The sequence below is a fragment of the Anser anser genome, assembly GCF_964211835.1.
Source record: "Anser anser genome assembly, chromosome: 11".
Lineage (NCBI taxonomy): Eukaryota > Metazoa > Chordata > Aves > Anseriformes > Anatidae > Anser > Anser anser.
The window spans coordinates 20588907-20817755 of NC_139732.1; the positions used below are offsets into that span (position 1 = coordinate 20588907).

General features: G+C 41.7%; 5 protein-coding genes and 3 long non-coding RNA genes across 14 annotated transcripts; 4 read left to right on the forward strand and 4 right to left on the reverse strand.

Moving 5' to 3' along the window:
• Positions 1–2781: 2781 nt before the first annotated feature.
• HSBP1 (heat shock factor binding protein 1) lies at positions 2782–6116 on the reverse strand. Its single transcript, XM_083794880.1, has 4 exons — positions 5962–6116; positions 5438–5504; positions 5132–5251; positions 2782–4192 (listed from the first exon to the last, which is right to left on the reverse strand). The coding sequence occupies exons 1-3, from the start codon at positions 6004–6006 to the stop codon at positions 5133–5135; spliced, it is 231 nt and encodes a 76-aa protein (XP_083651006.1). The 5' UTR covers positions 6007–6116; the 3' UTR covers positions 2782–4192; position 5132.
• A 23558-nt stretch (positions 6117–29674) lies between these two features.
• LOC310879893 lies at positions 29675–39182 on the forward strand. The gene is made up of 3 exons (XR_014571219.1): positions 29675–30556; positions 33876–33950; positions 38667–39182. It is a non-coding gene; the product is annotated as an uncharacterized lncRNA (long non-coding RNA).
• A 150-nt stretch (positions 39183–39332) lies between these two features.
• KCNG4 (potassium voltage-gated channel modifier subfamily G member 4) lies at positions 39333–59374 on the reverse strand. Of its 3 annotated transcripts, XM_083794878.1 has the most exons (4): positions 57032–59374; positions 56283–56413; positions 55358–56157; positions 39333–41003 (listed from the first exon to the last, which is right to left on the reverse strand). In XM_083794878.1, exons 3-4 carry the CDS (start codon positions 56105–56107, stop codon positions 40218–40220), a joined length of 1536 nt encoding a protein of 511 aa, XP_083651004.1. In that variant the 5' UTR covers positions 56108–56157; positions 56283–56413; positions 57032–59374; the 3' UTR covers positions 39333–40217. The 3 variants fall into 3 exon arrangements, with proteins under 3 accessions (XP_083651004.1, XP_083651003.1, XP_083651002.1); XM_083794877.1 differs by lacking the exon at positions 56283–56413; XM_083794876.1 differs by lacking the exon at positions 57032–59374 and having other exon boundaries at positions 56283–56534.
• WFDC1 (WAP four-disulfide core domain 1) lies at positions 51453–133495 on the forward strand. Its single transcript, XM_083794879.1, has 10 exons — positions 51453–52485; positions 100718–100854; positions 104308–104367; positions 120319–120526; positions 126207–126402; positions 126871–126954; positions 128788–128928; positions 129474–129515; positions 130196–130272; positions 131187–133495. The coding sequence occupies exons 1-9, from the start codon at positions 52360–52362 to the stop codon at positions 130252–130254; spliced, it is 1053 nt and encodes a 350-aa protein (XP_083651005.1). The 5' UTR covers positions 51453–52359; the 3' UTR covers positions 130255–130272; positions 131187–133495.
• Positions 133167–135850, reverse strand: LOC310879895. The gene is made up of 2 exons (XR_014571221.1): positions 134881–135850; positions 133167–133541 (listed from the first exon to the last, which is right to left on the reverse strand). It is a non-coding gene; the product is annotated as an uncharacterized lncRNA (long non-coding RNA).
• Positions 135851–138766: 2916 nt separating this feature from the next.
• On the forward strand, positions 138767–163344 carry ATP2C2 (ATPase secretory pathway Ca2+ transporting 2). 2 transcript variants are annotated; one of them, XM_083851532.1, is made up of 27 exons: positions 138767–139007; positions 144495–144605; positions 145245–145361; positions 146845–146934; positions 147017–147052; positions 147146–147207; positions 148233–148341; positions 148419–148568; positions 148689–148757; positions 149208–149283; positions 149520–149586; positions 150526–150650; positions 152405–152502; positions 153255–153356; positions 154171–154260; positions 155723–155824; positions 156411–156567; positions 157943–158113; positions 158718–158815; positions 158901–158951; positions 159442–159608; positions 160286–160354; positions 160437–160553; positions 161217–161364; positions 161581–161676; positions 162009–162150; positions 162845–163344. In XM_083851532.1, exons 1-27 carry the CDS (start codon positions 138909–138911, stop codon positions 162955–162957), a joined length of 2832 nt encoding a protein of 943 aa, XP_083707658.1. In that variant the 5' UTR covers positions 138767–138908; the 3' UTR covers positions 162958–163344. The 2 variants fall into 2 exon arrangements, with proteins under 2 accessions (XP_083707658.1, XP_083707659.1); XM_083851533.1 differs by lacking the exon at positions 138767–139007 and adding an exon at positions 143864–143953.
• On the reverse strand, positions 163273–177320 carry MEAK7 (MTOR associated protein, eak-7 homolog). 4 transcript variants are annotated; one of them, XM_083851534.1, is made up of 9 exons: positions 177222–177320; positions 176708–176803; positions 175388–175564; positions 172476–172706; positions 171721–171865; positions 170614–171054; positions 169201–169319; positions 167786–167965; positions 163273–166564 (listed from the first exon to the last, which is right to left on the reverse strand). In XM_083851534.1, exons 3-9 carry the CDS (start codon positions 175553–175555, stop codon positions 166442–166444), a joined length of 1407 nt encoding a protein of 468 aa, XP_083707660.1. In that variant the 5' UTR covers positions 175556–175564; positions 176708–176803; positions 177222–177320; the 3' UTR covers positions 163273–166441. The 4 variants fall into 4 exon arrangements, with proteins under 4 accessions (XP_083707660.1, XP_083707661.1, XP_083707663.1 ...); XM_083851535.1 differs by having other exon boundaries at positions 177187–177222; XM_083851537.1 differs by lacking the exon at positions 177222–177320 and adding an exon at positions 177100–177120.
• Positions 177321–191277: 13957 nt separating this feature from the next.
• On the forward strand, positions 191278–208651 carry LOC310905321. Its single transcript, XR_014588944.1, has 3 exons — positions 191278–191998; positions 202004–202114; positions 202412–208651. It is a non-coding gene; the product is annotated as an uncharacterized lncRNA (long non-coding RNA).
• Positions 208652–228849: the final 20198 nt, after the last annotated feature.

The following is a 228849-nucleotide window of genomic DNA, read 5'->3' on the forward strand; positions in this document are numbered from 1 at the left end:
CCATTCTCCAGATGCTATTTCAAATAGAATTTAATTTCTTGAGTGAGGATTGTATATGCTACAGCTTTGTAAACTGAAGAATTTTTATATACTTTCTGTTAATATATGTATATTTTCCAAAGAGACAATACCTATTTGATCACTTATCCCAGAGCTTATATGAAGTAAAGTTTTTAATCCCATGCTTTATTTTCATAATGACCTAATTTCATTAACTCTACATCAGAGTCAGAAAAAAAATATATATGTATATATATTCAGCAAGCACCGGGTCTTTCAAAACATGCTAAGACTTAAAGCTCAGGAAAGGCTTTTTATATCCCATTAATTTCTTAATTGTAAACAAAGCCTCAATACCTTGTGTAATAACCACATTTCAAAACAGCATGTGGCTCATTAAAGTCCTAACATCTGAACTTGTATATTAAAGGTAACCAAATAATTAATCTGAGTAGCGTTCCTTCTATTAGTGAGGCTGTAGTGTGCCCACTAGAAGGCACTATCTGCTAGAGAGTCGTAATATTGAGGAAAAAAGTAGAGTGAGGAAAAAGTTTCATATAAATAATTCCATGTGAATACCTCCAGAACTGCTGACAGGTGCAATTTTAGAGAGAGGACGGACAGTGTATCTAGCCTTGTTTACAGCTATTTCACAGCAAAACCATAATGAATCAAAATTATTTGTTTTTCGAGGTTACAGTGTCAAACGTGTTTACAGTATGAAAAAATGCATTACTTGAGTTTTCAAGGTCGGAGGAAGAACAGTGAGCAGCCTCAGCACTCCCCCAGGAAGACAGGAGGGTGAGGTCTCTTTCTTACCGATTTCCCCCGTAATCTTGGGCAAATCAGTTTCCCATGTATCATTCCTTCTGAGGAAAGGAACCAACAGAACTTTATTGGGAATGTTGAGATGATAATTCTAGAGGGGGGTTAATGCGAATTTGTGCAACCGTTCCTTGTCTCCCTTGCCAAGAGATTGCAAGAAATGCAAGAAGAAATTGTATTAATTCCTCACGAGATCCATCCCCAAACTGGCGGTAGTGTGGGCAATGGTACTTACCATGAAAGCAAGTTTTTAAGAGGAAACCTCCCTGCGTTCAACTCAGGGAAAGGAAAGGAGGGCTTTGAAACTACCTCTTGCAGACAGTGACTGTTTAGGGTCTCTCTATAACCTGCTTCATGCACTGCATGTGCCCCATGGTATTGATTAGTTAAAGAGCTATCTGTGTGCAGTCTTATTTACTGTACACTGTCTTCAGGACAGAGATTAAACAAAAAATCCTCTTAAGGACTCCATGATTCTGTGTCGCTTAACAGTGGGTCTAAGTGTTTCAAAACAGGGATTTATGTTTTGAATCTCTGTAAATAAGAGCATCGCTCCTGTCGTAATGATGAGAGGTGAGGCAGAAGTTTCAGACCTATTTCTGTTGCCAAGTGTAAATCACTTACAACAGCATGCACAACTTTGTGCATATGAAACAGCTTCTTTGATCTTCAGTTTGTTTCTGAGTTCTCTGGTCTTAGACAGAAAATGATACCGCTGTTAATGATTGGCTATGAAAAGTTTGGCCAAAGACTTGTGTGGTGTCACTCACCGTTTTTGTCCTAGAAAAAGACTATTTGTTGTTCTTAATATGGATCTTTTGTGAGAATGCCTCTATACTCAGTAGTTACCTGGAAACTGTGTCGTTTTCCTCAGTGACAGCTGAAATCGAACTCTGAATTCCATGATGAAGAAAAGTGGGGGTTGAAGAGGGTGTTGATAATGAAAATTTGGAGAAGTAATGAGTGGTAAGAGCAGGGACAATAGAAGAGCCTGAGAAACTTGGGCAGAAGTATCGTTACGGGGATTCTGTCTTCCCCATGCTGTTTGTTCTTTTTCCCCATAAATACAGAACCCATAGTCTCTGCTTGCTCTGTAATTCTGTACCTCATGCTCATTTTTGAAAAATAGATTCACTATCCACTTACTTGCTGCTTAGCCCACTAAGGAAAGGAAAGAATAAAGAAAATGGCAAGTTCAAGAGAGTGTTTTCCATCCGTTTCACTGCCTCCTAGCTGGCACCTATCAAAGCAGAAACCCTCTCCCCTCTTGCAGGCAGGCAGGAGGCAGAAATGACCCAATACCCATATTCACTTACAAAGGCAGAGCAGACAATTTTGCTGCCATAGCATGGATCTGCTGTGTCTCTGAACCTGAGCAAGTTTGTGCGAAATTGCACTAGGTTTGAATTACAAATCTGAAAATGCATCGTCCACCATACCTGCGTCTGCAAGGAAATCAGAGTAGAGTGTATATAATCAGTAAATGTTTGTGAAAATAACCTGTAAATATGTCAATAAAACACAACTGTGTGTTACCACGATGACAGCAGAAAAGGTATCTTAAAAGAAGTAAGTGCTTATGTAGACTCAAGCATAGGGATAAAAACCTAAATAAAATGCAAGCCCCGGTCTCAAATGACAGTCCTAAATAGAACACAGCATTACAGAGCTTAGTTTAAATTAATATAAGGAACAGTTTTCTTCATATGTATCCTGGTTTCCGCTGGGATAATTGCAGATGACTTTGGCCTATACTGTAACTACCCAGCACAATGCAGATCTGATGAGGCATGAATTGTGCTTAGCCTTTTACTGTACAGAATACATTTACATTCTAGCCTGTATTTTACAGACAGAGGTCATGCTAAAGTCTTTCCATAACTTAAAACTAAATACAATCTCAGATAAAATTATATACTTACACTAGATTTCACTTTAATATATATGACCTGACTATTTGTTAACACATAATAATTTATTAGATTTTTTTTAAATGACATTACAAATAGCCTAAGGCTGGTATTACAAGGTATATCGATACATTTTCTATGCTCACAAAATTGCCCTATTATTATCAGCTTTTATTACAATTTCCTCTCAGTTTTGAAAAATGACCTGTCATATTGCCTTCATAATACACAGGTACTAATTTGGTGGCACTCAAAGAGCAGTCTTAAGTGTGGTCCACACGTAACTGCTGACTGCCACTAGTGCTTTCTTGAATTTGTATTTCAAGCTGGAGTAGGATTGCAATGATTGTCAGTAATATGCGACATTGGTCATTTTTCTTCACACCAGTGACGTATTACAGATTGTTCTAAAAACGCTTATAATTACCAAAATACTTTAATGTAATCCGTTAAACTTCAGGCCCATAAATGTGGATATGATTATAAAAGCAAACACTTTTCTAAACTAAGTATTTTGAAGAGTTCCAGCTCTGTTATTCAAAGAGTAGCAAGGCTTTACAATTCCGACTGGATTCTCTTGTTACTCAGCATCATTGCCTTGTTTAGCAAACTGTTTTGTACAACAAACCAGTGATTTAAACTGAAAGAACACACACTCCCACAATCCCATCCCTATTCTGTCAAGTATCAATATTTTAATCATAATTGCTGTTCAAAGGTGACGCCAAGTGACACATGGTCAGTTACAAAGAGATTTGCAGTGTTAAAAAAACTTGAATCCCATACTGAGATGTTTCACAGTAATTCTTTGTCTGTTTAAATATATCACATTTGAACGGCAGTCATTGTTTCACTGCGTACAGATGTCTCTAATGCTTAACCTGTATTTCTGTTCTATGTTCTAGGAACACACATGTAAGGTAATATGACAAACATGAGATACGATTTTGATATTCAGTGTCTTACATTTCCAAAAATCACCTTACTACATTTATGAGGAAAACACAATACATAGTCATCTGCTAGTCGAGACTGGTGCTCGGAGCTAAGATTAATGCCAAGTTTCAAACTTGTGCTTCACTCCACGAAGTTACATAGAAGTTAAGATTTCCATCTAATCGAAGTCACTAGATGTTTAGCTATCAAAAATGAAATGTCTAGAAAAAGTATTAAAAAAAGTAACAACAAAAAAAATACACCCAGTAGCTGAGATCCATAAGATCTGTGTTTTAATAGCTAATTGATCCTCATAACAAGAATTCAGAGAGTGAAATTACAGTACACAAATCAAAATATAAACTAACCTATTCCTACCTATACAATATACATTAGGAATGCAAGCTCCGTAACAATATAAAAATGCTTTTACACACAGTAGTTGCAAAAAGCTGTTCCGTAATTCCAAGGGCCTGTAGAAAAAAAAAGTCTTCCAGCATTCATCTTAAGTTATTGGCAACCTGTTGGGGAAAAATAATAAAGTATTACTGAGTAGAATTTAAAAAACATACTGATCAGAAATTTTCATTTTGGGGGTTCAGGCTAAGAAAATCGACACTGGGGGCAACAAAGCCCATAATAATTTGTATTCTTGTCAAAGTACACAAAAAATAGATCCCTTAACAAGCAAAAAATATACCCGTTTCAAATATACGTGCCTATTACACAAGCTGCGTAGTGCTCTAGAACTGACCCCAGAATTTCAGGCATGAGGCTGAGACATGTCTTATTTAGCTACCTTAAAAAAAGAAAGTGTTAATCTAACATCCTATGTGTGTTCATTTACCAGCTCCCTTCCATGGACTGCAAAAATCAAGTTCTGTACAAACTGAAATGAAATCTTAGCACTCATATATTGCAATTAGGCTCCAACACACGGCCCTTGTTTATGCGGGAATACTTTGGCACTCCTGCATTACCCCTTCTTTCTGAAATACCTTTAGCAACAGTTGCAAATGTTGCATGTGGTGACCACTTGAATTTCTTTGTATGTTTTTGTACTACATTGTTAATCGCTGCTTGCCAAACAGATGAAACATCTGCTTCTCTAGTGTTTTTGTGCAGGAACTTCCCCTCTCTTCTCCTTTCCAAGCACCACAGATGGTCATTATTTCAGCTCTTACCAAGACTATCAGAGTGCTTGAACAACAGAGGACGAATACAGTATTGCAGTTCCTCAAAACTAACTATGCACGAAGAAAACATCCTTAGTGAAGAGACTAACAGGCTCCTGCTGAAGGGAGCTTCCTGTACATTCTCTTATTGTAACGTACAGCGCTGCTCTGCAGGGATTTCAGACTACCTTGCAAATCAAACGAAAATTTCTTTTTAGTCTTTTAAAGTCGATAATTTCAAGCGACCTGAGGATTTGTTTCAAGGCTAGCAAGCGATTGTCTCACTTTAACTCTTGTTAGTAGCAGGGGTCTTGTTCTCGCCTTCCAGTTCTTCAACTCCGGCTTGTGTCATGAGATCTGCTATATTTTTCTCCAGGTCATCTATGCGACAGCTCATGTCATCAAGTTCACTGCTGTTAAGGAACGTGACCACAATCTAGTAGTGTTGTCAGGTTGTTGGTTTTGATTATGGCTTTGCTCAAACTCTTATGACTACTCTAAATGTATCTTACAAATCCCACCGGAAATATACATAAAAAATACTTCTACAGTGGTAGTGTATAGTAGCTATCAGACTTGTAAAAAGGATATTTCGTCCAATTATTTGGTCAGACATGGTTTGAAATTTGTCCTGCATTTGCTGAAGCAACGTTTGCACCTAGTAAAAAGGAAAAAAAAAAAAAAGTAAGAAGCCTGTTTTGTTTCTATTAGAGGCTGTCACAGCATTACCCTTATATTACCAAAATGCGTAACAAGCTGACTTTTTCCATTGCTGAGCTCAAACTTTGCAGTATAATCCCGTATTTAGGTATCGCGTTATACAAACACGTACACACACACGAGAAACGACACTCGGCCACCAATTTCAAGACAGGGCACACCGCGACCACCCCACAGCAGCCGACCCCAGCTCCCCGCGCTCATCCCTCGGCCACCCCCTCCCGGTTATCAGCCCTTCAGCCTCTCCCTCCCCTCGCTGCCCCCCGCTCCGACCGGGGCTGCCCCTCAGGGTGCGGGGCCAACAACCGGCGGGCCCAGAGCCGGGCCGGGCAGGCCCCAGCAGCCCCTCGGGGTAACGCAGCCGCCCCACGGTGCCGGCCGGTGCCCGGGCGCACCACGGCGGTGAGGTCCTGCACGCTCTTGGGGTCGGGCTCGGCCATGCTGGGCTCGGGGCGGCTCGGCGGGCGCTCGGCTCCACAGCGGCACCACAGCGGCACCGCTTCCGGGACGCGCCCCGCCGCTTCCTCCGCGGGCGCGTCTCGCGGGAAGAGGAGGGCCCGGGGTGCTGTGGGAAGTGTAGTCCGAGCCGCCTGAGGGGGCGGTCGGGGAGGAGGCGGGAACAGCCCGCTGGTGGCCGGTGATGGCCCCTGCCCTGCCTTCCTGCTGGTGAAGCGGGGAGAACCGTGGTGGCATGGCATCAGAGTGTCAAGAATCGTGGTGTCATAGCAATCACAGAGTCACAAATCGTGGTGTCATAGCAATCACAGAGTCACAAATCATGGTGTCACAGCGTCACGGAGTCAACGTTGGAGAAGAATTTCAAGGTCACAAAGTCCACCAAACACCAGAAGCTCACGTTCCTAAGCACCACGTACACGTCTCTTAAATAGTTCCAGGAATGGAGACTCCACCACCTCCCCTGGCAACCCATTCCACTGCCTAACCAGCCTTTCTGTGAAGAAATTCTCCCTGACATCCAAGCCGAGCCTCCCATCGTGCAATTTGAGGCCGTTTCCTCACTTCTGCTGTCACTTGTCACCGTGAAGAAGAGATCGAAACCCTCTTCACTGCAGCCTCCTGTCAGGCAGTTGTAGGGAACGATGAGGTCTCCTCAGCCTCCTCCAGACTGCCCCAGCTCCCCGAGCCACTCCCCATAAGTCTCATCTTCCAGTCCCTTCTCCAGCTTCGTTGCGCTTTTCTGAACGCGTTCCAGCAACTGCACGTCCTTGTCAGGAGGGACCTGAAGCTCGAGGTCCGAGTACAGAGGGATGATCACTTCCCTTGTCCTGCTGGCCGCGCTATTTCTGATACATGCCAGGATGCCACTGGCCTTCCTGGCTGCCTGGGCACACCACCGGCTCCCATTCAGCCGGCTGTAGGCCAGCACCCTCATGTCCTTTCCTGCCAGGAAACTTTCCATCCACTCTTTCCCAAGCCCATACCGCTGCTACCAACGTCCCCCGGGAGGCTGTGGGAGCCCCCTCATGCCTCATGGGCCACGGCCCCTCAGGATGCAGGCGGTCTCCCTACTTCTGCCCCTCAGAGTCTGGCTGCCCCTTGTCACCCTCCACCGTCTTCACGGTAACTGTTGGCCCCCGCCAGCAGTGGGGTGTGAAAAGTAAGGAGTGAGCGGGTTTATGCTTACTAGTATATGTTAACCCCCGCTTTTCACTGAGTACGAGGCAGTCTTGTCAAAAAGTAGCACCTGGCACAACTGCATGGGAAGGGGTGGCATTAAAACATCTATATTTTCAAGAGCATTAAGCTTAAACATAATCTTATGCTTAGAATAAAAGCTATCCTCATGCTGAGATTTAGTAGTTTTGCTGATGCTCTTAAAAAATAACTTTGCAGGTTGGGGAGATTACAAGTGCATTATTCTAGCCTCAGAAAAATGCTCTAGCTGTCTGAAGGGGCCTTCACCCTTTTCAGCATTGAATTTAGAAGGGAATGAGCAGTTAAGCCTGGCTAGCAGGCAGCTGCAGGTAATCTGGATTCAGAAAGGGGCTGGCCGTAGGAATGGTAGCATTACGGATTAGCGGTGGAAGTCCGGGCTGTTCCGTACACAGATTGATGATTAAAGGGAGTACATTACTGCGGCATATTGTCTTCATGAAATAAAGCACAAATAACAAAGTTGCATGCATTAGATTAAATTCATGTCTGCCACAGATTAGTGATATGGTTCTTAAGATACTGTAAAGCTTCAGAGAGTGGATTTTCGCAATGGGAATGGTTGCAGGATAAGCATTTCCTAAGTGCGAATTTATAGGCTTTTTAGACCAAAGCTACTTGTCTGTAGTTCTCATTCGTGAAATGACTTAGTGTTTATGCAGCTCGCTTATTGCGTACTGAGATAAGATCTAAACAAACTGAAGTCAACAAAAACATTGAAGGTGCATTTGTAAATGAAGAACATTTCCCATTAGCAGCAGATGATTGTCAAATGTCTCATTTCTAGAGAAAGCTGATATGCCGACACGCTCTGCCTGATCCCATAACTAGTAACAAATGGGAGATGCAGGGCATTTGCATTATTAATGTGCCTTTTGGAACATTGCAGTAGTAATAAAAAACAAACAAACAACAATTTAGTGCCAGTTTGGGGAAATTTTGTTGACTGTTTAAAAGTAAATATAGTTTCTAGTTCTGAGAAACACTAAGAAATTAACTCATTTATTTGTTTGATTTGTTCATGGAACGGTGGTTGTTTTTATGACTGTTATTTGCATCACATAAACTACCGTTTCTAAAAGGTCGTCATGTCTGGTCTCTAACTGCACACTTAAGCGGAGGTTTCTCAGCTGCCCTGGGTGCTGATGTGAGTCACGGTGACCATGATGCCTGCAGGGTCAGGCTGTGGCTGTTCTGCAGCTGCTGCAGACTCCCAGATGACGTGGGACAGCAGTATTTGGCTGGGGGCTGTCTCTTTCCCTGCACGATTTAAGTCTAGGATAGAACAACCACGACCTGCCCACTGACGGGCTCTCTTGCATGTGCACCATGTGTTGCTTGAACAGGCAGGAAAGCTGTGGCTTTCCGCAGCAACTTCAGCAGGTGGAAACACAGCAGGCAGGGGCACACACACAGCAGAAAGATCTGACTTCTATGCTTGTGCCTTCTTGTGCTGCGCTAAGGGTGATCTTTGTTCTATTATGTGGTCTCCTGGTAAAGCTGAATTGCTGTGTCCTGTTACCTTCTTAGTCTGATCGGACTAGCAAAATGATTCCTCAGGCTGTTAAGATTTTTATAGGTGTTGAATAGCTGCCCATTTGTTCTTATATAACTTTACAGATTTTCTTTTTTCATGGCAGGATAAAACATTTTCATTATTCACTTTCTTCTTAGCATGGCACAGTTAAACAGTGCCTAACTTAAAAATTGCAGGGGTTTGTCTCCTTCTGAAGACTGGACACAGAGAAAATGCTATGCAAGGCGGACTGGTAGGATTAATGATCCTTTCACAGTTCAGAGATGTTCAGAGATTACTAAAATGAATGGAGATGTAGAAGGCTGATACTCTTGCTAGCTTCTTACTGGCAAAGTCTTAATTTAAAGTGTACAGAGAAGGAGGATCTTTAGAATTTAAAAAGGGCATGATGTGTTCCTTAAAATCAAGGGGAATTTACAGAGATGGATTTAAAAACAGTTAATGAAACTGCTATAAAATGCAGGGAAACGTAATTCCAATGGAGAGTGATTGGACCATGCAGCACTAAGTCACTGTCAGGCTGTGTACAAAAGCAGGCACGTTTTCGGTTTTCCAGAGAACTCAAAAATGAACTTTGCCTTTGTGGAAACATGACAGAGATTTCTGGTGCTGGTCTCTTTAGATCTGATTCTGTTCATGTTTATTTTGGTGATGTAGGATTAGGGCTTAATATAATTTTCATCAAGTAACCACTTAAAATAAAAAGGCTGCTAATTTAACAGCTTATTTTTTTGTGCCAGTTAACGTCAAAATCACCTTAAGCAGTTAATCCTGCAGAATTAATTGTATATTTGCTGTTATGGGGGATTGGAAGGCATCTAATGAAATGAAAGGGTAGTTGTTAAAAAGCAGCATAAAATTTCCCAGAGGCAATTTTTGCAAAGACAGTTGTCTTTGTAAAAGACTCTGCTCTTACTGAAAACACTGGTGTGGGTTCTGCAGTGACCTCAAAGAGCTGTGGTCCTATGTTTACATCTCTTTTAAATTGCAGCTCTTCCAGAGGACCATTTCCCTGGTAGAATTCTGGTGCATTAGCTCAGCGTTAACAGTTTAGAAATGACGATGTTATTTTGTCTGTGTATTCTGAGAGGCAGTGAGTAGCAACTATACTTCAATTGTTTGGACTATCAGATCTTACTTGGGCTCTCTGAAGACTTTCAGATAATTGTGATAGCTCTGAGTATTATTTGTGCAGTGGCTGTGCACTCAAACTGCTGCAACTGCTCTTGCCTGCCCCCTCATTTGACTGTGCTGAGTTGATGGATCTTAAGGTACTCAGCATGTAAAATCACAAAAACACTTTCTGTATTTGAGCCAAAGACTTACAATGAAATCTTGAGAATGAAATTTTAATACGTCAGTTGCAGCCTGAGTTGCTCACGGCATAAATTCTTGAGAAATTATAAAAATATAACAAACAGAATTCCTTTATTACTTCCAGAGGAAAAACGCTCCTTAGAGGCTGTCAAATATACATGAGGTCAGAACATATTAAACAAAGAACTATACTTAGAAAACAACCGTGAAGGGAAAAGTAAATATTCAACATCATGACTCATGTGAATATTTAACTGGATAAAGCATAAAGTATGGAAATCACAAAAACAGGTCAAGGATAAATGTAAAAACAATTCATAGCAAAACAGAAATGATTCACGGTGTTTTTTTTTCATATTATTCCTCAGCAACTAAAATAAATATCTTTAGTATGGGTAGTTCTTGCACAAAGTTAACTCCTGTTAAGAAATGAAATCACTTTGGCTCTTTAAAATCACTTTACCTTCTGGTAATTTATCCGGTATCTTGCTTTTTTAGCCTTTGATCAGCTTGCTGTTACCTGCCATCAGAATTGATGAATGAACTTTGTGGATGCTCAGTACCTTGAGAGCAAAATATTAATGTATAGATATTGAAACTTTCATTATAGTGATGTGGAGTGTGGACCATGCACCAAACTGAAATATTTTCTTACATACCTTGACATTTATGACCTGCAGTGTCTGAAGACCTTCCTTTTTAAAAAAGTGAAGTCCATTTTCACCTTCAATTATAAGCATTCCAGAGGGCATCTCATTAAGGTTCCTGCAAAAAGCAAGCATGCCACAGATATGAGGAACAGAATAATTGTGTTCTGCTAATTAACTGTAAGCGGTTGGTTTCTCAATCAAGTAATTAGTAGGGGTGTTGGCTTTAAGTTTCTCTGGCAAAAGGAAATCTGCAGCACAGAAAGAGAGGAGTTCTTAATGGAGATTCAATTTCTTCTCTGGGAAGTGGTGCCAGTGAAAAGTTTTTTACCTTGTTGGGTCTGGCTGAGCAGAGCAGAGACAGATCAAGCTGTTTTGTAGATTGTAGTGCAGGGTGAGGAGTTAGCTTTCTATCAAAGAGATACACTTGTGCTTCAAGAGACATTTCAGTGCTTTATCCACAAACTCGAGTGTGGACGTCAAACTCACATCTGACCCACTTCAATGGAAGCTCATTGCTTTTGAAGATGCAGCCAAAGTGTTTTCACTTGACTTTGAGCATGCACTACTCACACTCCCAAGTTAAGCGAGTGATAGTCAGTTGTAAATAATGTATTTAGATTTGCAGTAGTTTGGCTGAGCTAGAGGAACTGGAATTACACTTGGGCAGCAGGCTAGTTTACTTGCAGCTTTAAACTGAAATTATAACAAGTAGAACGACTGGATACTGTTTTGGCAGCCTTCACATTCAAAGCTTAATTGACCAAGCCAGGAGATTACTTGAAGGTTCATGAGGGTATAGTGTAATTAAGTTGTTTTGTGGTTTAACTCAAAGACGAATAAGCCCACATCTTCACAGTTTTAACCTGTTAATTAGCCCTGTCTACTTTGCCAAAAGAAAATGTGGACTGAGAGTCTGATCCTGCAAGTTGCTGATTATTCACAGCCTTCACATGGAATTGCAGATGCCGAGCACCTCAGGACATTGCAGGATTAAACCATTTGTTCTGCAGGGCTAGATCAGCGTCATACTGAAGAAGGCAAAAACACAGCCTGCAAAACTAGTCATTTCCTTAGGGAAGACACTGCAGACTATTGGATATGCCAGATGCTAATTAAATATTGGCTAGTTTCTGGTTTAAATACAGAAAGTGCTCACAAAGAGCTTTGGGCTACAAATGAACAAATAACATATAAACTCATCTCATAACTTGGATGAGTAAAAAATAAATGTAATACAAGGTTATAACAGCAACCTCAATGAAGGACACAAATCACGTTGATTTGCTCTTTGCAAAAAGTTTTTTGAGCTATGCGAAGAGAAGTGCTATGGCGTTACAGACTCCAGCTGGGGAGAGATTTCCATCAAACGATTGTTGAGGGTTGGATAATATAAAGTACATCCAAACAATGACTGTAACTGCACAGTAAGATCTTGTTTCACTTTTCCTGAAAAATCCTTATCATCAATTATTATCATTAATTCTAGTGTACTAACACTAGTGTTAGAGAGCATTTTCTGAGTAACATCAATACTGTTATTCTCATGTCTTCTGACTACATTCATTATATTTGTCATTCTATTAAAAGAGCTCTCTATTGTAATGATTTACATTTTTGTCTGAATTACAGCTATTATCACTTTTTAATACATCTCCACGTACAGCTTGTTTGCTGAACTCCTAATTTTCCCCCAATGATCATATAATGAATTATTTCCCAGTTTTATTTTTTATGCACAATAATGAAATGTTCCTTTATTTTATTTCTTGCTTTCTCATGAATGAGCAGTTAAGTTTAGGTGTGTGCTGCCTTTTGAATGTTAACTTTCTATCCAGAATTAGCTGAAAAGCAGTAAATGTGTTCAATTTGGGCTTTTCTATGAGAAATTAAGGTAAAAATGCATACTTTTTAAAGATAAGTTTAAAAGAAAGGTAACACACATCTCCACAAAGAATGCTATTAAGTATTGAAATTCCTTTATGGGCCTATCCACTCCTCAGAACTAAACATTAATCCTGAGCAAATGCCTGGCACTAAGGTCCTTGTTTCTTAGGTTATTTCTGACAGTGTGTTTTATGTCCAATATTAACTTCATTGTTTGGTAGGCACATAAGCTGTTGTGCTTCAAGTTGTCTTGCAGACATCTTAACTAATTATAAACTCTAGTATCTCCTCTTTAAATTTGGTGTTCAGTCGTGGTGTAGGATGATGTAAAAATTGTCAAGGTCGTCTCAGCTCAAATGCTCTTATTTTTCGTAGAAAAATGTTCAGAAATACAAAAGGAATGTTTCTTAATCATTCTAGTGCTTGTATGTCAGCTGTAGCTGAGCAGAATATTTAGGGTGACATAATTGTTTAAAAAAAAAAAGAAAAGAAAAAGGAATTTTGAATGGAGGCGGAAGAGATTTCTGTGAACATTTCTTAAAGAATTCATTGGCATTTCTATTTCTTTGAACAAACAAAGCTGGATGTATTGAACTATAGCAAATATTTCATGTGTGGAGGACAATAGGTAACTGTTTCCAGTGTCTGCTCTGCCAAGATATTTTAGCCCTCTGTTATTGAATTGAATTGAAAGAACTTTGGCAAATCAGTTGCAAATTTACAACTACATGTCCTAGACAGCCAATTTTTTCCTTCGTTGAAATTAGAAATGTTTCCTTCCAATTTTAACTCTGTAAAGCCATGAGAAAGGTGTCATTAGTAAATGGACTGAGGTGGCACCTGGAAAACAGATGGACGACTGTGGAAGGCAGCGGGGAAGCCGGATGAGGAAAGGGGCCAGTGAGATGGTTCCGCAGCCACTCTGAGTAATGGGGTAATTATAAAGGCTTTGCACAATGTGTAGATCTGTAACACTGGGTATCTTGGAGCAGTGATAGCTGATTCCTGCTGTGAATGAATCTAGTGATAAATTCCTGCTGATTCCAGGGCGATCAGAATTAGGTCAATACAAACATCTACCCACTAAGAAATTAATAAAACCGGCTTTTGTTTGTTTAGGGTAATGAAAGGAATGTGAAGGTTTTCTAACTGGTACATCCAGGCAATAGAGAGGTCTACATTTAGTTTCCCAAATTACTCATTAAAATCCCTTCATTTCCTGCCCAAACCGCACCGTTACACACTGCCCTTTAGATGTTAGGAACTTTATAAGTGATAGCTACAGTTCCGTAGTGTTACTTTGTAATTGTTCATGTGCTAGAAGAAGAGTTTCCGAGTGTGGGCAGTAAAAAAAGAACTCCTCCATTTCTTCATTTTCCTAATTTTGGGCCATGTTGTTGCAATTCGGCATGGTGCATAAGCAATAAATACTATTCTGTGCCTCCACGCTGGCCAGCTGGTTCCCCAGATTTAGTACAGAGCTGTTTTACAGCCTGTTTGCTTGGCAGACAGCAGTTCCCTGCTAAATTATTCACTTTATTTTGTGGCCAAGAGACTGGATGTTTGTGACATGTCAAATGAAATTCAATCTCTCCATCTGATATAAACAAATTCTCAAGACTTGTGTCTTTCAGGAACAGAGCTTTCGGTAATGTCATCATCTTCTCCTGAACAGTCCTCAGCACTCCAAAGGAAGGCATTGGTAAAGCGAGGGCAAGATCCTCCTCGCGTAATGGTAGTGCACTCCCTAACCCTAGGCCGATTTAGATCAGGTTGGGGTGAGAATGAGTGGGGCACTCTCTGTACCTAGACATCAGAAAAGGAAAGGGCAGTTTGCTCATGCGAATCTGCACCAGAAAACACTGCAGTGAAAGGGGTCTTTCCAAAAACCCTACTTAGGGCCTCACATGGATCCATTTCAACAGATAGCGGGGCAGAAAGATACAATGCATGTGTGGACATAAGCAACAATTTTAAAGTAAAATCTGTCTTGTTTGGGGGCAGTCTCATAGGTTTGGGGGTCTGACTTTGGATTTTATAGTCTTCAGGGTGCTTGCTGTAGAACTAACCACATTGCTTGTCTTAGTCTGGGAGACATTTCATTTTTCAGCCCTGGAGTTGAGGGGTAAGGAATGGGGTGGGATGTAAATGGCAGGTGTATTCCTATTGCCTGCACCACAGGAAGGGAAGATTGTGTGTTTAAAAAATTGCAGAATAGTGCTGTAAAATTAAAACCATGAGATTTAGATTTGCTCAAGTTGTAAATGGGGCATAGAAGCCACATATGTATCATTTGTTCTACTACCCAACAAAAACTGATAGCACAAAGGAGATTTGTTTTTTTTTCTTCCACAACTGAGAAGAGAAAAAAAAAAAAAAAAGTTGTTTCAGCCCCTTCATTTCCTCAAGAAAAGCTTCAACTATCTTCAGTAGAAAACACAGAAAAATTGTATCACAGACAGGCTAGAAATGCCATTAGTGAAACGCGGATACTTCTTCAAGCACATCAAAACTGTCAATACCAGGTGCTTCAAAGGAAAAAGAAAAAAAAAGACCTGCTTTGATTATAGGAAGACTGTGGCAGAGAAAATTCTTTCACAAGCTGTATTATCCAGTCAAAGAAGAAAGATAAACCATGATTAATAAAATGCATGCAGATTTGTGTGGATCAGACCTTGGATTATTCTGAGAAGTAATTTTACAGAAAGTCTTTGGTGTTGTTTCTGTGGATAACTAAGGAATTGTCCTGGGAGAGCAGAAAACTTCTAACTTCCAAACCATCTCAAAACTCAGAGCAACTTCTTTCAGAGGATAAGATGGCATTTCCCAGAGCATTGGGTAGTGAAGCTCGACGAAAACAAAACACAAGGCATGCTTGGACTGCCTAAACAGTTGTGTTTTAGTTAAAAGTACTTGGTATACCAGTTTGAGTGCTGTTCCAGCAGGTACGAGACTGTTACCTGCACACCAGTGCTGCTTTTTGGCTTGTTTTTAATGCATCGCACGGCAGTTTTAGTTGTCATTACTGGTAGTCACCTGTCAGGGCTTTATCTGCTGGGATTTGCTTTCACTTTTTACATTCCTGTCTTTGTGCCTGTTATCACTGTGTCCTTCAACATCTGCGTGTCACCACACCTTGTGTCACAGACGTATGCATTTTACTCCTATAAACGCCTGGATTCTCTTGCCATCCTTTGGTCAGAGAATCTCATCTTAGTTTCTCAAGGTCCAACCAAGTTTTTTGAGGTTAACAAATTCACCTCAACTTCATGTGGTTTGCATTCAGCTAAATATTCTGGTCCTGGCACAGGCTGAAACGGTGTCTCCTATTGGCATAACATTCCTTGGATGTCTCTTTTTTGGGGCCCCTTTTCCTGAGCCTGAATGTGACACTCCACATCTTAGGTCAGAGGATGCAGGTTAGTTTGTAGGAGAGATTGCAGCTGGCAGATCTGTTCCCATTAAAGAAGCTCCTTCGAGAACAAGGGCTGGGCTGGAAGCATGCACCCCTTGTTGCCACGCAACAGTCAGACAGAACCCCGGGTACCAGACACAGCTCATCCATCACTTGGTGATTTTTCTGTGTCCTTTGCAAATGTGGCTTCCAGAACTGCACACAGTCTTCCAGTCTGTTTCAGCTGTGCTGTAAAATAACTTTATTACTCCTACTTATTAGTCCCCCACACTCATATCTAATGATCTTGTTAGTCTTTTATGCTACCACACTCCATCAATTTGTATCTTAGTTTCAGATGATGACAATGCTGTTCTGTGTTTATTCATTACAAAGCAACAAGGTATTCCGATGTGAACTTAACTGCAGATGTTTCCTAACATTGGACACATGCCTTTTCTGGGATAAACAACTCTAAGAAATCAATGCAGTGAAAGTAATAAACATATGGCTGTGGAACAGAATGCCCACTGATCCAAATTCCTTCTTTTTCTGTTTCAAGTAAACATTTCCTATGGGAAGCTGTGTTCTTCGTGGTGGATTCAGTGTGTTGTTATATCTGTGATACAGCGCTAGGAATGTGTTAGAGGGCTATTTCCTTGCCAGATACGAAGACTAGGTTTTACCATCTGCTTGATGTCTTTTTTCCCCTTATGTAGGTAATACGAGTGGCTAATATTGAAGAGAACTAGTTCTTTCCTTATGTTGATAAAAATTGTATAAAGATGTTATGAGCATTTGATAAATGAGATTTACGCTCGTCTGCAAGTGGGAGAACGTATCTGTTCTTGGGGCTCAAAACACTCCCTGGTTTTAGACTGCATCGATAGAATATGATTATTTTCAGTCTACTACTGAAACAATTCCTAGATACATTTCCTTTGATGTTCAATAGAAAGTGCTTATTTATACAGTGAGATGCATAACAATATGCAACATCAAACTATAAAAATGTATACAGGACTATTGTTATAATTTTGTGTTTGTCTAACTCTTCAAAAAAATGTAAATCCTATGCCTAGCAGGAGGTTATTGAAAGGATCATGTAGTCATAGCCCATTCAGATGAAACAACCAGCAGGTTTAAGAAGAAATGAAATTAAACTTTAACAGCACCCTAACTACACGACAATAAAATTCAACTCTTATAATTCTGGTTACATTTATCTTAGAAACTCACTTTTATGGTATCTTAAGCTATAAAAGAAATTCATTAGAAACATAAGGAGCACAATGAGGGCATCTTTCATTTCCCTGCTCTAAAGCTACATGGGCTGAAAAACGCCAAGCTGTTTATTGTTTCAAAAACTGTATGTGCATGCATGACTGCCAAGGGAAGAGTTAAGGTTATGTACAATAAGTTTCCTTCTTCCAGAGGTCAAAATGTGTAATTTGGGCAGGGTCAGTAACATATAGTCTTATAAAAGATGGAAGTTGTGAGAGGGAATCACATTTTGAAAGTAAATTAAAACTGGAAAATGATCTTAGAAACAAAGTGATATGTACTTGTGAATCAGTACTTTTCAAGGTGTTAGCTGTGCACGTTGTGATTTCGTTATTCAACTTGCCGTGATATAAACCTCATCTCAAGCTAGCTGTTGTTTTCCTGCACTTTCCATAATCAAAGCCTGCTGAAATTAAACTGGTGCAGAGTTAATCATGCATGCTGACTATTTTAGTTATCGCTTCTTTTCAGATCTGTACCAGTAGTGTCTAGGGAACGCAAACAGTAGTAGACCAAGAGCACCTGTAATTATTATTGCAAATTAGTAAATTGACCTTGTCAGAAAAAAATGGAGCAAAAGTTTCCCTGTTAATTAATTTTTTCAAATGCTTTTTAAATTTGTACATATAGTGTGGAGTTAGGCAAGGAAAAAGAAAAGGCAAGCACAGAAAAGATACACTTAAGACAGTAAATGATGGGTTATGTACTGTTACCAATTTGGGAACTGCATTTTTACTAGTACTAGGTCTGAGGACCACCACGATAATTAGGTGCCAGTGTTTTATGGTAATTAAAATAGACTTATGTCTTCGTGACAGTTTGCAAATGAGGGTTTTTTGGTGGCAAAGAACTTGAGGTGTATTGTTGTTTGAACTGGTTGATCTTGGGGTAGAGCAGTTTCCTTTATTTGCCTCTGGCTTGCAGAATGCAACACAGGTTTGCAATTAGCATCTGCAGGTAACACCTGTCCTGTGGGAAACAAACTTCCACTGCTGTGGGCCTCAACCAGCACAGCTAAATGTAAGGGGACAAAAGCTTCGCAGCAAAAAGTGTCACCAGATTGTGCTTCTGACCTGCTGTTCAGCTTCTGTTCTGCTTACAGAGCTACATATGGAGGGACTGCTGTTGTGCAGGACAGCTTGCAAGGTACTCTGCTGATAAGCTATGAAATCAAATGACTGATAATGTCCTGGGTATGTTTGGGAATGCCAAAGGTTCAATGGTTCTTCAGACTCTTTCCATCAAAACAGATGGACTGATTATATATCTATATATACATATGTATATATAGATATATAATTGACTTTTCTTATAGGTGTAATCGCAATGACCTCTATGTTCTGGGGCATCAGGGCAATGGAATTCTGGCTGGGCGATGGAAAGGGCAAGAGTTGGTGCATCTGGAAGGGAGAAGGAAGAAAAAGAGTGCTTCTTTCATTCTTTAAATCAAAGCCTGTGGTAACCATGTGATTTCATCAGGAAATTACTCTGCTACAGCCAGGAGGAAATCTAGGGACATTCCTTCCCAGAAGGTCCTGTGCTTTTGAAGGATGAAGCAGTTGCTTCATTTCACAAAGGTTCATGCATTTAACTTTCTGCTCTGCCTCCGTTTCCTCATAGTAGCGAATGCTGAATTTCTGTCCCTGCCTTTCTGCCCTGCAGTTGCGCTGCCTCCTTGGCATGACTAGGAAAGGGTAAGATCACCGCAGCCCTGCCTGTACGTTCTGTGGCAGAATCGAGGCAAGGAGCTGCCGAGGTGGATGTTGAAGCTGGTTTATGCTTGCAGCAGAGTCCACTTCTTGGCAGAGATTTCTAGTGCTTTGTCAAACTGTCTGGCTGCATCAGTTAATTACTTGTTCCAAAGTCATATCAGAGTGCTTAAATCTCAATGAGTTTGTTAATTTGATTCTTTGACTAGTTTAGGGGAACTTGGTTGTGCTGGGGTAGCACGAGAACAGTCTTGTAACGTACCTGCAGCACGCCTGCCTGCCAAAGAGGAGGATAATCAATCAGTCCGTTGCCGCCACTATTGATGTAGTGTGAGATGGTCTCTGACTTGAAAGATGAAGAGGAAATTAAGCGTAACACAGTGATAATGGAATGATCAATGCTGCTTGCTGCAGACTTTGCCTCTGCACTGAAAAAGCAAGATGTTTTGTGAATGCTAGCTAGAGATGTGTAAATGAGACGCTAAGTCTTGCCCGTAATACAAAGCTAACCAGAAGTGACTAATATAGCACTGTCAGCGTTGGTGCTTTACCAGCAAACCAAGAGACACAAGAAGAATGAGAGGATGTCCCAAACCTTCTGCTTCAAGAAGGCACAGAGAGTTGTGGTTGTTGTCATGAAATTCCTTTTTCTCGGTCTTTGAATCATGGTTCTGTTTTCTCTTATCATCACTGAGTGTAAAGAAGGAATTAGTGGAGAAATCATTTTCTTCTAGCAGTTGTGTAGCCTGGGTTGTTATCTAAAAAACTGTCATAAAAACTCGTTCTTGATATTAAAAGATTACTTTCAGTGACCATAAACACTCATCAGTTTGGGACAAACTCTTTCCCTTCAATGGCATTTTCTGTGGAAGGAGCTTTCGATATCAAAACTTGCTCCGAGTATCATGGGTCTCAACTTCGTCTAGTATGAAGCCTATAGGTCACCAGAGCGATCCTGAATATTGATGTGGGGAGGAACACATTTGTAAATGTCTCACCTTGGGAATGCCATGCAGTTGATAGGATTGGTCTCTGCAGCAGGTGTGTTTACAAAATTCTCTATGCGTAATGCCAGTTTGAATTTTTTATGTTAATAGTTCCCCTAAGGAAAAACAGGACTTCTGAATGTCCGCTTGTAGGATCAAGCATTTATTATTTATTCTATATGCATTTATCGATGGTTCTTGCTAATGAGATGAACTCATACCCTCGGGTTTTCCAGTGCTTTTATAGAATGTCAATTTCCTATGAAATCATTAAGGAAATAATTAGGGACCTTCATCTATTTCCCATCCTTCCTTGCATGTTAGAGCTTCGGTGTCACCCCCCACTGTTATTTTCCGGATTCTGACTTTCTGCAAAGACTAAGGACAGGATTTCCATACCCTGGCCCTTTTTTAGAGCCATTGAGGTCCTTATTCAGTGTCTCACCCACCCTCTGAAATATTCTCTGCTACTTTCCTCAATAGTACCAGATGATGAAACAGATAATGGGATTACCATGCTCCAGTCATATGCTTTAAAATATCTTGCTGAGTCAAAATTTCATTATTTTAATATTCCATTGACCACTATATGAACTTTCAATTCGCTGTGGCTTCTCCACAAAATTACATTAAGTAACAGTGGCTTGTATGAAATCTTTTTTTAATATCCTTGATTAGTCAATAGCTTTATAATACAAGATTTTGTTTTCAAATTCCTTTTCTGTGTAGTAAACGTTTATTTCTTGGCACTACTGTCTGTTCAAATTGCAGTGTTGTTTACCTTTGTTTTTAATTTCATGTTAGCCTCAGGTTAAACCCATTCACACATCAATCACCACTGAGCTTGAAATCTGTGCAGATACATTCTGTAAAATTTTTAACTATTTGACCAGATATCCATAGCGAATCATAGCAGTCTCCTAATTCAGGATGGCTGTAGCAGTCTGACCACCACCTGAGCAATTCTGTTTCTGTTTTTTCTGATGACTTTGTCTGGTTTTTCTGCTCTGCTCTGAGCTGGGCAGTCTTTGGCAAAACAGGAAGTTTTGAAGCAATCAGGACAGAACTGCATAAAGATTTGGGGGAATCATTTGAATATGGAGGCCAAACACTGGTTTCAGAGATTGTTCCAGTTTTAAAAGCCTTGGATGATTGTAGAAGTTTTTCAGACTGTACTGTAGTGAAATGAGCATTCATGAGGAAACTCAGCCTTGAGCAAAGTCACAAAGGCTCTTCTCCATCAATGTCCTTCTTTCATGCTGTTTTCAACCCACTCTGAGTAAATTTCAATCTCCTAGTATATGAGTGAATAGTTCTTTGAAATTCGTTCATTTCAAAATTGATATTGTTGGGGAAATTCATCTATTTTTTTTACCTTTGTGCAAAGTTATTTTTAAATATATACATTTTCAAACTGGATGCAGCCTAAGCCAAACCACTGGAGTGTTTTCATCTGGTATTTGGATTTGGACAAGCACATTATTTTATATATTTCTATTTATATATTCAAATGACAGGCATGGTCGTTTTAAATCTTCGAGTACATGTTGATCCGTTTTTTGTTGTTGCTGCTAGAGAGCATGCTTTCCCTAAACTTTTGTTTCTTTCCAGGGCATTTCAGTTGAGCCAATGCCAGTGCAGAGCCAAATCCATTCCCATAGTCAGCATGATCTCCTCAATGTAGCCCCATGCCGGGTGATGTTTCCTGATAAATTCTAAGCATAGCTAGAAATAGGAATCCCTGCAGCACAAAAGCAAGAGTTCACCTTTTCTCCCAGACTGATCATACCACTGTGCCCTTGCCTTGCGTCAACACTCAGTATCTTGTCTTTGTGAAGGATGTGAGCACCATACCCCCAGTTTTTAGTATACTTTTCCCCTCTTGAATCATTGATGGTAGATAATAAAAAATGTCACAGAGCTGCTCTGAAAATCCTGCATCTTTGAAATAAAGTACAGCAGGAATCACACTAGATAAATGACATGTTTTAACTGAGCTGAGTCCTTGGAGAACTAGTCTGGTGATTATAGGGAGACTGCAGCTGAGTGTCTTTTTAAATCATGTAATTTGAAATTAACTCTCTTTTCCTTATCTAGTTAGTACAGTCCATTGTTCTGAATTTACGGCTCAAGTTGCTATCTGATGTTTAAAATATAGCATTTCCCAGAGTGTTTCCTGATCAGTTTAATGTAATTTGAGAGCCTTTCATTCTTGAATGCTACAATTGCAATGAGATTAGAAGCACAGTGGTTAAAATGAGTTTCCATTGCTAAAAAAATAGATATTGGTAGATAATTCAGGATAAGGTCTCAAAAGAGGAAAAAATTAAAAGACTAGAAGGCAGAAAGTAATCCATATTGAGAAACTACCTGCTGTCCAAGGCAAGCATGGACTCCAGCGTCATCAAGCTGCAGTTCTCTTTGCTTTCTGATAATGTGCCAGATGCAACTTGAATGCCTCCCAGTCAAGTGTTGCTTGATTAAAATGGGTCACAGAAAAGAAAAGCAGTCAGAGCTTGCCGTGTTCTACTCTGCGAGACTCACCCTGCCTGCCAGGCGAATGGGCAGCAGAGCTATTATCATTCAAACCATAATGAGATGTGTGATTTAGGTTTTTCAGGTCTCTGCCTTTTATACTCTCATAATAGAAATCATTAGGGATCCACTGAAATATTCCATTTATCACGGTAAATTTAGGTGACTGGTGACATTAAGTGCTGTTATGGGTCTGGGTCGTGATTACTGCCAAGCTGAGTCCTGCTCTGGCTGAGTGAGTCTGCATTAACTCAAGTAGCTAGATTATTATCCATCATGGCTGATGATAAGGCCCAGTTTTTCTAGCAGCAGGGTGGTAGGAAAGTGTCCAGGAGAAGTCTCTGCCTCTTGCATCTGGGGCTGAAGTCAGGATGAAGTTTTCATGCTTTTGGTTGGGTAAATCAGAAGTCTTTAAGCTAATTCAGCCTTTCCAAATTGCACTTCCCTGCTTCTGCGTGCTCACTAGGGCCAACTCCTATTTATGCACTTGAGTAGTTATTACCTTTGTGCCTAAGAAAAGGAAAGCAATAGGCAGGCCTTCCCAGACAGTGATGAGGTGACAAGGAAATTACACTGCCAACCACAAACATACAGAATTACCACAAACCATTAAGTGTTTTTCTCTTCTGTCACACACTTTACGTCCAATCTGTCACAGCAATCTTGCTCTGGAATTTGGTTGAATCTCAGTCTTTGACTTCCATCCTTTCCAGGCAGGTTTTTAGCTTGAAAGCCAAAAATCGAGCAGTTTACAACATTCATTCACTATCTTGAGTTCCAAACACCGCCTTTACAAATTGCACATTCATTATGTAAAAAAAAGCACTTTGCATCCATTTTCAGTAGATACAATGCTTCAGTGCACACTGTTTGGCTTGATCTGTGTGCAGGCTTGAAATTAGCTGCCTTCCAAATGTACACGTCCTCGTACTGCTGCACAGTCCTCGGGTGTATAAGCAGTAGCCTGCTCTCCTTCTAGAATGAAGTAGGTCCATTTTAAATTCTGAGTTTATCCACTTTAACCTGGATAGGATGTGACATTTATTCTAATTAAGCAAGATTTTATCTAGGAGAAAAGGCAGGCAACCATAATAGGCAAAAATGAGGTATCATATTATCTTTAAATAAAACGAAATGGAAGCATGGATAAAAGAAGATAATTTGTTTGTCTTGCTGGTAACCTCAGGGCTCTGTTATTTTAAGGCTGCTTATCAGAAATATCAATTCATACTCTTTTTTTTTTCCTTTGAAACAGTGGCAAGTTATAATTATATTATGACTTATTTTACAATCTCAAGATTTGTAATATTTACTCAGGCAAAATTAGAAACCAAGGAGAGTAATCAGTCATTCACAACTCTAATTCTGTCATTACCCATTTTGTAGACTGAGTACAGGATAACTCTGTTGTTAGATTCTCTGAAAAATACAGAGCAAAGAATAAAAGCTTTTTTTGATTTCTTATGACTGTTCACTCTGAGCACTATTAAAGCATCTCACCCTGAGTTACAGTCCTAAACAGTAGTTCAGTCTTTATAATACCAAGGATACAAGGTGTTACTGGAAGTTGTAATAATTTGGGACCCCAATTACCTAGCTAATTGGGAGCATTGGACAAGGCTTTACCATCTCCTTCCACGGAGATGAGACATTGGTAGGATTTCTCTCACCAGTCAGATCTACTCTGAAAGCTGCCGGTTGTGTAAGATTGGGTCCTGGGGAGGGATGTGTTTCTGGGCTTTGCCCACAATATTGTCCTCTTCTGCATGCTCTGCTAGTCACTCTGGATGGATTGCAATTAGTATGTATCTGCAAGACCCTTAGAACTATCCCTGCTTTCAAACCTGAATCTTCTTGTAACTGTAAATCAGTATCCAGAAAATAATTTCTCATGTCTAACTTATGTGTAGCAGAAATATTATGAAAGTCTCCAGATTCTGCATTCTTTTACTTCCCAGCTGTCTCATGAAAACTAAGAATTGTCACCATAACTTGAAGTCTTGATGTACATTTAGTGAGCAAAACTCTTCATAATATCACTCCGTAAGTCTTGATATTAATATTCAAATTTTCAGCTTCTTTATTCAAGTCAATGGTGAACCTAGAATAATAAAATACAATGGAATTGGTGTCCAAAATGATTATTCAATGAAAATTTTAATAACTGAGCAGACACCTAACCATATCTGAATTGTAAAATGAGGTCAGCTGTGAGTCATCACTGTTTATTTTAATAGCTGCTTAGGGTTCATTATGTAGACAGTTTAAAAATAATAATAATAATAATAATTCAAGAAATTCTTAGCTGAATCTGAAACCGTTAGAAGCAGGTCCTATTTATTTCAGTGGAGGTGTGCTGGCTTACAGCAGCTGAGGATATGATAGATATCTCTTTGTTTTCAGAAGATTTTCCACAAATCACTGCAAATATAGTGGTTTGGAAATACATACTTGTGAATGTGAATAAAAATTTCTGACCGTGGGTTTTGGCATATCATGTGTCTGGGAGGACTGTAAGCCCTGACTAGCAAATATAGAGAGTTGTGTTTTGGCCAAAACACCCTGGAAATAATGCTGTTCATACCTTTCTGTTCAAAGTAGAAAGTACACTGATATCAGAATGATACAAGTAAAATTCTGAACAGCTCTTCTGCCATCTGAGTTTGGGTCTGTTAGGAAAGTTATTTTCAGGGAGGGGGGATAAAACAACAAACTTCCACCATTTCATTCAGGCTAAAGGGCTGTTAATCCTCCCAAATGGCTGTTTGCAAACAATAATGCCTGCTGTGTTCTTCCTTACTGCTTGTTTCAGCTGACCTGCACAGAACGCCGGTACGGATATGTTCATCCATTACTATTTTATAGATGCTACTCTGGCAAGTGTCATTGCAGCAGTGTCCATCAAAAATGTCACTCAACACAAACATTTGCCAGATCTGCCTGCCAGCACGAGCTAAATCATCTCACCATGGATCGAATGGAGCTCATCCTTGCCTCTCCCTCTCTAAGAAAATCATTAGGGAGCCATAGAAGTGCTGATAACAAGCAGTGAATGACATGCAGCAGATGCTAAATTTTGTAACACTGATAACAGTTAATTTTTCACTGTGAGATCTGAAACCTTATTTGTTACTGAGGAATCATTATTCTAGTTTTAAGGGATTGGACAGAGGAATTTGTGAGAACAGAACAAGACAGTAAGTAGTATATGAGCTGATTAATAATCGTTCCATACAAGTCCTTAGCCAGGAGTATCTCGAGTTTATAGGTAGCTCACTCTGTCTGTTCATACAACGGTGCTTAGCACACGCATAGCCAGAGAGAACCTCAGTGAACCTACAAGCCAGCCTTTTGCTGGGTTCACCGAGCAGCTCTGTTCATGTTTATTGAAAGAGGTACAAGGCAGGTGCCCTAAGTGGGGTATGTAAGAGATGGAGATCAAAACACAACAGAAATAAAAGGAACAAGGACCTTTAAGTTTGTTGTCATATTTCTGATCCTGTTGAGGTGAATGTTTCATGTACTTCATTTCTGATAAGTACTCTGAACATTTTCTCCTGCAGATTACCAGTATCTGTGGCTTGTCAAACCTACGCTGTTTCAATCTGAAAGGACAGACAGTTGTGTGCGGCAAGACTGACAAGAAATATTAAATTAATTCAGAAAATCAGGCTTGGTCCTTACATTCTCCTGCATAACACAACTAAGGGGAACTTTGCAAACCTAAGCCCCAATCCTGCTGCTGACGTTTCCTTAGCAGATCACCGCATCCATGTCACAACTTGCTTGAAGACAAAAAGTACCTGCTGCCTACTGCTGGGTCCAGACCTTGCCATGGGAAAGATCTGACCCCTGAGCAGATGAGCAGGGACTTCTGAGGTGACCTCTCCAGCTGTCAGAGAGGCGCTCCCACTGCGCTGCCTTTGATCCCAAAGAAAAGCATGAACTGGTACATCACTGCTAGGGCAACTAATTTTAGCATCTGCATCTGTTTAATTGGGACTCTCAGCAGAACATGACTGCAGAGGGAGCCTGGAGGAAAGGAAGATCACTTGGCTATGAAGTGCATATGTTTTAAAGCTCACCTGCCCTGTGGATAAATCCTCCCAGGAGCTGCGAGCTTTGTGCTGCTGCCATTCCTGACCAATCTTCTGCACTCGGATGGGAGGTTTTTTCCAGTGCAGGAGAATATTTAACAGAAGTACACAAGAGATCTACTAAATATATGGCATTTTCTCTGTCATAAATCATGATACTGAATATTTTCCAGAGCTATGCAAGATATTTGGACATTTCAGAGACTCTCCTAGATCACTTTTGTAATTTTCTGCATGAGTTGAGTACTAAACTCCCAGATTTTTGGTCAACGTTTGTCAAAGGTCCCTTAAATAATACCTAAAATCTCCTTAAAATTTCCAGAACCTAAGCTAGCTTTGAAAAATCAACTTGCTCCCTGTTTGTGTCTTATATTACCAAGAATTGTACCTGTCACTCTTATCTTTTATCTTGTTATCAGTCCTGAATACTACTGACATTTCTAATAGAGGATTGCTGAAAATATAATAAATATAAAAAGCAGAGCTGATGTAGAATTATATTAGGAGGTTGGCTCTGAATTCACCAACTTTCTCATATAAGAATTTGTATTTAATTATCCTCCTAAATGTACACTTGTCTGTTTCATTGGTCTCTTGAAGAATGTGAATGCTGCCTAGTCAAGAACTGCATATGACCTTTTCCGTCAATATGTCTCACTGTCTACATTATAATACAATATTCATTCACAATATATACATACGGAACTTAGTAAATTGTTTCTGGGTTTAGGAGTGGAATGTCAAAAGCTAAGACATGAGCATGCATCTGCTTTGGATTAAGTTTTACAGACCATCAAGCAAACGCAGCAGAAGAATAAAGAGACATGGCTTATAACCTGGAATAATTTGAATTCAGGGTTTGAATCCAAAATTCAAATAGTTATTCTCTTCTGAAAATAATTAAAGGTTGGCAGCACTTTTAGTTATGTGAAAGTGACAGTAACCTTTGTAGTAAAGGACTTCTGGTAGAACACAATGTGATCTCATTGTTCTCTTAGAAGAGATCCCACAGTCAGTGATGAGAACCTGGAATATGCTTCATACTGTGCGTTCAAGTTTGAAATGAATGTTGAATCTATACCAAGAGATTTCTTTAAAATATGCATAAACTCTTTTCACAGCATTTTGTTTCTTACCAGCAGTTTGCTGAACACCTCTTCAAACTCTGCAGCCTTTTGCAGTTGTGTCCAACTCTGGCCACCAGTGCAACAAAAGAGCAGCCTGTTTTATAGAGAATTTCATCACTGTTAGTGCTAAACTGTCCAAACAAACAAAAAAGAACAACACTAGCACTTCCTGATTCCTAACCTTGTTGGATGTTGTGTTCCTCTGAAAGAGGTGGATGGGCGAGTATTGCTCTTGAGAAAAGCTTTTTGTCTTACCAAGACCAGTTTTTGAGAACCTGTGAGCTGTCAATTCTTTTTTCCTGAACAAGAAACAAAGGATTTTGTCCTACTTTTCTAGAGATTAGCTTTTGTTTAATCTTCCAATCTTCTGGCATACTGAATCACTGACTACTCTAATAACAACATGCTGGTTAATCCTTATGAAACATGTAGTGATAATTCCGCCTAAGAAACAATTCATGTCTTACTGGCTGTCAGCTGAAAGATTATGTTAAAATTTCTGCTGTTCGAAAAAAAAAAAAAAAAGAAATGTGTGTTTCTCCCCTCAATTATTTTATTTTGAACAATGTAATCACATTATTCTCTCTTATTTCAGGCATCCTCATCACAGATGGTCATTTTTTACTGGATTTCATTTTATATTCTCTTAGACAGACCAAAGGTAGGAAAAGAAAACCTACCTTTCAGCTGGTATTTGTGAAAATCTTGTGTGAAACTCCCCCAGGATTTGAATCTTAACATACTGTCAATGACATAATTTTCTTAATGATTTTGCACCGTTCTTGAAGTGGGAAAAATCTACTTGTTAAGTAATACTAATGAACATACTGCTTCTGCTGCTAACCTAACCCTACCGTAACCTTCCTTTTTTTTCCTGCTGTCATGAGGGGAAATGGTCACTTTTTTGTTGCGTACACAGCACACAAAATGAAGGCCTGACAGCAGTTCACAGCCAAGTCAGCAGCACAGTGAAAATCAGCAAGAGCTGCTGATGACTAGTTGTAGGACTACCATTAAAGCCATATTTCAAAATGTGCTTTTATGTCAGTGAGACAATTCTGCCTTAGTACATCTTTCAGCCCAGCTCCCTGTGCATGGACTTGCCTTCTTAACTTTGTCCACTGTGCTTCATTTTTCTCTTTTTTAATCTGTCTCCTTCAAATCTTCCCCCTGACTCACTTACTTGCACATCCTTCTGAGACATTTTAAAAATAGATGGCTGAAAATAAGAACATTACATAAAAATGTGGAACCACCGAGACACATGGAAAACGTTCACCATAAATCACTCTCCCTCCTTTACCTTTTGCATTGACTCTGAACTCTTTTGAGCAGACAATTTTCTCTACAGTAATACACTCAGCATGCGGTGCTACTGGACCTACAGATGATTAGCAATGAGTAACCCTGTGTCAGGCTTAGTTTCAGTCCTTTCAATGAGAAGGAAATGTCTATACAGCAGAATGGATGATCAAAATCATCCCCATTTAATAGGGTCACATTTGTTGGTGCTTATCAATGTAAGATCACGCAGTAATAACCACTGTGTTCAAGAATAATTATTTTTAAAATTACATGCTGTACTTTAACTAGCATTGGATATCACTGCTCAGTGTAAAAGCAAACCATTTAAAAATAAATACCAATTATAGATTAATGAAATATAAAAACAATCAAGGAATTAAAAATATTTAAAACCTGGCATTTAATCTTTTGCCAATATAAAGATGAGATTTCATTTTCAATATTCGCTATTTTCCTTTTGATCTTTCATTACTAACTTGAATTCTCTTTTGGTTTTGACTACCTTGTGTTTAATTTCAAGAGAAATTTATCTGCAGAGAAAAGCCTGAGATCTAAGGATGAATGCATTTAGTTATGTTTTCTTCCCACCCAGCCTTACAAGTGGGAGCCAAAACCAATTTGTTTGCTTTTCTTTATATTTGTTTGTAAATGACAAAACGCTATGCTGTTGTGTTTTGTGTTAATAGTTATGTAACTTGGTCTACTTGCTCTGATACGTTAAAAAAAAAAAAAAAAAGGTAATTTGTTTCACCAAGAGCTCCCAGGTAGCTCTTGAGCTGTTAGCTGGAGTTTCCATTCTCAGAAGGTATGCATCAGTAATCAAGTCTGTTTACTTCTTCCAGTATGAACTCTGAAGGAGGGCTGATCCTGAGACAGGTCTGTGACTGAAGCCTCTGAATTGTGAAAGGAGCTAATGGAAGGGTCTCTGACAAAAGCCACTGCCTTTTTATAATAGGGGTTAAAAAGCTGAAAATGAATTTCCCAGAGTGCGTAACACAGCATCCTTTTGCTGCGCTATATCCTGGGAAGCATCATGTCATTTTCCTCTCAAGGGGTATTATACGTTCCACATAAAGGTGCCTGTTTAGAGGCATCTTCATTTTGGTTGCCTGTGGACTTTACAAAGAGATGTAGAGCCAGGGTGAGTGAAGAAATGTCTCTGTGTTGATGAGTCAGGCTGGGGGATGAAGGCCAGCTGGGCGCTATTATAGATCGCTATGAACAGCAGTGGCATGGGCCTCATGGAAAGCTCAGACACCTGGGTCTGGGATGGGAGGTCAGCGTGGTAGCAGACAGGAGGAAATGTATCTTTTTTTTTTTTTCTTTTAGAGAATTTGGGGTAGAGGAAATAGGAGTGGTGTTCTCTGTCAATCTTTAAAGTTAGAACCAGTAGTTCCTGCATTATTTATTGATGTTAGTGTTTCACGTATCTCTTCTGAATGCTGGAGGAAAACATTGCATTCAAGTTCTCTACAAAGCATCTCTGTTGAGGTAAAGCTGGGGGGTTTAATTAAGCTGGGGATTGAATGTATTGGAAATAAAAGAAAAACAAGGTCGAAGTCCAGGAAGCTGAGACCTGCCGATGTTCTTATGTTTGTAGCTGACCAGAACTCCGCTTCCTACAGACCCCGGCTGCAACATCTCTTTCTAGCAGGAGTCCTGGGCTCAGTAAGCTGCCTGATGCTGCTCGGGGGGGGAGAAATGAGCTAATTTGACCAGCTACTGTATTTGGGGCCAAATCATGCTTTTGGCAATGAAGTTTTCCCCTGAACTGTATCAGTCAGTCTACTGTAAATTCACCCCTACGTATTCTGCTGAAGGCAAAAAACTGAGGTAGTTAACTCCCCTTTGCGTTTTTTTTTTAATATATGGAATAATAATATCTGACTCTGAAAAGTCATGCTGACTCTTTAAATCTTTTTTATTTTAAACTATTTTTTCCTTCCCTGAACACTGGAATACATTCTTGCCCTCTGGATAAACCTGAATCAAACTTAACATTAATTTGCAATCTTCTTGCCTTCATGCTAAGCTAGCCAAGGTACTTTACTGCTAATTTCACAGCTCTCAGTACCTCAAGGCAACGCAGCTCCTGTAACGTTTCAAGCCTGGTGAATGATGTCTGTAGTTAGGAATGAGTGCAATGGTCTAGTGAGCTTAGAAATGTGCACAGCGTTACATGGGTTTCTGTTACTCTGTCAAGCAAAACACTTTGCAGATTGGCTCTTCCGGTTCTGGTTGCTTCTGCTGGGGACAGTGGAGGCTGATGGGGTCTGCAGGGCTCACGTAAAATGCTATGACAGGGAATATGTGGAGGCAAAAGCATGACAAAGATTTCTAGGTGATTCTGAGGGCAGTTAGCATAAACCTGAGCATTTCGGATGTAAAAGGACATAACTGTCAACAGAGGAAGAAAACAGAAGAGATCAGCCTGTTACTGGAGGTAGGAAGTCCTTGGAATCAGCTGCAGTTTACTGTAGCAAGTAACTTAGTCTGCAGAGGAACTTCAACAAATTCTTTTATACCCGATGTTAATGGAGTTGCACAAGATGTATGCTTGAAAGCTGGGAGAGGTAAGTGGGGAGCTGGGGAGGAGACATCAGCTAAAGGCAGCTGTCAGGATCATTGCTGTGTGTGTTTCATGATGAAAACCTTTTGGCAAGACGAGAGGCTGCAGTGGTATCTTCAGAGTGTTTGTGTCCATGGACCATTTTATATAGGATAACCAGAAATAAATAAAGTGACGTGAGTATAGGGTATAAACTCCACTCTAAGGGCCCAGCTACTAGCTCCGACAGGAGGGGACCATCCATCTAGGCTCTGTTTGCTGCTCCTTTACCTTGCTGAGTAGTGCAGGTACCACTAGAGGGCTGTCAGGCAGAAGGAGTGAGGACCTCTGGGAGGGTGTCCAGGGCTGAACAGGGTTCGGTGCAGGACCCCTACAGACTGGTTTCGAGGCAGGGTCTTAACTATCAGAAAGTTTAGGAAGTGAAAAGGGGAGAGATTTAGTCATCCTGAATTGTGTTTCTACGATGTGAAACATTGATGTTAATTATAAATGAAGCTCTTGATTCGTTTTGGCCTTGAAAGCATGATTCAGAGGCAGGGTGCTTGTGGTCTGTTATGAGGTTTCAGAGGATGGCGGCATCTCTGTGAGCCACAGGTAGCAGCGTGTGTGAGGTCTTTTTTGGTAATTCATACATTGAAGAGATAGAAGTCCCAGAGGTAAAAAGGGCTGAATCTCTGGAGTATGTTTTTTTTTTGTTGTTGTTTTATTTTTTTGTTTTCAACTTGCTGTTCTAATTTGTATAAGAACGTTAGAAGTGTATCTGAAGGCTGCCTTGCAGTGTTATAAAGTGTTAGTCTAAGAAGGCAGTAACAAAATAGATAAGATGCTGAACAAGAAGGGGACCAGCACAGTGACTTGGCAGTGGGGGTCCTGCTTGGCCAGTAGCCTTTGGTTCAGATCTGACTGGAACGGAGTTGTAATGCAGCAACTAAAGCGCGAGCACATTGTCTGTCCGTGTGCGCCTCACTTCCTCGACGGGCTGCAAGAGTGGGAGAAGATCCTGAACGCTGATGTCTCAATATTGGCTCAACACCAAAGCAGTGTTCCTGCAGATTCAGTTACACTCATCTGGACGTTTGGCACATACGTTGATATTTCTTTGATAATTTTCTTCAGTCGGTAAAAGTGCACCCAGTGACTATATGGGGAGGGAGACCAATGCAGTGTTACAAAGACACACACAGATCCTCAGATGTGCCACTGCAGGCCGCAGCTGAGGAGATGTCAGCTTAAAAACTGTCTGCTGTGTCCTTCCTTACAGGCAAACTCACATGTTTTGTGAGGAAAATCCTCCATTAATACTTGTTTCTCTAGACCTGCTTCTCTTCTATCTCATGAGACCCAGTCATACAAACACAAGTCATTGAGACAATTCTCTTTGATGACTTCGAGCAGGGTTCAGCTCTGTGCAGAGCCTTCAGCTTAGAAGCTGCCTGACTTACCTGCCACATTTTAGAAGAAAACGTCCAAAACTAATAAGCTTGATTATTCAACGGAAAAGCAGATAGGAGAAATGAGTGCTATTGCTGTCTTGTTGCGTGCAGGGTGCTCCAAGACTTTTTGGCTTGTTGCTTTTGCTCTCTGAATAAAATGGGAGAATCGTATAAATATTGGCAGTCCTCAGTGCTGCTTTTTAGCCAAAGTTGAGCAAGTAAACAGCTGTGATTATGCCAGCTTTTCTCAAATGAGCATGCCCTTAAGGAGCAGGTTCAGCACCTCCCCGTAGTTCTAATTAGAGTGTGTTCTCTCCCATGTACAAGAACACAACAATTATCTAATAGCTATTTACAGGTTGGGATATTCCCTGTGGTGCTATTAGAAGGCCTTTAGTGGCTTCTCTTTGTGTTGTAGACAGGATGAATCAAGACTTGCTTCCCTGTTCTTCCAGTTTCCCACCCAGAATGAGCCAGGCTGGAAATCTGGCAGGAGCTTTGAAGCTTCCTCCCTTTCGGAAAGGCTGGTATTTGGGAGTGCTTGGTGTGGCACTTTGAGAGTGTGTAGTCTGTAATTTTAGGGAGTTCATGGTATATATGAAATGACAACCAGCAGTACTAAAAGTATAGATAAGACTGGAAATACAAAGGCTTGTGTTCACGTCTGGTATTGCAATTCATGTTAACAAGGAAGTTGCAGGTGTCACTGTTTAACTGGACTTCTAGAGCCTTAAGTGTTGATCAGTTATTTGTAAAAGGAAAGTCAGTCTTTCTCTTCAGCTTTCTGATAGTCTCTTTTGCATTTCAGAACCACTTGATGAAGCAGGAGAATGACAGCAAACGCAGCAATAGAGAAGTCCTTGCAGCCCTGTTCTCAACTGCAGTAAGTTGTTGAAGTCTATGGATTTTAAGAGTGATAGAGATTCACACCACATCTAGGCGCTTTTTTTTTTTTTTTGGTATCCCAAGATGAGATACTGAACCTAGCAATGTAAAAAATATAAGTCTTTTAAAAAAACAGTCAAAATCTGTGTTGCTTCAGTGTTCAAATCTGTTTTCTCATTGGAAATCAAGTATAAAATTTAAGAGCTACGTAGAGTTTTCAGTATACTGCGTGATACAAGCTCTCTAGACTTCCACAGGAGCCAGAGGTACTTTGCAGATCACAAGAATTATCCAACAACCTGCAAAAACAGGCCCCTAATTTGCTCTTAATTCAACAAACGGTTATTAAAGACCAGCAAACCCATTATCCTGTAGTGCTGACATACTTTGCTCTTTTGGGCCATAATTTGAAACTGATTTATCTTTTGTTCTGTGCAGTGTTCCTTCCAATAATCTTACTCTTGAAATTTGTTGGTTTTTTTTTAATGCTACTCGTGTAATAACTCAAAGGAATAGACTCTTTGTCACAGTTTTACTCAGAAATACAAAACTCTGTAGGAAAATGCAATTTTAAATTCTGCTAGAACATTTCACAATCTGCGGATCACTAATGGCACAAATCTATTTGACCTTCATTTTCCATTAGGTATCTTTGTATAGGTGTGAAATTAGCTTAGTTTGTTTAAGCATGCATACTTACATCTTAATGAGCTGATAGCATTATCTTTATCAACCCTGTAAATTACTGAACTAAGTCCCACTCAATATTAGATGCAGACAATGTCCTAGGTATGAACCTATGTAACAGAGTTGGAATTACAGATAAAGCTATGTTAATAGCATTAATCAAACCGAAAACTTAGCAGTGGGAAAGGCAGAGAAAGCTTCCAAGGTTTTACCTTCTGATTCCTAGAAATATCCTGTTAAAAACCTAGTAATTGTGCTGTACAAGTCTATTCATGTATCTTTGCTAAACTGTGTAATTTTTTTTCTTTAATCATCAGTAGCTCCTAGCTCTTCCTTCTTTGAAATTTCCTGGAGTTTGTCTTTGAGCTGAGATGATTTCTTATGAAATTCTAATATAAAAGTCTCTCAGAGCCAGATCAGCTCTAACTAATTTGGTGTGAAAGTAGGCAGTTTGGAAAGCTTCAGGATACCTTGGTAGAAGGAAAACACCAGACTAATGAATATTTTTATAATTTGGAGGAAAAGTAGATCCTCGAGGCATAAAGTTTTATCATTGTCATCTACTTTGTTGTTGTGGTGAAGATATTTCAAGAAAATGATTTGCAAATGAAATTTTAAGGAAAATCTGTTTAAAATTTTCTCATTAAAAGACTGTGTTAGACACTTACAGGATGGTACAAGACCTGTCGATCGAAGGAAATAAAAGCACTTCATGTTTGTTTTATTGGCATTCTCTGTTCATGAATGCAATTCAATTATCTTTGGTATTTGTCACTCTGCACCTTTAAGGTTATAGAATTTTCCTATTGGGATTCATAACGATATGGCTTTTTGTATAGCAAATGAACCGTTCCTGATGTAAGCTTCCAAGAGCAGGAAGGCAAAGACAAAAGAAGCTGTGAATCTAGGAATGTAACTGTTGAAGTTTAGGGAGTGATGTGTACCCAGATACAGACTTAAAGGCAAGCGGTGGAACATCAGCAAATGATCATGCAATTTGTTTGAATTTAACTGAAAAATCACTGAGTGCTCACAAAGGCATTGATAAGGTTTCACTTCTGTGTAAGGTCAATATAAACTCCACCTCACCTACTTTAGGCAGAAGAAAAGTTCTGTATCACTCCATTTATTCTTCCTGAGACATATCAGTTTCCCGAGAGATGATAAAAAGAAATTATTTTGAAGAAGTCAAGATGAAACCTGTTGACTTGTAGTTAGTGTCTAACTGACTAATTCTTCTCTGAACACTGGAACTGGCAAGCAAGGAATTTCAGAAGATATTATGACTTTGCCATCTGCATGTATGGTGTTCTCTGCTAATATATTAAGTCCTAAAGGATTTCTATTTTTTTAAACAAAGTTGTCAGGTATGAACCAGTAAACCGTCTCATTTAAGATTTAAAATTTTAAGTGCTATTAAGTGTTGTATCAAGATTACGTCTTATTACTAGTTATGGTACTTTTTACTGGTGATATAACAGACTCTTTTTCAGAAGAGATGCAAACAAAGGGTCTTCTACAGCCCTTCTCTTATAGATATATGCTTTATTTTTACAACCAGGCAGGAATCAAGTATAAAAATAATGAAATGTAGCTGGATTTTTACCCTTCCCTCTTGCTGAGTCTACTTTAATATTCCACTAAGGTGGCCCTTAAGCACTCCTACTTGGTGCTGATAATCTAAGTCGTTTTCACTTGAGCTGGTTCCTTGGTCCTTGCTAGAATGCAGCTCTCTCTTATAACGATGTAGCTTAGGGGTAAATTTTACCCAGGGAAGTGGTGAACACCCCGTTTAGCTCAGACAAGCTGTTGCTACATAAGCAAAATAGTTCACAGAAAGGAATTTAACACTTTCAGTAAAAATGTGCTGGAATGTAGAAAACAGACTCCATTCAGGATACTTGAGTATTATATTGGCCTTTTATCAGTTTTAATTTTAACATGTGGCTAACTCATCAAAGTGAAAACTTTCTGCTGCTCTTTCAGGGAGTGTGCTGTACTTCTCATTTCCTTGACCTTTTAAGTTCATCATTTTTTATAGATCAATGCAATGTATTAGAACATTTTCCTGAAGGAAAAAAAAAGGGTAAAAATTGCATTAAAAATAAAATTAGAGGGGGCATAATCTGTATAATTTTTATCAGCAGACATGCTTAAATGTTCATAATAACTGCAGAAATTAAATAATTAGCTTTACTGTTTGGGTATGTTTGAAATAAAAAAAAAATATATTGACCAACATAAATTTTAAATAGCTCAGCTCTAATTTATGTTTAGAATATGCATAGTACTTAGGATTAAATTACAGAATAATTCACATAAATAATGTACCATTCTCTCCAATTAATTTGTGATTTAAATAATAAATCTAATCTGAATTATATATAGATGCCAGTGTCTGGATGCAAACTTCAGATTGCCAAAGACAGATAAAAAGCAACTTTCCGGAGATCTAACAGTAGGTTATAAGTTATAAAATACTGACCCCATGAAAGTAAAGGGACTTCATTACTAAAAGAATACATCCATTTTATATAAAGCTTCTCTGCCAGAGGAACTGATGAAAGTCAAAGAGGAGAAACAGCTGGAGAATGGCTGGGAGGTACGAGTGCTACAGAGAGAATTCAAAGCAATTTGCAGAATCCCTGAAGAAATTACAGTTAGGTCAGAGCAAAGGTCTTAGTCCCTCAGTACTATTCCAGCGTCATAGGAAGCTTGCATTTAGTCCATGATCAAAACCAATTCACTGTGTTTTGGTTCTGAGTCAGACTGGCGCTTGGGAGGGTCCTGCATTGCATTTCCCTGTGATCCTGTCCCTCTGTTAGCTGGTTTGCAGAGCAGGATATCTACTGATTCCCCTAAAGAAAGCATTATCATCGGGAATTTTGTGGGTCCTTCATTATGCGGCAAAGATGTTGCTGATCAGAGTTTCAGTTAGAAGTTAGAAAAGGGATGTGGTGCCTTGATAAGGGCTGAGGAACATGGTGCCCACTGGGTAACGGGTGCTGGTCCCCTGCATCTTCTAGGATTTAGATTCAGGGAAGAGGCTCTGAACTAAGAGAGGCTTGATGCCAGGCACCTAAACTGCTCTTTTAATTAAGTCTAGTTCTGAAATGATATGTACTTGGCAACAACAATATCTGCTAATTGTAACTGCTTGTTCTGAATTCGTTACTCAGTTGAATTACACAGGAACTAAATGTTCCCCTCAACATATTTTTTTCTTCTCCTAATAACACAGTGAATCATGAAGGACATTTTCTATGAAAGCTGGTGCAGGCCTGACCCAGCAGTAGGAAGAAATTTGGTTAGAAACGGAAATGTGTGGTACGGTCCTGATTCTGCCAAAAGTACCGGCACTTACTTCACTGTTAAATGTTGGTGATTTCTTTTTTATTTTTAATTCCTCCAAGTTTCAGCACGTTCTTGCATTGTGGTGGTTTTTGTTTTTGTTTTGTTTTTGGGGGGGAGAAGGTAGGTAATTCTTAAAAAAAAAAAAAAAAAAAAAGTAGGTAATTCTAGCAAGGGGCAAGCACTATCTTCAGCTCTGTCAGAGCAGAGGGACAGAAGCGTGCTGCAGTGGGTGTTGTGGTGGTATGCAGTGGTTTTTCCTGAGGAGCTGAAACAACCCTAAAGAAATACAAAATCCCCAGGAGAAATGCAGGTGGCGTGACATGCCTAGGAGCTTGGAGGGGTCGAGGTCGTGGTCCACATCTAGGCTGGATTTTGTTTGGTTTCCTATCTGAGTAGTCCTGCAGTAGAGAATCACTGGCAAAAATAAAAGCTAATAAAAAAATTATCAGATGGATTTATGCATAAAACAGCAGAAATTCCACCTGTTATGTGGCAAATAAAAACTCCTGTCATCTAGAGTCTACTTGCTCCAATTGTGTTGCTACATCCCATCTATAATCTGCTAGAGTTTCCCTGCTTTAGATCATAGGGTCAATAGCAAGATAAACCCAAGAGATTAATTTGAGTCACGTGCTGCGAACTGTGCCAACAACTGTGGTTTTCTCTACTTAAGCTATAAAGCACAGTGAGGATAGCATCGAAAAACTGGAACTCCCAAATGCCTGCCCGAAGTTGCATAACTCTGCCGGTGACTGCGTTTGTGTGTCCACGTGGGAGGCTGGTCACACGCCTGGAAGTGTCCCCTGGGCTCTAGGGGACATGCCCTGCCTGAGCACGGTGCTTGCTGAAAACTGGAACTCAAGGGTCATCTCACTGAGCTCTGCTTCGCTGCAAGGTCATAGGGAACCTGGCAGGATTTAGGAAATGGAATAATGAAAGCTGAAAATCTGATTAAAATATTAATGAATTGCTTCATCTCGGTACTTAAATACATGTCAAAGTTCTGCAGATACCACCAGCACTGCTTACAAGCTGAGGACCCATGAGCAAACCAGGCCCTGTACACACAGATGTATGCACAAACGTGACTTTCATGTCTTGGCATAGGTTTCCACTAACTGCATTCACAGCATCTAAAAGGTTGAATTATAAAATATCATCTAGAATATCTCAAGAAGTAGCATTTTTGACTTTTGTAGGCCTGTCATTTTCTTCTGGCTAGACTGGTGTATGCCAAGAGGGACATCTTCTATTTGCATTAGCAAATCACTCCCACTGCCTCCGGCAATCATTCCTCTCATTTTTGCTCTTTATACATTTGAATACTTCTGAGCTGTCATTTTATTTTCGATAACTTTTTATTTTTTTCTTCTAGAGAAGCCAACACCATTCAATTATAAAACAAACAAACAAAAAACCACCACCAGCAACAAAAAAACACAAGCTCAATTGTATGTTCAATAAGTTTGGGTTTTATTCCCCCCCCTTTTTTTTTCATTTTTGTAAATATATGAAAAAAGTTTGAAAACTTCTGTCTAGTATGAAATGTTTATAGTTTCAGACTGCAACTGTATTTCAAGCAAATTCTCTTGCAAACACTATGTGTCTTACAACAGCAGTGCAATTCATTGTTTAGAAATTGATCTTCTGATTACAGGCGAGCTTTGAAAGCTTTCACATATAGTGCTTTTATTATAAGCTTATTAATAGCTTTAGATACAGAGCTCAGATTTATATTGAGGCGTCTTCTGTATGCCTGGCTAATGAGCATTGTATAAATAACACTGGTGCATAGCCCTGAAAAAATCCTTTCTAATGCTTGGCTCAAGGTGTTAATTGCAAAGAACATTGGAAATTCAAAGGCAAATAAAATAACAAGTGTTATTTGTGCCAACAGAAGCTGTTTTGTTTACTATTCATTCAATATTAGTTTTTCAGCAAGATACATAACTGGCAGAGACAAAGTTGAATCTTATCGTTAGTCCTAGTGAAGAATGTATATTTATTTATTACCGAATAAACTCCGACTTTTGCCATTCTCAAAACCTCTGCCTTCATAATGATGTGTTGGAGCCAGCTGCGTTGGCTTGTACTGCTTTGTTATACCTATCCTGACAGAGAAAAATAGCGCTGCAACCCAATTTTCTTGCTTTGCTTTATGTATTATGTTGACATACATATGTATATTTCTATTCCTGTTCTTGGGAATGTTTTACAGCAAGGCTTAGTTCCCCGTGTAAATGTATTTGATCGGTGATGCTGGCTCCTCCAGGATCAAGCTGTCTGTGTCATTGAAGGTGTCACTTTCGCCAGAATGATTGGCATTTTTTACTCTGTTTACCCGAGACTGCAGTCGTTCATGTTCCTTCCTCAGCTCTGAGTAGGAATGGGAAAAAGTGTGGAATATTGATGTTGCGGGAAAAGACATGATGAGAATCCCACTGAGGATGCTGCTCAGAGCTACCATCTGGCCCGGGACGCTCCGTGGTACCATATCTCCGTACCCCACAGTGGTCATTGAAATGATGGCCCACCAGTAAGAGGCAGGTATGCTTGTGAATTCAAGCACCTTGCCCGATTCGTTCTCGGCAAGATAGACCAAAGGAGAGAACAGAGTGACAGCCACGCATAAGAAGAGTAAAAGCAGGCCAAATTCTCGTGTGCACTTCCGAACTGTGAGGCCCAAAGTCTGCAAGCCCAAGGAGTGCCGGGCAAGGCGCATTACATACAAGATCCTCAAGGCACGTAAAACCCGTAGCACCAAACCAACCTTCTCCAAATATGTGTTGCTGCTTGGCCTGTCGTCCGCCTCGTTTGAGTCATCCTCTGCCAAGATGAGGGAGACATAATAGGGTGAAATAGCCAAGAAGTCAATTATATTCAGGGGCCCTTTGAAGAATTGACACTTGCTCCTTGCTTGAATGAATCGGAGGCAGAACTCCAGGGAAAACCAAGCCACACAGATGGTCTCTATGACGAAGATGTAATAGCACTTCTGGGAACACTCACCCTGACACAAAACGAAAACAGAATTAAATAAAAGAACAGTCTGCAAACCAGCATCCAAAAATATTAAAGAAGCAGCCATGCGTACCTTCTTGAGTCACTAACATCAGAAATAATAAAAATCCCAGCTAGCAGGTTGTATGGTAGCTGTCTTTCAACGGTGAATAGGAGGTAATAAGCACATGAAATATTTAGATGAACAGATATACTGCCTGCTTATTTTATTATTTTGCTTCTTCCAGTCCAAATGCATGAAACTCTTTTCTGAATATGAGAAAAACTCAACTCCCTCTGAGCATACAGCCTCTAAGTTCCAACCTGCAGCTCTCAATTTAATTTAAATTTGACTGGTTCATTAACCTGTACAAAATATAGTGTCTCTTCAAAAGAAAGATTAACGTTCAAAAGTCTCTGCAAACTTCTGGTGCTGTTCAATGCATGGTGCTTTCGCAAAAGTTGCGTACTCTGGTGCAATTAAAAGTGGTTCAGAGAGATTCAGTAAGTCATCTGGATCCTTGGCTCAGTTATCCATATGCAAATCATGTTTCTTTCTATATTTACAAATGTTTTATAACTACAACTGAAAGGAAAATAAATATCCTCCTGTAGGCAGAACTTGCCTTGAAGAATCCTTTCCCAGTATTAAGACTCCATGCTATGAGCAGTGCTTTCCTTGGTTTTGTTATCAAAGGAATTGCTTTAGTTTGCTACCTCAGATTCACATTTATTTTATTTTTTATTCTGTTTTCCTGAGCTTAAATGAATTTTTTTGGCCTATTGCAGTGAAGTGAGGAGGAAAATGTAAACTAACTCCTGATTATTTGGGTAAATTAGAGAATACAGAAACTGTTCCTTATATGCTATTACCCATTCTCAGCCACGTTTCACAAGCAATATTGATGAAAAACACCATGGGAAACACATACCCCTATTACTAATTAAATTTGCTCACAGTGTTCAGTTACACTCTGCATCAAATATGATGTGATGTTTTTTTGAGAGTGCCCTTTTTGATAGAATTACAGCTATTCTTGAGACGTAACATTTTGTTGTTGTTCAGGCAATGAATGTGCAAAAGCCAATATATAAATAAACCTATATAAAAAATATAGACCTATATAAAAATAGCCTGTAGTTCTGTCATCATTATCACATGTTATGATCCTTGGCTATCTGAGACTCCCCAGGTAAAATCATAATATATCTTGTATTTATTTATTTATTTTTTTTAACACAGTGTGTCAGAACAATTCTTCTCTTTGGGGAGTTAGCACTCTGGGGATTTTTTCTCTTTATGCACAGTGGACAAAGGAGATCATAATTTCTCTCAAAATAGACATCTCAAAAGGTAACAAAGACTTGCTTCGGCTAGAGTTATGTGTAGATGATGAGGTTATAGCCCTATCTGAAGTCATTGCAGTGACAGTATCTAGAGTGCATTGATGTTTGCAGAGTTGCTGACTTGGCTTGATAAGAGTGCTTGTGATCAGCAATTGTGTTATGCAGTGTTCACTTTTTTTCTGTTGTAAATTATTTGTACAGCACAGCATGGACTCTTCACAGACCTGCCTGTGGTCACTCCAGTGATGTGGCCTGTGAATTATTCATTGGTCCCATCAAGATTTATTTTATTTTTTGTTGACTGGGCTGAATTTCCACTACATCTGCTATTTATCTACTTTTATACATTTACAGGTGATGCTGCTCTCAAATCAATGTGTAGTTTTCACTATTCCTTCATTGGAAAATACAAGAAAAAAAATTGTTTGCTGGGAATTTTAACTGTTAAGATCTAGGATGTCTTTTGAACAGAGTACGTAAGTTAAGGAGTAGTGTGGGAAGAACTGATTGGGAGTTTTTATCTTCTCTCCAACCTCGGTTGCCTCAGTAATCCCCATGGGAAGTTATTTGTGCTTAGAGAAAGCAATTTGTGCAGGCAGCTTCCCAAATGCATATTTCATTTTTCAGAAGAGCATTCTTCAAGCCAAACTTTTCAAGAACATAACTGTGCATTTTATTTTTCCTTTGTGCAGAACTGTGGATATAAAGGATGGTGAGTTCTCCCCTGTTAGCACACTTTGTCTTTTTTATATACTTTGCAAAAGACACTTCAGAAATGTGTGTATATGATTCAAACCAGCCCCTTTTGCTTCTACTTCTGCTGAAATCAAGAGAGTTACAGTATCGCAGTCTCTGACACTGATTAATGCAGTGTATTCTGTGCTTGGTTTCTTTTCTTTTTTTTTTTCTTTTTTTTTTTTGAGAGAGATGGATGGAAAAAGGATGTGTTTGCCTCAAACATGCCTATGCGGGATGAAAGCATGCAGCAAAACCATCCTTGTTTATCTTGGAGGGAACTGATTTATCCATGCAGTACTGTAGTTCTGCATGGAGGTGACTAGGTTGTCATTTGAAGTCATTTTGAAGATTCTTGATCATTTTGAATATTCCATTCAAAACAGCGAATATTGTAGTAAGAGGGGAAAAGAGGAAACAACAAATACCAAGGCCAATTTCTGTTTCTCTTAGTATTTTTGATGATTTCAGACCTTGTAGTGCTTTATGTTCCACCTACAGCTGTTGTCCAAAGAGCAGGCAAAATAGCACACTGACTTCAAATACCATGTACTTCCCAAAATACAGACACCCCTATGTCAATGGTAGATTTCAGATTTGCTATTGCCACCAACCTCCTGTCAGATGTTAGTTACTTTCAGTGAACTGTCCAATTATAAGCCAAATATTCTGATCAATGAGAGGTGTTTTGCAAAAACGGCCAATAAAGGAGTTTCTGTGGAAAAACAGCTTCTATATATTTTCTCTTTCGGAACAAAGCAAAAACATTTGGGAAATTCTAGTGATCAAAGACTGCCAAAGCAAAACAAAAAACTCCCTCTCTTGCCCTCAATATTAACTAGAGCAGAATTCTAAGCTTTTATTTTTATATCTTTGAGTCAAATTTATCACTGACTTTTTTCTCCTCCTGACTGCATTTTTATACCCATAGTATCATGGTGTAGTAGAACTTATAAAAGCACCAGACCAATGCAGCACTGATCACGAACATGGAGGGAATATGAGGTTTTATTTATAACTGACCACAAAAAGTTTTGGGTGGGATTTTTCCATAAAACCCTCTGAGATGTTTTACACTATCATGGCATCAATCAGTACTCATCCTGTCATTGACTCTGATGGGAGAACAATTAGAACAAAGCTAGCAGTGAGTGAGCATCTAACACTTTATACTTCCTGCAGATTTACTTCTGAGTAGTGTAAGAATTTATCAGGATTTATGGAACTTGTCTCTAGCTGAATTCTACAACGTATGGTGTGAATGTAATAAAAAGAGTGCCTGGTATTGATCTCATGTATGAAAAGAACATTTGGTTCAGCGACAAAGGACACAATGATTTGTATATAAAAAATTATATACTGAGCCTAATGGTTTGAAATATTGTATGATTTCTTAAATTTATACACCACCTCAAAGAAGTAAAGTGGCTGTTTCAAATTTCTCTGCCGCCAGAGATAATAAGCAATTCATACTTCTTTTTCATTACTTCCTTCTGCTGTATAAGGTAATGGCTCATTTTCTGGGTTCTGTTATGTATTGGAATGTTTATAGCGTTACAGTAAAAAAAATCTCATTTTTGGATACTTTTATTAACTTCTCTTTTGATATGAAAACGATAGGCTCGTAATAAAAAGTAAGAATGGCCACAGTGAGTCCAGTTAGCCCAGTGCCCTATTCTACCAGCCTGAGAAGGCACGGGTGCCCAAGACAAGTCTCCTGGCTTCTGTTTTCTACTGCAGAGCTTCCTACGCTGGAGGTGGTGTTTGTGTTTCTCATCTATAAAGCTGGGCCATTCTTTTTGTCTGCTGCCTACTGCATGCAAACTTGCTTCTTTCTTTGCTTTGAACTAAGTTCCTGTTGGTTCCATCTGATGCCCCTAAGCTCTCATACTGGGAAGGACTCTAAATAGTCAATGGACGTTTCCTCATTTCCTGCTATTTACAATTTTGTAGACTTCTATCGCAGTCCAGGTCGTAGCTTGTTCCTGTCCTCAGGAATTCTGCCTGTCTTAGTGAAGCCATTCCATCCCTTTTGCCTTTCTCTGGCCCTTTTCTTTTGTGAGATGCAAGGGACTGGGACTGCAGTTTTAAAGCCTGGGTGAACCATGGGTTCATCTAGTCAAGTCTATATCCTGTTTATAATCAATAATTCTATATATTTTGCTTTCTTAATCTACTCTCCTTACAAAAGTTTAAGCAAATTGGATCTACACAGGGACTGTGCTTAGAATGTAGTATTACTATTAGGGAAAAATGTTTGAATTCCCGGGAGCTTTGCTGTAACTTTCTTGCAGTACATTTTTTGAAAGGATCTGAGGTTCAGGAATTCAGCACCTCTGATGCCAGCACTGGCCAGAGTGATGTGTTGCATCTAAATCGCAGGCCTTAATTGCACAAGTGAGTTTAGAGAAGTGAAATTTATTCCCTAACAGTGAATTCAAGCTAAATGAACTTGAGATATGTGCCGCTCATAAGATAGGATAAATAAGATAAATTTCCTGGCCAAGTGCTCTCTTAGTTTACCAGGAAACATTAATTAAAGCATAATGACATCTAGGTTAATAAACAAAACCAGATCTTAGAATTATGCTGTACTATCCTATCTTACAACAGATATAAATCTCATCTAGTGAAAATAATATCTGTACATGCATCAATAGTTGTAGCAATGCCCAGGGAGACTGAATCAGAATCTCCCTTGCAGAATATATATCTCATCTGTCCACCTTGGTTTTCATATGCAATGTACTTGTTTACATTTTCTAGACAAGGAGAAAAAATGTTATTATAAACTCATTTATAGATAACTGGATAAGAGCACCAAGGAGCTGTTCTCATGTCCTCAGGATCTTCTTTGCACTGGCTATTTGTGACCCACTTGGTTGCACTCTGAGGCATTTTATAATTAAAATATGCTAGGGAAAAGCTGTTCTGAATCATTGCCTGACCTGATGATTAGTTTTCTGCTGCTGAAGATTTACCCCAGTATTTCTGAAGTGAATATTTACCCTTTAGAAAGACAAGTAATATTATTTATGGATCTGAGCTGATAAAAGTCTTTAAACCCAGTTAGAAATCATGCTTGAATCACTACATGCAAGCATTGTTATTTGCAGGGTACATTTATGGAAACCAGCTGGCTCATCGACATGAAACAAATAAGTGTTGGACAGAAAGGATCTGAAACATCTTCCCAGCTAGATCCACCCTAGACGCAGTAGTGATTGCTTCTGAGTAAAGGCTGTTTTGGTGCTCAGTCACCCAGAAAGACACTAAACAAACACAGAACGAAGCAGAGAAGGAACTCAATAAAGCAATACGCTTGACTCTTCTTGGTTCAGCCTCCTCTTGGAGCTTTAAACAGTGACAGACAGGACCTGGACCTGCTTAGTACTCTGCAGTTGAGGGACAAGCTGCCAGAACGCCATCTTTCACACCAGAAATGCCTGGCAGCGGGGTTGGTGCAAGGTCACAGTCCACATCTGCTAAACTTACCCTGGCACGTCCCAATTTATTTCGGCACGTTCAGATACAGCCAGTTACTGCTCAGACCCTTCTCCCTGGTCCACACGCTATATTGTGGACAGAGGCCAGCGGCCACTGGAATGGCAGCAGATGGGATCAGTCTGTACTGAGGCTACCGACCTGCCCACTGCCTGTTTGCTCAGGCTGACTGCTGCCCACCGCCAGGCAGAGAGGCTTATTGCAGCCAGGTGCTCCTGCAGGCTGGCCTTTTGGCCCCCACAGAAAATAAATAAATAAATAAATAAAATAAAAAATAAAGAAAACCATTCAGCTGTGTATGTATCCTCTCTAAGCCCAAGGTTGACTTATTTCCTGGGCAAGGTGCTGTTTTCCAGCCTTCTGCACTTCTCAAGGTTATACGTGGGCACTGCATCGTGGGCTGTAGCTTGTCCCCAGAGAATTCCCTCTGTGGACAAAAATGCAGGGTAATGTACCTTCAGTTCTTCTCTCTCACACAGTGGGTCTACAGAGTGAGTCTACAAGTCTGGAAAGTCATTAAGGTGAAGTGGAACCAGACCAAAAACTTTGCATAGATTTTTGTATAACCAAGATACCAAACCACCTCCCAGGTATTCTTATCCCTCTCTGTGTCACAAAATGAACAGACGCAGGAGAGAAATCTCTTTTGGCCGTAAAATGACAATTCAGTTAGTAAGTCTTGTACCAGTCTGTGTTCCCTGCCTACCTGGAGCTGTGGGATCCAGCTGCAGGGCTGGAGGTACTGCTGAATCACTGCGACTGCATTGCTGCAATTATTTGAATAATGAAACCATGCTCTGCTGAATCAAATGATGGCCAGGGAGAACTTGAAAACCCCGTGTTATGGATCACTTCAAAACTTGGATTTATGGTTACAGAGCCATGCAATAAAATCAAAAGGTTTACTGCCTGCTGAGAGAGAACTGTAACCTGATTTACAGAATGATGAGCTGGTTAAAGGAGTGCTGTGTATTCTGATCACAGAACGATTTTCCACTCGTTTTGCTTTACGGGAAAGAAACCTGGACTTATGAAAACAATTGCTCTAACTAGTAAATTTGAGGAAACTAAACTAATAGTGGGATTATATTAATGTGGGCATTACAAAGAACATAGAGAAGGGGAAATTTTTATCTCTGTATCCAACACAGATCATCCCCTCTGGGGAGGAAATGTAACTGAAATAAAATACTTCGATTAACTCTTAAGCTTGGGTCCTTATTCTGCAAACACTGTGAGAATCAATCTGAAGAATTTCAATTTGATCTAAGCCAATTGGTGACCCCAGAACATTTGTATTCGGAGAGAGATGTGGAGGTTTATCTTTTTCTTTATTTTTCCAGTAAGAAATTTAGCAGACTTCGTTTTGTAACTGTGAGAAACAATATACTCAAAATGACAGGTATTTATCTGGGACTTAGAAGAAAGACTTTCAATTTCCAGTTTTACTTCTGATCAAATCTTTTGCACTATTACCGTTTCTTCTCTGCTCCATTCCTCCTGCATCGTAAGCTCTTTGCAGCAGAGGTACCTGTTATTGTACCTGTGTACTGCAGGGCGTACCGCAGGGCCCCACATATGGCTGAATCTGTTTCAAGGGAAAATACTGGTGCTGACAGGAGGAGCTGACACTGTGGGAGTAAGCACAGCATATGCAGTTCGTAGCTCTGAAGCTGCAGTGAAATTAGCAATTAGATCTGCTCGTGCATCTTCAGAACTAAAATACCAGATTCTGATTTTGGCTGTAGCAGTAAGCTGAAGAGTCCTCAGAGGTTTCTGTCATATTCAAGGAGGAATTTCTACAGCACAGAGAAATTCGGGTGGTTATTTTTAATGCTTGATGCCTTACTTCTATGAATTTGGAGGATGCATTGATTCCAAATAGCATTTTCCAAAGATAGAGTGCCTTCTCCATGGGAGGAAATACCAATCTTCCAAAGAAAGCATTTATTAGGTAATGATCTGTGCTGAACCCCCTGAGAGGACTCAAGTGAGGAAAGTGAACAGGGTTTTTCCTACTGTGGCTATTGCAAACTTTGAAAGCGTAGAAAGGAGAAGAAAGCATGATTCCCAGGGAGGAGCACATGTGCCGGCACACTGAGTTGCAGTTGATTGCCCGCCTGTTGCAGAGCAGCTAGAGCAGCTGGGGGTCCCCCCAGGATAGCGTGCAGAGCCGGGAGACTTGGTGCTGTTGGGATACAGCCAAAGCTGGATGAACATAAGGCAAACTAATAATGTCCATTTGTGTCTTCTGAACACTGGACCTTGTGCTGGCAGAGGCAGCTTCTGAAAACCATGCAGAATCCATTTAGTCACTGAAATGGAGTGTCCAGAGCTTCTAAAGAAAATTGCTCTCTGTGGCAGTGGACGTGAGCTGAGACAGGGATGTTCAGCAGGATCTATCCCCCTGGTGCCCCTCTCTGGTTATGTAGAGCAGGGCTTAAGTAGTGTAGACTTCACCAATGTTGTTGTATATATTATATTTAATGCTGAAGTATGCAATGCTCTTTGTGGATGCTTGGAAAATAATCACTAATAGTGTGCAACTGTTAAATGAGTGTCTTAACATAATGATCCAATTCCAAAATCTAAACTTTTGACATTACTGTATGGATATGTAAGCTGCAAAAACAGGTATGTCCCGTAATGCAATAATATGTATATATCAAAGTACTTCAATATTCATTTTTTTTCCACAGCTTATGTTTATATCTTTATTCAATTGTTATTTAACTATACAACCTGTGCTAAGTGCACCTAGTAGATGTGTTTTTGGTGCCTCAGTGAAACACTTTTTCATATCTTCAAATGTTGGAATATTTTAATTTGTGATTAAAATGGTTAGAAGAAACCAGAACTGTACTGAATGACTAGATAATTTAGGCAAGTGAGTGTCCACAATATGTGTTCTGATAAAAAGCCAGAAAAATTCTTGGACGGATGCAATAAATCTAAAGCGTGTCCAGCTTTATTTTGTTCCAAGTAATTTTAAGTCATATGTATATACCAATATATTTGTAAATAGGCATGTACACGTGTCTTTTTGGTCTTACGCTTTTAAATGAGCATTCAAAGTCTTTCTGAAAGTCAGAATTTCATTAATCTCTTTGCAGTAGAACAAGTAATTCTGGGCCATAGTTTGTGTGATATATACCTTGTATTAGAAGATAAATTTGAACATAGATTTACTGTCAAATACCTCTGCTGGTCAAATATAGTCCGAATAGGGCTTCACTTCATTAATAGTACTCTTAACTACTCATTGAAAAAAAGGTATTATTCAGCAAGAATCATTTTGCCCTGGATATTCAGCTAGAAAATTCTTTTTTTGATCAGTGTTTAGACCCTGTTATTTAAAAGCTATAAAGTCAGTAGCCAAGGGTATCCGTCAAAATTCAGCTGTCATATCCTGTTTAACAAAGGTGATTGCTTCTACCAGTTGGCCAAATTACACTCTGATGGAGAGCCTTATCTTTGCAGACTGCAAGCAGTAGGACTGGGTTTGCACACCTCTCAGTGACACTCTCTATATGGGTTATTATCTTCTCCACTCATCCCCAAGCCCTTCAAGTTTTCTTTCAATAAGTGCACTAGCGAGATTTAATGTTATCTGCAGGTTATGGGCAGGGTTGGAGTATAATGTTATAATGTCTTCACAATGGATTTAATAGCTTGAATGCTGAGGATATATCTCCTGCACACATATCTTCACATACTGAACTGGTTAACTGCAAGTCAATGTGACGTTTTTTAATTACCCCATTTAGCTGCGGCAATAGTAACCCTGGTGAAACAAATGTCTTGTCTGATTTTCTTTCTCTTCACAGGAAGACCAATAAATTGCTTTTCCTCCTATAAACCTCTGTAATGCCACTTTTAAAGAAAATGTGTTTCTGGGCAGTTTCCTCTAGGTTACAAGCGAAATAGGCCATTTTCAGAGTGATACGGACAGCAGCAGCAACATCAAGCATCAAAAAAACCTGAGTCAGGGCCTCCAGAATAGTTGCCCAGAGAAGCTGTGGGTGCCCCATCCCTGGCAGTGCCCAAGGCCGGGCTGGATGGGGCTGGGGTCAGCCTGGGCTGCTGGGAGGGGTTCCTGTCCATGGCAGGGAGGTGGAATTAAATGGGCTTTAAGATCCCTTCCAACCCAAACCATTCTGGGATTCATTCTATGATTCTAATAATGATGTAGAATGAAAAAAAATACATATATGTATTTAGAAATGGTCCTGTTTATTATGTATCTCTATGTTGTTGTTTTTTTCTGCCTTTGTTCATGTTTTCTGGATTCTCAATATAACCAGTGACCAAAAATGTAGTCTTTTAAAATGAGTTAGATTTCCATGTAATCAAATGACCCCATGAACTGAAGCTTCAGCAAATGAATATACTAAGTTTCAAGATAAACTCATTAGGCCTGACAATACTGGTTGCTTTGTATGTTGGTTCTCTTTCATTAGCTTATATACAATACCTGAAGCAATTACAGGCCTATCAAGATCATTTAAGAGCAAACATAAAAATGAGTAGTAACAAGGTCGGACCACTCACTTATCACTGGAGAACAGAGCGAGAACAGAGAATAGATGTTTCCTTCTCTCTTAACTGAGATGTCATATAAGTGTAATTTTTTGGAGACTTCTGCATCAGGAGAAAAAGACGTCATTGCCACCAGCGCTGAGGGAAACGGAATGGAAATATCTGGGGTTTCCTTTTCTTCTTTTTTTTTTTTTTTTTTTTTTCCCTGACCCTAATTTGCTTGCCTTTCCTGAAGAAAAGTCCTTGCTGTACCTTTTCTGCTGAGTCATTTCTCCAGAGGATGCCAATTTTAGGGACTCAATAAAAGAAATCTCTTCCAAAAAAAAAAATAAATCCCAGGAGTGCTTCAAAGTAGACAATCTTACTGTCCAAGCCCTTCTGCAGTGTTTTTGTTCCATATTTCACAGGTGTAAAGATGTTTTTTTCCCTTTGGATTAGATGTGCTGAGCAGTGCCTATTTCGGTTACACCCCCTGGATGCTGATAGTGACTCTTATGTGGGACTGAGACTGCTGGGGGGACTTTGATGGGACTTTTGCCTGGACCCTACTGAACTCAACTTAATTCCTTTGTTTGAGGAAAATGTAGATTTTGTTGCCTCAGCTTTCTTATCCTAAATAGGATTCAGCTTTGTAGTTCTCTCAGGCTTACAGCTGCTACCTGTTTGGATCAATAATAAACAGAGTTCCTTGCTGCCAAATATGCTTTCTTTTCTACCTGTACATACACGTGTGCCTTGATTACCACATTTTGGTGATGCTGTATTTGCTTCCTTACTGAAGACAGTTTGCTCTCCATAAGGAATAGCTGCAAATATCCTAGATAAAGCTGTATGGATATTGTATGTGAAATTTTAGTTGTTTTATGCAGATAACCTAAACTGTTGTCTTTCCGTAGTACTGTGTGTGATAGATTCATTTATACACCTGTTTCATGGTCAGGCTCAAACTTGAGATCACTAGAGCCGCACAAATTTACCTCTCTAGAGTTTTCCCAAACTTTTGACCTCCTCTGCTTGGGGCTGTTTTCCTTCGCGTGACGTACTTGCGTGACATATAGTTACAGAACTGTTTGCTCATATATCTCTGGTTCTATTTCTTCTTTCTAACTAGGAAGCTCCTAAATGTCATCTGAAATATTCTCGGGGATGTGCGTGGTGTCAATTTTAGTAACTTGCTCTATATTTTTGCTTCGGCTGGATGTCTATCTTTAGGCCAGCCCCCCTTCCCCGTTCCACTGCCCATGCGGACGGCTCCTTCCCTCCCCTCGGGTTGCCAGGGTGACTGGGCTGCCCTGGTGCGGATGCTCCTGCCTTGGCTCCTCGCCATCCCTTTCCCAGAGACCGTACTTTTCACTTTCCCTCGGGTGGTGAGGACTCCTCTTTGCTCTTCTGCCTGCCCGGGCAGCTTTTCTTCCTCCTAAGCCAGTCCTGGCTTAGCAGCTGCTAAAAGAACAAGTGATTTTGTGATTTCGTGTGCCTGCAGGGTGGGATCAGCCAAGCCTCTGAGTGAAATGGAAGTCACTTTGTATTATTTTTTTTCCTTTATTTATTTTTTTTAAACCTGATTCTTCTCCTTGAGCTGGAACCCAGCCATTTCTCCCTCTCTTAGTGTGGCAGTGATGATGTGAAAAAGGAGCCTACAGTGATACATACTCGCCAGAGGTAAAGCCTTTTTTATTTGTATTTCAGAATGGATAAATTCCATTTCCAGTGTTAAAGACATTGGAATATGGATTCTTAAAATACCTTCAGCACGTTTATGCATAGAGGTTTAGTCAGGCTTTACCTCAGAAATGAATAAATCTCAGGATGGGGCATCTTTAGGGTCAGGTGTGGAACTGCAGGCTGTGCAGAAACTTGATTGAAGGAGTTTGGCTGGTTTTTGTCTCTGGGCAAAAGGATGTCAGGTGATCTTTTCAGCCCCCAGTGCCAAAATTTCAGGTGTTGCATGCCTGTACCAGGTTGCTGGTAAATGTGGCCTCATCCTGTGAGTCGTTTTCAGAGGCCAGCCAGTGAACAATCTGAGCACCAAATCTCAGCGCAGAGTTGCAGTTTCCCTGGGTGTGACTCGGTCACAACCAAGTAGTATTTTTAATCAGTCAAGCTCTGTGAGTTATTTGTTTAGATGTAGCTGATATGCTCTTTAGAAACCCCATTAATAAAATCTTAGGTGTTGCAGGCTGAGAATTTAGAGATGGAAAATATCTGACATGTCAAATTCTGTGCTTTTCCATAAGGTGTGAGTATTCTATCCCACATTTTCCACTATATTTTCACTGGCATAATTTTAAACGGTTCAAATAGCAGGACTTTCAATATTCTGTTCTGTGTTTCTGGGACACAGTGACAAGGTGCACCAGCCTGGTGTTGTAAATGTAAATTATGTGATGTTTGGACAGATCTGTTCCTTTGCCCAAGTTCATCCTTCAACCTTTCCCCTGCACATTAAGCATCCCTGCTTTTGAGTTTGTTTCAGTCCAGTCTGCTTGTTCTTAAAGTATATTTATGCAAATCTCTAAGAAGTAGTGTTATCAGTGTTTTATAGAAAGTCTAGGTATAGTAGCTACACTTCAGCTAGCAGATATACCTGTAAACCTAAACATCCTTCCCTTTCTAAAATGCGGTTAATTATTTTCAGAAATGCATAACATATTTCACCTAGCTGAGATCTGAATATTATGTGCTCTTTTTCTTTTTTCCATGAAAAGTATTTACAAAAGATTTTTCTGCACTGCTTGGAAAATAAAAATCAAATGCATCAGACTGCTTCCATTAACAAAGTTAGTGAGAAGCACTTCCTAGAGCAGAGTTTGTAATGTTTTTGCATCTAACTCTAAGAATGATGTTCTATATTTAAAATGTTTTCTCAGAAGAAGCATTGGAACTGGGTAACATTTTTTTCTGCCAAAAGTAATAGCTGTGGAAGGCTGCAAGAGCACCAGACTTATCACTGAAAGGTAGTAGTTTTCCTATGCAAATATAAGTTAATATTTAAGGAGTTAAATAGAACAGGGAATTTCAGCCTTCTGTACAGTCCTTAGCGTTATTGAAAGACATCAAATATCACAACATATCTTCACCATGACTATGCTGTTTTGAATTACTATTTGGGAAATAAAATATATATGTATTGTTGTGTACACCATGCTGTGCTACAAATGTAAAAAAGTCTTTATTCATTAATATACAATACTTTGGGGAGTGTCTTATCTTAGTGGGGTAAGGAGTTCATTTAATCTGATTTTGCTCACCACTTTTGGAAGGACAGTTTGCAAATGAAGTGAAGGATTCATTAAACAGACTAGTCAAGGTTATTTGATAAGTTTGAACATTGCTACATCTGAAATAACTTTTGATTTTTACTTTCCTCCATTTTATTATTAGAATAACAAATCTGTATAATGCTGAAATACAGAAATGTTATAGAAAAGATCATTCATGTATGATACAGACATGACTTATTTGCTCTGAATTACTGTGGATGATTTACTCGAAAAGGCTTTGTATGTGGTTAGCAGTTCAGTTAGTATTTGGCATTACTCCTACAATACATATATATATATATGGGGGCAAATATAAAGTTCTATAAGCATGGAATCATGATTTTTGGAGGCCCAGCATTAAGTATCTGTTTCTGTGAAAATTATTCATGTATTTCTTATCTCTTTAATCTTTATGCAACTATTGAAATGTAACATTGTTGTGGGAAGAAAATAATGAATATTTCTTCCTCTTGAAATATTTGCCTTAGTTAACAAAAAGGAAGACAGCTGGCTGTTTTTAAAAGTAAAGCTGTCATAGGAAAACATTTCTTTTGCTGATGTGTCCAAACAAGAGATTGCTTATAACTGAGAGTAAAACATGTTGAAAACTCCACAATGTGACTTTGAGTCTCAGTGTAACAAGTTTATAACTTACACTAGCAAATGCTCTTTAAGAAGGAAAACTAATGCCGTATTATAAAGCTGCAATATCTGTTCTGTCCAGAAACACTTTCCTATATTTTAGCTCACAGTTAGTGAAGTACTTTGTTAACATTATTCTTGAATGTCATTTTGAAACTGATTTTTAGCTACTATTGTGTTTTCTGTTGCAGACCATTTCATTACCAGGGCAGTTTTGAACCTCATTGCTATGGATTTTCTGTATCTGTTTCATCTTTTTAATGATGTATACCTAGCAAAGCAAACAAATTTCTTTTAATTCTATATTTAGATCAGTTATAAAGGACTTACTTACCCTGTCTTCTTCAGCTCTTAAATCTGGCATTGTACTAACACAAAGGCTTATAGCTGTGGTGGCCACAAAGAGGATGGAGAGACAAGCAAAGACTTTGCCTGGGAGCCCTGACTGGGGATTTTCTACCATATCTCTGAGTCTGTTCATAAACTGTCCGAATTTTGTTTTCTCATCCAAGACACATGCAGCTTCTTTGCTCCTCCGGAGCTCCTCTTCTTTCCGTACCTCGGCCAACTCCTGCAGTTTTTGAAATAGTTTTCGAAAGCAGCAGTTCTCCAGGTTGGTTTCCTCGATCCCCCAGTATCTCAGCTCCTCCTGAAAAGACAAGGCACACGTGTCTCTTAAGAGCATCAGCTTCCCTGCTGCTAGAAAGCTGACAATCATCCCAAAAGCATTGGGGTTCCTGTCAAAGAAGAATTCGTGCGTGTCTTCATCGTAATCGTCACACAGCTGAATAATTTCTTCATAGCTGCTGCAAAGCTTAAGTTTGCTCAGTCTGGTCAGGGGAAATTCATCTAAAGTACTCCAAGGTAGCAGGTACTTGATGCCTCCAACATTTATCATGATCTCTGTCTTTAGATCGACTGCAGAGACTTGATCGGGGTGGTAAATCCTCCTGGCTCTTTGGTAATGAACCCCTTTGACAGAAGGAGTTTCAACGGAGACAGGAAAGAAATGGCTCAAGGAATTACAAGAAGCATAGCTAATGTTACTATAGTCTTGGTCACTGCCTCCGGAGAGAATAGGCATCTCTAAGAGTTCTCACTGGGACATCCGAAATGGCATCAGACCAGGATTATCTGTCAGCCAAAAGACAGGTGAAGAAGGAGAAAACATAGCAGAAGTTATTGCAAGAGAAAGGGTGCTTCAGGCTACTTTCCTAAACCACAAAATTAGCGAGTGCGTGTGTGTGAGTAAAAGTCACCTCTGTGCTTCTTCCTGAAATCTGCAGCCCGTGAATGCGATTTGCTTGGCAGCCTCATTGGTTGTCTGGCAACACGCAGACACGGAGGAGAGCTAAAGCCTCATTCATAATTATCGCAAAGGGTCGGATGCCTGCAAATCCAAACGTGAACAGATCGGTCCCTTCTCCCAGCACATCGCGGTCATTGCTAGATCGCTGCCTTTTCTGGTGGGTGGCACATGGCTCTCGTGCTCCTATAAACCCTTAAATACACACTAACTCAACTAAGCTGCTTAATAGTTATTAGAGTGGTCAATTACCTGCCGTCAGCTGGATGCGAAGTTCTTAATTGCTTTAACTTGAATGCTCAGATTGTAATTCCTCTTCCTTTCACTACTCGCCTGTTTTGCCTGCCTCTCCGGGGCACTGTGAGCATTAACTAGTAGATGTTTGTAAAATGCTTTAAGAGTAGATTGCTGTTTAAATGACAAGTGTTCTTATCCACCCAGTCAATGCAAATTACTGGCAAAATACAGGGGACGTTTGCCCACCCTATAGAAAACTTTGTTACATGGACAGAAAGCAAAGTATTCTGTCAGCACAGAGGGAGAAAAACAACTGAAATACACATTACCAACCTCCCCCCCCACTTCATCCTTTCAGGAACAAATCCCTGGTTTTGTTCATAATCTCTGAAGATTCACAGGCAGTTATTACCCCAAGTCAGCAAACTACAAAAACCCCAAGGAAACTTCCCCAAAGTTACTCACCACCGCGCCACGGGCTGCTGCCCGGTGCCTGCCTTCGCCGCAGGTGAAGTATACATGCCGTAAACTGATCGGCTGAGTTACAATCCAGCAGAAAGACCTGGGGATATTTTATGGTATTGATTACATAAAAAAAAATCACTGTAGCACTCTGGAGATCAAAGTCTCTTTTTCTCTGCTTCTTCCCTGGAAGGGGAAAATATTTGTATGTGTTGGTATAATGTGTGTTGTACTAATAGATCCTTTGCAAAGGAGACGGCGTCCTAAGTGGCAGCTCCTCTCCTGGACTCGTGGGGCTTCCTGGTGAAATATGCTGAGTGAGAGCTGCAGGATCCTGCCCTCTCCCTGTCTCTCCACTGTTTCCCTTGGGACTGTCAGTGTGGTCCTGGAAGAGGAGGGGAGAGGGAAGGGGGAAGGGCTTAGAAATAATCTCTCCAGCATCCCTCCGTCTATTCAGCAGGCAGCAGGCAGCAACTGAGTAAGAACACGGAGACAGTCTCCGACTAATCAGGTTTAGCAATAAGTAAATTCTGGTGAACCTGCTTAATAAAACAATTTTAATCCTTATTAACTCCTGCCATTGTTGTAGTCATCCCACAATTGCTTGCTCTGGCGGCTCCAGTCGGATTCCTCCGGAGCAGTTTCGGTGTCCTGCATCCCTCTTGAAACTGAGATTTGCTCTTAAATATCCCTAGAGGGAAGTTTGTTGGGTCCATGGCTGCTGAGTCTCAGCATTTCTTCTGCTACTAAGAAAGTGTTTTCCTCCCCAAAAAAGAAAGGGTCTCTGGCTTGCAGAGAATGGGTGCCGATCATTCTTTTGCAGCTCTGCGGTGCTTTTCCAACAGCCAGGAACTTTCTCCTCTCTCCTGTACAGACGATGGGAAATCACACATGACTGTCTTCTCCCTTTCTCATACATGGCTGTGGGGGGTCTGAACATGCTGTAACGTTTTTAGGTTCTGTACTGCCGGTAGGTCCTGGGCTGCCTCAGCCTAAAATTGGGATGACATGGATTTGACCTGTATTCTGCTTGCTTGGTCTCAGTCAGCAGGTTCAAAAGGCCTATGATCAGATCTTAATGACAAGTGCCCTCAGTAGCATTCCTAAATTCAGTAAGAAATGCCTTAGTTTATACCTAGTGCAGCTGAAACCCCTAAACCCAAATCCTATTTCTACAGGGGTGTGTGCATCTATAGGATTTTCATGTCCCACTGTGCATATGAAGGAGAAGTGGCTGTGTTTGGCTCACAAAGCTGTGTTTGTGCCATTTGCACAGTGGGTACAAGGTGCAGGTGGTGCCCTTTGCTTGCGCTGAGCTGTTTGCCCTTGTGATGTGTGTGGGACTTGTGCACGGCTGAACTGAGGCACCTCGGAAGCAAATCCTGCAGCTGTTTATCAGTGCTGAGTGATGCTGTGGCGCAGCCTAGGACGGGAAACCTTTGCTAATTGGACCTTTTGGCACATCTCTCTTGGCCCACGTGGTGCCCAGAAGATTAACTTCTTATCAGGCTTCACCACTGGGGTTTACACTCGGGCCCTAATTATGCCATTTACCGAGAAAGACCAGATAGATGCCTGAAGGCAACTGAGTTCTGGGAGCACAGCTCAAAATCAGTTAAATCCTACCACCTTTGTGCAAGGCGCAGTTTGCTCTGCCTATCAGTCTTTCTTATGGATTATTTTTGCAAGGAAAAAGCAAACCAATTCTAATTAACTTTGGATGGATTGTTTCACAAAAGGATAAAACCAATTATCATTTCCCTCTCACCTTGTGAAGCCCTTGTGTGGTTTTGCTAAAGGTTATGTTTCTGAAACTGGCTGACAAGAAGGTGAATAAATCCAAATCAATGAGTAAATCTTGTACATAATTCAGTAATTTGAGTGTTATACTTATTTAACAGGAAATACATAATTTTTAATGTTTAAAACTTCACCTCCAATACTGGGCACCCTAATATTTGTTTTACTGGGACTTGCAGCTGTGTCTGTAGCTAGATCAGGACCTCATTGCCAACTAGAACCATATCAGTATCTGTCAGTCAGTCCTTAAGAGCCATCTGTCTTCATAAATGAGACAAAAATGAAAGAAATATTTTTATCTTAGTTTTATTAGCAGGAAACGAAGACACCGAAAAGGGAAATGCTTTATTTGGTGTCTGAGGAAGCCAAGCCCTGAACCCATCTCTGAAGTTCTTAAATATATAACTTACTCCTTGACCCGTCCTTCTTCTCTGGCCAGTCTCTGCCTCCTGCTCTCCCGGATCCTGCTACTATATTTATAGGAGATCTTCCTTAATACTTCAGCTTCTAAAACTGTTAATGCCAAGACCATAAAATTGAAGTCTCTCCCCAGGTGAGAAATCATATTTCTGGCTCAATTCAAACCTCTACTGACTTGCTTTTACATTTATTTTTTCTTTTTCATAACTACGTCTGTAGTTTTCCTGTTAAATTCCCCTTGGATTTGCCTTATTCAGTATGAGCTTTATAATCTTTATTCTCTTTTTCTGTTTGTTATTCCCCTTGCAGTTTCTGGAATTGCTCTCTCCTTGCTCCTTAGCCATCTGGTCATATCAACTTCTTTTACATGCCCTTTATGCCTTAAATGCAGTTTCTATACGCTTTATTTATATGTTAACATGAAGGACATTCCTGTCTCCTCCGTTGTTTCCCCTTATTGTTTTTGCCATTCTACTGTAGTGTCTTAGACCAGAAAAAGCCTAGCCCTATGTAAACCAAGGTTAAAGCCTCTGTCTTGGCTGTATGGTATTTGATAGAATTCAAATTTTAAAATGCACAATGGAGATCTACTAGGCTGGCTTGAAACCATGTGGGTATGATGGTGCGGCTATCGTCATGTCCCTGTGAAACGCAGAGGAGAATCTCATAAAGATGTCCACTGCAGTGAACAGATTTTTCCCATATAGTAGGATAATGAAGTTATTTATGGCATTAGCATTTAGGTATTGATAATGGTTAATTGCTGTAGAAAATGGGAAAGACAGTGAAAGTCACTGGCTCTAATACCTTACTTACCTGCAATTTTATCTCCTGTATCTCCTACTTTTTTTTTTTTTCTATAATTTTGCCAGAATCCTGGATCAAGCAGCAGATATATACAGAATCTAGATATACAGAAGCAACATATTTTTTTCACTAAGCACATAATGAAACTCGAGTTTATTGGCACAGAATATTGTGGTGTCCAAAAGTGTAAAGAATTCAGAAAAGGACTGAACAAATTCAAGCAAGGAAGGTCCACCACGTAGATTCAACTTCTGGCATGGAAAATCTGTGAAAAATTGCTGGGCAGCAGGAAGGCATTTTAGTGGAAATACCACAATGGTCACTCTGCTTTTTTCTAGATTTCTGATGATGTACATGGGGGCTGCACAGACCCTGGTGTGACCCTGTGGAGAAGTCTTTATGCTAAGAAACCAGAGGAGGGTGGCCTAGGCTCTTCTAGGTTGGTTATGCTTTTCTGGGTTGATCATGCACTAGTTAGTTACCTGACAGTATTTCTCTGTCAGAACAGCAAAAAAAGAGCTGAAGATAAAACTCTGATTATATATGTATGTATATGTATTTTATATATATATATTCAAGATTAATTATGTCTGTTTATAATGGGCAATCTCACAAAGGAGTAGACTGTACGCTTGGAAATTGTACGTGCTTTCAGGTCTTCCAGTCATTCTGCAGGGAGCAGGCAAATAATTTAATAAAGGCAGTGTGTTGTCAATCTTCCTTTCTTCCCAACCAGGCATTTTGTAATACTTAAATATAACACAAAGATAATTACTTTCCCTGACATCTATACCAGAAGATGCATTTCAGGCTTTTAAAGTCAGAAAACAAAAGTGTAAATCAAAATAATTATTTAAGGAAATATGAATGCACAGAAAAAATAAGCATAAAGAGGAGAAAAAATATGAATGAAAGAAATTTTAAAACCTATACTGTCTTCATTCATTGACTTAGGAATTAACCCAGTGCTGAATCTTCAGTTGGTGCAATTTCATCACTAAATTATTGTGTGCTGTTTTTTAATATGTTGCGTATGCAGGCTTTTGTCTGTGAAGATTAATTTTTTAAGCCTCAGCCAATGTATAGACCTGTCCCTTCCCAGGTTCTTGTTGTTTATGCCATATGAATCCCTATGATAAATAAAATATTTTTTTTCCTTTATTTGCAAAATAATTGGCATGGAATTGAAAAGAGCACTTTAAAACTCAAAATTAGTTTAAATTCTTCCATTGTGTTCACAGGTGGTTAAAACTTCTGGAAGTAAATGGATTTAGATAGCCTTGTTACATGAAAATTCAATGTCTTTTCAGATCCTCATATTATTCATTGGGCATAAAGAAGAGCTTAGCTTTCTTTTCTTAGTTTAATTATTGTATTGCACATTGCAAGGTAAACTTTCAGGATTTATGTCAATATTTTATTCAGTCTAGCAATGTTAGCTTCATGTTCCTGTTTATTCCTTCATAATTTGTCTTTATGGAGCAATAGAAATATCCTTTCTTGCCAAATGCCTAGTTTGTTTGGATAATTAAGCTGACAGTAAAGGGCTGGATTCACCTCTTCATTATTCAAGCCTTAGCGAGTTGCAGAATTGATTCCAGTAGAATAATGCTAGCAATTGCCCAGGAGTATGTGGTAAATCAGGCAATGGATACCCTTGATTTATTGAGTCACACGTATTGTTGGCAGTGTTTTCTTCCTTCTTTCCATCACTGTGAAAGTTGTTTGTTTTTTCTTTGTTGAGTTTGATGAAAGCCAAACAAGCCCCTTCTCAGTAGGAAAAATGTCACTAAAGCCAATGAATTATTCAAAGCATTTGTTAGATATATAAAGGTAATGAAGTTAATGATATGTAATGCACAAATTTCTGTGTCCTTTCACTCTTCTCCATGCACAAAGGCTGAACCTAGGAATTAACTTCAGTTACATTTTCTGAAGTTTTCTCTACTCATCTTCTCTGGACTGTCTAGAAAATTGTACCTGTTAATGGATAGTACCCAGGGAAACTAATTGCAAATGGATAATCATTCCTATGTCAATCCAAAAGCATTTTTTACATGAGGGCTGAATCACTTAGGTTTAAGGGATTACAATGTTGTGTGGCATGGGCAGATGAAACAGAGCTGAATGCTGTGGCTTAGAGCTGAGTGCTATTATCTGTCCACCTAGATTGATGAAGTGAAACATACAGGTAATCCGAGAGTCATGCTTCAGAGGAAGACAATCTAAAGTCTTTCATAACCTGATCTGGAGATTAATTCCCTCCAGATATCAGTTCTGGTGATCAGTCTCACCTGAGCACTGCACACTAGTTGAGCATTTCAGGAAGAAGTTTTTCTGCCATCTCTGAGCACTGGTCCCTTAGAGGTGCCAACAATTTTTATGGGAAACACATGCAACTGTCCCTCCCTTGAGTCCAAATGAAAGGGCACATCTGTCTAACCGCATGAACATCAGGGGAAAAAAAAAATGGTGGTCTGCATTTTTGTCCTCACTGAGATCCTAGCAACTGAGGGAATTAACAGAGTCCCTGGTAATAATCAAGATGAGATTGTTGTTAATAAATGGAAGATTTCTTTGGGAGAAACATTTTGTTTTCTCTCTTACTCTGCAGGCAGATTTAGACAGTGGGTCCTGATGTGTCTATTGAAGTAGAGAACATCTTGACATCGTAAAACCTTTGGTGAGATAAAAATTGGAAATCATTTTAACTTCTTTATTTTTGACCCAGTGCTTTTCATTTCAAAATTCCAAGGCATTTATGAATCACACCATTTTCATGGCTGATATTAAAGGAGCCATTTCAATGGCTGACCTCAGGATCATTGAAATACCACAGATGCCCAATAGATATAGTACAGGATACAGACGTACAGATGTACCTTCTGCTATTTCCAAAGACTCTCCAAAAATCTGATATTTGACTGTCATTTGAGTACCGAGGTAGTTTTTTTGTTTTGTTTTGGTTTGGTTTTCTTTTACCATTTTCATGCATTTCTCTAGTCAGTAACAAGACACATGATAAGAAAGAGAAACCTTTGCTTCACTGAGAAGCTATCTGCACAGGGGCAGGTAAAAAAGAAATTGTATTTGTGCCACCGTGAGTTAGGGAAAAATAACACCTGCTTCAAAATTAGAAGAAAATGGGCAGAAGAAGGTGATGGAAATTGGCTAGGAAGAAAAACTGAAGAAACTTAACTGGAAGTTTCAAGTGGCTTGAATGTTGTTGTTACATGCTTAAGAGAATGCCCACTTGGGAGTATATTTATGCATGCAGATACCATTGATTTTGAGCTCATGGGATCACAGGTATTTGTGTACATAAACACACACCTGACTTACTGTGCACACTAAAATACCTGCCATCAGGTGATGCAGTATTGAAAGAGAAAAGATAATATTGTGGTTACAATACAGAAATTGTTTCTTTCTTACCTTTGTTAAAATCTTTCCTTGTCATCCCAGACACATCACTTAATATCTGTGTGCCTTTGTTTCCTAATCATAAATCAAATAAATATAACTCCTGTGGTCTTGTAAGGAGAACTCTGTTACTAAGACAGAACAGCAAGCTTCCAGACAGGGAGAAGAACAGGAGGCATTAAAAAGTTGATCTTCAATTAACTGTGCTGGAGAAGACTGTTTTTTAATAGGCAGATAAGTTACTAGTCAGACTGATTATCTAAAGTCATATAGCTCAAGAATCAAATACAGCAATGCTTTCAGTTTCCAAATGGAAAACAGAAACGGTGTTAAAATTACATTAGCTACTGTGACGAACTGCGAGATTAAAATGTGAATCACTAAGCAGGTGAGGTGGGTTTGAATACCGAATGTCGCTGATTTTTTTTCCTCTCTCCCATTAGTATTTATTTCTCAAATCATTTAAAAGTAACAAAGTAAGGTCTGAAAATATTTTTATAGTTGTTACTGGCGAGATTGATTACTTCATCTAGTTTTTCCTAGTACAATACTGCTCAACTGAATTACCATACAAATCCAGCTCTGCATTTATGATGCATTAAATTAAAAATAATAATAATAATAAAAAAAATCATTCTAATTATATTTTTTTCTAAGGCTTGAGGCCTTGCATTAAAAAGCAATATACATAAAAGGCATTGTTGTGCATATAGTACCACCCACTTGTTAAAAAGTACCCTTAAGCTCTTTAATAATTTAGCTAGTTCCTCACTGAGATCTGTATCTATTTTAATCAATGAAATGTTAGCCTCATTCAGGCTAAATACAAAGATATTATGATTTGATCGTAGTATAAAACTAATAGAAAAAGACTATGTGCTTGCATTTTGGCCCCTTCAAACCTGTGGGAAGATCCCCATCCAGTGGGCTCTGAATAGTTGTTTAACTTTTTGTTTGAGAGGAAAAGAGAGAATTTTCACTCCTTGCAATGGTTCTTTTTCAAAATTTCCTTTGGTGAGAACATTATCAGGCTAACATTGAACATTTTTTTAAAACCCACCTTTGGGCGAGAATCCAAGCTTTTCCCTCAAAACCCCTTTTCAGACCCATCTTTCATTCTATCTGACATCTACTCTTTGTTATTCACGGTGCAGGTTCCTATTTCAAAAGTGAATTAGGAGCTGAATTAGAGCCGTTTTCAAAAGTAAGCCATTGGTTTGCATTTTATTCCCTACAAGCTCTTTCCCTATTTATTTATTTAATTATTTATTTAGGAAATTTGCATTAGCAACCCCTCTCAGCCTGCAGAACTACAAGGTTTCAGTAATAAAAAGCTTCAGTAGTACAAAACCTATATCATTGCTCAGGTTCCTGTCCATCTGACAAAAGATGGACACTTTCCACTAAAACGGTATTTTCCACTTTTCCCTGATCTCTGGCTGCTTTGTCAGCCCTTCATGTAGAGGAACTTTTGAATTACTTTAAGGTACATTAGGGGGCTGACTTGACATGCGACTGCACAAGGATTAGGAACATACAAGTGCCCTTTGTGAGCTTTCCCACCCAACGTTGACATTCAGGGCCATTACCTCTTGCAAACTGGTCACTCTGTTTTCAATCTGTATTCTCTACCTTCTCTCCTGTTAAGTCAGAAAGATTTGTCATCTGCAAGTGCTGAAATACTGGAGAGGAAAAATAATCAGAAAATGTTTCATTTATTGTAATGTTAAAATTGTCAGCACAATGATTTGGAAAATGTCTGGCTCTCAGTGGCTGGGCAATGAATGGATACGTGATTCACATTTATAACCCACCTTTTGTTGTAAACACTACAAATATGCATTAATTAATGATAAAATCAAGGGAAATGTCTGGGAGGATAGAAAGAGAGACGAGGGAGCTAGGGAGATTAGAGAAAATGGTAGGCATTAATAAAATTAGACTGAACATGGGGAAAAACAGACTAATACGTCCAGTGTAGGGGGATAATCTAAAGGAAAATAGCCATAAAGTAGGAAGAGAGATGAATGCAAAGAAAAACAATTGTCTGGAAAGCAGAAATGCTGTTTGGTTTTCTAATATGATGGGGTAGCTAGCATAAAGGAAAATATAAAATGACCCCATTCATGTAGTCCATCCACCAAGTAGTCAAAAGATGCTTGTAGGGATATTTTAAAAGATTATGTTATGGATTGTGGATTAAATGGAAGTAGTGTTAAGTTTTCAGTTCATGTTTCTTTAGATTTCATTATTTGAAGAAGATACGTAGAATGTGAAAGGGATGGTGTTTGCAGAATTATTTAAAGATAAGAAATTTTGGTCTTTCAGGCCAAAAAAAAAAAAAAAAGAAAAGAAAAGAAAAATGGAGCTTAAGAGACTATGAGTGACATGATAACTGTCCGCAGTTGTTGAATGGGTGCTAACATGAAGCAAAAGGAAATAATTACTTTGAATGATTCAGGTAAAGCCACAAAGAGTCAGTCTATATGTTCGGGATAGGCGACAGAAAACATCTTAACTAAAACATCTTTAATAAATAAATGAATACTTCAGCACCTGAGGGGAGGGGAGCTTTTCTAGTGAAGCTGCTCTTATGTCACGAGGCTTTGCCCAGCCAGGAGTTGTTAGCAGCCAGTAGCTGGCCTGGATGTGTGAAAGCCCTTGGGGTAAGCAGGAGAGAACGTTGACCCACATTACACCCGTGGGTCAACCAAGGGCAGGATGCACTGCTCTGAACTGAAATAATGGTGCTGAAGGGCCGGTCAGACAAAAGGGAGTTGTCAAATGCCAATGTCCCCCAGTCCTCTCCTGAGGTTCCTCCTGAAGCCGTGACGACACGACACAGCTGTGTAGAAACCAAGTGCACCTCTTGGGTACTGCTGGGCATTGCCCCAGTGTTGGATCTCTCCATGGTGCAGAGAGGAAAGCTGAGCAGGAGCTCAAACACCCCCTACTCTCTGCTGAGCTGTACAAACACCAGTCAGAGCATTTTCACATTCGCTTCTCTCATTTGTTCTTTAAGGCCTCTTATGCAGAGCTTGAATGACAGATACTCCTGTTTCTACGGTGCTTTCTTCCTAGTCTCTTTCAATAATTCATATTCATCTACACCTCATTCCTGTTCTCCTTTTCATTGCTCCTTTGATAATTAAACAATAGGACATGAAAGGTATGTGAGATGCTGAGATATTGCCGTGGCTCAAAATACACCTGACGTGCGAGTGAGGTAACTTAATTACCACTTGGTCTCTTATTGCCTGCCAGGGAAATAACTAGGCAGTTGTGTTACATATAAATGTATGGCAGCGAGCGAGAGGGAAAAGGGAATTTGAAGGCTCGTTGTGGCTGTGATATTTCTTCGTGTACTGAAGTCAGAATTCCTGTAGTTCATTTTAACCATTTCACATAGAAAAAAAATACAATAAGCATGTCTCCAAGCACCCTTTTTCTTGGGGAAAACAGATATTATCATTGTATTTTGTTGAAATGCTTTCTTACCTCTGGTAAGAAGTTCTTGTTTTATATATGGACTGTAGAAACTTTAGTTCCCTGGTAATTTTACATTAGTGCAGACATTTTATTTATGGACTGAACAGGACGAATTCTTCCTCCAAGATGTTGCTGTTTAGAACTTTCCTTTCTAAAAGTGTTGTAGAGAGACTTAAGTAGATGGCAGCACTTGGCTCAGCCATCTCTGTTAAGAAAGGAGAGTGATTTGAAATGTGATCTTTCCAGGCTATTTATTTGGATAGCAGAAAACAAGAAACTACTTAGAGGGTGATAGGAAAAAGCTATCAGGCTCAGAAAGCCTGACTCTTGCCTTGCGCTTCTCTTCTGACTATATAGCAGGCCAAAAGGGACAATCTTTCAAACCTGAGAACCTCAATTAGATAACTAAACACAATGATTGCATCCAGGCTTTGTGTAGGGATGAAAATTTTCCTTCTAACAACATTTAATCTGCTGAAGGGATTAGAAATATGAAAAGATTTCTATCTATAATATAAAATAACTCAAATTGGCATAAGCTCATCAAGTAATATAGGCAGCAGAAATATCAGTCAAGTTGCTTGAGTATCATTCCTGACGGCCTACTTTAACTCCCTGCTTCCTAATCTTATGCACAATGAGATTTCATAGCCCTGCAACTCTCTGACTGTTGCTGTGGTTTCTTGGTGCTGCCATTTTGTACTACTGCCGCAGCAATTTTCCTTTTGACAAGAACTTCCACCAGCCTGATTTCCTCTCAGGCCTCATTTCGATGTATCAGTCCATGTTGATGGAACCAGGTGATATAGTACATCTTTTTATTCATTAGGTGATGGTATGGTGTATTATTGCTCGTGTTCTCCTCCAAGCTTTGCTGATCGTATGCTACTGCAAAAGCTGGAAAAATCAATACAGACGCTTACTTGTTTCATCTTTAAATGCATCAGCAGATAAAAACAGGGAGAGCACTTGAGGTTATGTTATCTAAACACAAGATTATCTGAGGGCATCAATTGAAAGCAGAGACTACTCTGAACAATGACTAAGGTAAAAATTGTACCACTTTAGTCAGCACCTCTGATTCCTAGCTTGAACTCAGAACTGCTGCTGTTACTGGCAATGCTGCTCTCCTCCAGCTTTGCAGAAGCAATCCTGCTAGGAGAAAAGCAGCTAAATCACCTTCCTTTTTGTGCGTTGTCAACAGAATTGGTCACCAAGTTCAGGCAGAGTTCTGTGATGAACGAAAGCTAAAAGATACCCAAGGACATGCAGGGCACTGCAAGTACTTCATTACGGGTGGTATGAGAAGGAAAGAACTGAATCTGATTGGAGAAAGGAACAATGATATGATGTTTTTCTGGTTTTAGGATGAGATCATAATTTTAAGAAATAGCCTTGTAAAGCTTCATATTCCAACATATTTTGGCTGGCTGCAGGACTTTGCCAGGACTCATAGATTCCAGATTCACATTCGTAAAGGGCAGATAATTATTTTACTGTTACAGAAGTGTTATTATTTTCATGTAAATTATTATCTCATAATTTGCCACGTTCTTTCTGTGATACTTTTGCTACATTATGGTTCAAAGATTTCCAGCAAAAAACAATGTTTTGTTACAGGAGAATTGTCTGGAAATCAATGCTGTCTCTCTGGTATATAGGACAAGATTGTTTTTGCTATTATTTGGTCATTAGTGGTGTTGCAGCAGAGCTTAAGAATCCATGGAATAGACTTGAACACCCTCTTATTTGGTAGAAACACAGGACAAACAGATGGTTGTTGTCTCAGAAAGCTCGCCCTTGAAATAGATGCAAGAGACTAAGCCAGGCACTGTGGGTTTGTTTGGACTTCAGTAGTGTTTGAAAACATTTACCACTTTCAAGGCAAAATTGGGTCTCTGGTTTCACTGAGAGACTCTGAGTGAATTCCCACAGTTGTCATTAACTGGCCAATTGCCCAATACATGCAATGTAAAGGCCAGATCCTGTTCACCTCTGTCCCAGGATCATTCTGTTCGTTTTACTCATACAGGATGCTGTCCTGTTAGTTGTTAGAACATGTTCATATGGACAGGACAAGAAAAATCTGTTAGTACTTGTTCAGGAAAGAGAAGGGCCATATGTTTTCAGGCCAGGGCCAAAGCTGAATGTTTTAGACTACAATAAGGTAATGCTGAGCTTTAGATGCTGTGCGGAAAAGCCTGTAGGGAGGGAGTGTTAATATCATTACCATGTATTTTGAACATTTTCATTTCATGACATTCACAAGTCTAATAAAAAGTTATGCACAACACTTAGTGTGTTTGTTAAGTGTTATGATTTTATATGCCCAGTGTATGGAAGTTAGAGTGAATTTGCTATAAGGGGAAATCTCTCCTGTTTGAAGATACAATATGGAGATATGAGTGGGACCATATCTTTGTATTCCCATTACATTCAAGGTTTTAAAATAAAATCAATTTTTAATTACTGATCCTAGGCATTCCCAGAATACAGAGTGCTGATTTACTAGTGGCCCTTTTAGAGCTCTTCTGGGCGTGGTAAAGCAATTGTGTCCATCTCAGCCGGCCCCGGGGCCCTGCACGCTCCTGAATTCGTGATTGTCCTTTTGTCATGCCCTTCACAGGACAAGGTCATGGGGAACCTGTCACAAGATCAGCAACTGTTCTCCTTCTTTTCTCAGGTGCACTGGGCCACAGTGAAGTTTGCTTAGGCTGTCTTAAGGATGAAAATAGAATCTATCCATCTTGTTGATTTTATTAAGTTATATCCTCTGTTAACGTGAATGAGGACTATAAAAATCTTGTCTCATGTCTAACTCACTTCAGGTGCTATATTCATGAGAAAGCCCCCAAAATTCCAGTTGACTTATTGTTTCCAAGACATTGCTCATAAGGAAAAAGAAAAAATCCAGAGCAAGTTTTTTTATTATCATTGTTATTATGTTTGATTTTTATACAGAAACCCTAACCTGCTCAGTTGGCAGGCTTCACAGTTCAATATATAATTGTCAGGAAAGTGATTTTATTGCTGTTGTTAGTAGCATTTATTTCAGATAAAAACACAAGGGAAAAGAAAGTTGAACTAATTTTTGGATAGTTTAGCTTTGAGAATACGTGAGGCTATTGCCATAGTTTCACCTTTGTGAAGCAGTTACCTGCTGTGCTGTTTATTTGTCCTATCAGGTGTGTTCAAAGAAACTTAATTTTAATCCTTTAATGCTTAATCTATGCACAGCTTTCCATTGTTACCCGAGGATATCAAATAACATGTTTGAGTTTAACCTCATTTTGCTTCCTGCTCCCCCAGGCATGCACTTAAATGAAAATCCGACCCTTTGTGCTTTGGTCTTTCATCTGTAGAATAATGATGGTACTTCTGCTCTGACTTTCTTCTCTCTGTAGGTTAAAACCCTTGGGAGATGATCCATCTCTCAGTACGTGTCTGCACAAGACCTGCACGTAAGGGGTTTAGTTCTGGTGGGAAGCTCTAGGAGTTCCTCAACAAAGAAATAATAATAATTAAAAAAAAAAAAAAAGTAACTTTTGGAGGATACTCTGCAGTGTTTATGAAGCAGAGAGAACTTTGAACTTGTCTGAGAAAGCACTGCAGTAAACCAATTAAAGTGATATGCTGTGAGTTCAATACAAGTACCCTAAAGCAATCAGGTGTTAGGGAAGTTTTCTTTTGATATATACATAAAATCTGATGATAAAATTTGGTGCAGATGCACTCACCCTGCAGTCCGAGGTAGTTTCATTGTGTAAGTTGCACTTTACTTCTCCCACACCAAAATTTGTCCATAGTGGAGCAGAAAATACTGAGTTTACAGTACTGACACTAGTATTTGATTTTTATGCTAGTATTCACTGCTGATACTTTCCGTCAAGTATGTGAAGTTGTGGAGTCAGGAATATCTGGCCCATCCTGGAGGTAAAATGAATGCACATACTGAAGAATAGTGAACCATGACTTTTTGTCTGTGTATTTCAGGATTTTGGATATTAATTTCTTGGTCATTTCTGTCTGGGAGTATTTTAAATGATGTTTTCAAATGCTAATTAACATGATATTTGCTTTTTGCCTAATACTTTGTCTTCCTACCTAGATGACAATAGAGATACATGATTTCTTCCAGTTTCTGGCTTCTCTGACACCTTGCAAAAGGTAGCAAGTTGTTGTGACGTTTTGGAATCATTTCAATTTGTAACTTCATTTCTGCATCTGATTTATATCCCCTGATGATCAGAGCTATTATATGCCATACCATTATACCAACTAAGAGAGACTGAAGTGAAACCAGGCCAGAGATTTCAAATGTATTTATTGCATTGATGCATTTTTATTAAATTGTATATTTAATAGTTTTTTTTAATTGTTCATAACACTTGTGCAAAATAATGTCACTGCAAAACAAATGAAGACATCATATTCATGAAAGAGCATTTAGCTGTATTTCTGCCTTTAATGCTGTTACTGATAGCATCTAAAGAATATGCTACCATCAGTCTTAACATCTTTTATTACTTCAGCTTTTTGCAGTTTGGTTCTACTGTTGCTCATCTTGCTGTTTTTAAGGAAAAGTTGTTTGTTACTTATGTGTTATTTGTTATTAAATCAGTCAACCTCTGAGCCACACCTGGTATCCACATTTGGGTTATGTCAGCTGTGGACAGGTATCTTCTCTAGCAAGGGATAGTGTTCGTTTCTTTAGCAAAAAAACAAGAGGGGACAAGGCCTGAAATTTGGGGAACACTTCAACCACCTGTTAAATTTCCTATTCTGAAGAATTGTCTTTTTTTTTTTTTTTTTTAGTAGTAGAACCACATGACACAGGTATTGGTTTTGCACAGTTTTTTGAGACTATTTATCATCCTTTTAATATACAGGCCTGCTCATGTCAAATGCCTTATTAATGGTTTAAACAAAGAGCAGTGTTTCGATTGAGATCTCCTGGATCAGGAGCAGCAAGAGATCAGCATTAAAACTAGTGACTCAGTCATGGAAAGTACTGTTCCAGAAGGAGGTTGTCTGTCATCAGAGAGCCCAACTCTTCAATAGTATCATGTTTGCTTTGAAATCAGCCTGTTTGGTGTTGTTTGCCTAGCAGATGATCTTGCTCTTCTACCTTGCCCTTGAATCTTCCTTCCTGCCCTTGTCAGCTAACAATGCAGAAACCTGAGGCTGGGGTTTCCTTCACACCGTGTCAGCACAATAACATCACGAGGTGCCAGCCACATCTTGGTTTGCAGGGTAGTAGCACTGGTTTTTCAGTTGCAGTCACAAAATATATTAAAAAAAAAAAAAAAAAGTGAAGAAACATTTTGTTAAGAATGAATGTATTTTTCCTTCATTGGCAAGGACCTGTGTTCAATGTTCCTTGCAAAATTATATCTGAACTTGACTAGTTTAGACATGCTATGACTTGCTATGCTAATATTAATTTCTCATTCAGTAATTATCTTATGAAACAGACAGATTAAGCAGTCATATGGCCACACAGATGCAGAACACCGTCATGTGGGTGACATTGGCAGATTGTGCTCATATTAAACATTTAGTCGAAGGGAAGATGAGGAAAGAGAGCAGTGTAATATGGCTCCTCACCCAATTTGCTTTCCTGTGCTAAGTATCTCTGGGGCAGAATTGTAGAAAGGTTTGCAAAATTGCTTAGAGAGTCCTAGTGAATGAGCTGTCTGTATAAAGACTGAAGATTATCTTTGATAGCAAAGGAAGGAAAGAGAGTTTGCTGTCTAGAAATGACATTCTTCCAATCTGAGGTGCTTGTGTGGGTCTGTTATGACAGGATCTGAGCATCTCACCAGCTTCAGTGTAATACCTTTGCAGTCTCAGAAATGTAAGGAACTCTTATCCCCATTTCTCCTGTAAAGGTGCATTGCACCTTTTCTTCCTTACTGGAGTGATCCATGGTACTCACTGGGATTCTCGTCCCCTCACTGAACACTGCTTGTTGTACCTCCTGCACACAAGGGTTTTCTTCCTCGGGAGCCAGCGTGTGGGAAGCCCTCCACATGGGGGAGATTTCTGCAGTGCAGGATCCCAATGCACCTGGACCAAGGAATGTGGAAGTGCTCCTGCACTCTGTGCAATGGACAGAGCCAGAGTAAGAAAGGATGATCCTGATGCTCAAGATGAGACTGAGGTGGTGGGATGGATGATGGTTGATGGAATTTAGGGACTTAAACCAGAATTACAGTCCTAAAAACCACATTCAGTGTCCCTCCCCATTTGGAGGTGGCTACCCTCTGTAGCTACCTGAGCTCGTCAAGCTCCTGAGGAGCCCAGTGCTTTGCTTCTTCTTCTTCACCCTGTGCCCAAGTCCAATGGGGACTGAAAAATAGGATGCACCTTCCTCAAGCATCTACAGAGTGTTCCTGGGTTCAAAACTCAGTTTAAACTCAGCACAAGGAGTAAGGATGAGAATCACTTTGTTTTTTTCTACAGTAGAAAATATTTGGCCACTCCTCTTTGTTCTCAAATTGACTCAGAGCAAAATCTGCAGCTGAGTAGAAGACAGTTGACTCTTCAGTGCCTGACTTTGTCTCTGTCTCTTTGCGATTCTCATTAGTTCATTCCCTAAATATCGGGTGGGGAGTCTAGTCCATATGGAAAGGAGCTGATTCAGTAGACAAGGTCAAATGAACTAATTTTATTTTTAGCAGACAGAAGCGAATGATATGAATGAAAATAAAGTTTTTAATTGTTATTGCTGACAATCTTTTTGTTTGTGCAAACTAGCTGTGTTGAGAAACAAAGCCACATCTGGTGGTTCAGGTTCCTGCCATCACGTTTCGGTAGGGTCAGAGCTGAACATGTGCCACAATCAGAGCTGCTTTTCAGGATACTACTTATGCCAACAGCTTTTTGGAAAATCAGTCTGTTGTTTGGCAAAAACTGATTTCCTGCCTACGCCCTACTGGTCAGAACAAAATCAGTTCCAGCATCCAAAATTAGGCAAAAGAACAAAAAGCTTCGTGCAAGCATGAATACTGCTCACTCTGGTGCAAAGGTCAGTCCTCCCTCCTGCCACAGCTCCCACTGAGTGTGTGCTCTGATGCTGCATGGGTGCAAATGTGAAGCACGTGGCAGTATGGAGCTGTGAAGAGAAAAAAAAATCACAATATCTGAAGTAGTTGAGTCTATATATGTTTTACATATCTTGTAATGCTGTTTACATTTTGTACTCTAAATATTTCATAAAATACTTTATTTTAAAAAATCAATATTTAAATTTAAAAGCGTGACATGAAAATTCCAAGAACCATATATTGGGATCATATCAAATACTGAAAATGAAATTATCTCTGAAATTTCATCACTTGGGGCATTTTACCCTGTCAGTTCAAATTCCAAGAACGGTATTTCTAAACCATTCTAGGAGATGTTTTACTCTTGACTAATACCTCCTTAAGAGCTCTGAATTCTTGTTGTTGATCACTGCATAACGAGAATAGCATATTTTGGTATTGCAGTAAGTGACCCAGTGAAGAGGTTGCAGCTATATCAAGGTGAATAAAACCTTGGATATCTAAAGGACTAGAAGTACCTCATATATCACAGGATTGTAGAAGAGAGTAGGAGAAGGAAGGAAGGGAGGAAGGAAGGAAGGAAGGAAGGAAGGAAGGAAGGAAGGAAGGAAGGAAGGAAAGAACATAATATTATATTCAAAGGCCTAATATTGGAGCAAGGCTTTCAAATGTGACCTATATATTAATTCAGCATCATTCATATGTCTGGAAATGAAAGAAATGCTTCACTGAAACTGCCAAGGTTAAACTAGCCTCTTATTTGCTTGGCTTTTTGTTGGCTTGTGTCTTTATGTTTGCAGGGTTGGATAAACTTTATTGCTTTCATTTTAATAACATATCTGGAAGATGTTTGCTCATGTGTTTTTCATATTCAGCATACTGAAATCAACATTTTTTTCGTGGATTTGTTGATAATTTTGGCTCACCATTTTAGAAAACATAAAGGCTGACCAGTAAAAATTGCAAATGCAAGAAGATCTGGATGCCCCATGTAATAAGTTTCTAAAGAGAAGAGAGAATTTAGGACTCAGACTAGTGGTTCTTAAAATGTATTTCATAAAGTAATTAATTTTATAAAGTAAAATTTCATAAAAAAAACCTCATACAAGGTCTTAATATCCTCAACACCAAGGATTAATATCTTAACACCAAGACTTAATATCCTTCTCCCATCTGTTTGGAGAGGGGTAGATCCTTTCATAAGCAGGTGCCCCTTCATTTGCAACCCTGCAAGGTCTCCAAAATCTGGTTTGAAGCCTACGCCTGGGACATGGCAATCACCAGCACTTGGCTTGAAAATTCCTATCAGGCAGAGTTTCCTATATCTGTGTTTTCTGGTATTATCTATTTTTAATGCATTGTCTTATACCTCTCTCTCCCCTTTCTAGTTTCTGTGAATAAGATGTTTTAAAAAAATAAATAATGTTTTAAAAAAATAAAAAAAATAAATAGGAAATCTGTCTCACCTGAGGTTCTGTAGCTTTATATTTTCAATACATCAAATCCAAATGTGACAGGCTGGTTGCCCATTTGTGAGTTTTACTGATGACTTCCATCCCTGGCTTGGATGTTGCAAGAAAGAAAAGTATGTGTTGTTAATAAAGTGTGGCAGGCCTGTGGCGCATGACTTGGAAGTATGAAGAGCTCCAAAATCAAATCTGGATCCAAATTTTAAATCTAACCCTTCAGGTCTGTGAAATGAGCTGACTCTGACACTCAGTTCTCTTTGAGTCACTGTACAATGAGAAGTGTTGTTTATCCTTGTCAAGCCTTTGTAATATTCATCTCCATTTCATATGGAATACTTTATCACCATTTGACTAAAGCCATTATTTCCCAAATATCTGTTTTCTGAACACATTTTTTCTGTTTAGCTTTTTACATAGGTTAGAACTTTTTTTTTTTTTCACTTTTTTTTTCCCTTGCCTATTTTGTTGAATGTAGAAGTATCCAGGCCAGCAGGGTGGAAGAATTTAAATATTTAATATCATAAATATTTAATATCTTCAGGATTATATTTGAGTCTGAAAAGAATAAGAAGGAACATGTACTTCTGCCCATCTCTCAGACTGTCATGAGCCTGGGTCCAGCAGCTACAGAATTGCTCAGCAAAACGATCACAACATTCTAGCAGTTATATTATTAGGTGGTATTTGTTTAACCATTTTTAGAACATTCCCAGTGTTTCTTATTATGTAGTTTTTGTAGCTATCCCTCTTTAAGATTCAGGGCAAATTGGTGACAGTTTTTAAAACTGAAAATAATTTCATTAACTTGTTTATTAGAAAAGTGTCATCTGGTATATCATTATTTTCACGGCTAGAAGAAAGTTAATTGCTGTGTAGTCCAACAGAAAATTTGTAATCTCTGCTCATCTAAAGCTGTTGTTCGACACGAGAAGGACTGTGATAAGACACTTCAGAGAGAGGTTATTGTTCCAGTGGAGTTTTCTAAGTGTTCAGAGTAAAAGTGAACTTTATTGATGTGTTTATTCTCATTGCTAGTGCTTTAATTTCTAATGATGGAGTCTGAGGAGCAGCAGAATAGTGATCAAGACAAAAGTTAATAAATTAAATTACTCTGTTTGACACATTCATCAAGTTGGTACAACTGTCATGTATCTCCTACAACAGGTGACATAATGACACCCAATTTCTGGTCTGAATTCAGAGTTCTGAGCAGTATTGCAGTTCATTTAAGTAGCAGTTATAATATGCAGCCTTTAGAGTCACTTAAGAACATGACTTTTTCCTTAGTGCTAATTTTTCTTTGAACTTGGGAGAGAGAGTTATATATTTAACCATTATAGTCTGCTTAAGAAAAGACTTGTGAAGGAAAAAAGAAAAGCAGATGTACAAGCAAACTCTAGCTATGTAGGCAGGAGACAAGACAAACTGAGATGGCACTGTTAAGTACTAAAAGCTGCTCAGGTACTAAAAGTGCTGGTCTTTGCAGGGCAGTGAGCTGTCTGCAGGTTACTTGCTAATGCAGGTGACCTGTACTGTGTGATCTCGATTGGTTTTCTGTATACCTGGCTCTGGCAACACAGTGCCCTTAAAGCTGAAAGAAACTACTACTTATTTTTCTCTGTTTCTGACGTGTTCTTCTCACAGTTCTTTGCCATAATTAAATATAAAAACGTTTGTTTCAATGACTAGGAATAATAAGGGTGCCCAGGCATTCATTTGCCATTCAGTACATCCACAGGCAACACTTACTGTAGTGTTTGAATGAGGGAGTTGTGTGAGTACGGCTGCCTCCAGAAGTATAATTACATCTGATAGGTGATTATTCTTCTCTTACCTTCCAACAGATTTCTGCAGAGCGTGATTCAACCAACACTTTTCATCTTGAATACACGGTATTCTTGCAGTATACTAGAATTTAAGTACTTACAACACAGAGTATGTGACAGTCTCCCAGCATCGGTACTATTCTGGTCGCATAACTGATCCCATTGGTCTTGTATCAATCCCACTACCTTGTGGTTACACAAAGCATGCGCTCCTTTCACTGAGTTGGCTCAGAGGTTAGTTTTCTCACCATAACATATCTCCCATAGGAATTTATTATCAATTCATGTATTATATTAAGGGTAAATAACGAGATTGTAAAACAGAAAGAAGCAGGTAGATCAAGAGTACATTATCTGCATCGGTGATATTCACCAAACTGCTGTATATGTACGGTTTCTTTTTTTTTTTTTAATCCTTCTTTGAAGGTCTTTCTAAAATACATGACATAACAGAGCAAAATGAAATACCTAGATTATAATTCCAGCATAACACAAGTACCTCAGAGGGAACAAGGGGACATGTGACAAATTTTGAAGCACCAGCAGTCTGGCAAGCACCCAGTTCATAAGCTACATGCTGGTAAAAAATACACATACTGCAGAAAAATGTGCATGTACAGTAGTCATTTTCTTTAGGATGGAGGACAATGTGACTGTGGTGCTTTATAAACATCAGGTGGGATTGGAAATTGTTTATGGATTGAAATAAATAGGAGAAAATTCTCGTTGTAAAACATTTTAGTTTTAGACTGTCCCACAGACATCTGAGTACCTAACAGTATGCTTTTATTACAACCGTTTTTGTTAAGAAACCGAGGGAGGAGATGCTTAATGCTGCACTTTAAATGAATTACTTCCTTGGTGCTCAGAGGGAGGGTTAGCACAGCCCATACATCCTCTGTTGCTGGGTGAGACTCCTTGGGAGAAACGCTGTTGCCTTCAGTCATAGAATCATCTCCACCTGGAAGGACTGCAGAAATCTTCCAGTTATACTTAACACAGACTAATAAAAATTAGGGTGGGAAGGTACTTCTAGAGGCCACATATCATGATACCACAGCAGGCTTAATTATTTTTATGCCATTTCTAGAAGCTATTTGCCTACTTTGCTCCCTTGCTGTCCACTCCCCCTCCATGGCCATAACAGCAAACTCAGAAGTTCCCCTATTGATCCATTTCAGTGCTGCTGGAGCTCTAACAGCAGAAAAGCGATTGTTGTATTTTCATTTCTTGCAGTTCAAGCTCATTCTTTCTTGCCCATCACCAGTAGATATGGAGAACTGCAAGGAGGAAAGCAGTCAGCAAAATCATCTCATGTAGCTTAAGGCTCTTATAACTTCTTTTAGTGTCTGGATGAAACATTCCCAGATCCAGACTTTCCTTGTAAGTGATGTTTTCCAGATCTCCTGTCAGCATTATTGCTGTGCTCTCATTTCAAGAGATATGCCGTAATATTCTTTACAACCCCAGGCTACAATGTTTTGGGGGTTTGTTTGTTTATTTATTTGTTTATTTATTTCCTAAGACACCAAAATAGTTCTGGCTGTCGTGTTGTGAAGCACCTTGCACAGCAGTCTGGGGGTCCAAAACCACCAAAACAGAGCTTTATCCTACACTTTTGGAAATAATGGAAATTTCAATACCATCTTAGGAAAGGATCAAACCCTTGAGGATGTTTTTATACTGTTTGCAACTGTTCGAGCAACCCAGTAACAAGCGGAGTCTGCAAAGCAGAGGCTGGTTTGCATAATGTATTACCGCAGCTAGGAATAGATGTAATAATTTTTGAACATGGAATAGCTGGCAGGAAAACATCTGGATTGTAAATGATCTTTATAAAATTAACTGACCTAGGTCCTGTTGAGGATGTATGCTATGACTATATCTGAACGCACTCACAGGAGAACTCTTACTTCTCACTTTCCCAGCTTCAGAGGCATTAACCTGCATATTGTTGCCAAGTATCATGTATGAAAGGCAGCATAAAGCACCATCAAGTCATTTCATATGTCGACACAGCTTTAATGAGAGCAATGTAGCAAGATTTAGAGTCATCCTTTCTAGAAATATAGGAGAAACTTAACTTCTAACTAAAGCTTTTAGTTTGAAGTGTACAATTGGGTGAATATGGGTCAAAATCAGCAATGAAAATTAACCGAATGTGTGTGATTCCAGCCACATAGCAGAGAAGGTTATTGTGTTAGAAGTCGACACATTTTTTCTTTGTAATAGAAGAAATTAATGCAGCCACAAATTTAAGCTTTCGTTTTTGCAGAGATGCTGAAAGGTCTTGGGATGATTCTGATGTCAGAGATGCTAAATCACAAAGCTAAGGCAGGGCCTAATTTATTCTTCTGTCTTTTTAATTTCAATAATATGAAAGTTAGGAGAAAACTTGGCTCTAGGCCTTTACTTAACGATAGGCACCGAAACCTTGACATCTGATTGACTGTCTATATATTATTTCTTTATATGTAAACATATCTAAAGCTTGTCGTCTCAGGAATTGTATGCAAGAAACCTTTCACATCTATTTATATATTATACATTTACTATCACTTGTTGCTACTAATATAATACCGCTTCCTTGCATAGAGAATATTGGTTATTTTGTCATGGAGCAGACTGTGTCGACTCATTGCCAATGCTGATAGGAATGCCCTTCAATATTAAATTAAAGAGATGTGTCTCTTTCATAATCTGTCTACACCAGTGACTTTCATCCTTATGTTGTCTGCTGCATCATGTCAGTTTTCACATCTTTGTGCAACTTCATCTCCATTTTAGGTATGAGCAGCAGCACACATGGCAACCAGAAATAGCTTCACTGTCTTCCAGCAAAATGTCAGTCAACCGATAAAGCTAATGAAAAGCCCAATACCTCACTTTTCCTGTGCTGCAGTTTCCATCTCTCACGTCAGGAGAATGTACGTCCAAGGCTGTAGGACTGGCCATCTGTTCTGCTTACACAGTGCTAGTACTTGGGACTGCTGAATTACTCAGATGCTGTAATTTTTATAGACATCTGGAATGGGGGACCATCTATTAAGAAAAATGCAACAACAACAGCAACGAAATATACATATTTATGTATAAATTGTGCTAAGTGCCCTTGCCATGGGGTTACGAGGAACTGCAGGACCAGTATCTGCCTGGTGGTGTGATAAACATGCAGCATAATCACTGCAGTATCTTTGTTATAAAGAATAACAAAAATGGTTCAGTAGAACAGTTTAATCCCCTAGTCTGCTCCAAGGCATCTTCCAAAAAGCATCTTCCAAAGGCATCTTCTTCATTTCAAAGTTATTAAACATAAAATTTAATTTTAGGCAGGTGAGGATGACATCAAAGTTAGAAGGTTTTGCTAGTTTGTTTTCTTAATACCATAAAGCACATGTTGAAGCAGCAGAAGACAATCAAGAGACTTATGAGTGCAGAGAGTCAGTGAAATCAAACTATGTGTCCATGGGTCAGGTTGTCAGAGTCTTTATAATGAAAATACTATAGATACATTTTAGTGTTGTAGAATTAGTCAGTACAGAAGAACCCTAAAGATGTTCTGACACATAACACAGTTCTGTATTTTGTGTGGATTTATCAGTGAGCCAAGGGGATTTTAGCCCACCCCAGTAGCCAAAGGAAAATGTTGTGTGTTGCATGGCATGATAATTCAGCTGCCAGACTTCCTCTCCCTGACTCTGCTGGCATCAGCTGTCCCTGGGTTGGAACAGAAAAGATTTTTTGTAAATACGGAAAAACTCTGCTTGTGGTGAACAGAAGCATTTTGTCTTTGGTGAGGAGCGAAGGAGTAAGCAGCTGGTGTGGACTCGCCATGAAATGCATTCTTCAACAATCATCAAGTCAGAGCTTCATTTGGAAGCATGGCGAAGAGAGAACAAGTAGAGAAGGAAATTTTGCTAGAGAAATTTGGAGACCCATTACCTTAAAATTTAGTCTTGATGGGAAATACCTCACCAGCAGTTCTGGTTCCTGTGCAAGTCAAATGTGTCAACAGGGTTTCACATGGATGGATCAGGTACTTAACAGAATTAAGCCAACACCTGCCATTTAATCACCAGTTAAGCCTCCTAAATTATTACTGGTTTACCAAAAACAAAAACAAAAACAAAAGTTTCTCCAACTTGTACCCCCTGTTTGGCTCAGAAGGGCATATTTAGGCTACATGTTAAATCTTTCCATTGCAATCATAAAGTATTAGTGTTGCTTTTTATTGTTCTTAATTTTTGTTTTTATTTTAATATTAACTGAAGTTCTCAGAACCAAAAAATTCCTGGACCTGGAACTTAATGAAAGTGAGAAAAGCACCAAAAAGTGGAAAATAAAATCGAAGAGACTGGCCGCATGGTTTCTGCATGGTTTTATCTTGTGATTTGCTGCTGTGAAACCTTAAAGCATATATTCTGTCCAGTGGTGCTGCAATGAAAATGTTACTTGCAGGCCCGGCGGGTAGTTCACACCTGTGGAGCGGCCAGTTTTGGGCTTTTTTCTTTATTTAGCAGCAATGGCTTTAGCTGAAACATTTTCACACAAAGCTGCCTCTTGTGGAAAGAGCTTGAACACCTGGGTTGTAACCTGTGAGACCTCAAGATGTTGGATTTTATGTTTCAGAACTGACATTCTTCAGCTACGTTTCTGGTCAGAGCAAATGCTTACATGGGAACCTTTCAGCCTCAGGAATGTGAAATTGCCCTGTATGAGAAACATTGCTTGTGGGGTCTGCTAAAGTAATCACATTAGACATCCATGTGCTTTTGTCTTTTTTATTTTTTTCCTGAATTAGCATAATTTCGTTGCTTTGGGTTTAAATATTAACTGCTGTAAAGTAATGTGGACTATCTCTATCTACTGCAGGAGAAATTGTGATTTTATTCCTAATAGCTCAAACTTGAAGTGAGCCGTCACTTGCTTTATTTAAAGAGGCACTTGTTCATATACATATATATTAAATGTTCAGTAGTGTTTTCTGGCTTCATTGTAGCAAAGTAGATAAATACAGGCTTAATGTTCAGTATGTGGGCTGTTCCTTGGGCTTCATTGGTACTACACGTGCTTAAAACAAATCACTCACTCACATGCTTTGCTGGATCCGAGCTAAGGCTCTCGGTGCCTTTGAAGGCAGAGCCCTCAGTGAGCAAGCCACAGATGGCAATTTGTGCCAGAATACATGGCTTTATTATTTAACATCTCAGATGGCTATTTAATTTGTTACCACTTTTGGCTAGAAAACTGGCTGTTAATGTAATCAGATGCCTGCTTTCTGTCAGGCCTGAGGCATTTATTTTCATTACTGTGGTTGCCTCAAACAAACGAGAGGACGGGTGTTGGAATTAACATCTTCGGAGGGCTGTGTGTCCATCTGGTGTGTCAGTTGGAATAAATCACTTCTCCATTGTGGAAACAGGGCCTGACACATCCTTCAGGAGGTGCACAAGCTGGATGCTTAATAATAGTCAGTGGGCAAGTTGCCGGCCTGAAGGCCACAAGATTTAACTCAATTTGAAGAGATCTAAGGGAGTGAGGAGGCCAGGCAACACTGAAATTAAATGGAAGTTTGGACCCTCAGCCCCCTCAGTTTCTCTAGTTGTCCTTTTTAGCTCTATTTTCTGATTACATCCGCAGTGTATTGGTCCCTCACCGACCCTGGTCGGTCTGGCCACCTCTGGCTCCTGGCTTCCCTCTCGCTCCCCAGCACGCGACCCTCTGGGCTCTCCTCGCTCCTGCTTTCTTCCTGGCTGCAGCTGCAGGGGTTTGAAAACCAAAAGCAGTTGGAAGGACAGGGGTGTTGCGGGGCACCTACAGCTCAAAACGAAGAGGAAAGATAAAGAAGACAGAAAATCAAAGGAAACTGAGAAAATGAGAACAGGGGGAGGAGAAAATAATGTGGGATAGAGAAAAGCAAGGGCAAAGCAAAAATAGCATTGAATGTGTCTGAGGGAAGAAGTAACCCTTCTGTAACATCTTCTCCATGAGGCACTGAGTGAGATACTGCTGATCAAGGAATGAAAAACAAGACAAGGGAGACAAAACCTGGTAAAATATTTGCTGTTTCTTGGCTGAAGGGGTAATTCTGTGCCATTATGCTAAATAGCCCAATTAAAAATCATTTTAAAAAATAGTTTGGATAGAAATAGGGGAGAGATCTGCTAATGTTTGCCTAAGGTTGCAAAACCATCCAGAACCATCTCTCAATAAAGAAAGTTTTCTTATTTTTATTATTATTAATTTTTTTCCTTTCCATTCTGGAGGCTTTGGACAGATGAATGTGCTTTTCTCACTTAGAACAGTGACTATAATGCACAGGTAGATAACCTGACAAATGCCAGTTTGTTTGTAAATCTGAACTGCAGAAGTGCCTGCTCGTCTATTATTTTACTAAGTTATTTAGAAGAGAAGGAAAGGTAAGTAGTGTTTTCTGCGACTGGCCCCTGACTGTTGTGGACAAGGAGGTTGAATTGCACGACACTACTAGACCTACATTTAATCATCTACACAAACCAGATGTCTTCCACAGGGTTTGGGGAGCCTGTGCTAATGCAGAGAGGATTTCTGTGATGTGAAATTTGAAACAAGTAAAACATTGTGGTCTGGTTTTCCACTGCTATTAAGAGAAAGTATATACCAGGGAGCAGAGTCTTGTCTCTGTGGCTTCCTCAATGGGAAGGAAAACTGAGCTCGGTATTGAGGCACTGGCCTTGCATGTCCTAGGGATGTGCTAGCTTTATGCCACAGGTCAGAGAGCTGTAACATACGTAAGCAGACCTTATTTTAAAAAGAATCATCCTCCAAAAAAAATAGAAAGAAAAATGCCCTCCTTCCACAACTGATCCCACTTAACAACCAAAGAAATATGTAATGAGAGATGAAATAGAAACGAACACTTCTCTGCTGCTGTCAAAATCTTTCTGCAAGACTGGTGCCGATGTTGTATTTCCTTTTTCTCTAACCACTGATATTAAAGAAGAAGTTTAGACCCAAGCTGGACAAGCCAGGCATTGTATGAGAATAGAGATCAAACCATTCTGTGGCATAGTTCACTACATTATTGCTATTTGTTGACATGTTCTGTGTAATTCAAGAATCCAACTGGTTTCTCTGGCAGTAAAGTCATACGGGTGTCTGGGATTTTCTGTCCTGCACTTGATTATTTCTTCTGTCTCCACAGAAAGAGTACAATCTGTCACTGGATTATGTAAATTTAGTTAGCAGAGAGGTTTTACGACTGAAACAACCATGTGATTGTGCACTGAGAACTGTCTGCTGAAATTGTAAGCCCTTAGGTCTGTGAGAATTTTGTTGGGGGGATTGTGTGTGTTTGTATAATATATTCTGCACAACACAGCCAAACAGCAGAAGCCGAACAGTGAAGGCAAGTCGTTCATAACTTTCTTTCTTTTTCTATTACATGTATTTTGTTTTTAATAAAGTGTATAGACAACAGGACTTTTTCTAGAAGAGAATTTGCCAAGGAGTCTCTCCAAGTTATTGGCTTTTTTTCACAGGGTAATGCCCACTATTACTGTTTGATGTCTATCATAGGCAAAAGTCCCTGGAGAATGGGAACACTGGGATCCAGAACTGAGTATCCAAGGTTGAAATAAAAAGCCAAGGAAAACTTTGGCTGGTCAGGGCAAAGGGTCTTCCATAACCACACAAGTGGTCTACAGTGCTGCTCACTGCTCTCGCCCACAAGTTTCACTAGGGCTGGAACATGACTGGGAGAGTCAGGAAATATTGTGCATTCTCCAAACCCACAGCATTTATAAAAGCACAGCTGGAAGCAGCCAGAAAAAGCTGCTGATGGATCTCCTGTAGTTTATTTTCTTTCACAGCAGAAAAATATGCAAGAAAATGACATAAACATGCCCAGATACGTGATGACTGGGATTGCTTTTATTTCTGTTTCATAGTACAGATTCACAGGCAGTCTTCTCATCCCCCTCTTAGCTCAGGAACATCAATTAGCTTCCTCCAAACACAACCCATATCGCCACGGCCCTCTGGAGGATGAAGTGCAGCAAATAGCACAGATGCTTGTGGGATGACTCCACAGCCAGAGCTTCTCCAAGTACACTCATGTATTTGGGGGAGTGGGTGGGTGGCTGTGAGTGACTGCATGGTTGTTTTGACCTGCTCTGCAATGTGACATCTTTCACTGAGCTCTGGTCTCTGAGCCCTGCTCTACCCCTGAGTCATTCTGCAGATTTGATTGCTCCTGGAGGTTGTTGGTAGAGGCCCAGAGGATGGAAGGGGCAAGAAGCTCAGCAACAGATGGTGGTTTCTCCATCGCAATACACCCAGGTGTTTAGTAAATCCAACCTGGACGTTGGTGCAGCAGACATTTATGGCTATTTCTCTTTTAAAATCAGATTATAGTGACGCAGTCATTCAGTCCATTAGGGACTGAAGTAATGAAGGGTATTGCATGTGATGCCCCAGTCAGACAGCACCATAACAAGCATCGTGGCGTCTGCTTCCAGCCCTTCCCAAGCCAGACACTCTAAGCAGGCACTGATTGCACACCCTTAATCTCTTGTTGCATCTCATAATTGTTTGTTCCAGCCTTTATCCAAGTGATATTAAATGCAAAACACAGGAAAATGTTATACTCAACCTTTCAAAATTAATCAAATGTTTTTAAAGATGCACAAGATGAAAAAATCTACAACTCTGCAATTGAGAGACAATCAAGAATAAAGCACATAAAGCAATCAAGTTGCATTTAGCTGGGTAACTAGTCTGTGGTAGCTGATACACACACACCAAGGATTTGCAATGCTTCGCAGTCACTGGAACATAATAATGACAAAGGCTGAACTTCCAGCTAGGACCACAGATTTTATGAAAAATATCTCAAAGTTAATTATCTGTAGAAAGGTTGAAGCACTGCTCTAGAAGGTCAAGAGATGGAAAGTCAGCCTCCAGTTCTGCCAGCAACCTCTGTTGTATCATCGCACAAATCCCATGAACTATTTGTGATATAGTTTTAAAAATTAAGATAAAAATAAAATTACTTTTTTTTTTCTTCTTAAAGAGTCAAAATGAAAAAAGAAAAAAGCCATTGAAACCAAATTAAGTCTAGAGAAAGTATTTGAATCACCGACTGAACTCTTTTCATCGGGCGATGTTACATTTTCAGGATTTTCTGGTTTCCTAGGCAACATATTTTTGCAATCACCCAGCCTGTGTCCCCCAGCTGGCTGATTGAGCCCACTGATTGAGTTACAAAGACTGCACAGCAGCTCTGGATGGGAAGGGCATGTGTCAAACATCTGCAGGCTCTGCTTTGGGGCTGGCATCAGCAATGTGCAGGTCACTACAGAAATATTTGTTAGGACAGAATGGAAAGGAAGCCGTGAGGGAAAGACATCATAAAGGTGTAGTCATGAAATCACACATTGTGTTTTCTGCTACAAAAGTTAAACCCAGACATATAAATTATGATAACGCTTTTGGTTTTGAAATCGTTTGTTTGCTAGACTTTTGACTATCTACTGAATGGGTATTTTAAATTTTTTATTTCATGTAAACTATAAAGAAAATATCCTTTTTTTTTTTTTAATTGAAATTATAGAGAAAAAAATAAAAAGTAAAATACTACAGTCCTACAGTCAAAGTTTTGGCCAATGTAAACTTGTAATTTCTGTAAATTAAAACAATATTTTCCTTGATTAATCTACGAGGAAACATTTCATATTTTTATGGTTCTTGGGTAGAAATGAGTATGTCATTAAGCAGATAACAAAGCCAGCTGTCATCCACTGTTGCCTGTCTTCCCTAGGTACTGCACTGGTGCCACACTGCCAAGGTATGGTAGTTCTCCCTGACTCTTACTCAAGTTAATTATTTCAATTCAGCCACTATAACATACCCAGGCAACTGAGTCCTAGAGAACTATCGATTCCTAAAGAAATGGTCACCCTGAGAAATTGTGACATGAAAATAATAGAATTTTTTCTTTGGTAAACAAAAATGTATACAGAAATTTATTGGTTTAATTTTTAAATGATTTTCATAATAAGAAAATTGATGTTTTTCTAAGTGGTATTGATTTTTCATTTCAATATTTTAGGTAATATGCTCAAAAAAAATTAAACACTTCAAACGTGAATAATTTTTTTCCAAATCACAAGAATCAAACTTTTTGGCTGCATAGAGCCAATGGCAGGAAAGCTGATTTCTGGTCGTTGAAGATTTTCAAAGGGTTGATAGATTGTTCTGATACACAACATGAAACATTTCCAAAATCTTGCAGTTCTTCAGAGAGCGGGAAAAATCTTTCCACTCAGTTCTTGTCACAGGGGAGGTATTTCATAGTGAACTTTAAAAGCATTGGCAGATTTCTTCCTTCAGTCAAAGGAAAGCAGTGTGAGTTTGCATGTTTCAAAGAAAACTGATATTCTGGCAGACAACATTAATGTCTATGTATGTGTGTATCTTTCAAAATGCACTTGTCATCAGACTCAATTGCACTATAACTCATATCCCTAAGAGTTATAGAGGCCTTAGGCTATGATGAATTTTTGAGTTGTTTTTTTTTGTGTGTTTTTTTTTTCAAGGAAAAATTGAAACTAGTCAAAACTGAGACATATTATTATTTGAGATTTAATTGCCACAATTACTGAAAAGCAGAAAGCTTTAGATGAGAAGCCTAGTTATCTGAGTCCAGAATGCTTACTGTATTTGTAAATGGATAGATAGGAGCGTACAGCTTTTCAGGCCTGAATTTAGAAAACACTTGATTCTGATGGTAAATAAGAAAGGTCCCCTTGGTTATGTAAGAGCAAGGGGGAAGCATCTCACTGAATAATCCTAATGGATTATACGGCCCCAGTGAAAGTCCAGTATTAGCCACCAGCCAATAGCTTTACATCTGGAGTCAGGGGGCGAAAGTCAGATAGTGGGTGGCACTCGTTAAAAATAGATCTGCTGAAGAGTTTAAGACGATTATTGGTCCTGATTCGCAGGATTAGACACGTGGAACAGTCTGTCAGGCTGTTTCTTCACTTGACCACACAAAAGGCTTCTCTCAGGCTGGGATAAAAATCGGTTATATGGCCAGACCTCTCTCCAGGGAGGTGAACCGGGCAGTGTCCGAGCGGAGGCAAGAGAAGATGCCTTCCCTCTGCTCCTCTGGCTTTAACCTCCCTCGTGGTGGTTGAAGCCAGAGCTGAGCACATAATCAGTCCTGCAGAGATTTATGTGGCTTAAACACTGTAGATGTAACTTATTAACGTGATCTCCCTGCCTGATGCTGTGAAATCTTTGCAGCTAGGTGTCTAACGGGTTTATTGAAACTGCAGGTGTAGCAGGAAATTTGCAGGTTCTTTAGCGAGGGTAGCCAAGGGGAAGGATGGGCTGTGGACATGGAAGAGATGGAAGGGGCTTGAAATCAGAACTGTCAGCAGGAGTACCCAGTGTAGGGGCTAGCTGAACAGAAATACAAATATGCCATAATTCATGTGGAAAAACATTGTTTTGCTTGTTCTTGTTTCTTCTTTATGCTTAGTTGCAAAATTGCTCTGTTTTGCAAGAACATACTTAGCAAATATTGCAGGGGAAGAATATATTTCCACTCAGGAACAGAAAATTATACAAATTATGCATTTTACGAGTCTAAGCATGCAGATTGGATAACTACAGGTATTTATCTCTCGACAGTCTTTTTCCCTTCATTTGCTGGGACAATGATAAAACAAATGATTTACAATAGTAAGCACATTCAGAAAAGTTACAATGTGTGCTCTCTGCCAAGGAGGAAAAGTTCCATTCATCAAAGAAGTTATTACAGGTAGTTTGTCCAGATCTTGCTAATTTCAGTAGGTAAAAGGAGTTACTCATCTAACTCTTGCTGTACGCGTTAACTGATGGCGAATGAATATTTGGCTGAATCATTTGAATACTGAGCTTTCTACTGACGATTAATGTAACTGCTGGACAATCAGACCTGTACCACAGAAGCGCAGATTAATTTCTGAGTGAAATGAAGAAATGTCGATTCAGGCAGTTTATTTGCTAATGGTTTCTCAAACAGCTCATTTGGAATCGCTACACACATTTTGTTTTACCTGGGGTTGTGTCTTTCATACTTACAGTTCAGACTCAAGCGCTCAAGTGCATATCAAAAAAAATGTCCTTTTCTAATTGGGTTTCTAATACTACCATCTGCGGCTTGGATAAAGTATTTAAAGATCCTTTTCTCCCTTCATTCAGGTGCTGACAGTCAGTTCCCCATCCTCAGATGCGGCTGGGCTCCACATCTCAGCAGCACACCAGTGATAAAGGAGAAGCCCACAAACCCAGTTACACAAACCATTACAGGCAACACCCCTTCCTAAGCCTAATGGCTGCACAGAGTGCGATTTGGAGGCAATCTCACTCAGTGCTTCCCCTGTAAATAATAATAAGATACTATGGATCTGTGGGAATTAAGTTCTTAGGAGGCAGTGATGTCATCTCCGCAGATTCAGGGCACTATTCACTTGCTTTCTGGAAACATTTTATAGTTATATAATATTCCTCAATCCACATTCTGGATCAGCTTTGTTCCATCAGGCTTTTCCCATTACTCTAATAACTTGTGTCTGCAGCTTCGCAAGTTTATATGAAATATGCAAATGGCTTTAACAACAACAACAAAAAGCCAGGCAAGGGGTATCTTCTAAACCATGATCATTGCTTACATGGATATAAATAATAGGGGCTGTTTAACTGAGGGCAGCTTATTTCTTATCTGCAGAAATATTAATGCCCTTCCTGTTATCTAATTCAACATAATGTAAGGGGATTTACTGGAGATTAAGAGAGGAAGTGGGAGAAGGTTTTATATTCTTTTGGGCCATGCTTGTGCTCCCAGGAGTTTGGCCATCGCTTCCATCAGAAGAGGCGATTGCTTTCCTAGGAGTTAAAAAGAATTGGAAAACAAGGTATGCTCTTACAATAGAGAGAAAACATTTTGTGGAAAAAGAAGCAGTTGTTTGGGTTTCAGACTCCCTTCCTTGCCTCTGGAGGGACGCATTTTTGTTCTCAGCCCCGTATTATGGGAAAAGCCCAGCACGCCAACAGCACGCAGTGTGCGCCAGCACTGCTGGAGCGGAGGTAGGCTCTGCAGAGCTTCACTCCCTCTGGATCGTACAGGCTGGCCAGACAGTGACAGAGTACATTTCTATTACATAATATTACAGAATCAGTACAATTGTATATACAGCTCCTCGGGGTGCTCCAGGTTCCGGCAAAAAGAAAGGCTGTTATACGCTCTGGCCATATATTCAACATTCCCCAAGTGAATGGATTAGGATTGATGAAAACGTATTGATTTTATACAAGGGGAAACTTTATACATATATGAGGGAGCTTCCTCAGAAGCACATTTCTATTTGTCTTCAACACTTTGAAGTGATTCATGGTGTAAGTAAGGATCAGGTCCCCAGATTTACCATTGCTGTTTAGAAATACCACATATTTGGGGAATCCTGCACACCATAATGCCTGTTTCTACTAACTGCATGAAATAGTAGAATAACATTTGCTTAGCTGCCCGTCAGTCTAGAACAAAGTATCACCTTGTTTTCTGAAGGTTGCATGTTTCCAGAAATATTTTGGAGAAGTGAGATGAGTCTCTTCATTGCAAAATTATTCTTGATAAGTAGAGAAGAAAAAGGGTTGTGCAAGAGCAACAACTATTCTGTGGTTTTAGTCAGATTTCCTTGGATGCCAATAGCTGGCTCATGTAAACTGTATGTGAGCCTGACTGTGTTAAACAGCGACAGAAGTTTCTTTGGCATCACTCACAGATCTCACATTGCACGTAAAACGCAAAGTTGACTCTTTTTTCAGTGGATGTGACATTGGGAGTTATGCACAATTATACTCAATGAGGATGAAATTATGAGACCTTCAGGGCAGAATTAGGGCCTACACTGTATTTGCACTGGGCTTTTTATGACGTTTGATCTTATGATCATGCTGAATTTCATTGCTCATTTTGGTTTTAACTGTCCAAAAGCAGGTTAGAAACTCAATATTTTTTCTAGGCTGTAGAGTGAAGCAGTGCTGCCTTCCCACAGACTTCCACAGAAACAGCAAAGGACATTTGAAGGAGAAGATCACTCTTAAAGTGTGGATTGTCTCTGAGGAAGTCTGCCTACCCACTCATCCCTTCTGCATCCTACATGTGTCTGTCCTTCCCACGGCTGCAGCAGGCTTCTGGCCATGGTCCGTTATCTCTGTGATTTGTGACCAGGGATCAGGAACATTGGCTGTTTTGAAGCAGGCTGGGGCTAAATCCATTCAGATCACCAGATTTTACAGCTTTTTTTTTTTTTATTGTTTATTATTCTGAGCAAAAGTAGTACTCCTCTGGGAAGTGAAATAAAAAGTGGTCATGGATAAAATGATATGGCTGTAACTACACTGTTCACTCGTTTGCATTCACAAATGGAAACTATTGTATTTTCTGAAAGTGAAGGTTGAAGTCATTCTCTGGTCAGTTTAATCCAGACAGTGATCCTATAATCCGTGTTAAATTTACTGGCTTCCCCTTCTAATCGGGCTGGAGTCAGCATGATTTCTTCCAAATGTTAATAAAAGCCAGGGAGCTCTTACTCAGGAAAGCAAATGGAAATGAAATCCACATTTCCAGTCATTATTCCAACTAGTGTCCGACTTTGTTTTTATGTTGCAGTATTATGTCGAGCTCAGCTTCTACTCTGTGTTTTTTTGTTGTTGTTTTGTTTGTTTGTTTGTTTTTGTTTTGTTTTGTTTTTGTTTTTGTTTGTTTGTTTGTTTGTTTGTTTCTGACCTGGAATGCTGAAGTAGTTTGACATGAACAAGAAAATACTTGGTTAGGAAAACAAACAACAATCTTGCTATGGAATACTGAAATATAAATACACCTGTTTTGTTTGTATTATCTTTCCAAGAAATATGAAAATTACGTTCCCGATTTCTGAACTTCATCTGAAGCACCCCATTTTCCCTCTTTTCTGAACATAGGATACCTTTTTGTCATGCATCTCCCATTAGCAACTTTTGTATCAGCAGTGTTACCCTATTCTATTGTAATTTATTCCTCCCTAGTACTTGGACATTCTCGCATGGATCTGCAAAGCCAGAGGGTGGATTCGCACCAGAATCCCTTATCTGGAAGAACCCCTACTGTGACCCCAATACAACGTCTACTTCTGGATGTTTATTCGTACCTTTTATTGCTGCTCGACGTCATAAATATAAGAAATCTTATCCTCTATGCAGTTCCTAATACCTATAGGTCCTCAGATGAGAGACCTAGCAGACAAATGGGAATTAAACATCGCGGTTTATGAATATAAAGCTGAATTAGTCTCACCATTAGGACTAAGCCAGCCCATGATGTGGAGTGAGCAGGCAGTTCTGGGCATGGCATCGCAGGGCTTGTGTCCCCACCTTGGCTTCTGGGGATCCTGTGGTAAAACCAGAGACCCTTCAGTTCTGGCATGCTCACAGCTGAGATTTTCTGCAGGGTGTTTCTGAAGGGTGTTTCCTGTTTCCCAGGAACACAACCTCATTTGTTTGAGCTAGGGACAATGTTGGCAAGAAAAATGTCCGTGTTCATTAACCTGATGGAAGAAAAAGGGTGTTTACTCTTCCTCTAATTTCCTCTTGATTTCTTTTCCATCTGTAGGCATCTTCTTGGATGACTGGTGGTTAATTTGCAATCTTCTGTAAAGCACCATATGTGAATTAATCTGACTTTCATCTAATCTGAAATGAGAACCCTAAATCCGGCCTCCATTTCAATAGTCTGCAACAGGTTTCTCCAACACCACCGTACTTCAGTCATTCCTGACTGGATTACGTGTGGAGACGCTGAGTTTAATTGTGTTATTCCTGGCAAAGAAGGGGAAAAAAAGCAGAGGAGAACTAGTTCTAACAATCCAATTTGTGAATTATAACTGTACACTCTAATCTAATCATGGTTTTCTTTCCCCAGATGTGGAGAATTTTAAGAGTGCCTCATTATCGACCTCTAATTAAATCTAATGTGAAAGAAATGTTGGATGAAATCCTGCCAGCACTGAAGTTTCTGGCAAAATTCCCTCTGACTTCAGTGGAACTCAAATTTTGTTTTTTGGGTTTTGGACTCTTCTGAGGATAATAATTATAATTATTTATTATCTGGGATCTGCAGTTAGAGCTCAGCCCTCCTGGCACTGGGCAGGTGAAGTGGCCGTCTGCTTTTAGCCGTGTCGCCATGTGAGAAGCAGAAGGAGCCTTTGGATGGAACAGCCAAGTGAGGTGGAACGAGGCAGGGAGTAGGAACAGATCTTGAGACTAACAAAGTTTGTCATAGCAGCGAATCGTTTATTAGAAAATATAACATAGTGCTTTCCTTTCACTGTGGTAAAACCTTCAGAAGTGCCTGCCTATGGCCAGATGATTTATTCCTGAGGCTAGCCAGACTTCTCTGCAGACAGAGTCTTTTAGGAATATGCATTTGCATTTAATGAGAAGAAATATCAGTCCCAAATGAGAAGGGCTCAGTGATTCATATAAAAGCTGGCAGAGGTAAAGGGGGCGTCAGGCAACCTCTGGTGCCTTGGGAAGGAGTTGTGAGGACAAAGACCCCATCACAGAGCCATTGGGAGATCCTGGTTTTACAGAATTCCTTTCTCAGACCCCTGTGTGTATTGTAAGAGCTTTACCTCCAAAGAGCTGGCTGTCTTATACAAGACATCCCAGGCAACCCTAGCTGCAGTTATGTGTGTAGGTGTTAACCACATGTACGGAGGTTACGACAGGAGTGAGGGCTCACAAGAGAGATCTGCAATGACATCCCTAACATATGAGAAAGGAGTAAGGAACGTGGAGTCTGGCTTGAGGGGGATGCTCTGCACAGGAGTTGCTGCAAACAATATATATGAAAATCTATTATCTGTGGTATTTACAACTGCATCCTGGCTTGACTATGACTTTCCCAATTCCTTCCAACATCTCATTTAAATTCTTCGCCAAGTTGTTTTTCTCTTCCCTATTGCACTCGTTGATCTATGTAGTACAATTAGAAGGCAGCATGAGGGCAGTATCTACAAGAAGTTGTTTATTTCTGCACTTTATTGCAAACGTAAGTTCTCTGGATGCTCAGCATCTAAAGAAATGTATTTTCTTCCTTTTATTTCTCTCTCCCCTAAGCTGCTAAAAGTTTGCTTTAAAATTGCAGTGTGGGTCAACAAAAGTATGCCCGAATGCCTGTTATAAACTGAGTTTTCCATTAGTGACTATTCACACGATATGTCAAGCTAACAGGACAGATATGGAGAGTCTCAAATTTGGCTTGCTGATTTTCCACTTTGCTTACAGTAGCACTGCAGCAGTGGAGATTTTTCTGTCTGTGTTTAGCCTTTCTCTTTCATCAGCACTTTTGGACTAGATGCCTTCTTGTTTTGTCTGTAAGGTTAATTGAAGATGAAAAAGGATTATAATTAGGTCTCTTTCACAGCACCACAGTGTGATTGACTTTTTTTTTTTTTTTTTCCTATATGCAAGTTTCAACGTGTCTTTATCAGCTGTTCCCACATTGTGTTCAGAGATGAAGGTCTCTCAGGCAGGGTCTCCTCGCTGGCTGTCTAGGGCAATGAGGGAACCTGGGGGAAGCCAAAAAAAAATTTGTTTGAAAAGCAGAATTGCTGGGCTAGGACAAACTTTAAGAATATTCTTGGAAAGTCCCCACCAGTTCCAAGGAACTCATAAGAGGGTATTTCCCTGGTGATTCTAGGAGGTTCATCTGAGACTTAGTAAATATTTTGGTGCCTACAAGCTCTTTCTGAAATGCTTTCTTTCCCTGTGTTTAGTGTTTTGTGGTTTGTTTGTTTGTTTGTTTTTTTCAAGTTATCATTTAAATATAGCTGAGTGGTTGTTCACATCATCAGCTGAAGGGATATGCGTGCATTTAACCTGTAGTGCTTAGTGTAGCTACTGACAAACCTATTCCAAAATTTCCTTTCAGTTTTGCCTACTGTTTATGTCTATAAAGAAAGATTGCCTAACATGAAAATGTCTAAAACAGTCAACTGTGGAACATCGCTGCATGAGCATCAGGAAAAGAGTCCTCTCCTTTCAGCTGTAGTGTGACTGCTTCGTGAGGATGGGTAATGGCTGTTGTAGAAATTTATCCTAAGTAGTTTTTTATGATACTGTGGTAATGCAGTAGCAGTAACTCCTACAGCTGTGCTCCTTCTAGCTGTCACTGTAATATGGATAGATGTTTCTTTTAATGTAGGAGAGGCCATACAAGTTGCTGTGAGAAAGTCCTTCATCTTAAGCAGTTAGTATATTCGGCCAATGTTAAGAGGTCTCTTAATACCACTGTAGTGCTTTCTATTCTTAGATGGATACTCAGTGGAAAAAAATGGCAGTACATCAATATTATGTTATACATGTAGAAGAACCAGTATGGGATAAAAATTTTAAAATCCCACTGCCTTTACTCTATCCCATTTTCTTCTGTAGAACATGTGGTTTATGTCTCTGGAGACAAATCTGAATCAAAGATTGTCAATGGAATGTGAAAGTCAGTGGAAAGCTTTTCGCTGACATTAATCAATGCCGTAAAAGGCAAAAAAAAATAGATGTTATCTCAGGTACCTCGTAATGTCTAAGCTAGCAAGTAGCATAGCAAAACAGGAATTGATCTGCAGAGCTGAGTTGCGGCTACGGCCCCTGATGTTGCTGAGGACCCAGACTCTGTACCATGGGACTTTATTTATTGACCATCATTTGGAAGCAGGAGTTCTCAGACATCTCCTTAATCTGTGGATCTTCCTCCTATTAAAAAAGCATCATATGCATGAACATTGCAGTGTCTTCATTGAAAAAAAAAAAAAAAAGAAAAAAAAAGAAAAAAAAAAACAGAACCTTTTTTATTTGGACAGTTGCAGTCTTAAGAAATTACTAAGACACTCTTAAATGTCTAGGCAAAGGCATAAAGGCATCTCCCAGTCATATTGTAACATGGGTCAGAAACCCCAAACTAGTTTCAGTTTGCAGTGCCAAGCCATGCTTTCAAAAGGTGGGGGATGTTGAATTTTAGAGCGAGATTGTTTCTATTATGACATTTTCTGTGGAATAAAAACACTCATCCTTTCAAGTTAAATCAACAGTTGTAGCAAAATGGCTAAAAGAATTGCAGTCAGATTCTCAATTGGCTTTTAAAGAAGAGAAAATGCTATGACATTTGAAGATGACACTAACAGCATCACAAAAATAAATTAAATGAGTCTTATCTATTTTTCTGAGTGGCTTTTAGAGTCTTTAGAATGCTTTTTGGATTGTTACTGCTGAGTAGTATTAACAAAGTGCCAAACATCTATTTCTGTGTAATTCATCTTTTGCAATATTTGGTATGACTGAAGAAATGGAAGAGTCAATTGTAACTGGAAATGGAAGAAATGAAGCATCAGAAAAGACAGGATGCTATCAAATAAGAATGTAAAAAGGTTTCTGAAATTAGAAAATGTGAGTTTGTAGCTTTCAGTACCTTACTCAAACAGGTGATAATGCCATTTTTGTTCACGGCAGACTTAACCATAGCTGCTAAACTGCAAAGAGCTCATACAAATAGAATTCACTTCCAAACAAAATAAGACCCCAATCAGATAGAATACTTCCCTCTATATTCATCCACAAGTGGCAGATTTCTCCAAAAAGTTTCAGCCCTGACTTCTAGGTCCCCACTGCAGAACACGACTTACATTTGGACAAAGCAAGACTGCTTTTGGAGTTTATAACCAGAATCTCAGAGCAGGTGGATTTCAGAAAACTTACGGATTTATTATGAACTTTGTGTAACATTCGGGGATCCTCTGACAAGGATAAAAATACGTATTTTGACTTAAGAAAAAGATGAAAAGTTAGATATGATATAAATCATGCGTAATTGTTTTGGGGAAGAGTTTGATTCTCCAGATGTGCAGTTCTCAATCTTCAGTGACAGAGTTAAAGGATTTCAATCCAGCTGCTACCTCAGCAGCAGAAGTGCAGACACACAGAGCTGTTCCAGGGGCAGAGCCCGGGTCTGGCTTCCTGGCATGCTCCTGAGCACCAGCATGATGTGTCTTGTCCCCACGGTGATGCTGTCGTCCAATGCAATGTGTCTCACTCATCGTATGGTAAAATGCGTGGATCTGCCACTTGGGAAGCTTGGGATAGGAATCAGAGACTTCTAAATATTTAAATCTGATGTCTTTGAAGATTAAATTGCCAAGCTGTAGGGCCTAGCTGGAGGTAGTGATGCTTAGATCAAGTGTTTGCCACTGGAAGAAAGGGACGTGAAACCAAAACATTCTCCTTTTGAAATATATGGCAAGTTTGTGTTCCCCTTTCCCCCTTAGATCTTAATTAAGTAATTGCTAAGACTGCCAGTACAGATGATGTTTACAGAGAAGCTAGTAGCAAAGACTGTGGCCAGCTGTGCGGTATATTGCACTAGCAAAGAGGTGAATTAAATATCCTGAAAAAGCATATCCTTGCCTACTGTCCTAAAAACCTGCCAACCACATGCACATGGAGGTGCCCCTCCTGATCTCAGCGCTTGGGATATGAGGTGGCATCCTCCAGCACAGCAAAAGCAGTGACACAAGAATCAGGCACATCCAAAACTGTCCCAGAAATGCCAGGGGAAAAAAAAAACATCTCACAGTCTGGGCTCATTCAGAAATTATTTTCCATTTGTGTCTCACCCAAGTGTTTATTCTCATATAATCTATATGACGGTTGATAGGGGAGGGAGAGAATGAGATGAAAGAATGATGATGTGCTGTGGAGAAGTACTGTTTTCATCACCCATTTTGCTATACAGGCCACATGCACAAGATCCTAAATACGTAATGGCAGGTTTTCTGCCTGCTCCTCCCCAGGGCAGAGAGCAAGACCCAAAGCTGAGCCGTGAAAGCAAACAGCATACAATCCTTCCATGAGGAATTACCAAACCTTATTTGCTGCATCTGTCAAAATAATTGCACCTCTCAGTGATATTTATCTCTATATTCCTTGTTTTAAGTACATTCATTAATTAAATGGCTCAGCTTATTTCAACATGGCCCTGAACTGATATGAGCAGTATATCATACTTGTTATCCTCTGAGCATATTGCTTTGAACTCACTCAAATTAAAAGGCTTTCTGTCTGCTCGTCCTCTTTTTTGTGCCTTTTCTATTTTTCTATTTCCTTGCTTGTTGTTATGGAGGGGATACCTGGTGCATCTGGGGCTCACAGGGGAACCAGCACAGGGCATTCACAATAGAGAGGCCCCAGTGAGAGGAGAAGGGATGTCACCATCCCATGAATGCCCTGCTTCCACCTCCCAGCCCCACCACCTGGCGTGTCCCTGCACCCTTCTTGCACCTCTGCCGCTCTTAGAGCACCTCTGCTGAACCCACCCAATGGGAGAAGGACCGATGAGTAAAATTGAAATCATGTGCTATAAGAAGCAATAACTGAGGGATATTTTAGTGCAGTAGTTTTAATGGTTTCCTATTTCCTGCTAGGGAAATGTGTAACTAATTAAGTCTATTACATTCATTTAACTCAAACAATAAAAAGTGCCTCATGTCATCAGAGCTATTTACTAAACACGTTTTCCCGGTGGAGGGAGGGGAGAGTTTGTAAAGGAAACATCCATGACATCTTAGGTGAGGGTTCAAGACAAAATTACAGCAACAAAAAACCTGTAGTTGTCCTGCAAGTCTCAGCATTAACCATCTCATCTGGTGATCTGAAAATTGCAGCAGATTCTAGGATTAAATGGGGATTGTCCTATTAAAGACTCAGAACAAAAAGGTCCTGCATAGCTCCATAAACCAGCCTTGACTATGGATGCATCACCCCTCCTTAAAATAAGCACTGCTTCGAAACCCCGTAATAGGCAGAATAATTCACAGCATCGCTTCTGTGCCAGGGAGCAGAAGTCTCCTAGATCCCGTTTTGCTTTGAACAACCAAATGCTGCTGTAGCACTTGTTGCCGTTCAGTAACTCTGATAACGGCACTACCTCACCGATGCAAGGAAATTGTTGTGGCTGTGCAGGAGGAGGCGGCTGTGTTCCTCGGAGTCAGCACAGAGCTGGTGTTTGCCCTTCAGACAGCCCTGCCTTTGTGCAAAGCCGAGGAATTTGCCTGGTGTCTCCTCGCATTGCTAGGCAAGTGTGCCAAGAGCTCGACACCTTCCCTTCGCCGCTGGCCCACATCGCATACCTCCCCGCAAATCTCATCATGTCTAGTCATGCAGAGTGGCGGGACACCCTTGAGCATATGTTGTGCTCAGCCTGCCCGTTTAGCTCGGCATTGCCTGCTTTATGTCTGGCTTCCCAGCGTAATCTGTTGTGTCTAATTGGAGATTATTGCAAGTGTCACAACAGAGACCAAATCTGACAGTTCAGCTGAGCACCGAAGTAATGAGTTAAATAATGCACCTCGGAAAAGTTAATCCGTAAAAATACGTTAGACATCTCTTGTTTTCCAGGTCAAAGCAGAACTATGTTTAACCTTTTAGAGGTTTTCAAGAATTTGGGGATGGGGGACAAGTAGAGCAGTTATTCCGTGGAGCAATGCAGTCTTGGTATTATTATACCGGTATATATATATATAAGTGGTGTAATTATACCAGTCCCATGGTATAAGACAGATTTTCTCCTACTGAGGAAGAAGCAACAAAAATTGGATTTTGTTTCACTTCTCTCAGATCTTGTTCCAGTAGATGACAGCCAGACACAGAAATAAAACAAAGTACCGTATTGAGGAGATATTAAATCCGGCTGCCAACAATTCGCTTCATTTTTCTAGTTATTGATTGCTGTCAAAGACCTGTCTGGGGAAGGATACAGAATCCTGGTTTATGACAGCTCACAAAAATACCGAATCTTCAGACTCTTGCTCTGAGCACACTTCTATTACGCCACTTAAATTCTCCCACAAACACCGTTACTTTATTCCCTAGGTCCAGCAGCCCAAGCAGGCACAGAGTTATATCATCTGTTCTCCGGGACAAGAAGGCAGACTGATGGAAACATCCGTCTGGCAGGGCCGCGCTGTCTGTGCTACCAAGAGGACATCTCTGTGGCTCCTTTATGCAAAGAGAGATGCAGCATGCCCTGTGCCTACAGCAGAGATGCTCCAAATGGATCAGAAACCTCAAAGCCAGCTCTTTTCTTTACCCTTTGATTTCAGCAGTGACCTTGGAGAGCCACACAACTTGTCACCTAATTCCCTGAGCCCTCTGGATCGTCCGCTGCCATATGTGCCATACGGATGTTGTGAATACAAAAGCCACCCCATCCTCTCCCATCTGGACTCACTTCTGCCTAACCACTTCTCCCAGGAGGCTGAAAGAGTCTTTTTTTTTTTTTTTTTTCCTAAGGAGGTGAAAGAAGCAGGCAGCAAACTACTTAGTGTAGTTATTTGGCGGTTGTCTGCAGCAGTCACAAGACAGCAACAAAACTCCTGCCTTCTCCAGTCCTTGCTACTAGCCAACAAGCAAGAGTCTCTTTACCAAATGTAAGCAGTCTTACCAAGACTGAGGCCCCATTCCTTGTTTTCTTACTTTTGTTCCATTTTTCCCCACCTATTTCACATGTGGAGACACATACTAGCCCAGCGTACAACTCTTTCTTTGATCTGTGCACCAGAAAATCTGTATCGAGCCAGCCGCACATTTCTGAGGAGATTAAATTCGCCTTTGTGGTTCATCTGAAGCCTGGCAGATCTCCTTTGTGCGGTTTATGGTTCAGGGTCCCAAACCAGAAAAACCCTACAGCCCTTGTGTAATTTTAAGCACATGGGTAGTCTGAGCAGCAACCCTCCTTCTGTGGGACGTACGCACTTAAAGTTTAGCATATGTCTAAAATCTTCTGCAAACAAAGTGCTCTGTTTTTATACACTTGTGAGGGACATTCACTTGAAGATTACTAATTTGATTTTTTTTTTTCCTTTGGACTGCTTTAGAAAAGTCAAAAATGTCTGCAGCACTTCACATGAACAGGTGGAGGCCCTTTGGTGTTTGGGTATGATGGAGACATAAAGTCCTAAGGAGTCCTTCAACACGCAAAGCAAGAGGATAGCTAGTGGAAAGTCAGAGGACATTGTGGCAGAATATTTGCCTGTGTGGCAAGGAAGAGGACTAGAGAGACCATATAACATTATCATCCAGTGGTCAACACCACAGGAATGTGATTATTACTAATTAGGCCACATTTTCTCCTGATTGCAAGACAAAGCTGAAAGTCTGTCATGCCTGGTGAAATTGATGTCCTAGTACAGTTTTACAAAAAGGTCTTTATTGCTCTGGGTTGCTCTATTTAACCAAGCATGTCCTGCAAGCTACATATGAATGTCATTCACAGCTGGAAAATGTTTTCTGAGGTCAGCAGCCAGACTCAGAAGGAAACCATCCTCAAAGGTATTCTTCTGGACTGTGCCCATCCTCTCTCAGCAGTGGGAACATTCCCATTTTGCGGGAATTCTTTATGTCAAATAGCAAATGTTCGGATTAAATATTATGAAAGGACTGGGAGCAAGAAGAAACTGCACCTATTTTTCCCTTCCTTTTGCCTTTGGTTTTATAGCCATTTTGAAACACGAAATTTTTTTCGAAATGTATTTCCTCTGAATAAACTGGGTGGCTATTTATGGTTTCTGATGAGAAACTAAGTAACTGATAGCTTTGATTTGCATATTTATTTATTCTTTTGCAGGAAAAGTAGAAGGAAGTTGCTCATGAATCTGAAACCTATTACAAGTGTCCCAGTTCTTGACTTGGGGGTGTTCAGTGAAATATTTTATCTGAAAATATGAATTACTCCTTTTAATGTTTTCAACCTGATAGGAAATAAAAAATAAAAAATAAAAAGCAACAATCACCTTGATTCAAATAAGACTGAGGAAAATCTAAATTGATGGGGAAGAAAGCCTGGCTGGTGTTATTTGTGGGATCTGCAGCCTGGAAAATCTGAGGGCGACAACCTTAAGGGGACATCTTCAATCTATCTCCCAGGATGGAGGGAATAAAGGGATTTCTTTGCTAACATAAAGTTAGGAGCAAGCAGGAATTTTCTATCATTTTGATGACATTGACAAAGCCATTTTGACTTCTTGCACCAGTGGCTTTAATTGCTGAAGTAAAACAGCCCAGAGGGCTGAGCTAACACAGTGCTTTCAACATCGATCCACCCCCGATGCTTCAAAGCCCACGTCTAACCTCCCCGTCATCTCCCGTGTCTGCACTTCCCAATTTATTCACTGCATAGAAGCAAATGGCACTGTGGTGCTGAGGAATTCGGGAGATTTGTGCTTGCTGCCATCGAGACTGCATTTGGTATTTAATCTTCAGCCCATAAAAGTTGCAAACCATACTTCTAAAACATGCTCACAGAAGCCGAACTGATTGAGCCATCGCTGCTGCACCTAGCTAGGAAGGAAGAGAGGCAAGTTGCCATGGTTTATCAACCCTTCCCCATAAATACCCTTTGCTTTGATGCTTCAGATGGCCTTAGCATAGATCAACAGTTACAGCCCTCAATAGTTTATTCAGTAAGCTGGTGTTTGTAAATAAAGTGGAGATTTTAATCCGCCCTAGCAAAAGGGCAAGTTTGAAAAGGAGGAGTGATTTATATATGGATCCTGTCTCTGTTCTCACAGAAGAACTGGGCAGACACTCAGGTTGCAAGACTCACAAACATTTTTTTGCACAAAATCAGAAGAAAAAAAATGAATGCAATTAGGCTGAGATATATTGCTAGGGAGCAATGGTGGAATTGTAGTTTTGTAAACTACTCCCATAGTTTTCATTCACACATCTTAAAAACCTGAGGAGCCCTTTCTCATTGCCAAATTTCTCTGCCATTGCTCTCCGTGACCTGCCAGGTCGTGCAGCAGGATACTGCTCTTCTGCAGTGGTCCCCCAGCAGAGGGGAGGTCACGGCAGGGCCTTGCTGGAGAGGTGCTCCCGAGGCTCTTTTGTCTTTCCCTGAGCCACAAGCTCTCTGCTGACAGTTTTCTAGCTTTTGTGATCTCTGGAATTCATCACTATCATTGAAAAAACAGGTTTCTGTGCAGGAGCTGTTGTGTCTTTGGTAGCTCAGCATCGAAGGGCCGTGTACGCGTTAGCCAGGGATCCCCACAGTAAGCAGTGCAAAGTTTTCATTTGGTTCTAGCACTGACGGCAGGAAAGGGAAATCTTCCAGAAATTACTGTGCCGGTGATGTCTGGCCTCACTGCCCAAAGTCTTGTGCCAGTCATGGCTCCTCCAGCTCTGAACGGCCAAAATGTCCTCAAAGCCCATGAGGCTGCTGTTGAAAAGAGGAACCCAGAGCTGTGCCCTTGTTTCCTTCTCACATGTCTGTCTGCAGCCACCAGTCAGCACCCATTTCACTGCCACCGTGAATGGTGGGGAAGGTGCTGAGCTGCCCCACTGCCACAAAGTCCCTGCGGCTGGATCCCAGCACAGCAAATTGTAGTTATGGAGCATGGGAGCTGAAGGGGCGGACCTGCACCCCACTGCTCGCAGGAAGGCTGGAGGCTACAACGCATCCACGTGGCTGTCTGCACTGTCCAACGGGAAACTGCTCTGGCACTGGCTGCTAAGCCCATTAAAAAAAAAATAAAATCATTATTTTAAGCAGTGGTTATTTCATTACTGCACTAAAAGAGATTCTGGCCATTTAAAGGACCATGATAGAGTCTGTAATATAATTACATGATCCTGAAAAAGCAATATTGGAATTCAATCATTCTGAGCAATCCACATGCGTTTCCTGAAGGTAATCAGGCCCTGTGTCATGGGAAGCCTATTGTTCTCCGTTCCCCAGGGTCTCTTTCTCCTACAATGTACAAAGGGCTTTTTTGTCAGGACCAACAAATCTATTTCCTCAGCTTAGCTAGAGATATGAAAACAATGCCTGGATGATCTAAACAATTTGTCCTTCCTCAGCCACTCTGCTTTTCTCTTTCTAGGTTTCCCGGTTTCCCTGTTTGGGAGATGGCTGACGTACAACTGATGACACATTTTGTGAGGTAAGGCTCTGCTGAGCTTTGCACCAACGTAAAACTAAGTCAAGGACAATCATTCTGCATTGGGAAAAGGATACTGAAGGGCAGCATTTACATCCCTTTCTCCATGGCTCGTATAGAATTGATAAACAGCTACTAAAATATATAAACCAGCATCCAAGATCCACCTTTAGGGGCTTTAATATAGATTTAGGCACTTTATTATCCTCTTTGTGTTGCAGAACACTCTAAAACATGTACACTGTGAGATTTGATTTGTAAACACTGGCCCAGAACTCAGCATTCTTTCATTAATTCTACCAAGAATGTTATTTTGTAACCAGAAAATTGAATTACCTCCTCTATTTAACTGTAGTACTTTCTACCTTCGTGCTAGGAAATTGAATTATCCAGGCTGGTTTTCTTTTTCCACTGTGTAATAACGCAGGACTTGTCTGTGTTAAAATATATATGCTGTCCTTCCACTGAGTAAAATTCCACCTAATTCATACCTGTCCAAGCTTGTTGAGGTTAATAGGAGTTAGCTAGGGAAACCAAAGCCAGAATCGAGTCAATATCTATCTTCTGCGGAGGGCCTCCAGGGCTCAGACAACCTGGGAGAGGCAAAATGAAGTGTCTGACTCAATGAAGCTCCCATTACCTAATGACTCCCGATTGGAATTGATGCAGTTTTCTGAAGGAAAAACTTTCCTTACAACTCACACCTCCCCTGCAGCAGCGAGGACGGTGCCAGCAGGCCCCCTCCACAAACACGCACTGCTGCAGCGGTCAGGGGAGATTAACAGCATTTCCCCAAGGCTTCCCAGTGGAATCAATGCTTGCTAATCTTTAGAAAATTACACTAACAAGCTCCAGGCCCGAACGGCAGGAGTTCAGCGCACCAGTCTCTGAAATTGCACACAGGCCATTAATGTATCAAGGCTTTAATGAACCAGAAAATCTCTGCTAAGCAGAGGCCACAAGGATGCTTTAAGGTTCCCGCCTCTCCTAAGCTGGTTTTAGTAGAGACGGTCAAGGCCGAAAGCAAAAAATGTTACTTTTGGAACTGCTCCAGTCTGGGGAGCTGCCCCTGGTCCTCAGAAGTGTTTAAGCTTTGAAGTCCATGCGAGGAGATGAAGCAGCCTTGAGAAAGCCTGAACTCAGAAGACCTTGAATGGCAAGCTCAGGGATGACTGCTGGTTGTTGTGGCAGTAGATGCTGGGTGTAGTTTCAGGGGAAAAAAAACACGTCTATTTTCTCCTCTTTCAAATCACCAGGAAGAACTAGAAGGTGTAGCTGGCCAAGATACAATTGCTAGAGGCTGGACATTTGAAAATGAATGAAATCTTACTATAGCCTTCATTAAAGAAAAAAAAAAAAAAAAGGAAAAGGAAAAGGAAAAAAAAAAAGCTTTTTTTTTTTTTTTCCCCTACCGATCATAAAATCTACTTATTTCCTGAGCAATGTTCTCATTTACTTGATGCTTATGAGATATATTGCCTGTTTTCTGTTTTCTACTTTGTTTTCTATTGGGCAGTGTGCAAGATTGTCTAATCTCTAAAAGAAATAAGCATCTGTTTCCTTTATGGTCCATGTCTGATTTAAGGTAATTGTGCTCCTATTATACTCCTACACAGCATATCTGAGAGAAAATAACACCAATTTTTTTTTATTCTCAGAAGATATTTTAACTTGTAATCCAAGAGGAACGCACATTGGTTCTTTCTTTAAAAGAAACAGCCTGCAAATGCTTGTCCCTGATTCAGGGAAGAGTTCAGTGAGCTGGCTCCACGCCATTGCAGTGGACCTGGTGCTGACATCTTTGCAGAATCAGCACCCAAGGGGCTCCTGCCCTTAAAGCTCCGATGATTGGCACATACTCATCCATCCTGATGCACCAGCAATTCACAGCCCAGGGCTGTGTAGGTAGAAATAAGAAAGCTGTTTTCTCTAAGAAAAAGTCTGAAAATTTTGAGAAAATGTTACAGAATGCAGGAGGCAAAGTCTTGGAGATAGTAGTATCACCCTTTGGAGGCAGGGAAGCTATTTTCTCTCACTTCTGTGTATTTTGAAACATTTTGTTTACAGTCCCCAGCATGTGTTGGCACTGACAAGGAGTGGCCCATCATAGATTTTTGCAGAGCATCAATAGCCAGGCTACGGTGTCTCTTCACCAAGAAAATCAAGAGAAGCTACATCTTTATTTATGGTCCTTATACTTGCAGAAATCTGAAACGATAAGGTCACTTCTTTATCTTTGCTTTTTTGGCGGATCAAGTGTTTGATTTGGAATCCCTAGGGAGCAGTTTGTCCAAAAGGCAGGCAGTATTTCTGCTGCCCCAAGGTGGAGTCTCACTCCCATGCTGTTCTCAGATGTGGGGCTTTCTCCATCGCTATCAGCAGACACTGTTTCCATTCTGCAAAGCCCATCGCTAAAAAGGTTCAAACAAAGCAACTTTCCCATCCTGACAAAAACAACCAGACATGCATCTTAAGGATTTCTGTTTTCCAGAGCTCCTTAACCTCTGTGACCTCACCTCTTGGATTTTAATAAGGAGCCCTTTGTCATTTTTATTTCATATTGCTGATTCTGACATGAGGAAAGAGTAAGTATTAACTTAAATTTGTTACAGAACCAGCATTTTTTTTAAAGCAGCCTTTGAACAATTGGAATGGTTCCTTGCATAAAATCCTCAATGAAAACTGCATCTGAAGCCAATATTTGTCCCCCTGCAGAGTGTGAAACCCACAGATTTCAGCACAGATGCTGGAAATCCTGTGCTATGAGACTCAACAGCAATGTCACTTGCTTTGAGAATAGGAATTCATCCTAAAATATAGTGGTCTCAGAGCAGTTTGCCTCAGCAGAGGATCTGCCACTCAGTGGGAAAATTAAATCAAGAAGGACATAACGTGAAATGTTGCCACTTGAAAAAATGAATTTGAAATAGTTTCAGATTCTTCTCTTGCTCTTGTCAGTTTTCTAACTTTACACTCCCACATTCCTGCTTTATAGGGCTGGGGTTTTTCTCTTCTCTGTTGTTTTCTGCAACTTGTCCCCAAACAGAAAGGGAAGTTGATCATACACAAGAATCAGTCCCAAAATATACCCCATGTATGAAGTGGGAGGTCAAGCACAGATGGTTGGATGTAGAGCCCTCTGATGAACTTTGGTTTCTGTAAATGAGAATTTCTTTCACACTCCACTGTAAACCCTTCCTCTCTATCCTGGGTGGGATGGGGAAGGGATTGTGTTACATTTCAGAGTGCCCTGACCCAGAGAAGCCCTCAGAGCCTGTAAACACAACCTCTGCTCATCCTTGCCTCTTGGAAACACTCATCTGCTGTCAACACTGCTCTGCTGTCAACCATCACCGCTCTTCTAGCCTTTCACTGCTCCCTTTCTTCCAGTCCATGACCCCAAAGAGGGTCAAACTTTGCAGACTGGGGAACACAGAGTAATTGTAATTCCAAGTGCTAATTGTGCTTTGGGGTGGGGACCATCATTGTGTTCATTTCGTACAGTAGCTGGAACAACAAAAGTCCTGCTCTGTGATGAGACCTCCCCAGTATTACTCTCATACTCACAATGTCAGCAGATGAAACTTTCTCAAAGGGGCAGATTTTGGGGTGCACCTTGGCCCTGCCATCCAGTAATTCTCAAGCGCCAGGATGACAGAAACATAAAGACCATCCGCTTGGATTCGAACTGCTTACAGGAATGTTTTTCTTTGCCTCATTCTGGACCTAGTCATAAAACCTTCTCTCCGTTTTTCTGCTTTCCTTAAATAGGAGTTTCGTCCCTTCCGAGGATTTGCTGCAGATTCCAGGATTTGCCCTCGTTTCCCGACCCTGGGCTCGCAGTGCCCCCCTAGGCAGTGGGAAGGAGGCAGCGTGCACCATAGAAGGACAAACAGCAGCCGTGGGGCTGATCCCCCCCCCAACTCCATTCGATGGAAAGGCTCCAGCTGGCTCCAGTGGGAGCTGGATCAGTCCCATACCGGGGAGGGTAATGATCCAGCCATTTAGCCTGGCATTTGTTAGACCAGAGCAGCAGCAGACATTACTCACGTCCCAAGATATGCAGGGCTATGGCCAAGATTTCTTGTGGATCTGCAGGCTCTGTGGGGCTTCCTGGGACCCTTTCCATGTCTTGGTGGTTTTGCCAGTAACCCCTCGTCTTCAGGGCAAGTCCTCAGGGCTGAGCAGCAAGTCCCTCTTCTCAGGGTGGCCCCAAGCCTCCTAATCTGGAAGGAGCTCGTTTACAGAGCCCTGAATCAAAAATATGCTGCTCATGTTTCAAAGAAACCAGAAATTATTTTCTACATCTGTTCTCCACTGAGTATGGAAATTTAAACCAATTTGGGCTGGTATATAATGAAGAGAAGGTAAAACTAGCCGAAATGTCTCTCAAAACTGGTCAGCACACTCTCAGCCTCTCTATTATCTGAAATTCCCAGTCCAGGCAAAGACAGCTGAAGTTCATAGGATTTTCTTTTTCCTTTTTTTTTTTCCTTTTTGTCCTGAAAACTAGGAAACTGATGAAATATATTGGCATTTGGGTTTGTGATATACATGGAAAAAAATATTAAAAGTGAGCATTACTATCTAAATTATATATTTAATGTGGCCAATTTGTAAGTAGTGACAACTTGCAATAATTACCCACCTTTTGGAGGGAAAGCCATTAGTTATTCTTGTGTTGAACATGCTTACTCCATGTTTCCAGAGGCTGCTTTTTTTAACGAATCACTGCTCCAATGGATGTATTGTGCCTAATGCATTTGCTTATGCATTCCTGAGACTTTGCATTTGTCCCAGCAGCCGCCTGGAAATTGCTGACTGGGACTCTCACTAACAGGCTGATCTTGCAAATATTCGCTTGAAGGAAGCTGTTTGTATTCCCGTTTATTATCTGCTCCAATCTTTTAGGAAATAATCACATGCAAATCAATCAGGATGACAGCATGTTACCATTATAAATCCCAGTGTAGAAGAGGGAGGGCAGCATCATTTTCTTCCTATGAGAGAGAGAGGGAGACTGTAGGAGCTTGGCTGTCGTGCCCAGTCATGTGTGACCTGTGTGAAAGTTATGGAATTTCTGACCCAAATTCCAATGTTTTCTCATGAATAATGGTGCCTTTCTATAGCATAGACTGCAGGAGTGGGTCATTCTCCCTTAATTTGAATAAATTCCTTCTATTCATTCAGAGTTTAAATCTGTTTTCCTTGGTAGGCCTTTGAAGATGAGGAATTGCTCAGTAATAATTCACAACTACTGTGTCTGAGCTGATTATTGAGATATTTAGGTTAATGACAGCAGTGTGAAGAACTGCCTGAATGGAAATTCAAGACCACAGCTCCAAACAAAACCTCTTCTCGAGGCAGCTCAGCAACAAATCCTAGGCTACCAGTTGGGAAGATCCTACTTCATCCATGTTTTGTAGTTTGCTTTGTCCATGTTGACATAGAGAATGAAGTGTTCACTGCTCAAGCGGTCATTGGGAGGACGATGTTTAAGGTCCCTTCAAACTCAAACCATTCTATGATTCTGTGTTTGAAGGAGGCAGAGAGCTTCCTTGAAGTTTCTAGAAGCAGGACCAACCACTCACCCAGCTGGTTGTTGTCCAATAAGCAGCAATGCAGAGGGTGTTAGTTGTTTCATAAAACCCTAGAATATCCTCAGTTGGAAGGGAACCACAAAGATTATCAGCTCCAACTCATGGAATTGACCCTTTGAGCCTTATGCTCAGACTACAAAACGTTTCAATCTGCGAAGGCTGCCTGGGACCTAGTGATGGCAACAAGCTCCCCCCCCCAAAAAAGGGAACTTAGTTGTAGCTAGACAGGTTTTCTACAAAACTAATCTGGGAGAAGAGCTATTTAACCCCTTGAGACTAAGACAGGAGGCCTCGAATCTGAGGGAGGTGAATGCAAAGATGAAGAGACACAACTAACACTTCCACTATTACATTTCTTTTAAGAGTCTGGAAAAAAACAACTGTAAATGCCATAACTTTTCAGTCACAGTCTGAAACAGCTGTTTAAGTCTGCACAGAAAAGTAAATCTGCCCTGCTGCAAATAGCATGTCCTGGGTTTCTTTGGCAGAAGCATTGAGTTAATTGAGACAGAAAGTTTGTAATAACTGGAGGTTCTGCTGAATTGAAGCCCCAGATGAAATGCATTGTACAGTATTTATCTCCATTACCTTGTCATGAGAAGGATTTTCACTCTATTTACATACCATGAATATGGGGCTTGCAAACCTCAGTGCCCTCAAAACCATATTGTTCCAGCACAGACGATCAACACTGCAGTACATCCTTCTTCCACAGAAACCTTCCAGTGCCTAGAGCTGCTCAGGGAGCTATGGGAGGTGTCCTTCAGCCACCAGCTGGATTAGTCTTGCCATTTCAGCTCTACAAGACTTGACGGAATAAGAAAGCATTTGAATTTTCTTCTCCAAGCTACTGAGTTTCCACTTACTCCCAGCACATGAACTTCAGTTTGCATTATTCCTAGGACATAAAGTCTGAAAGGGAAAAAAAAATACAGTGGAAGAGGCTTTCACTCTAGGTGGAAAAGATGAAGTTCAGGGAACCCAAATGTATGTAGACTATAAAGGATCGGTATTTAACCACACAGGAAATGATGATTAAATTAATCCACTATTCTCCTTTTTGCAGCTCTTTGGGGGATTTATATCAAGAAATTAACGAAGGAATGTTGTAGTCTGCCAACAATGTAATTAAGGAATCAAGCCTCATCTGAGCTTTCTCATGCCAAAGAGCTTGTTGGATGTAAGTTGGAAAAACGTTCAAATTCAAAACTTCAAAGAAAAGATGGAGAGATATTGTGAAAAAGCATTTGAATATTCAACTATTCACTTTCTCCAGTTTCCTTAACACTCTCAGAATACTGAAAACACGAATGATGAAATAATGCAGCTACTTTGGGAGGACTGAGGAAAAAAAAATGATGAGGTAGGGCTGGTTACACTCAAGACGTGGTTAACGGCTTTGAAAGACAAGTAGACTTGACAGGGGACCTGGAACTTATGCCAAATCAACTGCAAATGTTTGTCCCATACTATTGAAATGTGATAAAAGAACGGTCAAAACAAACCAATTGTTCTTGTTTGGCTTGTACACTTGAGTGTCCTGACAATAATTTGGAGGTTCTTGGTTTTTTCTTCTTTTTTTGTCTAAGATAGAGCATTTTCCTTTGCATCCTGTTTCAAAACCCAACAGTGGGAACTTCAGCAAAAACAAGGAAGAAGCAGAGACAGACCTTGGCCTTCACGATGCCTGAACAGTGGTGGGGCCTGCATGACTCCATGTGTCTCATAGCCTGATGCAGGGGGCAGGCCCTCACCTCAACACCTGTGTCAGACCATTCGTTGTAGACTGGTAAAACATTTGGGATTCCACAGACAAAACCATCACAAAGTTCACCAAAACCTCATAGGACTAGTGTGTTTTCTGAACTCTATGATATTTTGAGCATGTTCTTCTACTCCTACTAATTAGGTGCCTATTCACAGAGGACTTAAGTTGCCATGTCTGGACTTAGGCAAGACAAAATATACAAGTACTTGCTCTGTGGAAGTTATTTCCATTAGAATGAGTCCAGAGTTGCTGGGCACTGGAAATCTCAGGAAAAAAAAAAAAAAAACCTGAACCCTGATGAAGCAAAAAAGTTGATGACTGGGGCAAAATGTGGGTGTAAATCTGAACTCAAACTCTGGCAAGATGCATGCCTACTCTGCAAATACTACATATCCTGAATTAGAAGGAGCTATAATGTACCAAGCAGCTCTAGATAAAGAGATTTGTTGATGTTGCTACATTACTCTTTTTTTATTTTTTTCTTTTTTTGAGTGGGGTGGGTAGAGGTGGAGAAGGGCAGGCTGGGGTTTATGAACAAACCAGAAACATGTTGGAGATTAAATTATATAAAGATATATATAATTTCATTATTATATAACTTATGCAGTTATATAATACATAATATTTAACTAGAACATTGAACAACAACTTAATGAAACATTTTCCAGCGTATTGAATTCACATGGTGAATGGCAAAAGCAGCTGCCTCATGCAGGGCTGGGAGTGTACTCTCATGGGAGTTAGAGATGTGACCATCTTCTGTAGCCACATTCAGCGCTAAGTAATGACAGACCCAGGTCTGTAATAGTCAGTTTTTTAGCACGGCTTTTATTCTCTGCCTGGTGCTAATAGGGTGTTTAGAGAGTTTTTGCTTTGTCCTTAGCTAACAATTTCCAGATTGTTTTGCTGCAGAAATAGGGACAGCCATTGCTGAAGTCTCCGTGCAATATTCAAAACACTGACTTTGTAATAGAGATGTCGCCATTTCTCATGTGTTGTTCTCCATAATATAAACATCCCTCATCCTCTGTTCTCTTCTCTCTGTCCTGCCCAAACAGTTTACTGCAGCTGCACTAGCGCGGAGCTTGGAAGCAAGTGAACGTGACAGTGAATGCAAAGCATCGACTGACTGCGGCTGCGGCACAGTGCATCCGAAGTACCTTCATGTTTCCCCTTTATGTCAGGAATGGGAAACATTGTAATTGGCAACATCTGTGGAAAATGCAAGTTACTGTCATCCTAAAAATGAGTGGTTCACTGGAGGACAATAACTTTCCCATTCAAGAGACTCTATTCAGATGGAAAGTTTTGTGCCGAGATAAAAGATGGAAACTCTCCATGTATCTCTCCCGGTCTGCTGAACTATTCAGAAGGAATTCAGCTGGAATACTAAACCTTTCTGTTCAGGTCCATTACACAGAGACCTCACATGGAGACAAGAGGGGAGGAAAACCCTTCTATTAAACTTCTTCCAGCACCTTCAAAAAATTAAACTATGTCTGACGGTTACAAAAAATACCTTGTTTGGCTAAGGAAATGATATAAGCTAAAATAAAAGCTATAAGATGCATCCTCTCTATTAGGGGTACATACATCAAAAAAGAACACTCTCTGATGTCTCCTGTGTTTTCCTGCCACGCCAAAGCTTGTAGGAGCTCTCTGACTGCCCAGAGGGCTTTTTGGGCTGCTTTCTAGGCATTCAAGCGCACATGTGGGTGTCAACAAGTAGTTTTAGGAACATTCTTGCATTAAGTTTTTGCTTTGCAATCCTATGTTTTCATCACTTGGTTTCTGATTTTGGGATGACATCTAATTATATTTACAGCCCAAGCCAAGGAAGGATTCAAAACATTTCCTATTGGCATCAGGAGTCAGTGGTGAGTGAGATGCAGCCCACTTAGCAGAGCTACTGGACAGGAGAGAGCCTGCAAGTCCCCTCAGACCAGGTAGATGATGGAAACACATGTGCTGATTTCCAGACACACTGCTTGAGGAGATAAAAGGGAATGCTCCCAGATAAGCCCAGTCTGCAATGGTTCAAAATATTGCTGTTCGTCTTCAACCGGCTTGAGATAAGACCTTTATCAGGAGGTCAAAGGCAAGTGGGATTTTCTTTAGCTTGTTTAACCCTGCTCCTTGGATAAGAGAAGACAAGAAAAAAACATCTGCCTTCTCACAGCCAGCTCCTGAAAAGCCATGGGCTAATGTGTCAAATGTGACTCTCAGATTCCCAAATCCTTAGATCTCATAAAAAATCCTGAAGAAATGTTACCAACTACAAGCCTTAGCATCCCCGTATGGCTGCAGCGATGCTCCTGCCCTGCTGGGTCCCTGCATGGCTGCTGGATCCTGCTGAGCACTGAGGTTGTGTCTCTGTTCTGGAGAGTGTTGGCACATCCTCAGAGCTAATGTAAGGAGATGGAGTTTTTTTTTCAGAGCTCTTAAGACATTTGCCTTGCGGTTGGACCTGGAAAATCATTTACTGTCCTTGCCAAAGTACTCACTGCCTCAGAGCAGCCCCAGCAAAGCAGGAGGGAGTTCATCTGTAATGGTGTGTGGGAAGCTGAGGTTAAAGGTTTCCTTTATGGAAATTATCTGCAGGCACAGCGATGATGTGTATATGACTGGCACTTCATCTGCCTTGTTTGCAGGTACCACCGACAGGCACTTGGTGTATTAAGTTGCTATTTCTGGAGGTAGGCAGGACACTTTTGTAATGGGAAACCATCTGTCTCTGGGGTCACAGGCAGGCAGATTTCAAACTTAGAGAGATGCAGCCCCAAAAATCAAAGTGCCTGGCCCTGAGCAAGTCATCATGGGTCAGTGCAGGGAATCGGACACACCTTCAGCCAGAAAATATCCCCTGTTTCGATGTCTTGTGTAAAATTGTGACTTTCCTAATGGAACATGCCTTTTAGATGGATTTATACAAGTCCATTCCCACATGTTTGCATGATCCTGGCTCTGACTCGTGCCTTACCATGGTCCAAACAAGATATCATGTGCCCCACGCTTCTTCCTGATTTGATCCCCTGGATTGCAGCTCTGCTTTTTTAGGCAGCCTGGCTTCAATCTTTCTGCCCCTGGGGAGCTCAATCTGGCTGCCACGCGCAGCGTGGTACAAGGCTGTGGATTTCTTGTAACATCCATGTGAATCCACAGAGAGACTAACGCACCGTGTCTTTCATTTTAGGGTTAAGCCTTTCTTCCAGGGAGATTTCTCTGAGCTTTCCGGTCCGTGACTCAGCTGCTTTGGTGGTCACAGTGTGAGAGCTCCCGGTACATCCTCCCCACCCAAACCATGCAGCACACCCCATGGCCTGAGAGGGAAAGGGTCCCTGCTGCCCCCAGCCCCAGAGCCTCCTCTCTGCGGGAACGCTCACCGCTCTCCTCTTTGGAGACAAAAGGCTTTGGGACAACGAGGCCCCAGAGGGGACCGAGTGCTGCGTTTGCACAACCAGACCCGACGGTGTGGGCGAGAACCACCCAGCTCCAGTGGTCCCACCCAGAGGAATTGTTCAGGCTTCCCAGAGGTTCCCCCGGGCACACGGCATTGCAGCGGAGGCACAGCCGCATGCTGCACCCCAGAGCCCAGCCTTTTCCCCCAGTAAAGCACCTTCCCCCTTTGTAATGGATATATTTTGATTGTATATTTTAAGACTTCCTGTTAATTTTGTTAGTGGGATGCAGCATGCATGAGAGTGCTTCTCTAATAACATTCATCTGCTTAATTTATATCTCATATGCAATAAAATGAGTTAAAAGGAGGAATAGTTTCTATTCTTCTTTACAGGCCTGTCCAAACCGATAGGGGCCACCTAACATTGACCCCTGCCAGGCTTTGTGAGGGCTTGAGGCCAGATGCTTAAAGAGAATCACCTGTCTGTGTTTTGCATTGCTTTTGATCTTTTATTTCATCCTGTAAATTCCCGGGAGGGTTCACTGGTAGCATACATCTGGCACAGACACAATAGCCAGCTCCTGCTCAGAGAAGGAACGAATCCACACCAAAATCCCAGATTTGGTGTCTTCCTATAGAGCTGGTCCTAAAATAACCTTCTGGGTGCATCATCTGCATCCAGTGTTGCCTCTCGAAGACACTGCAGCTTCTTTTGGTTTATCCCATTCATGTACCTGGGTGTGCACAAAGTTGGGATTGCAAGTAGGGTTTGCAGGGGTTAGGGGGAGGCAGAGCATGCTGTAACCTTTCCCTCGCACAGGACCAGGTGATATCAATAACCTCTAACCTGGTTAAACCCCAGAAAACCATTGCCCTTTGCTTTTGCCAGCAGAACCTATATAAGGCTGGTGAGGAAACAGCCTGCCTGTTATTTTCATGGATAAGGAGCTGCAGCAACCCCTGGCATGAAGGTACGGTGATTGTATCAAGCTCAAATGAGTCACCCTGTGCTGCTGGGGTTGTGTGCTTTGAGGAAACTCTCTTTTTGACATAATCTTTCCTTAAAAGTCAGATCTTTCCTCTGGGAAAGGGGAAGTCGGCTCGGGCTGACCTACCCTGCTTATTTTTGGCTGGACAAAGACATTTTTCCCGGCTGCACAAACGCCCTGGGACTTTCACTCAGAACCTCCCTGAGAACCATTATTCCATAAACCATTATTTAATTCATTCTAATCAGGTTGCATGAATCCTGGTTCCAGTTGTGACTCTATTCTCTTAGCTGGATAAAATGCCAGGCTTTCCATTCCAATACCTTTCCCCCAGCTCTTCTTTGCTGTAAGAAGTGAAGCTGAAGGTTTCAAAGGTCCTGGGGAGATACTCAGGTCTCAGCCACGTTCTTCCATTACCATCTGACTGCACCTTATGTTATTGTAGAACCTGCCCTCTTGAAGCCATTTGTAGAATGAAAATTTGTACAGATCCATATACTGAAGGTGACTATTTTCTTCGTAATGAGATACGAAACTATCTCATTTAACATCCTTGAAGGCAGTGGGAATTTTATGTGAGGAACTACTCCACAGACCTTGAAGCAGAGAAATCTTGACTTAGCAAAATAGTGTGTATTCCCAGGACAAGTGTATAGAATAAATAGTCCTATTTTGAATAACACAGCTGAGCATGCTGCAGGACACTTTTACCAGCAGGAAATGTGCTTAATGTTCACACGTGTTTTTGCACCTGGTCATTGTGGCTGGCTGGGGCTTTTCACTTTAACACCTTCACTAGGCTGATTGCTCAGCATGGATATACTTATATATCCTGGTATACTTGTCTCTTTTTTCCAGCTGTCGGTGTAACAGTGATGACAACACCAGAGGGGATCTTACAATGGGTTTCCCTAACCTATTTTTTGCTGTGGATTCAGCCACAATTCTTTAGCAGGTACACTGCCTGCCAGCACCCAAAGGAACCCTGCCTGCTCAATGCCCAAGATTTCAGACAAGCAGGAGCCAAATCTAGCCAAGACATTATAATATTGTGAGGATGTCTTATGCCAGCATCGCTTATTCCACTTTGTATATGGGATAGGCACACAGCACCTTCAGACAGATGTAACTGCAGGCAGCGTGAGGGAGTTGCTCCGTGCAGAGAAATGACTGTGCCCCAACTGGTGTGTATAGATAAGATGTAGTTCAAGAGAAAATGGCAGTTCATTTTCTCCTCTTCTTGTAATAAGGGTTTTTCAAGTGTCATATATTATCAACTGCATAGCACTTAAATTAAGACAAGTCAGAATTCTGCTTAGTAGTAAATTTAAAATTTGTAATTATTTCCAGAGGCTATGTTTGCTAAGAACTTGTGCCTGATTCCTACATTTATTTCACAAGCTGCTAAGAATCCTTCATATTAATAGTTGGAGCCATATACCTGCCAAATATTTCTTAGTTAAACAAGAAGTTCTTTGGAAAGTCAAAGCAGCTGCTGCTTTATTTTTTTTCCTTCTGAATGTGCCATTCAAAGTGAACTGGGTAAAACATGAACTGCTCTGGAGCAGGAGCAGGGAGCCTCCATAACCGGGTGGACTTGGTCTTGGTGGACTTGGTATCTTGGTTTTGGTGTGCATTAGGCTTCAAATGGGGAGGGCAGTGAGGGGATAGGAAATGGGCTGAAGCTGTCCTGCAGACAGACAGCTTGCGAAGACAGCCCTGCCAGGGACCACCAGGAAGAAAAATAACTAGAAAGAGCAAGAAATATATTCCTTCTGGTGTTTCCAGCTAAAGCAGATTTTCTTAATGCTGTAAAAAATATGAAATTCTTTGCTTAGTTTCCAAGACAGGCTGGTGGTAGAAGTATGTGAGGAATGGCAATGGGCGGCATGAGGAATGGATGTGAAGATAGAGAACTGAAACATGGGGCACCAGCTTAGTATGCACTGTTTATAACTCTAAGGAGTCTGGTCATGCGGATGGGAGAAGGTCTAATTTCAGCAAATCCCTTACCCCATGCCTCAGTTTCACCAGCAGGAATAGTCCAGTCCAGGCACTGCATGCAGTACCTTGGGAAGTGAAGATGGAAGGTGTTGTGTGCAGGAGACCTAAATATTGCAATACCAACATTCATTTCTATGTGAAGACCATGACCATCTGCTGAAATCTGTTACTGCAAGGAGTGTTCACATTTCTTCAGTATACAATCCATGAACTGTAATGCACAGACCCTAGTTTCACCTGGGTAAATGTCAAAACTGCATATCTGCCAAAAGAAAGGCCAGAAAATGGTGTCTGTAGCAGCTATTAATCTTGAGCATTAGTTGCTTCAAGTCCAGATTGCAAGTCTACGAAACAAACAACAAAAATGAAATTAGGAAGATTTATCGTGAACAGTTGTTTCTCGCTGGTTTGTGTTTCAGCAAGAGATCAGACAAGTGGAATAGCACAAAGACATAAATTAAGTAGGAGTACTCTAAGAAAAAATCATGTTTATTCTTTTGGACTAGCTGTGTCATTTGTCACCTCACGGCACAGGAGTCGGGATGTTGGTGGGAGCTCCTGGTTGTGCTTGAAAGGTGCTTTATCAAGGTGCAGATATTAACACTGCAGCAAACAGGGGAGATTTGTATTTAAGAAGAACTGGAGGCATCCTGTTGTGTGAGACAAAGCCCTCTGAGCAATAACAAGTAAAGCCACAACCAGAAGACTTGTGGTAGTGATATATTCCTCTCTGCGTGTACTAATGATGTCTGAGTGTGCATTTTACTAATGCCAGCACAACTCCTGATTTCGGTTGATGTTTAGGTGAAATTTGGGTGGGTTTGACAGAGCTGTGGTTGCTGAACTCTGCTTTCCCCTGGAGGTTGTCCTGTCAGCCTGATCTGCTCAGACCCCAAAACTCTGCTTGCACCTTAGGCAGATACTATTGTTACTGCAGGAGCAACCCATGGTGAAGACCATACAAAGATGGAGCAATATGTATATAGTCACTGCATCTCCACAAAGATGCCCTCGGAGCTCCCTGGGGAGGCCCTGGCCACAGAGTGGGACTGAACATTTGGGGTAAACTGAAGCAAGCAGGACTGAGTGCTCGCATCTTGACTAATTTTGTGGGTCCATTTCTTACTTCCACCCTGGTAGAAGGTGTGAACAAGTTGCTGCAGGAGTTCAAGGAGGATTATAAAATAAGCAGTCCCCTACATTTGGTTCAGGAAGCCCTGAACAAGTTATTATTGAAGGCTGAGAAAGCATATACATACCTACATATGCATACATGTATAGATGTATGTATATGTGAACGTACTTCTATATATGTAACAGATCCACGGTTCTTCTACTCTTTGGCACCTGCCTCTGTCCCAGGCAGGATGCTGGGATGTTTTCTGCCTGATTTCTTAGGGGGATTCTTGTCCTTCAGACACCGGGGTGCCTGAATATCATGCGGGTGTCTCATCCCCACATCCAGTCTCTCCCATTGTCAGGCACAGGCTGACTCATGTCCCCTTCCTCACTTTCCATTTGGCCATGTCATTTCCAAAGCACCTTCCTTCCCTATTCCCCACCCAAGCATATGGATTTATTTTTACCTGATGGCCACATCTTCCCCTTCTTCAAAATCATTTGCGGAAAGCTAACGTCAACTTGGTTTAATTAAAGCCTCTGCATGTTTATCATGTCTTTAAATCATTTCCTTCAAGCAGCCTTCATACAAAGTTATCACTTTGTCAGAACATGATCTGAAACCACGGCTCGGGGCACAGCGGGAAGCACACAAAGGGAGAGCCGAGTAGCCTGGAAAGTTTGGGTGAGCTGTTTTCTAGATGCTGCCGAGCCCACCCCTCCAAGACCTTTATTTCCCCCTGCGGCAGCTGTCATCTGATCCCACGCTTTGGCTTTGAATGGGGCTCTCTGAGGATGCCAGATGTTGGGAACAAAGGTCTAAAAATAATCTTTCCAAATAATCTTCCCATCTATCATTCAAGGAAAGCATGTGCTTTGTATGAACATGTGAGCGGAGAACCCGATCTAACTTTGCGTAGGGAAGTTCAACGGCAGCTCCTGGCTTCTGCTCGTGGGCTCCTTTTTTATTTTTTTTCCCCTTTCCCTTCCCACAAGCTGCGCAGCAGAAAGCGGCTCTCCCCAGCGATCAGCCCTCACTCTCCCTCCCTCTCCGTCTCTCTCCCTCCTTGCCAGGGCTCTGAATCGCCTGGATCCTGGAAAGCTGAGCTCCTTATTTGATCTCTCATCGGGACAAATGGATTCCAGGATGCCGTCAGAGATGATTTTCTGTAAAAAGATCTTCACTGCAGCCTTGTGTGTCTTAATTTTGCTGCCAGACTCAGGCTGTGCAAGGAATCTCTGGAAACGTGCTCTACATCTGAAAATGACGGAGAAATATGATGTGAGTAGCCTGCGGTGGGGCGATTCTGGGGAGCTGGGTGTGCTCACTCTGAAAGGGGAGCTTTCCTTATGTGTGCATATCATTTTAGAACAAGAAGCATTTGAATGCACAGCCTATCTCTTTATAAAAGGGCTGTGTTAAGTTTCCCAGGCTGTACTAAACTTTTGCCACCTAGCTGTTGTAACGGGGAACTTGTAAAGCATGCTGAAAATATATCAGAGCTGCAGTCATCACTGCTTTTCCTAGAAACTTCAGAGGGCAACAAGGGAAGCCTGAATGGGGAATGCAAAACCTACATGGCTGGGAATAGATTTAGTGAAAAGAAAATAATGTGATTATCTTCTTAGAGCAGGGAGGAGGGTTCCCTGCTCAGTTTGCTGCTGCCTTTTGGGGTAACTTTGGGTAAATACCTCTGCCTCCTAGTGATAATGGGAGTGCTGGAGCACTTGCTGTGCCTGTGTGCCAGAGCGGAAAATGAGCCGCGTGGCTATTCACCAGTGGGGTACTGAGCACCACCACCACCATTCCCAAATCTGCTGTGGTACCTAGAGCAGTAGCACTGGGATTGAAAGTGAAGCAGCAACAAGTTACCAGCTGCTGGAGATGGCCATGGGGGGATGCCCCGGTCAGTCTGTTTTCTCGTGCTCAGGTTTAATTGCGTTTTACAGCCATTGCATGTGTATAAACATCCTTGGTGTCACAGAGGGATTCCTCCACCTGTTTTCTGCAGCCACATACAAGGGCTTTTAATTTAAAATGGATGGGGTTTAGCCCATGATGTCTAGAGTGACACCTGGGGACAACTACAGTTGGTTCATGTGACTGCTGACTTAGAAGTGTGATACACATCTTTTGTCCATTCTGAATGAAATTAAATATGGTGTATTTGTCTCACTGAAATTTTGTAGAGAATTTGTGTTAATATTTTAAAGGTAACCTGCTATTTTCAGACCTGAAGTTTGCTTCACTGTAGCCTCCCTTGGGACAGAGTGTCTGGTTTGCACTTTAATTGGAAAATGATGTAGCAAGAGCTGTGTTTCGTGCAAACTCGCTCACTGGAAAAGTATATTTATCAGTATGTTCTTCTGTCGTATTTCAATGTGACGCACAAATTCAGTAGGATCATAGTGTAAATGTCCCAGAGAGATAGGACAGGAGTAGAACATGTATTTACATGTTCATCTTCAGATAATGTGCTGTGTAGAGGCACGGAGCCCACTCCCCTGAGGACAAATCCTCTTTCAACCTACAGTTCTTCAAAGGGCTGTTTTCTCTGGCAGCCATGAACCCAGGTGCTACCGATCTGGCATGCTCAGCTAGAGCTGCTCGTATTGACAGAAACATTTCATCTGGGAAAACAGAAAACGCCTTTCTTTTTCCTTCACCTAGAGCTTCGTGAGGAGGAAGGCCATCCTCTGCCCATCCTCTTCTCCACCAAGAGCCTGTTTCTGCAGCATCCTCTCCTCATCAGAGAGATGCTTTCTTTTCTACCAGATTATCTGCTCCCTACTGTTAGGAAATCAGAGGCTTTGGGTGGAACAGCAGATCTAGGAGGCTCTTGGATAGAGGGATAACAGATGGAGGCACTCACGGCAGAGCGCAGCCATACGTGAGATGGGCCAAAACATCTCCAGAGGACACCCAGGAGGCCTTGGGCAAGGTTTGTAGGGGGAGGATGAGGAGAGAGGCAGGGAGGTGACAGAGGTAAGGTGTCTGAATCCAAAACTCAGTCCAGAGAATGCATCCACCCAACCAGTGGCTGCAGAGTGATGGATGGGCAGGTGTTACAGCGAGGAACTGGCTTGAGGTCCAGCCAGGAGTTGTTCATTATGGACTCTGAGGAAAGGTTTTGGTTGGAAGGGAGGAGCTGATTGAGAACAGAGAAAGAGGATAGGGAATGTAATGACAAGAAATGTCTGGCAGTCAGGTTGGGATAGAGGAACTGGGGTGCCAGCTTTTAGGAAATCCATGTATTTTCCAGTCAGAGGGACTCTCAAGTTCAGTGATCTGCAGCTTTGTTCTGCAGCCTCCTGCACAGTCTGGACTGTTCCCAAAGGGGAGAGGGAGGAAGCTGGCTGGGAATGGGCTTCAATTTATTATCAAGACACCCACATGTCTACTGGGAAAACCTGGGGCAGTCTTGAATTTATTCCGGTGTCTACTACATCAAGCATTTTAGGGGAAAAAAAATCCAGTCGTCTTTTAAAGATTTCCAGAAACAAAGAATTCCTTACAGCTGCTGTAATGTTCCTCCAACAATTTATTTACCCTCCAGCTAGCTGTAATACATCAACATGGAGATATGCTCTTTGTCTACCAGGTTAGCACACCTCGTGTTGAGGCTTCTATCCTACATGTGCCTAAGAGAGACATACAAGTAGAGCATCCCTCGGCCTTTAAAGCCTGCATACATATGTTGCACTCTATTCCCTGTTTTCCAGTTCTCTTATCGCTATCATGCATTTTTAAGCCCACCCCTATTTTACAACAGTCTTCCAGTACTGTAGACACCGGGTCTTGTTTCAGAGAAAATGGGGTTTATGGCCCTTGTCTGGAAACACCTGCCAGGGCCAGAGCTGGCGACTGGAGGCTGACAAAAACCTCACGTGTGATCTCAGTGATCTTAGACGTGGCCAAGCAGAATATGAATTAGCAGAGAGTTGTGCTTTGGCACAAGCCCAGGGTCCAGATTCAGGTGCAAATAACGGAACAGATTTGGGATTGTTTAAAGGCAGATTGCATCCCAGTTACCATTGAAAATACGGGTTGAAAGTGAGTGGTGTTGCATTCAGGTTTTCCGTGATCATCATTACTGACTTCCAGGGTTCTTAGCTAAACTCTGAACTTTTTACTTTACCTTGTGTCTGTATATCTCTAATGCAGATATTTTCATTAAAATGATTTAATCAGTTTCCGTGGGATGTGACAATTTCCCTCCTGAATTGAAAAAGATTCTTAGAAGAAATTCTGATAGTTGTCACAATCTGTAAAAGTGATGAATCCAAGCTATGCTCCAAGCCAAACTGAATCCTTGGAGAGATTTTACAGAGACCTTGTAGCCCTTACCTAGAGACATCCTTAGCCAGGCTGCTTTGTGAATGAGAGAGATTCCCACTGAGATTTCAGCAGACGAAAAGCAGTGGCAATAATTTTATTAGACAATAAATTATTCTTGTGAATTTTGTCTATGAGGTTTAGAATGAAAAGGATTAAGAGCAGTAGCTGATCAGAGAAAATGGGCAGCAAGGTCATGAAGACCAAAGGTATTTGGCTGAAAACTGTACATTGTTCCCAAACGGAAATCTCATTCATTGAGCTGAGTGTTCATTGTAATTTTGGCTTCTTGGTTTCTGAATCATTTGTAAAGCCACTGCAGTAGCTGTGTGTGTGTGTTTGCTGTTTTCCCATGTATCCATTATTTGCCAGTGTTATTCACATCCCTACGTTTTCAGTCTGCAGCTGATATTTCAAGTAATAGAATATTAAACTGTGACCCTCCAAGGTGCATGCTCCATCACATATGGAGACTTAAGTGTTTGCAACTTACGTGGTCCAAGAATTTCTATATTTAAAATCCAACAACAACAAACAAATTGAATTTTAGATATATTGAGGTTAAGAGCACATTGTTTCAAAACTGGATTTTTTTCAGCTTTTTGGGGAACAGTTTAAGATGTTAGATGGCACCTTGCTTTACACTTTAAAATTGAAAGCATGATGAAAATTATTGAATGTATTCTTCAAATCTGTCTTGTGGATCAAACAGCGCACCAGTTCATGGAAAAACAACCTTATGGGAGGAATCTTGAGCAGTTTCTTATTCACTGTGTATAAGAAACTACGGCAAAAGCAGAAGAAAAGGAATTGTTGATAGTGGGACCTGGCTAATACTGGGAACAGGGCAGGAGGCTGTTTACAGAAACATGAGCAATTCTGTCTCTTATGTGCAGACATAGGCACATTAAAGAAAATCCGGTACCTGGTTAAATAATGTACACCTTTTAGTATAAATTAAAACTTTTAATCACCCTGACTCTGCTCTGTACTTGTACGTTTGCTGACTCAATGACTGCAAAGCAGGCAGCTGAGAAACTGCTGCTCTCCATTTCCCCCTATCGCCCAAAGAAATGAGATCAGCTCTTATGCAAAAACGACCACTTTAGCAATACAGTTATATCCTACGGCAGAGCATGGAAGCAAAATTTCTCACACTGGTAGCACAAATAACGTGAATCATTATTGCTTTTGGTGCTCGGTGGTGTGTAGCAGCGGAGGCTGAGCGGGCCAGGGGTCAGTCCCCAGGGCTATGAGCCCCTTTACAGATCAACTGAGGAGTGCCAAAGTTTCGGCAAGCGATCTCATGTTAGATGTGAGCGACAGTCAATGCTCGGTCCTTCGAGCTCAAAACCGTTGTGGAAGTATTAGGCTACTGTGGGAGTGTTCAGCTTGTGGATTTGGGATGAGTGCAGGCTACCTCCTGGGGCCTCTCCTAGGATGTGTTTTTGGGCACTACGTGTGGTGACGTGCTGTTTTGCAACACATGTTTTGCACACATGCTCCACAGAAGCCATTGGAGCTTTCAACAATTAGAATGAAGCAGCATTGGGATAAAGAAGGATATTAGTCTCAACCCAAATTTCTCCATAGCCTGATGGTGAAATTTCCCTGGACCCCCTCAGGGACAGTTGCACCACATTTTTTCTTGGAATAACAATCCCAGTTGTTCGTCACCGATTTCAAAACACAGCAGTGATGGGGCCAAGTATCTATATGGCTCTTAAACCAAGCAGCCTGCCAGTGCTCTCACTTCGTACTTTGGGCTAGGCCTTGATCTCTGATAAAAGGGCAAATCCAAAATCCAGAATCTGTCTTCTGATTTGACCAGAGCTTATTAATGTGTGTTAATAAATCTGAGAACTGATTTCTGCCCTTTGTGAGCACTTTATGCTGCTCTGGGGAGCTACGTTTAAGCCCAGAGTGTTTTAGCCAAAGGTGAAAAAGGAACAGGCCGGGGTGATTCACCTTTGATAGAGGGAGTTGGCTGCTTGCTAAAATGCCACCAGCACAGATAATATCTGAATGCTGCCTCTTTCAAATGTTTCTGGTAAAATCCTGTGCCTGTTAATCCACTTTAAATCCCCCTTTCCTTTCAGTGTGCAGAGCAGCTGGGCTCCTTTCTGCTGTAGTCGAACACCATCTCATTTGCTGTATGATTAAACTGACATCACCCACACAGCTCTCACCCAGATCATCTCCAGTTTTAGAAATGGTTTCCAATTTAACAACCCAGGCCTCTACAGTGGGTTAGCTTGAAAGATTTTGTACCTCTTCCCTAAAGGTTTTGGTCCAGTAGGAGGTGATGAAAGGTGAAGTAACCTGTTCTTGAGACAGGCACTACCTGGGACATCAGTGCCAGGTCCCTTTGGGGAAGTAACCTCAAAACAAGTGTGAACTCCACACAACAATTTGACGGTTTGGGGTTTCCAAAGAAGGTGTTAACATGGTTATATAACTGTGTCTTCAGTGCACTGAAGATGGGGCTGGGAAAGCAGAACATTTAATTGTTCTGTCTCTTGAATGCTTGAGAACCGCTTTGAAAATCCCTCTTCTATTTCAATTTATGGGATGCTTGGTACTCGCCTTATGCCAAACCTTTGTTTCCTTTTCTTTTCTTTGCAAGGATTATGAGTACCCTCTTCATTCTCACAGTGCCCACTACCAGAAGAACGACCGCTGCCCGCCTCCGCCCCAGACTTTGCCTGACCGAGCCTGCGAGGTGCCCAGCTGCCGCTCCGATTCCGAGTGCGAGCGGCACAAACGCTGCTGCTACAACGGGTGCATCTACGCCTGCCTCGAGTCCGTGCAGCCACCGCCAGGTAGGGAGGACCCAGCGGTCAAATTGGGGCAGAGACATACAGAAATTGCGGTAGTCATCCCCGTGCGCATCAGGTCGCAGGTGGGAGGTGTGCTTGGTGTGAATTGAGGATAAAACTGTTTCTGCACTTCTGATTTCCTGGAGCTGAGTTTGGGATGATGGCTGAGTCAAGAAATTACCTAAGGTCAGCTGGTGTTGCAAAATTTCCACCAGCACAAATGGTAGGAATCTTCTGAGGCCAGCCCTTTTCCTGGGATTATATATTAAATAAATAATCCCAATCTGGATTAGTGCTCACAGGATCCAGGCAACCAACTCACCTGACCCATGCCATGGGAATGGAGAATCCACTCAAATCCAGCCTTCAGGATCCTGGCAACCTCATCCTGCCAGTTACAGAATATCTGTGTTTTTTCTATAACAGCATGCCCTCTGTGCTTGACTCTGTGCTTTCTTGTTTCTTTTACAGTTTTAGACTGGTTGGTTCAGCCCAAACCCCGCTGGCTGGGAGGAAATGGGTGGCTTTTGGATGGCCCAGAGGAAGTCTTACAAGGTACAGCACATTTCACTCTCTTCTCTATGATATGGATAATTGTACAAAAGACAATAAATAGTATATTCATCACATACGGGGCTTGCCACAGACTTTGCCATGGTAGGGCTGCGTGTATTTGCCTCTAGTTTCTGCACAAATAACACTGTGTTGTGCAGGGTACTAGTTTCTAGTGCAACAAATAAGTTGTTTCTTTATGGGAACAGCTGGAAATCCTGTGCTAGGAGAGCTTGATCAGATCTATCCTTCCAGAGCAAAGTGCAACACACAGGGGAAAGCCTGGAGGCAGCAGAGCACTAGGAATACTCCAGGGAAGTGTGTTTTTATCCATTCTTGAAATAAGTAGAAATGCATGGTTGTTTTTTGTTTGTTTTTTTTGTTTGTTTGTTTGTTTTTAGAAAAAAGTCTTTGTCAGTATACATGGATTTTCTGCCAGCTGCTTGACAGTCCGTGTGCAGCTTTGGTTCAGGAGGTCTTATAACATGCAGTGGCCTCGCTGCACCGATGCCCTGGGATGGGCACTCAGCTCTGGCTCTTGTGTCAGAAGACTGTTTTAAACAGAAGCCCAGGCAAAACACTGCAGAGTTGAGGGAAGCTGAGATGGAGCTGGGAGTATCAAAGGTTGAGGACTGCTAATGAGATTGGGCTTCTCAATTAATTCCATAGAAAAAGGACTTTAATTAAAATTTTTCAAATACCTCAAAATGTAACATGGAGGCAGCGGAGAGGCAGGAAATTTTCTTCTATGACACATCCTGAAATGTATGTGTGCCTGAAGTTCTTCATTTCATCACGAAAAGGCTATTCCAGCTTTTGATCAGCTGTAGTCAGACAAAGATAGTGCCAGTAAATTACCCTCTTTGGTCTTGCACAGATGGTATCGGACTCAGCAAACCTTATTTCTCATCTGTGATGGAAACACCTAGTTCTTCAAGAGGAAATTCTGACTCCATCTCGTTGGAGTTGCCCTGGTAGAATTAAGATAAAATAGGTCCATCCTCATCCACCCTTGTCATGCTTGGATTATTTGTTACTATTTTATCGCATTTATCTCAGCTTGAGGGAATAATTATTGCAGTAAGAGCCATCAGGCATGGCATGGGAATTACAGCAGAGGTTCTTGAAATTAAAATCCTGGCAAATGAAAGGGTGGAGTGTCCCTGCATAGGCTGTACACTTCGTGTATGTAAGCACCGCCTGTGAGTCCTGCTTTACCTTCTTATTCTGCTCCATGCCTGCTAGATATCCAGGGTCAAGGCAGTTAAGGCCTCTGGTGGTGGTAGGGCTGGCACTGCCTTACTCCATCCACACTGACTCACATCTGAGGTTTAAATTCATTGGTACCGTGACGGGTGTGGAGCAGAGAACAAAGCAGCAAAGTGCCAGCTTCCTGCTCACGTTTCCCTGACTCCTCAGCCAGCCCCAAACACTGGCTGGAGCAGACTTCTGGCTGCTTGAAGGCAGTAGCGCTGTGGGGAGACCACCCATCAGTGCCCACCACGGTGGATGGTGGTGGTCTTCACCACACTTCAGCCCTTGCACAGCCCAAGCTGAACAGGATGTGGGTAGGGTGGTGGTACAGGCAGACGGGCTGATATGGGCTATCCATATTGAGTTAGAAAAAAAAAAAAATCAGGTTCTGTCTCAGGTGTGAACACGATCATCTACTCTGCCAGACTTCTTTGGAGGTGTTAGCTCCTTGGCAGCCTTGCTTGGGAAGCGGTCTGAAATCCTGTCTGGGAGGAGATGCAAAAGAAGGTGGCCGTGCTGCCATATTGTGTTTACCCAGGGGTGATAAAGCCACAATTTATGACCTTCGGGCTTCTTTTGCAGCTGAGGCCTGCAGCACCACTGAGGATGGAGATGAGCCTCTGCATTGCCCCACAGGGTATGAATGCCACATCATCAACCCCGGCAACACGGCTGAAGGAATCCCTAACAGGGGCCAATGCATCAAGCTCCGTGGAAATCCAGGTCAGTTGACTGGAAATCTCCCTTCCTTTCTTGTTCTGCCAAGCAAACACCAGTAAGAGATGGGGTTTTGGCTTTGGTTTTATTATTTGATATATTTTTCTTTAATAACTTCCCTAGTGTAATGTATAGCTGTATGGTTCTTAGACACTAGCTATTTCTAGGAGCATTTTTATGTAACAAAACGGTAAACAAACAAAAAAATAGGTTGAACTTGAACTTTGTATATCAAAGATAGATGGTCTCAAATTTTCTTTCATTTGGGGAAGTCTGTGATTCCCTGACTCATAGCTACTGAAAAGGACATACTATAGTGGCCATCAGTTAACCACTCTCAGGGAAAGTGAGTTGTGTCCGCATAGTTCAATAATCTAAACAGGTTTATAAGAGGTTTATAGCAGCCTAAGCTATTTCAGCTACAGAGGTCTTCTGTTTTCTTGTTTGTGAGATTATTATTTCTATATCTGTGCTGTACACGGAAAGCTGCAGTTTAACACAGGGAATGAAGGCTGGCTAGACGTGTTCTTATTATGTACTTTCTTTTTCAGATGGACGCAACCTGAGGCAAAAGTACTACAAGGAGTATTTTGGTAAGCAATTGGCATGAAGTGTTTGCTATTATTAAGCCCTATAGCTATTGCATCGCTTACAGGGAATTTGCAGCTTATGAAATCAAGGTCCTTGAACAGTAGAAAGATTCTTCAGTCTCAACTCTCCGTACCTTGGTCAAAATATCTTATTTTCAGATCTGCAGTGCCCTGACTTGTGGGATTCTTGGGAACCAGTATTGCCAGCTGTGACACATGGTGTTGAATGACACAGCCTTCTGCCAGGGGTTCCCACCCAAGGGTGAGAAACACCCAATCCAATAACCTTTTGTACATTTAAAGTATATTTTTGGAGCTTTGGTCATGGCCCAGGACTTCTTGCAGACAAACACAGAACTCAGTCAAACACAGGATCTCTTGCTGAGAACTTGTATTGGGGTATATGGGCCCAGAGGGCACCAGTCAGATCAAGTTGGAAGTGATATTCAGATATAACTAGACAAGACCTTTGATAGTATCAGACTTGCAACCAACCAAGTTTGGCCAGTTCAGCTGATGAAACTAGGAAAGGTTTTCCTTTCCTCAGTCCAACCTGCTATCGCAGCTCTACCAGAGAACAGATAAATAATGACACCGATAGAACTGCACTGTTTATAGCTCCTTGTGAAAATATTTGCCACAGACTAATCTGCAATCTAACCTTGCTGAGATTTGCTTTACAGGTAGTAATTCCAACAATGTCGTTGGCTACGTGAAAAACCAGCAGAAGCATTTGGGCTAAAATCAAAGGTGTGCCTGGGTAAGTGTCCTGTGAGTGAAGGGACAGCTGAGTGAAAGGAGTTGGTGCTTAGTATGCAATTATTTAAAGAAATGGTTGTTTTAGGATGAAATTACCTCTCATCAAAACACCAGCATAAAGACAGCACCTTAAAATTATGCAGATGCATACCTCAGGCTCTAAGAATAGAGCTGAAACAGCTCTGCAGACAGATGGTGCAGTAGAAGTATCCCGAGAACGCGTGGCATTGCAGATAGAGCTCTGCAAAATGTCCACAGAGAAGCTGATGTCTTTCCCAACTTTGCTCTCTCCCTCCCACTTTTTATTCTAATTCCACAAGACAAACATGTTGTTTTTGAAAAGCCTTTGCTTTTTCTAGGTATTTAGAGGATGAAGTGATTTTTTTCAAGGTGAAAAATGCTGCAAAACTTTGTTAGCTTTAGGACTTTAAAGTCTTTATTTAGGAGCTTCTACTGCAGGTATGACTGCTCCTGCAAGACAAAGTAAAAGGATGGATCGCAGTCAGGGTCATACTTAGGCATATGGGTGACGTTGTGGGGTAACTTTAAGTGCGTGAACACTTGTCCTGAAGAATGTGGCCCACTCAGGTGAGTAAATGTACTTGTCTGGCCAGACCAAAGCCAACTGAAAGAGCTCCCTGACTTTCATCAGGCTTTGAATTAGGCAAGAGTGAAATATTATGCGAAAGATTCTGTTCCAATATGCCATTCTCAACGCTTTTAGCTTCACTTTAAAACTAACCTGATCTTAACTGGCAGTTATGAGACCAAAGCAGTTAAGTGTGTCTCTTATGTACCTACGTCAGGGTGACGGTTAAGATTCCGTGGCTACGTGAGGACAAGCTCTGTACAAACATCCCAGGAAAGATAAATATTTTAATTCCTTTTTTTCTTTGTTTGATTTTTTTCACCCAGCTGGACCGCTCTGTTAAGCAGCTTTCAAGGAATGATTTACTCAACAGTTTTCTCTTTTGGAAGAATTCTAGTCCCAAGTCTACATGAGCATGTCTCTGGCATTACCCTGATCCCTGCCCATCAACGATAAACACTTCGATTTTCAAGAAACAGGAGGAGTCTGGATTATAAACCTATCATCTTGGGGAGGAAAGTGATTCCCTGAAAGAAACCACACTGTGTATGAGCTGCCCTTCTACTGACAAAATGTAAATATCACCGAATGGATCCCTGCAAGCTGCAGTGCCCTTATCAGGCTGCTGGCACAGAGCCTGCTCTCTACGTGCGTCTTAGGGGACTGATTCGGATTTCAGTACCAGGAACATAACTCAGTAGTATAAGAGTTAAATTCAGTCAGAATCACACCAAAATATTATATTTAAGATGTATGAAAATAATCAAGTCTAAGACTAAAGGAGCTCTCTGGGTCAAATCCAGTCCCTGCCTATCTCAAGCAATTACTTCACAGAAGTCGTCTCATAAGCGTCAAGCTTGAAGAAACCTGCAGGTTTCTTTTTTTCCTATTTATAGCTGGGGTTCACCAGGTCTGATACCCAGTCTACAACCCTAAGCCTGAAATCTTAAAAATCTGAGGAGGTAGGAGCAAAAAAATAATTTTTTTTAAGTTATGTTCCTTAAGCGTCTCAGTCTGATGAGCTGCAGACTAAGAGCTAATGATCAAATAGGTTTCTTTCTGCAGTGTCTAAGCAGTTAGAGGAACATGCATGACAGCCTTTTGAAGTTGTTGTTTTTACCCAGCACAGTTAATACTCACAAGTTTTATGTGTGTATTTTAGTACCTGCAAAACCTCAGCAGTAGGGCTGAAGTCTGGCTATTTTATGCACATATTAGAAAAGCAAAAGCAGGATAAATATGTGATTAAAAGGATTGGCTGGCAGATGGGCAACTTCTCTCTAGAAGTCCTGTGCCTTTATGTTGACTCCATAAATCCTTAAGGTCACATTATTTGTGTTTTGGCCTTCACAGCTTCTTTTAGCTGCTTAGCAGTAGGAAATGGAAAACACATTTTCTGCTAATGTCGTCTTTTTCTATGGCAGCTCCTCAAGGGACGGTTCCATTTCATTTTGACAAATCTGTCGGAATTACTAGGCAAAGGAAGATATTTTGGCTTCCTTGTTTAGTACATGTCCCCATCTGCATGCATAAAATTAGCATTTTGATATGCAGAATAGTAGCAGTGTTTATAAATACCCAATTCACAAATACAAGTGCTTGCTTCCACCCACCAACTAAGAGGTTTTTCTTTCCTTTCACCGATTGTTTAAGCCAAAGCTCAGACGCTTATAAAACACTTGATACTTTGCATATGACATTTGCAGCTGGAGAGATGAGAGATGCCAAACCACTCTTTGTTTCCTTTCATAAACAGATATGCTCCTCGGTGCTTTACAGAGCAAAGGAACAGATAAATGGCTCCACATGTTCCTAAATCTCTTAATTTGTTGAACTCCCTTCAAGTCTACATGCCTTTGCTCCAAGTTCTAGGAATTAAATGAAACTCTGTATTCCAACAGGTCCATTTTTGTAATTTTATCCAAAACTATACTTACTGTTAGTGGGTACATTCAATGCAGCGGTTGCTTTTTGGTAGCTACAGAGAGCACATACCTGACCGCCTTGCCTGATGGGTTGGTAAAGATATTTTCTAATTGCAAAAGGCATTTTTAGAAAAGAAAAATTACAAATTAATAATTTGTTAATGAGTTTCTGTTTACGGGGTGTTATCAAAGACATCACCCTTCCTCGTGGTGCTATTACGTTTGCTTTTTCAAGTTAATTCTTTTCAAGTTATCAGTTGTCAAACTCGGAAACAAAAGCCACAGAAGCAGCTTGTATAAATGCTGTTTTCAACACAGTCATCCATCACACATTGAAAAGAAAACGTAGACCAAATAAATTGTCCTTACCTTATCTTCTCTCCAAAGAAAAATGGCTTTACAACACTTTCGTGAAGCACAATAGGAAATCGCTAATGTAGCTTGTTTTTCATGTCCCCATGTACACTTTAAAGTATGTTTGGTGCTATAATCAACTTTACAAATATCACTGTGTGCTAGCAATGCTCATGGCCTGTCGGATCCGCAAGCGCTGCCTGTGGTGTTGGTGGAGCTCCTCTGCCTTGTGGCAGCTGAGGATCTGTGCCAGATCCAGGAAAACCTTTCTTGGTTCGTGCGTCTGCTGCTGGATGTGTGCGGGTTCTGCCACTTCGGTGCTCAATAAAAAAGTGACCAGTATATTTTTCAACCCTGCCTAGTTTCAGTTGTGTGTTCTTGATGGATGCTTGGCTTTAAATTCTGGGGAAAAAAAAAAAAAATGTATATTTTAGGTGTTAGGTAAGCTGAGAAAACACAGGCATGAGAAGACAAAAGTCAGTTGGCCATTGGAAGGAAGGCGACAGGCTCCAAAACACATCTTCCACCACCACTGTCCCCTTCCAGAGGGACCACCCTTGTGGGTCAGAAGCTCGCTCAGTTCTTGGAGCCTTCATTTCTGCTCGAAGAGGAGCTGAGAGTGCTGCGAGGAGGGCAGGGATGATGACCTAGATAAAAGGTGACCTTTTTATTTGACTGGGCGTTTAGCCCAGCTGCGTCTGTGTTGATTCAGAGAGGTTGCTCGCTGCCGGATGGCCTTGGGCTGTCAGCTCTGACGGTTTGCACTGCACAAGCAGCTGCTCAGGCAGCTTTGTGGGTGGCCAAGGCTTTCTCAAAGGGTGGAAAAACAAACCAAGTCAAAGTCCAGTGCTGGGATGATGCCCACTACAGAATATCAGCGCTGGAAGAGCAGCCTGGTGCTGGACGGCTGTGGTGCTGAGCGCTGCATTTCCAGGAACAGGCAGGACTTCACCATCCCACCAGCTCCACCCGTGCCCTTCTTGCTCTACCTGCTGGGCTGGAGTAGGAAGGAGTGCCTCTGTGTCACATCCCTTCTGCCCCGAAACCATAGCTGAGAAGCCACAGGGAGAGAAACTGCCTGTAATTTTGCCAAAGAGGGAAGACCAGCGGGTTTCATCGCTTAAAAAATATTTTCTGTGGCTTTTGAGAAGAGGCCAGCTAGCACTAGATGTCAGCTCTTCAGTCTGGCAGCGATCCTTGGGCTCACTTGAGTTTCTTGTGGTAATGGTCATCTGGTCTTTTGGATGGGGAGATTACGAGATGGGTGTACAGGCCTTCTGTTTCCTGCTGTGAACACTTAGTCACAGTGTGTCTCTCAAGAGAAGTCCCTCTCTTGGGACTTCAGGAGAGTCCCAAACTTTCAAGAGAAAGAGCTGCGTCACGAAATTATGTTTTAATTTTACCCGTGTTAATGCTAGCAAATACGTTTTGCTGATGCAGCTGGCTAACAGGTTTTGTGGAAAGTATTATGTGATTTAAGGCATCATCTGTACATCACACCAAAGTGCTATCAGTGCATCCAAGAGCCCAGCAGCTGGAATCAACAGAAGGACAAACATTACAACAACTCTTCACAATGTCAGGGGTCTGCATTAAAACTGCAACGTGCATCACTAGGTCAGCAATCTGCAGAAGCAGTAAATATGAGAATAAATAAAAAATAATTTTAAAAATTGCTAACATTTTGACATACCTAGTTCAGAGTTCAATTAAACTTTATGATGCAGAAGTGGTTGGTTACCTTCAGGAAGCTGTCCCATAGTTTCATGTAAAGTGAAGAAGTCTACAAGGTTGAGACAATCCACAGAAGTCTTTGGAGACATGGCACACATCGGGGATGGTTTCGTGCAGGGTGTTTTTTACTCTCCCACCTCATGCTGTGTACTCAGGCTGGGCTTTTCTCTGGTGGCGCTGTCAGGTGAGCATCAATTGCCTCTGGCAAACTGCAAGAACAAAAGAGGTGTAGCAGGTCAAATACTCCCTGCCTTTCATTTCCCTAAAGGCAGAGACCATCTTGAAGATGTGCTTGTGAAGCACTTCTCATTTTAAAAATGATTCCAGTTTTTCTAACCACAGAAGAGATAGTTTTGCTGGGCTGACAGTATACCACAAGGGAAACTGAAAAGTCTTTTAGCATCATTTAAATTCAATTTTAAAAGACCCCTTTTGCTGGTTAAATCCTATTTATTCCCATGATTTTCTCCTTCTAGTTAGCCTTGTAGACAAAGTAGAAAGAACCAGGGGAGAAGCTGGGCAATACAAACAGGGCCTTTTGACAGTTTCCATGACAGGGACAGAAATGATGGGGTTTGTTGCACCTAGCCTCAGCCACCCCACCCACCCCATCCCAACCTAAGCAGCAGAGCAGGTGACAGGCCTAGGGACAGACTAATAATGAAGCGAGGATTTTATCTAGCTTTCTTTCAATAGCATTGAGAAAAATGAAAGGGTCTGTGGCTCAGGTTCTTTCCTTTTATAACAGGCTGAGAGTTTTCAAGTCAGAAATCTCCCTATTCTCTACCACCCCTTGCTGCACAGACTGTGCAGCACAGCACAACACAATACTGTCTTTTTCTCAGCAGAAGAGATTTTTCATTTGAAGTATGTGCCAAGAAGTCCGCTTTTAGGCAGGTCTGCGTTCCCACCAGGAGAAGTGGTTATTCTGCCCAGGGGCATGGGAAAAACCTGACCTGAAAGCAGAACATTTGGACATCTGGGTAGCAGCAAACTCAGTAAATCCAAGCCATGCACCGGAGGTTTTTTCCCTCAAGGTGGCACAAGAGGAGCAGAAGTGTGTCCAGCCCTGCTTATGATGAGGGAAGCAGGTGAAGGAGACTGAGCCGCCTGTGTGCCTCAGGGATCTCGCACCATGAAGCCTCTGGGAATGAAGCAGCCCTCTGCAGCACTATTTCCCAGCCTTAACTTAGGCTGCTTGGCTGACACATCTTCCTCTAAATCAAGCCTCCAAGGTGCCAGGCCCAGGAGGGGGGGAGAGGTCCTGCATATCAGGGTATGAAAACCAATCCATAACAGATACGATCTATTTTAAAATAAATAAATAAATAAAGGTTTTCTGAATAGCCTGCTTAGAACTGGAGTCTGACCAGCTTTATTATTCAATTAAATAGGAAATACTATAAAGGTAGTATAATTGCTGTGTGGTTTTTTTATTATTTTTTTATTATTATAGTATGAAAATTATGTGTTATTATTTTATAGTGTGAAAATTATATGTGACAAGAATGAAGAAGTACAACTTGTATTAGTGTTGTTTTCTTCACATTGTGGTCCTGATTCAGTTTATTCCCAGCATTTTCTGAACCGTCAGATAGCACAACACATGGATTTGCCATTAGATTTCCTAACAGACAGAAATCAAAAGCGGCAATAAACTGAAATTTCATTCAGCAACTTGGCGGAATGCATGGTTAATATTCAGCAATAACCACATTTTCTTTCTGCATTTGTTCACTGTCATTGGTGCTGAAACGCAACCTCATGTTTCAGGACTGAATGAACGTAAAGGTGACAGACGTGGGCACGGTCCTGAGCCCGAACGACTCTCTCATGATCCGCAGGCCTGCTGGATAGCAGCCCATGACACACGATGACTGTGGCACTTTACTCTCACCATGTCCTGCTCCTTTCCATGCCCTGCGTGTCTTGGTAGGTCCCTGAGGGGTGTGGGGCTGCAGACCCAGCACCCAGCGGGTGCCTCCACGCTGACCACGGCACGTTGGCCTCCGTCCTCCTCACGGATACCATGGGTTCTGCTCTCCTCCGGCTTGTTTATGCAATGCCAAGCTCCCCGTGCTTCCACCAGCAGCAGCTTTTGGCCAAGAGGGGGAGGTTAAATACAGAAACAGACAGCACGGGCCTGTTGCTCAATTAGCCGCACTGTCAGCAGCGCGGGGCTAATGAGCACCGCGCTCGGGATCGTACAGCCCCAGCGGCACTGCGAGCTCCTCTTGTGTGCTGCTTGCATGGGCGATGGTGAGGCCTCGGGGTGAGAAAGGAAAGGACAAACCCCGTCAAATCTTCCTGCCAGCCTCAAGAGGGGGAAAATGGTTTTTGCTGCTTTGCTATCAGAGCCACGAGGAGCAATTCACTAAGGTCCCCAGGCCGTGACCAGGCCAAGTGCGCTGAGGTGACCAGAAGCGTGTGCTCCATCGGGACTACGGCAGCAGCTGCCTGCCCTCCTGCTCCTTACAAAAGCCACAGAAGGAGGGAACAGATCAAAGCATGCTGAGCTCTAGGATGTTTTGCCACACAATTCCCATAGATTTCAGGAAGGTTTGAACCTCTGTGCCTTTGGGAGCCCGGGTTGCCTTCAAGCCCTGGGTAAGGTGAAACCCTGGGCAAGGCCTGGATGTGAGCAGGCTGAAGATCAGCACGAAGCATGATCCTGGATGTTTTCCCATGGGAAGGAGCCTTGTTGCACTGATTCAGGAACTTCCTTCATCTGCCTGACGCATCTGCTCTGGGTCATTAAGAAAGCATTTCTCAATCAGGAGCCGAGGGAGGTAGGAAGTCCCAGCCGTGTTTTACAAGAGGTCAGCTGCTCGCAGGGTGTTTCCCAATCGCTTTGCCTTCCCCTCAGCCTTTGGGACTAAATCCTCCCTCCGGATTGCCGCAGTGGGGCATGGCTTGTGGGGACGTGCATGATCAGTGGCTGACACCCCATCGTGCTGGCAGGGTATCCTCCGTGGCTCCTCACTGTTTGCTAGAACCGGGACATGGGAGGTGCAAATAAGAAAACTGAAATGCATCCGTTTGGTGAATTAAGCCAGGTGTGGGGCACCACGAGCTGTCACGCAGATGAGAATTTGGGATCTTGGTCCCATCATGGTCTGGGTGTCACCACCCACCGACACTGACCCGGAGCCAGGAAGGTGGCACCTGAAGGTCCAGGGAGAAAACTATTCTTCTGCAGGAAATTGCACAATTTTTTTCTTTGTCTGGGAATGACACTGATTCCCTGAATGCAATTTACACCACAGGGACAATTTAAGCCTAAGTGAATCCTGTGGCCATGCTGCCTGAGGGAGCACGTAGGTTTCCTGGTGCAGACCAGAGCACGACGCTCCCTGACAGACAGCTATAAATCTTCAAAAAGGATGCAAACAATTAACTTTACCCACATGTCAAGATCCACCATGAAAACATTCCCCTCTGGCAAACGAAAACCTGTCGCTTTTTAATAGAAAAGCACCACAAACTCAGTGTGGGTTCACCCCTGAGAGGGGTGGGGGCTCCCATTACACACACGTTATGCATTTATGCCCTCTCCTGGTGTGTTTAGCTATAAGTGCCGGCGTTTTGCTGACCGGAGCACTTCTCAGACAGGATTTCTCCAGCCTAGAAGTTTACAAGCAGGCTCGGTGCCGCGTGTGATGCACAGTGGCCTCGGTGAAACAAGCTCCCTGCCTGCCCGATACGCAGCACCTGCCGATGCTCCTCCTGCTGCACGTTTTCAGCGGGCAGAGGAAACCACAGACCTCGAGGCGCCCTTTGGGTGCTGTACCTGCACGTTCCGCGCTCTCATATGGGTCTTAAACACTCGCAGGTTTCCCCTGGCAGGGTTTTATGGGCGAAAGGTGCGCAGGCTCCTTCTGGCACCTGCAGCCGAAGGCGTGACTTGGCGGCAGGTAACCCGGCCTCTCCCCGCCCGTAACCATAACCCCGCGCCTGCTGGGGAATTCGAGCCCTGCCGCAGCGGGTGGCAGCGGCACCGTGGCCCCCGGGGCGCTTCCCACCGACCCGGCAAAGATGGTCGAGGGAGGCTTCGCCAAACTCTTCCAGAAAAGGTCCCCCGTCCGCTTCACGCAGAAATACCAGCCCTTGGGAAGCGCCGAGCCGGAAGAGGAGGTGAGGATTTCTTATGTCCCTTGCCTGGACCTGCCAAAAATAATTTGTAGGATTGGGGTTGAATCTGTCACCTTTGCCTGCCGGTCTGCTTTGTCCGGCCGCTAACCTGGTGTTGCTGTGGCCGTGCCCTGAGAGCCGAATCGTTCCCTGTAAGCAGGACGAGGTTGCTGATGTTTACCAGGCAGCGGGACAAGATGAGGATACGCGTGCTGCGTGCTACGGGCAGGGCGCGCAGCTCAGGCCGCAGCAGATGGGCTGGGACAGCCGGGCTGACCCCTCGGGCTGTCTGTGTGCTCTGCCTGCATTCATCACTGCTAATGAGTGGCCGAGATGAGCTGGGCAGCTCTACTCATAACTCTGACATAATACTTTCTTTTCCTGAAAAATGCTGATCTATGAACATCGATTTTTCCCTTCACTACCGCTCCTTGGTACCCTCACAGATGGGTCAGAGAGTGGCCGGTGGTGGCCTGGGAGTCACGTTTGTTACTCTTGTTGCTTTCTCTCCACTGAAACTCACAGGCTGGGATTATTTTATCATCACGTGTTTGCTCGGCACAGGGATTACCATTGCTCAAGACCCATTTTTCTCCCACACAACAGACAGATCGGGCGCCCTCCCACATGAACCTGATCTAATTCTTTTAGCACCTTGGCCTTTAGTCCTGTCCCCACAACACCATCCATACATTTCAAGATGCTTGTGTTCCTTTCTGACTGAGGCCTTTGTCAGATGTCATTTCAGCTAATCCTCTGATCATTTCTGAGCCCTGTCTTTCCAGCAGGGGGTTGGTCAGGGCAACAGAGAGAAGAAAAGAAGACGTTGAGCTCTTACCCCACGCACCATGCAGTGTGTTGTGTGTTGCTGCTCTGTGCCACTTAAACACAGCTCGAAACCCCAAGGAGAGGAAGGTGCCGCTGAGATTACAAATTTCTGTAATCTCGCTTTGATAGGAAGCTGAGGTTTCCAATCCTATGTAGTCAGGATGCCGCCGGCAATTAGGCTGGCTTGTTCTTTGGCAGTAACTTTTCTGTCGTGCCAAAATAAATAATGATACATATTTACTGACAAACGTACGCCCTGCCTGAATTTGAGCCGTAGTCCGTGCAGCGTCATACTTGTGTAACGTGACGGGGAAACGGTTGGCGTTTTGGCTGCAGGCGTAGGAAGTAGGCAGCAACGTGCAAGTGCAGTGGGGAAGCGACTTCCAGGCAAGTCCTGGAAGAACCCATTACGGGTGAGCGCGGTGATGGAGCGACTTCAGAGCAGGTCTGCAGAGACTCGAGGGTGTCAGGAATAATCTGATTCCAAAGACACATAGATGTTGCTATCGTTTAGATACCCACCAGAAAACCTTTTTACAATGCTGTCAGAGTGAGGCTTAAATAAATCCAAACAATGTCCAAGCCAGTATGTTGGGTGACTGCTGGGAAGCCGCTGCACTGGGGCAGAGCAATGAATAGCAGTTATTGCACTCCTGAAAGGAGTTCCCAGTTTATTCTATATAAAGTCACCAAAGAATTCTCTGCATTTTGCCACTATTATTATTAATCTCAGTAACTGCCATGCCTTAAACAACTTGATAAATCAAGAGAATATTCCCAGACTGTGATTTAGTCTGGTAAATGACTCGTGTCTCCTCTAAGGATGATATTTTGCATCTTTATTTGAAAATAGCCACAGAACACTTTCAGTTTTATAGTTCTTAAGTGGCCAGGTCAAAAAGATTGTCCTGGGCCTTAAAGATGTGAGTCCAGGTGATCCGATGAGTCTCAAGCAGGATAAATACACTGGCTGCAGTGAGCGAAGGAGAAGCCCCAGTGCTGGCGGCTGCAAGGTGATGGGCAGCCCTTGGGCTCTGCCGATGGCATTATCTGGAGGTGGCAGAACAGTTAACTTCCACATCAAAGCACAAATGCAGCTGGCGTAGAGACTCTGATGCATAAAGTTTCAGTTCTCTGTCTACAGTGGCACATTCAGAATCACAGGGAGTTTGCAGCGCTGGCTTTCGGTTGAAGAGAACCCTGTTTTTCCTGCAGAAACCTGAAGAACATCCAAGCCCAGATCTGGTCACTGGTTCCTTCATCCCCAAAGAACCGAAGTCAGGGCAAGGTGGGAACACCCTTACGGTCTCGGAACGCACCAGGAGAGGAGAGGAGCTCCCTGCCAGGATCTCCTGCCAGCTCACCGGGCATCTGCTGTGGTTTAGGGGCTCTCCTCTTAGGTTCAGAAAGAGCTGGCTCCTGCCCCAGGCACATCGCATCACCAAAAACCTTTTTGTCTTTTCTCCCATAGCACTTAATCCACTAGAGTCTCAGTAGCCATGGCAGGGAGCACCGGTATCACAGGCTCTGTTCCTATATCTTTCCAGAATTGCAGAGCATCCTCACCAGAATATTTTCCCTACCATGCAGGTACCTAATTTTATATATGCCCTCAAAATAAAACTAAATAGTGCAGCTCGCCTTCCAGGTAAAGAAAGAGAACCCATGGGACTGCTTCTGCAAAGCAGTGGTACGGCTTTTCCTTACGTACACGTTTTCAAACCCTCAGAGGTGTCAAGCCCAATTTCTGCATTCTGCAAAGCATCCAGCAAGCGAGGAGTTAACTCACTCCCTCCAGCTCCCCCGGGGTTTTGGGGCTGCAGCAGCTCCCTCCCAGGAGACCTTATGCACCAAAGCTGCCTTAAATCTGGCTTTTTGGTCCTTTTGGGACCGGGTGGCTCCGATAAGGAAGCCCAGCGAGGCAGCCCCTTGCTCGGGGGGCTGGGGTTTGCTGCAGGGGGGGTTCCTGTGCCCCTGAAACGCAGCTCCCCAGGCCACCAGCTGCCACATGTGCCCAAAAAGCAGCCCGAAGGGCTTCTGAGGGATTAGTCTGGTTTATTTTTTTTCATTAGGTATGAAGAATAGACAAGAAGAGGGTTTCTGTTTAAGATTTTAAAGGGTTCCTTGTCAGACTCAATAACCCAGCCCACTTTTGACCAGATTACGATACACTAGCTGGTCCAAAGTAACCTAAGACGGGGAGTGAGAAATACCCAAAAGCTCAGGAAAAGCAGAGCTGGGGGAGTGGAAATCCCAAGAACTGCTCTTCTGGGCCGCTTGCCAGAGCACACAACGAGGGTTTCGTGCTCCCTGCGCTCTCCCTGTTGGCACGGCTGCTCAGTGTGACAATCCATGGATCATTTTGGGGCCGGGGATGCAGCGGTGTGGGCAGCAGCAGCACAGGGTGGGCTGCTGCATGGATGGGGCCTCTCCAGGTCCCCAGCATCTCCCAAGCCCACCGAGCAGGGGATATATTGTAATTCCTCCTTCTTGCTAACCTGCTCTAATGGCATCACGCTTTTGTGCTTGAATTATGTATAAGGGATAAAGGTTAAAAGTGTGCATTGATAACGTTGACAGCCCACATCTGGTTTAAAAGGTAGACAAGGAGCGATGCACAAGACAGTCCCGAGCTGGCCATCACTGGAGCTGCTCTGGGAGGAGAAGCCGTGCCAGGCAAATCACTGTCGGGCACAAGCTGATCAGTAGAAATCAGCTCACAGGAAAAGTGTTCCTTGCAGAGCAGCCCCGGCTGCAAGGAGCACGGCGCTGCTGGCCTGGCTATTGATTCGCGGCCGCGCACTGTGTGCTCTTGTCATTCATTTCCTCCACGCCTTTCCGAGGGTAAATAGCAGTGATAGCGCGGGGAGCTGGCAGCTCTGCCTTCTCCTAGCAGCTCTGTGGGACCGCAGGCATGTTACGCCTCTGCCCGTGTCTCTTCCCACCTCCGTCTCCTTTAATTAAAATACAGCCTCCTCGGAGGCAGCGGTACCTGTTCATGCCATTGGCAGCATGGAGGAGCCTGTAGAAGCTGCTTAAACAGCAGTAACAGGAGTGCTGCAACGTAAGGAAGAGAGATTTTCTGCATCTCCCTCAGGCTTTGGACTGCAGAACACTGGTTGTTCCTGGACACCTCCTGAGTATTCATAGAAGGGCTAACTCCCCAAATACTGGTTCAGGCGTCTCCGACATCCTCCAAGCCCTTGCTCAGGTGCTGCTGAGCACCTGAGCCTGAGCGTTTCCACCCCGAAACCCCCTGGGTGCTGAATTTCTCCCATGGGCTGAGCGTCCCCTGCCAGGGTCCTCAGCACCGCGCTCACCCTCGCAGCACCCAGCCTCCTCCACTCACAGCATCCAGGATTGCTGCATTCAAGGGAAGAGCAACAAGAGGAGCTCAGCAAATGCTCCAGTTTGTGTCTTTTTTATCACGGAAGGGAGAAGTTAGGGTGAGATTTAAGAGGGTTTCTCCTGCTTGGAGGTGGAAAATGGCTGCAGAGGTGGGAAAGGAGCCTCGTGTGAGCAAGCATCCCCTGCCCAGCCTCACCAGGGGGGTTTGCTTCCTCCCATTGGAGCAGAGAGTTTTTCTATCTCATGTTTTCCATTCATTTTTCCTTCTGACAAGTTTATATTTTTAACAAGGGAAAATGTTTTTTCCTTGCTCTGAGCATCAAGCGTGCAGTGGGCTGGAAGATACTGGCATGGAAAAATGCTGATCTTGGGCAGGATCCCTGCAAACAGCAGAATCCTGCATGCTTTCCTGCCCACGGTGCTGCTGTGTGTTTGTCTTTGGGGTAATCCACCTCCTAATCACATTGCTTTCCACTAGCTGATAACAACAAAAGTGCTCAGCCTCGCAACCAAGGCAGCCTCAAAATCTTTGTAAAGGCTCCGAAAAACACTCAGCTGAACCCAATTTTTACCTTCCCTCCTCTGCTGAGCAGCTGGGGGAGCTCTCAAGGGAGATGAGCTGGGGACAGTGGAGGGGAAGGGAGGTTGTAGGGGGGTGAAGCGTGCTGCCAGCATCCCTGTCTGCTTGCTGTGTGGAGATGAAGGCAGCAAGGGGGCAGAGCACAGCTGTGGTCTTTTCTGCTGGGAAATGTGCGTGGAAGACGACCAGAGGTGTTGGTGTGGAATGGGGCACGAGGGCTGTCTGGGATGCTGCAGGGCTGGGGGGTTACACTGAGCTCCTTCAGTTGTCGCTGACTATTTGGATGTATGCAGGGGTGATCAAAAGTGCCAGTATTTGGGCTAATTATCGAACGGTATTGAACACAACAACATCATCAGGCACTTTGCGGGTAGAGCACAGCAAATCTCCTGCTCTGCCATCACCCAAATGAAGGGGCTCCTGCTTGGAGGGTGGTGCCACCGCCTCCTGCTTGCACAGGACCGGCTTCTCCCAGCCTCCAGCTGTCCTTGGAGGGGTCACGGGTGGGTGCCCGAGCTCCTCGCTGCTGGGCATAAGGAGGTGCTCCTCCTGGCTTTGAGGATTAATTAGTGAGTATTATAGAGCGCTGCGATGTGGGAAGTGTTTTAGCTAACTGGGGAGCCATAGGGCTGGTGAGATAAGGGAATGGGATTAGGGGGAAGAGGTGAAGAGATGTTGAACGGCTTCTCTTAATGGGGTTCTTGCCTAACGAGCGCTTTATCTCCTTTCTGCAGAGCCAGGAGGAATGTGAGCTGAAAGTCATTGAGCAGGAGAAGGAGGTGACGGTTCTGCCCCCAAAAGATGCATGTAAATGCCATAAAGAAGACTTGGCAAAAGCCTTAAATGTAAGTGTTTGAGCTGTGCTTGTGAAAATAGCATCGCAGTCTGCAGGCTGCACACCTGTTGACCCAGATTATCCTCAGCACCTTAGGAAACCTTGTGCAAATGCACGCAGCCCTTTTTCCCCTGCTTTTTGTGGCAGGTTTCATTTCAGAGGCAAAACTCCTCACGTGGTTTTAGCATCCTGGGTGACTTCTCTGCAGCTCCCACGCAGCCTGGCCCCATGTCCTGCCCTGCCCAGCCACCGTCCCCCACCTGGAACAAATCACGGGCACCCCTGCTGCAGTGTGGTTTTCTAATTTGTCATCTCTTGTATAATTTCTCACCAATCGAAATATATATATATTTTTTAATTAATTTATGCTTGTTTTATGAGTTCCTGTGAGAACTGATGGTCAAGTCTTACAGTTCAACAAACCAAGTGCCTAAGCAGAAAAGCATCAGATAGCTTTATTTTGGGGGACACTGTGCTGGCTGTGGAGCCACACACTGCTCAAAGAGCAGCCCCAGGCCTTTGTGACACTGAATCATGAGCATCATGCCCAGTCTACTGACAATTTCTTAACATAAAAAGATTGGCCTTACTCCTTCTTCTATGACTATCCTACAATGTGTAAAGTTGTTTTGCTTTGATTTTCTGCTAGGTTGATTTACACACTGGACTCTCGGAGACTTCTGTGCTACAGCGCCGGTTGAAACATGGCTGGAATGAATTTTCAGTAGATAACGCAGAGCCCATATGGAAGAAATACCTAGACCAGGTAGGGGTTTTCAGCACAGACTCTCATTTCCCTGGCTGAGGTGTCCCGAGAGTGTCTGTATGTTGAAATATTCAGGCTTTCGACTTCCCTGGATTCAGCCTTGGGACAGGATGTGCCCCGGATACTGAAACTGTCTGTTCCCACAGGAAAGCCATTGTGAGATGCAGATGTGGGTTCATTTAAAGTGGAGATAACATCTTAAAATAAAAATAAACCTTTTTATCTCCATGCAGCCTGCAAATCAAAAGCTATAGCTCGGTGACCTGGTTTCTGGAGCACATTTATTCTCTTTAAGGCAAGTGATAAAATCATTAAAGGTTTGGGAAAACCATCCATAGCTGTGATTTTGGTTACGCTGGCAGTCACTGGTGCCCTTCAAGCCAGCTGCACCCAAGAAGCCTGGCAGAAGGTGGGATGTGCTGTCCTGTTTTTCCCCAACTGAATTATTTTTGAGTCTTGCTTTTGTTAACTACTCTTATCAGTATTTAATGTATCTTTCACCTCTCTTTCAGAGCTTTTAACCAAACAAGAAAGGTGGTTTAAATTTTTTTGTGTTTTCAGCCAGCAATTTGACTGATTTATTTATTTATTTATTTATTTATTTTTGCTTGCTTTGGTTTTATTTTAGCTAGATAATGAAGATTTTCCTTTCTTTGAAAGACTTTATTTTTATTGCATGGATTATCTTTTTTTTTTTTTTTAAATGCAAATAATACTCTTTTAGCAGTTTGGTGTAAGCATCACTAAATCTCTTCAAGGATTTTTTTAATTTTCAAAAACAGTGAAGTGTTAGGAGGGTTTTTTTACTCTTCCTTGACTACTTTAAAAAGTTATTTCTCCTATGAGGACACCAAACAAACTCTTCAATGTGATTCACTTCCACCAATTCCTACATTAGCTGAATAGTGCTGAGATTTTCTCAAGTATGAGTAAGGTCCTTAAAATCCATGTTTAAAAGTGTGGGGGGAAAAGTAAGGAACTCTCCAAAAGCACTTGATTTTCCTGAGCCTCTGCTGATTTTGGTGATGTTTTCCATGATTTTGGGACTGCAGCATCTGACTGGTACAGTGCTGGCGCCTGGGACCAGGGCAGAGCTTAGCAGATTAATGAGAAGGGGAAAAAAAAAAAAAAAGAGAGAGGATTTCTGGTTTCAAATTCTGAAAAGACAATAAAAGGTTTTGTCTGCACCTGTCTTGACTCTAAGGAGATTTTAGAGTCAGCCCTGCACTATAGGTCTGCATAGACAAGCCTTGCCTGTGCAGCTGGGGGGAAAGAGAGGAAACTTTTGTGTCTTGGTGAGAGCCTCTGCCTTGTCCTGCAGTCCCTGATGCTGGCTGTCCCATGTAGTCTGGCCATGGGCACTGCAGCTGCTCTGTCTGGGCAGCAAAGTCCCTACAGCAAAACAGCACCTCTAAATCCTTCCTGAGACCAGCTCAGACCATGTTTAACGTTATACCGCAATTTGTTTGGTCTCTTTTCCCAGTTTAAAAATCCCCTCATTCTCTTGCTGCTGGCTTCTGCCTTAGTAAGCGTCATCACTAAAGAATATGAGGATGCAGCGAGCATCACCATGGTAGGTGGCACATCTCCTGTCACCCAACCCTTTGCTTCCCAGAGCCGGCGTGCCCGTGCCTCTAACACCTCTCTGTCCACAGGCGGTGCTCATCGTGGTCACCGTGGCCTTCATCCAGGTACGTCGGCCAGGGTTCTGCTCCACAGCCGGGGCTGTGCCATGAGCAGGTCGCTCACGTAACTTGGCTTTCTTCTCCTTTCTTGTTCAAAAGGAGTATCGCTCGGAAAAGTCTCTGGAAGAACTGAACAAGCTGGTCCCCCCCGAGTGCAACTGGTGAGGCGCGGCTGGCTGCCTGGCTCGGTGGTTCTGCGTCCTTTGGGTTATGAGGGCAGAACCAACCTGTGGAGAAAATGATTTCAGGCCATCGTGTGCCTGATGAGAAAGCGGTGTCTGGGAGGTGAAGACAGGCTGAGGGAGCTGGGGTTGTCCATCCTGGAGAAGAGAAGGCTCTCGGGAGACCTTACAGCGGCCTGCCAGGGCCTAAAGGGGGCTGCAGGCAAGCTGGGGATGGATTCTGTCAGGGAGTATAGTGATAGGACAAGGGGTAAGAGTTTTAAACTAAAAAAAAAACTCCCTTGCTGTCCGTACACACAGGCACAGAGGCCTACAGCCGGCCACGTGTGAACGTGGCCATGCCACTGCCTGTGGGGCAGCTGTGGGGCATGGCAGGCGCCCACGCCCGGCTGCTTTGATGCTCGGTATCAGCACTTTAGATTGTGCTTTCCTGCTTGTGTCTTTGCAAATTGGTCCTGTCACAGCCAACGCAAATAAGCCGTGAGGCTCAGAGAAACATTCCGTCTCAAAAGCTCTGTAGGGCTTTATTCTGGTTCAAAGTTCACCTGGGTTTGGATCTTACGAACACCGCTGTTAAATTATTTATTTATTTTTACAATATAACAGCACCGTAAGAATCTATCCGCTTGAAACGCGATACTTTAAATACAATAAAAAATGCCAGTCATTAAAAAGTTTCTCAAGCTTTTTCAATCAAGGTATCAGCATGTCACTACTTAAAGCGTGAGCAATGGGAAAGCACACCTTCTTGTCACTCCTACCTACTAAGTGTCGTTCAAGTCACTTACTGCTGAAATGTAAATCTTCTGTAAGTTGCCCATCTGTTTAAGAATTAAAACTGAGCCCAATGGGGAACACGCTCATGGTTATGCAGATTGTATGTTATGCACACTGGAAGCTCTTTGGAGCGGGGCTTTTGCTCCCCTGCCAGTCATATTCCCAAGTCTGCACAAAGAATAAAGCCTGTTTTTTTTTTTTATTCTTTTTCCATTTGCCTAATGTAGCCTAAGGGAAGGAAAACTGCAGCATCTTCTAGCACGAGAGCTTGTGCCTGGAGATATCATATATCTTTCTGTTGGCGATAGGGTCCCTGCAGACCTCAGGCTAATAGAGGTAAATATAGCTGTATGGACAAGAGCCTGCTTTGGAAAATTGTTTTAACAGTGCCAGAAATATGTGGGTTTAATTAGGTTACAGATCTGCTGGTGGATGAATCCAGTTTTACGGGAGAAGCTGAGCCTTGCAACAAGACTGATGGTGTGTTGCTGGAAGCCGGAGACATAACCACGCTGAGCAATGTTGTTTTCATGGGGACCCTGGTGCGATACGGGAAGGGAAAAGTGAGTCCTGTAACTTGCAACCTTTTACTTGATATTTGTCACAGAATCCTTCAAATAGGATTTTTTTCATTTGCCTCTCTCTCTCTCTCTTTTTTTTTTTTTTCCCCCACTTCTTTTCAGGGCATAGTTATCGGGACGGGTGAAAACTCACAGTTTGGAGAGGTGTTCAAAATGATGCAAGCTGAAGAGGTAAAGGAACCTCTGTGTAACTCTGGAAATGTTGGGTGTGCTGGATGAAAGTTGGTGAGGAGGAGCAGTCCTGAGAGTTAATGCACCCGGTCTGTCTCTGTTTCTGCTATGGAATGCCTGTGTGTGACCAAGGGGCACCTAAACTGCATGGCTTCTTGTCCTTGTTCTTTAGTTTTTTCCCTCAATTTCTTCTAGATATAAAAAATTTTACTTCTACACATGCCAAGCTTTCACAGGCTAGATCTCTGAACCAACCAACACAGATGAGGTTTTATAAAACTAATTGACTCTTGGTCTTGGGCTTTGGGTGCATAAGCACTAGGGTACATGGGGCAGCAGTAAGGACCCCAGTAATCATAACCAGGACTGTGTGGGGCAGTCACTCTGGCCTACCATCCTATTCTAATCTTACATAATAAGCAAATCAAAACAGCTGTTCTCTGTTTGCAGACTCCCAAAACACCTCTCCAGAAAAGCATGGACAGACTGGGGAAGCAACTCACTCTTTTCTCCTTTGGGATAATTGGTGAGTTGAACACAATGCCTGTATTTGCACGGTCAGCTGTGAGAGCCCTCTGTGCTCCAGGGCCACTTTTTTCAAAAGTACTTGTTGATATGGCTTACCTGGGTGGGGGTGTCCAAGCACAGATGCCTGGGATGGAGAGATCTGGGGGCCTCATTGCATATTCCATTCCCCAACAGCAGCTAAAGCAGATTATAGATGTATAAATGTATTTTAATCGGATGTTTTCCCCCCACCAGGTTTAATAATGCTCATTGGCTGGTTACAAGGGAAGCATCTTCTCAGCATGTTCACAATTGGAGTTAGGTGAGGACTGAAGAGCACTTTTCTCTTTGATTATAATGAAATATGTCCCAGGGAGTTTACTGCTGAAAACAATAGACAATCCACAAGAGAACTTGGATAACGCTCTTCATAAGTACACATTGATCTTACACTGGTGCAATTAACGTTTGCTTTACAATAGAGTTTAATAGAAAAAGAAGTATGAGGGTTTACTTAATTTTAGAAATTAATCAAATTCAAATCTTTTTTTCCTTATTTCCTCTGAACAAAGTATTTTGAAAATCATCACTGACATTTCCACCTCATCCTGCCATGAATGTCCTCTCCTATCTGTACTATGAATTTAGTGGGAGTGTAACAACAGCAAATATTAGCCTTTGCTGTTCTTACTAGGTTTACTTATAAAGACAGGAATTTGCATTTTATGTAGCATGAAATGCATGCACAACCTCCTAATCAAACATAATAAACCATGTGTTTTTAGTATGGCCCATAAAACCTGATGTTTGGCGTTGTCATGGCTCCGAAATCAGTCCTTTTAAAAAAAAAAAAAAAAAAAAGCTACATGTAGGAGATGTGGAGCTGCATGTGGCCAGTAGCTAATGTGTGAACTGCGATGCCAGGGAATATTCAACTTCCATAATCAGAATGTTAAATGAATGAAATCCAGCCCTTAAATTCCTACTTAGCCAGAAAATATTGCTCTTCAGCAATGAGAAAAAGAAAAGTGATTGCTCCATCACAATCACCCCCCAAAAAGGTTGAAGGGTTCTATAAATATCCTGCTTTTGTATTTACGGTGTGCCAGTAGTCCCAACAGTAAGCTCTGCATGCTTCCACTCAGATGCTTGCATATAAGCAGGAAAACTTGCCCCCACGGAGATGTCCCTTTGGCACATTTTGGTCAGTCCTTGCAGCTTGACCCGCGTTTTGAAGACGTTGTCTCTCTGCTGTCCCCAGCCTTGCGGTGGCTGCCATCCCAGAGGGCCTTCCTATCGTGGTCACCGTAACGCTGGTGCTGGGTGTCCTCCGGATGGCCAAGAAAAGAGTGATTGTGAAGAAGCTGCCCATAGTAGAAACCTTAGGTAAGGCTGCAAAGGAGCCACATGGTTTGTTCATCTGCTTCAAAATTTGTGCTTCTCTGCAGGCATGTCTGTTTTGGGTTTAAGGCTTGGTTTCTCATTCCTCTCTATTCTGTGGGACCACCCTGCAGGTCCCTCCAGTCTGCTTCTTTGCTGTCTGGCTAAAAAACCTTGCAGCCCCTCAAGTTAAGCCTGGCAACATAGACAAAACCATCTGCCCTTCTGTGCAGCCATCTCCCTGATGTCCAAAGAGTCATGGAAAATAGGCATAGAGAGGACGATGAGAAGGCATCCAGCAATTCTCGCAGCTCCAGGGCAAAATAAACCATAATGAAAGTATTATTTCACCTCCCTTTACCTTCAAATTGGCCCTCATCCCCAGGTCACCATATTCCAGGTTTTGCTACTCTGACCTTGGTCAGTATGGCACTTAGATGAAGGAGAAGATGTGCATTTAGTCCCACTCATTAAAATGTGCAACAAATGCCAAGCCCAGCCTGAGTAATCTCAAATGTCTGCTGCACAGCCGGATCTTCAGCTAAGATTTTTCTGACTTAGAAATGCTGCTATTGTTTGAACTACCCTTGTTTGTTCTGCAGTTAAGGGATCTTATCACCCTCACTTTATTGTACCTGCCCTGACCCAGGACATCTGAGACTGCCTTATCTCAGTAAGAATTTTGTTCTGGAAGGGCTGCGCCCAAATAGGCATAACTGCCAGATGTCCAGGTACTCTGCAAGACGGCCGAAGTGTGGAAAAAGTTGTACTCTCCTGCACGTTAATTGCACCACATCTGTTTCATTTCTCAAAAGGAGAAAGACAATCCTTCTGCTTTACCTGATTCTTTGATTGTAAATAATTAAAAATGAAATATTGGAGGTGATAGCTTTTCTCCGTGCTAATCCATCAAAACCGCAATTAATTTGGTCACAGCCCAATCTTATTTATTCTTTCTGGGCTCTTACCTGGTGGTCACCACGTTCACGGGTCTGTGCTAAGCCACGTGGTCACCTCCAAAGCAATGAAAGATATTCAGACATAGAAGGGAGCTGAAGTCTGATTCTCTTTTTTGCATTAAAGTCATGTTTTTCCCTTTTTAAGGAGTAGAAACTAGCCCGTGGTGACCGCTAACTCATTTTTTTGCTGTATTTTGGTGTAAATGGACTCTGGAACAAATGTGATTTATGGCCACAAAAACAGAGCATGAGTGGGGCAGCTTCCACTCTTCAGTGTGGATTTTAAAGTATTTTTTGGTAACAGGTTTGGTGGTTTTGCAGCCTTGCAACTCCTTGGGGAGGCAGGGAGTGCTGTTGTTCCTGACTTAGAGAGAGGGAAGTAAGGGTCAAACGGCCCGTTTGAGGAAGCATGTGGCAGAGCGCGAATTTGATAATTTTTTTCCGAATGTAAGAGCTGTTCTGTCCAGGTGTAATACTGCAGCTTGGGTACGTTGGTCACCTCCCTGGAGATGAGGGCCTTCTCCAACTGCTCACAGGCTTATTCTCAAGACAACATAAAGACATCTTCAGATGTCTCCTAGCACATCTCACAACCAAATTCTGTGCACGATACCCTGAAGTGCAATCAAATTCTTTTCCCTTCATCCTTTCCTCACAACTCATCCATCCGTTGGTATTTTCTCCCTTTCTTATTGGTGCAGTTTAAACAGCATCAGGGGAACGTGTTCTCCTCCTTCTGGGGCCTTGGATCTCATTATTTGCGTAATTTATGAGTTCTGATTAAAAACTTCCCTGCATCAGGTTGCTGCAATGTCATCTGCTCAGATAAGACAGGCACTCTGACAGCCAACGAGATGACGGTGACTCGGCTTGTGACCTCGGACGGGTTCCAGGCAGAGGTACGGACGAGGTGGTGATACAGCCTTTCCTATTCCAGCTCAGTGGGGCCAATTTGCTTTTAGTTCAGTGAGGCCCAAGTGAGGAATATTGAGTCAGTCCTAAAACATCTCTTTCTTGTACGTCACTGGTTGCGTGAAAGAGAAGGGACTTTCGCAGTGCTGGAGACAGGCAGAGGTGGGGCTGCGTGTACAAAAGCTGCTCAGATGCCATAAACAAAGTTCTTCATTGACTTCATCTGCTGTGCTCCGCAGTTATTGTAAACACTGAAACCCAACACTGACCCTTGTGGGTCCACCTACTGTAGGAATATTTATTACGAGTGACTTCATATTTTCATTTGGCTCGTTTACCTGCATGTAAAGTGGATGAAAAATGCAGGCCTGTGAAACATAAGGTAGTGGAGATTCAGGCTACCCTGCATCAGTGGGATGGAGCTTGAGCAACGCCAGTGAACCCACTGTGACCAAAGGACTGGATCTGGACTGGATCTCTTGACTGAGCTGAGAGACTGCTGCCGAACTTGTCTGCCATGAGTTCAGAAGACAAGCCAATTCTTTTTGTTCTTATGTATTCTTAATAATATACATTCATTATCAGCAGTGATTCATATAAGCATTGCCTTGAGCTAGAAAGAAAAATCCCAGAATACCTTCAAAATCAGAAATTTCCTCAACTGCACCATACTCTATACAAACACAGTATAGTCCTGCCTGACACTGAGAAATTTGCTCTTTCTGTCTCCGTTCCTCAGGTCAGTGGGGTGGGCTACAACGGAGAAGGAAATGTTTATCTTCTGCCATCAAAGGAAATTCTTAAAGAATTTTCCAATGTCTCAGTCGGGAAACTAGTGGAGGTAAGTATAAATTATGAAACAGCTTGTCCTATTTAGATTCAATTTTAATTTGCACAGATCACTTTGGGTAATGAGTGTGAAAACACCACTTTTGTATTTCTAAAATAAACTGCCTTGCGAGGGCAGTCACATAGAACGGTTCTGAGCAATTATGATATGAAACCTGAAGCTTATTGGTGAAAGGTAGCAATCATAGGACATATAGGGAGAGACCAGAGTCATCAAGTTAAGTGTCATTGCTGTTTTGGATCAAAATACAACTCTGGCAGGGGAAAGAGCAATTAACATTACCACGTCCAGGTTTTTTATGCAGACAGACCGTAGACTTTAGCCAGCTGTGTAATCAATATATATATGCACTGCGATGGTCTCTGGATTTCTTGTTAGCATTAAACAACATCTTGTGCATTCGAGTGTAGACTAAAGCAGAGTGTTTGGATAGTGAAATGATGTGAGCTGGAACCTCAAATGGAGGTTAGGCTTTACTGTACACATACTGCACTTTAGAAGTAACAGTAGGAGGAACTGAGTTTTCATGACTTATCAAGCTGGTTTGATATATATCATGTTTTGCTTCATGTTAATTTATGCAAAATGTAATATTTTATCAAAATGTTGGCATATCCTGGGGATTATGCAGGTTTAGAAAGCACAAGAACTAAACTCAAGAGGTGCTGCTATGGGGAATAGCACATGTTTTGGGATGTAGTTGCTTTCATTCTCTGATCTCTCTTTATTTCATTTAAAGAGATGAAAAAACTATGAATTTAGTTGTGGAAAAAATAAACCGTGTAAATAATGTTTCTTTCTCTAGGCTGCCTGTGTAGTCAATAACGCTATTATCAGGAAAAACAGTGTGATAGGACAGCCCACAGAAGGAGCTCTCATGGCCCTTGCAATGAAGGTAAGATTGTTGAGATTTAAAACATTTCAGAATTAAAATAAAAAATAAAAGCTGGAATTGTAAGTCTGACAGCAGTGATCAGACTTCTTTAAAGTCCACAGACTGGCTTTAGTCTTTCCTTGTCTCTTCTTCCTGGGGCTGGAGATGTACACCTCTTGTAACACAAGGTGTAACACTCTTGTCACGGACAACCACCTTCCCTGAGCTTCTGTGCTAATAGCAGTAATTGTTTTGCTTGGTTAATCTGTGCAATTATGCTGCATAATGGATTTCTTTTGAGCAGAAGCCAGAATGTCTATTTATATATTTTCTGTGAATGCCAATTAAGAGTTCAGGAGAAAGGCGAGAGTATGAAAAACGAGCAAGAACTGGCCATGCTAGAAAGCATAGCATAGGGTCATCCTGGATTTGGATCATCTGATAGCTGTTTACCTTTTTTCTGGTCATAATTGTGTAAAACGATCTTTTTATTTTTATTAGTGTTGTATTCATACTCACAGGTAGGGAGCCATAAAACACCTTTTATCCGTGCTATGCAGCCTGTGGTCCACAGACCTCAGGTGGGCTGTAAAGCAGAGAAGGTGGCTGATGAAATGATGTACAGAGATACAAGCTTAAAAATTAGGAGGCAAAACCAGGTAACTCTACCAGTGAAAACAGTTGTTTGGATTTTTTATTTTTTGAAAACAATGACATTTTATTTCCCTAAATGCTAAATGTAAGTCTTTCTTCTGCTCTGCCATTGAGTAGCCAATCAATAGCAGAACATGTGGGCAGTTGTCTCTTCTATTTTGTTTATTTATTTATTTACTTTTTTTTTTGGTGGAGCAGGGGCAGAGAAAGAACGGAAGCTACTTCTGATGGCTGCAACTGTGCACAGGGTGCAGTGCGTGCTGCTAGGGCAGGCACGTGTGTTGGTTCAGAATGTCACACGTCAGAGCTGAAGGGTCTTCTTGTGGTGAATTTATTTTGAGCTTAACTCATCAGGGAAGAATTTGAAACCACACCTGTAACAGACTATTCAGTTGTTTGCAATTTTCCTTTTTTCTTTCAAGTAGGGCAGTTGGGAAATAGCTGAAGTGGGGGAGCCCGAGCTTGGGCTGGAAGAAATCCGTGGAGCCCAACCTAGAACTTTGCCATCGGTTCAGGAAAAGGATTTGAGCCGCCTTTGATCCAAAGCCCCACCGAGGGCCTGGACAGCAGTGCAGAGCTCTTGCAAAAGCCAGCAGTTCTTGCAAAAGCTTCAGGCTGAGGTTTAATTCATCCCATGTCAGGCACCGAAAGGAAAAGGTGTTTCTGAAACAGAGGTTCTACTCTCCACATGCTTTCTCTTGAGCTCTACCAAATATGACTGTTTGGAAGTACCTGGTCAACCATCGGTGCTTGACGTAGCACGGAAAATATAGACAAGCTTTGATATTGTTTAGCATTACAGTGCTCTTTTTATTTCACTCTGCTTTAGATGGAATTAGCTGACATAAAAGATATTTATGTAAGAAAGAAGGAAATTCCGTTTAGCTCTGAACAAAAGTGGATGGCCGTGAAATGCACGCTGAAAAATCAGGTAAAGCAAACAGTGCTGTTGGCTGGTTTTGTGTTCCTAATTGTGCACTCCGACAATGGGCATGAAATGGTATCTCTTTAGCAAATAGTGCTCTCAAAAGGTAACTATGTTGGAAGAAAAACTGCACAAACCTCAAAATTCCTGACTTGGGTGTAATTTTAGTTTCTAATGCTGTGCTTGAATGGGAAAAGATAACTCTTTTCATGCAATGGTTTGAGCAGGAAAACAAAAGCTGTTGGATAAAACTGACAGGGGAAGAAAGATTTGATGTTTGTTTGGAAGAAAATGTTGGCCTTTTTTTCCTTGCCTGCTAAAGGAGCTTGTCTCAGCTGATACTGTGCTCTGATTTAAAAACTCACCAACCTTTTCATTACCATTCTGCTTGTGTCTGTGATGGCTGAGCATGAAAAAAGGCTAGAGCAAAACCCTCACATCCTATAAATAACACATGCATGGAAATTTTACAAAACAGGTAAAAGAGCAAAGAAAAGATATCTTTTATGCAAGATGTAAAACTTCATGTATTATCAGTATTTTTAAAACATCCTCTTTTCTTTCTTCGATATATTATCTCCTTACTTTAAAGGATCAGGAAGATGTTTACTTTATGAAAGGAGCATTTGAAGAAGTTATTCGATATTGCACTATGTATAACAGCAGTGGCATCTCGTTAACGCTTACACCCCAGCAGAAAGCCACCTACCAGCAGGAAGAAAAACGAATGGGTTCCTCAGGTCTACGGGGTCAGTCTTTACTGTCTGTGTCCCTTAAGGTTCTTATGCCCTAATACTTTCTGGCTCGATTCTGGTTAGGATAGGCAGAGGCTTAATCCCTAGCATCACTTGCATGATCTCTTTATAATACATGTCAGTTTGCCAAGGATCCTGTCTTAGGTCTGCTGGATGCTTGCTTACCATTAATCTTTTTTTTAAATATCTTTTTTTGTTCCTCTGGATTTAAATTAGTGAAAGTGAAAGGAGCTGAAAATAAGCACTGGTACTGGTGAATGTTTTCCTTTCCAGAAGCGTTGTGATTGTCTGGGATACAGTCTGAATGTGCTATTGAAAAGCTTCACGCTGAACCTGATCTAATCGCTGCTCTGCCAAGTTTTGCTTTTAAAGCAACAAAAAGCAACTTTGAAAGGGGATCAGAGCATGGATTTGAGCACTGAGACTTTCATTTGAAGTGTGGTTCAGTTCTTTATTAGGACCAAATTTAACAATCTCCTTTTGATCCTGACTTCATGTCAGTGCACAGCCTACAGAAGTTTTATAACTGTGCCATTTCCTTCATCGCTAGAAACATCATTTCAGAAATGTCTTAGATTTTCACACAATAACAAAGACACCATCTCCTGTGCATGTCCCCAGGATGGGAGTAGATGAGAACAAGTCTTGGGAACCAGGTCTGGAAGACGGTATAGTTAATGTACATATTCTCCAGTCCTATGTCTTGCAGTTAGTAACTCATGTACGGAGCTTGCTTTACAATATCTGACTCATCTGATGTTGTGAATGGCAAATCACCTTTAAAAGAAAAGCGATTAGCTAAGGCAGCTGCTGCGAGCTTGTGATTCAGTCATCAAAGCAACACTGGCATGAACCCCTGGCAAAATATCCTTGAGTTATTCAAGACCAATTGAATGATACAGCTAGGCACCAGGAACAGAAAAAAAATGTTCAGAGCCTTGCTGTTTACACAATGGAAGTTTTGCTGGTTTAACTGAATTTCCTTCTTACAGTTTAGATTTAGTTAAAAATTGTTTTCACAGGAGCACTGTTGTTTAGCATAGCAGTTTAATAGTGTCTGCTCTGATGTTGCACTGTCCCATTTTAGTACACCTGCACTTAGGCAAGACTTGGTGGACATTAAATTAGACAGAAATAAATCCTAAGGGAAACTTGTGAAACAGAAATTCTCTGATTCTCATAAACCGGTACTATTTGAGAACAGCAAACTTTTGTGTCCATACAAGAATATCTGACTATCTGGCTTTAATGACTTTTTCAGATGGAAAACTGGAAAGTTAAAATCGCCTCTAAATGTTCATTTTAATGCATGGAAATTAATTATAAATAATTTACTTTTGTCTTCTTTTTTTTCTCCCTCTTTTTCTAGTACTCGCTTTGGCTTCAGGGCCAGAACTTGGCAAGCTAACCTTTTTAGGTCTGGTTGGAATAATCGATCCCCCCAGGGCTGGAGTGAGAGAAGCTGTTCAAGTCCTTTTTGAGTCTGGTGTATCAGTAAAGATGATAACTGGAGATGCCCTGGAAACTGCTGTGGCTATAGGTAGCAAACCTAGTTTCTTTCTTGTGGGTCTGTATTCTGTCTGTCAGATCAATCAAATGTTTTGTTATGCTACCTAACTATAATCGGCTTTATTGTTCTTCTTGTTTGTGCTATATAGGTTTTAAATGTCACAGAGTTCTTGACTTTTCCATTTAACCAAGTCATATTAAATGCAGTAATAAAGCAGCTATGAACTATGGGCCAAATTCCCATTACTTAATTCTGCTATTTTAGAGGCAGAAGTGTAATATCCTTAAACGAGACAAATGGCATTGCTGGGATTATAGACTCTGCTAATGTTCTAAGTGTGAGCAACTCTGCATTTTTGCATTTTGCCTTTAGAAATTCACTGCGCAAGCAGCAGAGAAGAGAGGGCTGGATTTAGTGTCAGCTCCAGTTCTGGGTATTGCATTGCATCCATAACAGCAGTTGAGTAAGGACAGGGTGACCGGCCCAGCTCAGAGCCAGAGCTGTGTGTCCTCCCAGGTGCTCCAGATTCAGAAGTATTTTCTTGTAAATTCTTCAGTTGCTGCCCGTTCTTCAAGTCAGGAAATAGTTGGCTTTTTCCAGAGCTGATGATCTTATTTTGGTATCTTCTTTGCAGGACAGAATATTGGTCTCTGCAATGGGAAACTGAAAGCCATGTCTGGGGAAGAGCTGGACCAACTGGCAGAGGCAGAGCTCTCATCCACTGTCAAAAATGTAATGGTTTTGAATATAACAACTAGGCTTGGTTCCATTTCCTGTAGCACCCATCTCATACAATAATGTATTTTTTGTTTTTCAGGTTTCAATTTTCTTCAGAACGAGTCCAAAGCACAAACTAAAAATCATAAAGGTACTAAAAGCCTCTCGAATCCATTATAGGCCTCACAAAAACAAGGTGTAGGGGGGCCTCAGGAGTTCTGTAAGCCACCTGGTCTTCCAAGGCACAATCAGCTCAAACGAAAAGACCATAAAACCCAAGCTAGAGCATTGGCACCGTTTACAACAAAGTCGTTAGTGTTTCTCCTGCAGACCTGGCCTGGGTCACTCGAGAGATGCTAATAGTATGATGCTTGATAGTAACAAGCACTGTATCAAGAGGACTTTGGTCTCCTCTTTCATCTTCTGCTGGAATTGTGAGACACTGGATACTCTTGATAACCCAGTCTCTTAATTTTAAGTCCCGAGTTTGGTTGTGTGCTCTATACAGTCCATATAGATGTGGCTTGCTGATGTCTACCCTCACAACTGTGCTGCAGTTCTGTTAAGTGCCAATCCTGTGACTGCCAACAGGACTTCATCTTCTCCTGGCTTCAAAGTCCCCCATCTCTCCTCCACCACAGGCTTTGCAGAGGGCTGGTGCTGTTGTGTCAATGACAGGAGATGGTGTTAACGATGCTGTGGCCCTTAAATCTGCCGATATTGGGATTGCAATGGGGCAAGCGGGTACAGATGTCAGCAAAGAGGCTGCCAACATGATCCTTGTGGACGATGACTTCTCAACAATAATGTAGGTTCAGAGACTTTCAGTATCTGCTTTCTTACTTCAGATGCTTTCTGGCTATCCATTGCAATCAGGCTGTTATGTGACTAGCTCTGGAAAAATCCAAGATGCAGGATGTGTAAGTCAGCTGGCAGTAAGTGGAGATTGATTCCTCAGCGTGGGCCTGGCTCACTTTCAGTTGTACGCACTGCATTGGCTTTTTTTGTTTCAGGTGGTGGTGACAAAGCTACCTTTCATCTGAAAGCCCTGGTTTCTTGTTGCTGTAGCAATAGAGAATCCCCAGTTACTGTAGCTGACTGGAGATTTAAAAGCTCCTGGACGTCTGGGTAGATCATAACTTGTGCTCTATGCCTCATGCGGGAAGCTCATAGGAAAACTGTATAATTTGCGATGCTTTGCTGGTTCATAACGGGCACGGTAGGCAGAGTAGAGTGAGGATATAATAGGTCACATGCCTGCTTTATGAATCAAAACCTGGCCCTATGAACCAGTATTTTCAGATTGATTAATGCTGATAAAGTCATTTTAACTAAGATTCATTGTTCACCTCTTCCTAAGCCGGGGTATGAATTTCAACCAAGGTAAGTGCGAGAGAAGATAACTTGTCTTCAAGGTGTTACAGGGAGCTCAGCATAGAATAGTATTAGTCTTAGTTATTTAATAAATTCTCCTCTCCCTTCCAGGAATGCAATAGAAGAGGGAAAAGGAATATTTTACAACATAAAAAATTTTGTGCGGTTCCAGCTGAGCACGTAAGTTCTTGTTTGCTTCAATTGCAGTGGAAGCACCTCTTGGGCGAGGCCATGCAAACAAACGATCTTCTGTGCATTGCAGGAGCATTTCAGCATTGAGCCTAATTACTCTGTCAACAGTGCTCAACTTACCCAATCCACTCAACGCTATGCAGATCTTATGGATCAACATCATCATGGACGGGCCCCCAGCCCAAAGGTATAGAAGACTCAAATGAGCAAAATATTCTTGCTTTTAATATGTATGAATTTGCCTTAGGAACACAAGCTGCTATGAGTTCTTATCAATGTGCCAATTGCTTGATAGTTATGTAACAGAAGTTGCACTTTTGTTCCCTTCTGGTCCCTCCTAAAGCACTTCAGCTGTATTCAAGGTTTTACATGTTCTTGTTTTGGGGTTTAACCAGCTAACTGTTCCACATTTTCAGTGTGAACAGTCTTCTATCTGGAGTGCATCACCTGCTATCACCCTGCAGGTCTGACCAGCAAGGAAATTCTGCATACATACAGGTGTATATGCCCAAAATCACAGGATGCAAGAAACTCACCCATCTGCTGATTACAACTACTCCATCACAGAAGGGATGTTAGCCAAAATTTCACACCTAGCTCTCCCTCTAGGATGGGATTACTGGTATGATGCACTACGGTAGTCTAATATCACTGTAGCAGCTCATTTTGCAAAAGAGACCTTCATCATAGGTCTCCCAGACAAATTTGGGGCTTTATGTAACCCTGCCAGAATACTGGCATCTCTCACGCTTTATTTCAAAGAATTTAATTTTCCAGATCCGTCCTATCAGCAGTACCATTTCAGGAAAATGCACGTTAACTAAACACGGCACTCTTCTATTCGAGGTAGCTTGGGAGTTGAACCTGTCGACAAGGATACTATCAAACAGCCCCCCCGCTGTATTACGGATACTATACTCAGCAAATCATTGATCCTGAAAATCTTCATGTCAGCTGTAATTATCATCAGTGGAACCCTCTTTGTCTTCTGGAAGGAGGTGAGGAAAATCTTCAATCATATCTTATTTTCATCAGGGTGGAGAACAAAGTGAAGGGCAATTTCTGAAGGAACTACGTGGGAACTTTCTGAAATATCCAGTGGGGAAGGATTAGGAAGGGCAGCGTTAGGAAGCCAGGGATCATTAAAGGGAATATTTAGTTCATCTATTGCATTGACCTATTTTTGTAAGGCTTAACTTTGCATGTGCTTTCAGAATCCAGAAAGTGGCATAACTCCCCGAACCACCACAATGACGTTCACGTGTTTTGTGTTTTTTGACCTCTTCAATGCCCTGACATGCCGCTCTCAGGTGAGATCATTGTGTCAGCAGTAATTTCTTGTCTAAAAACAGTAACTAAACACTATATAAACACTAGAATACAAACATTTTGCATAGGAAGTTTTTGTTGTTTGTTTTACAGTCATTTAAACAGTGTGATTTTTATCATCTTTATAAAGTTATTCATCATTGTTCAACTACAACTACTGTTTCAACTATCTAGTTCTGCCCCAGTTAGCATTCATGTAACTTCAGTTTTCCAAAGAGTAATAGAGCTTACGTGCAAAGAAACAGCCTGATATTCAAGTACCAACAGGAGACTGGGAAATGCTATGTTTCTTTTTATCTTTTCCTTTTTCTAGACAAAGCTGATATTTGAAATAGGCTTTTTTCGAAACCGCATGTTCTTGTATTCTGTGCTTGGGTCGTTCTTGGGACAGCTGGCTGTTATATACGTCCCTCCATTACAAAAGATCTTCCAGACAGAGAATTTAGGAGTCCTAGGTAAGTTATAATTTTTTTTTTTTTATATAAGCTACTTTAAAAAGCAGTTGAAACTGCCAAGTTGCTATGTGATAGCTCCCATGAGATTGCTGGTAGGGGAAATCAATCAACAGTTCATATACCTATATGCATACACGTAGCTATACAAAAATGCTAGTATTTAATGATATCCCAAGGTAGGTTTAGAATTTTGATTTACTGCACATAAATGCATGTAAATGCAGACAGGCTAAGATTTTCCATGAGTTCTGTATGATAATCTTTCTTTAAACACATCTATCTATGATCATTATGCAGTCACTCAATTTAAAAAAAAATAATCAGGGTAAATGTTTACTAGTTTTAAATGCAATGCATATTTTACCATTTAAATCAGTCTAAGCAAACTCTACCATACTATATTGTATCATATCTACACTAGGCATGCTGTTAGAAGCAGGGTTCAATGACTCCAACGAATGTAGATTAATGTAGTCCCTCCATCAAGTGGACTATACCAACTGACTGCATATTCCTTGTCTATTGCAGTCATTTCTCTGATTCAACAGCTACCACAAGCATAGCCAGGCCATACCTCTACGTAGTTACACCAGCACAAATACCTACTGCAGGAGGCCCCTTAATTAGGGATCCCTGCCCAGCCCAAAATCCAGCTGTCCACTGTGTTCACCTCTGCTCTGTTTCCTCTCGGCAGACCTGCTGTTTCTTACCGGACTGGCTTCCTCCGTTTTCATCGTGTCCGAGTTGGTCAAACTCTGTGAAAAACACTGCTGCCAACCAAAGCACACAAAGGAGTGTCATAACTGATGCAGACTTCCTCTAAAGACGTACTCGGATTGGAGCTGTGATGCTGGGTAACTCAAACGCACCATTTTCTGATGATGCACGTCTTTTCTGAAGATACCCAAGTAAATCTGTACTGACAGTTCTTCCTGCTCCAGTGCGTTCCTTCTGCACACTGTACCTAAGCTGTTTGAGCTGTCTACAGAACCCTCTGGACTGGCTCGTGTTTTAAACCAAGATCAGGTATATTTTTATAACGTTGCTCTGTATGCCAAGAATGCTGTGATAGCCCCCAAACAAAATAAGGCAATTTCACGCCTGTACAGAAATATCTACTGTGCATAAATTGAATTTTTATTTATTTAAATCACAATGATTTTTATTAATAAAAATCTATGTTTTAAAACATTACATTCACGTATCTGAACAAGACTCTTGATTGAGACCCATCCTTTTATTTTAAATTAGATTAATGGAAAAGAACTGCCTTCATGAGCACTTCTTTTCCTATAGGCAATCTACAATGTTTCTAGAGTCCGTGATACCTAGCTTTGCTTTAACAGACTCTCAAGGAACCTGGCATGAGATTTCAAATGAACCGTAGAGATCTGAAGTGCTAGCACTCCCGTCAGCCTTTGCTGAAAACCAGTCATTTTTTACTCCGACTGGTCACATAGGGGCAAAAGTAGACGGTTGATCTGCTGCACGGTGGCAGACAGAATTAATGGGGAAGGGATTCACTCTCACAAGCACACGAGAATGAAGATGACTTGCATACTTGCAGGAATATTAAGCTTTGCAGTTGGATCAACAGCTGCATAAAAGTGAGTGAGAGATGTTTAGATCATAGCTAAACTCACTGCTGACAGCCACTTTCTGGACATTTGTTGGTGCAGGAACATGAAGCACAGATTGCTTAATCATTAGGTTCTGGGGGGTGGGGGAGAGAAAAAAAATAAAAGTTGTCTCTCTTCCAAGCCAATCTTGAATAATGCCATCTGCTGCTTGGATCAGGAGTTTCCTACTAAATAGTGCTTCACTGACATCTGCTACAATTACCAGAGTGTCAGTTTCCTTCTTGCCCTAGCGTAACACCTTCACTTTAAAGTGAAGATAAGAGTCTCCGATACAAACTTGTCATAAAACACAATTTCAGAGGTCAAAATGCTATGCCAGTCTTCACAAGATGATATTTAAACAGGATTATACTTTTGATTCATAGTCTAGAAAGAACCAGCTAGACTGTCACTTACTTTAAATCAAAGAAAACCCAGCCACTGTAATACTTTTGGTGTAGAGTAGGCTTTGTGCAATTCACCCTCCCCAGTTACTGCTTGCAAAGATGTCTTCTTGCTGTATTTTTTTTTTTTTAAATATCCTTGCAAATGGTTTCAGTCCTCAAGGAAAAGTGTCTGCCTCGTTACTGGACAAAAAGAAAGGTTAGCAGTTTGCTTAACACGTAATTGCAGAAGTTCAACTGTCTCATTTCTACATGCCATCCACTTCAGCAGTATTTAGTAAGCTTAGCCATTGCCTAAGACAAAGAATACTTCTGAGGCTTATGGTGGGAGTCTGACAATACCATGTTAAAACAAAGCCAGCATTGCCACACTTGCAGAAAGCATCATGTACTTAGTAGCTGCCTATACAGTATTTTCTACTGTATGCTATTTAAGATTCTTATAAAAGTACAGAAGGAAGATTACAGAAAGGATTAGTGTAACTCTTCCAAGGCTTACTTTTTTTTTTCCTTCCCTAACTGCTACAAACTTGGGAAACTATCTTGTTTATTTACTTAGCCACAACATAAAAGCAGTAAGCTCAGGCCTTTCACAGCATATATGCTCTGATCATTAGTGCAAGCAGCACGTTAAATGCTAAGCTGAGTTCCAGAACGTGTGGCTGCAGAGATTTCTTCATGTTCTCCTCTCAAGGCTGAATTCATATTGTTTAAGTACAATAACAACAAAAGTGGGATCTATATTAAGGCACAAGAACAGATTATTCAGAATATTCAAAAGTGGTTCCCTGTGAAAAGCATCAGAGGGGGTAAAGACCACATACAAGAAAATGTTAACGGAAAGCATTTGAAGGAGGGCCGTATGATCAGGAATTGTAGCAATACTACAGACTTACAGCATATGTTTTACTCTACGATGCATGGAAATCAAACTTTTTCTATGACAAACTCATGCTAGTACAAAGAGGAACTGACACAGTCCTTTTACATAGGAAGAGAAAGGCTGACCATCACACATACTTATAACCAAACACAATTTGCTGAGCTAGAAATGACAGTCCCTGATAGAAATTAGGGTTATTTTTGACAAGTTAATTACAGAGAGAATTAGCAAGGTCAAACTAAAAAGCATGTGAATAGATTTAAGTAGAAAAAGCCCTGAGTGGAGAGTTCACAAAACTGGTCTTGGCTGGTGAACAGCCAACAAAACAGAGGAAAAAAAACCAACCTGCTAGTTACGTTTTGCACTTTTTTTCATAATACAGTGACAATTATGTGGAAATAAAGTGTGCAGCAGTCTTCAGAGAAAAAGGCATAAGCCTGATTTTTAAAATTTTATTTATTTACAAGCTATCTGCAGATACTAGTCCCAATTACCTGTGGATGCTTCTTCCTTAATCCTTTTTACAGCCTCATCTTTTTCTCCAGTCTCAAGCAAATCTACTAAAGAAGGCAGCTCCCCTTGAGAATTTCTGCTTGAGGTATGTTTGTTCTGGGAGCACAGGGTTGGCCCATTCTTAGAATAAATATGTCTCAATGACTCCAATGGCTTTGTTCTCCTAAGTTTAAAAAACAATAGGCAAATTTCTCCAGAAACATATTAAGTGAGCTTTACTTAACTGTAGTGTATTACCATAAAACTCAATGCCGTATACTTAGCATCCTGCACCTTACAGCCCATAGAGTCACTTGCTTAAAATCTGACTTAGAAAAAACTGAGATTCACTGCTTTAATTGCAGCAATGCAAATTAACAGCATTCTTCGTATGGAATCATGAGGACTATTCTATGTTTGCCGATGTAAGATACAATTACAATTTGGAAGCTTCACCACCTAATTTCATTGCATGCAAATAAATACGTGTAGTCTAGGTGTAAGAGGCTTAATCAAAGTATTAGCTAGTCTTTATGTAAATACACATTAATTCTCTAAGTCAATAAGCAGTACTGTCAATAAGATATTCTTTGGTTTTTAAACTCTATATGCAGGCAGGATCTATCAGAAATGCTAGTAAGTTCACATTCAGCTAGAACTTAATCATTAGATATCTTTTAAATACCTAGTTATTTTTTCTGTCTTCCCCAGGCTAAACCCTTCAGGCAGGATAATTTACTGGACCTAAATGTTACATAAGTACGAGACTTATGCTTAGTCCCAGATAATTAGGTAAATGTAAGGAAAAAAAACAAAAGAGGAAGAACATTCTGTCCAAAGAACATGAAAATTCAGGAGCAAAAAAAAGGGGGTTTCATGTTACTGTGAATCTTTTAGTTGTCTTCGTCATCTTCAATGGGTTCTCGTAAACCTTCGCTCTGCCGACTTTTTCCAGTCATTTCTAATAATGCCTGGGCCTCGGGATCCACATCCAAGATACTCTTCTTCCCTTTTGTCTGTAAAGCAAAATAAAATAAAGTCATTTCACAATGTCATTATGAATGAATCAGTATTAGGCTAAAAGGAGGAGACATACTCAACAATCCACAAGTAACGTGGTTTTGCAAGCTCGTCACAATGACGGATGCATGCTTTCCATGTAAGGCATTTAAGATTCACTGGGATACATCCACTGTCTTTAATTGCTGCAGATACACAAGACAGTCATAAAATTTTCCTAAGAGGACAGTGAATTGTTTCACGTATGTTCAGGTTACAAGTCAGCCAGAACATACTGGTTAACCCAACCACAATTTCAAGTGTAGCTGTCAGCTTTTTGCAAAAAACGGAGATTCGAGTACAATTTAACAGTTCCTGTAAACAATTTGTTCTGTTTCTACTTAGAGCTATGTGTCCAGTGAACAGAGTACATTAATTTAGTATTAAAAGAAATAAAGATTAAAAACAAAGAAAACAAGCAACTGTGCAAAGCAGACAGTTTAATAAGTTAAATTGCAGAGACAGAGGAGACAGGAAAGGTCTCCTACTCATTCCCAGGAATAAACCAGGTGCAGAAAGACCAACAATAATCTATTCACAAACTATTTAAGCAAAAAGCTCTTTGTATCCTTGCTGAAACCAGGTTTCCTAGGCACTTCAAATATTACTGTTCTATACAGAGTATCAGCTGTTTAAATGCAGGTCTTGCCATTTTTTTATTAGTCTTCCATCAGATAAGGAAGTGCTGGGATTGGAGCTGCAAGGATTATAAACGGCTAATCTGTTGTAAAACAACAATAAATTACAACTTACTGATAAAGGAATATTTTGGAGCTCTCAGTTCTCTTCCTGAGCTATGGATTAGACTTTATTCATGCGCTTCTAGTGCTTTGTTTCTGTTTTACAAATACTGGGTTTTACTGAACCCCTCCAAGGAGGTTCCTCCTTGAGACCACTCCTCGATATCAGAAAGGCATTTTGAAATTGAGAGTAAAGTATTGCTCTTCAATCACCTCATGGCTCCTGATGTTTTTTCATGTTGGAATTCTCAAAAATTCCACTACCGTTTTACGATTTTCTTGCTACAAAATATACTGCACCTCAAAGTGAGTTAAAGAAAACATTATTCATTATGGTAAAGAGAAAGCGCTTGTGAGAAAACCAAAACTAAGTTTTTCCTTCGCGTCTCCCATGCCAATCAGGAATCAGTTTCACAGGTTTCAGTTTTATTCACCAACCTCTGTACTTTCAGGCAAGTCTCCCACTGCCCAAACTTCCAGGGCATCCAGTGTAAAATTCTCTTTAGCTGACAGCTGAGGGCTATTGTAGGTGGTACATCGGGGTTTGGCTTTACTGTGTCCTTTCCCGTAGTCACTGTCTATCCAGAGGCCGAAGTAATCGTGTTGTCCACCCATACCCTGTGAACCAAAGCAGCACACTAAACACTTGCTACACACGTACAATACAGTGGACAAGTTACGAAACCTAGAGTATAAATTGCCAGTTTTAGTATCTATGCCATGCTTCTGTGGGTAGGTGAAAAAGGATATTCTGAGTGAACCTCAGCTCCTGTACACAAATCCAATATTCCCACAGACAAACCAGAGTTTACTTGAGTGCTACTGCCTTCCCTGTACGTTTTACAGAGTCACAGCTGAACTGCTTGCAGATACTGAATTTGGCACCAGAAATTTAGCTCCCTGGCTTTCACTTATGGACTGACAGTTCCATTTCAAATAGGGCAGAAGCATTGGGTTTAGCTGCCTGTTTTCTGTTTAGAAAACCATCCACAGAAATGGATAACGTAATTCAATGTTGTTTTCTTCAGAGCAAATTTACCTGAGACTGCTACGATTCCCAAAGTTACAGGCACATAGCACAACGAATCTGTAAAGCACTGCTCAAAACAGATGGTGTGCTGTTGTTCTGTAGAAAATCTGCATCTGGAGAGCTCATTCATGGGCTTGAGTAAAGGGAGCTTCTGCCACTGGAACCACACAACAGCAGCAGCCTACCTAGAACTCTCATACTCTAATTCTGTTGGGCTTTCTCAGTCTTCAGTAATTTAAAAAGCAGTTGCTGTGGCATTGAGAACAGCCAGTAGAAGGCTATTCTATTACTTAGATCAGCCAGCTTATGCTGCTTCAATGATGTGGATACACGCTGCCAGAAAAACAGGAATCAAGCACTGTTTTCTTCCAGAAAACAGGAATCAAGGACTCCTAGAAGGGCGTGTGTGATCATCAAACTTGGTAAAATAAATGTGTTCCCATAGTCTTCATAACCCTAACCTGCATAAAGCCCACCTACTTAGACCAGACATGAATAAATTCTATCTTAGTTGATTTGGTACTTCAGAATACGTATCAACTACAAAAAAAAGTAAGAACTCTATTAGTACCCTAAGCAGTTCTCCATCATTATCCATAGTTCACACATTGCACTGATGCTTAATGCTAAAAAAATAAATAAATAAGAATCCTCCTGGTAAAACTGTGAGACGAATAGCATAGAGAAAGGATGAAAACACCCTCAGAGAAAAAAAACGAGAAACAAATCTGCTGAAAGATGTAACGAGAGAAAAAAAAAAAAACAACATCTGCAAACATCAGCCATTAATCCAATTTCCAAATTGTCATTTCTTAGTACTTACTAGTCCATTTGGCATTGTTTGTTGGCTATGGTTCAAATACATGTAGTGGTCGTTGTATCCTGTGTATGTATATACAGCGAGAGAGGGGGAAACAGAGAACAGAAAGCATCTATTGTCACCTGCAAACAGAAAAAAGCATGTGAGGTCAGACAAGTGGCCAGACAGTAGCTTGCTAACAAATAGGATAGGAAAAAGGTATTGAAGAAATGCAGCTGAATAAATGAAAGCAGCTGCAATCTCAGAAAGCCAATATCTATGTCTAATCAAGATTTAGACCTATTGTTTACTGTCAGTTAACTCTGTGCAGGGTCACAGAAATCAATGGGATTATGTGGCTGTGACCAAGGGCGGTCAGAGGCATGACTAGTACATTACATTACTAAGCAAGGGTACACCTATCACAGGCTTGCATCGTGTCATCTAAAACTGGCCAACCGCTGGACCTGTACAAACTGGTATGAGTGCAGACACCCTTAGTTCTGACTGTATATACAGATATACAGATCAGTTTGGGGTCAATGAATTTAGAGTACAGCTTTCATTATGCCCAGTTTTGCACTCAGAAAGCCTGTGGCGTGTAGAATAGCACTGCATGTGTTATTCTGTCAGGAAAAAACAGAAGGAAAATGTTGTGTAACCGACTTAATAGTGTATTAACTGAGGGGGGTGGTAATTATCATATATTACTTAAGTATAGCAATTGAGTTTTTTAATGTATCAAAAGCAAGGATTCCCAGAATGATAGATTATCTATCCAAAGTCCATCTTTTTTCTTTTTTCCCAGAAAGATGTATTTCCAGAAAGAAAAGTTATTTCCATAGAGTTACAAGAAGCCCGTCTCCCCCCTCCTGAGTTTTCAAGGGAATAAAATGTTTGTTCTGTACAGCGGAACTTTTCGCTGTTGGATTTTTAAAGGGAAGCAAGGGCAGAGAGAGCTAGTGTGCAAATGGTAACGGAAGGCTTAGCTGCCGTTGCCATCTGCTGGACAAACATTGCCATCTGCTGGACATGTTATTTAAACTGTACTTCCTTGTTTATACTGTATTTCATTCATTTTTCACTTCACTTTCACCTATGGAGCTACAGGAGTTGATAGCTTTCCCTGAAAAGGAAACCATGATCAATAAGTCCTGCAATTTTAAGTCTTACCAAATGACAGACAAACTATAAACATTCATCAGCAATATGCCTGACCGAGCACAAGGGCAAAGTAACTTGGTATGTTTTATACATGCTTCCAAAATGAGTACAGTTTTGCTGCAGGAAAATACACTTGAAGCCATGGAAATACTGGGTGTTATGAAAGTAAAATGACAGCATCCATTAAGCAGACAGGATTCTTGTACCTGCACAGAACACACAATGTTTACCAGAATACTGAGATATTAACAGAAAAAGAAAAGTGAGTTTTACCTTGAAACTGTGGTTTCACTTCCCAGGAGTGAGATGCAAACCCACCAAAGATATAGCCATCTAAGTCCCTTAAGATCACTATGCAGGGACCTTTGTTCACTATATGCCCGCATAACTGTGAAAAGCTTTCTCCGTGAAGTCTGGAAGAAAACAAAAGCCGCCACTTGTGCTGTAGCTCTGCTGGCAAATGGGAGTTGATGTATATGATGGATGGGATGTCAAAGAGACTGACAAGTCCTCTTCCTTTGATGCCTTTGCAGCCTGGGACCAAGTTGACTATTTCTTTGGTTTGGTCTGGGAGAGAGTGCAGAACATGGAGGCCTTGCCTGATAACAACACTGAGAAAAGTTGAGATGTGTGGAACTCGGTACACCCAATCCTCAATGACACTTTGATCAAAATTCATCTCCATTAGCTGAGGACCCACAGGTTTTGCCCCATCTAAATAACGAGATACATGGAACAGCAGTAAGCCTCCTAGCCTGCACCTTCTTTCAGGAAAATAATCAGTTGATTTAAGTGCAAAAAAGATACTCCATTATTTAGGCATGAAAACACAAACAAAAGGAGATGGAGATAGTAAATTGTCAGCTACATTAAAGAGATGCATGCACAGAGCTGAGAAACGTTGGACTGTGACACCCATTCACTGAGCTGTCATGATTAAGAAATGTGGACTCATGGTTACAACATGTGAGGTTTTTTTTTCGTTTGGTTTTTGTTTTTGTTTTTTACAAAACAGCCATATCTATAATTACGACAGTACAAAGGTAAATCTAGGCTTTCCAAAAGGACATACCATCGTAAACATCTGCAGATGCATCAAAACAGTTGTCACCTGCAAGTCAGGTATTTGTAAAACAGACATGTTCCATGGTAAAGTTTTGCATGTCCACTTGAATTGGGACTTCCAATCAAAGCACTCCTGAACTTACAGGAGAAAGACAGTAAAAGCAGAACAATCAAAATTCCCAAGTTGTTCTCAAAGCACTAGGAACAGGTCTCATCATTTAAACTCAAAGAAAATACGACCCAAAGAACAAAGTTCTTTTGGTGATTATGCAAGCCCTCTGCCATTCTGGAATACAATACATCAGTGCTGCTTACCTGCAAGCTTCAGTTCTGACAGCAGCTGAGAAGCCAGAGCCTTTATTCCACCTGCAGAATCCCTCGTGTTCTCCAAATTCCAACCTTTCAGTTCCTTCCTGTAGCTCAGTACATGGACCACAGACATGATCAGATCCTCTGTGAACTTGAAAGATTAAAACATCAACATTTTGTCATTTCTTAAATAAAACTGCCAAAGACTTTCAAAGACTTTCAGAGAACAAAGGCAAGTAGTACTGGTGTTGTAATTCCAACGATAGAAACATCTCTTCTCATGAAGAGTCAGAAATAGCAGAAGTGCTTTGTCAGTGTCATAGGTCCTGAAAAGGATCCTTTTCCAAGACATTTAGTAAATGTTACTTCACAAATCACTTCTGAAAATACATCACAAAAGACAGGGGGAAGAGGGGATGAAAATTTGCAGTGGTAGGAGCCACTACTGAGTTACAGTTTTCTGAGATCCCACTCTTCCACCTAGTGAGCTACTTAATCCATAAATCTATCCCGTGGCTAAGGCTCTGGAAAGCACTTTGCTCAGTTCCCAGAAACACCAGCCACACCACAGGTTTTGCTGGCTCTAGCCTACACTGTTTGTCCAACAAGTCAGTGGCAGAGAGAGGGGAAAAAAAAAAAAAAACAACTCAGGAATCCCTGTTCTGAATCATCTTCTGCTCTAAGGTTTACCTTCAGATTACCTACCCTAGTCTCTGCTCTTTTACTGCCCCCCAAAACACACATTTAACCTCTCGGTGTACCTCTTGGATTTGCTTGCCCTTCACAGGACCTTCTGTCGTGGAGATCATTCTCATTATTATGGTAATCTTCTCATCTGCATTCCCTTTTAAGAGGTTTGACATAAAAATTACAAACTGCTCCTTAGCAATCTGCTCGCTCAGCTCAGACGATTTCCCAGTCAGGTCAATACTTTTCATTCCATTGTACAACCGAACAGTCATTTGCTCTGGTAACGGTTCTCGCATATACGCCTACAAGCAGAAAAGTAGCAAAGAACATATTTTTAAAACGAAGAATAACTAATATAATTCAGCTAACGTGTGCTGAGATACACTGCTATGAATGAAGGATTCTGTACCAAGTATCTACTAAAAGAAACAGACTTTTGTCAAAGTACTGGTTTTCCAAGAGAAATAAAAATCTCTATTTTTATAGCAAGTCCTTTCCAATTCAATTTAGTTATTTAAATTGACACAATTATTCTACGAATGCTATGGACTTTAAAAACGTACAAACAAAAATCTGCACTGTAAGCTATCAGCAGGATACTAGCAAATGGTTTGTACATGGCAACTCTGTTGTAAAGGTTTACAACTCTGCTAGTCCGATGTTTAAAATTATAATTCTGCTTTTGATAGTGGAACTCACAGACACTTGAAAGCAAAGGGCAAGTAAAGTTTTTCACATAGCTTCAGTTTTGACCTCATGAAAATGCAGGCAAAGTATTTAACCCTAAATGCATGTGTAGCAACAATTGTAGAAAATTTCCCTTGCACAGCAACATCCAGGAGAATCCTGAAACAGAACCGAGATCACCTGAGTTTTATAATGCATCCCTGATGTTGAAATCACAGGGATTGTTCATTTAAGTTGCACGATTGGCCCTTTGAACTGAAGGCTAACTTGTGTACACCACCATACATCACAACACTGCGGAAAGATCTGACTCCGCTTTCAAGAAACATTCACGGCGTTCAAGTTAATTACAGGGTTTAAAAATAAATCATCTAAAATATATCCACACGCTAGGATGTGATTACGCAGCGTCTTCATTGTGCCTAACACGCTGAACACACGACTTGACGCTCACACGCAGAGCCATAGCCCAGTGGGGACTACACCGAAATCAACAGACCTCCACCTGCGTAAAAGCACTCCGGATCAATTCAGTGGAGCTGCTATTACCAATCTACTGCTGGCTCAATCCCACTCCTATCGAAGCCACCAGGAACGTTCCTGTTTGATGTTAATGGTTGTTGCTGTGCATATAGGGTGAGATCCGACGTGCTGAGCTCTACCCTGCTACCATTGACGTCAGCGGTAAAAGTCCCATTGATTTCAGCAGCAGCATTCACAGCTGCAGTCTGACACATTAGCGTGGTTCATATTGAGGGAGGGACCGTCACAGGGGGTACAGCTGTCTTCAAGGGGCTTTCTGAAAGTGCTACATGAGCCTGAAGTAAGCAAGCAGCAGGCAACATCGTTAAAAACGCGCTACACTGAAGGGCTTTTTACTTCACACTGCAGTATTTCCTACCTACTTTGTACCCCCTCCCACCCACCACTTTGCTGCACTATTTTGTTATGCTTATAATTATTCCAGTGAGTAGATTCAGGGGGGAGGACTGTAAAAAAGAGCAGCTTTAGAAGACCTCTAACAAACGCAGATCTCTGATAGTTTAGGATCCTTGTTGTAAATGGCTTCAAGAAAGTACCTAGAGATGCTTGCCGTCTGCTTTCCAAGCTACGTGGTGCAGCCTGCTCTGGTCCAGAAGCCACGCAGCTTCCTTCTAGTAAAGGCTACGCAGAATACATGAGTTTGTTGTTGGAGGCCAGTGAATGTTATCAGGTTATTGCTAGATCAAATCTGCCACACAGCAGTCCAGCTAAGGCATAAGCACAGGTGCCAACAATGCAGGCTCACCATTGCAATAGTCCCTGTGCTAAAGAATTAGGTAGACACCTACGTGCAGTCCTCAAGAAGATTTTAATTTAAGTTGGCAAACAAAAAGGATGGGAAAAGACAAAGGTTCATCAAACATCACATTGAGATAAGGGCAAAGCTAAAAAGAGAACTTCGTCCAGGTCCCAGTCAAGTAACAAACACCAAGGACCATGTTTTTGGAGGTATTAGGATTGAAAGACTGGGCAGCAGCAACACTACTTTCAAACTGCTGATAGCTGATAAACAGCCTGGCTGTAATAAGGCTGAGGCTGGTCTATATGCAGACACATCGCTAAATACCTTAAAATATCCTGCCTCTGCCATGGAGTTCTAATTTGATTCCATTAACTGCGTAGCCTATGTAGAAATGAACTTCAATACTACATTCATTTGGACACTTGATTCCTGTCTAACTGAAGTTATGAACTATTATAACAAATCACTCCTTTTCTTTCTTGATTAGAAAATGAATGCAAAGTTGATCAGAGACTATAATATATGTTAATTAGATAAAATAGGGAGCTGCGGCTTAATCAAGTAAAATTGAATTCTCACTTTTTGATGCAAGTGGAAACATCAAAGACTGTGATGCAATTGAGGGAGAAAGATCTAACCAAATACAAACTGAGCTTGTGAGAGCATCTTGAGAAAACCTGTAAGTAATCCCATGCATTCAAATCCCAGGGGAAGAACAGTCTTCCCACTTTTCTGGTTCTGTAAAAGTATTTTCATACCTCCCGAGTTACTTCGGAATCAAGAAAGAGGCAAATTGATCCAACGGTGCAATTTAAGAGAGAAATACAAACTCAATAGTCATTACTGATGCTAAACTGTAAGAAAACATTAAATATCCATTCTACCTCAAAACAGTAATTATTAAGGCAAACAATACGTTAAAAGTAATTATTGCCACATCTTTAATGCCTTTCTAGAATTATGTTCAGTACATTGCATTTCAGATATATCAAGAATAACATATTTTCTTGCCTGTAGCGCTCCCAGAGTCACAGTTTTCTTTGTAGCTTTTCCATTTTTTGCTGCTGATGAGCCACTTGATCCCGATAAGGTATCGAATACTCCATCAATGTCAGACTGCTCCTCAGGAAGAAATCTGGAAAGGTGGTTCCGATAGGCATTGCTTTCTGCATTTCCCATCTTTCCAACCTGAAGCAAAGGGAAATGGAAAAAAAATGCAAATACTAAAGGCTATTACAATGGTTGCAAAAGACGCACCAAACAGCCTGACATACCAGTGCAAGTTTTAGAAGAGGGGCAAATTACTAGCTTGCTAGGAAACTATTAGAACTACTTTTAAGTCTCCGTGAATATCGAAACTACATAAAGTTGAAGAATAATGTGTGTGAGTAGTAACTGTGCTTTAAAAAGCACATCTCTCTGCTAAGACCACCCTGTCTACCAATTCAAACGTCATTCAGGTCTTATCAAATGGAAAAACCAGTATGATTTAATGATTAAATCAGCTTGTACAAAGTGACCACGAGTCTGTCAGCTGGAATACATCAGTAACATGAAGGGAATAGCCTAATTATGGATTATTTATGACAGATTATGCTACATTTCTAATGCATTAACAGACTGAAGCTAGGTCTGCCAATAATATATGGCACTAAAACAGTATCACTCTGAAAATCACGTGTTTCTACAGACTCAATTCGGCAATCAGTCAAAAAGCTGCTAAGAAATACAGAGTAACCAAAACATTTAGGAGGAAGACTCAAGACCTAACACACAGCTTCATAGGAATTCAATAAATTGTTGGGAGCTGGTATCCAAAGAATTGTGGGGTTTTTTTTGTCTGTTTGGTTTTTTTAATACCTTTAACGTACACCTGTGGTTTCTCCCACTGCCTCAGGATTCACCTGCATTACTAATTTAACACGGGTGTTTTTTAACGCGCTGTCAAGACCACATGCACCAGGTTTCTCCCTGGAGCAGCATGGCACAGACCTAACAGCGCCACAGGGACCTGAAATCCCAGGTTCCGTGACAGACACTGCCGCAAACGGCCTTCCCATCTCCCCAGACTTACATGCTTCTGGGGTGACAACCCCAAAACGGGGAGAAACTGTATAATCTGCCCTTTCGTGTTTTCCTTTCCACAAACTCCGCATTATTTCTGGCACGTCACTTTGGGTTCAGGATTACCACTTCCACACAAACCTTATTTTCTAGGCAAGGCCCTAAAACAGCCCTTCAGAAACATCAGAAGCTCTTTGTTTAGGCTAATCCAACGTGACATTGACTTATAAGCAGCTGTACCTCCGAGTCTGGGTTGGGCTTATTTACCTTAACTGAGTGTTACAGGCCCAAAAGCCTTGCTTCCTGCAAGGAAGATGTCGATCGCGGGATAAACACCAAAAGGTTAATGGAAATGGCAGTAACCTGGAAGAAAAAGCCGTGAGGACATGGTCACTATCAGCAGGGAACTGAGGAGCAGGGCTCCATGCAGGGAGGGCACCGCTCTTGGGAAGGGGGAGACCCAAGGCGAGGAGTTCCTAGCAGGGAGCCAGGCACAAGCCTTGGCGATTTGCAATTTTCTAGCTTTATTATTTCCCCAAAGCCGAGCCCGTCCTTCCCCACCAGATCTGCAAACCCCCAGAAATGGCCCCCATCCCACCTCGGGGGCCGAAGCCGGAGGGAGCGGGAGGCGCCAGCCGCCAGCCCCCCTCTCCCCTTACCCGCAGGGCGCCCTAAGCCGCGGCCTCGCCGCGGGACCCCCCCCCCCCCAGACCCCTCTCCGCCCCCTCCAGGAGAAGCCCCCGGACCTTTACACACACACCACCCCCCCCGCCCCCGGTACCCGACAACCGGCGCCCCCCGGCGCCTGCAGGCTGCCGGGCCGGAGCGGAGCGCGGCGGGGGAATGGCGCCGGGCGGCACCGCCCCTGAGGCGGTGGCGGGGCGGGACCGGGGCTGCTCGTCCCGGAGCGAGAAAGAGGGAGGCGGGCGGTGACAGAGACTGCTCTGGAAAGCCTGGGATGGCTGCTTGGGAGCCCCTGAGACTGGGGCCGGTGTGGGGAAAGGCTCTTCCTGCTGATCGGGGGCTCCCCCGGTTAAGGGGTTCACCCCGGTTAAGGGGCTCTCCCCACTGACCGGGAGCTCTCGGCTCACCTCAGCCGCACAGGCAGTTCGGCCCTAAAGCGCAGCCCAAAAACAATCATAGAATGGCCTGGGTTGGAAGGGACCTCAAAGATCACCCAGTTCCAATCCCCCTGCCATAGGCAGGGATGGCACCCACTAGATCAGGTTGCTCAGGGTCTCATCTAACCTGGTTGTGAACACATCCAGGGATGGGGCTTCCACAACCTCTCTGGGCAACATGTTCCAGTGCCTCACCACCCTCTGAGTGAAAAATTTACTTCCAACCTCTAAATCTCCCCTCTTTTTTAAAAAAAACCATTCCCCCTCATACTGTCAATACCTGATTGAGCAAAGAGTAGTTCTCCATCTTTTTTTATAAGTCTCTTTCAAGTACTGAAAGGTTGCAGTGAGGTCACCCCTGAGCCTTCTCTTCTGTAGGCTGAACAGGCCCAGCTCTCTCAGCCTTTCTTCGTAGGAGAGGTGCTCCGACCCGCTCTAACAGCTCCACATCCTTGTGCTGTATGCAGTACGCCAAGTGGGGGCTCACCAGGGCTGAGTAGAGGGGGAAAGAGTGGTGAAAACGCAGAGGTTTGTGTGTTGTGACTGGGGAAGACCGACTGCCCAGGGCAGTGCTCCTCAGAGAAGGCGAAGGTGCCTTGTCAGGTCGTTTTCAGGGTATACAGTCAGGCAAATTGCCATGGCATTATGGGGAAAATATAAAAAAATTCTCAGTGAATAGGTCAAACTCTTATCTCATGGCTGCCAAAATCACACCAGGCTGGAAAGTAAAGGCCATACTGGGGCTGAGAAGAAAACGCAGGTGGCAGGGACAGCACTTGGGCATCGGCCACCCTTCACTATGAGACAGGAATACTTGAGAAAAAAAAAAATCTAAATGGTTGCAATACTGGTCCCCAAACTCACTTTTTTCAGATCAATAACTGTTTCTTTCCACCTCAGTTATGTTACTTCAGCAGCATTCCCCTTGTCCTTGCAGTCACTGGGTTTGGTTCCTGTAAGAAATACATTGAGGGCTTCACGTTCTCAATAGCCATGCCTCACCCACGGTTTGTCTAGCTGTAGTTTGTTTGCAGCCAGACCTCGACATAAAGCCTCCTTCCAGCCAAGGGGAAGATGTGCACATGCATCTTCCCCCAAATGTAGTGATGGTTGTGTTCCTGCAACCAGACTCTGTGGGACAGGTTAGCAGCTTTGGCCTGTGGCTTGAAATGACAGTTTGATCCGTGTCTTTTCAACAGTTCCTTTATAACATACCAAAGCAAGAAAATAATGTATAACAGTCATGGCAGAGTTCCCATTTTTTTTATTCTTTTGTACCAAGTAAAAGTTCTGATAACATTAACTTCCCCAAATACCCAGTTTTCTTAAATTTTTGTGGTATGCAAAGCTTTATAAAAACATGTAGTGTATTCTTGCTGCCAGTTCGGAGTTAAAAACGCATTGAGCAGCATTCCAAGATGGTCATGGATGAATAAATACCTACTGATTCTGGTGTGCCTTGGTCGTCACTAGAGCCACATAAGGTAACCAGGTTGTGTCAGCGGGATCAAGACATAGCAAGTCAAACCTGAGGAAATGAATAGAAAGTTCATGTAATGTGAGCACAAATTCAGCAGTTAATCGAAACTGCTTGAAGCTTATTTGTCCACACGGTGGCGAAATATGTTAAGAAAGTTAACTGTGTAGCTTACATTGGGTGCTTCAGATGCGTTGAAAATGTGATTCTCAGGTTTATTGGCATATATGTGGGAGTAAAAATTCTTATAATAAATTATTTTAATCTCTTTCCCACGAACTCTGTAAACACAATATGTACCACGAGGACAAAATTCCATTCCTGGTAAAGCTCCTTCCCTGGACTACATAAGCACTTACTAGAAAGTCTGCTGCAATTGTTTGGTTTCTATCAGAATTAATGAATTTCCGACTGATGCCTAAGGAGAAAGGGTAAACATACAGAATAAATAAAAGCAAAATTTTCAAATTCAAGTTAGTTTTTTCTTCTTTTCTTTGACACTTCAGAAGTCTTTTTTTTTTTTTTTCTCCTAAAGGTTGCATTTCATATTGTATCTCTGTCTTTATGATGTATTTTCTTGACTGGAAATACAGGGCTAGAGATTCTAGTCTAACTGACCTTATGCTAAGTCTATTTGTCAGCGTCTCTATGATCTTCACAAACACATGGTAATTTCATGACCTCTCTTGTCTAACTATTGAGCTCTGAACCAGTCAAAGCTACTGAAGGATATCTGGCCTTCCTCAGCTCCAAGCAGCTGCTTTTGCAAAGAAGATGTGTGATGTTTTGCCCTTTTTGCTTAAGTCTTGCCCACGTGTAACAGAGGTGATTCTCGGTTTATTTGCCCTGCCTGACAGTCTAAACTGAGCTTCCTGTAGCTACTGGATGGCACTTGGCCGCTTGCCTGTAGCACTAAGCTGTAATCTACAGCGCAGATGTACTCCTCAAGCCACAGGATACTAGCATTAAATTGCACAAATTATGCTCCTACTGTGGGGGAATTTCCAAGACTAACAATTTCACACACTAACACCTTTTCGTATAATCTTTTAACACCAAGAGTGTATAAAATCAAGCTAGAAATCAGGTTCATAAGTGTAATAGTTTGTAACACTCTTTAAATGACTAGTCACTTCCTCAAATGTATTTTCAGATGCTCTAGTTGAGTTAGTTAGGTTTCTCAAGCCACTTGGTTTCCACCAGTAAGAGAGAGAGAATACACTAAGAAGCCTTTTAAGGACATTCAAGAATATACTGGTATATAAAAAAGTGGAGGAAAGAAGAAACAACAGAATTCTGGAAATGTTTGTTGCTATTTTTATGAACTAGTGATAGATGTGAATTTGTTTGCAGAGTGCAAAAAGCACACCTTCAAAACCCCAAATCCTTTTATTAAAAAAAAAAAAAAAGTGTACTTTAGGCTTGTGTGAAATTATGAAATTACTTTTTTTGGCTTTTATTAGTTTGCCAAGACTATGGCCTTCATTCGCAGTAATTCTAACGGTACTGCTTTTCAGTTTAAGGAAACCACTACAAGATAACAACCTGGAATTTAAACAGTGTGTTGAGCACCCTTGTTTATATCAAGCTCATTTGTCTTACCTAGATTATCTTTTAGCTTCTTTAAAATTATATTTTTCCTACCTTGAGTTAGAACAGAGAGAAGTTTTGCTGTTGATCAGTCGTGTACACATATGTTAAGATCATTACCCTCTGGTGGCAGTGATGCAGAGAATCGTTCTCGTTTGTCATTGACATGGTACATACCTTCCACTGTGGTAACATTTTATTATTATTATTATTATTATTATTATTAAAGTCCAGCACAGAATGGGACCCTACTGTGCCAAAGACTATGCAGAGAAATGTCGATGACTTCTGTTCCAGAGAGCTTATTGTTAGTTGCATTCACATGAAGGAAACACATTCAATACTTCTAACTTCCAATTATTACTCAGCATTTTAGCTACCGTACATTGCAGAAGTCTGGCCTTTGCCAACAAGGTCAAACTTGACCCCTTGAAAACAGTGAATTGAGATTATAAAAATCTTGTTCATGTTTTAGGGCCTACTGATCACAAGAGTCATTGTACTTATTTTTAATGCCATTACACTGTGTTTTCTATTTTGGTTGCAAACGTGATTTTTTTTTTTTTTTTTTTTGCAGACCACCTACAGTAACAGTAAGTGAAATCCTGCAAAAAACGTTGATATTTGATGAAACTTGTTGTAGGCTTAGGCCGCTGGTCATCTTGCAGTGTGACCTCAGCACAAAATTCCTTTGACTTTAAAAGGTATCATCTTAACCCTACCCTCTGATGCCCTTTTATATATGTATTATTCGTCTCTGCGTTTAATTGGCTCCTGTGACAGTCCCAGCCTTGCCGTTCGTTACCTGATTTCTCTTCTGTTTTTTTATGAGATTGCCATATACGGCTAAAAGAAAGACTCTGACTAATCAGAGCTGTGGCGGTAGGTAGTCACAAAGGAAGTTGTGGATTTTGCAACTCTTTGTACTTCCCTTTACAAAAACCTCTGCCTGCTAGTAACCAGCTCCCTTCTATAAAAGGGCAAAAAAAAAAAAAAGGGTGCAGTCAGGAGATTAATCTGATTATGAGTAAAGATAGTAATATGTGGTATCCTAGAAAATGCATTTACAGGTGGGATGAAAGCTTCCTGCCACAGCTCATTAACTGTTGTCACCAAGAGGCAGCCTCTGTGTCTACAGCAAAACTGCAATGCCTAATTTTACTAAATTAAATTGCAGTGTGTGTTGCAAGTATGTAGATCAGAAAGATTACTGGGGACTGTGGACCAGATCCTGACAACCAGAAGAAATGCACAGCCTTAGTCAGGAGACAATATGAAGTTCTCCTGGGCTCCCCTGGCCTTGTCTGGTAACAAACTAGTTTGGTGCTTCTCTTCCTGAGCGTTTCGAAGGCAAAGGCCTTCACATTCCCTGGGTTCATCCAGTGATAAGACTAGCTGATAAACTGCCCTGAACTCCAGCATCTTCTAGTTTTGGAATAATAAAGTTGGCCATTTTAACATGCTTTTAACATGGTTTGATATATAGCACTTACAGCTTATTTCATAGCAAGGCCTGTGGCCCAGGTTGGAGGTTTTAGAAACCATCTTTAAGAAACCATCTGCTATAATCTTCATATAAACTAGAGTAAATTTAACAAGGCAAGTCATCCTTAACAAGAGAAACTTCTACCAGAAATATGCAATCTGTGAATTTGTTCAAGGGCGTTTGTTCTAACGAGGAAGTTTTTCATGGAGACCGACAATTCATAACTTTAACTGCTTCCGTATAGAGAACTTGAGGATGAAAAGCAGAGGATCTGCTTGCTCCTGACGGAAACAGAAGGTCTCACGTCCTCAGAGCACAGCCTGCATGTCGTCTGTTTCAATTGTAACGCACACAACACTACGAGTAGCAGCACTGTGGCCCAGATTTTTGGAAGCGTGTGTGAATATTGATAGTCTCACAGTGTGCTATCACCACTGTGCTCTCGTGGTCAGACTGTTTGGTCTACGGGACCAAAACCCTGGAAGCGTTAACACCAGCAGAGACAGTAAGGTGGAAATACAGTGAAGGAATCAAGCAAATTTAGACCATTGTATCTGGCAAACAAAAAAACATTTGAGTAGGAGCTGGGAAAATTTCTGTAAAATTCCTGAAGCCATTTTTCACCCTTGTTCACCTCTGTGACACATACATACTCCCTCTTTTTCTGCAAACAGTGGGAGAAAAACCCTTACAAACATCTTAGATCTCTTGTTACTAGTGAAGGAAGTCTTTTTCAGCAGGACAGCTGTGTTTCTTGGCACTGTACAGTATTTACACCCACCATGTAACAAGAAACCAGTGTTTTGTCATCTGCTGTATGGTGAACTCTTAGGTTTTGAAAAGAAGTGATGGAAACACGATCAGGGCTTGTGTGATTTTAAAAGCTATTAAGTAAACTAATAAATTTCTTGCCATTTTAGGTTGTTTGTGCAACTAGTATTGCACTGCTTTATTTGTTACTTGTGGCTTCTTTTCCTGTAACACTACCTTCTTCCCTACCGCACAGGTTGGATTTTATCTATTAATTTTCTTTTTCTGCAGTGCAGTTTATTTTCTGATGTCGCTGGCCTTTTTTATTGCTTTCCATATTTCTGTCCAGATTAAGCGGAATGTGGCTATCTGAGTTCCAAGTCCTTGGCTTACTTTTCTCTGAATAAACAAGTGCCCGTGATGGGATGATCTTCTCCCAAAGCAATACTTGCCAAACCAGCACAGATTAGGACAGCACCCAGTTGTTGCTGACTGCTCTGTGCTGTGGTTTCTGCTCCAGGAGTAATTGGTAAAAGTAATAGTATGCAGCCGTGTCCCTGCACGTTTCTGCATAGCCAGATTACTCCAATCACTTAAAGGTTTTTTTCCCCAAATTTTGGGCTATAGAAACCTGGTTCTGGAGCAGCTCTCTGTGTGGTCCAGCTGTCCTGGCTACTGGAGCCATAGGCTCTGAGGGGGAAGTGGGGCAGCAAATTGCTTCCATCTTCTGTGTTTATCCTCTGTATGGTTTGTCCAGTACCTTTGCAAGATGAGTGTGGCCGATCCATCTCTCACAAATGCTTTCCAGAGCATACCAGCTGTTCCTATGTTCTGTTTCCAAGATGTATTGACCTGCTCTAATAGAGTGAAACTGTCAATAATAAATGGACTTAAACCTTAAATCCTACCATTCTCCTCAGTATAATGAACAGTCTTGAGGATCAGACTGGTTTTTTACAGCTTGGGCCTTGTTATCACACATGCAGGAGGCAGTGTGCTTTTATACTGAGTAAGGTACCGTATCAAGAGATCAAGATCATAACAGGAAGCTGCGATAGCTTTGAGAGGCTGCTGCGCAAGTCACCTGCAGGCTGGAACTGGCTCACAGCATGCGTGTCCCCTGACAGGGCTCAAGTTGTTGTTTCAAGTGGTGATTTCCAACACTAAAAATGTACGTCACAGACCAGAGCCCGAACCAACAAGCTCTGCTGTTGGTATTCCCTATGTATTCCCCCTTGTATTCCCCATGTATTCCCTATGTATTCCCCCTTCAGTTCAGAGCCAAGCAGTCACACAAAATAAAACCTGCTGATCCCAGCGGCTCTAGGTCCTCCATAAACCACCTCACACACAAAAACCCAGCTGGCAAGAGTGCGAGGCCACCACCAAAACTGTGTTGCATGATGCCTTCTGCCACTTAGGAAGAGCAGGCTGTTTCTATGGCTACTGCTGTCTCTCTGCCTCTCTCAAACACAAGTACCATTGGTTCTGATGTGATCACGTATTGTAGAAAATAATAACCCACATACTTCTTTACATTGCAGCATTTGGGCTAGTAGACACTTGACTTCCTATAATAAAAGCGTTTTCCACTTAGGGTGTTGTTACAAATGGGTAGGATTTTCTTCATCTCTGATTTATAAATGCATCCAGTTGGGCTCCAAAATCTTTGCTCTGGTTTCCATGACAACAAGTATGATTTTTGAGGCTATTTCTTCCCCTTCATCTTGGGTTGGAAAGAGTTGTTCCCCTTCCAGTAACAGCGCGATGGGCAAGCAAAACGGTTGTCCTGAAGGCAGATCTACAGCCCTGAAACCAGCAGCTTCAGCCAGTTTTGAAAGATGAGTGAGGATGTATGAGAAGAGTGGCACTTCTCACCTGGCATGGTCTTGAGTGGATTTTTTGTCCTCTGGAAGTCAATCTCATGTGTAACTGCAGGGAATGTAGTCATATATCATGCTGTTGCCTACAAACTTACAAAGTGATCCATTAGGCCCAGATATCACCATGTTGCCGCATAGGATAACCAAGCAAAGCCAATTTAGCCGTCCGCTCATGTAATAAATTTATAGATGAATTAGTACTGAATGCACACTACTGTTTGAAGTGGACTCTCGTTACCTGTATGCCTTCCCTTGGTTATTCCTAGTTTCAGTGATGGGTAGCTGGGACTTCAGTACTAAAACAATAAAGAGATTATTTCTACAAACCCCTCAGAAAGTCCCAGGAGAGGGTCTATTTTCCTGCAGAGAAGAATCACACCAATACCTACATCTCTGGGTACCAGGTAGCAGGTACCCCAAACATGTGGTCCACTAAGGTTGCAGATGAAATATTTTTGCATCATGATATATATAATGGTTGTATTATGGTGTGATAATCTCAATTATATTTGAGCCAGGAGCAGCATGATAGACTACCTAGCTGTTCCTTTAACCTGTGCAGGGTTGCTCCAAGTACTTAATCTTAATGCTGGAGTTTCCAGCCTGTCTTTTTGAGTGGAAAATCCAAGTGTTGGTTAGACATTCGCCTTTAAGACAGAATGCAGGAATATCTCATGTAGGAATATCTCATGTTACTTCATCCATACTATTCTAGAAAGCCTACGTTAGAGGCTGATCTTTGAAACAAAGAACACTTAGGCCCTGACCATGCAATGGCTCATGGTGGGGTGAGATTGCCATAAGCATTATTGAACGCCAAGCACAGTTAAGTGAATCGATATCATGACACAATACCAAAAGTGGCTCAGTGATTGCCTTAAATAACCATGCACAGGTTTTCCCTTTTGTCATGCCTAAAACATGACGATCAGCCTGCTGTAACAGCAAGTCCCTTGGTGAGAATGAAGTCATAGCAGCACAATTTCTAGCTGCACAGCCAACCAGAAACAATATAAATGCACTTGTTTTCTCTGCCCTACTGTTACATGCAGGGGATTAAAAAAGTGAGTCATTTGCTGGAAAATGTACTGATCCTGTGGCAGCAGGATGACTTGTAAGAAAGCTCTTGCATTTTGTAAAGGCAAAAAGAGTGAGAGGCAAATGAGAGTGGGGAGTGATAAATTTTTGCTTTGACTAAAGCAAAGACACAAAAAGTAGACACGATTGAAAAAAGTGAAACGTATGCAACTGCATATTGCATTACCTTTCCAGATACCAGCTTTTCATTCTCTAATATTCTCTCACACATTGAACACTTCCATGGTTTTCATGTTCCAGGGCATTGGAAAAGACATGATTTTTACATGTTTGGGTTCATCTTCATTTCTAGTGGTACAACATCACTCAATATGGCACCCCACAGAAACATTTTGTTGAATGTCTAAATTTTGTTTGTGGCCCTGTATGAAGGCTCCCCCAGATAATTAACCGATTCCTGCTTTTCATGTTGTCCAGGGCAAGTTTAGAGGAAATAAATGTACCATGAGTTAGTCATCCTTAAATAATCTTGTAATAAAGAACTGGGATCCCTACGTTAACAGGAGGCTGATAATAAGCTCTGCAGTGCTATCTCCAGTAATGCTTTTCTCATGACTTGGAATAAATTTACGAGCTGTAATTTATTTGCTTATTTGGTTTTTCTGATTCTCATTTCTTATTTCTCATTTTCTTATTTGGTTTTTCTGGTGGAAATATTTACTGTCTGGTTGCTGAAGTATTAATTATTCTTGTAAAATTGTACAGTACTGTCTTAGGCTCACACACATAGAAACTAACATAATTTGAAACATGATAAAATTAATAAGATACCGACTCTGGTGTCTGTGATAGGTATTTTGTGTGTGTGTGCCATAGGGTAACTGATTTAGAAGAACAGGCATGGAAGCAAAGAATGGGGTTAAAAAGAACCAGCAGATCTGATCTAACCCCATCATTTTTTATTTTTGCAGGCGTCTGCTGTCAGACCATCTGCAGCTGTTGTCGGTCACCCAATGATCTGACCTCTGAGAGGCAGAAAGCCATTCTATTCCCTAGCTGATCATTCAAGTCTTTTTATTCTAGCATTTAAATTGGATTTTATTCAATTTTGTTTAAATCCATTGTATCAACACTTAATGAACGCAAGCCCTCCCACTCTGCTCTGTGGCTTCCCATTGTGTACCAGCATTTTATTCTTTTTTATGTCCTATACATACTCATTTCCATTAATCCTTCATTCTAATGTGTGTTTCTCTTTCCCATTGTTTTTCTCTTCCTTATTATTATTAAATGTCTGGATGGTACTTAAATGTCAAGAAAGTCCTGAGAAATGTCACATACCGAAGGAAAACATGATATTTTATGTTTAAAAAGCCCTGAGCATAGCAATATCTGCTTTTCAGGCTGCGGGGGCTGTTCTGGCCACCTCTCAAAAGAAATGGATCTCTTGAGAGAAATAGATTTATGGTGCTGATGGTGTTTCAGTTTTGAACTTTGATACTGAAATTGGAGGTCCAGAAACGAAGCCTATCTTCTCTCTGGTTCATCTCTGCCCTGACATGATAATAGGTCACCGGGAACAATCGGCTGCTTTCATTAATTATTAATGCAAACACATGGCAAAAGCAATTTGGAGATCACCGAGTACATGTGGGTCTGCTGATGGAAGCGTAAGGGGGAGGGAGCCGGGTGTGATTATTCATCTGAAAATAATTGAGGGTGGTAAGTGCCAAAGAGGAGGGGGATCAGCAGATCAGGCTTAGGTATAGCTGGAAGAATAAAATGGTATTTTACTTTTCACTTAGATGCAAATCTTACGTTACGTTAAAGCGAAAATGCTTAGAGCAGGGCATGCGGTTCACATGAGTATTAGGTTACTGAGCTGAAATGGGGCCAGTGCAAATATGCCTTTATAAACCTTCACGAGAATTCAGATACTTGCTGAGCGTGTAGAAAAGGCAGTAAGCTATTCGCTGCTGGGGAGCTGCATACCTAGGCAAACAAGAAGAATATAACTCTCGTCCGTGTGCTCTAGTAGCCTACTTGTGTATTTATGCTGAGGGGAGACAGCAGAAGTCTTGAGACCTCAGAATAAGAGCAGCTGTATGATGTGTGCTGTCTGAAGGTGACCTTTTCTCTACACCAGCCTAGGCAGTCCGAGGAACAACACTTACTGCTGCCATAGAAAAGGAACGGTGTGAATTTGTCCAAAAGCGTGATGCAGTCAGAGGGGCCATGCCTGTGCCTCCTTCTCTGTTGTGTAGACACTGTGCATCCCAGCAGGAGTCCACGTGCTGGTAGATCCCAAATGGCTGCAAAAAGCAAGAGCAGAAGGAGCTCTCTATACATTTTCTCTCTGTTTCCCTAAAGAAAAAACCTACATTGACACAACAACATCAGATCTGAACGTCTTAAAGAACAGTTCCACAGAGAGTGGTTCAAAACCCCCACGCAGGTCGGTGGTGCATCGCCAGGGCCTCCTCTAGCTGTAGTCTGGAATTGGTGCCCAGGAGAGCTTTCCCTCCTGGTGGCCACCAGCCCCAGCAGTGCCACAGCACCAAATGTGCCATCCATCCCATTTCTGTTCTCCAGCAGTGCTGTTTGGGAGGGATGCGAAGGTTAACAACACCCCCAGCCTGCTAAGCAGGGCTGGCACGGTGGAGAATAAAACACGAAGCAGCTCTCCCGCGCCTAGGCTGCGGCAGCTCCTGCAGTGCCACGGATTAATGAAGCTCCAGACTGTCTGATGGAGTTTTTCCCACAGAGCAAAATATTAACTAAGGCAATTGATTGCATTTTCATTTCTTGGGGGAGCACTCAGCCCACACACCCTATTGTGCGTCTGATCACAAAGAAACGTCTGCTGTAGCAATATTGTGTTATCTCGCAGGTGCTTTGTGATACATCTCGAGCTGTTGCCTCTGATGTCAAAAGGAAATGGAAATTCTTGCTCAGAAGACCTACCTGAGAAAGAAATGTGTTCTTGTAAATTCAGTGTCCCAAATGTAGGAAATTGCAATAGCCGCTGCTGAAAAATACTGTGATAAATCCCCATCCATCTGGAATATTGCCATAATCCACTACAGATTGCCAATTAATTGCACACTTAGTTCTATGTAATAAGGCCAGATAATAGGCTGTATTAGCCTAAGTCCCCCAGAGGCGGTGGAAATACATCACAATATTCTTAAATAGCATATTTTTATTACAGCAGTGCCTGCAAGCTCCTGTCTGGTACTGGAAACCTTGTGTGCTAGGAATTGTACGTGTAATGAAAGGCCAGATTTACAGCACGTACTCCTCTTTAGTGAAGCACTTAATTGCTTACTTCGAGTACCATTTTAAATAAACTGATCTCATCTATTTTCTAATTAAACATGGGAAATAATTTTTATAGTGTGGCTGGTTGGGATACATAGTTATTAAATCCTCTTCTAGTGCCAGAGAAACTGTAAATAGTCTGTCTTGCCCTGTTAAGATTAAAATGAGTCTTTCTGTTCTGCAGAAAAATACCTTTGAACAGTGGTGTGTAAAATATTTAGGATTTTGAGCACGCATATAAATCACTATTTTTTTTTTTTTGCTAACTTATGGAGAACCTTTTGTGGCCAGTTTGGATTTAGACTAAATTTCCTGTTCCTTAAACCAGTTACCTATTGAGAATATGTCATTTTTTAAAACACGTTTGGGGATTTTTTGAATTAATGAAATTTTTCCCTGTTCCACCGAACAAATGTAATCGATGACCTTTTCCTGCATGCTATAGTTTTAATATTTGATTGTAGTGTTTCTGGCAAGCAACTCAGTAACCTGTAATTGTTGCCCAGAGGACAAAAAATAAAAAAAAAATAAAAAATAAGTATGTCTTAAAATTAAGTCAGTGTCACAGGATTGGTAGGGTCTAAGGAAAAAATGCATCTTCACATTTTACTTCCATTTACTGCTGCAGGTAGTTGTTCTCTCATGCCCTTCACATCCATAAAAGTAATGTAATTTTTTAAGCTTATTTTTTCTGATTACTGTGTGTTTGTCTTGTACAACTGGGGACGTTTCCATGCACAAATTCATCATACAAGGTATAACTCTGCACATCCATGGCAAAATCAGTAGCGTAGTACCAAGGGGAGCTGCATTGGTGCAGAGAGATGATTTTAACTTGAGTTGCTCTCAGAAAAGTTTGGGATCGATTCAGAAGGCTTTGGGGGGCTCCCAGTGAAACCAGCTTTCTTTGCTGCTCCCTTCCTTCGCTTGAGGTTGCCACCAGACTGATGAGGCAAAACTTGAGTCGTAAACCACTCGCTGTAAGAAAAGCCAGATTGAGCCCGGGCCTCCCTGCCCCCTCATGTATTATACATCTGAAGCTCATGATAATTTCATAGGGTTTCATTCTCTAAAAATAGTCTCTTCATGACCTAGGGCCTCTGGATCTTCCTAGCAGCAGGCACCACATAAATTAAGCATCCAGCTCCACCTCCACTTGTGTGCTACTGGCTCAGCTTAGCTTAACTCCCAGGAGGGCCAAGCCCACGTTTGCCAGTTGCAAGAAGGGCAACATTATTTATTACTCCTGGAAGCATGGAAGAGTTGTGTCTGTTGGGGGAGTCATCTTGGGTTTAGCCTGCCACAAGCCCTTGTGAAAGAGAGATTATGATTTGAGATGAATTTAGCTTTTCTATGTTTATAGGGAGAAGTCATTACAATGAGGTGGGTGGGTTTTCCCCTCACAGGGTGGATTTTGTTTGGTTGTTTTTCTGTTCTCAAACTATTTTTATACTATCAAAGTAGAGAATCTGATTCCTACAATACAGTCAAGGATATTAGTAGAGAGAGACCGCACAGAGAACTGCCACCGTCTCCTCTCAGTCCTGATGAGAGCCTTTGCTTTTAGCCAGCCTGGGAAGTTGGGCGTCGCTCGCAGACACTCGCCTGCCTGCCCCCAGAGCAGGGTGTGGAAATGCTGGTTGGAGCCATTTGATCTGGATTGGTATTCGAGTGCCTCGAGGAACTCGCTCCTACAGTGCAAGATAAGAATATTGGTTCCTCACATGTGACAGATTGCAGATTTCTTCGACCTTCAGCTACGAGGGGAAGCGTTCCTGAACCTGAAATCTTCTGAATCTTACAACAGAGTTCCAGCAAAGCTCCCCCACTTCTCCCCCTTTTTTCTTATTTTTTTTTTTTTCTGGTTTTCTTTACAAAAAGCCACTTCTGAGTAGAATGGATTTTCCTCTAACCAGAAGACATGGTCTCACTAAGCATGGCAAGTTAGCAGCACCTTCCTTATGTCCAGCTGCAAGGTATTTTAACATCTGATCACCATGCTGCAAGAATACCTAATAAACAACCCCTGAGTGCCTACTGGCAGAAACAAAAAGAACCATATGCTGTCAAGTTAGCAGATGTATGTGAGTGTCTGTATACATAAATACACACGTTATACAGCTACACACACGTGCACACCATTACGTATGTATATGTTTATACATAGGACATTCACAGAGCATTCTTTTTTTCTTTGCTGTGCTGATGGATTCGTTTCAGAACAAACAGACCAAGCCCTCAGCCATGTGAAGCATTCGAGTCTTATCGAAGTCCTGGTCATTTATCTAACCAATGTAATGGGTCTGTGTTCTTCCAGCTGTATAGCCACCCGTTTGTACTCCTTCTGCAGTGTATTGTTGGGAAGTAACTTTTCTGTTTGGATGCCACAAGTGAGTGATAACAGGAACTGACAAATCTCGTTCTCTGTGTGTAGATCTGCCATACATTTAACAATCAGTATTTTTCCCCCCACCTCCACAACCACCCTGTCGTAAATTTAAATCAAAGCCCGTTCAGGACGTTTCATTTCAAGTGGTTTCATCTTACTGTAATTACCCAGCCATGTGAGGGATAGCTAAACAATTGTCTGCACAACAATGGAGATGAAATAAAGATAGCCTCTAATTAATTCCATCTAGGTTATAATTAATTTTGACTGAGTTGCTCAGGACAATATCCCTAAGTCTCACAGACTTCTATAAAGAGGACTGATCGCCAGCTGCTGCTCTTTGATTTTTAAAGCAGATGGGGCTATTTCCAGCTATTGCTTAAAAGGAAATGATGAGGATGTGAGTGATTGAGTGGCTTTGAATAGGCCCTGTGGTAAGACTAGTAGAAGGGCTGCTCTGAAGGCACACTGGTCCCTGGCAATGTCTTTTAAAGACTTTCTAGGTATTTTTATGCAATTTTCATTAAAATTTTTAAGGATTCCTTTCCTTGATCTACTAGAAAAAGGAGAAATATGTGATGCAATATTATGTGAGTAAATACATTATCATATACTGTGTGTTAAACCTGCTTTAGGTCCTAGTGCTAAAGGCAGTGAAGAAGGGCACACAAATAGATGTTTCTAGTCCTTTTCACTTCATCGAAACAAAAGATGAAAAATATCCGTTAGATCATTCTCCTAGTTCTGTCTGTCAATGCAGAATTGTTCCCTGCTTCGTTATACAGCAAGCTTTGGTGAATAATTCATTAAAACTAATTTATCTGAGAAATTCTGCCACTTGCTTGGTTTGCTGACAAATTGCAAAATTCTCAGAGGGATTTGTTTTTAGAAATTATTCATAAATTTTTTGGAATAAATAAATCCTAACTTGCTGGTAGGCTGGGCGCTTTGAAAATAACAGATATATAAAATGACAGTCTGTCAGTTTCCCAAATAACACGGTATTTAGATATCTTGATTGGGTACTTTCCAGAACTAGCTAATACCTGGGCATGTTCTTAGTCATGTACTGCAATGCAAAAAGGGAAAATCAAGGTTTGAAATTAGCTTTCTCTGAGTGTAGAATGCTTATAGAAGAGAGCAGAGATGTGACAAATTTGGGGATAAGATGTTTAAAAACTGATAACTGCCCCCTGCAACTGTGAAGTGGGGGAAAGATGTCACACATCTGCCCTGTTATGATATGCATTAGGGAAGCTGGTGATTTAAATGTTAAATGGTGGTGTATCAAATACTTTTCCTGTGAAGTTCTTGTTGCTCAGTTCATGTTTTCCTGTGCTGAATTTCCTACTTACTATCCTTTTTGTTTGGCTGCCTTTTCATTGCTGTCCTACATACACTGTCCTAACAGTCCTTAAACACCCAGCCCAGTGTGTTTTTGGAGGTGAATTTTGCAGGGAAAACAATGCTTAAAAGCTTCTATGAAAGATCTGTTAATATGCTTGTGAAGAAACTGCCAAAGAAATTAGATGAGCCATAAGCAGAGGGGTAGAAAATGGTATAAAGTGTGTGCAGCCTAATCTTTCTACTACAAATCTGTTTTCATGTGCTGTTTAGTCTGAGCCAGAGGACTCGTGGTCCTGCTCTTAGACCATCAGTATAGCTCATGTGGAAAACCAACCTGCATCATCTATTTGCTTTACCTTGAACATCGTATGTTGAATCTATTTAGTGTTGCTTTTTCTTAAGTCTATTTCCTTGTGTGTGCCACAGCACATTGATTTTTGAAGTGACTGAGATGATTACAATGCTCTAAGCTGCCTTCTACATGGCAGGCCACAAGGTTTCACCCAGTGGTCCTTGCATTGAACATAAAAAACATTCCCTGATTGTGAATTCTCTCTTTTCCCCCTTAACACTGGTGCTCTTAAACTTCTTAGTCTTACCAAAAGATGGTGTATTTTAGTGATTGTAGTCATGGCTGCGTGGTACAGAGTTCATACAACGTTATTCAATCGGTTCCAGTCAGGCCAGCATCACTTTATCAGCATGCAGCATCTGGGTTGCTGCTAGCTCAGATAAAAGGTACTGGTGATGTGACATCGTGCTGAGTGCTGTAACAAGCTTCAGCTGGCTTTGGTGGCTGACTTTTGTAGGGGAGAGGCATGTTCCATCTATTTTATATAGTCGTCATAATCCTGGATTACAACCCCGCTGAATAGCTGTCTATTTTGAGATAAATGAAGACTAGAAATTTTCTTTTCCCCTTCAATTCTCCCTCCTTCGCAGTGTGGTACTTGCATTACTTCTGGTTTCAGGCCTTGTAAAGCGCTGCACAGACAGCTTCCTGGCCACCAGGAGTAAATCGCCGTCCAAAGACACTAACAGAAGCACAGGTTGGGTTTTCTGCGTAATACCTGTGCCCACTAGAGTGGGTGAGTCAGTTCTTTGTCTAAAGGGAGAGATTTTTAAGTGACTCACAGATTTCTTCCTTTTCTTCAAAGGATTCCTAGGAAAATCTTCCATGGAGAGTTCTACAGAAAATTCAAATAAGATCTGCAGTTTTGCATTGCCTACTTCTGGTTTATTCAGTAATTGTTTTCAGTAATTATTGTTGTTAAATTAGCCAGAGTTGTTTATCTGCTCTCAGACTGCATGGCAGCAGCAGAAATCCGTGCCCATGTAACAACAAACTGACAAACTTGGCTCATGGTTCATCACTCAGTAGGCACAAGAGACCTGTCCTTTTCCAGGGTTACTAGGATCTTTCCTGATTAAGATGTTTAAGAGAAAGTAGAGGAGGAGGAGAAAAAATAAATAAAAAATAATAAAATTAAATAAAATTAAAATTAAAAAAGAAAATGGAACTCTCTGAAACCCCTACCTGACAATTTTCAGAGCTAAAAATCATCTTGTGTATCAGGTTGGAATGTAAAAAAGTTAAGGGACTTCATGTGTATCTTTTCAGATGTTCCAAATGTTGTCTGTAGCCAAGATCGTGACCACCTTGTAGGTTTACTATCCTTTCCTGATGTATTGCTGAGATGTGCAGAATAGGTTTTCATCTTTTCTTGTGGATTTATTTTTATTTGCAAAGCTTCCAGTTAGTCTTGAAAAGGAACTTAGTCTGATCTTGAGAGAGAAATGTGGAAAGGAGAAGTAGACACCCACACCCTCTTTCCAAACAGCTCCCTGTTCATGCTTACTCTGCTCTTTGCTGTCGGCATTTCAATGTCAGTAAGTTCCCTCTTGGGCACACAAAATGATACCAGGAGATCTCAGTATTCACTGAAAGTAAGGCCTTGTTGTGGTGTCTCAGTTGTGCCTCCATTGTCCACTTGAAGCAGGTTTTCCGATTCTAAGAAGCTTACTTAACCCAGGGTTTAAAGCTATTTTTATCCCACATGAAATGTGTGTAGAGAAACGTCATTTGGAAATGGAGGACGGCGTTGTTTGTTTTTCCTCGGGGTCTCCTTTATGCTGCAGAGAGGTGAAATGGTACTTTATAGAAAACCTAGAGAAACTTCAGGTATCCTGCACATCCTCACGGCTTGAGGCAACTCTTTGAGGGACAAAGAGGTTGATTCGTTTGCAAAAGCTCATTGGTGTAGTCTGAGATCTGAGTTCTTCCAAGCACGTGGAAATCTTTCCTTCCCAGACCACTGCTCCTGCACTGTCTGCAGTGTTAAATGAGGGCCCTCCCATGGTCCCTTTAGTGATGAGGTACCAAAATTGCCACTACTTTAGTGATATGTCATGTCAAAGTGTAGGTTTTAAGGCACAGAGCTGTAGTATAACTTGGAGTTTATCTGATCCCTTCATTGCTCCTGCTATATAACAATAATTGTAATAAATATAATAATAATTGGAAGAGTTTATGTAGGTGCCAAGTTGCTGGGATTTGTTCTGTAGAATTAAAAACAGTAAGGCAAAGATGACAGAGGTAATTTGGCAGGCTACACAGAGCAGTCATGGCACTATTAAAAGACAGTAGCGTGTCTGTTGCTGTTGTGAGCTTTTAATCACTCCAATTACTGAGCTTTTCCCATCCTGACAGCTGGCGTGCACCGGAGTCTCTTGTTAAGGCTTGTATGAGTGGTGGATTTTTTTATTTTTATTTTTTTTTAAGTCAAGTGAATGACCACAGCACCAAACAGTCCCAACACCACCTAGCAATTTGTGCAGCTGGAGAGTTTGCTTATTTTGCAGAACATGTTTAATGCAGTATCCACTATAATGTGTGCAATAACTGCCCATCCAGGCCATGCAGCAACACAAAGCCCGCTGAATTCAGGGGGTTATTAAAAAGCCACTGTACCAGGGTTAATGGGGGCTTGGTTAAAAGAGTTGTACTTCTTGTCACTGGAAGTTTAGCAACAAAGGCTATTTGGCTTTGGAGTCAAAACTGGATAAAATTAATGGTAATAGAATAAAAATGCACATGAATCTGTAGGAAAAAAAAATCTGCTGTGTAAAGGGATGATATTGTCTTAAGTGTTAAGAGGAGTACCCAGTCTCACTCCCTTGAGATTTCTCCTGAAAGTCCATGCCATGCTGACTTCCCAAGTGAGGTAAATGCAGAACTTTTGGCTAACAAAGATGATCTCTTTTCCCCTTCCTGGAAGCATTATAATTTCTGTCATTTTTAATGAGAATGTTACTTCCCAAGTACTTTATGAACAGAAAGACAAAATCCAGTCCTACTTACACTAAGTTTTTACTGGAATCATAATTTGCCTCTTTAACATGTATCCCAGGGGTAGATCCTGTTGTTTTTATACAAACTCAGTACCAAAGCCTGAATATAGGCTGTGGATTTCACCTTCCATATGGCCTGTCATCATTTCACCGGTCAAAGATTTGGTAACTAGCCAGAGGCCAGAGAGGAAGTTCAGTGTGTGTTTTTGTCTTAACAGCAGTGCCAGCTTATGCAGCTCTCTGGTTGACCAGTCAGTGAACCTGAACTGGTTAGGTTGAAAACTGCTATTTTTTAAAATGTTGTTCTTTTTTCTTTTCTTCTCAAAATAGCCTGGTTTATTCCTTTGCTTCTTCTGGCACAACAAGAGGTTGTTCTAGATCATGCCTAGTTGGTTCCTACAGCCATATTAATAGTATCTTACTGTTACTCCAGTGTCCCTAACCTCCCAGGAGTTCCTCAGAAACATATTCTCTGGAAAATCTCCCTAAATATTAATGAGTTGAGAACTTCCACTGAAAACACACTGAATCAGATGCAAAAAGCCTTCCTGAGAAGAAGCAAGTCAATGCCTTTGCCCTGGCCCATTACCCCAAAGTAATTTATGTACCAGAAGAAGCTGGATTGCAGTGTTCCCCGAAGGCTAGGATGCCTGCAGGACACACCTGGCTGCCTCCTACAGCCCTGTCTCAGCCCTCAGCTCTTCTCTGACAGCAGCTAACCCCAGGGACATACAAGGCTGTGTCAGCAGATGCCAAGTCTCAGACTAGCAAAGAACCTGCTTGAAAAGAGTAGGTCTTTTCCAGATCTCTTGCAAGCTGTCTTCATCCCAGTGGGCCTCTGTGGAGCTGCATGCTGACCTTTTTTATGTTTGATTTAACATAGAGCTTCTTTTCTTTGGTGCTGAGCTGGAGCTGCTGGTGCCTTCTCAAGTGATCACAAAGACTTGCAGAAGTGTTGGCTTCAGCTCCCATGGAAGTAACAAGGAAGCCAGGAGCCAAGAAATGTGAGCAAAACACAAATACCCTGGAGAGAGATGTGTCATGGCTGTGGTTTTACACCTGCCTCCCATGCCCTCCTTCTCCCCACTAAAAGTTTCAATTAGAAAGTTGCAGAATACGAGTTGCAGTGGGATCTTTTCCTCTTTATAACAGAGTGGAGCTACAGCCTTTCTTTTGTATATGACTCCAGAAAAAGCTTCTGCAGGACTAGGGGATCACCCTCTATATATCCTGGGAGTTAAATACCCCCTTTGAGGTACTAAGTGTGCCCTAAAAATCGAATGGATGCCTTGCAGAAATAACCTTGGCTTTTTGAAGGGGGCAAGGTAGTTTTGTAAGTATTGGTGGTGGTGGTTTTTTTCCCCAGTTCAGGATTCAGCCCTGCTGCCCGAAGGTAACATCAAATTCATACATTTCACCACATGTGGGACTAGATCCCAGGTTTGTTCCTTTCTGAATCTCCCCGGCACGGCCGCTGTGAGGCCCAGACCTGCTCTGAAGGCCCAGCTTTGCCAACTGCCTGTGCTGAGTGAGCAGCCTCTCTTCCTGCCCCTCTCCACCGTAAGGAGGTGGCTTGGCAGGCCTTGGGAGAAGAGGCTTCAAAATAAGAATTTGTGCCTAAAAGGCATTTTTTTAATCGTACTAAGTAGTTGTAGCAATCCTTTTACCCCCCAGGCAATCCCGACAGGATGCGCATGCCTGTTCATTGATGCTGCAGGTGGTCGCAGGGCCCAGGCAGCTGTGGGAGGCCTGCCCTGGGCACGCGCTGCCACCAGAGAGGGTCGGCGCCTGCCGCCTTCCACGTTGCTCCAGTTCTACCTTTATTCCAAAAGGCTGAGGATTACTATGGCAACCCCAATCACACGCTGTGAAGGATTCAGACTAAAACCCCCAAAGGTTCGCACTTTAAGGGCCTTTCTCTCTTCCTCTCCTATTTTCTCCATCACAGAAATCACGTCTGAGCAGATGGGCCTGTAGCGGCTTCATCACGGCCCCTTTGTGTGCGGGGAGCCCTTTGTTCCTCGGCTTCACGAGGCTGAGCAAATGCAGCTGCTCTTGGGGTCAGGGGCCATATCAGGTTGTTGTTTCCCAGTTACTCAGATCAGCAATGAAATCACCCAGTTTAGTTCCAGAATATCTTGGTGGGGTGAGGCCTGTAACTGCTGGTCGTGCATTGCTCTGCTTGGAAAGGCGCTCGCTACAGCAAGAAAAGCTTTGGTGTGTTTTCTCTGTGCCAAAACTTTTAGAGTCCTGGGAGATAAGCTCTGTGTGAGTGATTTAAGAGATTATTGCTCACCTATTCCTTACAACCTGCTCCCAAAGGTTACTAACTTGATCGCAGAAGCAGCTACTCACTAGCTCCATGTACACTTCTAGCCACAGGCTGGAAGCATGATGGATTGAAATTTATTTGGCTTCTCTTTGGACTGTGATGGTTTGGGCTGTCTAGCTGCTTGCTTGGTCCCATTGTGGATATCTTTTTTTATGGTGGCATAATTAGACCTTTAATTTTTCGGTCCTTATCCTCCTTATGCAAATAACATGTTTACACAAAGCTCTGTCCGTCAGATGAGCTTTGTGATGAGCAGGAGATTTGGGGAATTCCTTTGCTTGCCCACAGTCTGGGAGAATAGCTCTGGGGGATCTTCCATCGTGTTTTATCTCCCATACGCTGAATGCACTTCACAACCATTTTCCTCATCCAGACTAGGATATGAAAGGCGATTCTGTTCAGCACACTGACCTTTGTGTCCGTGTCCCTGGTCGACAGGACAGATTCCTACACAGCTAATATTTTCTCTGCTTCTGAAGAAAAACTTCTCCTTTATTTGCTCTGAGTCACATTGGATGTTATCAGTGGCTCCATGGTTACACAATTCACCTTTCTGCTACCTGCCTAGAATTTATCGCAAGATTATCAATTGGCAGAAACGGGAGGTTTCTTTATAGGTATGATCCCGAATATTTCCTGATTTATCTCGACTGATTTTGCCCATTTGTTAACTCCCTCTAAGTCTGTCCAAGGTTTTACACAAATGGGTGTGGTGTGCACAAGGTATGGAACAACACATTGGCACTTGCATCCTTTGGCTGAAATGGGAACCAGCTGTATGGGTGGGGGGATTTCCTGGATCACAGCAGCTGCAACAGGAAATGGGGAAAATTCAGCCAAAAAGATTTTTTCAATTCTCTAGCAAACGTTCCTTGGTGAGCTTCCAGACATATCTGGCTTTGATTATCTCTTACTTGTTTGATATATTGGAAAGAGAGATTTCAATTTTTTTATTTTATTTTTAAACAGAAGTAGCAGAGCAGCCAGGCCAAAGCGAATAGGAACAAGCTGAGGAATTGCCGATACTAAAAGAAAATTATGGTGGCATGAGGGATTATATTGTTATTGTCTGACTGAGCTTTAAAGAACAGAGTGTACGGTATTTAATCCTACTCTTACACGATGGCGTTTCATGAATACATTTGTTAAATAAGGAGGTCGGTTCAGTAGTGCCTTCGTGCTTACTGTGGGAAGATTTTCCTTTTTTTTTTGTCATGCTGGGTTTGAGCAGCTGTAGTCTCTCAGATTGTAGTTCTGATAACGAACAAGTCTCAGTGTATACAAAATGAGAGGTGCAGCATGCAAATCCTCCCAAGGAAATAGTTCACGAGTGATTTCTCCTTCCCCACCTCAGTCATGCAACACAGCACACTATGCAGTGTAGCAGTAATTATGGTATCAGTCCTATTACTTTTGAATTAAAATGCACAAGTTTATGGACAAACAAATATATATCTCCTGGACATAAAGCTAAAGTAGAATATTTAAACTTTTAAAGTTTATTATTATTTCTTTTTTTTTAATTTTTAATACTTTAATGTTTTAAGTATTTCATGTTTTGAGGGCTCTTTCACATGCTAACACGTGAAAATCAATGTGTTCCCAAGAAAAGCAAAGGTTTTGAAGCAACTGCCTTTTGTAGTGGCAGCGTGATTTGTTATTGAATTTTGACCAATTTTCTCAAAATGATTTGTAAAGGCTTAATGTTCAAGACCCAGGAGCATGTGCAAAGTAGGGAGCAAAAGTCTAATTTGTACACGTGTTTGCCATGACTATGAGGACTGAATTAAACTGAAAGGTGTTAGGAGATTGATAATACTCTGGGGCTGAGCAGAGAAGCGTGAGGGGGTGGGAAGCAATTCTAATTTTGTGATTCCTACCAATGTGAGCCCTGGCTTATACATAATTAGCTTTCTCGATTATCATCGCAGAATGAAAGTATGAATGGGGAAGCTAGGATGACCTTCTGCTGGCAAGGGGCTTCGCGTGACTTCCTCCTCCCTGCGTGTGCTCAGCTCCAGTCCCAGCCTCCTTCCTGAACTGGTTGTGGTCTCTCGCCGGGATGCAGGGCAGCTCTGTGTCCTGTTCATATTGCTCATATTAAAAGGAAAGAAGAGAAGGCTGCTCTGCTTCTGACATGCTGCAGAGTCGCAGATCCGTGTTCCCTGAGCCCTTGTGTTAAGTACAGCGGCCCTTCAAAATAAGTAACTGCAGCAGTTCTTGCTGAATAACGCAATTCACACAGACAAAGGAGGGACTTTTTTCTGCCCGCAAGCAAAATAACCGAGGCAATCTGTCCCTTCCCCAGAAAGTGGAAGTGGGAATAAGTAGCTGTAGAATCCTACAGGGCAGATGTCCGATAAAAAATCCATTCAGTTTAGCTCTCCCTCATGGAAAACAAAGGAATATAAGAACTCATTATTACCAGTGCCCCAAGCAGGAGCTTAGCAGCTAGCAGTAGTGACAGCTCAGGTTATTAGTGTATTTATAATAAAGTCTTTTAAGTCTGCTGCACGGAAGGATTTGTGAGTCAGCAAACATAGTAAAGAGGTCTGCAAGGGACAGGCCAGCACAGAAAGGAAAATTGTCAGGGATTATTCAACGCTGATCATGCCCATGTTTCTGTGTCCGTTAGCACTAACCATTGTTCTGGGAATGACAGGTCTGCCAGTTTTAATTTCTTTGAAAGCTGAGCGCATAGAAGGCAAGGAGAAGTGTTGGTTCTTGACAGATTATAAAAAAGCGGGTCAGCCTGACCGAGTTGGCATGAATGCAGAGAGGAACCGTGCACAAGGGTGTTCTACCAAAGCGCCCGTTGTGCAAAGACTGCTACCCAGTTTACCCTCTTAACCTACATTTGGAAATATATTGTGTTTTACAGATGCATATTGCAGTAGATTTGAGGGACCTCGTTGACTTTCTAATAGGTTTAGAGCTGGAGATACCAATTTATGCCTCGTAGGAATGAGAGCCCTTAATCATGTTCAATCTGGAGGTTTCTTGCAGGACTGAGACTAAGAAGGACCCAAAACCAAAAAGCAAAAAGAGATGTCTAGCTGTCAGTTGTTTCACACTTAGTAGCATTTTTAAATTTATTTTTTAATGTGGAAGACCTCCATTATATATATATATATATATATTTATTATTATTATTATTTTTTTTGCATTTAAAGCTCAGGGAAAAATAAATTACCTTTACTGCTGTGACTAATCAGAGAGCAGCAGCTGAGTGCTACAGCATAACCCGGAGATTTTAATGAACCAGATGCCCAGCTCATACCAAAAGTTGGTTGGAATGGGATGCTTAATTCGCATTAGTATCTTTAAAAGCTTTTGCTAAACACAGATCCTAATCACTTGTGCTCGCTGATGGTCCCATTCTGCTTTTTTTAGCAGCAGTAATCCAGGTAAGCTGGACACACTCCAGCGTGGGTAATTATGTTCTCCTGACCTAAATTCGTCTTCTTGTTTCAAATAGATGCTGTTCTGGCTCTGAGATCCTAAATGAGCAATCGCTCTTACATGCATTCTTAAAGGCTTTCCGTGTTTCATCCACGTTAGCTGTCACTGGGGATGCAGCAGGTCTTGGGTACGTTGTGGTGTCTTTATAAACTTAAAAATCCCTTTGTAGGGATAAAGTGGGAGGGGAATTAGTAAATTTAACTTGTATTTTACAGCATCTACTTAAAAATATTTTGTTGATAAAAATCAGGTGTGTATTAGATTCACTCTGATATTTAGCAAACGTGCATAGTCTGCGATGTGGTCGCAGCACCAACGCTTCTTGGCATTTATCTCTGACTTCAGAGAGCGCTCGTCGTTCTGCCAAATACTCAATAATGAAAACTTCAGCTGAATATTTGCTCCTTGTTCTTCCTGGTTCCAGCTGGTCAGGCAGTACCTGCAGCACACCGGAGGTTCCTGGAGCTCCGTGTCCTCCAGGAAGACTCAGCACAGACCAGTGCGCACAGCACAGAACAAAACACACATAAAGATTAACTCTGATTTTTTATGAAGATCCCCAGATGAGGCAATGGTCTGAGGAGACTGCAAGGGGATGAAGCAGATCTGGTGGATCGGCCTGGGGACATCAGCCGAACCAAACACTAGCTAAATTAACCAGGCTTTCTTCCACACCTTGATTTCAGTCTGCTCTGAGTGTGAAATATGTACTTACACTGTTGTGTTAGCCATGTTAGGTTTTTATCAGAAACATTTTACTAAATCTCATCCTTCAGCTGCTGCTGAGACCTTACCTGCCTTTTTTCCCATGCCACTGGCTCAGGATGTGACCTGTGCTCCTCGCACATATCCAGGCAGGCACCCTTCACCAGGCAGTCAAGCACAGGAAAAGAGCAAGGTGGGACCGACATTTCGGTGATAAGTACACAAAACAAAGAAACGAGGGTAGGAAGGGATCGGAAGGGAAATCGGTGTCAAAACCCCAGATTTGAAGAAGGATGGGATGGGAAGTGGGAGGGCGGCTGGAGAGGGAGAGAAAAGCTGCTGCAGCTAAAGGATGTAGCAGGAGAGTATGAAAAGGCTCAGTGGGAGGAGAGTAGAAAGGCGGAGTGCCAGTACCCACAAAACAAAAGAGAGCAGAGGACGAGCAGGGAGGTGAAAGGACAAGGTCTGGGGCTGGAAAGAGGAAATCGCACAAAGGCACTGTCAAGAGGAAGCGTACAAACATCCAGTCTCATCAGTGTCCCAGCCGTGCTGACATTCCCACTCTCACTCCCTTCATTGTAACGCCTGAAGTGACGTGCAGCCATTCACAGTAAAAATTTCATTTTGCATTGTGTCACTGCCACAAAGCCACTGCATTTTCATTAGTGCAGTAAAATCCATGAATTATATATGTTTGCCTGTGTAGGTCTTGTTCTTTGCTCAGATACAGGCACAGTTACTGTTTGAACAGTCAAACAAATTGAGATGCACAAAATGGGACAGATAATTCCCTGGCGCATTAGCCATAGATGAACGTGACCCAAAATCTTTTAAAATCACATTTCCTTCTCTCTGTTACTAACAAAAGTGTTATGAGTTACGAATGCTGGAGCCAACTGAGGTCACTAATTCCTTGAAATAAAGACATTATATATTTAACACCATTTGCAATCCATACAAGAATCGTTGTAGTTATAGTTTAATACCTTGAATAAAGCACGCCTGTGATTTCGGGGAGGACTTGGTACAATGACTGCGCTGCATTGCTACAGCCACCCTGCAAGTGCCTGAACGTCTGTCCCACCCAGAGCAGAGCCCACCGTGGTGTTTTCCAGGGACAGGCATGGTTATGAGAACTAAGGAGAGGTTATGCAAACACTTTCAATTCGCTTCTGAAATGATTTATTACTGGTTTCAGGTCATGAGTAAATTAAGTAGGTTAATTGTTTTTTATTTCCTCTGTACTTCAATGGAAAGAGAAGCAGAAAAACCCCTTGCAAATTAATCTGCCTTGAACTCGGTCTGTTTCCTGGCATTATCATTTTTGCTTCATTTTGCTTTTGTTTTTGTGCTAGGTTCTTGCTTCAGTCTTGAGACACTAAAGAGATATAGAAGACTGTTTTTCTCCAGGGTCCAAATGTTGTGTAAGCCCAGACTTGAAAAAACACAAGCAGCCTGGGATGGGCAATAGTTTCTCAGACAGGAACTGAGAAAGAAGAAACACTGAGAAGAGAGACTTAGTTAATGGGAAATGCACACTGAAGCGTATAACAAAAACATGATTAAAAGCCCGCAGTGTTACTGCCACTGTTGAGCGTTGCATAGGAAGAAACTTTCATGGTGCCCTTTTCAGAACTCATCATCATTAAATGCATTAAATAACAACAACATTGACGTTGTCTTTCTCCAGTCTTTTATCTTTGATGAGCTGATAACCTGTCACACACACGGTAACTATTAGACTTCATAACACTACCTTGGAATAAAAGTGTAGGGAGAGTAGTTACTGGAATTGGACTGAATCAGAGTTTACCTCAATGTGCATCAGAGTATCATCCCGGGGAAAAAAAAAAAAAAAAAGGATAAAAATAATATTTTTATATGGTTAGGCTTTCCTCATGCTGGAATGGCCTCAGCCAGTTTTCTTACATTTACATGAGAAAACATCAGGGTTTAGACTGAGAAGTCCTTCCTGGCCATTCTAGGGAAATCCCAGGGCATATGCTTTGTCACCAAAGGTTAGACACAGCCGAGGAGGTTCTCGTCACCCTGAACCATTTCCTTCCTTTCAGCATTACAGGTGCATCCATCTGTAATGCTCTGCTTCTATGGAGTTTGATTTCGCTCACATCCTCTCCTTCTATCTCTGTCAGTGAGAGGATGCAAGATGCCACCTTTGTGTGAAGGAAAAGAGCTGAAATGCTGTGAAGCTGATGTATACGCAGGTTCAATTTTTCCCTTGGGACCAGATCTAGGCACTGTGGAAGTCCAGACAACTCCCACGAATTTCAAAAAGATGCAGTGGGAGCTCAGATAGGAAGGCCTGAGGCCATCTCGTCCACTCTCTCCAAGCTTGTTAGGTGGTGTGCTCACACCCTGCGTCTGCCTTTGTGTGCTGTCAGGGCGAAACAGTTGCTCAGAGACGCAAAATCGACACCTTTTTCCTATCTCCATGCTTGAAACAGAGTTGGTATAGGTGACAGAAAGTAGACACATCTCGGGCATGGACCAAAAAAATGTCTCGTGTTGCCCACAAAGAGCTCCTTTTGCACCGGAGGGAATATTTTCCTCCTACTCGCTGCTTCCCCACTGATAAAGCCAGTTAGTGAAAAGAGACTGTTGGGGTCTGCTGAGCTCCAAAGCTCACATCTGAAATTGGGAATTTTAATTCCGTTTCTTCCACATCTTCTCGTCTTTTGTGTGTTAACGCAGTAAACTCAACGTATGTTGGAGTTCATATAGAAGACGTGTATGTCTCGTGCGATGGTAAAAGCAGTGAGCAATATGTGTAGTGAGTGCCCTGTTATGCAGTTACCATAGAGACAGAAAATTAAAAGAACTGCGTTCCTTATTCCTTATCGCTGGTCTACAATTAAAACCGACACCTTTTCTACTCCTGTTGCCTTCTTTTTGTTTACGTTGCATGAGGAAGGTGCTGATTTTCTGTCCAGATCCTCGCATTTAAGCTCGATGAACCACCCGTTCCATGCATATTCCTCTGAGCTGCTAAAACCAGGAACGCAGACTCAGCCCCGCCGTGCCTGGGATTGGGCAGAGTTCAGATCTCCGAGCTCCCCGTTTGGTTCCTTAATTTGTGCTCGCACAATTTCCTGTTTAGAAGCAAAAAGGGGACCAAAGAGATCTTGGTGTTTCTTGTTCCAGGCTCAGCACAGTTGTTCCTTCCACAGCAGCAGCTGACTGTCCGGATATTTCTCTGATAGGCACTTGAGTTAATTTTTCACATTCTTATCAATTCAGAAGGCTCATTAGTAAGAGCAGTTTCAAAATGTAATTTCAAGTGGCCAAAAATAATCAGATCAAAGAGGTTCTTTGGACTGTAAAAGCAATAGTTGACCTGGTTTTGCAGCAGAAGCACAAAGCACTCCAGAGATAGATAATTCTCTAGAAAAGTTCTTTACAAAGAAGGTGGAGGATGTCCGAATCAAAGCTCTGCAACTGGTGCAGTTCCTTTGCTGTACTCTCTGAGGTTTGTAAAAGGATCCTGATAATTGTGAGTTTCTACAACTTCAAATTACGTTGTTAGACTGAGTTCAGGGATGAAGCGATGCGTTGTGGATGCTGTTGCGATGTGGTTTGGGGGCCGTAGTTTGGCCACAGCCCGGCTGCACCCTCGCTGCACAGTGCTGGAGAGCTGCAGCCAAGGCCCTTCGGTTGTTAATTTCTCCTTGCTGTTTGGGGAAATTAAAGTGTCACGGTGACCAGTGTTAATAGATTCCCTGAAAGGTCAGCAAGACGCATCATATGAGCAATGAAAATCAGTTCTAATTGAGGCTTCTCTATCGTTCTGGTTAGTTTGACTGAAATCTTTCCCAGATGGCAAGTGTCACCAAAGCAACTCGGGACGTTCTGTGAGTGAGGAGGAACCTTTCCCAAAATAGATTATGTCCAGGAGATAAAAGTACATAAACCACGTGCCATCACGGCATGCCCTTTCCCTACCTTCAATACCTCCTCCCTAATTTTGACATCTACCCTGAATCTATTTTCTGCTCTATATTATCTTGTCACTAATTGCACAATAATTCTTCAATCACTCTAGACTGGAGAACAGGGAAATCCACCTGCCAGATGTTCCTGATGACTCTTCCTGACCCAAATTCGTTAAAGCTCCTCGTCGCGCCTCCTTTCCGTTCCTTCAGGGTGTTGACTCCCAAATACCGACAGACCAACCCGAAGCACCGAGCGGCAGCAGTCTGCCTGTCTAGCTCGCAGCAATCAGTCGGCTTGTAGGAGGGACAGCTAAGCTACATACGAAGCAGCATCCTGGATCATGCTGTAATTTGTAGGCCGTGATATTCGAGTTGTGAAATCAGAGATCTCCTTACATATGCAAAGCCAGAAACTGGTGATTCAGGAGCTGAGAGAAGCATGAAGCTGATGGCTGGGGAAAGGAGTGCCGTCAGCTGCCTGCAGAGAAACCTAAACCTATGTAATCCTGCATTAGACTCCTTGCCCACTTTGAGGGTATATAAGACCACCAGTTAGATGCCATTCGTCATCAGGCGGTGCCATTAGATACCTCTCATGGTGGTGCAGAGAAGACAGTTCTTGCTGTCAGAGTTATAGATCAGGGCATTCCTTTCCTTTTCCAGAAACTTGCATCAAATCAGACTGCTGAGGTACACGCATGTGTCTGAGTGCATTGTAGGAAGAGGCTTCTTCAAGCGCCCTTTCTGCTTCGGGGAGGAGAGCTTTCTACCCCAGAGGATGACTTCAGCTTGGAATGAGCTGAGATCTCGCATTAGAGGCTGCCTCTTTTTGTCCTGTCTGGGCAGTCGGTGATAACTGCAGCAAAATCAGGCTCAAGAGGACCCAGCTTCCAGTGGGGAAGGAGGGCAGGAGGGGGTGTCTGTTTTTTAGTATTTGTACTCAACTTTATGAGTCTGCTGACTTTCAGAATATAGTAATAAGCACTTTTACATCTTCAAAGGGCTTTACAGATACGATCTCACTTCATCTCCTAGGGAGGGAAAAGAAGAAAATTATCAGGAACAGATAACTAAGTGATTTAATTTCATGGAAGAACTCAAAGCTTAAGGGGAATTAAAGACTTGATGTTAAGCTAAATCAAAACAATGGAAATGAGCTGGATCTTGGATCTGTCCGAGGTTTCTAGCAAGGCAAAGTGAATTTCGCCACTCTGTAAATATGGTCCAGGTGTGGGTGCTCTTGTCAGGTAGCAGGGCAGAAGAGGGACGGGACAGAACGACACGAAGAGCTGAGCTGGGACGCCTGGGGAGCAGAGCTCGCCCTTCCATCGCCAGCAGGGCGATGGGGCTGGCACTAGCTGGTGCAGGGCAAAGCGCTCTCCCTTCAGCCTCTCCCAGTGACTGCTTGAATCCTTCCATTCGGGGGCAGTGAGCTCCTGGCTGTTTTGCCCTACTCTCACCCCTCCAGGATTCTGCTCTCCCGTATAATTACCCGACCCTGCCCTGGCCAGATCCAGCCCTGGTGCAGCCCTTTGTGACTTGCCAGTGCCACCATGCTGGGAATAAATGTCACATGAGGGACTAAATCAGAGCTAGGAGCTCCCAGATCCCAGAAAAATGCCCAGCTTACCAGTCAGCACTGTACATCTCACAAAGATCTTGGCTTATTTTGTTACATGGGATGCCAGTTGGATGAAAATATTTCTTTTTGGATGGTGGTTATAGAGGAACAGGAGGACATGAGGTCATAGAAAGCTAAAAACTTTGCAAGAGCCAAGAGCTGGTTTGAATGCACCCCTTTCTTTCAAGATCTTCAGCTATTCTCTGCATGCTTCGAAACGCTTTCTCAAGAGCTGGTTTTGAAGTGGTACAGCACAAGGAAACCCTTCCTCCTTCAGTGTGCTGAATGCTGATTTACTGTTGGCAGGTTGTGGATTAAAACCACTCATCATGGCCCCCTTTCACTCGGATGCTTTTCCTTGTCCTTTTTGAATTTAATAATGTGTCAAATTAGGGTTAAAGTGCTGTTTCCTCAGTTCTACTCTGGCTTTGATGCTATAGACCTACCCAACACTGCCTTGCTGCGGTGCTGCTCAGATAGAAGAATGTCCCCGAGGCATTTTGTAAAGCTGATAATTAGGCAGTGTTAAAGCCGAGACAAGTGGAGGGAGTATGTAAACACGGCAGGCATTATATCCACTGCAGTACCCTGAACCGGCACCAGTTAAGGCATGGATGGGTTTGTATCTGCCTGGCCAGGACACCCCAGCTAGACACCAGACTGGCTTTGAAAACCCAATTCAGTCATCAGCTCGTGGATAAATTTTTAGTAGGTCAACTCCCAGATGCTAAACATCCGAGCACCGTTTGGGTGAGAAACCTGCTTGAAGTTGGAGTCCGTATATGCTTGCTTTTTGTTCCCGTTCAAAATTCCTTTAGAATTAGCTGGATCTTGAAAAAGATTTTCTTCTATCTCAAAGCTCCGTCCATCCTGGTGGGATGTGTCGGGGTCCTTTTAGAAAGAGTGAGATGTTCCACAGTCTCCGAGGCAAATAAAAGCCCTCTCGGCATGCATCAGTGCAGAGCACAGGCCTGGCCTTCCACCAGAGAGGTCTCACCTCGTTGCCCCAAGCCTGGACCTAGTTATCTCCTTGCTGATACAGACACAAGGGAAGTCTAGACTCAGGTGCAAACTGGCAATAATTTCTGAGCCAAGCGAAGATTTATGTTGTAATGACGGTTCATTAGACAAAATTATGCCTCTAATGACATCTTTGAATCTTTTTATTGTTTTCGGAGAATTAATTATGGCTACATTCCTGGCTTGTGAGGCTTAAATAGGCAAATGCATCCACAGATCTTCTCCATCACTTGAATTATAGGATTATATATTAATCTTTTACATCCATAAAAACATGTGGAAATTAATATTCAATGGGTCTCTTAGAGGTGGTCATTACAAAGCACAGGACAATCCAAATGTGTAAACTGCACATAGCTTGGAAAGGTTTTGAAAGTGTTGTGTCTGTGTAGTGATTAAACCACAAACTATTTAGTGATTCCCTGTAAAAATAAAAATAAAAATAAAAATAAAAATAAAAATAAAAATAAAAATAAAAATAAAAGTAACATAAAAAAAAATCCACTTAATTCCTAGACCTCTGTAAATCTCCAGGTATTTATTTGAATGTTTTCCTTTTTTACCTAAGATCAGAAAAGTGGTTTAGAAAAGGGCTGGCTGAGAGGCAGAGAATACGGGAATGCCCAGACCTGCCATACAGACCATAAAAGTGATGTACTGTGAAACGCAGGGGCTTAAATCTGGTTTTATGTGAGACGCTGAAATGATTCTAAAAAGCTGTCATTACCGCCATTTGTCTGACCTAGAGCTAAAGGCGTATTCAAAAATGGATCAAACCGTACAGAGCTTTGGAGGAATGTCAGATGTGAAGCGTTGCTTGGTTCATATGCTATTCATTTCCCAAATACTGGATAAATGAAAGGTTGAATGAGGAAAGAACAATAAGAGCGAAGAGCAGGCACCCAGCTAGCACATAATATCCAATGCTTTTGATAACATAATTATAACCGTGATGTTATAATTTTCTATCCTGTACAAGCAGTGTCAGGAAACACAGATGACAACCTGGCATTCATTATATTGATATGAATTCATGTAAGAATTTTTAGATCCTACAGCTTTTTTAGGCAGATTGTATACTGAGGTTTAACAGAATGACCCTGAAAATGATTGGACTCTTTGTAGGCATTTACTACACACATGCTTATGGAAAAGGTGCCTCATATTTTTTCTTTTCCTTTTCCAGCTGAATTCCTTTAGTGATCCCAAGTTTTTGGACCTGAGAAGTTAAGCCTGCGAGTGCTTCCCATTTCTGAATGGTCCCGTACTGGAACAAGTGGCTCTAATCTCCAGAAAGGCTTCGCCAGATGTCCTATCAAAGAGGCTTTGTCGGACTGATGTGGGACCAGGAGGTCTTGGTGAGAATTTCTGCTGGGCCTCTCCCTGGCCTTTGCAATGACACACATGTTTATGCCCATAAGCATGTGTAATTGATGTAATTAATTGTATCCAGGATAAATTTACTTACATAATGCATATCCACATGTGTAATCTGGAAGAGATCAACACAGAGGCAGAATTATATCAGCCTAGTGTTTAAAGCTATTTTTGGAAATTATATGTTCTGCATGTAGATACTCTAAGTTGAAAGCACGACTCAGCCTGGCCTGTTCAGGCTGTGGCTTTGATTTTTCCTTGCTCCCAAGCACAATTACAAGGGAGTCTGTGGTAGCTGCGTAGAAATTGTTTGGATCCAGAACTTCCTCTTCTTGGCGTGAGCGAGAGCCCTGCTGCAACTGTGCAGAAATTCCCTTAAAGCAGCAAAGGATTGGACAGAGCACAAGTCAGTTCTGTCTTCTTTCTTCTTCCATCTGCCACCCTTACCACAATCTCCCCTGGACCCTTTTAAATGATACAGAAAAAAAATACCCAATCTGTCCTTTAGACTTCTAATTTTATTTAATGTGTTTTTCTTCTTTTTCTCCCAGTTTCTTCACAGTCTTGTTTTCTCTTTTCCTTCCTCATTTCATTAAAATTCTGTTTTATGTTGCATAAAGTACCAACCTCTGTAACAGGTAATTTTGTTTAAAAAGAGATAGCACTTATTCTTTTTTTTTTTTTCCAATTTTCTTTCATGTAGGCAAAGGTTTTTTGAATTGTATTTGGTAATTATCTTGTCTTTGAGTCAACCAGTGCGCTCTACTAATACAAATCATTTTCTAGCTAGGATAATTTATTGGTCAAAAGAAAATGTGTGTTGGAACCAAATTAACATTAAAAAGTAACTCAGCTGGCTTAGCGGTTCTGAAAAGCTGGCAACAGAGAATTTGCTCGGAATGTCAATACTTGTTTTGTTACAATCCGAACTTGTTTAAAATTTGAAATGAAAATCATGCCTGCTTGAATTTGCAGCGCGAAGTAGAAAAGAAGTCCTGCTAGAGTAAAACTCAGTGGGGCGTGTGGAAAGCTCCTCATTCTGCTGAATGGCCCAAGTTGTGAAGTGCTGTGCAGGGCTTCGGACCCAGGGTTTTACCTGTGGGTATTTAGAGAGAGGGAGCAACCAGAAACCGGTACGTAAACCAGATTAAATGTTTGGCTGTATCTTAGCGGGGCTGCTTGTTGCTTCCCATAGTTATATATCAGCCACATTACATTTCCTCTTCCAAAATATTTTCATTCCACAGTGGAATGGATCTTGAGACTTCCAAATGTTTAGGAAAAGAATCTGAGGCAGAGACAGGGGAAAAATGGCTTTTATCCTGCTCAGACTACATAGCTACTGCTGGAAGGCCACCTGTGATAGATCATGTCAGTATTTCCATCTAATCACTGTAAATGTGTGAGCAGTAAATTGCAGCAGTGAGGCAGAAATACTGCAGTGGCTTTGTCAGCGGAGAGGGCTGGTAGGAAAGTGTTTAGGATGCCCAGGATCCCCATGTGAGTCTGCTCCAGCCCCCTTCCCAGACGAAAGGTGGAAAGGGCTCTTCGTCACTCTGGGTGAGTGCTCTTCTTCTTCAAGGTTCGGACCAGAAATGTAAGCCACGCTGAACCTGCTCCACATGTTCCTGCGGGAAGTTCACATTTCAGCAATCATCTGTTTTCTTCCAAGAATAAAGTTTTGCTGTTGACTTCAGTATGGCCAAGATTTCACTTCTAAATTGCCTTTAAATCTTTGGCACTTGGCAGCAGCTCACTCCTCTCGCAAATCCCCGAGGACAGGATTCAACAGTACAATAAATCCAGCTTAAGGGCTCCTCGTGTCAGATCAGAAAAGTCATGACACAGAGCACTGATCCAAAGTAAGCAAACCCTCCTATTCAAATGTATTAAAAAATAATGACAAGCTTACGTTGGGCCAGAAGTCTCACTCCTACATGAAGCATCTTCTGCCACAACTGCTCTAAGTATTTTCCTCTATCAGAGTCCGCCTGTCCTCGTCTAGGCTGCGGAAAATTAGCGTAAAGATCGTGTTCTGACTGCAGCCAATTCAACAGAAACACAGCCATGTGCCGATGTCTGATCCACATCAAACGCGTAATCCTGGCAGATCAGCAGTGCCGAGGACTGGTATTAATGATCACAGAACCAGGGCGTCTGTCCAGAAGCGTGGGAAGATTCCTGAAAAAAAAGAAACAGTATTTTTTTAGGGGCACTCAACGTAGTCACTTCTCCTGGGCCGTGCAGCAGGGAACTGGGCACAGCTGCACAGGTGAATCCTCGTGAAGAATTATTCCTTAAGCAGTGGAAGGATCAAAGAGTCTAACAAGATATCACCAACCAAGAAAGCGGTTGTGAAACATCAGCTTAGTGGCTGGAGAGGAGAGCTATTCGTCTTCACTCCACCACGTGATGATTTCCTAAGATGGCCCCATGCTAACATTTGCTGGTAGCATAAAAGTCTACACAAAGGACTGAAGCAGTCAGGCCTGAAATAGTTTAAATGCTTTCTCGCAGCAAGGAGAAGCCTAGCAAATTGATGTGATCAATTTAATAAATTCCCGACTCTTATCATCTGATTTTAAGGAAATAAATTACACTTTTATGTAAAGCACATAGCAGTTCCAATCTGAGTTCCTAGTGAGAAAAAGAATTGACCCCGATTGTGAATTTGCTTGAGATTTTCTGGAGCTGTTTTGTGGCTCAGAGCCACAGAAGAAAACTTTTCTCTGTGAGATGTGTTACCGAACTTTTATTACCCGTTTTCATTAGGGCAGTTTGACTCAAGGAGTAACTTCATTGTGCGACATGGGAGCCGGGTGAACAGTTCCCACTAACTGGGGACATGTCCTCGTGGTCCCCAGCCCATGCTGCTACATCCCCATGATGCCAGAAATGATAACAAAGCCATCTCAGATCACATTCCCAATAGCCGGGACAATTCCGCAACCTCTTCCAGAAAGCAGTGGATTGCTGTAAACAAGGGAGAGGCTTCCCAGAAGAAGGATTTTCACAGTGAGCTCAGTACATCACGGGCCATGGACAACTGAGGCAGTTTATTGCAGTACTCCTGCAGGTCATCCCCAACAGAGGTAGCATAGGAGTTTGCAGGGTTTACAAAGCTGAAGGCTTTGATTGACGTGTTTAGGGACAGAGTCATTTTTCTGAGCTATTATGTTGTTGTTTTTTTTAACATATAAAATAAATATATATAAAATAAAATAAAATAAAATAAAATAAAATAATTATATTATATTATATTATATTATATATATATATTTAAGGAAAAATTTTCTCCACAGCAAACAGAATGAAAGTGTGTAAGAAAATTGCTAGTTCAATTTTTTGGAGTCTCTAAAACTCACAAAAAAAAAATGGAATGGATGGGTTTTTGGGACTAAGGTGAAGTCAGAGAGGCAGAAGACAGGAGAATGATACCTGGGCATATAAAATGACCACAATCAAATGGTTTTTGTTTTTGTTTTTTTTGTTTGTTTTTGTTTTAAGGAAGTCACCACTGTGCATAAGCAATATAAATGGGTGGTATTACGAGGACAGCAAGATTACAGAAATGTTCTGCTGTTAATATTCTAAACAGAAGGGAGGCTCTGCTGTGCTCAGTCTTATATAAATGCATAATAGGATCATAAAATCATAGAATAGGATGCAGCCCCTATCCTGGAGAAATTATATTGTAAAAAAAACAAGACTTGGAGAGGCTGGGGAGGGAAAGAGGAAGGGAGAAGGAGAGCAACATACCCCAAGCCAGACAATAGCTACGTGGCAGAACCAAAAATAGAGTCGGAGCCTGCTTCTTCCCACACTGGTATGACGGGATCTCACTCCCTCCTTGCCTGATTGCTGTGAAATAAATCATCGTTTGCAAAAATGAGACATGCTACTCTCATACTTAGCTGCGAATTTATTCCGTGGCAGAGGTTTTCAGTCATTTTTGAGTGGTAGGTTTTCTATTAGATGTGTGGTCCCTACGTAGTGCATTTAAGCCCAATGCCATCAATTGGTATTGATTTTCTTAGTAGTGTTTCACGGATCCCTTAGAAGTAGTCCTTGGAATCCTGGTTGCCTGCAAATCACAATATGAAAGCCTATCTCTTATAGGACTTTATACATTCTTGGTCTTCTTTCTGCATTCTTGGTCTTCTTGGATATTTACACTAAATACTAACAGCTGCATAAATTCTGAGCCACTCCATTCCTTGTCAACTTCTTTTACCTAGAGTAAATGGAATAATTGAGATTTTAATGGCAAATGAAAACTGTGCAAGTGAATTAAAATAAACTTTGTGGAGTTCCAAAACTCAGAAATGTAGAACCAAAATTGCATCCCAGCTGGTTCGAATTCCTTTGAAACCCAGAGCCACCAAGGCACACATATTACCAACAGATTTAGGGATCTCCAGACAAGTCCCTGTTCAATAGCAAAAACATTTACAGTTGTACCCAGGAATCAATATTTTAGAAATCTCCATGGAGATAATTCCCATGGCAATTCAACAATGCTTAGTATGTGAAACACATTCATATTAATACCCCTAATATGTTCAAAATGCCCCTTTTCCATTCTTGAGATGTTCTAGGAAAAGAAAAAATATTGCGTGTTGGATTACATTTCCAATTGCTAGCAGAATGCTCAGATGTTGACAGATGTTTCTTCCTGTTGGAGAGAAATGTAAACCAGAGTAGGAAATCTGAACTGATCAAAATTGAGCTCTTTTCAAAGTGAAAAATAGAACAATTACCGGATGCAAGGAGATAAATTTTCCTATGGGATAAAAATTCCCTGGAACGTGCTGTTTCTACAAAACCAAGCATGACCCCCCCCCCCCCCCCCTTCCCGGAATGTGTCAATTCAATTTAGCATTGAAGAAAACAAACAAACAACAAAAACACACACACACACATAAAAAAAAAAAAGAGAAATAAATTGAATTGATTGTATTTATTTCTTATTATTTCTTGAAGAAATAACAAGGAAAGAAATGTCACTGGAAAAAAAAATCTACATCTCTTTATACACGTACAAACATAATATTGAAATCAGCATGAAATGATTTGATTGTGTTAAAAAATATTCTGCTTTTCTAGAAGCATGACAACTTTGTGTGTGTGTGTGTGTTTTCTTCCATTTTGGAACAATGCAAATTTGGAATTGCAGCCTTATAGAAATTGTGGGACGGGGAGGAAGCTCTGGAGGCCACGTGGTGCAGCCTCCTGTTTCGAGCAGAGCTAATTTCAGAGTTAGATCATGTCTTTGAGGACTTTGTCCACTCAGATTTTGAAATTCTTCAAGAATGGAGATTCCACAGCCTTTCTGTATCCCTGTTACAGTGCCTAACCACTCTCTTTGTGCATATATATATATATATATCATTTTTTTTTCTTAGATTTGATCAGAATTTCCCTTTTTGTGACTTGTGGCTGCCTCCTCTCAAACCACACGCAGCATAGCATCGCTCTGGGAAGCTGAGCTGCAGAAGGATAAGCACAGTGGGTTTCTCCTGTCCAGGCCTCCTGCAATTCAGCTCCGTGCTTATGCCCCTGAGGCCAGTGAGCCGTAACCGCAGGGCTGGGCGATGCAGGATGTTGTGGTGATGAGGAAACAAACTGTGTTGATTTGCTTTTTTGTCTGCTTTTGTGAAGTATCATCTGAAAAGGAACTGGCTAACACTTACGACACTGAAAAGACAAAAGGGCAGGGTGACAGAGAGACCAGCTCTGGCAGTTTCTCACTTGCCACATCCATGGTTTTGGGTTGCTGCCTTGAATTCCCCCTGCCTAATGCTTTTTCACTATCCTTACGCCCCCTTGGATCAACATCTTTCAGGGAGTCAATCTTCATCCCAGCAGCAGTCCATTGGTGCAGATCACTTCAGAGACACAGAAAATATCTTTTGCCCTCTGCAATGTGCAGAAAACTCTAAGCCAAGAAAGCACACGTACCCCCCTGCCAAGCCGCCGGCTCGTTTTTGTGTGAGTGCAAAATGCTAGGCTCTGGGTTTCCTGCACATCTGCAGCACTCCTTGCTCTGCTTTTTTAGCACCGGGTGGAACTGTAAAACACTGGAAAGCAGGGAATCCCCCAGTGTCTGAAGACAAAGGCACAGCTAAGGTGGTTTCCTGACTGCACCAGGAAAGGCGACTGCCTAACGCAGCAGCAGCCAGAGAAGGACCAAGCTCCCAGATTGTTTTTTTGCCAGCTGAAATGGGAGACCAAAGCAGCATGTTGTAAAGGGCAGGTGCAAGGTTTTGATGCAAACTGCGGTTGTAGTCACACTTGCAAGGAGAATTATATATATATATATATATATATATATATATATATGTTGTTTGGCATGTCCTATGACACAGAACAATTTTAATTAAAGTCAGTAAACATCTCAGCTGCAGGGCTGGGAAACAGCACTCAGAAGGGGCTTGCTTTATGGTGTGCAAATGTAAGGCAGGACACCTGAGGAAGTATCCTGTAAACACTGATGTGTGTACACTAAGCAGCTTGCTTAATCTCAGGTTTCACCTTGCTGTGCACTTTTTAACAGTAGTGATAATTTCATTAAACAAAAAAAAATCAGTTTTCTGAAGCCATGGCGGTGTTTAAAACTTCTCATCATTTGAAATGCATTTAAAATGAAATAGATTATCTGTCCTATTATCCTGTTATCTTGTGGGTATATGGGGGCAGAAGATTAATGAATAAGCTGAAAAGACTTTTGATTCCTGTTTTCTGGCAATTCAGGCTGTTGGACGGTACATGAGACCTTGCACATTTTTACTTTGTTGATTTTCCTGCTGGTGAGGTGACGTGCAAAGCCTGAAAATTTCCTGTCTAAGAGACATATTGCTCATCTGACAGGAGAGTGATGTTTCTTCTTGACAGAAGGCACAGATGAGGAAAGAACAGCAGAACCAAGTCTCAGGAGAGCCCAGCACGCATGGCTGTCCACAAGTACACAGGCATAGAGGTGGGATGCTCACATCACTCATGGCCAGAAATACCTGGACAGAAAAACCTGTTGAAAGAGGTTATCAAAATGTTTTCTCCTGACTTTTATGAAAAGAACTTCTGAACTCTGGAGGGAATGTGCTTAGCAATTGAAAGATGAAGATAGTAAATAAATAAACAACTCAACCACCATAATGAACAATTCTCCAAAGTACAGAACAAAAGCAAGTCCATACCAGTATAAACAGTCCAAACTGTCTGATGCACACACAGTTCAAGTGCTGGTTCAGTTAAAAATGGGATATGGAGCCAGAAAACACTAACCAGATCAACTGGAGAACTTGAGCAGGATTACCACTGCCCATGGCTGAGCGAAATGAAACCATCTGACTCCGCCAGCACAAGCCACAGCCTGCAGCCTGGGGACTTTTTTTAGGATCCAACAATAAACTGAACTCTTGTGTCAGGTTGGCAGGTTATGGTACAGACAGGCCCAGTCAAGAGGTAAGTATGTTTGGACACATGGGGGTACACCAGTAGAGAGGATTTTCTGTTAAACTGGAGCAGACAAAGCAGGTTCCTCTGTTACTTACCCGTGCTGTTCCCTTCCAGGGATGCAGGAAGACAGCCAGTAGCTGTAGCACAAGCCCCAGACAAAATAAGACAAAACCACCCTCAGACAGATGTGAGTAAGAGCAAGGACATGACAAGGTCAGTGGCAAGGATGTGGAATAAAATAATGGAAATCAGGGTCCCCAGATGAGCCCCAGTGATTGCCATAATCACACATCACACGCCACAGCTGCACCTCGGTCACTTGTGTTCTGGGCAGATAGTCTGGAGCCCTGTATCCTGCGGTAATGAGAAAGGGGCTAGGGTGATCAAAAGGGGTTTTTCCACATCGGACTTCTCTGATGTTGTTTCTTTTGAAAAGGCCCATAGGGTATTGCTTTATTTCCACCTTTGTAGAAAAAAAAAAAAGGGGGTCTTAAAGAAATTCCTGTTAAATAGCCTCCTGCGGGGATCGAGTCACGGAGTTGGGTTATCTGAGCACTCCAGAGTGCTGAAAATAGAAGATAGAAAATGCTTCAACACGGGAGAACATGCATGCCTGTTAATAAATGTTAATGTGAATTTTCCTAGCGTGTTGGACACACAGAGAACTGTGGCTAGGGAATTAATTTTCTCACTAGAAAATTTCTAGATAACTCCAGATAGTCCCTCTCAAGGCCTTCGGAAGATCTCTTTGAAACCAACCTTCCTGTCATCCTCTACTTGATCACCTTTGGTGGTGCCTTTTGGGGTCAGTCATTTTTTCTGAACCCATTTCATTCCTGTCAGGCTGGCTTACAGGTAGCCATTGCTGTGTCTCCGTTGTCTAAAACCCTGAAGTCAGAGAAAAAATAACCAGTAATGTTGAGGCTCTGAATGTGTCCTCTGAGTTCAGCTACCCCTCTCTGTCGTTCCAGGGGTAATCTGAAGGAAATAAAAAATAATCAGGAAAGTGATCCAGACTGTGGACCTCTGGCACGCTGTGATGTCTGGGTGGGAAGGAAGTAGGAGAATTCTGGATGTCCTCTCCTTTATCGTCAGGTAGCAAGGGAGCATGGAAAATATTGCTCTCCTCTAAAGCCTTTCTCAGGGGCATTGCAAAGATCAATGATGAAAGAAAAAATAATTTAATCATACGTATATTCTTAAGTTAGCCTGAAAAAGTGCTTCTGTGCGTAGCTCCTTTTCAAGGAACTGCATCAAAATGTTGATTACAGCTACGAGGGAAATCACATTAGTGGAAACGAACCGTTGTCATCATGAAGTTGCTCCTTAAGTCAACACGAAGCCATCGCAGTGGGAGGAAGGCACAGACATGTCACCACACTGCAGCGATGAAGCTGTCAGAGTCAGAGCACTGCAGCATTCCTTTCGGTGATCGTTTCTTCCTGAGTTCATCAAGTAGAACATCTTGGCTCAGTGATCTTGCTGAGAAACACCGTTTACATTTAACAGATACCCAGCATGGTGCCCAACCTCCAGCCATCTTTTTTTTGTAGCACTCTCTGCTTGAAACCTGGTTCAGGACACCTGGCCCTGTGCTCTAGATTAATCTGATCGTGGATTTAACCAGCGTAGAGGGGAAGCTCTGAGCACCGCAGATACAAGCTCGATGCACTGTGCGATTGATTTATTATGGCGAACCAAATGTACCTTCTGGTGTGAGTGGAGGTAGAGGAGAGATAATCTTACTTCTGAATCAGATTATCTTTCCTTTTCATACTTAATTAAGAACACAGTCTTGCTAGAGGCAGAAAAGCTTTGGCTTCAGTTTACACAGACGCATTTTATCTGTCTGCCTGCCTGTCCAAACTTTTTATCCTTACAAGTTACAGTTATCTCTGTGTCTGATCCTATAAAATTTGGTGGCAAAAAGCCTATTGATTTCAGCTGAGCTGGAGCCAGGAGATGCTGATCTTACCTGGACAGTGTTCCTTAACAGATGTAGCTCAGTAACAATTCATGTAGTCGAATCCAACATAAAACTGTAAATGAACAATAAAAAATCACATTTCTAAGTCTGTTTTTACCTTTTCCACTTAATCAAAAAGAACAGAAAAAAAAAGAACCAGATGACCTGTAACAAAAGGTCTTTATTATTTCTTCTGTACTTTGCTGCTGAAATGAAGAACATCAGCTTTATCTCAGGAAGAGTGAGAGGGTAACACAGAACCCTGGTACTATTTATAAGACACTTTTTTTGGTGATGCTCTCACCGCACCACATTTGTAACTATTGGAGCACGATCTGGATCAGAAGGCCTGGTAAAGTGAAAAAGCTTCTTGTTCTGATGAAGAGGATTGTAAGGATCTCGGTGATGGGGGATCAGATAGAGCTTGTATCAGATGACACAAGGATAGGAGACATTGCAAAAACATACTTGGGTGTAGGCTGAACGTGCATGACAGGACTGATGAGAGTTCATCAGTTCTAGTCCTGGAAAATCCTGGAGGTCCCTAGACGGGTCTGAGTACTCTCAGCAATCAGGTCTCTTCAGGGCTCCGTGGAGGTGTATCCTGAGGCCATGTCCTACACCAATTTAAGACCCAAACCAGGAACTTTCTGTGATTTCTGAACTGGGTCTGAATGTAAAACGTGGATGCGTCCTTGCTCTTGTCTTGAAATAGGTCAAATCTGGCTGTGGATTCACATACTGAATTTCGGGCCTATCTGTGATTTATATTGGTCTGTCGTGTTTGCAACATGAAAAGTGCTCTGTTTAGTGAGAAAGTGGACTCTGTTCTTATTCCAGCTCCCATATGCCTGATTCAATCTAAACCACATTTTCCTCACAAAGAACCTTTCAAAAGCAAAGAATTCCAAAAATTACCGCTATGAATGGTCCAAGAACCTACATTGTAAAGGAGTCCCCAAATGATCTATTGCCATTGCGGGTTTGTTTATTAGCTTGGGTTTCTTGGTGCAGCCATGGGTCAATTTTCACACACATACAAAAAGACCTTTTGTTGTCCTCAGTATGTGTGAGTCTTATGGAATCCTTTTGGAAATGAAACATCTTTAGTTTCAACATGTAACATGCCAGAATCAGTTGCTTTGAAAACATCCTTGCCTCTAACGTGTTTCTTATTAGGAAAATGTATTCCCAAACTAAAATTAGTGCCAGTTTTCAGGAAGGACTCAACTGTGTTCTTGCCTCAACATCTGTTGGTATAAATAATGTAGTAAAATGTGAATTCAGAGGAATATTTGTGTGTATTTGCGAAGATAACTTGTAACTGGGGAGCAGTTTTGAGAACTTTCTTGTAAATGGAGAGCTGTACTCAGTTCAAATACTAAACCCTTCATAAAGGAACAACATAATTGTTGCTGGATCGCAATCGCAGATCAATTTTACAAGCTGCAACCAAATAAAAGAGAGAAAATGCAGAGTGGCGTGGCAGTGTCACCAGGGAGCAACCCTGGGAACAGTTAGGCTTGGAAAAGAAGTTTACAGCAAACACTGGTTTGTTGTTGTGATTTACATTTCCAGTAAAACTTAACGCCGGGAGAACTTTGGCCTGTGTGGGGTGTTTGCAAGGTGGTGAATGCAGAACGTGGACGTTCTCCGCTCACCAGATTTTAAAACTCACCAAAAAAATCCTTGCAGAATGAAAGGCCGTAAGCTGAGCGTTACTGAGATACTAGGGATGGTTGCATTAATAGCACATTAATTAATTGTCTTTGCCCTAACAGGTCTCTTTGGACGTTAGTGTTAGTTCTAATTGTTGTCATTTTGCACAGGATTTGCTATGCAAAAGAAATAACGAGCAGCCTCCCCTCTCCATGCATGCTGCATTAAGTGATCGGTAAGCAACGCTCGCGCTTCCTGCCAGTGGTGGGGTTGACTTGTGGGGAGCAGTTTAAACGCTTGAATGGAAAAGACAGACATTTGAACACACATTTTATTGCTTTTGCTTCAATTTTTAGAGCATTGTGCCCTTCTGCCTTGCGTGAAGGGTCCTGCTTTGTGGTGTCTGTAGCAGAAATATAACCAGTACCTCCCTCCTGGCTCCACAACCACTATTTGGGGTTGCCTCTCTGTTTCGTGTTAAGTGGCTTTGTGTGTTCTTGATGTTTATTCAAGAGACTTTCAGTTTCTCTTCATCTGCTGGGAGGAAAACTGGGTGATCTGCAAGCTGATCCAGAGGCAGTTGTTTGGGGTGGGAGCAATTGCCACAAGGGCAGAGCAGGCGGCTGGGGGCCAGTGACCAGCTCCATCCCTCGTTGTAATCCACCCGTATATTTCTGTTGGAGCTCTTTCCCAGCACATCATTCAGATTCTTTTTTATATTTTGGTCCAACATGCACTAAAACCAAACTTTCTTGGTTTCTTGCCTGGTTCAGATTTAAGAGGATGAACTTGTGCTGGTTTAATTTAATTCCACATCAGTTCTTAAATTCTTTTCCCCACTGGGATGCTTCAGCTTTTCTGGCTGTGCTGTAAGTAGCATTTGGCATAAGTCATAAACCCTTCTTCAGACAACTTAATCTATCAAAATGGTGCTGAAAGGAAAAAGAGCACTATTGCTAACAAAAGCTTGTGTATCTTTATCTGAGGCTGAGAACCTTACGGCTATGGGAGACAAGTCTGGTGTTTGGATCCAGCTGTGAGGCCTTAAGATATTACAGAGCTGTTTGCTCTGTCCCTTCACTCAGGCTAGAGTAATGCTGTCTCGTTTATGCCTCATGGCTTCAAATGTGTGAGAGTTCAGTGAAGACGCTCTTTGAATCAGTTTTTTTATCACTGTACCTGAGAGAGTGAAGATGCTTGGTGTTTAAGTTCAGAATACATTATATCAATATAATATTATATTAATATTAATTGATATATTATATGTTAATATAATATTTATCAATTACATATTATATAATAGTTCAGAGTACATTATATCAAATCTAATCATCTGTACACAACAGACAATTGTATTTGCTCTGTTTTGTATCTGGTGTGTATCTGCCTGTTTCGCTTTTATGTAGTTTGCTGCCCCACCACAGTGGGTTTGTTAATTGAATTAAATTGTTAGCTGAAGCTCCTCCATGTCCCAGCTTCATGAACCTTCTTGGAGTATGCCCTCTCACTGGTTGCAATGAAATCGCCAGCTGGGGCAAAAAATGTGCTCACTTTATGACTCACTCCTCTGTGCACTCGTGTAATAATCCTCAGATAAACTGATCAGGAGATTGTACTGCTTAAAGACAGTGTTTATCTTTGCAAGCTCTTAAGGCATTAAGAATCAGTATGAGAGGAAAATGAAATGTTGGCAGAGAGTTTTCAGAAACAAACATGAACTGGAACATTAAGATGTTTGATGCAAGAAGGGCCAGCTAACAGATTTACGGGTTCATCTGACATGTTCTAGCTTTTAAGTAAGCAAGATGAAGATAATAAATTCTCTGTTGTTTCTGATTTACAGCTCTGATATGAGATGTAGTACCCTGTACAGGTCATAATCGGGATTTGTTGTCAAATCACTCCACATTTTCATCCGTGTTATCCCAGTAGCAGGGAGATTATGGAAGCATAAAGATTCTCCATAAACTTTGTCTAAGTGTCTTAGAAGGACAATACAGCTAGATGCAAGATGCTTCCTGGAAAACAGCTTAAAGGAAGAAGGAAGTGCTTATTTCTGTCTTTAAAGTTTTTTTTGTGATTTTCTGAAAGGTTTTTCATTAACCCTTTAATTCCACCTGAACTGAAGGTGGTTAAAAAAAAAAAAAAAAGTCCAAACCTTTGCAAATAGAATTGGGTATGACACCCAGCACAAGGATATTGAAAACAGCTGCTTCCCTAGGTAGTGCAGTGAGTATTGATACATCGTCAAAAAATATCAAACCGTTTCATTGCAAAATAGGCAAGTTCACTTTTGATATGGGAAAGAGTATAGCACTACACTTTATTCTTACTAGTTATCTTCAAATGCTTTTAGTAGCATGTGAATGACAGAATAGTTGGTCACTTTATGACATAAGTATTTTATGACGAATTATGATTCTTTAAATAGAAACCAGCAATTTTTGCTTAATTTTTTTTTTTCCAGGATTTCTGCTCTCATGAGGGGTAACAGCTTTTGTGTTCATTTTGGTTTGGAACACAGCAAAACTGAAACACCGAAATGTTGTGTTTAGTACACTTTTTGTGTTCTCTGGTATGATGGCACACCCTTCTTTGTCGTATTCTAGACGGAAGTGAGCTGAGAATTCAGAGCTCATCCCAGTGCATTTTAAGCCTTTTCTGAGCCCTGTGTTCTGTAGTCTGACCTGGTACAACAGTTTCCTCACCTGCAACTTTTCTTGGTGTGCAGTAGCCACGACACCAGTGGGGGAACGCAGCGTTTGTCCTTTGCATAGCGGAGATCTCTCCACAGCTCCTTTGCTCTCAGAGGCTCTGACTTCGCTGAGGACACCTCTGAGACCTGTTTGATTTCTGACTTTGGCGAACCGTTTCTTCCCACGAAAGCCAATGTCAGAATTAACTTCAGTGGGACGAGATCCAACCCTTATTATTTTTAAAACATGCCACTAATATACCGATTGGAGTCTTGCCCTGGGTGTTATAAAACCTTGCTTAAGCTGCTGAAGGATTCAGCTGCTGCCTTGAACAGCTGCATTGCTGTAATTTGCCAATAGGATGTATTACATCCTGATTACAGTTTCTGTTGAGTGATAGGCCAAAATTACAAGGCAGAAATGTGGCTAATCATGATAAAGGAGATAAGTCTATTCATCTACTGCCCGCATTTAATATTTGCAGAACAGATGCTGTTTGTTCCCCTTCAGCTGTATTTACATGGAAATGCGATTTCATTCTGAAGATGTCTTAAGGTTAATGAAAAACCTTATTGGACTTTTTGATGGGGGGAGGAGGAAAGGTGCAATATCTTGGAAGGTTTCTCGGTTTCTCTTTGTTTCCCAGCACTGACTAACTCACACAAATCAATCAGTCCTTGTGAGCAAAGTGAGCTGCTCCAGGCCAGGAACAGATGTCTGTGAAAGCTGAAGAGACAGTGCTTTTAGCATATGGACTGCCCTCATGGGTGCAAATCACACTAGGAAAGACCGGACCCTACAGGGATAAGAGCAGGATACGAGTGGTCATTCATTCCCACCGAGCAATACACAATTTTGTATCTACACATATATATTTATACATATATACTTATATAAGCTGCAATTAAAGAATGTCTTTCAGTGCTTTGGCTGATTTGGCCATAAAGCCTAGCCTTAGTTTAGGATTGCGTTAGCACGTTGCCCCCGTTATACACCCAAAAGTGAGGTTGTGGGGTGGAGATCTCACTGCACAGCTCAATAGAGAGGCATTATATCCCACTCCCACGAGCCCATGGCTCCAAACTGGGGAAATGGGGCAGGGACCCCGTAGTGCCCTGCTCTCGGTGGCTGCCCAAGCACGGGGCATCTCATGGGAGATGCAGTGCCAGCAGCAAGCGGAAGCGCGGCCGCCGGGACGGGGTGAGAAACTGAGCTGCTGTCGTCACGCCTGGACAGAGCTTATAGCTCCTGTATTGACGGCGATTGAACAATGTGTCTTTCTGTGCTGTGTCGTGGGGGCCTGAACTGAGCTAGACTCATACTGTAACACAGAAAACGTCTGGCAGCTCCCCTTCACCCCTCTCTCTGCAGCTCCTCCAGTTCCTTGATGCTAAATAACTGCGCCAATTCAAGCTGCAGAGATTAGATCGCCCCAGGGGTCCGTACAGCAGAGCCTACTTAACACCAGCCAGTAATCTGGCATTATGCACTCCTTGGGACGGCAGTCTATAAAAACACAGGCAGAGTGCACTGGCAGTTTCCCCTGGCCGGTCTGTGCGGCCAGGGTTGCCTGGCTCAGCTGTTTCCTATTCTGCCCAACCTACTCCCGGGGTGAGAACGGGCTGTTAGCGTGTTGCAGCCAGCCATGAGTCAGAGCAGCCTTGCTGTCACCCGTGCTCAAACTTCACCCCTTTTCTGCCTGACGGCTACCACGGCCTCCAAACCACCTCTGGGGGCTGCCCACTGACCCCCATCCCTCTCTTCCCTCTGACTGTGCTGCATAAAAGCCCCCCAAGCTGGGCCTGCTGAAATGAAGTCATCTGCTGCGTCTGACCCTTTGTATTAATCGAGGAGATGCTGGAGGATATTTTGCTCGGCTCCGTTGCTCCCTCCCTGCTAAAAGTGGATGCTGCCTCGTTATCTGCTGCACTCGTAATGCGGTGGAATAGAAAATCCTTCGGCGATGCCAAATATAAAGCAGCCGTTGAACCGTTTCAATCTTCCTCACCAGACACAGCCCCCAGCGTGCTGTCGCTGCCGCTCGTGCTCTCCCTTGCTGTGCTGGAGGAAGAGCAGAGTCTCCCCGGCCCCGAGCCCTGGCATATGGCAAAGCCTGGAGCAAAAGCCCTGGCAAAACACTGAGCTGTAGTGCGAGAGACACCACGGGCTCCCCTAATGTGGCTGGAAGCCTTTGTGCAGCAGTGGGTCTTTAAAGTCCAATGGCAGGGCTGATAAGGCAAAAATGGGCTTTGAATACTAAATGGAGGCAAAACAGGATGCTTTACATTAAAAAATGAAAAAGCAAATCCGTGTCTCACAGGGCCATTAACATAACTTCCAGGATACAGTGTTATCAGCACTGCTCTGATAAGGTGAGGAATGTATATATGCCGAGGCTGACTCCCTGGGCTGTGCTGTGGGGCCCTGTACACACAGGCTGCTATTTTTGCTTTAATTCCATAGTAAAAGGCCCTTTCCTAAACAAGGCTATTGTGCTCCAGGAACAATAGTACCGTTTGGCTTATACTAATCTTTATGAAACACTCTGAGACCTCCTGTTGAAAAGTCTTACAGAGAAAATAGGTATTATTGACTCCCGCGTTGGCTGCACCACTCTGGATGCAAAATGCACTCTGTAATACGGTCCCTAATACATCTGATCAGAGGATCAGCCATTTGCAGACATTCAGCAACACTAATATGCTGTGAAAGACGATACTGAAGAGGCCTGCAGTCTTAAAGTAGAGACTTAATATTTCCAGTTTATGTCGTGTTATGGTGATATGCCAAGCTTGAGATCCCAAATGCACCACAAATAATTGGTGGTAAGCTTTTACTCTTCGTGTCCCGCCTTTCTTCTGCTCAATTTTTGTTGATTCTTTCTTGCATTCTTAATTATTAACAAGGAAGGATAATGCATGCAAAGACTGTAGGGTAGATACTTTTCCAGCCAAGCGACAGCAGACCCCAGAGATAAGTTTTAGCCTGCAGAGCAGATTGTGAGTGACACCAGGCGCCTACAGCCCCTGTGACTTGCTGAGCTGCTCCTATTACAGACACGAGAAGGCTTTGACTTACTACCAGTGAAGTCACTCTCTTGAGAAAAATAAAAAACAGTTGGTAATGATGAAGTCTAAGCAACATTTTATAAACAAAGCCATTTAATTTCTAATTCAGATTACTCTTAGAGGAGTCACGAGGAGAGAGAGGGTAAAATATCTAATTCTTGAAAGACATTTTGCTCCACATACTCCAAAGCAGCCATCTGGGACGTACATGCATCAGCTCGGGCTGGGGCTGGGTGTGTTTCCAAGACATTCTTTGTGACAAAGGCAATCTTACATTTGACTGAGAGTTTGATGAGCATGGACTTGGTTAACTTGGCTGGTGCAGTGATGGAGGAACAGGACTGTACAGACAAGAACTCTGTGTTTGGACTTTTAGAACCGACCTCCAGTGAGGATGGAGACAGACCAGCAGCAAATGCTTTTATACATCTCACCTTGTCCCCTTGAAGTTCTTCAGAGCATTTGCAAGATGGTATGGTTGGGTAGCTTACCTGAGAAGATGAAATTGAGGCTGAAAACAAAGCAAAACAAAAAATCACTAATTCTCGGTTATTGGTATCATTCATTAGGCTTGTTTTTTCCATAAGGATTTGTCCTCATGTCCTATTTAGAATGAATAATTCCTTATCTTCCTCATATTTCTCCTATGGATCTAATGTTGTTTATGCAATCGCTGTGCTAGCAACTGCAAGCTTGATATTCCTGTGATCAAAATGGGACCGCAGTATGGGAAATGGGATGGCAGTACCTCACAGAGGCAATTCAAAGACAGAATATGGGATTTGTATGGTCTGTGAACTGGACATGGGATGGTTATCTTGTACGAGTACTTTGAACACCCACTTCCAACCGGCGCAGAAGTGGAGGGCTCCCCTCCCAGCCCATCCAGCCACCAAGGGTTAGGTGGCTGAGTTAGGCCTGGACGTGGGCCGCAGCCGGCCCCAACAGCGGCTGTCACAGAGGTATGGGACAGACAGGCCTGAAGAAGTCACCTGGTGAAGATAAATCTCTAGAAAATATTTAGAGAGTCTTCAGAAAAAATACACTGTAGGAGGTTCATGCTGTCTGAGGAAAGCAAAGCAGCCAAAGAAGCCAGGGTGAGGCCTTTGTTTTCTCCGTCCCCAGAGCCACCTCACTGGAGGCAGCACAAGAGCCCCGTTTTGTCTTGCTGAGATGCCTCTGAGCATCTGAGAGAGCTGTTTTGCGTCTGTGCCGAGCTCTTTCTTGAGCATTTCATCAAACCCCACACCACAGCTGTCGCTGACAAATTTGTGATGCTGCCACAGGCTTTGAGACCAGACCAAGGCCGGTGTCTCAGTCGCACCCCACAAGCTGTCACATG

Bases quoted from the DNA above. Each gene is read 5' to 3' on its own strand.
- WFDC1 (XM_083794879.1), top strand. From the start codon at position 52,360: ATGCGGACGGCTCCTTCCCTCCCCTCGGGTTGCCAGGGTGACTGGGCT. The intron at 126,955-128,787 runs GTACAGCACATT...CTTCTTTTGCAG, and splicing joins CCCAGAGGAAGTCTTACAAG to CTGAGGCCTGCAGCACCACT. The intron at 129,516-130,195 runs GTAAGCAATTGG...TTTGCTTTACAG, and splicing joins GTACTACAAGGAGTATTTTG to GTAGTAATTCCAACAATGTC.
- MEAK7 (XM_083851534.1), bottom strand. From the start codon at position 175,555: ATGGGAAATGCAGAAAGCAATGCCTATCGGAACCACCTTTCCAGATTT. The intron at 171,866-172,475 runs GTACACCGAGAG...TAATCTTTCAAG, and splicing joins AGGGCAAGCAAATCCAAGAG to TTCACAGAGGATCTGATCAT. The intron at 171,055-171,720 runs GTAAGCAGCACT...CTCGTTATTTAG, and splicing joins GTCAGAACTGAAGCTTGCAG to ATGGGGCAAAACCTGTGGGT.
- KCNG4 (XM_083794877.1), bottom strand. From the start codon at position 56,107: ATGCCTATTCTCTCCGGAGGCAGTGACCAAGACTATAGTAACATTAGC. The intron at 41,004-55,357 runs GTAAGTAAGTCC...GTTTTGTGTCAG, and splicing joins TAAGAGCTGAAGAAGACAGG to GGTGAGTGTTCCCAGAAGTG.
- HSBP1 (XM_083794880.1), bottom strand. From the start codon at position 6,006: ATGGCCGAGCCCGACCCCAAGAGCGTGCAGGACCTCACCGCCGTG. The intron at 5,505-5,961 runs GTGCGCCCGGGC...CCTTTTTACTAG, and splicing joins TGCAGGACCTCACCGCCGTG to GTGCAAACGTTGCTTCAGCA. The intron at 5,252-5,437 runs ATATCCTTTTTA...ACAGCAGTGAAC, and splicing joins TGACCAAATAATTGGACGAA to TTGATGACATGAGCTGTCGC.
- ATP2C2 (XM_083851532.1), top strand. From the start codon at position 138,909: ATGGTCGAGGGAGGCTTCGCCAAACTCTTCCAGAAAAGGTCCCCCGTC. The intron at 148,569-148,688 runs GTGAGTCCTGTA...ACTTCTTTTCAG, and splicing joins TGCGATACGGGAAGGGAAAA to GGCATAGTTATCGGGACGGG. The intron at 148,758-149,207 runs GTAAAGGAACCT...CTCTGTTTGCAG, and splicing joins AAATGATGCAAGCTGAAGAG to ACTCCCAAAACACCTCTCCA.